The sequence below is a fragment of the Diplodia seriata genome (genome assembly GCF_021436955.1).
Source record: "Diplodia seriata strain FDS-637 chromosome Unknown scaffold_2, whole genome shotgun sequence".
NCBI classification, from domain to species: domain Eukaryota; kingdom Fungi; phylum Ascomycota; class Dothideomycetes; order Botryosphaeriales; family Botryosphaeriaceae; genus Diplodia; species Diplodia seriata.
This window is the reverse complement of record NW_027117309.1, coordinates 2228353-2464927: the sequence shown is the minus strand read 5'-3', so window position 1 is coordinate 2464927 and position 236575 is coordinate 2228353. Positions and strand designations below refer to the sequence as shown.

The 236575-nt window shown below is 54.1% G+C and overlaps 54 protein-coding genes across 54 annotated transcripts; 32 read left to right on the top strand and 22 right to left on the bottom strand.

The window, feature by feature from the left end:
- Positions 1-15171: 15171 nt before the first annotated feature.
- On the top strand, positions 15172-15569 carry SLS55_002101 (uncharacterized protein; the record flags this gene model as incomplete). Its single annotated transcript, XM_066773587.1, has 2 exons — positions 15172-15273; positions 15402-15569. 2 exons carry the CDS (start codon positions 15172-15174, stop codon positions 15567-15569), a joined length of 270 nt encoding a protein of 89 aa, XP_066636154.1.
- A 1477-nt stretch (positions 15570-17046) lies between these two features.
- Positions 17047-19670, bottom strand: SLS55_002100 (uncharacterized protein; the record flags this gene model as incomplete). Its single annotated transcript, XM_066773586.1, has 2 exons — positions 17047-19627; positions 19666-19670. The coding sequence occupies 2 exons, from the start codon at positions 19668-19670 to the stop codon at positions 17047-17049; spliced, it is 2586 nt and encodes an 861-aa protein (XP_066636153.1).
- Positions 19671-21548: 1878 nt separating this feature from the next.
- SLS55_002099 (uncharacterized protein) lies at positions 21549-25145 on the bottom strand (the record flags this gene model as incomplete). Its single annotated transcript, XM_066773585.1, has 4 exons — positions 21549-22802; positions 23055-24298; positions 24354-24699; positions 24747-25145. 4 exons carry the CDS (start codon positions 25143-25145, stop codon positions 21549-21551), a joined length of 3243 nt encoding a protein of 1080 aa, XP_066636152.1.
- A 1119-nt stretch (positions 25146-26264) lies between these two features.
- Positions 26265-27176, top strand: SLS55_002098 (uncharacterized protein; the record flags this gene model as incomplete). The annotated part of the gene is made up of 1 exon (XM_066773584.1): positions 26265-27176. The coding sequence occupies one exon, from the start codon at positions 26265-26267 to the stop codon at positions 27174-27176; it is 912 nt and encodes a 303-aa protein (XP_066636151.1).
- Positions 27177-28553: 1377 nt separating this feature from the next.
- SLS55_002097 (uncharacterized protein) lies at positions 28554-30400 on the top strand (the record flags this gene model as incomplete). The annotated part of the gene is made up of 2 exons (XM_066773583.1): positions 28554-28557; positions 28848-30400. The coding sequence occupies 2 exons, from the start codon at positions 28554-28556 to the stop codon at positions 30398-30400; spliced, it is 1557 nt and encodes a 518-aa protein (XP_066636150.1).
- Positions 30401-32745: 2345 nt separating this feature from the next.
- On the bottom strand, positions 32746-34165 carry SLS55_002096 (uncharacterized protein; the record flags this gene model as incomplete). The annotated part of the gene is made up of 3 exons (XM_066773582.1): positions 32746-33771; positions 34065-34072; positions 34162-34165. The coding sequence occupies 3 exons, from the start codon at positions 34163-34165 to the stop codon at positions 32746-32748; spliced, it is 1038 nt and encodes a 345-aa protein (XP_066636149.1).
- A 3976-nt stretch (positions 34166-38141) lies between these two features.
- STE14 (farnesyl cysteine-carboxyl methyltransferase) lies at positions 38142-39198 on the bottom strand (the record flags this gene model as incomplete). Its single annotated transcript, XM_066773581.1, has 2 exons — positions 38142-38230; positions 38289-39198. The coding sequence occupies 2 exons, from the start codon at positions 39196-39198 to the stop codon at positions 38142-38144; spliced, it is 999 nt and encodes a 332-aa protein (XP_066636148.1).
- Positions 39199-42143: 2945 nt separating this feature from the next.
- On the bottom strand, positions 42144-42539 carry SLS55_002094 (uncharacterized protein; the record flags this gene model as incomplete). Its single annotated transcript, XM_066773580.1, has 2 exons — positions 42144-42400; positions 42533-42539. The coding sequence occupies 2 exons, from the start codon at positions 42537-42539 to the stop codon at positions 42144-42146; spliced, it is 264 nt and encodes an 87-aa protein (XP_066636147.1).
- Positions 42540-43301: 762 nt separating this feature from the next.
- SLS55_002093 (uncharacterized protein) lies at positions 43302-44400 on the bottom strand (the record flags this gene model as incomplete). Its single annotated transcript, XM_066773579.1, has 2 exons — positions 43302-43967; positions 44395-44400. The coding sequence occupies 2 exons, from the start codon at positions 44398-44400 to the stop codon at positions 43302-43304; spliced, it is 672 nt and encodes a 223-aa protein (XP_066636146.1).
- Positions 44401-45792: 1392 nt separating this feature from the next.
- On the bottom strand, positions 45793-46751 carry SLS55_002092 (uncharacterized protein; the record flags this gene model as incomplete). The annotated part of the gene is made up of 2 exons (XM_066773578.1): positions 45793-46486; positions 46579-46751. The coding sequence occupies 2 exons, from the start codon at positions 46749-46751 to the stop codon at positions 45793-45795; spliced, it is 867 nt and encodes a 288-aa protein (XP_066636145.1).
- Positions 46752-48653: 1902 nt separating this feature from the next.
- Positions 48654-49562, bottom strand: SLS55_002091 (uncharacterized protein; the record flags this gene model as incomplete). Its single annotated transcript, XM_066773577.1, has 1 exon — positions 48654-49562. A coding segment is annotated over one exon (909 nt), but the record flags the coding sequence as incomplete, so codon positions are not given.
- Positions 49563-55183: 5621 nt separating this feature from the next.
- Positions 55184-57003, top strand: SLS55_002090 (uncharacterized protein; the record flags this gene model as incomplete). Its single annotated transcript, XM_066773576.1, has 2 exons — positions 55184-55439; positions 55490-57003. 2 exons carry the CDS (start codon positions 55184-55186, stop codon positions 57001-57003), a joined length of 1770 nt encoding a protein of 589 aa, XP_066636143.1.
- A 2899-nt stretch (positions 57004-59902) lies between these two features.
- SLS55_002089 (uncharacterized protein) lies at positions 59903-61585 on the bottom strand (the record flags this gene model as incomplete). The annotated part of the gene is made up of 3 exons (XM_066773575.1): positions 59903-61045; positions 61096-61416; positions 61496-61585. The coding sequence occupies 3 exons, from the start codon at positions 61583-61585 to the stop codon at positions 59903-59905; spliced, it is 1554 nt and encodes a 517-aa protein (XP_066636142.1).
- A 383-nt stretch (positions 61586-61968) lies between these two features.
- SLS55_002088 (uncharacterized protein) lies at positions 61969-63094 on the top strand (the record flags this gene model as incomplete). Its single annotated transcript, XM_066773574.1, has 3 exons — positions 61969-62334; positions 62911-63010; positions 63057-63094. The coding sequence occupies 3 exons, from the start codon at positions 61969-61971 to the stop codon at positions 63092-63094; spliced, it is 504 nt and encodes a 167-aa protein (XP_066636141.1).
- A 2234-nt stretch (positions 63095-65328) lies between these two features.
- Positions 65329-68126, top strand: SLS55_002087 (uncharacterized protein; the record flags this gene model as incomplete). The annotated part of the gene is made up of 4 exons (XM_066773573.1): positions 65329-65444; positions 65499-65713; positions 66222-67274; positions 67990-68126. 4 exons carry the CDS (start codon positions 65329-65331, stop codon positions 68124-68126), a joined length of 1521 nt encoding a protein of 506 aa, XP_066636140.1.
- A 5397-nt stretch (positions 68127-73523) lies between these two features.
- On the bottom strand, positions 73524-74300 carry SLS55_002086 (uncharacterized protein; the record flags this gene model as incomplete). The annotated part of the gene is made up of 1 exon (XM_066773572.1): positions 73524-74300. The coding sequence occupies one exon, from the start codon at positions 74298-74300 to the stop codon at positions 73524-73526; it is 777 nt and encodes a 258-aa protein (XP_066636139.1).
- A 1577-nt stretch (positions 74301-75877) lies between these two features.
- SLS55_002085 (uncharacterized protein) lies at positions 75878-76771 on the top strand (the record flags this gene model as incomplete). Its single annotated transcript, XM_066773571.1, has 2 exons — positions 75878-76067; positions 76125-76771. The coding sequence occupies 2 exons, from the start codon at positions 75878-75880 to the stop codon at positions 76769-76771; spliced, it is 837 nt and encodes a 278-aa protein (XP_066636138.1).
- Positions 76772-78780: 2009 nt separating this feature from the next.
- On the top strand, positions 78781-80165 carry TPK2_1 (cAMP-dependent protein kinase catalytic subunit; the record flags this gene model as incomplete). The annotated part of the gene is made up of 4 exons (XM_066773570.1): positions 78781-79338; positions 79399-79652; positions 79711-80085; positions 80138-80165. The coding sequence occupies 4 exons, from the start codon at positions 78781-78783 to the stop codon at positions 80163-80165; spliced, it is 1215 nt and encodes a 404-aa protein (XP_066636137.1).
- A 2563-nt stretch (positions 80166-82728) lies between these two features.
- Positions 82729-84699, top strand: SLS55_002083 (uncharacterized protein; the record flags this gene model as incomplete). Its single annotated transcript, XM_066773569.1, has 2 exons — positions 82729-83185; positions 83294-84699. The coding sequence occupies 2 exons, from the start codon at positions 82729-82731 to the stop codon at positions 84697-84699; spliced, it is 1863 nt and encodes a 620-aa protein (XP_066636136.1).
- A 1834-nt stretch (positions 84700-86533) lies between these two features.
- SLS55_002082 (uncharacterized protein) lies at positions 86534-87551 on the bottom strand (the record flags this gene model as incomplete). Its single annotated transcript, XM_066773568.1, has 3 exons — positions 86534-87039; positions 87110-87494; positions 87549-87551. 3 exons carry the CDS (start codon positions 87549-87551, stop codon positions 86534-86536), a joined length of 894 nt encoding a protein of 297 aa, XP_066636135.1.
- Positions 87552-88410: 859 nt separating this feature from the next.
- On the bottom strand, positions 88411-89171 carry CWC15 (complexed with cef1p; the record flags this gene model as incomplete). Its single annotated transcript, XM_066773567.1, has 2 exons — positions 88411-89085; positions 89139-89171. The coding sequence occupies 2 exons, from the start codon at positions 89169-89171 to the stop codon at positions 88411-88413; spliced, it is 708 nt and encodes a 235-aa protein (XP_066636134.1).
- Positions 89172-89386: 215 nt separating this feature from the next.
- RRP45 (3'-5'-exoribonuclease) lies at positions 89387-90382 on the top strand (the record flags this gene model as incomplete). The annotated part of the gene is made up of 3 exons (XM_066773566.1): positions 89387-89574; positions 89601-89720; positions 89788-90382. The coding sequence occupies 3 exons, from the start codon at positions 89387-89389 to the stop codon at positions 90380-90382; spliced, it is 903 nt and encodes a 300-aa protein (XP_066636133.1).
- An 827-nt stretch (positions 90383-91209) lies between these two features.
- SLS55_002079 (uncharacterized protein) lies at positions 91210-92137 on the top strand (the record flags this gene model as incomplete). Its single annotated transcript, XM_066773565.1, is given in 3 exon segments — positions 91210-91375; positions 91395-91672; positions 91733-92137. The coding sequence occupies 3 exon segments, from the start codon at positions 91210-91212 to the stop codon at positions 92135-92137; spliced, it is 849 nt and encodes a 282-aa protein (XP_066636132.1).
- A 276-nt stretch (positions 92138-92413) lies between these two features.
- Positions 92414-95819, top strand: SLS55_002078 (uncharacterized protein; the record flags this gene model as incomplete). The annotated part of the gene is made up of 4 exons (XM_066773564.1): positions 92414-92422; positions 92486-92590; positions 92649-93589; positions 93638-95819. The coding sequence occupies 4 exons, from the start codon at positions 92414-92416 to the stop codon at positions 95817-95819; spliced, it is 3237 nt and encodes a 1078-aa protein (XP_066636131.1).
- A 1639-nt stretch (positions 95820-97458) lies between these two features.
- On the bottom strand, positions 97459-97974 carry SLS55_002077 (uncharacterized protein; the record flags this gene model as incomplete). Its single annotated transcript, XM_066773563.1, has 3 exons — positions 97459-97522; positions 97575-97879; positions 97933-97974. The coding sequence occupies 3 exons, from the start codon at positions 97972-97974 to the stop codon at positions 97459-97461; spliced, it is 411 nt and encodes a 136-aa protein (XP_066636130.1).
- A 2083-nt stretch (positions 97975-100057) lies between these two features.
- VPS34 (Phosphatidylinositol (PI) 3-kinase) lies at positions 100058-102886 on the bottom strand (the record flags this gene model as incomplete). The annotated part of the gene is made up of 3 exons (XM_066773562.1): positions 100058-102624; positions 102668-102774; positions 102828-102886. The coding sequence occupies 3 exons, from the start codon at positions 102884-102886 to the stop codon at positions 100058-100060; spliced, it is 2733 nt and encodes a 910-aa protein (XP_066636129.1).
- A 370-nt stretch (positions 102887-103256) lies between these two features.
- Positions 103257-104848, top strand: SLS55_002075 (uncharacterized protein; the record flags this gene model as incomplete). The annotated part of the gene is made up of 3 exons (XM_066773561.1): positions 103257-103680; positions 103736-104611; positions 104664-104848. The coding sequence occupies 3 exons, from the start codon at positions 103257-103259 to the stop codon at positions 104846-104848; spliced, it is 1485 nt and encodes a 494-aa protein (XP_066636128.1).
- Positions 104849-106498: 1650 nt separating this feature from the next.
- SLS55_002074 (uncharacterized protein) lies at positions 106499-107657 on the top strand (the record flags this gene model as incomplete). The annotated part of the gene is made up of 2 exons (XM_066773560.1): positions 106499-106702; positions 106755-107657. The coding sequence occupies 2 exons, from the start codon at positions 106499-106501 to the stop codon at positions 107655-107657; spliced, it is 1107 nt and encodes a 368-aa protein (XP_066636127.1).
- A 262-nt stretch (positions 107658-107919) lies between these two features.
- SLS55_002073 (uncharacterized protein) lies at positions 107920-109323 on the top strand (the record flags this gene model as incomplete). The annotated part of the gene is made up of 2 exons (XM_066773559.1): positions 107920-107927; positions 108219-109323. The coding sequence occupies 2 exons, from the start codon at positions 107920-107922 to the stop codon at positions 109321-109323; spliced, it is 1113 nt and encodes a 370-aa protein (XP_066636126.1).
- Positions 109324-110118: 795 nt separating this feature from the next.
- On the top strand, positions 110119-112375 carry SLS55_002072 (uncharacterized protein; the record flags this gene model as incomplete). The annotated part of the gene is made up of 2 exons (XM_066773558.1): positions 110119-110122; positions 110388-112375. 2 exons carry the CDS (start codon positions 110119-110121, stop codon positions 112373-112375), a joined length of 1992 nt encoding a protein of 663 aa, XP_066636125.1.
- Positions 112376-112509: 134 nt separating this feature from the next.
- SLS55_002071 (uncharacterized protein) lies at positions 112510-113958 on the bottom strand (the record flags this gene model as incomplete). Its single annotated transcript, XM_066773557.1, has 1 exon — positions 112510-113958. The coding sequence occupies one exon, from the start codon at positions 113956-113958 to the stop codon at positions 112510-112512; it is 1449 nt and encodes a 482-aa protein (XP_066636124.1).
- A 1384-nt stretch (positions 113959-115342) lies between these two features.
- Positions 115343-117598, bottom strand: CRN1 (Coronin-like protein crn1; the record flags this gene model as incomplete). Its single annotated transcript, XM_066773556.1, has 6 exons — positions 115343-116167; positions 116219-116333; positions 116386-116847; positions 116896-117016; positions 117139-117252; positions 117565-117598. The coding sequence occupies 6 exons, from the start codon at positions 117596-117598 to the stop codon at positions 115343-115345; spliced, it is 1671 nt and encodes a 556-aa protein (XP_066636123.1).
- Positions 117599-158706: 41108 nt separating this feature from the next.
- SLS55_002069 (uncharacterized protein) lies at positions 158707-159534 on the top strand (the record flags this gene model as incomplete). The annotated part of the gene is made up of 4 exons (XM_066773555.1): positions 158707-158770; positions 158823-158912; positions 158975-159189; positions 159253-159534. The coding sequence occupies 4 exons, from the start codon at positions 158707-158709 to the stop codon at positions 159532-159534; spliced, it is 651 nt and encodes a 216-aa protein (XP_066636122.1).
- Positions 159535-161162: 1628 nt separating this feature from the next.
- Positions 161163-163053, top strand: SLS55_002068 (uncharacterized protein; the record flags this gene model as incomplete). Its single annotated transcript, XM_066773554.1, has 4 exons — positions 161163-161465; positions 161539-162182; positions 162257-162619; positions 162672-163053. 4 exons carry the CDS (start codon positions 161163-161165, stop codon positions 163051-163053), a joined length of 1692 nt encoding a protein of 563 aa, XP_066636121.1.
- Positions 163054-164880: 1827 nt separating this feature from the next.
- On the top strand, positions 164881-166328 carry PIC2_1 (Cu/Pi carrier; the record flags this gene model as incomplete). The annotated part of the gene is made up of 4 exons (XM_066773553.1): positions 164881-164980; positions 165316-165779; positions 165871-166027; positions 166117-166328. The coding sequence occupies 4 exons, from the start codon at positions 164881-164883 to the stop codon at positions 166326-166328; spliced, it is 933 nt and encodes a 310-aa protein (XP_066636120.1).
- A 2499-nt stretch (positions 166329-168827) lies between these two features.
- On the top strand, positions 168828-174599 carry SLS55_002066 (uncharacterized protein; the record flags this gene model as incomplete). The annotated part of the gene is made up of 2 exons (XM_066773552.1): positions 168828-168832; positions 168896-174599. 2 exons carry the CDS (start codon positions 168828-168830, stop codon positions 174597-174599), a joined length of 5709 nt encoding a protein of 1902 aa, XP_066636119.1.
- A 3163-nt stretch (positions 174600-177762) lies between these two features.
- SLS55_002065 (uncharacterized protein) lies at positions 177763-179054 on the bottom strand (the record flags this gene model as incomplete). Its single annotated transcript, XM_066773551.1, has 2 exons — positions 177763-178654; positions 178705-179054. 2 exons carry the CDS (start codon positions 179052-179054, stop codon positions 177763-177765), a joined length of 1242 nt encoding a protein of 413 aa, XP_066636118.1.
- Positions 179055-179980: 926 nt separating this feature from the next.
- On the top strand, positions 179981-180798 carry SLS55_002064 (uncharacterized protein; the record flags this gene model as incomplete). The annotated part of the gene is made up of 2 exons (XM_066773550.1): positions 179981-179986; positions 180100-180798. 2 exons carry the CDS (start codon positions 179981-179983, stop codon positions 180796-180798), a joined length of 705 nt encoding a protein of 234 aa, XP_066636117.1.
- Positions 180799-180949: 151 nt separating this feature from the next.
- On the top strand, positions 180950-182336 carry SLS55_002063 (uncharacterized protein; the record flags this gene model as incomplete). The annotated part of the gene is made up of 2 exons (XM_066773549.1): positions 180950-180957; positions 181661-182336. The coding sequence occupies 2 exons, from the start codon at positions 180950-180952 to the stop codon at positions 182334-182336; spliced, it is 684 nt and encodes a 227-aa protein (XP_066636116.1).
- A 1111-nt stretch (positions 182337-183447) lies between these two features.
- Positions 183448-184863, bottom strand: SLS55_002062 (uncharacterized protein; the record flags this gene model as incomplete). The annotated part of the gene is made up of 3 exons (XM_066773548.1): positions 183448-183705; positions 183769-184259; positions 184332-184863. 3 exons carry the CDS (start codon positions 184861-184863, stop codon positions 183448-183450), a joined length of 1281 nt encoding a protein of 426 aa, XP_066636115.1.
- An 821-nt stretch (positions 184864-185684) lies between these two features.
- SLS55_002061 (uncharacterized protein) lies at positions 185685-186494 on the top strand (the record flags this gene model as incomplete). Its single annotated transcript, XM_066773547.1, has 2 exons — positions 185685-185912; positions 185970-186494. 2 exons carry the CDS (start codon positions 185685-185687, stop codon positions 186492-186494), a joined length of 753 nt encoding a protein of 250 aa, XP_066636114.1.
- Positions 186495-192622: 6128 nt separating this feature from the next.
- On the top strand, positions 192623-194724 carry SLS55_002060 (uncharacterized protein; the record flags this gene model as incomplete). Its single annotated transcript, XM_066773546.1, has 3 exons — positions 192623-192690; positions 192745-193132; positions 193186-194724. 3 exons carry the CDS (start codon positions 192623-192625, stop codon positions 194722-194724), a joined length of 1995 nt encoding a protein of 664 aa, XP_066636113.1.
- Positions 194725-196370: 1646 nt separating this feature from the next.
- On the top strand, positions 196371-198155 carry SLS55_002059 (uncharacterized protein; the record flags this gene model as incomplete). The annotated part of the gene is made up of 2 exons (XM_066773545.1): positions 196371-196831; positions 196883-198155. 2 exons carry the CDS (start codon positions 196371-196373, stop codon positions 198153-198155), a joined length of 1734 nt encoding a protein of 577 aa, XP_066636112.1.
- Positions 198156-198906: 751 nt separating this feature from the next.
- Positions 198907-200555, top strand: SLS55_002058 (uncharacterized protein; the record flags this gene model as incomplete). Its single annotated transcript, XM_066773544.1, has 10 exons — positions 198907-198957; positions 199017-199054; positions 199147-199235; positions 199297-199319; positions 199380-199494; positions 199555-199581; positions 199675-199697; positions 199755-200183; positions 200300-200466; positions 200516-200555. 10 exons carry the CDS (start codon positions 198907-198909, stop codon positions 200553-200555), a joined length of 1002 nt encoding a protein of 333 aa, XP_066636111.1.
- Positions 200556-202436: 1881 nt separating this feature from the next.
- Positions 202437-204306, top strand: SLS55_002057 (uncharacterized protein; the record flags this gene model as incomplete). Its single annotated transcript, XM_066773543.1, has 3 exons — positions 202437-202442; positions 202546-202552; positions 202670-204306. The coding sequence occupies 3 exons, from the start codon at positions 202437-202439 to the stop codon at positions 204304-204306; spliced, it is 1650 nt and encodes a 549-aa protein (XP_066636110.1).
- Positions 204307-204402: 96 nt separating this feature from the next.
- SLS55_002056 (uncharacterized protein) lies at positions 204403-205397 on the bottom strand (the record flags this gene model as incomplete). Its single annotated transcript, XM_066773542.1, has 3 exons — positions 204403-204886; positions 204947-205236; positions 205293-205397. The coding sequence occupies 3 exons, from the start codon at positions 205395-205397 to the stop codon at positions 204403-204405; spliced, it is 879 nt and encodes a 292-aa protein (XP_066636109.1).
- Positions 205398-205964: 567 nt separating this feature from the next.
- On the bottom strand, positions 205965-207700 carry SLS55_002055 (uncharacterized protein; the record flags this gene model as incomplete). The annotated part of the gene is made up of 4 exons (XM_066773541.1): positions 205965-206314; positions 206592-206935; positions 207085-207273; positions 207339-207700. The coding sequence occupies 4 exons, from the start codon at positions 207698-207700 to the stop codon at positions 205965-205967; spliced, it is 1245 nt and encodes a 414-aa protein (XP_066636108.1).
- A 594-nt stretch (positions 207701-208294) lies between these two features.
- SLS55_002054 (uncharacterized protein) lies at positions 208295-210092 on the top strand (the record flags this gene model as incomplete). The annotated part of the gene is made up of 3 exons (XM_066773540.1): positions 208295-208499; positions 209085-209447; positions 209620-210092. 3 exons carry the CDS (start codon positions 208295-208297, stop codon positions 210090-210092), a joined length of 1041 nt encoding a protein of 346 aa, XP_066636107.1.
- Positions 210093-210667: 575 nt separating this feature from the next.
- On the top strand, positions 210668-213597 carry GEF2 (chloride channel; the record flags this gene model as incomplete). Its single annotated transcript, XM_066773539.1, has 5 exons — positions 210668-210834; positions 210885-211420; positions 211467-211570; positions 211617-211845; positions 212192-213597. 5 exons carry the CDS (start codon positions 210668-210670, stop codon positions 213595-213597), a joined length of 2442 nt encoding a protein of 813 aa, XP_066636106.1.
- Positions 213598-215051: 1454 nt separating this feature from the next.
- On the top strand, positions 215052-215491 carry SLS55_002052 (uncharacterized protein; the record flags this gene model as incomplete). The annotated part of the gene is made up of 2 exons (XM_066773538.1): positions 215052-215214; positions 215307-215491. 2 exons carry the CDS (start codon positions 215052-215054, stop codon positions 215489-215491), a joined length of 348 nt encoding a protein of 115 aa, XP_066636105.1.
- Positions 215492-216632: 1141 nt separating this feature from the next.
- SLS55_002051 (uncharacterized protein) lies at positions 216633-217046 on the top strand (the record flags this gene model as incomplete). The annotated part of the gene is made up of 1 exon (XM_066773537.1): positions 216633-217046. The coding sequence occupies one exon, from the start codon at positions 216633-216635 to the stop codon at positions 217044-217046; it is 414 nt and encodes a 137-aa protein (XP_066636104.1).
- A 5658-nt stretch (positions 217047-222704) lies between these two features.
- Positions 222705-224750, bottom strand: SLS55_002050 (uncharacterized protein; the record flags this gene model as incomplete). Its single annotated transcript, XM_066773536.1, has 1 exon — positions 222705-224750. The coding sequence occupies one exon, from the start codon at positions 224748-224750 to the stop codon at positions 222705-222707; it is 2046 nt and encodes a 681-aa protein (XP_066636103.1).
- A 190-nt stretch (positions 224751-224940) lies between these two features.
- On the top strand, positions 224941-225554 carry NIP7 (ribosome biosynthesis protein nip7; the record flags this gene model as incomplete). The annotated part of the gene is made up of 2 exons (XM_066773535.1): positions 224941-225375; positions 225426-225554. 2 exons carry the CDS (start codon positions 224941-224943, stop codon positions 225552-225554), a joined length of 564 nt encoding a protein of 187 aa, XP_066636102.1.
- A 5238-nt stretch (positions 225555-230792) lies between these two features.
- Positions 230793-233919, bottom strand: PIK1 (Phosphatidylinositol 4-kinase pik1alpha (PI4-kinase)(PtdIns-4-kinase); the record flags this gene model as incomplete). The annotated part of the gene is made up of 3 exons (XM_066773534.1): positions 230793-233468; positions 233535-233721; positions 233840-233919. 3 exons carry the CDS (start codon positions 233917-233919, stop codon positions 230793-230795), a joined length of 2943 nt encoding a protein of 980 aa, XP_066636101.1.
- Between the last annotated feature and the right edge of the window lie 2656 nt (positions 233920-236575).

Genomic DNA, 236575 nt, shown 5'->3' with positions numbered 1-236575 from the left:
CACGTTGCCAGCCGCCCCCGCAAGACCCTCCACCAGGCGCAAAAACGCGCTGCATGTCACGACAAATCTGAAGCAGATGATGTACTTGCGACGCGCCCGCTGACTCGGCTCGCCTGTGCGCCAATGGCGGGCGGGCAGTCGGGCTGGCGGCACCGAGTGCGAAACAGCGAGCATCAAAGCTTTCATCAATCGATCGATGAAGATGCTCTGTAAAACGCTGTTGGCCTGCACACCGTACATACCTCCGCTCCGCCTGCGATCTTTTACTGTGTGTTCTGTTCCGCGCAGGGCTGGCGGGACGCGGGACCCTTGGCTCGCTGCTGACATCTGCGATAGTTTTCTTCACCGACCCTTTCCCTCCTTGCATCCACGCAGCACCAGACCCCACCGGCCGTCACTCGACGTCAAACTGCTACCAACAACTCGCGCGCGATAACGCAGGAGCCGCGATCTCCCCCCCTTTCTACTGAACTGCGGCATGAAGAAGGGCCCACCGACTCCATCGCGCAGCGCGAGCGTAAGGAGAAGCTTCGCCGCTGGCCAGGCGTCCTGGAGGAGATTTGCAGGTCGAGGGCCCGTGAGCATGGCAGCAAAACCGTGTGATTGGGCGTGTGAGCAGTTCGCCGCATAAGAATCCCGGACCAGAGCGCTGTAGCACGAGCCTGCTAACGGTTCCCGGCCGCCTAAAATAACAAGCTACAGCGTGTTCAGTGGCGCTTGCGGCAATGTGGTAGCACCGCCCGCTGGCAGCCTCCGAGTCGAGCAGGCAGGGATTCACCGCGCCTACAGCCAGCTTGACGCATCGCGCGGCTGAGAGGTTGTTTACACTGTGGATGCCTCCGCACGCACACGCCGTGTCGTGACGCACATGTTGTTCAGGCCGCGGACGGGCGTGCGGCCACGCGTGGCCCGCGATGGAGTACCCCGGATCCGTCGATGGCGTATTGGCAGCGGTGCATGTGTGCAGGAGCGGAGCCAGCAGAAGTCAAAATAATCTGCTGGCAGAAAGGGCTCGCGGCTGACTCGAGGCTCACCGCCCGGCAGGGAAGACGCGTCGCAGTCTGCCGATCTCCCATGGCGGCGATCCGCCGTCCCGGGCCCGTGTCAGCACTGAACAAGGCAACTGTTGGCCGGCGGCAGCTCAACCGATATCAGCGCGCTGCGCCGTGGCGCCGCCATCGCTGGCCTGCACTTGTGCCGGCCGTCTGGCAAGGGGTGACTGCGCCTGCAGACGAACAATCTCCGTCGCACCGCGAGCTCGCCGAACGCGCGCTTATCAGGGGCGCGCGGTGGGCTGGTCGGCTCCTTATCGCTGGATACGGGCGCCTGCGGCAACGAGCCTACAGCGGCTGGAAGGGGCGTCCGGTCAGGCTTGGCTTTCCCGTTACGTGCGACTCCGCAGAGCCGCGGAGATGGTGCCAAGGTCAGCGCGCGAGGCCTGCACCGGGCTGCCAATGGCGGGCGTGGTGTCGCAAGTTGCGAAACGGGGCTGTCGAGGCGGTCTGCCACCGCTGACGACATGGCTGTGCAGAAGACGTCGGGAAAATCATCACAGAACTCCACTTAACATGGCGTTTCGGCCCTTCTTGCCCAGCTTCACTCCAGTTTCCAATACTCCCCACCTCCATCACTGCGCGGAATTGCCCCCTGTAGCCTGCTGTCCGGGGAGCCGCGGCCCGACTAGGGTGGATCTCGCACAACACCACTATTTCGACTTCCCATGTGCGGCATTGGAACAAGCGGCCGCCACATTCTCCCACTGCCGACATCGCTTGTCGCAGGCGTCGCTGAAACGCAGACACTTTGTTTGCGTCGGTCTCGTGAAACCGTGTCCACCACACTCCAGCTCGGCTGCGGGGCTCGCACAAGCGCGCGAAAACCCTGCACCAATGCAAGTCTGGCTATACCAGGCGGGGCCGCCTCAGCCGTGACGGCGGAAATTGCTCAGCAGCAGTAAGCTGTACGAGCTGGGCCTCACTGCCGGAATGCCCACGCAGGGCCACCCCGTCAGCGTGCTCTCACAGCCTCGCCTTTTCTGTCGTCATCCAAAAGTCTGTTTTCGCGAGTCGGCAGGCTGCATATACATGTGCTTCGCATTATTGCTTTTGCTCAGTCGCCGATTGTTGGAAGCCTAGCAGGCCAAGCTTTCGTTTTTTCGGCATCCGCAAAGGCGCCGGTCTCAGTTCTCGTATAGTCCAATCTCCCGCGCACATCCGCAAATCTGATCGTGAAATCCAGAACCGCATCGTCGATGACGGCGGTAGCACGCGCCGCAACCGAGCTCGCCGCCAACCAAGACGTAAGCGAGCCAACGACTTCTTACATGCGGCGACATGTGTTGCAGATCCTGAGTCCAGCCGAAACAAGAGAAATCACGACTCCAACAAGGCCTATCACCACTTTGACGCGGCCACGCGAACCCCGCTTGCTGCACGCCGAGTGTTCCTCGAGCAGCGCTTCGCAATCTCGCTCACAGCGTGCAGCAGCCAGAGCACTGCAGCAAACCTTATTATCCTCGCAGTGCAGGTTTCGAAGGCTCCCAGGCCGGCGAGCTGGGCCGTCCAAGGTCCTGCGCGGCTCACGTGCGACGCGTAGAATGTTCTCCATGGAGCCAAGCTCTGGCACGGCCAACGGTCGCGCATCGCGACGGGTCCTGAATCAATAAAGCTGCGCTGAAGCGGTGGAACGTGCCATATGCTGCCGCCGGGCAGGCTGCTCTGTTACCCGAGGACGGTTACTGCAGCGATCTAGATTGGCTCAATTTGCGCCAGGGCCGTCCCTCTGCCATTGCTGGAAGGCTTACTGGTCCTAGCCCGCCATCCAGCACGGTAGCAGGCGACTGGCCCTGCCGAGATGGTAGGTGTTGGTGTGTTGAAAATGCGGGGAAGCCTGCCGTTTCACAGCCTACGCGCGTCTGGAGGGCGAAGCCACGCACGGCCCTCCCACAGCACACAGCCGCCCTCACCACCATCACCACTATTACTGCTTCACACATCCCAGCTCACCGGTAAACCACAGAACGTCCCTATCTCACCGCCTTGGCTGGCACAGGGTCGCTCTCATCACGCTCGCGCTTGCGGCCAACCTACCTCCATACGGCGTGGCGGCCGCAAGTGTGTTTCGCACGTGTGCCTCACCGCCAGTCAATGCCCGGCACAGTCAGCGCGATCTGGAAGGGCAGGCGGAAAGCAAAGCGAGAGCCGGCATGGAAACCGATTCAAAGGAATGCACCTCGCAGTGGCAATGAATCCAATCTGATCTCCTTCACCGGCTGCAAGATCGTCTGGTGCCTTTTCAAAACCGCAGCAGCGCCGACCGATGGAAGTGTTATTCCCAGCGCCTGCAGCAACAGCTCCGCAATCTTGCATGCTGTTTCGAGTGCGCCTCAGCTGTTCACCACTCACGTCGTAGCGCCAAGCTTTGTGAAGGTTGCTGCAGCGTTGTTTGCACCTGCAACATCAGCACGAGCATCTCCTCGGCAGCTTATCCTGCGGCCTGCGTCGCAGCCAGTAACAGCTGCTTCGCCTGCGCAAGCCCGTTGATTTTGCGGAGAAGCCTGTCGCTCGATATGCAGTAGCTGAAGCTTACTGTGCTTTGCTCGCCCTTCACTCACAGATACAACGACGATCAGATAATCCGCTTCTAGAGTTACAAGCCACTGGATCGAGCAAGTCATGAGGACTGCGGCTTGCTGCTTGCGCCCACGTGGTGTAGCACGGATTCGGCAGTAGATGGAGAAGCCAAGCCACGCCTACGCCTCGGGCCCAAGCATGAGGGCTGCATGGGAGATTTGCACCTAGCAACCGCCGCCCCGACCGGTGACGATTGTGACGGCAAAGTCCACGTGAATGACTACTGTCGGCCGGCCTCTCTAGAAGAGAAGAACGACCGAATCACAGCATCCAAACGTATCACGATTCACGAGCACAATCACGAGGGCAGGGTCGTTGTTCGTCCCGAAAGCCTACGCAGCTGCGCGAATACAGGGTGGATTACTCGCGAGGCTGTGATCATCCTCCACTGAATCCGTACATCTTCGGTCTTTTCTCGTAGTAAACACGAGAGGTCGTTATTCAGGAGTGCGCCACGAGCGATGGGGGTGACGCTATACACAGGGAGTGTTAAAAAAAGACCGTATTCTCCGCGTCCAGCACCAAGACGGAAAGGACCGAGCCAGGTACCAGCCCAAGTTCTTCTGGCCATGAACGTAGAAGCTGATTCAAGGTATCGTCCTTCTGGACTCCGCCATCAAGCCACGGAAGAATGGTGATCAGCATAACCGTGCTTTCCGGCGAGCCAGGCGGCGCGCGGGGCGGTAGGCAGCCGGTCGACCCGGCCGTCAGACATGGTGCCACCACGCCACTGCCAGCAGCTGCCACGATGGAGAATTCCACGCGAAACAGTCTGGGTGCAGTCGAGAGCTTCATGTGAGAGCGCGTGAGTCAATCGCAAGAGGGGTCGTCTCCGCCATGGATGGGGAGCAGGAGCGGTGCCCCGCCCCGTCCCGTCCCCCCTCGCACCACCACCAAACGAGTAGGAACCCACTCTTTGCGCCTGCCGCGGCTTCCCTGCAACCCACCAAGCCCCCTCTCTTCCTTCGCCTTCGTACCTGTCCCCCTCCCATCTCCTCCTCCCCCCGCATCCGGCAATAGCACCTCTCCCCCGGCCCCAATCCCAACACACACACAAGCAACCAGCCCAGCCTAGGTAGCCCAGCCCTGGCCTGGCCTGGCTCTTTCCCGCGTGCGCCTTCCCACCGCCATATATCGCAATGTCCGGAACGGACAATCGGTCCCGTCCCCACACTGCCTGCCTACCCCCTACATGCCCCATGTCGACCGACCGACCGACCCCTGGGACTAAGCAATTGTAACTTTTTGATATAGGGTTTCTTTTTCAATCATGCCATCATGCGCAGCAACGTCGCCGCTTTTGCTACCTTTTCCCCGCAATTCATACACTTTTCCCCCTCTTCTCTCTTTGCGGCACAGCTATCGGTGTCGCCGCAGCCCTGCTTCTCTCTGCGTGCAACCACAATTAAACCCAGTCTGTCGCCCTTGCATCTTCTTCCCCTATCTCTTCTCCATTCAAGGGCCCGGGATTCCGAGCAACCGGACGGGCCGCGGCGGGTAGAGCGTTCCGACGCGCAGCCGCGCAGCCCCCGATGCAAGGGCTGCTGCGCGTGTTTGCTGCAAGAGAGGACGAGAGAAGAAAACAGTGTGGGGGGAGGTGTGGGGAGATGCAATGATTTTGGGACTGGCCTGCATCGGAATGTGAGAGAGAGAGTCATGTCGTGCCGTGCATATGTGTGTACAGAGTAAGAGAGAGAGAAAGAGAGAGCGCGCGGGCGAGCATCAACATAGCGGGCGACCCGGTTTCCCGGGAATAACAATAGAAATCAACCACTGCTCATCAGTCGGCTCGGCGCAAAGCATTTCCATGGAGTAACTACGTGCATGCTGGCAGGGAAGAAAATGGAGCGGGGGCGGGGGGATGATGATCGTTTGACAACGCAAAAGGCAAGATCGGGACGATGTTCCCCTCTGTTTTTCGAAATATCGTTACTTCTTTGCGATGCCAGGTCAGCGTTGTTGCTGGCCCTGTTTGATACCCCGCTGTTGTTCGAGCGCTCGATCTCGAGAAAAAAGAAAAGGTGGGACGGATGGACAGCCCTGGGACCCGGATTGGATACGGCTTGTTCGTTCTGAGATGGAGGGCCTTATTTCTCTTTCTCCCAGACGGAGACGACAGGTGTGTTGTATGTATGCGGGCTCCCATCATGCAGGGCGCCTTGCGTGGTTGGAGTCATGTTTCATGGAGCATCACCGATAGGTCTCATTCAAGATTAGCTTGCGTTGAGATTCCCTTTGCTTCCGTATGCTATTGGATATCGACAATCGATCATCGCATTTTTATGGCCGGCGATTGCGCCTGGGGACCATCGGCATCTCGGGCCTTCAAAGGCAAAAAAAGCACAGAGGCCGATGCGTATCACCACCGCAAACACACCGACGAGTGCAACTTTAAGGTTTCTTCCTCACACAGCAACGCCTACCATCAATCGTGCAAGGATGAGCGTTTTCTTGCCTTGGCCTTCCCGCGTTCCCCGTCCCTCATGGTCTATCGTGACCTCGATGGGTAGGGCCCTCGCGTCTTCCATGACAACGGAAATCACCGGGGAAACGATCGACGCCATGCTCCTCCTGCTCGGCCTCCCATCACGATTGTTCCTCCCTCCTCGAGTGCCTCTTGTCGCCGTAGAGACGAGATGCCCCCAACTTAGTCGCCCTCGTGCTACGTACGTGTCTTTTTTGGTACCTGACCATTTCCCTCTTACTACACCGCCCCCCGGCCCATCCCGTCGCCCTGACGTTCGAACGGTGAGACAGAAAAATCCTTCGCCAGGCTCCGCCTCATTTTCCTGAGTGATCACAAGACTTCGTCTCTCTCTCTCTCTCATTTCCGAGAGTATGCCGGAGCGAAGAGGAAGAAGAGATGGAAACGACGATGGCCACGGTAACGCTCCACAATCACCCGGCGATAGATGGGATGGGGTGGTGCTGACGGGTCCGAGTGATGATTGCCCACCAAACCGACGACGTTGTAACACCACGGACGAGGCCAACGAGGTTTCGGGCAACATTATGGCGGTGAATGGTGGACGAATGACGACCGGGACGATGTCTCTTTCTCAGGCCCCGCTCTCGTATCGCGATGCGAAAAGAGAGGGAGAGAGGAAGTTGCATTGCTGCAGTCACGATCCCTGTGTCGCTTCTTCCTTCCCCCGCGCTCGAAAAAAAAGCCGTGGCGTGAGAGCTTACGTTGGATTGCAGGGCAAAGCCGAGTGACAGTCCGAACCGAGTGCTGTCTTGGTAATGCTTTCACCTTGATGGTTTCGCCAAACTCGCATTCCTCTTGGCCTCGCGTGCTGTCTACGTAAGCGACCATCTACCTGGGCTCTCTCCGGAATGCTAGCTGCAGCCCTTTTGCGGCGCAGCAGCAGCTTATGATGCAATCACGCACGCCTAACTGATGCATGGGAGGTACCCAGCCACACGCACTTGGCAGTTCGAACGAGGTGTGACGAGCGGTTATCCCAACCTCTCTCCCCTTGTCCACACGTAACCATCACGAGAACCCGAAGCCTGCTCTGCTCCGACGAAAAGAGGGCCTAATCACAAAAATTCTGGGAAGCGAGCTCGTACGAGTGGGAGAGATGATGCTGCTCCGGTAGCCGTAGCCCCGACCTGGAGAAAACCCCCCTGTTTTCGATCATCTCAGCCCTATCTTTTTTCTCTCGTTCGCCTACCGTCTTCGTACCCACGTGCATCCCGCCGCTGCTTGACAATTCCGTGTCTCCTCCCTCAACCCTGGCGTCTTTGAAGCACCTAAGGGCACGGCATGAGTCGGAGCCGATCACCCATCAGCGTATCATCTCGCGTCGGGTGGGACAAGAACGAGAAAAAGAGAAAACCAAGCACGCAGCAGCAGCGGAGCCGCAACGCGGAGGAGGCACAAAGCAGTAAGAGACACAGGCCCCCGGCCGACCGGCCGGCGCGGACCCTGATTGCCCATTCTTTGCGGCACCTATGTAAGCGATCACTCCATCCTTCCCGAAACGGAAAGTTCCACAGCACCTTCTTAACCGTCCTCGTTCCGGTTTCCGAAGCGAAGGGGGAAGTGGAGGGGATGCTTGCTCCCCTTCTCCCCCGCGCGAGAAACCGTCGTCAGTTCAGGGTCTCTTTTTCTGGAGAATGATCGGCGCGGCGTCCTTTCTTGGGGAGGATCCACCCCCACAGCCGAAGAGCTCGCTTGTTGTTGGTGACGATGGTCATTCGCGTTCCCAGCTGGGACCGAGGTTGACCTTCTTCTTCTTCTTCTTCACGCGCATCGGGGAGCTCCGACTGGAACCGCGGATGTCGACGGGCTGCCATATCATGATCACCAAGCTTCTTCGTCATCGTTATCGTCGCAACTGCCAACAAAGCGGAACGGACGGGCTCCGATCTCGGCGCCAACGAGTGCTGTTACGCAAGAGTGAGCAAAAAGGTCGAATGATGTTGCTCACAGCCCTCCTCCTTTGCATATGACAACGAGAGAGAGTTCCAGAAAGACGCGATGTTGCGGTGTGATTCAAGACCACCATGGTAGGCAAGATGATTGGGGGGGCCTGTTGCAAGGTAGGCGCGGGAAGCCGGTTCCAGTTGACGGTTCGCCTAATTGAGCCTTGATGCTCGTTCAATTCGAATGCGCAAGAAGGTCGTCACTATCACCGCCCGGTGGTGCGGCTGAAAGCCCTTCTCCCCAATCCGCAGCGACCAAGCGGCGCGTTGACCTCATCGTGCGCTGTATGGAGCCCCAAACAGGGATCGGGAGAAAAAAAAGAAGGGCGATGCAAGAGAGGAACGAATGCGGTAGGATGCCATGCAGGGTCCCTTAGACCACAGCTGTCGTACCGTCGACCAGAGAAAAAAGAAAGTACGAAAGATAAGCATGATTGCATCAGTCATGACGACTGAGGTTGCTTGTCATCATGGGCAGCGATCATTGATCGCCGCTGCAGGTATCCGTCCTGCTGCTCTCTCACGCCCTTCCCCGCAAAAAGGCCCAACAGCTGGCAGAGCTGTGCAGGTTTTACTTTGGGCCATCGTCATGGTGGCGTTGGAGATTGGCGAATTATCACAGGGGAGTCGATGGGAAAGAGAGGAGAGGTGGGGTGACAGCGCGGCGGCTGGGGACGGAGCATGCAACAAGCAGGCAAGCAAGATTCACCTGCGTTTCCCCAGATCCACCTCACACAGCCCCCCTGCAGCGAGGGACAGCGAGCGCGCGAGAACGAGGTGCTGCGTGGTGGTGATGGACGCGCCAGCGCATACCGGATAACTGGTTCGAATGGCGATAAGCGACGCGAGCTGATGTCGTGCTCAGGAGATCTGCTCGCCGTCCCAAGTAAACAGCGGACCAAGTCGAAGCAGCGACGCCTGCATGCGGGCGCCAACTGACGCAAAGCGTGCGTGCGCAATCGCCCTATCACACCAGCAGGCCGCGGGCGATGCAGGGTCCGACGGGAGCAGTAAGTGATGGACGCGAGGCTCGCTCAAGGTCAGAGCCGGCAAGTGTGCGTGTGTGTTGCCAAGTCACGCCCTGCATCGCGCTACTGTGCAATCAAGTGGGTAGAATGCGCCACGAGAATAGTCGATGGGCAGTGGTATGTAGTTTTCGCCTGGTCCTGGTCCGAGCTGGAGGCGTTCACATGCCGAAGGACAGGGGGGCTGAGTTCAAACGCCGACAAAAGGGCCTAGACTGGGTGGGCAGAAGAGAGACAGAGAGATGGGAGAGAGAGAGAAAAGTCGAATTTCTATGCGAGACAGGCGAGCAGAGTAAGCGGGTAGACACATGCAAAGCGCAACGAGAGCAGTAGTAAACAAAGTGCTGGGAGTATCTCCGTCAACAGGCATCAACCAGGGGCCCCCGCTGTTCACGGCAGGACCCTGGGCCGGCCACGACTTCAAAAGTTCTTGCCGCTGCGCTTTCCGCTCGCCAGACCCTGGCCGCCAGCACTCCAGCGGACATCCACTTGTGTCGTATCGCGAGACGCGCCGCTGCAAGCCCCAGCCGGCTTAGCAAGGGATGGTGGGTCTTCGTAACAGAACAGCAACTGAACGGCGGATGGACGGATGCCCCCACTCCACCCATTCCTTCCACCAAAGCCCACGCCCAAACGCCCGCCGCGAAAACGCCCTTGACACGGTCCCCGACATCCGCCGGCGTGGCGGTGGCGAACGCAGACAAACAATCAACGGTGTGCACCGGTGAATTTGATGCTCCTCTACCTGTCGCTCGCAATTTCGGATTTACCTACCTGCCCCTCAACGAAAAAAGGAACTAGGATGAACGCCTTACAAGCAAGCCCCTTCTGTACGTGGCTGCCCTGCTCGGTCCATCTCCATCCGACCACAGCAGAGTCAAACATATTGTTTGCTACCGTGGAAGCCGAAGGGACCATGATGGACGAGAAGTGCTGCACTGCGCGACATCAGGCCATTTAGCCGGAAACGGCAATAGGCAAGCCATCCGCGAGACGCCTCACTGGCAGAATTTTCCTTCATTATCATCGCCCTTGCCGCCCTCGCCAGTCATGTCTTGTTTCATGCCATCTCTACTTCGAACGCCAGAAAGAATGGCTTCCGGCCTCTGCCGATTCGCAGTCTTCTCGTTCCTATCGCTTCCGTGTAACTCGCGGCACCCACCCGTGAGCATCCGGAGCGACAATCCTGGAGTCTGACAAAGAGGATGGTGAGGCCGGTGACATGGTGCTACTACCCAAAGAATCCAGGACGTCCGCTGGCTTGACTCATAGAAACAGTGGAGGTCATATCATGTCTAGTCCAGCAAAGTTGGCTGGATTACAAGAAGAACGAGGAAGAGCTGAGGAAAGCCTCAAAAGTACCTTGGCGGTATCCAGACGCGGATGCGAGATTTGAATCTGTACAAATATATGACATTCGAGAACACTACTCCCGTAAGTAGAGTGCAATATATCCATGATATATGGCAAGTACGCGTGTTCCATTCTTCTCTACATTCATCAAGAGACGTCAGACAGACTAGCCGCGCGTAAGACGAGATAAGGTGCTGACACCAAGACACCAACAACAGATGACAAGAATAGGCCTCCCTTGGGGCGTGCCTAGTCTCCCAGAAAGACAGAGTCAGACTAGCGAGAGAGGGTAGACGGATAGGTCGAAGGGTAGAACGGTAGGGTCCAGCCACAACAACCACGACGATGACTACGACAACGACGACGGAAAAAGACACGCGTACACGCAGAATCACACTCTACCTAACCGCATACCGCATCGCACTTGGCTCGATCTCACCTTCTCGTCTTACCTACCTTGACAGCTACCCGCTCGGTGCCACTTTACCGCCGTTACCCACTCCACCACCTCCGCACTCTAGACGCGCTTTTCTCTCCACCCTCCGCGGTACATGGCGTGCCGGCGGCGGTGTGCCTCGGGGTGCAGTAGTAGTCCGGTTAGTCACTCACTATACTTGCTCGCACCACCACCATCCACCATCCACCATCCACCATCCACCATCACAACTCCAATGGAAAGAGCCGTCGTCGTCTCTGCCTTTTCCTCCGACCATCTCTCCGATCCCAAGTTCCCCACCTTCCATCATACACTAGTGTCCCGCGCTCGCAAAACCTCCTCCACCACATGCCGAAAAATGACCTTCCGATCGAACATGACCCCGCCGTGAAGGATTTAAGGGAAAAAGAGATGAACCAAAACCCCTCCTCCAATCTTACCTCCCCGCCCCACATAAAAAACATACACCAAGAGATCTCCGTCCGCCGGCCGTTTCGATCGGGGGCTCCATCTAGGTATCTCGTCTTATCATCTACCCATCCCTCCTCACGTCATCGCCTCGCTCTAGCTGCTTCGTCCGGTCAACCACGCCACCACGCCCCACGCCACCGCCCGTCCCGTCCCCCCTCTTCCACATTCACCCCGAAGAGCGAGGGGGAGAATAGGAAGAAAAAAAGACGGTGAGGTTTTTTCCGTTCGTACGATCTGGCCAGGAGCCAAGGTGGATCGGTTCTCCGGAATAGGTAAAATGGGGGAGAGAAGGGAGGGAGGGGGGCGTTTTCTGTCCCGCTTCGTTCGTCCCGCTTCGTTAGTCCCGCTTGTCGTGCGCCCCGCACACACCAGGGTCCCGTCCTCCGAAGGGTTCGGAAAAAAGAAGGATGATGGAAGAAGAAGACAAAAAAAAATACGCAAGCAGCGTACGCCCTTCGGTCGGTCCCCTTATTACGCACACACCGCACGCGACAAGCTTCTTAGACCCTGATCTGGAACGACACAACTCTGCACATAACATACACACCGCATACCAAACCAAAAAAAAAAAAAAAAAAAAATTACACATCGGCGTTTCCGGTGATCTGATTACCTTTCGCCAACGTCAGATTGATGGCTTGCGCCTTAGCACGGAAGCGCAAACTCTAAAGGCTCTCCCTCTGGTAGCCGGGTTCGCCGACCTCGACGGGGCGCATTTGTGGCTTATGCACGCCGGGTCGGGAAAAGCATGACCCAAGAAATAAAAATAATAACATAAAACCACAACAGCAAAGTTATTGGGAACCGAGAGCCGAACGGAGGCAGAAAAGTGACAGCGGAACACACTACGCGGTCGAACTATTGAGCCCCATCTCTCCATGTCGCGACAACGATTGTTGTAAAATTCCCATCGGCTTCATAGTCGAAAAGCTGAACGAAGCATCATGGGTTTCTTTTTGTGGGTTGGCAAGGAGAAAAGCGAGAGAGAGAGGCGTATCTGTGTCGCCAAGGAGTCTTGACGATGCTGCTGATAGTTGCTAAAGCCCAAAATGAACAGGGCGGTGGCGGGCGTTCTCCACACACATACACATATACACATGCATGCGCCATATGGACACGTCCATCATCAAAGTTGCGCGCGATCTGGAAAAGAAAGCGCGCGTGTTGTCGCGTGGTCCAACTTATGCGGACATCGACCCATAACGACCACTCACTCCATTCATTGATCCGTCGAAGCGGCTATCCGATTCGACTCACCTCAACAAACGCTTCTCGATCGGGAGAGCAGGAGGACGACGCCGCGGTGTGGGGTGGGGTGGGGTTGGCAAGTGAGTGGTGGAATAGTGGGATGTTTTGCGCAGGAGAACGCTGACCTTGCTAGCCCTGTTGTGGAGTTAGCCAGACCACCACCACCCACTCCTCTCCTCTCCTCTCTCAGCATCAGCCTCCCTCGTCCAATGATTTGTAAGCCCTCTTGCTTGCTCTCTCTCTCTCTCTCTCTGTGCCTCTCTCCGGGACCCTGGCTGCATACGCAGCAGGGCGAAAAGCTTGCCCACTCGCGTTCGACGGATAATTGGCCGTTGCTGGGGAGAGGACTTTGCCCGGCGGGTCTAGATAGGCGCCCTGCATGTACACAGTATGAAGGGCGTCGGCAAAGATGCAGGTTTCACGGGTGGTGCATGTCAGATGTGTGCACGAGAATCTTGCCTCTCGATGGCTGGCCGCCGCTTTTCGCCTTGTTGTCTCTTGTCTCTCACACACGCACGCGAGGTCTTCGCGACACTTCACATGCAGGGTCCAAGACAGCCTTCTGGGCCTCTCGGTCCTGTACGCTCTCGGCCCTCCCGGCTGCTGCTTTCCTGTCCCTTCCCCACGGCGCGTGGCGTGAGAGTAGTAAGTAGCCAATGCAACGGTAATTTGCCAAGTGTCGGTTCCCTTCTCCCCAGAGTTGCGGTGCAGACTGCCACTCTGCTCCGCTCATTCGCGTTTGCCTCCCGAAAGCTGACTACGCCCGGTCCCGAGATCTCGGGAGCTCAACGCCGTTTGCCGCCTCGTATAATCCCGCGATGAGGCAGGATTACCCAACAAAGCCGGCGATGCATGGCGGGGATGCCGAGATGAGGGCAGCGCAAAGCCGACAGATTGCGCCGCCGCCACCAACGTATGTCCATGTGGAGTGCATGATGCGGCCTGGGGAGAGAGGGACGAAATGTGGAGACGTGTTTCGATAGTGCGGGACGAGTGTCTGGAGTGCAGATGGAGAGGCGGAGAAGGGTAAGAACAGACGGGACCAGAGCGAGAGTAAGGATGCTGTGGGGCTCGTCCGCTTCGAGCCGTCAGCCATTGCGGTGGTGATGCTTATGCCGCGCCTGCCTTGGTGTTGTGGGGCTCACCCTGCTGCTGCCGTGCATGCTGCATTGAGAGGCTTTTCCCACCCGCCGACGGTCCCCTGTCTGGATCGAGAGCGGCAGCGGCGGCGAGGCGGGCGTAGTGCTGCCACCGATGATGCTGCTGCCGGTGAGCCAGCCCGTTAGAGGGGGAATGGCGCCGCGTCGAAGCCGCAAAGCAGCACGCCCCTGCCCCCCAAGCATGCAACCCCGCGTAAAGGCCTGCTTATCTTGGCCGCTTCGAGCAGCACCAGCAAGCCTCCTTCCGCAAGCAAGATGGAGACCCTTGAGGCGGCGTGGCGTCAAGCGAACGGCTTGGGTTTGGGTTGGTAAGAGCTTGCGCGGGATTATTGCGTCGACGAGCTCAACGCTCGCCCAACCACCCACCCATCGTCCTGCGCCCGCAGGGATCAGCCGCGCCCGACCGTCAGCGGCTCGGGCGAGAGTCGGGGCAGCTTTGAGGTCTGCGTACACACCGTACTGCGTGCAGCTTGCAATCTCGGCAACTGTTGAGAATAGAGAGTGGCAGACGGCGGCGGCTGTGGATGACTCCCTTGCAGCATGGCCCCAACGAGATGCTGGGGATCTCCCTTCAAGATAAGCGTGACAGCTCGAGGCGGCAGGGGGGCAGCGATAGGCGCATGGGGGTGGTCGACGGTCTGGAGCCTAGGGTTGACAGGAGCGGCTCATCCAGACCCACGGCGGCTAAGGTCCTTGGCGGGTGGAGGAAGAAGTACCTTTCGCGGCGACGGGCGAGGGGTGGGCAGTGACGGGACGGTACTTGGAGGTACCTCCGCAAGCTGGACAGCAGCTCTGGGCAGCTCTGGGGGAGAGCGAGGTCGGCGAGGGCTGCAGCCAGTCAGCTCACGCAGCGCGCGCCCACCCCGCACCTCCCGGCCGGTGCTGATCCGAGACAAGGCTGCGGGTGCTCTGGCTGTGGCGCCTGGATGCCGCGAGCGGAGCTATGAGCACGCTGTTCGCGAGAGCAGATGGAAATAATTGTGAGGTGAAGGTTGAGATGGAGGTCGGTGGTGAGGCTCTGATGAATGGCTGCACGACGATTGGTCGGCTGGCGGGCCTCGGCCAGACTCCCCCCGGCCCGTCGGCGGTGATGTCGGTGCTCGCAGTGAGTCCATGACGAGCCATCTTTCTCCATCCACCACTTCTTCCCAGGTGCGCATGCCGACTTCCCCCGCTGCTCACACGCTCTCCTCTAACCGCCCGGCAGATTCCCAATGGCGCCCTCAAGAGCCGCCTCGCGCATCGCCGCCGCCCTCAGCACGCGCCGCTGCGCCGCTGCTGCAGCATCCGCCCACACTCCACTGACGCGTTCCTACGCGCAGCTGCTATTTTCGCACAAGACCCCGACGCCACGACCAGCTCGAGCCCTCGCCGCACCCTTTGCACAATGCCCTGTCGCTGCAGCTCGCCGCTGCATGTCGACCAGCGCCGCGCCCGAGCCGCCGGATTACCTGTCCGAGGGCGAGCTGCATGTCTTCAATAAGATCAAGGATAATCTAGACCCTGTGCGCCTGGAGGTATGTCAGACCATACCAATTTCACCCCCTCCCTTCCCTCACCCCTCACGCACTGTCTTCCTCCTCGGCTACGGCTATCGAAGTGTGGAGAAATGGAGAACTGACAATTTTTTCTTTCTGCCGAGCAGGTGCAGGACATCAGCGGCGGTTGCGGTTCCATGTATGCGCTCGATATCCATAGCCCCAAGTTCAAGGGCTTGACCGTCATCAAACAGCACAAGCTGGTCAACGAGATTCTGAAAGATGAGATCAAGAGCTGGCACGGTGTACAGCTCAGGACCAAGGCGGTGGCATAATTCCGGGCCTTGTAATTATATCGCAGATCTTCTTGGGTTTTGGGGGAGCTACGGATAACACTCCTCTCTGGTTTAGAAGGGCGGCATTATTGTATACTGGGCTGGTCATGGTATCTGGGTCTTGGGCGTGTAGGCGGCTCATGGTCGGCTGGGCTTGTAAAGATACTTGTAGAGACGGGAACATATTGTAACAATATCAGGATACCCACGAGATGGATCTTGTTTACCTCAAGTCTTGGTCGGTATTGGTGTCATCATGTTCCGTCGGAAATCACCAACTCGTCTCATTTCTAAAACCATACTTCCTTTCCGTGGCAAATCGCTTCGCTCTTCGGAGGAAGCATTAATCTCGTCATATTCAGGTTTTTCTCACTTGTCAAGTAATCCGATCGTCTTTCTTAAGCTGGGTTGGCCTAGCAAATAATATCTTGCTGTTCCGATGATCAGCCACAACGGTATATAATGCATCCATCATGCCTCTCTCTTCCCACTAGAGTCTTAAAGGCGGACCGAAAATGATCGGTCTTGAAGACTGACTGTCTTGCACGACATTTCCTGTACGAAACGTAGCTATTTGGGGAGTTTCTGAAGCTATTTCACGCCAGGATTTACGTTAGATATATTCATCCTTTCCTCTTTGCTTTTTCTTACAGTCTTGTTTTCATCAAAATTTTAGAAGGTTGTTGTTATCCGTCGTGTAGCTTTATATGAACCTTCAGTATTGAAGCATAATAATATAGAACCTAAAAGCTTGTTTTCGGGGTGCTGTTAAGGGGTGGGGTTTCCTTTTCTTTTACGCCATCCGCTGTACATTAAATAAGTAATAAAAAGCAGAGAATCTTTCGTTTGGCTTCAAAGGATGCATCACACAGACTTCCATCATTCAAGGTATGTATATCACTTAAGAGCTTCGGCAGTCTGAAGACTTCCGAAACTACTTTTCCAGTAAAGGATGGCAGCAAGATGACCGTCATTAGACCAGGAAGCATATGCCCATTTTCCTTTTGTCAACTTTTACTCTTACCTCACTGTTTCTAGTGGAGCTTCATGAGACTTTGATAGCTAAGAGAAAAAAGAAAGCGTAGAGCGGATGGGGAAGGCCGTCTGTAAAAACAAAGGAAGTGAATTTAGGAAAGACGAAAAATAAAAGGGACTGTGTAAGAGCGGGATTGATCATACAGAATGCGCTCGTCCAACGTCAGATACAGGTGTTCCAGCTTCTACATCATCCCCCTTCCTAGGTGTTGCAGAAGAAGTGATTCTTTTACTCCCAAGACGTGGTTTAAATTTTCACAGGCTCATTAGAAAGCTCAATTCAAAGCAAATATTTTCTTTGACCAACGCCGCCTCATGCTATGTAGACGCTATGTCAGACAAAAATGCGCTCAAATGCTCAGAAATACCAGAATATGAAACGCAACAGACTCCGTTCCGATGCACAACAAGGCTTTCCTTCATCCTCACCTTGCCTCTCGTACTACCTCCGCTCTTCGTTCCACGTATTCTTCGCTTGCATCACCAATGGCGTAGCTCCCGCATTCCAGTATTCCGCCTGACTCGCACTCCTCTGATGCTGCTGCCTCACTTGAGCCAGCCCTCTTCTCACCTCTCCCAGCGTCATCTCCTCGTCAAATCTGCTCCCTTTCCCCGCGTTTACCCCCGCAGTGCCATTTCCAAACGTCACCGGCGCCCAATCCAATCGACCCAGATACTCATCACTGCCACCACTACTCCGGCCCTCACTCCCCGTCTCGACCAATTCCAAGGCCTCCTCCTCATCATCATCCTCGTCATCGTCCCCAGCAACTGCCCTATACTTCCCCTTATCCACCGCGGGCGCCTTGCCCTTCCCCTTCCCCTTCCACCTCTTCCCACCAACACCACCACGCCTAACCCTCTCCCTCCACGCCGACCACACGCTCCACCCCCACCACACCCCCAACACCACGACAGCAGCCCCAACCCCAACAGCCGCCCCAACCCCGACAACAACCAACCACGCCCCGACCTCTCCCCCCTCCGCACCCCCCACCCCCTTCACACTCGCATACCCCCACGCCCCTCCCTGCCCGGCCTCCGCCGCCTGCGGCGGCACCTTAACCAACCCGATGAACCCCTCGCTCTCATCCGCAAACACGAAATCACCCGTCCCGACGCGTCCTTCTTCCTCGCCATCCGGACGCAGGACGTCGACGGGCTCGTACGGGCGCTGGGCGGCGGGCACGACGACGGCGACGGTGGCGCTGCGGCCGAGGACGGCGCCGGCGGCATCGAGGGCCTCGACCCAGAGGTGCGAGACGGGCAGGTTGGGGATGGTGAGGACGGTTTCGAAGCCGCTGCGGGCGAAGGTGCCGAGGTGGGTGGTGAGAGGGGTCGGGCGGGGGTTGGAGGGGTCGGGGGAGGGAATTTTGGCGCGGCGGTGGTGGAGGTGGAGGAGGCCTTCTTCGGTGTGGGGGGCGGAGGGGGCGGAGGAGGATGCGGATGAAGAAGGATAGAGAGGGTGGTAGGAAGACGAGGACGACGACGACTGAGCCAGAGACGACGGCGAGGGACTCGTGGCCGTCGCCGCCGCCGACTCGTCCCCCTCCTTCTCATCATCATAATCGCCCCCCACCAACCCATACGCCTCCCCATACGTCTCCTTCCCGCCATTCCCGCCCAACACCACGGCCCCGCCATCCCTCACCACGCGCCCAAACGCGCGCCACGCCCGCACCTCCGTCGCGCCGTTCCAGCTCACGTACGCCACCGTCATCGTCTGGCCGACGCCGCGGCCGCTGCCGTCGACGACGGCGGAGCGCTGGCCCGCGACGTCGCCGAACGCGAACGCCTTGAGCGCGGGCGGCTCGGCCGCCGGCCGCCCGACGAAGCCCGCGTATTTGAACGCGCGGTACGTGTCGAGGTGCGCCGTGGCGAAGCGGGCTTCGGCCGCGACGCCGCCGTCGGGCCGGAATTCGGTCGCGTAGCCGTCCTTGGACCAGCACGCGAGGACGTTGGCGGCGGTTTCGAAGCCCGGGTAGCGGTCGTGGATGTGCGTGAGCGAGGACGGGTACGTCGACGTCTCGTCTTCCTCGTCTCCCGGGGGAAGCAGCAGCTGCACCGAGCCGCGGAGGTACGAGTGGGCGCCGTCGGGGCGCGGGTAGCGGCGCAGGATCTCGGCGGCCCACGACTGCCGCGTAGCGTCGACGTCGTCGTGGTGGAGGCGGATGATGAGCGCGGAGCTTTCTGGTGCTGTGACGTCCTCGTCGCTGCCCAGGCTGCCCGCGGCGTTGTCGAGCAGCGTGACAACGGTGGTGGTCGAGTTGGTCGACACGATGCGGGCGTGGTGCTGGCGCGAGAAGGTGAAGTCGTCCTTCATGGCGAAGTCAGACGCGCGGCCGCCGAGGCGCCAGACGACGCGGCCGTCGGAGCCCACACGCATCAGCGAGTTGGAGTAGCGCATCGACACCAGGTAGTCGCCGCCGGGGAACTTGTCGATGGAGTTCATGTGCATGTAGTCCCAGCCGCGCCCCTCATCCGGCGCCTCGGGCCAGGGAAAGGTGCTCTCGTTCAGCGGGACCTGGTCGATGCAGTCCCACTCGAAGTCCAGCGTCTCCTCGCGGCCCCACAGCAGGCTCTCCTCGGCGACGCCGTTGCTGCGCGCCCACAGCGTCGCCTCGTCGCCCAGCCCGATGCCCGCGCCCGACACCTCGTGCGACGTCTCCGTGACGTACAGCGCCGCCGCGCCGTCGTCGATGACGTTGAACTCGTGCTGGTTGAAGTCGGTCGTGTGCGCGCTCATCTGCACCTCGCGCACGATCTCGTACGTGTCGGAGAGGATGAGCCCGGCCCCGTAGATCGAGGGCGTCCCGCGCCCGACGTTGAGCGAGAGGTACTTTTTGCCGCCGCCGTAGTCGATGGGCCGGAAGTCGAAGGCGTTCATGTTGTTGAAGAGGCAGGCGCCGCTCCATATCAGCTCCTGATCAGGAAGTGTTAGTTGAGTGACGAAGGTTCGCAGCAGCAGCAGCAGCAGCAGCAGCAGTGCTTTCTGGCCCGGCGACAGAAAGGGCATGCATGTGCTTGATGATGGTGGGAAGAAAGGAATCAGTAAACTCACCCCATCATTGTCATATATCGCGGGTCCGACCTGGCACGACTCGTACAGCGGGCCCTGGTGCGCTTCCCACGCGTTGTTGGTGTTGTACGGCGCCACGAACCAGTAGCCGGGCGCGACGGCATCCCTGTCGTATATTCGGACGTCGAGTTTAGGTGCCCTGATCTCGGGGCGCTAGACGAGGGGAGGGGAACGATGATCAGCACTCTTGCTTGCCCCGGATTGAATGACGCCATGCTCCGCTGGCATGTAAAAACTATGGACCTTGGAGTGGAGGAACCCCGGTTCTTGGAGGGGGATTTCATGGTTGAGGTGTGAAGAAGGCCATGCCTGTCGGGGGACGACGTACAGTGACGAAGTTGTAAAGGCCATCATTGTTCGTGAAAGGGTCCTGAGCGAGCGTGGGGGAAGCAAGCCAGCAAGCAGCAGCAGCGATCGATAACGAGAGTAGGTAGCGGGATAATACACCACGGCGAGTCATCATCTCCATAGCAGATCCAAGAACGGGGTGGGGGTGGGTGGGAGTGATGAGTCGTCGTTCACGTGGCGCCAGCCACAAGGCTCACGAGAAAAGCACGCGAGAAGATGGGGAAATGGGAAACAAGCAGACGGGAAAAAAGAAGAAAGCGGGACAGAAGATCACGCGGCAGACATGGCAAAGAAGTAACGCCTTTCTTTCCCTTCCCTCGCCCGAGTGGCAGGTTGGTGCGTGTTACCCTTTTTTTTTTTCTCCACGCCAAGGAACAGAGCAAGCACAGGGTCGGGCGGCGCGCCGAGATCCTTATTGTTTTTTCCCGGAAGAGGACGACAGGCGGGCGGGCGACGTCCTGGCTGCTAGAGGACGGAGGGGGGGGAAGAAGAAAACTCGGATCCATTGCTGGCCCTCAATCCTTTTTTGCCGACCGAGAGAAAAAGCGGACCATGGTCCCCGAGCGTCTTGTTGCTCGGCGACACCATCAGGATCGCGATCCGTCTTTTCGTTTTTCCCCATCAGACTAAAAAGTCGGCTTGCAGAAATGCATACGTAGTCGGCGAGGGACGGAGCCGATTCGCTACCGTCGGTGAATTCCCATCCTCCAACCCCCTTGGTCAATATTCCTGTCAGTCTTAGCGGGAAATGCGGGGATTAGCGTGAGGGACGGTCGTCGAACAGGTCGTCTCACAATGGACGAGGGGAGGGGAGGGGCCACGCAGGGACTTGTAAGAGCTGGCGTTGGCTTTTGCGGCTCCGGGCGTGCGAGCCAGCGGCACGTCCGAGCATTCGAGCAGGGCTGCGATCACCAGCCAGTCATCGCTCGCTTCGTCGGCCTCCGGCCCGAGCGGAAATCCTTGGCGATGCTGGGGCTTCGAGAAGCTCTCTAGAGGCGTTCGCTGGGATGTGGCCGAGGGTGGGGCTTTCCATGGCAAAGCTGTCGTGGCCCTCGGAAGATGCATGACGCGGAGCACGACGTACGTCAGCAAAGGGTCAGAGCAGCGTCGCAGCCCAAGTGTCCATGGCCAAGCGTCGCGCGGAAACACTTCGGCGGTGCTGGGGCGGGAATAGGAGACCGACTGATGACTGCCAAGCTTACCTTATTATCAATTTCATCTCCGCCTCCTTATTGCACTCCTAACCCTCGAGGCAAAACGAGAAAAAGAATGGGGATGGATGCTCTTTCTTCTTTTCTTTCTTCTACCATTGATAGCTTAGCCCTGCACACGGCAGAACTCCAAACCAACGGTTTTTGCCGCCCTGTTCGACGTCACGTCTGCTACGACGGGGGAGGGAGGATGCTAATGTACAGATAAATGATTAGAGCACCTCGTCCAGAGGGCCTTTTTTTCCTTCTTCAACGCTTCTATCCCGTGTCCACACGTTCCCAAATGCATGAACCAAGGTTTTATTCCTACCTCCATCGCTGTGCCTCCCTTTCGCTCTCCACCCGCCTGGCTCTTGCCTCATCGTTTTCCTCGTCTTCGTACTTGTAGCTCACCCGTCTCTTCCTGCTGCTGCTGCTACGTTCTTCCTTGCTGCCGCTGGCCTCGGCCTCGCTGCCTCTACGTCTCTTGCTGCCGCTGCTGCTGCCGTGGCGTTCACGCTCCGCGCTGGGGCCTGTGGGTGGGGCGAACGATTTCTCATCCTCGTATCCCTCGTACCCGCGCTTCCTCTTCTCGCTACTGCTGCCAGTGGACGACGGGTTCTGGAGAGAGGCCCTGCGCTGCGCTTCCTTGAGCATGCGCTCACGGTTGCGTGCCTCACGCTCAAGCGTGTGCGGGTCGGTGCTGGACGAAGGAGCCGTGTCTGTCGTGGGTGACGATTGCGATGCGCTGTTGCGGCGAGAAGAGCTTCTCCGGTCTTTGTCCCTCTCCCTCTCGCGGTCGCGGTGGTCGTGATCGCGGGTCCGGGACGATGAGGAAGAGGGGCCCTTCGGCGCCTGCGAGGGCGGAGGCGATGCTCGAGAGCTGGACATACCTTTCGGTGGAGGGGGCATGGACGACGAGTCGGCCGACTCGTTCGGCAGCTTTGATTTGGAGCGGCCCTGGATCTTAAACTCGCTCTCTTCGGCCTCTGCCTGCTCTTCTTCCCTACGTGCCGCTCTATCCGCACGATCTCTTTCTTTTTCCTTCTCGCGACGGCGGCGTGACGACCGGTGATGCCTGTCATCGTCGGAGTAGTCGTAGGACGGGGAGTCCCGGCGAGAGGAGCGCTTCTTCTCCCTATCCCTATCCCGGTCCCTGTCGCGCTCGCGGTCACGGTCGCGAGTCTTCTCTCTGTCTTTGCGATCGTGGTCGCGGTCGCGCTCTTTCTCGCGCTCGCGGTACTTGTCGCGTTTTCTGCGACTACCGGCTTCGCTACCAGCATCCGTGCCATTCGCGATGCTGACCGCATCATCACGGTCATCACCGGTCGGCGTCCTAGACCTGTGCCGGTGTCGGCGGTGTTCGCGACTGCGGTCACGGTGAGAGCGGGACGACCGATGCCGGTCCTTATCACGCTCCCGCCTGCTGCGGTGTCTCGATGAGTCGACAGATGATTCTCTGGGGCGCTCTTTGCTGTAACCGCGGGCCCTAGAGTCCTCGTACGAAGCCTCATCCTCATCTTCGTGCTTGCGCGACGAGCGGTGACGACGCCGTTCCTCGCGACGCTCACGCGACTCCGTCTCCGACGCAGGATCCGCAGAGTGATACCGATGACGGTGACGATGACGGCGAGACGGTGAACGAGATCGGGATTTCGACCTCGACTTTGACCTCTGCCGCGAAGGTGAATGGGCACGGCTGGGTCCATTCTCGGGTGTTTTGCTACTCAACGTCAGAAGCTCGAACTTGATCCCTTACAGTTTGGAGGGTACTCACCTTGGCTGGTGCTCGGATGGAGGGGCCGATCCTTGGTGCGGCAAACCTCTGCCTACACCGCCAGCGAATGCTGCTCTACCCAATCTGCCACTGGCGCCGGTGTTCGGTAGACCTTCGCGCATGGCCTTGGGTCCTGTGGGAGCACCCTCGACGCCTACGCCCTTTGGTTCTCCGCCCGCTAGGACTGTGACATTTCCTCCAAAGCCACCACCGCCTGGTCCAAATCCAGGTCCATTCATCCCACGCCCGAACCCTCCGCGGAAGTTCTGATAGCCACGTCCGTAACCACCCCTGAACCCACCTCTTCCACGGCCTGAGTAGTCAAAGTGCTGGTTCATGGGCCCAAAGCCCATGGAAGGATCGGGCATGCCAGGCATGGGCATTCCCATGAACGAAGGATCCATGCCCATGCCCATGCCCATGCCCATCCCCATACCCATTGCAGTTGGGTCCGCATTACCAAATCCACCCATGGGTTGGTGTGGGAAGTTCTGGTTTGGAAAACCATGATCTTGCTGCTGGAGACCCTGCTGTTGCGCATCTTCCAGTGGCCCCTCACCAGCTTCGTGATCTTGGCCTGCCTCGCCTTCTTGGGCATCAGGTCCTACAGCATGGTTAGTGTCACCTTCATCCTTGCTCTCCGCACTTGGGCCGTCCTCGGGAACGTCTCCGGATGTCGCTTCGTTGTTTGGCGTTTCGTCTGTGGCACCGACCTGGTCGGTAGGTCTATCTTCGTCGTCCGCTTCGTGCGCATCGCCAGAACCTGCTTGTGACGACCGGCGAGTTTGGAGGTCCGGGGGGACTTTGTTTCCGAAGGTGCTATCCTCGGCATCCGCCTCCGAAGCATGCTTCGCGGGATCCTTATGCTCGGTCTCGCCTTGATCGTCGCCTAACACCTGACCTTCAGCAGCACTACCTTCAGCTTGGCCAGGACCAGCGTCCGCATTTTCCTGGTCTTGACCAAGCGGCTTCTGCTGCTGATAGGCGCCGGGCCCCTGGATGCGATTCTGGTTCTGGAAATTATTCTTTGCGAACTGCTGGTTGTGATGATGATTCATCTGATGCTGCGGGAAATGCCCTTGCTGGTGCGATTGTTGATTATATCCACCACCGGGATAATAGCCAGCATTTGCGCCACCAAAGTCATTGCCACTCATCTGCTGCCCATTCCATCCGCCACCGTATCCTCCGCCGTAGCCCATGCCCATGTTCATTCCGTTCATGCCCATGCCCTGACCTCCAAAGCCTCCGAACATTCCTTGGGATATTGTCATTGGGTCCATGCCCATGCCGGACATGCCTGTTTTCCAAGTCAACACCACCGCCATAAAAAACCATGGATCGGAGTAGCTTACCCATCATGCCAAAGCTGTTCCAGTTGCCATTGGACATCCCGTTCATCATCAGAGGGTTAAAGCCGCCGGGGCCAGTCCAGTTCATGCTGTTGAATCCGGTTTGGCTGGAATCAAAACCAAAGCCGTTTCCAAACATGGGGCCTGGGGTTCCATTTGCTCCAGCGGTCCAGTTTCCGGCTTGCTTTTCGCCTTCGCCTTGCGCTTCTTGAACTTCCTGAGCTCCTTCTTGACCATCTTGACCATCCTCCTTCTTTACGGAATTCGCGTCTTCTCCGGTCCCGGGTTCTGCGGTGGCATCCTGATCATGCGGTTCTTGGTCCTGGGGGAGTTCGGATCCATTTGCGCCCTAAGATTTATCAGCGTCGCTCCGAAAAACAGATCCACCCATCTCACCTCATTTTGTGCCTGGTCCACAGTTGAAGCTACAGTATCGAGCTGAGGCGCCTCGCTTGCCTGGGCGCCGTCACCGGGTTCCTGGTCTTTCAATTCTTGAGCGCCCGGCGGGGCATTTGAGAAAGTATTGTCGGGCGCGTCGAGAGGCTGCTCTATGGATTGGACGACGGCCGGGGCTGTCCCGCCTGGAGTTACGGGAGTGTCGGGCTTGGCCGCAATGCTGACGGAGCGTTCCTTGTCGCGTTTCTTTTCCTCCGACTTCAGGTATGCTTTGACGGTGAGGCGCAGGTTCTTTTTCGGCTTGCAGTCGTCGGCGGAGAGTGGGCTGTGGGAGCACACCGGACAGGAATCAGGCAGCGCAGATTGGCCTAGGCGGGTCAGCACTTGACTCACGACCATGCTAACGGCAGAATTGTTTACAGTTTCCACATATCGATTGGTCGCAGCACGGCAGGCCGAAAGCGTTGACGACCAGCTTGTTGCAGATGGCGCATCGCAGCTTGATAGGAATTTCTTCCTGGGTGAGAGAGCTGTGCAGGTGGCGGGTCAGCTCTAGCTCCAGCATCGCGGGGTTGGAGGCGGGGCCGCACCTTGCTAGATCCATAGCTTCCAGCTTGCGAGTTCGGTTCCGCGGCAGAACTTTGCGTAGGGTAGACGCGCAATTTGCGGGAGCGGAGGTGTTGCTGGACAGCTGGAGGGTGGAGCGAGCTTCAGCGCATTGGAGTTGAAGCGCGGGGTCGGCGGTGGAACGGAAGGAGGGGTGAGAGAAGAAATAAGGAGCCGTAGAGACGGAGCAGCTGCGTGCGCGCGACCAGCCCGTGGCGCGTGAAAGCAGCAAGTTGCTTGAAGTGGTCGGGTGGTGACGGTGCTGGCAGGCGGCCGGCTAAGCAGCAAATGAGGCGGCGGAAATTTCAGGAGCACGTGACGCCGCCCGCCGCTTATCTAATCCAGCGGGCGCCGACCCCGGACGCCTCACGTCATCTGCGCTCGCGCTGCCTCGGACGAGCGCCACGCGTCAAGTCGCCCGCCCTCTTTCCCTCTGCTCTCTGCATCTCCCGCCGAGACGCGTCGTGTGCGCGGCGTGGCTACCTGCATCCAAGCGGATTCCTTCTTTCGGCCTAGGTGCCCAGTCTGTCGGCGTCATAGACGTCAGCCCACTCGCTCGCTCCCTTCTTCGCTTTCACGCCTGTTTGTATTCAGTGCTCAGACAACATGATTCTCACTCAAATCTCATACATAGACTGCGTCGTCTTTCTAATCTTCCTTGCTCCCCAATTGCTTCTCAACGTCGATTTTTTCGAGCTGGTGACGTGGGTTCTTCACGCGCTGCCCCATATAGGTATCTTCACTGCCTCTATCGCAACACGCAGACGCTGACAACTCGTAGTAATTTTAATACCCTACCAGTTCGTACAGGAAAGATTCTTCACCCCATGGGCAGATCGATCCCCGTTCGTTCAGCGAGCCACTCCATTCCAAGACTTCGTCATTAGATGCGTGCGCTACGCCTTTGCCTGTATGCCCGCATACATTGGCCGTGTCTTCTTTTCGAAACCTGTGGCATTGCCATTTTTGAGATGGCGAATGCTGCGCCATGGCTACCTTCACTCGCCCATCACCTGGAGAGACGTAAAGAAAGATGACTTCCACGGTGTTTGGCTTACCTTCGATGAAGAGGCCAAGCCGGACATCGTCGTGCTCTACTGCCATGGCGGTGGCTTCTCAATGGGCTCCAGCTATTTCTACATGGAGTTCCTGCTCGCATGGGTTTCGCTCCTAAAAGAAGCAGGCTACAAGAATCCAGCCCTCCTCGCGCTGGAGTACACCCTTGTGCCCGATGCCGTCTACCCAACCCAAGTCCAGCAGGCCTTTGCGGCGTACGAGCACGTCCTCTCGATTACCGAAGACCCCGCTCGCATCTGCGTTGGCGGTGATTCCGCGGGTGGGACGCTCATCCTCAGTCTCCTGCTGTATATTGCAAACAATCCACGCCACCACGGCAGGCTTCCAGCGCTGGCTACCATGATTTCACCCTGGGTCACACTCGTCTCTTCCAACAACCGGAATACGGCCAGCGACTACCTCAACTCTGACAGCCTCCACCTCTATGGAGAACAGTACGTCGGCAACAAAATTTCCATTGACGACCCGATGGTTTCTCCGGGTAACTGTACAGACCTTAAGCAATGGGCAAGAGCAACACCTTCCGCAGGCTGGTGCTTCCTCTACGGATCTGAAGAAGTTCTCGGCCCAGAGATACGAGAACTGGTCCGCGTACTAAAGAAAGGGGGAGTACCCGTTGATGTTGAGGAAGAAGAGGGCGGTATCCATGCTTGGCCGGTCGCGTCTCTGTACCTCGGCGAGACGGGCGAAGAGCGCTTGAAAGGGTTGCAGCATATCTCGAAAGTCATCAGAAAGAGAATGCTGTGAATAATTCATCGTAAGGTTCATCGATGTACTTTCGCCGAATTTACCCGCCAATAGTCCCTTGAAGCTTCTCTGGGCACGAGCCCTAGGCGTGGGAGAGAAGCGTGGAAGTGGAGCTAGAGGCATACCGTCGTTACTCATTACGCGCATTGGCTTGATAGCTAACTTAGATTAAAGGCCACTTGGTGTTCCCCTTCACTTTCGCCTTGTCTCGGCGCCGTAGCTCGCCATAACCGTCTCAGAATAGCACCCATCGCTGATCCAGCGTTCCGTCGGTCTCATGCCGGGAGATGCTTCAAAACGTAGGCTCTTGCTCGGGAGTTCAAATCCCAGCTCTTGAGCAGCCCGAGCCAGTCGCCGAATTCTTGTTGAGTCGCCAGCCTGTTGGGGTGCGGCTAAGTTCTCAGCTGTCAACTGGAAACAGCTTTCGTTTTGATGGACGATCTGGGTGATAGCGCGCTTCTTGTCGTCCTCACTCCCCGTAGATGTTGGGTCCGAGTCGGCGCAGCGCTCACAGCTACTATAGAGAAGTTAGATGGTATCTTACAGTATCAGCGGACGCTTGCTCACCTAAATATGGTGTGTGTGGTAGAAGCTTCCTGCGTCGTCGACATGGTCTTTGGGATGATGCGTGGGGAGGAAGGAAACAAGACAATGCAAGCTTTCGCGATTGCCACGGACACTGATTCTTTGAGTGCAGCGGACAAGCTGTTCGCAGACCACCGAGGTCGAGACGGGAGATGTTATATTCTCATGAGTTGCACTGTGCAGAATCCCGCATGCACCCAAGGCTGCAAGTACGACTCCCGCGCATACACTGCGGGAGCCGCTGGCGCCATGCGACCCACGACTCCGGACGTCTTGCGTCCTGAAACCAGCAACCTTCAGCGTTCATTGGTGCTTGACAACGACCAACAAGGGGAGCAGGAGCATTAGTGCATTTGCACAGTGTAATCAGGGAGTTTTCTGCTCCCGGGGCGCAGCTGACACGCCCTGGGCCGAGCGGGAGCTGGATTGCACTGTGCAAAAGGGCTGCGCCTCGTTAGATCAGTCGCACACCGCAGCGCCCCCACCGGATCCCGCAGCACATCCTACCCAATCCAGGCTAGCGTAATTGCACTGTGCATTTTGCACTGTGCAGAAACCAATGGGAACCCACCACCTAGCCACGGCTGCTTCTGCCTTCAGCCTACTTGAACCGCTGCGTCCCAGCCCGTTATTCCTGCATCGCAATCCACCTACCTCACATTGCACTATCCCAGACGCACCTCGCCAAAAGAATGACGAAAGACTGGTTGCAAGTGAAGGATAAGATAAGAGAGCTGTATGTTGTACAGGGAAAGTCTTTGACCGAGGTATTGCGAGTTTTGCGGGATACGCATGGGTTCACCGCCTCGTAAGTATCTACCATTCGAGCTATGAAGGACTTCTTTGCTAATACCACCATAGCGTACGCGCATATCGCATTAAACTACGCGAATGGGACTTCAAAAAGGAACGGCGCCACTCCGCTCCACCATCCAAAGCTCTTCATAGGAGCCCTACCGTACTAAGTCCTGATTCGTCTCCGGAAAGGTGAGTAAAAAGTCTTGTGGAGTTTTAGATTAATGCTTATGAGGTTCAGAGTACACACCAACAGCCCTGTGGATGGCATAGGGTCACATCACATCCCAGAAGGAGTCGTATTGAGCCTCGTAAATTGCATACTGGAATCCCAGATCGACCGTCTGGTTTCGTTCCTTCAAAGTCCATATCGCTTCGTCATCAGCAACTGGCACATCGACTTCACCCCTATCTACCACGGGAAGCCAGCATTCGAAGATGTCCTTGGAAAGTCTTTACTGTCCCTGGCAGCCTCGGATGCAACGCCAGAAATTGTCGCGCTTCTGTTGCGGGAAGGCGCGAATGTCGACTTCAAGGACCTTCGGACGTGCGACACGCCGCTCATCACCGCAATCAGACGAGGCGATTGCTCCATCGTCAGATTACTTTTGGAAAATGGAGCTTCGATGGCTCTTCTCAACTCAGACGGACTCCATGCGCTCCAAGTCGCTGCGCTGTTCGCAAAGGAGCCTGGGATCATGGATCAGCTGGCCATTCCACAGAGTGCGCTCCTCGATGCCCCTGCAGCCGAAGGACCACACGAGGGAGCAACCGCCCTGGAGCTTGTGTTGAAGCGCAGAGTCAAGTATGCCAGCGGCGACGATTATCTGCTCGCAAACCGATATGCCCGTACTCTCCTCGGTGCTGGAGCGCACTTCCAAGGCTTGGAATACTTGATTGTACAGCCATGGCTTGACTACCACGCATACAGGCGGGGAACTACAGATGACGAATTTGCCCTCCTCCGTGATTTCGTCAAAGCTGGTCTCAGCCTGCAGACACCGGTGAACGAACTCCCGGACGGTAGCCACAGAGTCTCGGTGGCTATCGGCCATGCCCTTGCCTTCCACAGCGTGGAGCCAGGCATGGCCTCCTTCCTTGCACGATCAACAGACTTCAGTTCGGTCCGAAACGCCTCAGAGGGTCTCCTGCGCACCCTCTGCTCCGGATGCCCCTGTAACCGCTCTCCCCGTATTGAGGACGACACGCGCGCTGCCGTAGAGATCCTCCTGGAGCTCGGCGCGGACCCCAATGCCGTCGACAAAAGGGACCGGACGACGCTAGACTACTTTCTCGACTCCGTCACATGGTACGACTTCCAAAGAGGCCATCCGACTCGCATCGAGATTCTGCGGCTACTTTTCAACCACAGCGCTGATCCATGCCGCGCCAAGGGCAACATGGATTCCATCAAACAGGCTTTAGGGAAGGAAGATTACGACAACCAGAAGAAGGCGTACGTTTTCGATGTGGTATGCCTGCTCCTGAAACAATGTCCGAACGACGTGCATTATGTTCTGGAGCGCATGCTCCTACCGAGACACTTCAAACTTAACACGACTCATCGTCTCTACCCCAAGACCTCTTTCTCTGAAAAGTTGTTCTTGATGTATTCGGAACTGCCGGAATCGTCGGCAGAAATCGTCAGCCTCGCGGCGGAGCACGTGGCGAGCTGGGAATTCATGGACGAACAGCTGTCGCTTGGGAGAGACGAGAGGAATTACCGCGCCATCCTAACGATTTTAGAGCGGCAACAGAGCGTGAAATTGCTAGGCGGCAGGGATGGAGAGGCGATGCTGCCGCGAAAATTCGTCGTCGATATGCTCGAGCTGCTTCTCAAGTAGCGTCGGCCAGCGTCAAGAGCGAATCTGCCGCCGGCTCCGGTGGATTTTTGCTGACAATCGCCTTGCTCCGCTTTTTTCTAGAACTATTCCTGATCTATGGTCATAGATCAAATTGTTGACGTGGCGTACAACATGCCTCACGATGAGCTTATTGCATTCATGTCTTTGCGCCTCCGAGCGCTTGATCGCGGGGTCAATCAGATAGTGAAAGACGGCGTTTAGAGACACTGCTTGACTGAAAGCGAAACTTTCAAGCATGAACTCTACGGATCAATCGCAGCGCTGCAGCACGGTGCCGACATTAGTCTACGATATCTATTCCACCATGTCCGCTTTCATCAACATTTGGGGATACTACGTTCCATCATAATCACTCCCGTCCCTTTCCTCGGCGCTTCTCTGATTAATCGAGCGCCATTCCGTTAGAATTAGCGTCTACGTAGCATGAGACGGCGTTGGCTTGAGAAAATCTCTGCTTTTGAGCTGGACCATTCATCAATCCGTGCAGTGTTGCAGAAAGAAGTCACCCATCCATTTCACTACAACATGGCCTTTTTCATCAACACTGCAATATGCTGCTTTCCCAACATCACATCTTCTATCCCCGGCAAATATGCGTTCAATGGCATAGGCTTCCAACAAGCAAGTGGCCCTGTCGCTGAATATTGTATTCTGTTTGCAAGAAACAGAAATGGCGATGGGCGATTCATAGAGCCCGAAAGAGAGTTTGAAGGCGCTTATGAACTAGCGCGGGACTTAGAGCTCGTGCTGTTCGTCCATCAAGTCGGATCGCGTGCACGAGGATCAGGTTCGGCTATGACGCAGCTGATGCGGTCTGTGGATAACATGATTCAAGCATGCGGGCTGGCCGTTGGCTGGTCCGCTGGGCGGACAGACGCAGCTGATCCGATGTCTGCCTGCAGCGCTGGTCTTCTTATTCAGGGCGAAGGCGGGCCGTATCCGGAAGACACCATGAGCCTCAGTCCCGGGCTGGCGTGTGAAAGACCGGCTTTCGGAAACTACCAACTGTATCCGTCCCTTGGTGCTTGGAATTTGATTGGTCATACGGTAATGTTCAGATGAGGGCAATTTGCATCTTGGGCTTTGATAGTGACGGCCTTTTGCAATCTTTCCCTGTGATGAAGCGGTTCATTACCCAACGGTAATGATACTCAGCCTTTCTTCACGATGAGACCAATCGTTGAAGATTTCACGGTACACAATTCAAATGTAGTTGCAGAAGACACGTTGAAAAACGACGCAATCCTCATTCATCCAGAGTCGAGAAAAGTGACACCTCTTCCTCCACCGCAAAACAGTGGACCATCCCGCAGCTCGTAGCGCGTGCTCAATGTTACGCGACCACGCCGGATACGCTGAAGCTGATGCAGCTTACGGGTAACACGCATGGAGCATGAACATCGACAGATAACTGGCTCATTCAGCGAGTAGAGTAGCTGACTAGATGGGCCACCGAAGATAGGACCCGGAGGGCTGAAACAGCCCCGTGTCTGATGTTAAGTAAGTAAGCGATCCCATCTCACAACCGTGTCAACGATCCTCCCCGCTTCGGCGCTTTCTGCTTTTTGCCCCCTGATCTCCCGCTGAAAAACGTTTCTTTCCTTTTTTCTTCTTTTCCCGGGCGCGCCTTGTCTGCAAGGTTTTGGAGTGTTTCTCTCTTTTTTCTTTTTCCTCTTTCCCTCTCTCTCAGCTGTTAAAGGCCCGTAGAAGTGGTGCTCGATCAACTTGTTGTGGGGGAAAAAAACAGAGAAAGGGCAGAAAGGAAGAGATGACGTGGAATTCAACAACGGCGTTCAAAACTCGGTTTGAAAAAAAAAGGAAAGAAAGAGGCACCCATCATCTTCGCGTATCAAACTTCTTCTTGCGGAGAACAGGGACTGACTGACTGCTACTCGAAAAGTGAAGTGTTCTCTTGGGGTGGGCAGTAGACATCACTCCTGCTTTCGAGAATGAACCAAAAAACTTCGAAGAGCAAATCCGGGATATCATAATATGCTATATAACGACCTTCAAAAAACAAAGCATGTTCTGCCCCCAAAAGGGGGGGAAAAAACTTGAGTGATGAGAGAGTCCCTAGCCCAATTGCCAACACTCCAGTAAACGCCAATGGTATAAACACTTCCCGCTTACCCCCCACGCCCACCCCGACCGTGTGTGGAACCAACCCCAACACTCTGCCGAATGCACACCACCACCACCGAAACGCCATCAAAGCACTCGACCCACACCAAGAAACAGCGGTAGGAGGAGGAAAAAGAAGAGAAGAACCGAAACGGAGAGAACACGCCCGCCCGCCTGCCCGCGGCCCCTCCAATCCCATCCCATCATCCAGGCCCACCGAACAACGGCTTAACCTCGCCGCCATCCTCCCTCCTCTCATCCCAATCGCCCAATCTCCCCCAATCCCCCATATCGCCCACACTCCCACCACTCGCGCTCCCCCACCTCTCATGCTGCTGTCCCCTCCTCTCCACCCCCTCCCCCTCCCCCTCGCCCTCCCCCGCCCTCCCCCTCCTCCTAAACGCCCCGCCCGCCTCGTCGCCGAGGCCGCGATACGCCTTGCGCCCGTTGGCCTTGAGGATCTCGTAGACCGTCTCCATGCCGAGGCTGTACCCGCTCTTGCGCCAGCGGGCGTTGAGCCAGCCCGTCAGCGCGTCGCTGCTCTGGCGGAAGTCGCGCGTGTCCCACTCCTTGAGGATGACCTTGATGACGGGGCCGTCGGGCGGCAGGAGCTCATCGGGTTTGGGGAAGGGGACCGAGTCGAGGGGGAGGGGGACAGGGCGGGAGGAGGATGATGGTGGTGATGACGATGGCGAGAGGGAGCATGTTGTTGCGGCGGAATGGTGCGAGTGGCCCGAGTGTGAGGACGAGGGGGATGACGAGGACGAGGAAGTGGAAGAGGTGGTGGGGTGGAAAACGCTCTCCCACGCCGTGAGGAAGTGCAGCAACCGCCCCTCCTCGTGCGCACGCGCCGTCACCGCGACGCCGAACGGGCGCCCGTTGGACCGCAGCGCTCCCAGCGGCGCCGTCGCGAGCGGGTAGCCCGCGGCCGCCGCGAGCTCGCATAGCGCGCTGTCGCCCGGCGCGACGAGGACGTCGATGCCGTAGTGGTCGAGGACGAGGTCGATACCCTCGGGCCCCCCGAGGCGCCGGAGCTGTGCGAGGTGGTCGGCGACGGTCGCGGCGGGCGTGGTTTCGCTGAGGACGGCGAGCAAGTCGGCTTGGTCGGGGCAGTGGGCCGCGGGCAGCTCGATGTCCGGGTGCGCCGCGTTGAACTCGATTAGCCCCGCGAGCGAGCGGACGCGCGAGTCATCGAGGTTGGCGAACCAGTTGGCAAGGATGGACTTGAACTCTTTGTCTGTTGTCGGGGTGGGTTGATTAGTTGGTTCTTGCCGTTGGTGAGATACCAGAAAGAGAGTGTATGTATGTGTGTTGTTTTCATAATCCCCCACTCTTTTTTTTCATTATACTGTTTCAAACCGGCAGGAAAGATGCGTAAAAGAGGCGGGAAGACAACTTACAGGCTACTATCTCGAAGCTGCTCATCGGCCCGCTATTCCTGAAGACCTGAGGCGAAGGAGCTTGTACAGGATACGACACCACCGCGCCATGATCGCGTATCCTCGATATCGCCATCTCATACATGCTCATCTATTCAAGCCCCAGACGTCAGTAATGAACCTGCCTCAATCCATCCCAATTTCTCTCTCTCTCTCTCTCTGCCTCCCCAACACACCCACACATCAACCAGGGGGAAACCCCAGGGAGAAAAGAATATGCATACCATATACTTCTCCGCATCCGCATTCAACCGCGAGAAATCCTTGCCCACCCTCCAAATCGCCGGATCCACGAAGCCCACCCTCAGCCCGTTCCAGCGGCTGCGGACCTGGAAGAGGCGATACCTCAACGGCGTGCCCTCGCCCAGCTCCCTGCCCAGCGGGCGCATGGCCGCATCCACCAAAAACGTCAGGTCCGCCGCGCTCTTGGCCGCGGCGCCGACGGCGTCAAAACTCGCGCTGCACGCCAGCACGCCGTCCGCCGGCACCTCGCCGACCGTCGGCTTCAGCGCGTACAGGCCCGCGCGGTTCGCCGGCGCCATCAGGCTGCCCACAGTGTCCGTCGCCACCGCCAGCGGCGCGAAGCCGGCCGCGACGCTCACGGCCGACCCCGCCCCCGACCCGCCCGGCGCCGTGTGGTCCCAGATGAGCACCCCCTTCTCCAGCCGGCGCGCCACGAACGGCGACTGCGTCTGCCCGCCCACCGCGCTCCACCCGGGCGACATGTCGGCGCTCTTCAGCCCCGCCAGCTCCGACAGGTTCGCCTTGGCCAGCACGATCAGCCCCGCCGCCGTCAGCCGCTCGACCACCGTCGCGGCCCGCTTCGGGCGCGCCCCGACGAAGGCGTACGACCCCGCCGTCGTGTCGAGTTGGTGCGCGACGAGCGCGTCCGTGGCGATGTTGTCCTGGACGACGCAGGGGATGCCGTGCAGCGGCCCTCGGACGTGCCCCGCCCGCCGCTCGTCGTCGAGTCGTCGCGCGATGGCGAAAAGGTGGTAGCGCGGGGCGACGGCGATGATGGCGCGCAGCTGGCGGCCTTTGCGGTTGTGCCGCTCGATTTGGGCAAGGTAGACGTCGACGAGCTCGACCGAGGTGAGGACGTTGGTGCGGAGGAGGTTGGAGAGGGCGGTGGCGGTTGCCGTGAGGGTGTCGAAGGGGTATTGCGTGCCGTCCATGGTGGCGGTGGGGTGGGTTGCAGGTCGATGCCGGGACTTTGTGGTCGGGGACATTGAAGTGGTGGTGGATGTGTGTCTTGTCCTCGATGTTTTTTCCACAGCTCTTGTTTCCGCTGATGTAGGGTTGTGTAGTAGTTCTCGTCGTCGAAGATAACTGGTATTCGGATCAATCTGTTGGACTCTGTTGTTGGTATAGGGTGGTTCCTGAAGTCATCGCGATGCCGTGTCTCGCGATGGGCGCGTCGTGGTGGTCGGCAGCAGCGGGATGGAGAAAATACCAGTAAGGGGACGGTATCGTGACGACAAGAGCCAACAGAAGATAAGAAGACGTCAAATCAAGCAGTCTCAAAGGGAGTGAGCGGCGAAAGAAAGTGGAAGCGATCTCCAGCGGGAATCAGGCGAGGCAACGATATGTGAGGGGCGATATATATCTGATCGGCCACCGTCCCCATCACCCCAGGCTGAAGTGACAGCGGCACGCAGGTGGCGAAGGGACCGGGACCGAGCTGGGGCGCATATAAGCACAGCACAATTCACACCAACCAGGAAGTGCCATCTCTCTGTTCTGGCCAGGCTCGAAACCCTAGCTGCCGGGAAGTAGGCAGTATGCGTGTTGACGAGGGAGCCTCGAGCCGAAACGAACCAGCGGTAAATGGCGCAGCGGGGACATTGGCCTGGCTACAGGCAGGCTGCATGTCTGGCAGCACCGGGCGGCGGCGATGCGCGTGAGGGCGGGAGTGTGGTGGAGCCTTAGGGCCAGAGCTCAGCAACCGCACACCATCAGACGGCCGCGAGACACACATACACGTCCATCAGCGGGAGCTCGGGCCCCCGCGCCGCAACAGGGCGGCGCCGTTGGCTGGGCCGGGAGCTGGCATCGGCCGTGGCGGCTGCGGGCGCTTGGCCGGGGCGGGGCGGCGTTGCGTGTTTGCGTTGCGTGCGAGAGGGTGTGCTCTGAAACCTGGGGGCCGGCAACTCCGTCCACGGCATCCCGCCAGTTCGTAGGAAATGAGCCCAGCGCCGGGGATCCGCGAGAGTGGAGAGACTGAGTTATGATTGCCCTTGGGGTTGTGATCCCGTTTGTGGAGACAGGCAGACCCTCATTGCCCCGTGCATTATATTTTACATCTCGTGCATGGAAGCGAAGGCGGGCGCAACGGCCGCAGTTGCCGCGAACGGCCTAGCCTGCGTGGCACAGAGGGACGACAAGCGCGCGCCGGCAGGAGCTGGAAAGCAACCCTCTCATTCCGCCATACGAGCTGCTGAGGAAAGCGCCGAGGAGCTGTGCTGGAGAAGACAATGCGCGTCATGCACGCCGGCGGCGAAGGAGGAGGGAGAGGGAGAGTCGAGAGCAGCGCAACGACAGGCGGCAGACGGCATTTGCCCTTCCCAGCCCGGCGATGATGCACGTGAGGGTTCCGCGATCCCGGTCGATATATACCTTGTCCTCATTTGCCAGGTGCGGGCGCGAATCCGTAGCGGAATAAGGCAGGACCGCCGCCGGCTGATGCTCCCGAGGAAAGCGGCACCCGGGCCCAGGATTACTGGAAGGGAAAACAACAGCCGGGGGGCGGCGCTGTCTGCCGTGAGTTATATTAACAAGACGTCCAACAACCCGTCAGCCCTGTGCATGGCAGATGCCAGCCCGCCGGACATGGGCCGCCAAGCTCACCCTGCAACGAAGCGTGCACTGATGAGGCGCGGGCAGGCGAGCCCGCAGTGAGGCTGCTGCATCAAGTCCCCGTGTGCGCCGCGTGCTGTCGTTGCTTTTTTGCGGATGCATGAGGATGATCGTCATTAGATATGCGATCGCGATTGATGAAAGCTCTGTTCACGTGGGCGTGGCTGCCCGCGAAGATCCGGCGCAAAAAGCAACCGCTCACAGGAGTGGCCACGCCGCCATGAGTGGTTCAAACCTCTGTTCCTGTTCGATCCCAAATTTCCTTTTTTTCTGTGCTGGATCCACGTCGTACAGGTAAGGTTGTGAGCGGGCGCCGTTAGTCGACCATAGCGTCCTCAAACCACCTTTCGAGCTGTGCGTATCGCAAGCCTGTCGTTCAGACTACTTTGGAATCATGCTGCCAGCGCTGCATCAGCACTGATTAATCACATAGGGGTCGTCGACAAGAGAGGTCTTGCTTCCACTTCAACATCAACAGCTGACATCAGGGTGCTGGACACTCAGCGCATTACCGTCACATCCCACACGCGGAGACCTTCGAGAACCTCGCCCAGGACCCGATTGTCTGACATGAGCTGTGTACCGCCTGGGCGCAACAAAACGCCACATGGCGCCCACGCTCCATGTCGCCCTCGCGGTCGAAGCTTGCGCAGGTGTCAGCCTTGTGCTACAAACACTCATCATCCACGGAGTAAGCTCCCCTTCGGTTTCCGATCTCATTGCCTCCTCCGAAAGTCCCCGCTTTGCATCTCAGCCTCGCCTCCAGCAGCACCCTGTCGCGCTTCTTTTTGCCGTCAAGAGCCTAGTTGCCGAGTATGATGCAGGCAAGCGGACGACCTCCGAGACGTGTGAGAAAAGGAAAGAAAAGACGTTCGGCAACCAGAGGTAAGTACGGGTTCCTGCATGCGAGTTGCGTGGCGGTCTGCAGTGCGCATAAGCGTTTCCGTGTCGTGGAATCCTTCTGGAATAATCCCCTTTTCCTTGCATTGCAGCGAGAATTCGAACCATGGAAGAGGTTGCAGAAGCCACTGCCTGCAGCCGACTGGTTGCGGGAAAGACATTACGCAATAGATGTAACAATGAGGAGAGAACGACTGTTGGGAAAAGTGAGCAGGCATGAACAAAGTAAGCAAGCCTTCCTGCCTCTATGGATCACGCCAGGACGGTTCTAAACGAAATAAGCCATCTTTCATCTAGTAAGGAAAATAATGACACACGCAGACGCTGCTGCACCAGAGTGAACGAACGCCTCAGCCGGTGCGTGATACGATGTCAAAAGCATTCGCTAGCCGTTAAAGAAAAGCCTACGGAATGAAAGGGATCTTGACGGGAGTGGCGGCGCGGTACTGGCGATACTCGTCTCCGAAAAAATTGATCAAGAAGATCTCCTCATCTGTTCCACTCATAGTCAGCAGCCGTCTCGCTTTCCGAATTCGAACGGTTGCACTCACGCTTGATCCTTCGACTGAAGAAGCCCCACAGCACCGCCGCATACGCCACCAAGCACACGACGTTCCCCAGCATAAGCTGCGTGCCCAAGCCCCACCAGAAGAAGCCAAAGTAGCTCGGATGGCGCAGCAGCGCATACACGCCGTCCTTGACCAGCACATGATCGCTCTTCTTGCTGCTCTGCACCAGATGGTTGAAATTCGTGCCCGCCTTGGCCATGGCCGCGCTACGCACCGCCTGCCCCAGCACGATCAACCCGACGCCCACCGCCGTCGTCAGACCGCCCAAGTTCACCCTCTCGTGCCAGCCCGGAAACAACAGGTGCGTGACGACGTGCTCCAGCATCGCCGTCGAGTGCGCGATCTGGTACTCCTTGCCGTTGGTGAACAGGAAGCTGCGCGTCTGCGCCGCCGGCGTGTTGTACCGCGCCGTCGTCCAGAACTCGAGGAAGTGGAAGACGGCGAGCGTCGCAGCGAACAAGGGCGCGCGCCACGCCGCGCTGCCGCGCGCGACGGCCAGGTACAGCGTCAGCGCCGCACTGAGACCCAGCACTTGGCCCAGCGCGAAGGCGCGGAAGCCGATGCCGGACTGCGAGCGCGGCTGGCCCGGGAGCAGCTCCTTCGCGAGGATAATGGGTTCTTTCTTCTGTTGTTGCTGCTGCTGTTGTGGTGTGGTGGTAGTGCCGCCCGGCGTGGCTGGCGTGGCGGTGCGCACGTCTTTTTGCTCGCGCAGCCGGATCTCGTGGTCGACCTCTGGCGTCCACTTGCCGCGACTCGTCGGGCGGTTGACGGGCCAGGATATGGTTGGGCTGGGGCCCGCTTCGTTGGGGCCGGTTGTGGTGGGGCTCTTCGTCGCTGCTGCTGCTGCGGCGGCGGCAGAGCCGTTTGCGGCGCCGTCTGGAGGGGCAGACATGGTTGCGGGAGGTTGGGTCGAAGCGGCGCGGGTCGAGGGTGCGGTTTAATTTTTTCTTAAATTGTCTGGGGCTGAGGTTGGGTCGCAAACACGAGTCGCAGGTGTTCTAGGGCGGAGGAAGATGCATAGCGAGCGAGCGGGTCGGGGGGAAAGAAAGGAGTCGCGGAGTGTGTGGGAGTGAAACGAAGCGAAGACAGAGAGTCAAGGACAATGGGCGCGTCTCGCGCTGGAGGTCAGAAGGGCGAGTGGACAAAGCCACACGAGCCGATGACGACGCCGCAAACGGGCCTGGGCGGCACCCCAGACCCGATCTCCCGCCCGGGCGGTGAGCCTAGTGGTCTTAGCGCCCACTCGCTCGGCCGTAAAACCCAACGTCTTTCTTGCTATTATAATCACTCTTATTACTACGTCGGCTCGCGCCCGTTGTGAACTCTAATGCGGACTTCCTTTGTCACATCGCTGCCAGCAATCCAGCTCGGATGATGCCAGACGACAATATCCGCATCCTCAGTCACATACCCCTTCCGCGCCGCCCACTCCTCCAGCCCGGTGCCTTTCCGGCGATGCGCAACCATTGCCTTGACGGTGCCGACACGCATTAGAAGATGAATGCAATGGTTTCGTCAAGCTGCATCGCCATCTCGACTCTCACGGCCCCATACTCACTAGCCGAAAAGGGAAAGGGTCGCGCACAGAAGTGACAAGGAAGTAGTTGTTCCGATTATTCTCAACTTCACCGTAGACACCCCGCCAAAAGCACAGAATCGACCAGAATCTCACCAGCGCTTTCCAGAAGGCTGGACTGAGTTTCTCCTAGTACCTGACCCACGAACAGTAAACGAAGCTTGACATAGACCAGATACCCGTCCATCATGGGCCTCGCCCGTAGGATGCTCCAGTTCTTGTTTGTCCTTGCGCTATATCTTGAGGAAACTTTCTCCGACAAATCCGCAAAGCACCATTGAGGTGAGCCATACCCGAGACTACTACGAAGTTGCGTAGCCACAGTACCGCCGGCGACCCACTCTCAGCCTACCTCCGTCATTTCTCCCCGATGATTGGCACAGTGCCCGTTAGTTATAAGGAAAAACCATCATTTGTATGCCATTATGGCGAGCCAGGTGGTGTGAGAACTTCCCCATCACCCTCGGTCTCGGATGAATCGTCCTGATTTGGAAGTGTAGAGGGGGGAGGAGCGGGGTGCTGCGACCGCGGCCGGATTCTGGGACAGTGCTGTTTCCTGAAGGCAAAGAAGCCCGCAAGTATGATGCACGAGAGCGTTAAAAGTAGCCCCGTTATTGTCTGGAAGCTGTAACTCCGATCGTGAGGCGGTTCACTCCCTTTGCAGCCTAGGAGGCACTCGGTAGCCGGGAAAGGGTAATTTGCGGCTAGCAACTGTCCGTGACATTGAAGGCAATCGGCTGCGTGGGAAGCGGGCGCAGCTGGGCGGGCGCAGCCAAACAGACATCGAGGTGCGGGAAATGACCGGTACTCCAAGGCACCGCCGCCTTTACACTGGTGACAGCGGGGGGCGTTGGAGGCTGGAAGTATGCAACCGAAAGCACATAGGCTTGCATGGAAGGGCTGGGCCGAGGGGGTGAGGTCGCCGAAGCACTGATGGCACGAAGCTGCTTCGCTGTCGCTTGGTGTGTCGTAACGGACGCACCAGAAGAAGCATGCGGAGGCGGGGAAGAAGTGATCTTGAGGTGCGAGGTCGCCCCAACACTGGTAACACATGTTGGCGGTATGTAGAGGCTTCTCTGGACAGTAGGAGAGTGGTGACTCTGACAGTGAACACGCGGTGGGGTAAACGATAGATATACCCCCGCACCCTGCAGTGCCTGTCCCAGGGTTCGCAGCAAGCGCAAGCGGATTGACAAGCGGTCAATCAACCCGCTGGCAAACGCTCATAGATACCCGGATTGACAGGGGTTTCAAGCGCAAGCGCTTGGTAAGCATAAATAAATTGATCAACGAAGATTAATGTCCGCAGCCTTCAGCTCATCAAATCGGCGGGCTAGTTCCATGTGACCACAGCGATCGAATACGCGCCCCACTACTGCGCCGCATGCTAACGGACAAAGTTTTCCAAGATTGTGGGAATCTGAACATTCATTGGCTCTTGCTGGGAATACCACCACGGATGACTGCAGAGAAAAAAGTGAAACAAGACGTCGCAGCTGCATTAGTCGAATTTGCGCCGCAACAGCTGGCATTACAAGCGGAGCTGCCGACCAGCTGGAATACCAACGTGGCCAATGCCAACCTATCTTTGGAAAAGATCGACAGAGTCGGAAATGCCTTTTTTGCGTTCATCATCTACATTAGACGTACTCTCGAGAACAGGAGCCTTTCTCTCGGCCGATATCGTTCTAAGTGTTTCAAGTTCTCCCGCTCGTTCGATAGACACGACGTCTCGCCCAAATTGTGTTTCTGCTTGCTGCAGACCACTTTGTCGTCAACATTAGCGACACGTTGAGCACGTAGACAGCAAACACCTCTCAGTCCACTGTCTACCGCACCTACAGTATGGAGAGAAAGACTTGGCTCTCTATACCCTTCTTCGGCGTGTATCAAGATGCTATCATAGAACCCGTACCCTCCTGGGGTTTGGAGAATCCTGTCAGCTGTAAGCACGGAAAGATCAACAAAGACCGTCTATACTAGGGAAGCAATAGAAATTCCCGAAATCAAATTTGGTTAAAGATGTCCAAGCCGTGTTTTCAAACGAGACATGCGTACCATTCGTCAAGTTGCTGGTGCTGTACTCGCAAGTCTTTGAGACCAATGTTCCATCGAGCAGGTCTCCCCAAAGAGAGTAGATATGCTTTGCATTAGTTTCCACAGATGAATTTTTCACTTCCACGACGTGTTTAACACCCTACAGATTTTTGGCCATATGCACAACTGAAAATACGTGTTAGTGAAACAGCACACTACTCCAGCTAAATGATCGTCCAAATAGTGTCAAGACGGTGCCTATGGCGGGAGATGTCCCTGTTGTTCTGGATCTCGCGTCGCTCCAGTCTTGCACCGAGATTGGAGATGGAGTTACAGGCTCGCAGAAGGTAGCCGGAAAAGCAGGAGTACGGGTCCATGAGCGGTTGCTCGTCGTCGCCACCACGGGGAGCCTGGCCGCCGGCGTCGACATGGTCGAGATAGCCCAGGCTGGCGTCGAGGTAGCTATCAGCTACGAAAGATCCTGCAAGATAGATTCCCGACGCAAGCCGATGGTATCGTAGAAGCACATGGAAGTAAAATGCAACATTTGATTACCCTGATTTGTAAATGGTCAAACCATCATCCCAATCGAGACGCAGTGACGCCCGCATACCTTCCATCCCGACCTCAAACCCTCTTCGAAATCCTGACATCCAAACCACTCTGAACCACGAAGAAATAAGTATGGAACTCCAAATCCCGCTCCGGATGCACCAACTCCATCTCATAATCCCTCAACAGCATCGGTAACACCTTGTTCATCTCCAACAGCGCCAAATTCTTCCCGATACACACGTGCGAGCCGCCGCCAAACTAAATCACGAAACACGTCAGCACCCGCCGGTTAAACAACCAAATCAGTTCCAACAACTCACCTGAAACATATGCCTATCCATCACCCTCGCCCTCTCCCCATCCTCCAGCCACCTCTCGGGCCTGAACACGCCCGCATCCTCCCCAAACATGGCCTCGTCGCGATGCACCGCCCACGCATGCACGTCCAGCTCGGTCCCGGCGGGCAGCCTCGCGCCGTCGATCTCGGCGCCGCCGGCGGGAACGAAACGCGCCATGGCGAGGCCGACGGCGGGGCGCAGCCGCATCGCTTCCTTGAGGCAGGCCTGGAAGTAGGGCAGGTGCTGCTGGGCCTCGTTGAAGGCGACGACGGGCGAGAGCGGGGCCGCGTCGATTTCGGCGACGAGGCGGGCGTGGATGCGGGCGTCGCGGAGGACGTGGTGCAGGAAGGATTGCATGGTTGAGGCGGTGGAGTCGGAGCCGGCGAAGCTGGAGGGAGGGGTTGCGTTAGTGCGTTGCATGTATTTCTGGGGTGGTAATGAGGTGGAGTGGTGAAGAAGCAGAATAAGAAGGAGGACAGAGTAAACCACTCACATTGCGCCATGCGTGACGGCGAAGACGTCCTGCTCGGTAAACCTCACGGGGTCCTTCTCATGCGCCCTCAGCAACTGCGCCAGCAAATCCCTCCCCTCCGCCGCCGTCTTCCCCTCCCCGGTACCCCCTATCCTCCTCTTCCCCAGCTCCTCCCTCGCGATCCGCGTCACCAGCGGCTGCGCCCCCGGCACGACGGCCTGCCACGCGCGCCAGACGGGGTTCCTTCTCAGCGCCCAATCCAGCGGCGGCAGCTGGCCGACGGCGCCGTTGTAGCGCTGGCTCTCGTCGATGGCCGCGATGCAGCCCTCGACGTCCCTCCCCTCGGCCAGGAAGCCCCACGGCCGCCCGAACGCGACTTCGCCCAGCACGTCGAAGGCGAAGAAGTGCAGCCACGCCCCCAGATCCACCACCTGCCCATTTACCCCCTTCTCCCCGACACCAGCACTACAGAAACCGTCCAGCCTCCGTCCCAGAATCCCGATCACGGCCTCCACCCGGTCCGCCAGCCCCTGCATCGCAGCCATGGCGTACGACGGGCCCGCGGCGCGCCGCTTGAGCGCGTGCGCGGCCTCGCGCGTCTCGGTGAAGATGTCCGGGTTGCCCGGCGGCGGAAAGACGGCGTAGAAGGGCGTCTTGTGGAAGCCTTTGCCGGCCGACAGGATCTGGCGGGCGGCGGCGGGGCGGGCGAAGGAGAGGGAGCGGGGGGAGGTGCGGACGATGGGGCCTTGTTTTGTTGCTTGTCAGTGTTTTTTCTTTGTTTTTTTTTGTGGTGATCGAAGGGTTTGAGGAGAGGGATAGGGAGGAAGGGGGTGTTGTTCATTTTGTATGTGTATATATACCGTATTTCTTGTGCAGGTCGATGTAGGCGGTTTCTTGGTGCATTTGTAGCGTCACGCATAGCTTCCACAGCCGGGTGCCGGACGCGAGGAAGGGCCCGGGGTAGTGGCGGAGAGGTAAAGCATAACGGTTGTAGAAAAAGCGAACAACTACAAATACGCAGAAGGCGTAGAAGACGTAGCTGGGATGGGAACGGAGGTAGGAAAGAGCGGCTTGTATGCCGGACCCGGAAGTCCGTTCGAGGTTAACAACCTTCATGGCAGCGACGGGGGGTCAAGGTAGCGCCTCGAGTAGTCAAGAATGGTGAGCTTATCCCAGAAGACGTTGGATCCTTCCTCTCATTTAAGCGCTCTCGGAGTTCGGAAAAGGGACGACGAGTATCCCTTGCCACGGAGCGTATGCAAGGACGACATACATATATCCACGATGACCCGAACGGTATCATGTGGGGAACAAGCGCAATCGCACGATGCAAGTCATCCCTGGGGCCCATTCCTTTGCCGGATTTGTCGGGCTTGACCGGGGGGCCCTGGCCATACAGCGAGCGTCAGCCACTCGACAACTCCTTTACCCCAGGCCGTGCTCTTTACCCCAGATTTATGGCGGACGGATTTGTCGGATTTAGCCTCGTTGCTCCGGCAGAGAAGGGTGGTGCACGGCGCCGGTGAACTAGTGCAACTCTAAATCCTGCCAGAGGTCATGAGAATGCCGGTCAGTGGCTGGAGTGCCGTCAGCGACGCGTGCCTAAGAAACGGTAGCTAGTTCTGGGACCGACCAGTTATCATGGCTTGGGCCAGAAATCGATACTTGTTATCGTGCTCACTTATTTCATGGAGATCCGGCACAGGAGTCGCAGGGATGTACGTACACAGCGCTGCATTGCTGACCCGGACTAGCCGGATACGGGAATTCATGCATCGTTTCAGCGCCTGCACCTCACCGACAATCTCGACTTGCTCGAATACTCCTGATGAGCAGTATAGACGCAACAGCATGAAAGCGCTATGGGGAGCTCCACGGCCCCCGGCAATTGTGCAAAAAGCCACCGGAACAACTGCCGTTGGCGAGGTTCGTCATCCTGCATGTGGGGTCGGTATCGACTTCTCCTCGTGCCACCGCATCCACTTCCTCCGATGCAGTCCATGATCGGACTTAGAAGTACGTACCACCCCGCGCGATCAGCCAGAGCCGCAGGCTGAACGGTCCATTGAGCCGCATGGCTGACATCCCGTCGGATTTAAATGGTCGATTGTCGATCAACTGACCCGATGTTCCGCACGGCTGCGGGGATGCCCTCTGATGTGGAGACGCAACCAACACTTCCTCTTGCAGTAAGCCCAGGGTGAAAGGTGACGTCAGCTGCCATGGATGTGGATGCCATGTCCCCTAATAAATGTACAGTTATTGTAAGCAAGCGTTGAGGCTGTTAAATTTGAATGCGTCTGTTGCAGACCTCCAAATAGAACTTGCGTAGAGGATCAGTGCTCTTGAGTATATGTCTATGCGCCCCCATCTCTTTGTCTGCTGTGCCTACCACAAGTTCTGTATATCTGCGTTGACTCTCTTTCGACAGATGGCTTTCCAGTCGATCCATTCCCACGATTGGCATCTTTGTTGAGCTGTAGGCCTCTTTGACCTCCTGATCTCCTTTCACTGCTTATATGCTCCCGCCTCAGCAGCGCCCTTTTCACTAGAAGCGAAAGCGCGCCAAAACTTCTCTTCGTCAACTGAGTGGCTCGCTTCCTCCTGTTCCGCCTGCTCCCTCATCTCCACCTCGGCACCATGCGCCTGCATCCCGTGAAGGACATCCTCTGCAGTCATCATCCCGCCGGGGCCAGTTTCCGCCGCAGCCTTCTTCGCGGCAGCCTGCTCAGGATCCATCTCAGTCTCAATCTTCTTGAGGATGCGCGCGGGATTGCCGGCCACGACATGGAAGGGCGGCACGTCCTTGGTCACGACGCTGCCGGCGCCGACGGTCGAGCCGCGGCCAATCGTCACGCCGGGCAGGACCGTCACGTTGCCGCCGAGCCAGCAGTCCTCGCCGATGTGGATCTCGCCGCCGAGCTCGGGGCCCTTTGTGCCGTTGCGCACGAGCGGGTCGAGCGGGTGCGTGCCAGAGTAGAGCGAGACGTTGGGGCCGAACAGCGTGCGCGAGCCGATCGTCACCAGGCACGTGTCGAGGATGGTGCAGTTGAAGTTGATGAAGACGTTCTGGCCCAGCTTGACGTTGTAGCCGTAGTCGATGTGGATCGGGCCCGCCACCCACGGCTCGTCCTCGAACAGCGCGTCGTCGGCCTCGGGCGTGGGCGCGGGCGGCGGCAGCGGCGTCGTGTCCCCGGCGATGCTGCGGGCGAGGCGTCAACGGCGGGGTTGTTGGCTATTGGGTGAGGTGTATGCGTTCGCGAGTGGCCGACATACGAAGCCGATGAAACTTACTCCCTCCACAACTCGACCAGGCGTCGGCGTGGCACCTCGCCGGCACTGGCGTAGCGCTTGCAGGCGTGCTGGCAGCGGGCCCTGTCGGCAGTGAGCTCGGGGCTGAAGGCGTGGTAGAGCTCGCCGCGCGCCATCTTGCGCTTGTTTTCCACTTCGTCGACCTGGATAGACATATTGGAGGCGTGTCAAAGTAAAAAAAAGGGCTAGGCGGACACGAGCTGTAGCTTGTGCCCCGCGGAGCTTACTTATACGTCAGTCCCACGCCGGAAGCGCTATCCGTAAGTGGCCTAGCTCAATCTCGCGCTGGCGCCTGCGCTAAAATTAGAGTTGCAATCCGAGTCTGTGTTGTTGTAAATCACACTGTTTTGAGACTCTCTACCTCGACACCCTCATCGACGGGAGGCCCGGAGAAGAATGTGCGCCCTCTGACCAGGTACCATGCGACTCTGATCCGCGCGAAGCAACGAAAACGACTCTCGTGTAGTATACGATCCGCGTTGGTAACCCTTGCGTATAAACTTTAATGATGACGCTTACCGTGAAGGAAAGACTGCAGCATCATTGTCTTTTTTTTTTTTTTCATCATCGCTCACTTCATCGATAGGTAAGATTGCAGAATACCATCATCAAGGTCAAAGTGCAGACTTCCCTCGTCAGACCAGTGCCATAAAGCCACCCCAGTGTGGCCAATTTCTTGAACAACAGCGGAAAGTAAAGTGGGGAACTCTAGTGTGTTTAACTACATTAGTATGTGTTGCCAGGACGATGTCTTCCGCCGACGGTCCGCTCTCGCTCTTAAGAAAGGCAGTGCTGTGGGCAGACGCGTCCGCATCAGCTGCGCCAGTCCGCCCAGTGAAGGAGCCCGTGATCAGCCCATGCGCATGCTTCACTCGTGTTATCCATAAGCTGCGTCTGCTTCGGTGTGGCTGACCTCATACACGTGCCGCCGCTGGGTATAGTTGAGCATATGCTGCAACTGCCGGGCTGATCTTTAATCTGCTTAAAGGTCACTCTCCATTCTATGGACTTCCCATTTTCATCTTTATCGTTCCCAACTGTGAGCTCTATTTCACAAGGACAACATCCCATACTTCGGCTGCCGCTGCCTTGCGTAGTTGTTGGAAGGGTAGGATTCCGAGCACGTTCCTGTGGAGCAGAACAGAGGCGATGATGGGCAGCAGCATTCTGCAATTTTGATGCCTAGAGCCCTTGTAGCTTGATGCGCAAAGTAACGAAGAACTGTACGCAACATTGTGTAATGTTGACGTGGAGAGCCCTTGTAGCTTTTCGTACGAAGTGAGGAAGAAGTGTACGAATACTGCCAGACAATTCCACACGAAAAAGTATTCACGAACAATTTGAGCTCGATCATGTTGCAACACGCTGTGTACAGCTTTCATGGATGCCAGTGATGCCAGACTGTCGGCTTTATATATAGCCATCACTTGGAAGTACCCGTGATTTTTGACGAAACTGTACACCATTCTACCATTCCGGTTCCAGCTCTCGGATGATGCTCATGTGGATAGTATCGTCCGCAAGTGAAATGGAAACCCAAAAAGTATTCACATTTCCGCAATCGGTATCGCAACATCAACGAACCACCCTCGTGGATTTGTGGACTAACAGAGCAAGCCAGCACACCATACACACGCCTTACCACGCGCCCAAAAAAGACACACCGTGACTCAAAAGTGATATATGTAAAGATGCTCAACTTAGCCTAAGTGATATCGTACCAAGAGTTTCATAATCATCAACGTGACCATCTCCTTTCCTTTCCATATATTTACCGCCACTCCATAGAGATCATCATCAGCAGGAGAAAGAGAGAAAAAAAAAAATGAACAACAAGAAGAAAAAAAAACAGAGAAAAAGAAGAAATAAAACACGCAATCTCATCGCATCTCGTCATTAGCGACCACCTCTTCCTCCTGCCCACTCCCACCTGTCCGTACTACATCATCATGCCACCCAGTCAAAGGTCCGTCCATCATCCCGAAATCCTTAAACGCAACAAAGCAAAGGGCGAAATTCCTCCACCTTCCCCTTCACCCCAACCAACCAACGAATACCTAATTACCCCTCACATAATTCCCCGGGAACAGCCCCTTCCGCCCGCAATAGCAGCCCCAGTACCAATCGCCGTTGATGTCTTCCGCCTCCCTGATCTCCGCGCCCTTGGGGAACATCAGCTCGTCGTTGACGCCTTCTTGCGGCCAGTAGCTCCACAGCGCGAGGACGCGCAGGCCGAGGCCGCCGTCGGGCGGGAACTGTTTTTTCAGGATGAGGCCGGCGGCGGCGGGACCGCTGTTGTTGTTGGTGGTGGTAGAGGGGTTGGAGGTGGGGTTGCTGGTTGGGTTGGCATTGCTGGCGTTGTTGTTGTTGTTGGTACTGCCGTTGGAGTTGTTCGTAGTGTTCGCGTTGGACGAGCCGCCTCCGCCGCCGCCGCCGTTGTTATTGTTGGTGGTGTCGGCGGCAGTGGTGGCGGACGAAGCGTTGTTGGACTTGGACTTATTCCCATCCCTCTGCATCGACGACGACGACGCTGACGACGCCGAGTTCGATCGGAAAAGGCCGGCCCGCATCCTCGCTTTCTTGATCGTACCGTCCGTATCCCGCCATCTCCACGCGTGCGGCGCGTCGACCGGGCTGATGGCGCCGGCCGCCGCGGGGTCGGGCGGGGGAGGAGCGACGGCAGGAGCTGGCGCCGTGGGCGTGCCGGGGTTGTCGGCGGCTGAAGGTGCGGCTGTGGGCGCGTTCTTGAGCAGTGCGTTGTCCTTCATGGCCAGACCGCCAACCAGGTCTTTCGTCACCACGCGCCGCTGGCCCGAGTCGCGGTCTTCGAAGCCAATGACCACCATGCGGTGCTTCTGTAGGCAGCGGCGCCATCCGTTCTGCCCGTCCTCGGGCGCAATCTGTCCGGATGCCACTAGGCCCTGGTAACATGACGTGCACACATCGGAGTTGCCTGCGTTACATTTCTGACAGTGATAACGCGTGTGTGAGGGCGGAATTGGGTATGTGCATATGTCGCAGAGAGTACTGAAGGTCAGAGGGCGGAAAAGGAGACCGGCGAGCGAGTATGTGCCAGGTCCTCGAATTAATGAAGCGGACTTGGGCGTAATTGGGGGTTTAGATGAAGAGGTGAAACCGGGCGATGAAGGCACTGAATTGTTGTTATTCCCCGACGCAGAAGGTCGATGCTGGAGAGGGAGAAGAGGGTGAGTACAATGCTGCCCTTGATTTACGCAGTCATTGCAGAAGCCCCAAGCCCCTTCGTTGCAAATGTCGCACTTCCAATAGCAACCATTCGAGAACGCAAGGCAGATGTCGCAGAAAACACCGGACTGAAGGCGCTGAGATGGATCCTCTTCGGTCAGAGGTGTATCACCTGACCCAGAGCCCACGGGGTCTTTCCGTGGCCTACTGTAGCGACGCCCTGCAAGGAAGTGAGGATGGTCATAGCCGGGAGGGTAGCCGCCTGGAGGAGCTCTACGCTCATATCTCTCCCATGCCCTAGAGGGAAAGCCGAACCAGTGCTTACAGCCCAGCCCCGAACGATAGCACCGCAAGCAAAGATTATAGTTGCCATCATTGCACTTTCGGCAGTTGTAGTGCAGTGAGTACTCGATATGCTGCTTACCACAACGATTGCACGATATTGATGGCTCAGTGTACGTGGGCCGTGGACCAGAAGTGCCGGACGAAGAAGGTCTTGCATTCAAATTTCCAGAGTCTGAGCTATTGTGGCGTCGCATAGGTGCAAGCACGGGGGTGTTTGTAACAATCCGCGAATTTATCCCAGGAAACTGACGCAGACTAGCGTGCGCTTCAGCAGCGGCCGCTGGCGTGTTCAAAGGCGGACTGTGGAACATTTCTGAAGTGAACACGGCTCGGCGAGGGGAGTTTTCAGCCGACTGATTTCCTTGCTGCCTCCCGAGCAGAACATCCGAAGCGCGGACCATACGCTCTGGATCGGTCACCCTTCGGTCATTCTGACTTGGCCGCTGCCTGTCTACTGCATTTCCTTCCTGCGTTGTTTGCGGTCGATTTGTGAGATCTGTCGCAGACCGGACTGTAGGCCTGGTAGAGTCAATTGACAGACCTCTTGGGTTGTGGTGGCGGCGAGCGGTCCGATTGCTATCCTGGCTCGAGGATCGAGTTCGCGATCCTTCGCGAGATCCTCCATTGACCGCTTCAAACAGATGCGGGCGAGAGACAGGTGGCCGGGATTGCGAATTTGCTTGCGATTGCGATTGAGATCGAGCTTGGTTTTGCGGGTGCGGTTGGGGTTGCGTTACTTGTGGGACTGCTTCCTGGCTGGCACTCTCCGCTCGTGGGCGCGGTCTCCTGGGGGGCCGATCTCCTTCCGCCTGGCGCGTTGCCGAGTGACTCCCGCTGCGTGATCTCTCATGCCTTGCTCTAAACCTGGCTCTTTCTCGCTCCCTCTGGCGACGGCGGAACGCAGCCGCGATTCTCTCCGTGATTTCCTCTTCTTGAGAAGTATCAATGTTCTCCAGGTCAATGCCGTCCAGCAGACCATCTTCCCTGATTTGACGCATGATCTCCTCCTCCATCTCTTGCGAATCAAAGTCGGATGTGCTCAAAAGTGACCGTAAGCTGGCCTGGTGCTCGATCACGCGACGCGGCCTCGGCGATGTGTCGCGGCTCCTGACGGTCTCTTGCTGGGCGCTTCTGGACGCCGAGGCGTCTCGAGCTCTGCGGCGTCTCTCTTCCCGGTCACGGCTACGATTCCGCCGGCGGCTCTCGGCAGACGGGCTGATGGTGTCGCTCCCACTGCTGCTCACGCCAACTTCCTGCAGACTGAGCAGGCGCACCTCCTCGAGCATGCGGCGGTCCTCCTCGTCCGAGTCATCACGCCGTCTCCTGCGAAGTTTTGGCAGCACGTTATCGCCAGATTTGTACACCTTGCGCATCTCGTCCTTCTCCTGATCGGTCTTGCCGCGGCTCGGGTTCGCATGTAAGAACATATCGAGGAGGGTGGTGACGGTGGCATTGGGCTGCGTAGCGCGCACGGATGAGCGGCATGAGGGGCAGGTGTACGGGTGGGCAGTGGTGGCACTCTGGGCCTGCCATGAGAACCATTCCTTCAAGCAGGCGCCGCAGAAGGTGTGCAGGCAGTCGAGGAGCGTCAGCGGTTGGTAGAGCACGTCGGTACAGATCTGTTTGCGGGATCGTCAGCAATGCGTGGGCAGAGCGAGGGGGGCGCCCGTGCTGGCGGGGTGTGCGGAATGAGGAAGCTGGGGGATCCGCCGGCCGTGCCCCTGCGTCCTGACTCTCTCTCACTCACCGAACATGACAGCTCCTTCTCCAGATCCATCAGCGGACCGCTCTGCGGACCTCCGGCCATGTGGGTTTCGGCGCGCGGCCTGCGCGACTGGGTCGGGATTGGGATTCGGAGAGAGGCGAAGCGAGCGACGGTGATGCTGCCGGCAGCTGGAGGTGGTGAAGGTGGAGGTCGGAGGCGCGAAAAGCACAAGCGCAGTCAGCGGTGTAGCGCGCCATTCGCTGTTGCGCTTGGCGGACTGGGGGAGTCTGTCGATTCCGGAAACTGAGCGACCGGCTGAGCTCCACAGCGCGGCTGGCGAACGCACACGATGATTTCTGAAGGCGAGCGCACGCGAGTTGTAGGTGCTGCTGCCAGCCAGCTCATCTGACGACACGCGCAGCGCTAACTGTGCTGCTGTTTCAGCAGCCCTCCGTAGCGCGCCAAAACTACCCAGCAGCCGCATCCACGAAACCCCCACGACCACTCATTCGCTGCCTCTCGCCACGAACATACAGTCCTCAAACACGCCTATACCCACTTGCACGATACACGTACCTATTCGAGGTCACTTGCCTCCTTCTTCTCCAGACCTACTTGGCGTGTCTTCCTCTCATTATCCCTCAGGATTGACCTTCGCGCTGTTCGCCACGTGGGCCAAGGCCCGAATTTCTGCGGCGGTGAAGCAACTTCTCTCTTTCTCTTCTCTGACTTTTCCGTGTTTTTTTTTTTTTTTTTTTCTGTAGTTCAACCCTTCTTTCTTACGGCCCCGGGATTCTCGGTCTCGGTCTACTCTATTGGTATCCTCGCTCATACGGTGGTACTTTTACTCTCTGGGTTTTGGAGGGCCTATAAGGGGTCTGGAAACCTTGAGCCATCTCCTTCTCTATAGGCAGTACCCTGCCTCCTTCTCATAGTGAGTGCCCTTTCATCCATATTGTGTGCACAAGTCCTCAAGGTCGGAGAAGGTCATATCAAGTATTTCCACGTAGTCTGAGTAAGCAAATGAGGGGTGTTCCGCGCCTGTCTATGACAATCCATGCATCTATGTCGCAAACTTAGCTTTGAAGCTCCATGAGTGATGACTGACTGCTGTGATACACCGTGAAGTGGCTGTGTAGGTGATCATGTGATAGAGCCGAGGCTGTTAGCGACCATACAAAATGCCTGGAAGGGGAACTGTAAGCTGCTGCATCAGCCATAAGCCCACAAGAGCTGGTTTCGTCCCAGTTATGGCGAGGATTCAACGGCCCGCACCACCACAGTGGGTAAGCACTCTCCCCCAATTAGCCGTGACGTTGGAGTTCTATGTTCGAATTCGACGATGTCCCAAAAAGCGCGTGCGATGCATGGAGCTCCCACTCACTATTTTTTCAGTCAAGTCCGGAATTTTGGCATGCCCCTCAAATTGGAAAGTGTCCAGGGCATTGGAGTGATGAAGTTCGGAAACATTTGAGGTTCCTTGATGAGCGTTGGGAGTATCAATTCAGATTCAACAGTGTGATATCGATCGCCGGATTTGACGGATAGCGGGCATATTGACGCGGAGCGAGTCTCTCATCAGGAGGTAGATGTGAACTTTCTAAGTCTGAAACAATGGCCGATGTCGTTTTGAGTGGTCGATCCGTCTGTATCTTCGTCAATTGGTAGAGGCTTGCATTCCAGTAGCCACGCAGCGAAGTGGTACAAGGAATGCCGGGGCCATGTGTCAGCCAAAATAAGCATTTCTTGGATCGCGCGCTTGATTGTGGGCAGGTTCTGGAATGAATGATGAGATTTGGTGGCGCCGAGAAACGAAATTTTCGATGGAGCATGCGGCGTAACGAGGACTTCAAATCTCTGAGCAATATGTCAGATGGAACTATGATGAAATCCGTTTGCACTATGCTGACTGCTGTTGGAATCGTTGTTCCAACTGTCGTGAGATGCTGCAACAAACCGGAGTCTTGTGGCACCGCATCGTTGACTCGCACAAAGACGCCAGGCAATTGCGCGAGCCATTAGGAGCCAGTTTGGCTCAAGCAGCTGAAAGAACACGGTAGCAAATGCGCTCGCACAGGACCGATTCAGCTAGCACAGAAGACGGTGAGCAAACGGAATGACTGGCGGGATCTCCATTGCAGTGGCGCGGACCCTGACAGCTGTTGGCAGTCATCTGGGTGGAGTGAAATGTGCTGGAGGTGAGGTGTCGGGCGACAGGTGGCAGGCAGTGGCACGCGCGGCGCAGCTCCGATGATTGGCAGCATGGATTGAGCGCTCAGATGACGCTGTGCTGTGCGAGACAGCCATCCCGGCAGGGCAGCGAACGTGGTTGGCCAGGCACAGGGACGCGCATCCCAGCCAAGACGCAAACGGGCAGGCTGACGGGATGGCAGACGCACGGCAACGGGCCGAGATGGGGCGCGAGATGAAGAAATGGTGACGGAGCGCGCAGCCAGTGTGGCGTGAGAGTGGCTCACCAGGGCAGCTTGCGGGGGCGCTCCGTACGGCGGCCGCGCAACGGTGCGTGCTGATCGCTGCTGGAAGGCGAAGGCTATTCTCGCGGTCTGGACGTCACGGTTGCGCAGGTAGTTTGGGACCCGCCGCTTCCAAGGCCTGCGACGGGAGGGCTGTGGCAGGCGCTCTGGCAGGCTCTGGCGCGTTCTGGGCACCGCAATTCGCGCGCGCCCCCAGCCGCGGAGCCGTGGGAGCTTTGGACAGCGGCAAGCCACCAGGATGCAGCCTGCCCGCCTCACTGGTCCTGCACGGTGCCCAACAAGCTTCCCAAAACCGCAGCGCTGCACCAGCCCAGGCTCCAGGCGCTGACCTGAACGGCCGGTGCATAGCCCACAAGAACCATGGTTTGCCGCCCTCCGCGCCTGCCAAGTCTACCACCTCCTCCTTCCCGCACCTCCCATCCAGCATAGTTCTCTAACGCTTCCCTCAAAGCTTCCTCCGCACTCCGCCTTACCACACACACAGCAGGCGCTGCTCAGCCATCACACTAACGCTTGTCCTCCCGCTGCTGGTACGTTGGCAATATCTACGCTCTCGATCCTCGCCCACCCTCCCGCAACATTCCATATATCCTCATTGATCCGCCCAATCGCTCCGTCCGGCGTGCATTGGACGTCTCTTTTGTTCCCAATGCCTCTTCACAAGCAACCCCCGAAGCGCCGGGGCCCCTACCTCAACCTCAAGCCCGCTGTCTCCGAAGCTGACCTCGGCGGCACCAACAGGCCTCCTCAATCCATCAAGCACGCCGCCTCAAAGAGCTCATTTAGGCTTCATCGTCCCTCTCGCTACCTCTCGAGCTGGTACGCCCCACCAGAAGCAATGGATCTCTCCAGGCCCAAAGTGCCCGTCACAATCACCTTCTCGGTGCCAGGCACTCTCCCGCCTGTCTTCGTCGCCTCGTCGCTCACAACCCCATCATGGGAGCCGATCGAGATGAGCGTGAAAGATGAGCGCACAGCGTCTGGGGACCTCGTTTTCGAAAAGAGCTTCGATGCCGTCGAATCAGGCGAATATCAGTACAAATTCAGACTCGGGCCCGGTGATTGGTGGGTTTGTGACGAGAGTGCGCCGATAGGTAGGTTCTGTCAGCCCCCCTTGGGCAACATCCACTGACGTGCGTTGTAGTATGCGATGACGCCGGCAACCGCAACAACCTTCTCCTCGTCACCCCGCCACAATCGCCTGCCTTGGATAAGGGTGGGCCGCGCAGCACTTCCTCTGCTCCTGAAATCGCTGCCGAAGACGCGACAACAAGTGACAAATTGAAGGATGGTGAAGGTGGTAGGTCACATTCTGATCCTGCACCAGCCCCTCTTCCTTTCACTGTTGTCGAAACTGTTCCCGACGCAGAACAGCCTGTGTACGGTGGCAAGAGACCTGCAAGTCTCGGGGAGGATGCGTCGAAACGCACAGCAGACGCGGAGCCTGATGGCGAGTTTGAATCGCCTGAAGCTAATTCGAGCCCTGTGAAACCAGACACGCAGAATAACATCTCGGTACCTTCGGTCGTCATTGAGAAAACAGATGATGAGCCTGCGCATGGAGACGACCTCGGAGCCAATGCAACCCAAGGACAGCAAGATGCTCACGAAAAGAGAGCCGCAGATGCAGAGCCTGACAAGGTAGTTGTTACTGGCGACGTTGAAGAGCCGAAGGAGCTTTCCAGACTCAAACTGGTTCCCGAGTCCGAGTTACCTGCGGAAACTCCGACGATGGAAGATCAACACTCTCCATTGCTGCCACACGAAGAACTGGAGCCACTCTCTGATGACGAGGCCCCGCTTCTTCCCCACGAGCGATCTACGTCTGTATCGAATGCAGGAAGTGAAGCCGGCGAAGATGCGATTGCAGCAGCAGACTTTGCGCCGGTGGAATTCGACGGCGACATGCCGCTGTTCCGTCACGAGTCCATATCTGTGTCTGCAGTTGACAGTCCGCCGAGGAGCCCCTCCCAGTCGCAGCACAAGTCCCACACCTCGCTCAAAGATATTATGGACGAGGAAGACATCAATGATCCTTCGATCGAGCCGTTCCCAACCCGCCGCGAGACAATTTACGAGCATCTTCAAACCTTGGCGAGCCGCAGGGAGGTAGATATCGCTCTTCCAGAAGATATTGACACTTCGCCGCGCCGGAAGACGTCACGGTCGTCGTCGGAACATATACCGCCTGCTTCACCGCTGGATTCCATCAAGGAGACTGAAGAAAGCGAAGGGGAGGATGTTGACGAGCTACCATCACGGACGATTCCGGAACCTGTAGTCGAACGACCAATCCCTGCTGTTCCAACACCTCCCTTGACGCCAAAGGATGATGAGGATGGCAAAAGACACGATCGCGCCGATTCTCTGGTCACAGTCACTGGTGAAGAAAATTCCAGAGATGCCGAGGGCCAATCCAATGACACGGACGGCACCAAGGGCCTGTCAAATCCTGAGCCGCATTCTGCCAGCCTGGAACCTTCCGCAGCCAGCGCCGAAGTCGATCGCCCTTCTACTTCTCATTCGGCCAAGGTGACTCCCAACAAACAAAACTCTTCATTCATGATCAAGTTTTGGAACAATTTGTTTGGTAGCTGGTTGGGACCAGTGGTCAGATGGTTCACGCGTGTGTGTGGAGGACAAGGACGTGCTACGTAAGCATTCTGTTCGTCTTACTGCATGGTTGGACACGAGAGGGTTGTTTGGAGTGATTTCCAATTTGCTCGCCGCCGTATCCACGCCCTACAGTTGCGCAGATTGCTGACGTTGGCATGCAGGGTCCTTGCTCTCGCCATTGGCACCGCAATCGTTGCTTATTCCTATCAGTCGACGCTCCTTGGAACTGCAGCGCCGAGTTATGTCGATCAGTAGGACCGTTGTGCTCCTGATGGACATCGGAAGAAAGAACCGCTGCGCTAAGAGCCTTCGTATCGCGGAAACCAGCGAGGCTTCGACACGATTATCCATTCTGTTACGATAGACTGTACATTACTTTACCCTAAGGGTCGGAAAGGCGCTTTGCTTTGATGGTGTTTCTGTGGTATATCCATTTCCCTGTCTTCTATGTAGTACCTTTCACTCGTCATTGCTCTCCAGGTCACGGCCTAGGATACTTCACGCTGGCATTCACAGACAAACGAGCAACGAATCCTACGAAATTGAAATGGAAAAAAAAAAGAGCGGATGACTTCTAACTCCGCGGAAACGTGCCGATGATGTCAAGTCGACGCCATCTAAGAGCGGCACGGCAAGGATTCAGGCGATAACCTGCACATCAGATCGGACCTAGGGGCTTCGATCTCTCCTCCTTTCCCCACCATTTGCCCTTTTGCTTTTTCCGCAAGTAGGAGATCTCTACCTACAGCCGACGAGTGATGGTAGTGTTTGTCGCTTCGCCGAAGGCGAAAAACGAGGGGACAGTGAGTGGACTTGAGGACCACGAAGCGCGCTTCTACAATCGCCGGGTAGGCGAGACGGCGGGAGCGCACTCATTTGCTGGAGCTTGGAATCAATCGGAAACGTTTCGAGTCTCGGATGCCACGCGTTTTTGCCGCTATTGTTTTTTGCTTCTTTTCTTCTCCTATGTATTTGCTTTTTGGTGGAGAGGGAGTTGGAGGCACGGTGGTTGTTTCGAGACGATTTCATCATCGCTGCTTGAGCGCTGTCGTCCAGTAGTCTCTCACCACACCCCCAGTCTCTCACCCCACATAGGAACGTGCGGGGGAACACATACTCATCCACGCACATCCGCACGTAAGATGCCGGGATAGAACTCGATGGGGAGTTGGCATACGAACGAACGTCACCCGTGCTTTTTCTCCTAGCCCTCTGCAACGCCATACATACCGCCCGCGCGTGAGTGAAAAGAAGCGCATGGGCACGTAGGTAGGCATGGATCATTCACGTCTGCTGCGCGATTGATGTGCTCGCGTGCGCGTCTGGGGTACGTACGTATGTACGTACATGGGTGGCAATGTAACGCATACATACATGCAGCGGTTACATACCGCCTTACATTGCCCGTCCACGGTCGGACTTGGCCGGGCGTAAGCGAGGCCGAAAGCAGGCGGGTGGGGTATGGCGCGATACGGGACGAACTATGGCTTTGTTGGGAGGGGGAGGCGGCCGAGGGATTATTGGGTGTGTGTGTGGCGTGCGCTTTAAGGGGTGCGGGAGGGCTGGTGGGATTTTTTTGGTTTGCTTGAGTGGGTAGCGTTGTTGATGAAAGCGATTGTTGTGTGTGTGTGTAGTCTGCAGATAGTAGTTTGGATGAGTGGGGGGAGCACGAGTCGCTTCGTCCCATCGTCTCTCTGGTGGCGCTGCAAAACCATCATCTTCTTAACTCTTCTTTCTGAGTTTCTTCTTGTTTCTCCCAAGACGCCGGCCAAGTCCATCCTCTGCAGCCTACCTGGCACACCCTCTACTCTCACTGCCCCCCTTCTCGCCCCGGTTTGCTCGGCTCGTCGCCTGTCTTGTCCGGTCCCCCTTCCCTCCGGACCCGGCAAAGTCACCCACTAGTCGTCCCGAACGCAAAAAACCCCATCGGCAAAAAAGAAGCGGGGGCGTCGAGAACCGGGTGTTCGCGTGGTGGTAAAGTGGGTCTGGGACGGGCGGGCAGCGGAAGTTGGCGAGGGGAGAACCAACCGGGGGAGTGAGTACCTAGTGGCAGAGAGCGGGGTTAGCGGAGGGTGAGGGGGAGGGGAAACAAGAACAGGCGGCAGGGAAGATGTAGGTATACGAATGGGGAAACGTCGCGTCATCTTCTCGGCTCAGCTGTGCCGTTAGCATGGAGTTTCTGTTTCTCTCGCCGCGCGGCTTGTGTGGTTCAAGTGAGTGTCGCGCGAGGAGGGCGACTGTGATGGTGTTTGGAGAGAGTCAGGTAGAAGCTAGTGGGTGGGAAAAGAATTAAGGGTCCACTTGCTATCCCCGCAGCAAAAAAATTGGCTGTCTGTCAGTTGGTCAATTGTTATCTATTCTCCACAAACCCGGCCCCGCTGACACGCACGTTTCCGCCGCCTGGGACTTAAGCTTAGTCGTGATTTTAGCCACCGCTAGCTACGTTCTCCGACTTCACCCCGAAGATTTAGGCCACCCGGGTGTATACTGTGTAGAAGTACGCATGTCGTCGAAGAATCGCTCGGAGTATCAGATACAGCAAAGCCGCAGCAACATCAACATGTCTTTCTTGCATCCAGACTCAATTTACGCCACTACGAGGACAGCCACTAGCTTCCATCTCTCCATCAGGAAATATTTTTTTTCAGATGGTCTCGAGCTCTTCATGCATCATGCCCTTCTCCAATTCCCCACACCCATATCCCCAGTATTCCCACAGAAAGGCCACGTCTACAGGGTCCACGGCCGCCTCCACTCGCAAAACCCAACGCTAAATTACATTGTGAGACTTCAGAGACTAGTACAGTGCACTATTGTACGGTGCCCTTTCAAAGAGAGATAACGCAGTGTGCGCCAACACAAAATCCCCCTCAAAACTCAAATTATGCGCTCTACCTTTTGATGCCCTCCCCGGAACCAATGCTCTCGAACTCCTCCGCCACTACTCGGTGTAGTTCGCCGGGAAGCTTCCCTTCACACCATTCAGCTCTCCTTCCCACCAACTACTCTTTTTATCGCCCTCTCTCTTCAACACCTTGATTCGATCGCCCTCTCTGAACGACAAATCTCCCGGCCCTTGTCCTTGGAAGTCGTACATTGCCGTGACAATATCTTCTTTCTGGAAGCTGGCCAGTCGCTTCTTCGGTGGCGGAGGCGGCGGCTTCTTCTTGGCACCGATGCCCGCGGCAATTCCCTGCAACGGCGTGGCGACTCCGTTGGTGTGGGGCGACGCGGTAAGCATGCGACCGGGCGAGGGGGCGCCATTAAAGTATTCGTTGCTTTGATGGTGTGGACTGCCCGGAGAGTAGGCACCCCCACCAACCGACGATGAGGTCGAGGGGCGGCGCGCCCCGCCATCGTAGGGCGCCAAAGTGTTTGAGGATGTGCTGCCAATCCGGGGTTTGCTGGCCATAGGCACCTTGGGGCGAGAGGCGAGGTTGATCGGGGGAGGTGCGGATGGGTCGGGAGAGGGGGGAGCGTTGGAGAAGCTGTTGCGCGGGCGGGGAGGCTTGGGTGGAGCCTTCTCTTCTTCCGGAGAGGCGGCGCCTGAGTGACGGGAGCTGGATGAAGGACGGCCAGTGATGCGCGGACGGTTGGTAAATTTGTCGGTGGCCGTGTGTGCCGTGTTGCGCAGGTTCATACCGGTAACGGTTCCGTGTCTAGATTCGGGTAGCTCCATAGGCTGGTGGACAAGCTTCGTGTGCATGAGGAGCTGATAATTAGTCTCGATGTCTTTGCGCAGAGGTGTAAAGACGGCATCCCACTCCAACGCAATTTCGGTCATGTCCGGCGGCGGTGATGGATAGCCGTAGTCCTGGCAGAACTCATGTTGCACGGTATACAAGTTCCCCAGTATGTTGTTCTGGATCTCAATCTGAGATGCTAGAAGGTAAGGCAGCAATGAGAGAACGGCGGCCACGATGTTCGGAAGATTGGCTTGCAGGTGTCTGTCTGCGGAATCAAACTCGCCCTCGCAGCGCTCCATATCGATGCGGTGCTTGGAGAGGGCAGACTCGTCGCGGGCGGAGCGATTTGCCTGGTTCTCCAGCTTCTCCACGCGGCCCTTGTATCGCTCGTAGTCCAACTATACACGCTGTCAGCTACCGGAGCCCCAAAAAAAGGCTTCAACTGTACCTTCTTGTCTTCCCGCTTCTGTATGACTTTGTGCATGGGCTTTATAATCGCCTTTGCTTCTTGCGCCGGCTTGATCAAGCGGCGGTCAATCATGTTGACCTCCTCCATCATGTCGTTCTTGACCTCATCGTAGAGCTGATTTATGCGGCGAGTGCGCTCCAGGACCTCGTGCGGGGTCTCTGCGGGGATTCGGGCCTGGGTGTCTCCATCGCCAGCAGCGACCATGGGCTTGTATATGGCCTCGAACTCGGTGACGACGTGGAGTTGGTAGGTGAGAATATGCGCCCATGCTTCTCTCCAGTGGCTAGTGGCATCGACGAGCTGCGCAACGGTCAGCGTTAGTTGGTGGTGGCTAGGGAGGGGCGAGGTAGCGGCTTGCCTTTCCGAGCATCTGATCGACCTCCTTGAACTCCGCCAGCATTGCGGCAACCTGTGCGTCATCTTCGCTGTGGGTCTTGAACGCGCCCACCCTGCGCTGTATACGCTGCATGGCTGCGACTGCCAGGCAATTGTGAAACGAGTGGGGGTATTGAGCGTAGCAGCGGCAGCGCAGGCGAGTGGAGAGGAGACAAGTGGGCTGTGAAGAGAAGTCGGCGTACGTGGAGGGAATGGAGCAGCAGGCAAAGCTGCCGCGGGGCCAACAGGGGTCCCCTGCCGCTTCCTTCTGGGAGTTCGGCACTTTAGCGTCGCCGGGTAGTTCCCGCCCAACCTACCGCCTTTCGCCCGCTGCCGTCACATGCTGGCGCGCTGCCTAGGTACCACACTCGACTTGACGCGTCGCGTCCGCCCGCTCTCCATCTCTCTTCAACGCGTCGCCCGCTTCCTGTCTAGCACCTCACGCACCATGTACGCCCATCACGGCGCACTACGATAATGTCTACCGTTCGGGGCACGATTCGGAGCACCGCTCAGTCCTCAACCGCCGCAAACACCGCCCCCGTCCACGAGTTCCGCTGTCTTTACACCCACGACCTCCGCCGGAAGCAGAAACGATGGCAAGATGGCTTCCTCAAGTTCCATACGTTCAACAAACGGGTCATGGTCTACGACCAGCCGCGCAACTACATCGGCGATACACATTGGAAGGGTGGCGACACTCTCAACGATGGCGATGAGCTCACTCTGGAGAACGGCGTCATAGTGCAGGTCGCTGAACCGGTGGCCACGACCCAGACCGACTTGACCGAGCTCCTACAAAAGAAGCCGAGGGATGTGCAGCAGTTTCCGGCCCCGGCGAACGTGAGACTGCCTGCTTCGGGCAGCGCGAGGCTGCCAACACCAGGCGTGCGGACCGCTGGCTTGACAGCACATGCGCCTCCACGGCACAAGCCACTGAGCCAACTACTCGGTACTCCGAAAGGACCACATGGGAGAGCTGTCGTATCCATGAGATCCCCATTCGACGAGAGGCAGGCGAATCTGCAGAAAGCGGATGAATGGGCCGCCAATGAGAGGGCAGCAAAGAGACGGAGGGTCGCTGAGGCAGAACAGACACGGAACGTTGTAAAAGAAGTAAGGACGCCCGTGCCAAAAGGTCGCGAGGGGCATGTTTTGGGGAGGACGCCTGAGAGGAGGCAGACACTTGGCCAAAACACGCCTCTTGCGCTGAAGGGAGGAAATAATCCCCCGGGAGAGCTAATTGACCTCGTATCGGATGCCGAGGAAATGGAGCCTGGTTCCGATGTAACGATGCCGAATACTCCACCCGGTATCGTAAGGCCTGTCGTACGCTCGAGGAAGAAGACTGAGGTCTCTACACTTCAACCACCATCCTCACCCGCTGTCTGTACGACGAACAGATTGGTTCATGTTCAGGAGGACTTTGAACTTATGGAAAAGACCATTGCGGACACTGAGGAGCAACCAGTGGAAGAAGAGGCTCCAAAACACTCGAAGAAACTGCGTCTTGCCACAGGTTCGCGGCCGAAGATGCTGCTTTGTCAAGATACGGATTCAAACAGGAGACCTGCTGCACCCGAACCGCAACCCCAAATCGTAGCGGCACGGGTACATCAAAGAAACAAGCCTGCCATCGGTGAACGGAACCAGCAAAATCATGGAAGAACTAAGCGTCCCTCAGAGATTCGCAAAATACCAAATGGCCTCACTCAGTCCTCGCCCCCGGAGTCTGAGGGATACGTTCCACCACCCGATGACGGTACTGAAGACCGAAGTCATGATACAAACATATCAGCAGATCGCGACAACACCTTAGCTCCGCAAAGAAAAGTCCTACAAGATAAAGGTCCGATTCAGCTACCTGAAAATCGCGTGCCGGCCGCAGAGCCAGCTCCAAAACAGAATAAACCAAACCTAAGAATCCAGACTATCCAGGCGCAAGAGCGTCAACCTTCTCTCGCACAATCCAGGCGAGTACGTTCGGAGAATGACAAACCAGCTAAGAAGCCTTCAGCGCCGTCGGACTCTTTCGACGAGTCCAGACTACCGGGCCCAGGGCAGTCGAAGGAGCGCCTCGTACCGCAGAGGCCGTTGCAGCGCTCCATCAGCCTGAACGTGGCGGGGAATCGTGCGCTGGAGCGCGAATTGACACCCCCTTCTCCTGTTGTGGATACGGATGTTGGGCCTTGGAGCACCGAGGCTATGGATTTGTTCGATTGGAGGCCGCCTGGGTACGTGTTTCGCGGGCAGGGGAAGGGGTTTGGGCCGGAGGGGGAAGAGGGTGTTGACCATGTTGCGGCAGCTTCTTGATGAGACATGGTTCACGTCAGTGGTTCACTTGGAGGTTTATCTTTGAGGGTTTTGGAGCGGGTAGTCCAGCAGTCTGCCCATGTACATTCAGGCGGCGGAGTTTTGGCGGTAATTTGGGAAGCTTAGGCATGACACGAGGTATGAGAAATCATTGATGGAGGCTGTCTAATGCGATTTACGAAACGCTAAAGGTGAGGGATACTAATGCTCTGCGAAAACCCTACCCGTTACCTCCGGTCGACCGTAAGAAGATGGAGTAGCTGGGAAGAAAGTCGAGGAGAAGGATGTCCCTCCCGGTATCTGAGCCTTCATGTGGATGCGTTAGCTACTGCAGGGGCCGGCTCAATCGGACAATATGTCGGCAGCTTCAAGCATACCCGAGTATTGATGCCATCCGCCACAACCAAGCACGCCTCCCGCATCATCTCCCTCCTAGTGATGTAGGTCATGCCGTGGTGATTTGACCTGGGTCCAGATCGAAACATTCCCGGTGCTGCCTCAGCATCATCTACGGAAACACATTGTCAGGGTCGAAGGCTACGATATGATGTTTCGGATCTTTACCCATCAAGAGGAGCTCATGAAGTTCGCGGGGTTCAACGGAGGTATGACGCCGTGGGCGTCTGACGCAGTGCCATATCAACAGCGCGGATGGCGGCATGGAAACACAGAGGCTGACGATGGCGATAAGGGAGTCTGGAGACAATGGCATTTTTCGACTTCGGGGGCTATTGGATCGAGAGGCTGGGGGGGATGCGTTCACTCTGGACCAAAAGACAAAAAGGCTGATCGACTGACAGAAGGAATGTTACCACTGAATCTCGAAAGCGACGTGAGAGCCGCGGTTTTATGTTTTCGAGTAGAAGCGTAATGCTTGGGCAGGCAGATGTCGCCAAAGCCTGTGTCACACGAAGACGTTCCAGCCAGCGAACATTGGGGTTCCACGAAGGAGGCTTGTCGCGGCAGAACTGCTCGCGATATTTCGGCATTGCACCAATCGTTGGCAGAGTGTGCTCAAGGCGGTGGCGCCTCATGTGCAGCATGCAGTAACAGCCGTCAGACCGGTGCGTTAAGCCTCGTGCATGCTTAGCTGTGGCGTGTAGACCTATTCGAGGTCGAGATTTTGGTCAACGACCAATCGTAAGGCTCAATGGTTTGCATCAGGTCGAGATTTAGGTTAACGACCAATCAAAAGGCTCAATCGTTTGCATGCGTCACAATCAGGGCATGCAGGCAATCGAAAACTCATCGGCCCTTCCGCAGAAGCCCTCCAATTATTTCGTAGCTGACGACAGACGATTCAGCCCCTACGAGAAGCGATATTCTGGCCGCTGGCCAATCGGCCTGTGACTGCGTAACCTCAGCCTTGCGCACCTGAACAAGTGTAAGCCTGATAATCTTCTCGCCACGTAGTTGTGAGCGTGGCCTCTACGTGACGCTTTTCATCCATCTTCTGCGGTCCTTTCAATCTGCAGGACCGTCCAACTTCATCGTGCCGATACAGCAGCGCCCTCTACACCCCAGATGGAGGAGCTATGGTTGTCCCACAAGGAGACCATTCGGGATCTCTACCTCGTCAAAGATATGACGAGGCAAGACGTCATGAGTAAGATGGAAGAATTCTATGGATTCAAAGCGAGGTAAGAGGAGCCCTTTGAGCTACAATTTCGACGCCAACTAAACTCTTTGAACAGTGCTGGCCAGTATGAGCGAAAGTTCAAGAAGTGGGGTTTCCGAAAGAACCTCACTCTCAGCGAATGGCAGCTCGTTTCGCAACGCATCGATAAAAGAAAAAGAGACGGAAAGGAGACGAATCTCAGGATCGACGGTATCCCGGTTCCGCCAAAGAAGCTGAATAGGGCAATGCAGCGACATGGACAGGGCCCTCCATTCAACATTTCGAGAGAAAGTAAGAGGCCCCCAACGTCGCATCCTTGGTGGTGTAGCAGTGTAGCTTACTTGAGTAGGATACCGTAGCCTTACGCCGCCCACAGGTGTCAGCTTTTCTCCTCCACCAACGTATTCTCTTTCCCCGGACCTCTATACCCTCCCTTGGCAGGCCTTCTCAAGTTTTGTCTCGTCAATGTCCCATGCAAATCCTGAGTTCGTTAAGCAACTTTCAGAAACACAAGCGCGAGTGAGGCTTCGCCTTAATGTCGAAGATAGTCCCACCAATGTCCCGAAGCTTGATGCCAACGTCACAATGTCATTCCTGGGGCTGTCCGTTGTTCCTGGCTTTGCCGATTTCATTTTCTCGGCATTCGTCGCAACGAATCATGTCCGAAATCCATCCAGGCCTTCGGTAGTGAGAGCACTTTGCACGCTTCGAACCCCAAATGTCTTGCAGACACTAAAAGCATTGGGGCTCAAGCACGAGCCGGCTCTGGACGCGCTTTCTCAATTGCTATTCAAGGAAGCACTTCTGTCTCAGGACCTTAATTTGACAGCGAGTCTCCTGAAGACTTTCGTCTTCAATATGGCTGATCTTCTACCTGGTCCATGGCCTTACACCAAACCAGGTTCTGCCCTTTGGAGACTCCGAAACGACCAGGATGCCCGACCTCCTCTTCAAGTCGCAATTGAGACTGGAAACATCAAGCTAGTGCGAAATCTCATTGACCATGGTGCCGATGTCAATGTTGTGGGAGCAGGTGGTCGTGACATGTTCAATGTTGCAGCCGCCGTACGCTCTGAGGACATCCTTGACCTACTTTTGGAGAGCGTTCAAGAAATTTCCCTTCCTTCTTTACTCGCATGCCTAGCTCATGGCTTCTTTGACCACGCAAGCCGTATTTGGCCACAAATAAAAGGCTTGATCTCTGTCCACGAAAAGCTTGAGACGGAGATGCTTACTGGGGCTGTCCGGGCTGGTCATATCCCTCTTGTCAAGGATCTACTTGAAAATGGAGCGGACCCCAATGCCTTCAACAAGGCCCATCAAAGCCCTCTTCAACTTGCGAGCGAATCCGATGGGGACTGCCTTGCAATTGCCGAAATACTGGTGAAGTGGGGCGCTGAACCGGATTTCCGCTTCGACGATGGAGATGATGACTTACGGATGCCTACGCCTCTTCAGAATGCGGCACGACGGAACAACTTTGCGGTAGCTGCATTCCTCATCGACAAAGGCGCAGACCCAAATGCAGAATCCGTCTGCGATGACACGGACGACACACTGTACAAAGAATGGGGGTTCTATGCATACGACTGCTGCACACTCAACGTCGCGCTCCGTGCAGAGTCCGACACTCGCATGATTGAATTGCTTCTAGAGGCAGGTGCCGACCCGGATGATGCCACGTTATCAGATGCCTTGGAGTACCACAATGATCCACAGATCTTTCGGCTCCTCATGCGCCACGACGCTCCATTATCCAGCGTGCTCTTCTTTTACGCGGCAAGGGCTGGGAATATCGGGGTTGTTCAACTCTGTTTGGACGCTGGTATGGACCCAAATGAGATCTATTCAGGTAAGACGGCATTGGAAGGTACACTCCAGATGATGATTGAAGACGGTGAAAATGTTGATGAACAATCATGGGAAATGTGCACATTTCTCCTTGAGCGGGGTGCGGATGTCAATCTCCATAACATTCGCCCAGCCCTGTCAGACGCACTCAGAATTACGGCCAATACAGGGAAGAGAGATTTTGTCGAACACTTTCTTTCGAGAGGAGCACACTGCGACAACCCAGATGTCTTAAGAGAAGCCGTTGGCACTGGGGATTCCATTGTGCTGGAAAGAATACTCGATGCCGCAGCGACCCGCCCAGGCTTCAAAAGGGCATTCATGACATCGTGTCTTGGGCATGAGGCACTATGCAAAGCTGCTGAAAGTAATCACGTTGAAGCTACCAAGAGCCTCGTTTCGAGAGGTGTCAATTTGAAAAGCGCTTGTGCCACCAAGGCACTCCAGTCCGCGTGCGAATCCACCAAACCCCACTCTGATGTCGTTGGGGTGCTCCTAACTGGTGGCGTTCCTCCCAATTATTCACAGTGTTGCGAGTCTACACTGTGTGCAGATTCGGCTCATTCTCATCTTCATCCGGTACAGTTACTCGCTCGTGCGGGACACGCAGAAGGTGTCCAAAGTCTATTGAGTTATGGCGCGAACCCGAATCTTTACGGAAGCGAATGGAAACGGTTTGGCTGCGCCATGTGTCGGACTTATACGTCAGTTCTTAGCAGCGCAGCTGAAGGTGGTAATCAAACGATCGTCAAGAAGTTGCTCAAAGCTGGAGCCGAGGCCAACCTTCCAGCACGCGGAAGATTCGGAAAAACTGCTCTCCAGTCCGCAGCGCAACATGGCCATAACAATGTAGTCGAGCTACTTATTGACGAGGGCGCAAACGTGAATGCAGAGCCGTCCGAATATGCTGGAGTCACAGCACTCCAAGCAGCAGCAATTGGAGGATTTGTGGGAATAGCCGCCAAGTTGATCGAGCATGGAGCAGATGTCAACGCCCCCGCGGCGAAAAAAGAGGGACGGACGGCTCTTGAAGGAGCTTCCGAACATGGAAGGATTGACATGGTGGAGCTTCTGGTACAAGCTGGGGCGGATCTGCGTGCTGCTCAATACAAAAATGCGTTGGTGTTTGCAAGGAAGAACGGCTTTGGTGCGGTTGCGCGGCTCCTCGAGAGAAGACTTGAAGATGGATGAGTTTGTCAACTTCCCCGCTTGAGAATTCTCATTCTGAATGATCCTATTTCCCTTTTCCGTTATGGGTGTTTGGCTTCCTGTAAGGTGTTGCTCAATCGATTCTAAAAATTGAATTTCTCCCAACTGTTATCGACGATCATGTCCAACTCAACTACAAGTGAAAGCAACACCGTCAGAGCAGCCATACAACAAGCACCCTGTTCACAAAATTATCTTCTCTGACTGTATTCTCTCCTGCGCATAAACTCCACCAAGATCGGCACACACCCCATCGAAACCGTCACAACAACCCGCCTGCACCATCTGCACAAGAGCCTCCCTCCAGACTCCTCGACGCATGCCGCACCTGCACCTTTGAGCTTACACATATATCGCCCTTGCCTCCACCATCTTCCACCTCTACCCACACCCCCGCAACAGATCCGTCCACCCCATCCCCCTCCCCCCAAACAAACAAACCCCCACCTCCACCTCCAACACCACCACCACACCCAAACCCTCCCCGCTCTCCCCCGCCCACCACCGCCGGCATCATGGCCGCGACCCCCCTCCGCATGCGTCAGTCAGCGACCCGCCGCCCGCCCAGCGCCTGGCTTGTCACCGCGAATGCCCGGTAGCGAGCAGCGAGCAGCCGTCGCCGCCGTCGCCGCCGTCGCCGCCGTCGCTGCCACCACCACTGTCGTCGTCACTGTTTCCCTTGTGGAGCGCGGGCCAATGCTGCAGATGAGGAATGGGTTGGGGGTATGGCGGGTTTGGGGCGGGGAAGGAGAACTGGGTTGATGGGCGCTGTGGGAGCCTCGCGCAGCAATCTCGCAATCGACATGCATACGGCGCCGCTTTGTAGCGAATTAGATTGATGTAAGCTGCGGTAAAAGCACATTTGTGAAGCCTGCATTCTCACACCGCAGTCTTCGACCTCCGTTCTTGAACCTTGATTGAAACGAATGCGTGGCTTAACGCAAAGGTGAAAGATCGGAGGTATCACTTGACTACAGATCGAGAAGAAATCCGATCTCCACTATTACAAAGCTTGATGCAATAATCATGTAGTGACTGCATAGTTTCCCAAATACTACTAATCCTGTAGACAGTTTTGTCGGTTCCTTGGTTGGTCTGGTTGGTGGTTTGGAAGACAAGACATGACGAGCCTAAAGGAATGACATGCAAATATGGAATCTCACAAGGGAATAGGGACTCCAGGGTCAAGGCACGGATCCAGGAATTTTCCAAAAGACTTTTTGAGACGGACAAGAGTGTATGGAAAATCTTCACCGCTCTTGTAAAAGTAAGTGGAAAAAATGTGGTCTGCAGATGCCAGAAGTCCAAGCCAGGGCGTCTTGATGCACAGCTGAATAAATGCTTAGTCGATGATTATCGGGTCCAATTGGGTTCCGCAGGTTTTCACCTTCTTGACAGCCTTGGTGCAATGACACATTTCTGGATCTGGTTTGACATCTCGAGAAAGTCCTGGGGAACAGTCTTCCTCATAGTCCTCAAAGACGCTCCTTTTCCGCGATAGAATCGTTTGACGGTTTGCTGGTATTTTTCTACTGCGGTGGTGATCGATTTCTTCGTTCAAGATCTGCTTCAAACGCTTTGACAGATCGTGAGGGAAGTATTGTTCGATGAGGCTGACCAGTGAAAAACTGCGCATCGAACTCGAGACGGAAACGAATGGGTCTGCGCCGTGCCTGAGGAACTCTTCCATGAGGTCTGCGTGGCAACTGCTGACGGACAAGAACCCCAGATCTGAGACGCGGTTCAAAAATGCCTCCCATGGGGATTTTCCATTCAAAGCAGCGTCGCGCCGATTTGGATCAACTCCATATCTCAAGAGCTGCTGAAGTACTCTCAGTGTCCTTTTTGGAGGCTGCACCGACAAGCTTTGAACGATTTGCGCTCCCCAGGTGAGATGGCGGGTATTTGGTGAGTCAACATCCGCCCCATTGGCCAGAAGGACTTCCAAGATCCTGGTGTGCGAGACCGTCCCCCAGCTGGTCAAGTCGTGGTCGCTCAGTTGGAAGAATGTCTCGGTAGACCACATGGGCGCCTTTGGAAACTCGACACCGTTGTCGAGGAGCCAGAGAATGATGTCGATCCTGCCTCTTCCGCCCACATTTGCCAAGGTTCTTTCTAGTAGTTGAGGGCCGACGGAGTTGAAATTGATGAAGCCTTTGACGGCCTTGTGCCTCAAGTAGCTCACCAAACCTCGATCAATAACATCTTCCAGGAGACCCAATGAAGGCAAGTCGCGGGGTAGTCGGCCACTGCGGTAGTTTTCGGGAATCAGGAAATAATTCCCCTGATCAACAACGTCGGCGTCTAGGTGCCCGCTGGCTTCTGCCAGGACACACTCGTGCCATAGAGCCTTTCCTATCCTCCCGGTATAAGACTCATCGCGATGAAGGTACTGATGAAGAATCTTGATCTCTCCTACTAACGCCAAAGTTGCATGCCTGTGAGGACAAAAGTTTGGGGGCAGGCCACGTTCCCAGGATCTGTTTTGGAGAAGAAAGTCGCAAAAGCTTCGATGCAAGAACCCAACCACCTCATGAGGCTGCGAGCCATAGGAACTGGTTGAGTAGTAGCTTGATGTAAGGGAAACTACTCCGGCATGCGGTTTCGACCGAGAGCTGACCGTTGAGGTGCTTTTGGTGCCGCCGGCCTGGACTTCGAGAAGACCTTTGCAACGTGCTTCTAGACGTCGTTCAGCCATAAACCATATTTCTTGGAAATCAGCAATGCTCAGTTGACTTGGACGGATTTTAAGAGCCAATTCGGCGTCATCTCCCATCAAGAACGAGAACGCAAGGAGTGTAAGCGGCTGTGAGCCTTCCAGCGCAACTTTGAACAAGCAAAAAGTTTCTGTCTTGTATATGTCTTCCACTTGATTGAGAATATGCGTGAAGAAGTCGGAGAGCTCGGGCGGGAATGAGTGAAGCCTTTGTCTGAGTGTGAGAGCGCTGTCTCCATTAGTAAGTCCACGTTGCAGCGATCTGACCGCCAGGGTAACCCAGAGGAAAACGCCCTGAGCTTTTTCAACGATCTCCAGAGTGATATCGTTCATGAGCTCACTATCGGGATGATAGCGCTGCGCTATGGTCGTTGACAAATTGTCCCGGACATAGGACGCAATGTCGTTCCTAGTCAAATCCTCAAGGTACAGCTTGTGGTCTGTCCAGTTCCCAAAGCTTTCTTCAAAACAATTCCACGGGCGGCTGGAAAGGCAGAGCTTGATGTTCGCCGAACGGTGTATGTCTTTGAGGCAGCCCACAATCTCGCACATATTTCCCTCGTATTCGTCAAGGCCGTCAATGAAGAAACAGAATTTGGAAAACATGGTTCTCTGACGTGCCAGACATGCTAAAAGAGACACGAGTTCTGTTTGACTCCACGAGTTGTAGCGGGATTTCTCTGGTGGGCACAATGTCATAATCCACTCTTGATTCTTGTCCAAGATCTCGAAGACAATTGATTGTAGGAGACCTTCAAGAGACTTCTGCATGGAGGTTCCGGCATTCCAGAAAAAGAATTTGGCAATGACCAGGTGATGGGATCCGGCCCATGCCTTGAGACATTCCATGGCCTTCGAGTGCTCGCAAAGATACTTCATGAGAGTTGACTTGCCGGAACCCGGCTTCCCAGACACCCAGAATATTCCGGTACCTGAACGCAACCAGTTATGGAAAGCAAATTGTGAGCGTGGATTGGTCGACTCCGAGGACTGGCTGTCGAAGACCCAATGGAAGGTTTTTTCATGCGCCTTTCTGACCGTCAAGTACCGTGACGCCATTGTTGAGTATTGCAAGCTTTCCAAGATATCCGTTTTTCGTTTATGTTCTTGAGCCACGAGACCGGAAACAATTTCGGAAAAGGTAGTCAAGTTTGTCTTCAGGGCTGAAAAATCGGCATTGGCTCTTTCAAGGTTCTCCACGAGAGCTGTCAGCCGAGCAATGCCTTGACGTTGATTGTTGTCTGAATCCTGCAGAGTGTTCCGGATGGTCGCGATTCCCTCCTTGATGGATATCAACTGTCGACTATTACGTGGGATCAGCATACTTCTCGATACCCGGGAGAACAAACTTTAAGAAGCTCTAGCTAGAAAGTTTGGATCTGCTAAACTTTGTTCGCGATAAACTTCCACAATCTGGGAATCGTTGTAGCATCATCTGTCAAGCCGTACTACCACGATCTCCTGCTTGCGATCTGTGAAGCTAAGAGAGCCAAGTAATAGGAAAAATTGGGTACAGCATGGAAGATATGGGGCCAGATTTTAGAACTTACCCACTATTGTTCTGAAAGTGTAAGATGATCTGTTGCCGAATCGCCGAGAGGCGCGCCTGGAGACCCTCCATCTTATCTTTCTGTAAGTACGACTTGAAGGCAAGACGAATGCTCTGAACTTTTGAGTGCGACGTGCTTTGAATACATTTCAGCATCTCGAGTAATTCAGCGGCTAGTTTCTCACTGCGTTCTGTGAGCTCCAGAAGGGATCTGTCGGGAATAGCGCCCTGAGAGGTGTGCTTTTTTTCTTTGAAAGACTGCCGTATATCTGCCAAGTCTCGCTTCATGCAAACGAGTTCGTCATGTTCACCGGAACATTCTTTGCAGCGATAGATTTCGTGAGCCTTGGAAAACAGCTTCGCACCGAATTCAACGAACTGGACGACGGTACCGGCAAGACCGACGACCGATAATGGATCCATCGCCGGTGCAGGCGAGGACGGTGGCGCGGCCGATGACAATCAAGTAGAATGAAGACTATAGGAGATTACGAGAAATGATTCAGCCGCTGTCAGTTAAAAAAATTTTCAATGCTGCGGGGCCAGCTCAGCCTTGAGTGTTGCACAGTAGGCCGCAGGCAGTCGGAATGTCTGCCTTGCACAGCCGCCCGGTAATGACCAATTACATCGCGCTCAGCATGCATGTATACGACACAGGGTTCTGGCGAATCAAGCTGGAGAGAAGTGCGGCAGAGAAAAAGAAAACATTCCTTGGCAGCATTGCTCTTGTAATGCAGTGATCGGGTATCAAAAGTCGAGGAAATGGAGAGCTCCATTTAATCCTCAATCGGGGACCTACTGCCTCCGCGGCTCCGCTCTTCAATCTCACCGCTCTCCTCTCTCTCATCCCTCTCTCTACCGTTCTCCATATCTTCATCCTCATCCTCATCCAGCTGCTCAACCTCATCACCCAACGGGCTCTCCCTCGGATCCAGCAAATCCAAATCCTCCAGCAGCGTCCTCGACGGCATTTTCCACAGACTCGTCGCGCAAACCCGATCCTTCGTCAGCAAGTCATCCACGAACTGATCCACATACGTCAACGTAAACCCATCCCGCATCCTCCTCTTCAACTTCCGATAATCCGCCAGCAACGGCTCCAACGTCTTGTAAATCTCCGGCGGCTCCCACGCCAAGCGGATATAAAACGCCGCCAGCGCCCTCAAATACTTGAACTCGCCCTTCACCCCCGGCGCCCTACTCTCATCCTCCTCCCCTTCCCTCTCCTCGTCCTCATCCCCCGGCCAATTCAGATACGCCAATATGATCTCCTTCTCGGGCACCAGCTGCAGCAGCTTGAACGCGAGGCACAGGAACGGCGTCGGCTTGCCCAGGCCGCCGTAGGTGCCGCCGACGAAGGTCAGCTCGGCGGCGCGGTCGCACAGCGTCGCCGCGTTGAGTCCGAAGCACTGCTCCTTCCAGTAGTACGACTCGGTGATGCGGTCGCGCACGGCCTTTTCGAAGAGCAGCGCCGGGTTCTGGCCGCGGATCAGCGCGCCGCTGTAGCCGCGGTCGTCGAGCAGCGCTTTGGCGTCCGCTTGGTGGGAGGCCATTGGTTCGGTTTCGTCTTCTCGCTTTTTTTGTGTGGCTTTTTTGATGTGTGCGGGCAGGGGAAAGTGGTGGTGTGGGCTTGCTGCCTCTGCTTCACGGCCCGTGGAGGGAATTCGGGTGAGGTACGCGGCGAGTGGGGTGGGTTGTGGTTGTGTTGCGCTGGGCTATGCAATGTGCGATGGGAGGCGAGGTCTGCGGGTGTTGGATGTGGCCCAGTAATGCGGGGAGGTCGCGGCGCTTGACACGTCTAGCGCTCGGGGAATTGGGGCGTGAGCGAGCGTGTAGTGGGTGGTGGCGCAAAAAAAGCTTCGTTGGAGAGCTTGCAGGTGGTGAAGAAGCGCGCAGCTTTGGCACGGGCCTCGGGCGGTGACGCGAGGCCAAGCTTCATAAGGCTGAAATGTTCTGCCTGAGGCATGAAAAAAAGTTGCGGCTCTTGTTTCCCGCTTGGCGGAAGACCATGTACAATCCGAATTGCGCCACGATCATCACTCTACCGGCTCGTCAATCTCAATCGCTGGCAATAAGAAGCGACTCTTATTGGCGACGAAGATGTTACCCGATATGGAGGCCATCTCCAGGACCAGCTGGGGGCGTCCGGATGATTCCGAGCACAAGCGAGATCTGGGTTGCACCAAGCCCCTTTTATCTCGCCTTCAGTACGCGCAAGAAGACCGATGCGATTCATCGCTGCGCTGGCAGGTGACCGGTCGGCTCAGGGTGAAGTGTGAAGAGCTGGCATTTTCTGGGGCCGCGCCCCTGAGTAACTGGTTGCGGACATGGCTGTGATGATCGTGGAGACGGGAGGTGATCCGCCTTAGGGGCCTGCCAACGTCCGCTGGAAATGCCGCAAGCACGACAACTGACGACGGGAACGTCTGTGTCCGTTCTGACGAGTCGCGCGCTCGGTTGACGGTGCCGTATAAGCGCGCCGCATAATGCACGCGTGATGGGCAGGCGAGGCGATCCCTGTATCGATAAGTCGCGTTGCCCGGCGCAACCACCTGCCTGTCCAAGGAATCCTGTCGGGCGGCGACCATGACGATGGCGCCGTGCACGTCGCGCCGCGCCGAGCTGCTGCCCGCACGCGCAACTGACACACAGACGCGTCAATCTGCTGCGCATCAGCTCCACCGCGACTTTTGGATGCACCTGGGTTCGTGAAAGATGGTGATGCTCACGGGCGGGCAGGTCTCTATGGCCATATCGTCTTCTATAGGTACGCATCCGCAACCCATCTGCACGGTGCTTCGCTGTGGTTGCACAAGCCAAGCGGTCAATCTCTGGAGTATGCTGATCCCGCCCTGCAGTATTCATATTCACTTTCCTACTTTTCCTCTCTGGGTACATCCTCCAACAGCAAACCGTACGCGGCATCCAGGAAGCCATCAAACCTCGCCTTCCCCAGCCCGCAAAAGCACCCGTGCCCGAGGAGCCTTTCAACCCAAACGCCCGGCTCGCGCGAGTGCTGGGATCCCGCGACCCGGCACATGAGAAGTTCATAGAAGACACCCAGGTTGACTGGAGAAAGCTCGGATATGTGCAGCTGGTGACGGACCATCGCGATGTGTGCACTGCCGTCATGCAGTTCGCGGAGCTACAGCGCGAAAAGAGCCCCGCAGCCAGGGTCCTGCTATTCCCGAGGGACTGGATCGAGGATGAAGAGGACGAGGATCCCTACCTTGAAACCAGCAGGAGACTGCTGAGGGCAGCTGCGAGGCGATACAGAGTGGTTCTTAGGCCTGTCGATCCTGTCATCAAGGGCGATGGAGGTATGTTATACCAACCCTTAAAGAAGTGCCCATGTGGCTGATGCTGTAATCGTCCAGATTCAATTCCTCCGAGATATTCCCTCGCCAGCTTCTTTTCTCTAATCGACTACGATCGGCTGCTGTACCTCGCTCCATCTGGTATCATAATCGATTCGCTCGCTATGGATGCCCTCCTCGCCTTTGCAGCTTCTCGGAGGATTGCGGCCCTGCCCGAGGATCCTACAGCATCCAAGATCTCAACCGACTTCATGCTCCTACAACCGTCCTTGTCGACCTTCAGGAAGCTGTCGGCCGCCCTCGGCGAAGCCGATGTTAGCGATACAAAGCTGTTCCAGGAAACATTCGACGCTTCCACATCTCTGTTACCACCAACGGCCGAGTCCGAAACGACCCTGTACTACGAGTCCTCAGAGCTGCGGACCCTCGACGATCCCGAGTCGTTTAACTCGACGCAATTCCTGTCTACCACGGCGTATGTACGTCTAGCCGATCCTGAGCTGCCCGGACCCGAGTATGATGTGCCGTACGGCCAGATGGTGCAGCTGCGGCCGAAAGAGGAAGAGCCCAGGTGGGTGTGGGAGAAGCTGTATTTCAAGTTCCGAGGGAACCGGATGGATGTCTGCGGACTCGATCTGCTGATGCCCGGCAAGCCAAAGGTTGCGGCCGCAACGGAGGCGGAGGCCGTGGCGCTGGAGGAGCTCTGATTGCGGGGCAGGTTACGATGTTTATGACTCTATGCAATGCAAGGTGCAAAATATGGGATCGGGAATCGGCGTCAGGATGGATCGGGACTGCGCACCGAAATAGCGAGCAAATCGAAGGGTCGATGTAAGTAATCAAGTACAGCTTCGCAATGTCGGCTTGCATGAAGGCTCAGCCAAACACGTCAGCTTTTTAATTGTTCACTCGCGCCGCCAAATGCGTTGGGCTCGCTTGATCCGGCTCAGGGCAGGGCGAGAGGGAGAGGTCTCAAAGCCGTTGTGTGCAGGGCCGGTTGCGTCGGTGGTCGGGCTGGGCCGCCGGGAGACAGGCACAGCGTCATGGCTCTTCACATGAAGCAGCAGCACGTCAACAGTTAATCCCACCGGCGCGCAGAGGCTAGTGTGCCCGACAAAGACGCAGCCTGGCGCACGGCCAGCGCCTCTCGAAGTCAATCTCGTTGCTCGGAGACGCATCGACCGCCCCGTGCGCAACGACTTGGAGCGAGTGCCTGTTTTGGAGCAGGCCTCAAAGGCCGTCTGTTTGCTGTCTCACCCTGTCTCATTTCAGTGCTCGCCCTGGGCGCAATGGCAGCGCGCCTCGCAGCCTACTTTCACCGCCAGCTGGCCGTCGGCGGCCCGGCCGCAGGGCATTGGGCGGGCGACGGCCAGCAGCAACAGGCGGCGTGTGTTGCGGGCGGCTGCTGCTGGACGCGGGCTTGGCGTGGGAGTCGTTGCGGGCAGCTTGGCGGGCCTTGGGCCCAGTCCTCGGGCGGGTGCTTCTTTGTCTGCAGCGCGCGGCGGATTGCAGGTCAAAGGACGGCGAGTGACGTTGTGACGCAGGCTAGAGGCCAGTGGGAGCGGAGCGCAGCGGGACGGGCAAGCCAGGGCGGGCGTGCGGGCGTGCGGCGTGCGGGTTTGGCTGCGGCTGCGGTTGGCTTGGGCTGCGGGCTTCGCTGCTGGCCGAGGGCTTGCGGGTGCGAAGAGCACGCCGTTGCAGGCGGCGCTCTTGCGTATTATTAGCCTGCGCGGGCGATTGGCGACTGCGATACTCTCGATGCGCAGGCCGTGCAAGAGCGAGCGTCGATCCCCAAAGCGACCTCCCGTGGCAGATCCCTCCGCTTCGAGCCTAGGGGCAGGCGAATTACGGGCGCGGCTCCAGGCGTGGCCGTGGTGGCCGGTTCCAGGTGCTTGACCTACGCACTATTCCCTTACGCTCGCCCTCCAGCAGTCGACCAGCGCAGCAGCCCGCTCGCCCCTCCCTCTCAGAGTAGCTGCCTTCTCCAATCCTCCCACCCCCCGCCGCGGCGCCCCCGACGACCACTCCTTATCCTCACCCGCGCCCTGAGGCCTGCCGCTCCAACACCGCCCCTGCCCTCACGACCTCGCCGTCCGACTTGCGTGTTGTTCTGCCGCCGCCGTCGGGCATTCCTGTCTCGACCGCCCCGGCCTGGGCCCCTCTGCTCCCTTGCCCAACCGGCCCGCGTCGTGCGTGCGTGCGAGCGAGCCCGCGCCCCAGCTCGCATCCCATCGCAGCGCTCGCTGCGCCTCCGCCTCCGCCTCACCAGCATTGCAGCGCCGCCCGCCTGCTTTATACTCGCCCAGCCCGCCGCCTGCGTCCGCACCCCGCACCGCAGCCGGCTGACCGCGACTAGGATCGGCGCCAGATCCACCTTGCAGCACCTTTGGGTTACGGCTCCTCCCCGGGCAGCTCCTCAGGCTGGGCAGGGAATTCCAATTGCCCTGGGTTCGATCGCGGCGCATACTTCATGCCGACTCTAGGCTTCCTGAAAAAAAAGAGGACGAAGGACTCGTCTGGTTCTCGGGACCTCGACGCCGCCCCGTCTTCCCCCGTCAAGGAAAAGGACACCCATTCGCCCATCACCCACACCGTCTCCAAGGGCTCCGACCACCAGCAGCAGCACGCTTCTCTCTCGCCGCAAGCCTCCGCCTCGCACACCTCTGGCCACGCTCCTCAGGACTCGCTGACGCAGAACACCCGTCCCGCTGAACCTATGAACTCCTCTCAGCCCTACGCGCAGCAGTACGCGACCCCGCAAACCAACTCCCAGAGCCCGCAGCCGTACAGCCCGCAGCCGCAGCAGACGCACAACCTCCCGAGCATACAGAATCTCATCAACCCCGCCAACGGCACCGAAGCATCGCGCTCCTTCAATAATGCCCAGGAGAAGACAATGGCCCAAAACGGTAGCGCTGTGACCCCTGCCGGTGGTCAACAAACGCCGTCATCCTCGGTCCGCACCACCAAGGGTAAATACACCCTCAATGATTTCGCCATACAAAGAACACTCGGCACCGGCTCCTTCGGCCGCGTGCATCTCGTCCAGTCCAAGCACAACCAGCGCTTCTACGCCATCAAGGTCCTGAAGAAGGCCCAGGTCGTCAAGATGAAGCAGGTCGAGCACACCAACGACGAGCGCCGCATGCTGCAGAAGGTCAAGCACCCCTTCCTGATCACGCTCTGGGGCACCTTCCAGGACTGCAAGAACCTGTACATGGTCATGGACTTTGTCGAGGGCGGTGAGCTGTTTAGTCTACTACGGAAGTCACAGGTATGGCGCCACCTGTCTCCATCGGCCCCCATCCCGACTCCGAGCTAACATGATGTTCAGCGCTTCCCCAACCCCGTCGCCAAGTTCTACGCCGCCGAAGTGACGCTAGCGCTCGACTACCTCCACTCGCAGAACATCATCTACCGCGACCTCAAGCCCGAGAACCTGCTGTTGGATCGCCATGGCCATCTTAAGATTACAGATTTCGGGTTCGCAAAAGAAGTGCCCGACATTACCTGGACGCTGTGCGGAACGCCCGATTACCTTGCGCCGGAAGTGGTCGCATCGAAGGGGTACAATAAGTCGGTTGACTGGTGAGTTTGCCCCTCTCTCGATCGCCGGGAGAATGGCGGATGAGCTAAGAAAACGCAGGTGGTCACTTGGCATCCTGATCTTCGAAATGCTGTGCGGTTTCACTCCATTCTGGGACGGCGGATCGCCGATGAAGATCTACGAGAACATCCTGAAAGGCCGCGTCAAGTACCCGCCATATGTACATCCCGACGCGCAAGACCTGCTGCAGAAGCTCATCACACCCGATCTCACCAAGCGTCTGGGCAACCTCCACGGAGGGTCGAAGGATGTCATGAACCACCCATGGTTCGCAGAGGTGACCTGGGAGAGGCTGGCCAAGAAGGACATTGATGCGCCATATGTTCCTCCGGTCAGGGCAGGTGCTGGTGATGCCAGTCAATTCGACAAGTACCCCGAGGAGACGGAAGCCTACGGAGCGACCGGCGACGATCCGTACGTTCTTTCCCCGCGGCGTTTCTACGTGATTCGTGCTAATGAGCGACAGACACGGTACTTTGTTTTCGGAGTTTTAGTGTATTATTTGATTCAAGCCTCTGGCAGTGCGCGGCACTGAGGCCACGGAGCGTGTTGAGCTCGCAGCTCAGTTGCTTTGCCGGGCCAATGGCAGCAGACGAGCTTCTGGTGCAGAAACGGCCCCGCGAAACACGGGCAGGTGTGTTAGCCCCTGCACACAGACACACACTGGGCGACTTCTTGACGAAGCGATGCCGCGTGAAAGCATCTTTAGTTTGATCTTGGCTTTTTTTTGTTTCTTGTCGGCGCGTTGGCGGGAGGAAAGGTAGGAGGCTTTCAACAGGTTGGTTATCACATGGCCCTGCTGTTCCCATGCTGGCACGCATGTTTAAGTGTTAAAGGGCACCACACATGTTTATTTGGGAGGTGGTGTGTATGTGTGGCGTGGAAACGAACGACTGGCGGCTGGGTTGTCATCAGCACACGGGGGGGCGGAAACCAGGGAGGGCATTGGGAGAGTAAAGGGCGCATGGCTGGCTGGCTGCATCTTGACTGCCGATTGTACGTTTGGTGGTGGAGAGAGACAGAAAGAGAGAGAGAGCGAAGGAGAGTAGTAGGAGAGATGGGCGATTGATTGATGGGGTATTGGGGGAGGTGTGGCAGTTCTAGCATTACTCGAGCAACCAACAAAAAGTTTCAAAAAAAGATGCACGCAGCCTTCTTCCTGTTGGGGCCGGCCGAAGCTCCTCCCTTCCCCTCCTTCTCCTTATCCAGAAGATGACGACGAAACTCTCTCGAGTAGCACGAGCAACAAAGCAGGATTATTCAAGCTTCTGTTCCTGGTATCACATCACCCATTTACCCATCCAATCTCATCACCTGCTGCCCGGGACAATTCTTAGTCAGGCTCCAGTCACGTGCATGGGTGATGTGACTTGCCCGATCGAGGGCGTGCGTAGTAGCGTGCGTAGCGTGCGTTGCGTGCGGGCAGAACAAAGTAGCACGTACGCGGCCCACCTACCTAGCGAAATCAAGGTGAAACCAACTCGAGCGACATTTTTGGTCAGTAGTTCAAAGGCCGTATTCATTCATTTGCTCTCTCTCTTAAGCGGGGGGAGGGCGGCGTTGTTTAGCTTTGACGATTATTGCTGCGGGAGGAATGAAGGGCGACCCTTTAAGTAAAACGTGCGTCGTGCGTTTCTTTGCGAGCGCGCGCGCGTAGCTTTGAGGAAGCGAGGCGGACGAGGGAAGGTGATAGGCCGGGTAAATGATGCATGTAGGTGGTGACGAATTGGCGACGGTGGACGGAGCGGCAGTGCTCGGGCGATTGGGGGGAACGGACGGGGATGATAGGTAGGTAATAAACGCGTGGAGCAGGGAGTACATAAGTAAGAAGAAGGCAGTGTGGCTGTGGTTACAATGCGCAGCCTTCTCGATGGCAAAAGTGCCTGATCTTTTGGCGAAGCTTGGATGAGCTGGGCTTGGGCCTCGCACGGTGCTTGCGTGTTCTTGACCACGGAAATGCCGCGGGCTGGTGTTGATGATGCATGCCATTGTAGGTAGTTAGCAGAGCTGAGGCAGCTGGGTCGTCGTCCTGGATCGGCAGCTATCGTCATGCTGGGGGCCGCATCGACAAAATCGCCCGGCGGCCGCCCGCCCGTGGCATCATCGGCGCCGCCCCTAGCAGGGCTGTGTGGATTTGAGGCTTGGCCCCGAGTCATCAGCCTCTCTTCGCCTGCCCTCTCCTGCCTCGCCCAAGAAAAGAAGCCAAGAGTCGCCTGCTTCCTTCGACTGCCACCGGGCCTGCGCGACCATGCCAACATGACGGTGCTGTGGTTCGGCAAGACCAGCAAGCGGCGAAAGGAGCCCGCTCACGCCCCGGGAGGAGCAGCAGCTGGAAGTCACCAACATCACCACCACCAGAGCTCGTCCCAAAATAGCAACCCCGCCGCGACTGGACCCGGACCTGGACGATATCACCACGCTTCTTCGCACTCGCAGCCCGCCTCCCTGCCACCCCGGCCTCCTTCCTCGTCGCAGCAAGAACTGCCATACCGGCCCGGACCTTATGCTCACCAACCACCGCCGGGATCCTCGCCCCGTCTCGGCGATGCGTATCCTCCGCCCACGGCCGGCGCCCAACATGGCGGCGGCGGCTACTACTACCATCCCTCTCAGACGACGCTCACGCTCGTCGAGACGCAGCAGCAGCAGCAACAGCAGCCGTCGCCGCCCGTGGTAACGGTCTCGCCGCCATCGGCGCGGCCGTCTCATGATTACTCGCCGCGACCCGTGTCATGGTCGCCAGCTCCAGGAGTTGCGCAACAAGCGCAAGTTCCGCCTTCGTCGCCGCCGCCCATGTATCATGCGAACTCGAGCCCCCTTCCAGGGCCATATCAACAATGTCCTCCTCCTCCTGCGTATTACCCTTCTCAAGACGGCCACAACCCCAGCGCTGCAGCCTCGCAGACGTCTTTGGCCTATCAGCCGTCGCCCCCGCAAATGCCCGTCGGCCAATGGGGCGCCGTGCAGCAGCAGCACCACCAGGCTCCTAGCCCCTCCCCGCATGCCGTAGCGCATCATTGGGGGCCACCACCGCCGCCGCCGCAGCCATCTCCGCCGATGCTGCAGCAGCAGCAGCAGCAGTACCAGTTTCAGGACCAGCAACAGGCCGGCCCCGTCGTCGTGCATGCACCACCACCTGCAGCACCCACGTCTGCACCACCCCCAGTACCACCACCTCCTCATCCTCCGCAAGGCTCCACGTCCGGCTCCAGCTTCAACGCGCGCGTCAACGGCGCGCTGCGGAGGCCGGGCCAGCTGGCGACGCAGTCGCTCGGCAGCATCAACGAGAGCTACAAGCTGAAGAAGCTGCAGGCGTCGCGGTCGGTGACGAACCTGAACGACGGCTTGCAGCGGCGGCAGCAGATGGCGTCGCGGTCCGTGAGCAACCTGCACGACCGCGGCAATCAGTATGTGGCGCACACGGTGGCGCTGTGCGATTTGATCTCGTCGAAGCTGGATCAGGTCATCACGAGTATTGATGATGAGGTGTTTAGTGGGGAGGAGAGGGAGCTTGGTGGGTTTTATTCCTTTTCTATTTGTTTATCATTTTCTTTATCGGGTGATCATGCATGCATGAGTGAAGTTGCAATTGACGAATGGCATCACTAACCCGTTCGGATAGTCATCTACGAACACCCTCCAGAGCCGCACCAGAGCTCCCTGGATGTGTCAAGAGGCAGCAACCAGAACATGGCGGCCGTCGCGTCGTCCAGCAACTACTTCAGCAAGGTCTGGCTGTACGCCAACTCGCGCCTGCCGCCGCATCTGCCGCCCCTCAAGGTTTACATGCCGACCTGGCCACTCCTCTGCCTGGCCGCACAGTACTCGGAAAAGGTGTACCACAAGCCGCCCGTCGACACCAACGACGTCGACGACGAAACGGAGACGCACGTCGAGCCCGACTGGCGCCACGGCACCAAGGCCATGGTTATCAAGAGCGTGCCCGTCGACGACATGAACACCATTGTCTTCGCTATCCGCGGCAGCGCCGGCTTCATGGACTGGGCCGTCAACTTCCGGCCCGCGCCGACCTCGCCCAAGGGCTTCCTTGACGACGACGGCAACCTGGTGCACTCGGGCTTCCTGTACGTGGCGCGCAAGATGGTGGCGCCCGTGGCGGCGCGGCTGCGGCAGCTGCTCGAGCGCAACCCCCGGCGCGCGACGTGCTCGCTGCTGATCACAGGCCACAGCGCGGGCGGCGCGGTCGCGAGCCTGCTGTACGCGCACATGATGGCCGAGGGCAAGGCGGTCGAGAGCGAGCTCAACGCGCTGACGCGCTGCTTCAAGCGCGTGCACTGCGTCACGTTCGGCGCGCCGCCTGTCAGCCTGCTGCCGCTGCGCAAGCCCGACCAACACGACCCGCGCCACCGCCCCGTCGACGGCCACCACCGCAAGTGGAAGAAGAGCCTGTTCTTCGGCTTCATCAACGAGGGCGATCCCGTCGTGCGCGCGGACAAGGAGGTCATCAAGAACATGCTGCGGCTGTACGCGACGCCCGCCCCGTCGCCGCGGAAGAATAGCAGCGGTGGAGGCAGCAGCAGCAATTGCGTCTTGACCGGGAGCATGTCGAGCCTCGCGCTGGCCAGCTCGACGAGCTTGCTGCTGCCCGGCAGCGGCGGCAATAGTAAGGATAAGGACGCCGCCGGCAACAAGAAACTCAACCCCAAGAAGAAAACAAAATCAAACAGCTGGTCCTCCTCCTCCGCCGCAAATGCCACCACCCCGCCTCCCCCACCTCCGCCAACGTGGAACGTGCCCCCCGGCGTCCTCAGCTGCGCCGGCAGACTCATCCTGCTGCGAGATCGACCACCACAACCGCCACCCGCTACTAATGGAGGCAAGACGGCGGCGGTCACCATGGGCCATCCGCTGGGCGAGGCCAACGTCGAGGCGTGCACGGTGGAGGATGAGCAGCTGCGCGCCGCCGTCTTCGGCGACCCCATGTGCCACATGATGAAGCTGTACGCGAGACGGATCGAGGTGTTGGCGACGAGGGCGGTGACGGCGGGGGGGATGGATTTGGGTTGAGAGGGGTTGGTATATATATATATATATATCGGCTTTTTTTGTGGGATTGGAAGGGGAGATGTGGGGATGCGGCGGCGGCTTCGGCGGCGGCTTCGGCTATACGCCCTCCCCGGGTTGAGGAGGTCTCCCGGGTTGAGGTGGAAGAGGAAGAGGAAGAGGAAGATCGGTAGCCCCGCCCAGGTGGACGCCGGTGGTGTCGGATGTTATTTTTCCCCATTCTGGCTGCGTGAAGCTGAACCCTTTTCTTCTCCACGTCGACACGCGGATCTATCAGACCGGCTATCAGTGTCGGATAGGATGGGAAGTGGGATGGAACGAAATGCGGCGTCTCAAGGGCCGCGCTGCGGGAGTTGGGAAGAGAGAGTTTGGCCGTGGCGAAGCTTGATGATGAAGACGACGATGATGAAAAGGCGAGTTGTTGGAAGAATGTGATGGTCTATTCGAGCTGTTCGACTATTGTTATCACCTTCACCAGACGGATGGACGGACGGACGGACGGACAAGGGGCGTGCGGATACCAGTTCTTGCCTAATATTTTTTCTTTTGGCGTTGGAAGCAATAGGAAAAGATAGGGGAGTCTCGCTGAAGCTATGTATTATTTTGATTGGGGATGGTGGATGTAGTGGAGGCGAGTTTTTGGTAGAGGGTGTATTGGAAAAACGGGAGTGTGTATACGTTACGTATGTACGTGAAAGTGATATGGTTGGAGAATGCTTTGGGGGTGGTGGTATGTGGTTAGATTACAAAGAAAACAACATTTGAATGGCAGACAGTGCCCATCCACGGCGTCACAGTGGACCGCTGTTCAAAATTTCCGTTATCGGTTCTTTCCCCGTTGCTCAAGTCCAGAACCTTAGTCGGGATGAGGAGCTCGTGTTGGGGAATTTGGGTTCCAATCCTTGGTGGGTAGTATGTGTCCTGCATAGCATACCTATGACCTGCGGATGACACTAAATGCTTGGCTTAGAGTAACTCGTAAGGACGGTGTAGTCAGGAACGGTTGGTGGTCGAAATTGGATGTTGGATAAATCCCAAGTTGGATCGAGTTTGAATGTGGGTCGAAGGAAGATGGACTCTATGCACGGAAGAAGAAGAAAACAAGGTCGGAAGTGTGGCTCCCTGATTATCCATGAGATCACAACTCGCAAAGTATGCAACGACCATTTAAGAAAAACTACAGTGTCGATTTCCACCCCACGGCGGGTGACAAAATATTGCACTTCCCTATGTGCCTGACACAGCTTCCGAAATAAAATATTTTTCCTTCTTTCTTTTCTCAACCCACATTCATTAAACTTGTCTATCACGCACTTCTATGGTTTAAAGCCGCCACCTCCTACCGTGGCGGAAATCATTACTTCGTATTGGCGGGTGACGTCGCCCTCGCGCGAGAGAATTTCTTGAGAGAACCAACACACTACGACGTCCCACCTACGAGCACATCCAGCCCTGCCAATACTCACTCCAGATGTATGCGGCCTCGTGGAACTCACTTTATTATTTTCCCTCCTCGTTTGCCCTCTTCCATTGTTTACTCTACTTTTACCAGAGGAGAGCTTAGCTGGTGATGTCTTTCTCACCAGAAGGCTGATCTAGCATCAGTTTGTCCACACACAAAAGCAAGGCGTTAAGACACGGCCGAGGAAACACCACAGATCTCACTTAAAAGGCAGGTGTAGCAAATAAAAACTATCGATTCATTACAACACGTTTGTCGTCGTCGTCGTCATCATCCGACGAACCACATGAAACTGAATCCGCCAGCTCATAATCCAAGCAGAGCAGCACACTTCCCAGCCTGCTCGACTGATCCCCCACCCCCGCTTACCGACACCTAATACTCATCCCTCCGCCCGGAGCTGCCATAACTGTCACCACCACCAGCGGCGCCGCCATACCCGCCCGCCTCGCGATCAGCAGCCGTGCGTCCGTACTCATTCTCGCGATCGTTGGTCGCGTCGTACCGGCCCTCGGCACCGCCAAGGCCGCCGCCGGCGCCGCTGCTGCCGCGCGTGGTACCGAACGCATCGTCGACGCCCTGACGACCGCCGCCGCTGGAACCGTACGAATCGCCGCCGCCGATGCCAGTGCCGGTGGAGCCGTAAGCGCCCCCGGTGCCGCCCGAGCCGTAGCTGCTGTCGTCGCCGTGACGAGTGGTGGAGGAGCCGTAGCTATCGTTGTCGCCGTGACGAGTGGAGGAGCCATAGCTGTCGTTGTCGCCGTGACGAGTGGTGCCGGTGCCGCCGCCGGCGGCGTCGCGCTTGGCCTGGCCCTTTTCTTCGAGCTTGTCCGACTTGAAGACGCTGCCGGCCTTTTCCATCAGTTTGCCGACGGTGGAGTCTGTTTATGTTAGCTTCTGCCTGCTTGCTTGTCACGAAGAGGAAGGAGGATGATTGAAAAGAGAGCTTACCACCACCACCACTCCCACTCTCCCCATGGCTCCCCGTCTTGTTCCCGAATCCCGCGCCGCCCGTCGTCCCGCTGCCGTACTCGTTGCCTCCCGAATACGCGCCCGTGTGCCCGTGCGAGCCCGTCCGCAGGCCCGAGTTGTCGTACGAGTCGTCGAGACCGCCGCCCGACGTCTTGTTGCCGAAGCCGGCGCCGCCAGTCGTGCCCGAGCCGTACTGGTCGTTGCCGCCCGAGTAGGCGCCCGTGTGGCCGTGCGAGCCCGTCCGCACGCCGCTGTTGTCGTAGTCATCGTCGAGGCCACCACCGCCAGAAGTCTTGTTGCCGAAGCCGGCGCCGCCGGTGGTGCCGGAGCCGTAGCGGGAGGTGTCGGTGTTGTCGTAGTCGGACTGGTGAAGGTTTAGTTATCGGGGAGGTTTGGTGGGGGGAGGAAGGCTGTTTACCATTGTGTGTTGTTGGTTGTTGATTTTTTTTTTTCTTGAACAAGGCTGGTATGAGTAATTGGTCGTTGAATATTTTTCTCTTCTCTCGGACAAGGCTGATTTGGGGAAATGTGGAAGACAGTTTTTTTGGCAGACGGGAGGAAACGGCACGGCATTTATACAAAGGTCGCTTCAAGATCAGGTTTAGATGTTACGGACATGTCGGGTAAAGTTGACGTATCTCAGCTGGGATTGTGCTCATGTCTCGAACCAATGCAGGTAATAGAAAGCCACATGGTGGGAAAGCACGGTCGATTGTTGGATGGCGTTCAGCTAGATTGAGCCCCGTGTATCCCCGCACTTGTTTTGTCCCTGCTGAAGGCCGGACGTTGCCAGGTTTAGTGTTGCGGGCACTATATGCGCTTGCGTGCTTCGGGCCTGGCTAGGCCGTGCTCACGCAAGGAAGGGTCCGAGAGGGGTAGGGAGCTGCGCCATGACGATGAAGGCGTGAACCGTGTAATACAACCCGTGGCTCCCGTGCCGCTCCCACTGGATAAGGCCATGGTCCGCTGAGAGCAATCCCCAAGGGCCGATGCTGGATCGCTGATCACTGATAACGCAATGCGTGGACGAGTGGCGTGGTGGTGAGGAGGAGGGGCAGCGCGGTTACATCATCCGATAACCCTTGTGCAGCTGAAAGGTGGCTTGTGCCCCGACTACCAGGCACAGCCACCGGCCGACCATCCGTAAACGCCTGAAATGCAAAGTGCCTGGAACGCCTGTCGCTTCTCCCAATTAGACAAGTTATGAAATACCTCGTGTCTATCGCACGTAGCGGCTCTAGGATCAATGGTTAGTGCCTTGTTCAGCTCTCATGGGCGCATCAGGAACCTACCATGAAGCGCTTGTGGAAGTCGGAGCGGAGAAGGTCGTTGACGAATTCCTTGGGCTTCTTATCGTCGACGCCACGTGCTTGGTTCTTGAACACAACGTCGTCGTCCCAACGACGCTTGACATTGAAGTCCTTGGGGTTCAGGAGAGGGTTGCCGCGAGCGATTTCGAACTCGCGTTCCTCCTGCTCCTGCGCGTTCTTTTCAGCCTCTTCCTTGGCTTTCTGCTCGGCACGTTCCCGCTTGATCTTCTCCAGCTCGCGCATCAGCTCTGCCGTTTCGTCCTCCTCCTCATCGTCGTCTTCTTCCTCATCGCTGCTTTCGCTGCTGGAGCCGTCTGAATCCGCATCTACGTCTCGTGCTTCCTCTAATATAAGCCGCCGTCTCTTCGCTTCTGGAGTCTCGTCTTCATCTGCCCCATCCTCTTCCGGCGCAGCTTCTAGTTGCCTCTTCGCCGTGGTGGTGTCCTCGTCATCGTCGTCGTTGGGAGCGGGGATGCCCTTCTTCTTAGCAAAGTGCGCAGCTTCGGCCTTGAGAAGCTCGGCGCGGAGATCGCGCTGCTCGTCGGCAACGCCGCCCTGACCCGGCTGGCGGGTCTTAAGGGTCATATGCGCCGGGAGAAGGCGCTGGTGGTAGGCTGGCCCACGGAGGGCTTCCTTGCCCTTGGCCTTTGGGGATGTTAGCAAAGTCCGATTGAGAAGCAGAGTAGATCTATGCGTACCGGGTCAAACGTGGGTCTGTGAGCGGTAGTCATGGTGCGGAGGGAGTGCGAGACGAGGGATGGTGGTGGTGTTGATGGAGCTCCCAGCGCGTCGCCGCGAAATGCTCGAGCGACAGGCGCCAAGCAAGGCGATCGGCGGATTTTTCGCCGACGCGCCAAGACATGCTCCGTCACTCGGCGGGCGCGGTCCCAGAAGTTTTGGACGAGTTGCGCAAACAACCTACCACCCCGCTGCGTTTCCCGATAACATGCCTCGTGAAGCGGAGCTTTCGCTCAATGAGCGCGAGTTCATTCTACAGGCCCTCGGCGAAAACGTTCGCGTCGATGGCCGCGCCTTCGACGCCTTCCGCGACCTTGAATTGACCTTTGGTGACGAGTACGGCGTCGCTGATGTCCGTTTGGGCAAGACTAGGCAAGCTCCAAGGGTCTTCTCCCCGTAGAAAGGTCTAATTGATTTCGCAGAATACTGGTTCGCGTCTCTGCAGACGTCACGGCGCCATTTGCGGACCGCAAATTCGATGGCGTCTTCAACATCAGCACCGAGTTCTCACCAATGGCATCGCCCGCCTTCGAAGTAGGCCGGTACGTCTACCGCCGCAAGCCACGCCCGATTGCTGGCCGCAAACACCCTAACTGAACATGCAGACAGGCAGACGGAGGCTGAGGTCATCCTCTCGCGAATTCTCGAAAAGGCAATCCGTCGTAGCGGCGCCATCGACACCGAATCCTTGTGCATCGTCGCCGGCTCGAAATGCTTCTCCGTACGCGCCGATGTGAACATCCTCGACCACGATGGCAACCTCATTGACGCCTCCTGCATCGCTATCATCGCTGCGTTGCAACACTTCCGCCGCCCGGACATCGCCGTGGAAGGAGAGAAGGTCACAGTCTTCAGCTCCAGGGAGCGCGAACCCGTGCCGCTCTCGATGCTACACCATCCGCTGTGCGTCACCTTCTCGTACTACAAGAGCGGAGAGATAATGCTGGTGGACGCGACGGCGGCGGAAGAGCAGGTGCGCGAAGGCGAGGTCATCATCACCATGAACAAGTTTGGCGAGATCTGCCAGATCGCAAAGTATGGAGGCACACCTGTCGACCCTCTCGCAATCCTGCAGTGCAACAATGTCGCACTCAGCAAAGTGCAGACAATCACGAAATACATTCAGGGCAAGTTAGAAGAAGATGGCAAGAAGAGGGACAAGGGAGGGTTGATGGCTGAGCTCAGTGCGGAGAATGCAAGATGATGCTGCTAAAAGATCCATGGCCCACATGAAAATGGTGGGGGGTCACAGGAACCATGGTTGCTGGAGATGTATCAGATGGTGCGGTCATCCGGAGAGGAAAGCGACGAAGAGGATGCAGCACGTATACCCTGGGACAACAAAGGCCGGCGGACGATGTAAGTTTCGGTGTTTCCAGACGCGTGTCCATCTCCGGGACGATGGTTGCTCCGCAGGGGTTCGGCAATCCGACGTATGCGGAGCAGCGGAAAGAATGCTCACACCACGTCCGAGTAGGCCATACAAGAGAGCTAGGATAAAATGCAAATCATAGCTTGGCGGAAAGCGCTGCATCCGTCCCCGCGCCAGACTCGCCACGGGTTGATTAGTGGTTTCGTGGTCCAGATGCGGTCGCGTGAGGGCCGCGACCTGACGATGCTTATACATGAGTAATCCGCGTCTGAGCCACACAGCCACGAATCAGATGCAATTTGATTTCGTTTGCGTATTCTGACTTGCATGCTCGCTTCGACCCGCCTCCCATGTCTTTTTGCCGTTATAGTCGACGCAACGGCTCGGCAGGGGCGATTGAGACGGCGAGGGACATACGTCATCGCGAACAGCTCAAAGTAGCTGCGGCTACGGGCGTAATCCTTGTCATCATGATGGTTTAACTCCGGACTCTTCTTGCAAACCACCCTTGTTCCAGGCCTTTCCATGACTCGGATGTCCTAAGATCCCATTCCCGTGCGACTCGACCTAGTAGCTATCTATATCTCATACAAAGACCATTAGCCTCCCGCTGTTGTTGGCCTGCAAATCCCCAACAATTCTCAGCAAACACATCTACCATGGCCTCCAAGCTCATCCCTTCGAACCCCGAGGCCGTCACGGTCATTCGTGACGTTGTGCCCGGCACCATCGTCACCAGCTCCGCACCTTTCCTTCGTTTTGGGCGGATCAAGATCGGTGGCAGAGGCACAGTTGGTGCGTTGGCTCCTGCTCTGATCTCTACGCGTTGCTAACCTCAACCCAGTGCGCATGCAGAATGGCGCGCTCGCTGTGTTCTCGCCCACAGCGCTCACGGATGAGCTCAAGCAAAAGGTAGACTCGATGGGCGAGGTCAAATACATCACCGCCCTCGACTACGAGCACCACATCTTCCTCGGACCATGGTACAAGGAGTACCCCAACGCCAAGGTGCTGGGCCCTGAGGGTCTGCCAGAAAAACGCCAAAAGCAAAACAACGAGAATGTGCCGTTCGCCGTGGTGTTCGAGCCGAGCACGAAGCACGAGGTCAAGGTCGACCCCGAGGTGCGCATGACTTGCCTTTTTAATCTGCTCGAGTCGCACAGCAGCTAACGCCCGCGGTAGTTCGACGCCGAGTTCGAGTACGAGTATGTCCACGCGCACGCCAACAAGGAGATCGTGTTCAACCACAAGCCCACCAAGACGCTCATCCAGGCCGACCTCATCTTCAACATGCCGGCAACCGAGCAGCACAGCAGGGTCGGCGGCGACGCGCAGTCGGGGCTGCTGACCAAGTTCTTCTCGCTGTTCACGAATCTGCAGGGTGAGGCGACTGGCCACCGGCGGTTCCTGTGGTACATGGCCAGCAAGCAGGACCGGGCGGCGTTCAATGAGAGTATGGAGAGGATCAACGCGTGGGACTTTGAGCGCATGATCCCGTGCCACGGCGATGTGATTGAGAAGGACGGCAAGACGGCGTTTCAGAAGGTCATGAAGTGGCACCTGGACGCTGCGCTGAAGAAGCAGTAGGGGGAGGCATGACCGGTGAGGGGCGCGGAGGCGGTTCGTTCAGGCGTTTGGCGGAGGCAGTGTATGAATAGGCAGCGTAGTCGCCGTGGATACCCAGGGCGCCCGGCGGTGAAATTGATGCATTTCGGGTGTTTTGCAAGTTGTTGAATTTATGGTGATCATCACCGCGGACGGAGCTGACCACCGGCGGGCCGCGTCCAGCTGTTTGCGCTTGAAACGCCGGCCCACGCGTGGACCGCTCCGCCAACCTCCCAACACCATGAATACACTGCTGCCATGGACTTTGTACGGCCTCCCGACGGCCCTCCCCCGCGTGCCCCAGGACTCTGCTGACCCTCTCTACCACAGTGGACGCGGTTGATCGGTGGCTCCGGCGCGCAGAAGCGACGCTCGACCGCCAACGACCCGCAGCAGCGCCTGGCCCGCTTCAAGCGCGTCTACAACCAGATCTTGGTGCGCTGCCCTGCCCCTCTGCATTGCCCTCGAGGCGTCGCCGCTGACCGCCGTGCAGCAAACATGGCAGAAGTCGGCCCAGCTGGCCGGCGACTGGCCCGCCCTGGACTCCCTCCGCTCCCATTTCCAACGCCTGACGGCCATCCTGAACGAGGAATCGCGCTCGCCCGCCCCGCACCTCTGCCTGTCGTTTGCCGCTAGCTCTCACATCTTCTCCGCCATCTCCAAGATCGCCGCCACGTCGCACAATGAGGCCCTGGTCAGGGAGGCGGTGGGCTTCTTCAGCGCCCTCATTGACAGCGAGGAGGAGGACTTTCTGGCCAACGGCCGCTTTGCCGAGTCCCTGATGTCCTTCATCTCGCGCATCGCGAGCTCGCAGAGCCTGGTCGCCGGCGAGGATACCGATGCCGAGATCGTCGAGCTGTTGTTCGGCATCGCCGCCAAGATCAGGCTGGAGCCGGAGCTGCTGCCCGTGTGGTTCAGCTCGACCGGCCGGGTGACGCTCGACTCGGATGGCGGCATGGTGCAGCAGGTCGGCTTTGCTGGCGTCATCCGGAAGGAGGACTTCCCCCTGTGCTACCAGCTCATCGACCACGTCCACCACGAGGGCCGCATCGGCGACTTCGCCCGCACAGGCCTGCTGTACATCTTCGAGACGTCGTCGAAGTCGCATGACTTGGAGCAGTGGATCGTCGAGAGCGATCTGGCAACCCTCATGGCGAGCGGTCTTGGCGCGCTGTACAGCCAGTTGAGCAGGAAGCTGTCCATAATCCACCCCAAGGACGATCTCCCCATAATCCTCCAGCTCTCCGACTACCCCGAGGTCGAGAAGTCGATCAACGATTCCGAGAACATCTTCTCGGAGGACTTCAAGCTTCACATGGATACCTTCCTGTCTTATTTGGCGTTTTGGCAAGACGTGCTTGAGCATTGCAAATCGCCCGACGTCAGGCAGACTTTGATTGATCATTTCCAGGTTCTCTTTTTGCAGCAACTACTGTAAGCTCATCATGCTCGACATGGATATCCGCTGCTAATGTTTACTAGATACCCATCGTTGTTTGAGTCGTCCGACGTCGACGGCGGTTCTGCTGTCGCCGTCCTCAACTACCTACGACGTATCCTCGATGCGCTGGACCACCCAGAACTCGTACACATGATTCTGCGCTACCTTCTGGCGCTTCCGGATGAGCAAGCCGGCCGCCCGCGGTCGAGGAGCGTCAAGAAGCGGAGATCGACACTCATGTTGCTCGCCAAGCCTAATGACAAGGAACCAGAGCTCAACCCGTCTCTTTTCAACCTGGTGGATCTTCTTTTGAACTGTTCCCAATCGCGGAATCATCAAACAGTCGCTTCTGCATTGAAGCTGGTCTCCACAATTCTCAGCAAAAACCACAAATACGCCACTGGAACGCTCGTCAACGTCACCGAAGTTCATATGAAGGATCCCCTCCGGACCGTCGGCGCGCTACACGCAGAGATTGAGGGCTACCTCGAACTAGCTGAGAATATGGTTCCCGGATCCGACGTCAACAAGGAGTATGAGTCTTTCTTGAAGGACGTTCTGAGCCTCTTGGAAGCGCATCCTTGCTCGATGAAGCACCTCTCCCTCCACGGATTGAACCTCCCGAACCAAGCTGCTGTGGATTATCTCCACGCAGAGATCCGCAAGGACTCCACCATCCATCACCTGACGGCTGGAGATGCCCTCTTCAAGTCTTTGATGGGCATCCTTTCCAACTTCTTCACGAACAACGTCGAAACGAACCTTAACCTTACCGAAGCTATCGTCAATCTCGCCACATGCCCGAACTTGCGATTGGAGGGTTGGCTTGCTGTCGAGCCGACGAATTATCAGTTCAACCCCAATGAGACCTTTGACAATGAAGACGAGGACCTCAGAGACATCTTCCGGGCCCGCCGCAAGCCTAACTGGACGTCCAGTGGTGCACCTGCCTTGATGGTCGCCCTCAACAACCTGCAGGAGCAAATCGAATGCCTCCGCGAACAGATTCCGGACTTCAACGTGCACGTTGCGAACCGCAAGCAGGCCTTCCGCGTGCACGAAGAGCTCAACGAAGCCATGCGCTCGACCGCCAACTTCCCGCCGCCGACCCCGCTAGGCCCGCCCAAGTCTTCGCACGGCGAGACGCCCAGCGGACCCGGATCGTGGACTCCGCAGTTCCAGAACATGCTCGAAGGCGCTGTCAGCCCGCTCCGCTCGCAATCGCCGCGTGGTCGCGCTCACACCATCCAACCGACGGTCCGGCTTAATCCCGCGCCGCCCAAGGGGGCGCCGACGTTGAGCCCAAGCCCGCAACCTTCGACGTCGCGGTCGCCGGTCAGGGGTAGCGCGAGAGGTCTCAGCCCAGCAAAACATCAACAACAGCCGCAGTCCCCACTGCTCATCCCGGATCCGCGCCGGCCGAGCCTCACGTCGACGGTGCTGAACGACGTCAACGACGCGGCGAACGCGGGCATCTTGAAGAAGACGATCCAGTTCCCGCTGAAGCCGTCGGAGGCGCGCAAGAAGCGGATGGAGGAGCTGCAGCTGCAGCAGCGGTTGGCGGAGAAGGCATTGCCAGCGTTGCCGAAGGAACAGCCGCTGACGGAGGTAGCGGACGAGGAAAATGAAGGGAAAGGCGCCACTGCCGCCGCTAATTCAGGGGGGACCAAGAAGGAGGATGCGAAGGATGGCGGTGCGCTGGAGGCTAAGAAGGGCACGGATGCCGAGAACACGACCGCCGGCGCCGAGAAGCAACAGCAACAACAACAGCAGCAGCAGCAATCGGCCAACAACTCGTCCAATGGCGACACGGAGGCTTTCCCCGCGCTGGAAGACGAGATGCTGCACAGCGAACCTTTCCCCGAAATGCCCACGGAAATGCCCGCCGAGGAAGAGACGAACAACAACCCCAACATGAACGACAGCGGCAGCAGCAGCGTCTACAGCACCCACAACAATAACAACAACAACCCCACCATCAACATCCCCGCCAACACCAGCAACAACACTCTGGACGATCTGCACTACCAGCAAGAACGCGGCCGCCGTTCGCGCGCGAGCAGCTGGAGGAGGGAAGAGAAAGACGACGGCGTCGAAGAGACGCGCGAGGCCTCCCTCAGCCACGTCCTGACCAACGTCGTCATCCTGCAGGAGTTCGTCCTGGAGCTCATCGCGATTTTGCAGGTCAGGGCGAGTTTGTTCCAGGAAGTGAGGTTTGTGTAGGTATCGAGATGTTGTAGTAAATAAGTAGTAGATGGTGGTGGGAGTGGGATGGAACGGAGAGGGGATGGAGGTTTTGAAGTGGGTGAGTGAGTGAATCGGTGAGTCGGCGGATGGTGGGATGGATTGTTAGAATTTGCATAAATGTACAAGAACAGTAACGGCTTAACCCCTCCTTTCTTTTTTGCGTTTTACTGCTGGCTTTTTCTATTCTACTCTGTACACACGAAACAGCCTGATCTTTTTACTATTGTTCTCTTTTCGATTCGGCGGAACGAGGGAGAGGGGGAGATGGAGATGAGGATGGGATGAGTTGAGTCAAGCGAAGTACTGGTGTTGTGGTTGTGGTTGTGGTGGTGTTGTTGTTGTGGCAGATGATTTAGTTCGTACTGTCGTTAGTAGTCGTAGCATTTTTGGATTTTTGTAGTTTGTAAGTTGTATCGTCGTCGTCGTCATTGTCTTTGGTCGTTTTACGATTTTGATTTTTTTGATTTCCAAGTCGATTTGACAATAGAACAACATGCGCAGAGAGAGCGAGCGAGCGCACAAACATAGCGAGCGAGTAAATGGAGTACAGCGCTTTATCCTTCTCATTCCTCTTCTCCCTTCCTCCTCTCTCATTCATCTGTCGTGAAGCCGTATGTACAGTAGTATATCATTGCATTTGAAATGACGAGGGAGAAGGAGAAAGCCTACGTACCGACACGAGCCCGCGACCCCAACACCACCCATCACAACACACCATATCGCCGCCGCCACAGCCGTTGTAAGCTCACTTCCCCACCCCCGTCCGCCTCATCGAAGAAGAATTACTACCGTCCGACGCCATCCTCATCCTCATCCCCATGCCGCTCGCCGTCCGCGTCATCCGCCCGTTCCCGACACTGCGAGCACTGACGGTGGGACTCACGCTGCTGCTGCCCCCTAGGTGCGTGCGGAAGTAGTCCTCGAGGCTGCTGTCGGAGATGGCTTCGTCTTCTTCCTCGTCGATGTCATCGTTGTTGTCGTTGTTGTTGTCATTGTTGTTGTCGGTGGAGTGGGCGGAAACGGCGTTGGTGGTGCTGTAGCTGGGGAGCGGTGTCGGCGGCGGGCGGAAGGGGTAGGATGTCTGTTCTTCTTCTTCTTTTGCTGCTGCTACTGCTGCGGCGGCGGCGGCGGCGGCGGTTGCGGCGGAGGCATTCTTTGGTTTTGCGTTCTTGTTGTTTTTGTTGCCGGCGGCGCGGGGGGAGTAGTCCAGCATGGCCACGCCGTCGTCGGCTTTGTTGTCGTTGATACGCCGCTGGTGGCGGAAGAAGGGGGGAAGGGAGGAGCTTTTGTTGCTTTTGCCGTTCCCGCCGTCGCCGCTGTTCCTGCCGCTCGTGTCGAGTTTTATGGATGGTTGCTGGAGAGACACGGGGGAAGTGAGTCTGCTGGTCGTTCTGTTGCCGGCGGCAGCGATGTTCGGGCTAGCGCTGGAACCTACGCTCTTGCTGGCGTTGGTGGATTTCGCCGTGCTCGTGCGGATGCCCAGCCGGCGGTAGATGGCTTTGAGCAGCGGCTTCAGCGCGGGGATGCAGGCGGCGACGATGCCGAGCGTGGTTTCGACGTGCGACCAGAAGGGGATGAGGGACCAGCGCCTGTTGTGAGATTAGAATGTTGGGGGTTAGGACGGGTTACCCGACCGTTTGGTAGTGGTGCTGATGTGGGACTTGGGATGTGGGCGGGAGCTTGTGTGCTTGAGGTGTATTGTGGAGGGAGAAGTAGGCTTGCGTTGCATACCAAGATGTGTCTCTGACGAGCCACTGTCTCCTATCCTCATACGACTGCGTGAGGTGTACGCTCCGCACGATGGAGGCGGCGACGGGAATCAGACCGGTGAAGAAGATGATAGTGATGGCTGCCTTTTGCTTGATGTGTATTTGCAGCTTGTAAATGAGCGGCATGGGCAGGAGGAAAAGGAGGATGTCGGTGAAGGCGTTTAGGTAGCTGTTGACCATGATCCAGAGGCCGATGTTGATGCAACCGTGCGGCCGGAGTTCCACTTGCCAGTAGCGATGCACGGGCTGGCACTGGGCGATTTGCACCTGGAGATAGATGTCAACATCAGGCGTTGTTGGAGCAGTAGTTCGAAGCTCACGACTACGCTGGTGAGCAGGCGGACGGTGACGAAGGTCAGCATGGTCCAAACGCAATGGCGGCATCTTTCTCCAAACGCCGCCACTCCGCGCATCATGCGAAGGATCAAACAGCAGACGGATACTTGGATGCAGCTGTGAATGATTAGCTTGGTAAGAAAGGAAGTCCGGTACAGCGGAGACGCACAATATTGTGAAGAAGGACACCAGCTGGAAGATCCATCGGTACTAGTTTACCGTCAGCCGAGTATATCGGAGAACAATGGAAGTAAAATGTCTCACAAACTGGGTCTTGTTAAGGTCATCCAAAGACAACTCGTAGGTATGCTTTCCCCAGCCATGCGCAACTTGAGCCAACATCAAAGCTGTTTCACCCGCACAGAATATCTGGAGATTTTAGGGATGATTCGAACAGCGAAATCAGGGATGGGTGTCGTACCATGGCAGCCAGTATGAAGTAATCATCCAAGCCCTTAACTCCCGCGACCTTGCAGCGTATGTACAGACTGAGCAGAGTAAGTCGGGAATGACCGAGCACGAAAACTAGTGCAAGAGGGACACGATACCGAAGGACGACGAACAACAATGCCCACACGAAGAAAGCGATGCTGGAGCGCTGGATGAATGAGCTTTGGTTGGGCGTAGACGATATGTATCTGACGCCGCATTAACGAAAGGAGTACACGGGCGACCGAAGGTGCTTGGGCCTCCTCACGGGTTATCGGCGGCGGTTTGGGTGGCGTGCTCGTTGTCGGTGTGAGTTGACATCAGGCTGCCAAAGGGGGAAGGCGTGGCACATGGCGGCTGACAGAGAGCGATCCATGGTTCCATAGGATAGCAGATAGGTGATTAGGGATGCATCTTGCGACACTTCGGAACCGTGGCAAAACGTGGAGAAGAAGGTGTCTGAGTCGCGCGGGAAGTGTTGTGTTGAAGGTGCGGTACGCCCGCCGCGCGCCGCGCGCCACGCGCCTCGCGCCTCACCTGGGTGGAAGGTGCAGAGAAACACGGGTGCCAAGAGCTCGAGCCAGGCGCGCCTTCCGCAATGACAGGAATCACCCGCTGTTGCGCACAGGTGGGTGTGGAATCACCCACCCGTTGCCCGGCCACAGCAGGTCCCCTCCCAGATCCGGTCTAGCGCCGCCACCCCGTCCCGGTGACCCAGAACCTTCCGCCGCCGCCCGTCGCATATATAAGGCCCTCCTCCCCTCCACCTTTCCTCTCTTTTTTCTTTTCCTTCAAGCTACTCCTTACTGTTGGGCTGTTTGGGGTCTGTGGTGGAAATGGACAAGAAGGCCGTGGCTGGCTCCGATTTTTCTTGTCTGGGGTTTTCTCTCAAAGAGTTTTTTTCCCTTGGGGTTGGCAGTGCGCCCCTTCGTTGCTTGATTGGCCTTGAGCCGGTCTTCGAGGAAGGGTTTGCCTTGGATTAAGAGAAGAGCTGCCTGCGCCTCGATCTCCGCTCTGTTTTATTAATTTAAGCCCGCTCGCTCTTGCCCGCCTGCTCGCCCGTCTGCCCGTCTGTTCGCCCGTCTGCTCGCCCGCCTGCCTGCGCCGCTGTTGTCTTGAGCCGAAGATCGTTGTGTCGAAGTGAGACGCTTTCTCGTGTCCAGGGAAAAGTTGAAGCAAGAGCCTTTTGGGAGCTGCGCCTCACTCCGCTGTCATCCCAAATCAAGCCTGCCCGCTCGCTCGCCCGCCCGCCTGCGCCGCCGTTGTCCTGAGCCAATGCTCGTTGTAACGCAGCGAGACGCTCGCTCCCTCGTACCCAACTCCGTGCCGCCCATTCTCTCTCTCTTCCATCCTCGGCTCTCTTTGCCGTTCAGCTTAGATCGAGTGGCAGTGCAGTGCTGGCTCCGTCGCCGTATCCGCCGCCTCCTCCACCTCCTCTCCAACGGGTGACCGACGGTGGCTTACCGCTCGCTCCCACTCACACGCAACGAGTCAAGAAACAGGTACAACCCTCGTACACATCATGAACATCTCCTCAATTCGGGTATCATACGGTTATTATGCAAACCACCGCCACCATCACCGCTCTACCAAATCTCTCGTCTTAGCATGAGGAAAGAAGAAAACGCAGCTAGATCACCCAAACACAAGACAACAACCGCCCGCCCGCCCGCTCTCCCCTCACGCCCTCCAGTTCTGCACGAGCCCGTGCAGTCTATCGATAACGAGCGGCATGACGGCGTTCAGCGAGTCGGAGATCAAGCCTTCGAAGTGCCTGATGGCCTCCTCCTCGGTCAGGTCCAGACACATGCGCTCCTGGACCTTCCAAACCGCCTTGTCGCGCTCGATCTTGATGTCGGGGATGTTGGCGTCGCGCATGAGGCTGAACAGGTTGAGGATGAGGCTGCTCTGCTTGCGCAGCGTCGTGTAGGCGGTGAAGCAGTAGTTCTTGAAGGCGGTGAAGTTGTCGTGCTGCGGCCCGCCCATGCCCGCGATCATGAGGTTGTCGAGCTTCATGAGGGGCGCAAACGGCTTGGGGTCGCGCCCGAGGATGTAGCCGAAGTCGGCGTGGAAGAAATGGCCGTCGGGCGCGAGGAGCAGGTTGTCCAAATGGCGGTCGCCCACGCCGAGCAGGTACGTGATGACGCAGTAGCCGGCGCACGATTTGACGTATGTGTCCATGGCTTCTTTGCGCACTCCAAGCGGCGAGCTGTCGTCTGGGTTGTTTGCCCGCAGGTACGAGAGGATGCTGTCTTGGCCTCGGTATTTGGTGACGGCCGCGGCCAGAGGTGTGCTGGGCACGAACTGGACGGCGCCCGCTGTGGTCGATGTGGCCAGGATGCGGTATGGGGAGAGCTTGAGGTCCAGGTTCTCCAGTCGCAGTAGCCTATCCATAAGTGTGATGATTTGTATGACCAGTTGATCCTGGCGGAGGTCGTCGCCCGTCTTGAAGATCACAGGATACTTCGCACCCGTCGTCGTCTTGAAGTTGATGAGAAGCGGGAAGAGCGAAGACTTGAAGACGTTGCAGTCGTCGGGGAACACGCTGACGACCTCAACAGTCGGGTCCAGAGGAAGTGGTAGAGGCGGGTCGATGTTCATAAGGTCGTTCTTGGGGTCAGCAAGGAATTGCTTCAGACTCTCAATCTTCTGTGGCCTGCCATCCCTCGAGAATCTGATTTCCTTCGAGATCTTGGACAGGACAGTGATGAGTTCACCCTGCCTAAGCAGCACCTTGCGCTTGGCCGGGCCATCCTCAGCTTCCATAAGTGTCGTCATGAAGTCATATTCTACCTTGGCGAACAGCTTTCGGTGCTCCGTGCCTTGCTCCGGGCTGCGATCATCGCATTCTACCATGAGATACCAGTGGAAGAAAGTGCCCAGCCTCAGGTTCCCGGAAGCACGATTGATCAAGAAGCGAGCCAATGAGGAATGCTGAGTAGGTTCGCCCTCCGAATCCGTTTCGACGGGCTCGAACTTCAATGCCTGCACAAGTTGAAGAAGATAGAGTTGCAGTTCGCCGTCGTCGGCTTTGCGCAATCGATCAACGGCGAACGACCGGACAGCGGGGTGATCAAACATGGGACCGAGAATCTCGAGAGCATCATCTACGTCAATATCGGTCCATTTTGATAAGAGTTGTACAGCTTGTCGAGCTTCGCCAGGTTCATGCCAAGACACAGACTTGACAAATTTGGTGAGGGCGCGCTTGTCTCTTGTCAAATGGTGTCTGAACTTCCATACCATATCCTTGTCGTCGGAACTTAGCTCATGTGTGGGGCCGTAAGACATGATGACGTTCAGTTCATCACGAGCCTTGGCGTTCGGCTTCATATCGCGGTCCATCACTCCGGTGCGATGGTTGCGTACCAGCCTCCTATGCTTGCTTTCCGCGGGATTGTCTCGAATGCCGACTTCTGGGTCATAGATCCTGATAAGCCTGCCAATCTCGGGATCGTCGTCGTTGACACCGCCATTGATACCTGGGCCGAACGAAACTTCTGGAGGAGGTTTCAGACGGACGTCGCCAATGGAAGATGACTGCTGCATGGTGGAGACAGGCGGGGCCGGATATTCGCGGTCGGTGAAAACGATGGGGTGGTCGAAGCGGGGGAACTCGACGTAAATGAAAAACTTGTCCTCGTCAAGACTCTCCTCATCTGAGCCCTCATCGTCCTCCTCTCCGTCGGGCTTGGGTGCATGCGTCTTTCTTCCGTACTTGGGTCCACTGCGATAGGTACTGCGCTCAAGTTGCTCCATTTTGCGGAAGACCATTTGATCCAGCCACCTATTCTCGGGTATCTCCCCCATCTCATGCTTCTTCATCAGCACTTCCAGACGTTCCATCTCCGTCATATCCGGGTCCGCCTCCTCGGCGAGCTTCCCATTTCTACGGTTGCGACGGCGTGGCGGGATGAGGTGGGGTGTAGTCGAAGACGAAAGGCCATCGGCGGCCTTCTGGAGGTGAATGCGGCACCTTTGCCTGCCTTTCTGTAAAGTGTTGTCCTTGTCGAAGAGAGGTATTGTCGTGCCCCCAAAAGGCGCAGCGTGGATCTGGCTATTCTCGGTGGGCGAGAGGTCCCACACAGTGATGGCGAGCAGCGACGACTGCGGTATGGTCTCGTATGATATGGGGAGGGTCAACCACTCATTCCAGGTGCGGCTGGACTTGAAGGACTTGTAGCTGGTCTGGACGGGAACGGTGAGTGGTTTGCTGTCGGCCCATAGCTGTGCGGTGACGAAGAGCTCTGAGTGGGGGCTGTGGTGAGTTAGACATGCACAGCTCAAGACCAGGATGGCGTGAGGCTTGCCTCAGGTTTGAGCCTCTGTGTCTCAGCTCAGGGTGCTTCAGCAGGGTCGAGAAAGCAATGGGGTTCTGGTGGCCGTCGAGGTTGTTTCTAGTGGCAGTTTAGCATCAGTGGCTTGGGCTTTTCGGGAGCGGACAACCGACATCCTCACATGGACTGGCAGCTCGAGCGCCGACGAGCTCGCAAAGGAAAAGGGCTCCATGGCGCGTGGACGGCGGGAATGTGGGGTGTGGGAGGTTGTCGAGCTACCCATCAGCCTAGCTGCGGGCCAGCACTGCGCACGGGCCAGGCGGTGAGGTAGCTCCGCGCGGGCTGCCCACTCTCCAGATCGCGTCGCGGTCGCGCCCCACGAGCCTCATCAACGTCAGCAGCGCGTTGTCTCTCCCGCCGCCTGCAACATCCCGCGACAGCACATCAGACATCCAAATAATAGGCAGTCGCACCGTGGTGGCTCCTTCCGTTTCATTTGAGCCTTCGGTCTTCGGCCACCTGCCTCACGGCTGTGCCTTGTCGGGCCTCCTTCCGTGCGCGCCGCTCCGCCGCTTCTTCTGTATAACAATCTCGTCGTTGCCATGGCACGGTTAAACAACAGCGTGCCGGCGTCCACTCCTGACGTCGATTCAATCTATCGCGACCGCACGCCAGACGCGGACGCGTCGTCGGCGCCTTACCGAGTCGCTCGCTCTCACACTGCGTACTCTACCATCGCCTCACCTCCCGACGCGTCCAGCGACAAGGAAAATTACTCCCACGGCCAATCCGTCCGCACGGCTAAGGGCAAGGCACCAATGCACCCACCCTCAATACCAACCCCCACGTCAGACAATGGCGAGACGCCAAATAAACGGAGAAGGCTGCACGATCGCGAAGCCTCACTTGCGACAACAATCAACGATGAGCCTATTTCCGATCTCCAGTACTACAATCCCGACCAGAACCCCGAAGAGCGCCGCGTGCTGCGTCACGACCTCCGCGCGAATCTACGCGACTTTAATGGTGAATTCTAATCCCGTCGTCTTCAACGACATTGGACAAAGCTAACGTACTACAGACGATCGTGATGCGCTTATGGCTGGCAACAACGACCTGCTGGTCGGGTACATTGAGAAATCCAATGCTTTGATGCATAGGGTGAAGCAGACTGCCGACGCTACCCTCGATGCGCGCTTCCTGGTGGCTGCCAGTGACCTGACGCTGAAGAAAACCACTGCCGCGGTCATGGGAGCCAATTCTACCGGCATTGACCTGGATGAGTTCGTGTCTAAATGTATTCTGTTCATGCAAAACAACGGCCACGTCGAGGAAGATGATCCAGCCCATACGCAAGCTGCTTCAACTCAAGCACATTCCCGGAAACGGGCCCGGCGAGCCGACGCCGACAGCGATGACGAACATGAAGAGACTGGCGACGCTCTTGCTTGGGATATCCTAGGTGAGCGCGCTTGTTTTCAAAACAATCGTCGCCCTCCCGTGCCCGGCTTCCTTCTCGGACCTCTCTCAGTGCAGAAGCGTGTGAGAGCCACGCAAACGCAACGACGCGCTCGCCTTCGACGGGACCCGCAGCTTGAGAGACGACCTGAGTCCCTTGAACCAGAGGATATCCAACGACCGGAGAATGCAAATCTAGTTACCTTGGTTAGGAAAATTCGTGGAGAGCTCATGTCTGTGCTTGAACGCCGGCAAGAAGCAGTCAATGACGAGCTAAGCGATTATCCTGGTGACCCGCCGGAAGATGTCATCGATGGTGCCATGGAGAAGCACGGGATCACGACAACGGAAGAGGAAGACCCAGCCATGTCGCTGTTCGAATTCGCTATCAATCCACAATCATTTGGACAGACGGTGGAGAATCTCTTCTACACCAGCTTTCTCATCCGTGAAGGCAGCGTGAGGGTGGTAAAGGATAAGCACGGCTTGCCCGTAATTTGTAAGTGTCGTCCTGTTTATTCTACGGAGAGCGATATATTAACTCGCTGCAGGTCCATCTGAATCGCGCGGACTAAACGAGCAAGGTGCTCAGAACGTTTCGAGACACCAAGCTGTGTTCAGCATTGACTATCAGACGTGGCAGAAGTTCATCCATGCCTTCGATATTAAGGAACCTGTCATTGCCCACCGTCAAGATGAGCAACCTACCCAGACCGTTCGCGGCTGGTATGGCTGATCCATGATGGAGGCTAGGTTGCTTTAAATGGTTGACAGTTATTGGTGCAGAGCTTGATGAGCTCACTGTACATATCCGCACCGGGACCATCATCTCCAATGTATGTCTGCCTTGGCTTTTATGTGTCGCTTTGGCTTTTGGAACGGAGATGAACTGCTTCAACCGAGTTGATATACGGGATCAAAAAGGCGTACGGGGGGTCTTCATGAGCGATTTTTCCATTTTCCGATAAACTCCAGCTTTCTTTTCCAATGAGAGGAAATATCATCCAATGCTACATGGCAACCGGTACATCATCACCCACCAGAACAGCCTGGCAATCTCTCTCCGCTCAAGCGTTCACAACACCACCCCCTCCAACACCTCCCCCAACGTCCTCCCCTCCCTCTCCGCCATCCCCTCCGCCCCCGGCTTCGCCTCCATCCCCACCCGATTATGCCACACCACCCGCTTGATCCCCGCACCCCTCGCGCCCGGCACATCCGCCGCGCTCCCCGCCACAAACAGCACCTCGTCGGCCCGCAGCCCCAACCGCTCCAGCACCGCCGCGTACGCGCCCCGCGCCGGCTTGTACCACCCGCTCTCCTCGGCCGTCACGACGACGTCGAACACGGGAGGGTTCCCGTCCTCGTCGAACAACCCCGCCGCACCCCTCCCCAGCCCGTCCGAACAGTTCGTCGCCACCGCCAACGCGTACCCCGCGCCCTTCAGCCGCCGCAGCAGTGCGCCCGCCTCCGGCCACGGCGCCAGCCAGGAGACGTAGTTGGCCAGCAGCGCGTCCGCGGCGGCGGAGGGGGCGGGCAGCGCGGGCGTTGTGAGCTGCGCCGCGGTGTGGACGAGCGTCGCGTACGGGGTGTAGGCGCCCGTGGTGTAGGTTAGCGAGAGGTAGGTCTGGCGCCAGGCGTGCGCGAGTTGGGTGGTGGTGTGGGACGGGGATGGGGATGAGGAAGTGGTGGGGGGCAGCGTGCTGGAGACGGCGCGCTCCCAGGCTGTCCAGCTGTCGAGGAGGGCGGTGAGGAGGTCGAAGATGATGGCTTTGGGGCGGGGGTTGGAGGGGGCGGTGGTGGTGGTGGTGGGGGCGGAGTGTGGGGTGGACATGGTTGTTTGGGTGAGGTGAATCGGAGTGGTCGAGGGAGGAATTGATGGCTAGAAGCACTTGTGATATCTTTCTTGAGTGTACGTGACGAGGTGAGGTCGTGCTGCGGATAAATAAATAGTTGGAGGAATGGTTAGTGCTGACTGCCTTTCTGGGGTAGCTTGGTGGAATTGCCGAGCGCTTCGAGGAAGTCGGGTGAAGTAGGAATCCAGGCTAAATTCGCACGGCGGTCTGTCACGACTCTGAAACTCTGACTAACAGGATGATGTGATGCATGAAGATCGACTTCTGGCGTTGTTGCTCTCACGGCAAGGCTCACGAGTCACAGTGCACCAGCCCGGCGTCGCTTTCGGCCACGACTTTCAGCACAACGTGTCACAGTCTTAGCGAGACACCCGACACTTCCCGTTTGTTCGGCTCCCGCCCCTCCCTTCACCTCGTTCCTCACTATTCCGAACACCTCATTGGTGAACAATCTTGACCGGAACAGGGCATTGTTCCTTTCTCGCTATTGTCCTGACTCACTCTGACTCAATCTACAGCCGTGTGAGCTCATGGCCTCCAGGGGGATCGTCGACGACCCCGCAGCGGATCTCAAGAAGGGCATGCTTGACCACTTCAACCGCGGTCTACGAAAAGATGCATCCACTGATGTAATTCTATTCTGCTGGGGTCATATCTTCCATGTTCATCGAAACGTCCTCACCTGGCAATGCAAGTTTTTCAAAAACGCATTCAACCCCACTCTCGGCTTCAAGGTAAATAGGCCTCGTGGTGTTGACAAGGCTCGCATTCTAAGACATTCATCAGGAAGCCCGATCTGGGGAGATTGAGATGAATGACGACTACTACGACAACATCTACGCGCTCCTCGAGTACCTCTACACGTACGACTACAAGGTGGTGCTGTCGGGCGAAGAACGCGGCCCGGTGCCAGAACTGCGCTTCCACGTCAAGATCTACGCCACCGCAGACCGCTACGACGTGCCGAAGCTCAAGAATCTCGCGCGCACCAAGTTCAGCCAGACGTTGGAAAACGCGCGCATACACGACGTGCAAGACGGCCTGTACAAAGTGCTGAAAGACGTCTACACGACGACCCCCGATACTGACCGCGGCCTCCGCGACCTCGTACTCCAGTACTGCGCAAGCCACAACGAGATGGTGCTCGGCAAGCGCAAGTTCGTGAAGACGGCGGATAGGCTGCCCGGCTTCTGGAAGGAGGTGTGCCGGAATATGCTGGAGGTCGTGAACGAAGACCCGAACCTCTACTGTTGCATCGAATGCGGATACACCGAGGAATGCTGCGCGGCTTGCGAGCCCTTTTGCAATAGTTGCGGGAGGGTGTTTTCGTCGACTGATATTGTGGCGGACTCGGATGTGGACTCGGACTCTTCTCTGGAAGGCACTATCAGAGCAGGTGTTAGCAGCAGCAACGGCAGTCAGGCTCGAAGCGCTGATCAGCAGACAACACAAACGCGTGATGGTATTGGCCGAGCACAGGAGACGGCACGCCCTTCGGCCTCGGCGATTACTCATGACGAGCTGACAAGAAGACGGCATTCCGTGGGAGTTTTTACATCGCGGAGCCAACCTTCGTTGGAAGGTGTTCACCGGAAGAGGAAGCTTCCCGATACAGCTCCGGACAACAGAGATGGCGGAAGCGCACCACGTTGGTCGATGAGCCCATCAAACAAGAGAAAGCAGACATGACCACTCTAAACACCATGATGATGTGGACCGGCGAGCCTCTGGTTCATAATTGCTATTTTCTTGCCCCTGATATTGCAAAACTTACCCTGCCACCGGGCTACAAAAGGACTGAGCCTCCTCATATCGGTCGGTATAGCGTGACACATGATCATTCACGTGCCAAATTGCTGCCTGGCGTCGGACGTCGGACGTCGGACCCCTGCTGTGCACGGTCCTACCTGGCTTAAACAACATTTGGTTTGTTTACATTTCCACGCCAGCCATGTCAATGTCGAAAGCATTGGCAGAAAAATATGCTGTCCAGTTCAGAACCTCACCTGACACGTCCAGCTCCAAAGAACGTCCATGTGCCATCGGCCTTGGAGCGAGGCTTGCAAAAGTAAGTCATGCCCGGGACGGTCAATGTCTACATGCCAACCGATGACATCCTGAATAGTCACGTCTTAGATCGCTTCCCCAAGAGCTCATGGACGGACCTCGTCATCCTTTCTGGTGGTGTCGAATTCAATGTTCACAAAAACATACTCTGCTGGCAGTGTGACTTCTTTCAAAATGCCCTAGACCCGAGGAAAGTGTTCAAGGTAAGGCAGACTTCAATTCCATCACCTCTACTACCCAGAGAGTTCCTCTGACTTTGAAATCGGCTCAGGAATCGACCACTGGCATAATCCACATGGACGACGAACCCGCCCAACTCATCGAAAGCTTCCTCCAATTCTTCTACACCGGCAATTACAAACCGCACTTCACACTCTCCTCCTGCTCCTCTCCGGACGATTCGGCCTCCAAACTCATCAACTTCCACATCGCCATGTACCAACTCGCCGAAAAATACACCGTTGGGGCCCTCCAACCCGTCGCCGCCCGTCACTTCGCCGCCGCTCTCGACGAGCTCGACCTCTACACCCCGTCCCGCTTCGACGCGCACGCCATCGATCTTCTCCACGCCGTCTACACGTCCACCCTACGCAACCACGGCCCCCACCTCCGCGAGCATGTCACTACCGCCGTCTTCCAGACCAACCCGCTTCGCCGCTGCTTCGTGCAGAGCAGAGCCTTCGTCGCCCTCGCCGACGCCTATCCCGAGATATGGAAGGACTTCCTCACAGGCGTGCTGGGCCTCGTCCACATCAGCGCCGATGCCGATTTTGTCGGCTACTACAATGTCGACGACTACGAGGGGGAGGGCACCGCCAGCCCGCCCTGGAGCCTGCGCGGTCCCCGCTTGGCGCCGTTCGCGCTCGTCGACGTGGACAGTCTGTGGCGCACGTGCGAGGACCTGCCCGAGGACCGCCGCGCGTGGACGCGGGCGGTGCTGATGCTGAGGAGCGAGAGGAAGGAAGATTGCCTCGGGCACCGATTGAACAAGGCGGTACTGACGTGGCGGATGAACGAGCTCCGACGGTCGGCGAGACCGGCCGCGTACTGGAAGAGGTGGGTCCGCGCGTTGATGGGGGTGCAGTGCGATCCGAAGGCGTATCGCTGCGAGGGCGGCGGTGGGTGTGGGGACGTGTTTGAGTGGGCGTTGCCGACGAAGGCGGCGAGGGACGATCTGTGGCCGTGTAGGGCGTGCTGGAAGATGAAGAAGACGATTGATGAGTGGGAGGATTGTGTGGTTTTTGGAGATGGGGAGGGGGAGGGGGAGGGTATGGTCGTCGATGATTAGGGTGACGACTGGGCCACGTGCCTCCAAGCATTCGACTTTACTACCGACCAAACGAAATGGATGCATCATTCGCTTCTCTCCTGAAATACCCTCCCGAAGACGTTCCTCTAACTGATAGGGGAGAGGGGCAGTAAGTGGTGAGAAACTTTGGCTCTTTCTAGTTGCTGTGACTAATTCTTCATTTTATAGCCGCTTTATCAATGACTGCTGATGTGAATCTCAGAGCGGACGTCTACAACTCCCTCCTCAATGTCGACAAAATTGCAACATGGTCAGCACCGTATCATAAGTGTCCATCTGGTAACTGTACATAAGGAATAGTCAGCAGTATTGGAGTCTGCACTGATCAGTGATCTCTGTGCAGACGTCAGCAAGCATTTGTCACCGTTAAAATGTTCAACTTTACCATCATACGCGAACCCACAGAATACTTACACCAACTGTATGACTAACCTACCCGGGAACTTTTCAGCCTCATATTTGGCAGATGGGACATTGAACAACTCATTAATATTCCCATGGCCCCTCGAGTCATTTCCCTACACGAAAATCGCTTTCATTATACAAACGATCTGAACCGAGGGGCCCCTCATGGACATATTCAGGCCGACCGAGTGCGGAATTGACTTTTGCATCCATAGTTGGAGTGATTCGGTGGCAGTGGGCAATTTCCAAGTAGAGTTTGGTCTCCAGTTCCGTACGTGCGCCGCACTTCCCTGACCATCTCTGAGATGTCTGCTCTGAGACGTCGCTCGGAAGGCTCTATAGCGGGATAGCATGGCGCTGGATTTTGCCATGAGTGACGTGAGAGGCCGCCCTCCCAGCAATAGCGGGGTAATGCACAGCGTGATGGCCCCCACTGCTGACACAGCCACAGCCATAGGGTGACACGTCAGGAAAACTCATAAGAGAATGTCAGCTTGATAATGGCGAAGTTGAATTTCGTTTTTCCTTTCGGTCACCGCCACATACCATGACGAACAACGAGATATGCGACTGCGCGAAGCCCGACGTACGTGGGAGTGGCTTCGGGTCCCTTTGTCTCGGCTGCGGCCGTGATATAGCTTCGGAAGAGGAGGAGCTTGCGGTCTCGCCTCCTTCAGAATTATTGGACGACAACTCTGAAGACGAAGATTACGACGGATACGACGAAATAGGACCATCTGATACATTGCCGGCAGCTTTGCCGGATGCCGAGTACTACGAATCAGACCCGGATTCCGAAGACACGGCTTTCCGTCACAGACCCATCGAGCTCAGCTCCGACATTCGCCTGATCCGATTACTACCCAACGGGACGTACGGGGATGAAATCTGCTGCAACATCGTCCATGCAAAACTGACGGATTGCGAGGGGCTCTACGAAGCGCTGTCGTACACCTGGGGCAACCCGCTCCAACAGGAGACAATGAGATGCAACAACACACGCTTCCTTGGAGTGACCCAGAACTGTGCCGACGCCCTGCGCGACCTGCGGCATCCCGTACACGAGCGCATCCTCTGGATCGATGCCATCTGCATCGACCAGTCCCAGATCCGGGAACGCAACCACCAGGTCTCACTGATGAGCGACATCTACTCCAAAGCCAAACGGGTCGTGATATACACCGGCAAAGAGTACAGTGCCCTCCAAGAGCACCTCGGCGTCCTCGGCAGCGGCAGCACACGGCAGCTCGGCTCGGACGGCGCGCAGTTCCAGCACCACGTCAGCGTCTTCCTGTCACGCGAATGGTTCCGGCGGGTGTGGGTGCTGCAGGAAGTCGCCATGGCGCGCGAAGCCGTCATCCTCTTCGGCGGCGGGCAGCAGTCGCTCAACTGGACATACCTCTCCATCGCCCGCCTGGCCGCCCTGGGCGTCGACGCCGTCGACACCCTCGGCGCGACACCGCCCGTGCTCCAGCTCGCGCAGGCCGAGTACAAGCCGCTCAAGGACATCATCTCGCTCCTTAACGTCGCGGGGTCCTGCCAGTCGTCGGACCCACGCGACAAGATCTACGCGCTCCTCGGCCTGCTCGACGGCGCCAATGATCTCGGCCTCAGCGCCGACTACGGCAAATCCGTCGAGGACCTGCACCAGGAAGTCACCGTCCTGGCCATCAAGACGTACAACCACCTCGACATCCTCACCTACGTGCTCGCGCGGTCCGTCCCCCGTGTCACCGACGACGGCGAGGAGGAGGACTACTTCATCCCGCACACCACCTGGGTGCCCAACCTGCACAACCTGCCGCGCGAGGCCTCGCTCGCGCGCTGGCGCAGGACAACCGCCACCCCCTACGCCACGGAGTCGGTGGCGGGATTCGCCCACCTCGCCTCTGCCGCCAATGCCTCCGCCCGCTCCCCGCGGCGGCTCGCGCTGCAAGTCGAAATCCTCCCGCTGGACCGCACCGACGTCGTGGAGTTGGAGGGCCACCAGCGCGGCGCCATGTACCTCTCCAACAACAACAGCAGCTCGATGGAGCACGTCACCTTCGTCGACGTCGGCGGCCCTTCGCAGCAGGCGGGTACGTTCGTGGCGACGGCGAAGGACGTCCGCGACGCGCTGCTGTCGCGGGGCGTCCTGCACGAGCAGTTCGTGCTCGGCGGCGGCGGCCGTTCGGAGGAGGAGCAGGAGCAGGAGCGGTCAAGCAAGTTCTGGGACGGGTGTGCCGTGTTGTGGGGCGGTGAAAGCGATGGGTACGGGCACGCCGTGAAGAGCTTGAAAAAGTTCAGCGGCGGCAGGCAGGTCCGCGTCACGATGCGGTCGGTGGCGATCTGCCCGAACGCCATGTCGCGGAAGGACGTGATATGCGCGGTGAGGGGGGCGAGCGTGCCGTTCGTGCTGCGGCGCACCGGGGAGGGGCCGGGCTGTTTCCAGGTCGTCGGCGAGTGCTACCTGCACGGCTTCGCGGCGGCGTCGGCGTCGTGTGCGGCGGACGATTACGAGCGGTTGCTAGGCGCGTATCGGAAGTACTTTGACGGGTGGCAGGCGTGGGAGATGCCCGAGTTCTTCGACATGGGGACGGTTGATGGGGAAGGGCGGTTGCCGTGGACGCGGGTTTCGTTGGTTTGATGGTATTGTTCTATCTCATGGCTTTGGACCCGGGTTTTGCTCAGACATGCGAGCCGTGTGCTCTCTTTTCCTCCTCCTCCTCCTCCTCCTCCTCCTCCTCCCTCCTTCACGTCCCGATATCGCCGTGTGTCTCCTCAACCCTTGTACAGTGCGTCCATCCTGACTTGCGGGAGAGGCTTGTCCGAGGTTCCGGCATGACATATCCCGTCTTCAGACTCGCCCTTGTGTCCCCAGAACATGGTTTCATACCATTCGTCGACCAAATCCGCCAGGGTTTGCAAGTGGCCGTACGTCGCCGGCAACGGCCCCTTTGGCTTCCGGAACGAGATGTAGGTGACGAACACGAGAAAGACGGCCCAAGCGGCGGCGAGGTACACGAGCTGCGGACAGAGCATGAGCAAGCCCTTATCGCCCATGAAGACGGCCATGCCGTATATCCAGTGGACGAACGGCTTCATCAGCGTCAACGCGAGCGTCTCCCAGCCGAAGAAGGCGAAGATTGCGCTCGTGCGGCTGGTGTTGGACCCTTTGGCCGTGGCGACGGCTCTCCATGCCTGCATCTCGTCGCGAGACACCGTGACGAGGAGCTCGGCGCAGTGCAGGCCGATGGTGATGATTGACTGGATGAAGATGGAAAAGGGCACTTGCATCCATATGTACGCGTCCTCGAATCGTGCGATGCTGTGAGATAGGAAACCGAGGACCACGTGGGGCGCGTAGCAAAAGCCGTCGACAAATATTCTGCAGTCCTTTGGGATGAAGGACCAGGATCCGGCACTCGTTTGGGTTTTGCTGAAGAAGAATACAAGGGATGTCCAGATGATGAGGGCGGCGAAGACGGCGTACTCTGCCCACAGGATGATTGCTACTTGTCGGTGTGCGTCGTATGCGGACTTTTGCTTCTCCTTCGGTGCGAGCGGTGCCATGTGTTGGTGGTCTTCGTGGACGGGATGCATGCAACGGCCTTCGTTCCTGAAGCCTGGATCTAGAGCAGTGACCGCGGCCGCGAAATTGAGAGGATTCGAACTCCATGTCGGAAAGTCATCGGAATAGGGAAGGGACCAGAAACTTATCGAAGTCATGGCCAAGAGCGCTAGTCCCAAGTAGATGAAGGCAGCTCCCGAAGTGACGAAGAACACGCGGTCGTCTACGGGTTCCTCCTGGATGATTGCAGGCGTTGCGGCGTAACAAACCGACAGAGCAAGCAGATAGGTCAAGTTGAAGATACGACCGTTCGGCCAAGATCGTTTCGCGAAAGTGAAAAGTCGGAGGTTTGCATTGTATTCGAGGGATCCGTCGGCAAGCAAGGCCCATTTGAGGGAAGTGTTGTGGATGAAGCCTAAGCACTCGGTGCTAAGCGTGATGATTCCGTTGACGGCGAGAGGGATGAGGTATTTCGTATTGACCGGCACGGAAATCGTCCACGGGTCTTCGTATGTTCTGGTGGTAATCCCGGAGACAAGAAATGTTATAGAAAGCACAAGGGAAAGGATCAGACCAGCTACACACATCTTGCGAGCGGCTGAGTCCTGGTTGACAACCCATCCCGGAACTTCTGAAGCAGGCCCTAGAGAAGATATCATGTTGAGAAAGGGTGGGGCGATGACATAAAGAAAGGCTCGAGAACCCGCGGCGGGCTCAATATAAAGATACATTTACCGTGGACGGAATCTGCGGAAGGCTGACCAGGGGTGTCTTTGTGGAACAACGCTGCTGAGAAGCTGTGACCTTGTAGTGTCGTACATAACCAGGCAACAGGGAGAATGACCCAAGATGTGGAGCACAACATCATGGTCAAAAGCCTTGAATGGGTCATGAGCAGAGTTCGTTCCTGCCCAGGCCAAATTCCAATGGGAAATCCAAGATTAAAACGTCATGTATGATGCATTTCAAGCTTGTGACACAGGCGAATCAGTGAATTCAAGTGCTGAATGCACTGCTCCATCTCCATATTTCGAACATTCTAAAAATACCACCATTTTCCAGGAACAAGGAGGCCTGCAGCAATGATCCCCAACTCAAGAACGAAGCAATCCCACGTCATCCGATCCAGCCGAATGGCCCTGCGAGGCAGCCCTGGTGCTCCCATCGTCGTCCACGGTCGTACACTCAGCCCCTCGGCTCTCCTCACACTGCTGCGCCTGACACCCTCCCTTCAATTTCCAGCCTGAACAAAATCCCTTTCCCGCCGGCGGAACTTAGGCAAATGCCCTGAAAGCGGGATACGTATAACCAAAAAGAAGCTTCGCATAAGCCGTTACATCGGCCAGTCTTTGCCATTTATACTACTTCTTTCTTTTACTTTTCGACCACAAAGCCCACTGATGGGAAGGAATAAACAAAAACACGCAATATTCACACCACGCACCACAATGACACCACGGACAACACACTTCAAGCGAACAGGTAAGAAGACGAAGAACATAGGCATAGTGATAGGAAAACCCTCCCCCTCCCCCTCCCCTTGTACTCTCAAACATCCAGACACAGCAAACAGCACACTCATTCAGACACACGCATGGACGGACGGACGGACGGACAGACACAAGACAGGACCCACAGGACAAATCGGACAGGACAGTGCGCGGGGGGGAATCTAAACAAGCAGCGCCACCAAGCCTCAAAGCCTCAAAGCATCCTCCCCCTCCCTTCCACTCCTCCTGCTCCCGCTCCAACAACGACAACGACAACGACAGCAACAACGACACCACCTTGCGCCACCCACTCCCTTCTATTCGCCCATCACTTCCAAACCTACCACAACCAACCTCCCTTTCTATCCAGCAACAGCGAGTAGTAAACAAATACACCCTCCGCCAACCGAACACCGGACGAGACGAGACGAGACAAGAGACCGTCTAGCGTGAAGCGTCATGAGGAGAAGGATGATAATGATGATGATAATGGAAAAGCAGCTTTCCCCTCCCTTTACTCCCTTTCAAGAAGCCTCCGCACATTTCAAGAAACTCATGAGCGAGCCTCCTCAAGCTCCAGCTCGAGCTGCCTGATACGTTCGTCCTTCTCGCCGCCGGCGCTGATGTCAGCAACCTTGCTCTTCAGCAAGTTGACCTCGGCGGTGAGGTGCGTGATCTGCTCGAGCTGGCTCGTCATCTGCGAGCCCTGGCTCTCGAGCATCGACTTGATCTCCGAGAGGTAGTCTTTGATGCCGGCCGCCGCGCTGCTGGCCGCACCCGACGACGTCGACGCCGAGCGGGGAGTTTCCTTGACGGGCTCCGGCTCGGGAGCTGCGGCAGCGGCAGCGGCAGGTTCGGGCTCCGGGGGTCCGCGGACCTTCTCCTCCTGGCGGGCCGCGGTGAAGGATTGGCGCTCGGCAGGCTTCTGGATTTCCTCGAAGCTGGAGTCGTCGTCGGCGGGTTCGGCCTCCTCCTTGTCGGCGAACTTGGCGGCTGCGTCGGCCATGGAAGCTTTGTTCTCGTTGACCGAAGGGGGCGGGCCGCGGGAGATGGGGGCGGGAGTCGGCTCGGGCGTGGGCTCGGGCTTGGGCTCTGCCTTTGGTGCCGGAGCAGGGGCAGGGGCAGGGGAGGGCTTGTATTCGGAGGGAACCTCCACGGGAGCCGTGCCTTCGTAAGCGGCCTCCAGCGAGAACTTGGGCGGAATGGCTTCCTTGCCGTCCCAGTATTCGGCCGCGGACATGCCAGGCTTGGTACCAGTGGCGGGAGGGTAGATGTCGCCCTGGAAGACTTCGGCACGCCTGGGGACGATGAAGGAAATGGGCTCGATGTAGTTGTCGTTGACGGTCTTGTAGGCGCGAGCGACTTCGTTGTCGTGAAGCTTCAAATTGTCAGCAGAATTGACGGGAACATTTCAAATCGATACACTCACGTTGACACCGCGCTTGGGCATGAAAGCAACGCCGCGCTGGGGATCGACAGACTTGTACTCGGAAATGAACTCGAACTTGTCGTTCTCGTACTCGAAATAGCGAATGTTGCCATCACTATACTCTCGTCAGTGCGGATCTCCTCACACGTGCGGATATTGCTCCTTACCCCTTGCCAGCAAGGTACAGCATGTTGGTACCATCGTCCCAGAAGGGCATGCAGACACCGGAAATGGAGTCGAGGATCTCGAAGCCGTTCAGCGGCTCTCTCGCGGCCCTGATATCCCACAGACCGAGCTGACGGTCACTCATCTTGGAGAAACCGGTGGTTGCGATCCTGTCGTGCTCGCCCATCCAGACGGCACGGCTGTTCTTCGCGCCGTTGTGGCCGGCGCCCTCGTGGACCGGCTTCTCCTGGCGCACATCCCAGATGCGGAGCTTCTTGTCGCGGCTGGTGGTGACGAGCTGAGAGCCATTGGCGCTGAAGGAGAGCGACTGGACCATGTCGTTGTGCCGCAGGGTCAGCTTGGGCTGGCCATGTTCGACGTCCCAGAGCTTGACGAGGTAGTCGCCCGAGGAGCTGGCGAGGACGTTCTCGGCGGAGGGGTTCCAAAGGACGTGTCCGACCTTCCTGTGTGGGCGCTTAGCAGAGCCCAGGGCGAGCAATAGAGCCAATTACCTGGTGTGGCCGGCCAACTTGACGGCGGGAGCGACATCCTGCGGCTCATCGGCATCGGTGTGGAGGGAGAAGTTCTCGGGCACCTTCCAGAGGAAGACCTGTCCACGTGTGAATATCTCGTCTCGAGCGTGCACAAGTATGGGAACCTCGTACCTTGCCGTCGTCGGAAGCGGATGCGATCACGTCGTCATTGAAGGGGTTCCTGCTCCTGCTCAGCCCGCATGCTTTGCATTATACACGCACGCGACAGCGCGTACCAGTCGGTATCGAGGACGGGGCCGGTGTGGCCGCGGAACAGGGGGAGGATGTCGGGCAGCTTGCCGCGCTCGTCGACGGGAATGACAACGAAAGCGCCTCCTCCGCCAGACTCGTAGTTGACAGCGAGGTACTTGGGGTTGGCCTGGGGCGAGCGGCGTCAGCGGGGCGGCGTCAGGAGGGCTTGGGCAGGTGGAGCGCGGACCTTGATGATGTTGCTGTCCCAGGCGTTTTTAGACAGGCGGAGGTTGTCGTAGCATTGTTCCTGGTGGCGGTCAGCGTCGCGGGCGGGGCATTCGGGCGGCAGGTTGGGCGTGCCTTCTTCGTCGAGCGTCCGAAGACGTGACCTGCATTCGCGCGCGTCAGCCATGGAGCCCCTCGCAGTGGGGAGGGCGGCGGGGAGAGGGCCCGTACGGTACTTGGAAGCTCTCACGAATCGGCCAGACATTGGGGCGGGTGGGTCGGGTGGTGGTGGTGGGAAATAGGGAAAACAAAGAATAGCTGGCTTCTTGACCCCCGACTTGTCTTGGTCTGGGGGGACCCGCCGTGAAGCTCGCCCCGGCAGCGTCGCAGCCGCGCGCGAGTAAGGGTTCCGCTGCAAACACCCGGCCTTGGCACGTTTGAACCCGCCCCACCGCCGATCACAGGCACACAACAACACATCCCCGCCGCGCCTTGCCCCTCTGGACTCTGCTCGCGTTCACAACACCACTCTCACGCCCCAACCGTCCCCGCGCCGCGCACACGTCGCACACACGTCGCACACACGTCGCGTCGTCCCATCCAATCGCTCCCTCCGCTGAGCTCAGCCACCCTGCCAGATGTCAAACCTCGAATGGTTCCAGCCCGGCGCCTCCGTCTGCAATCACATCTTTTCCTGGCGCCTTGTCCTCGTCGAACCGCCCGTCCTGTTTGCTCGGCCCAATTGTTGTGTGGCCCCCACGTCATCGCTCCGGCAACGGTGGGATGGTTGCATCCCTGCGTGCGACGTTCTGGTCCCGTGGAAGCCATCGCTCGACATGTTACCTCAAGCAGTCGAACATCTGGTGTCCTCGCATTCGCCATTGCCTGCTGCGACAGGAATTTGGAGGCGCCATTTGTTGAGGACCGCGTCTCGCCCTCCAACTCATGCGCTGCTTCCGTCATTTCATACTCGTGAGGGCTGACGCCAAAACATGTGTGATTCGTATCCCGCGGTTCAATTTCACTCTCCTCGCTAGCATGATTGCCAAATGCCGCTCCAACACTGCGTCCAGGGAAGCCTTTTACGATGCTTGAAGTGCCTATAGGGCTCATCCATGGGTGGTTATAGAACGGTATGCTGCGCATCCATCAGAAGCCTTCGATGGTCGTGTCGCCTACACCTCTACAAGCCTCTGCAATCATGGATGATGAGTTGACGAGTTTAAGAACGGAGAACTAACTTGCGCTTGATCCTTGATGAAGCCTGTCCTTGTTACAAAGACCTTCCGAGCAGCACCCTTGGTTTGCAGTTAAGCCCGAATAACTTCTCTTGCGCCATCGAAACGGTCGAGCCTTTGGCAGTATCTTTGCATTGTACAGTCGTCCGAAGCTGCGAAGCAAAACACGGCTCTGAGTATGACTTACTTTTTCCAGTGGCTGCACGAGCTACACTTAGTCGCTACTCGCTCACTCAGACAACGACGTTTCCTAGTTGAGCATGTATCATGCTTTCACAAAGCGAGAACGACGACGTTGAAATAAGCATCGCCTTCACCCTATCCACACGTGAGTCATCTCGCTTTAGACATGCCCAGGTCCCGGCGCTGGCACTGCTGTCATGACCAAAGAAAAAAAGCCCCCCTCCCGGTTCTTCCGGGTCTCTCGGCTACTGCCCCCTTTCCAACCATTCCGGATCAGACACTCCGATCTGTTCTTTCCCCGCGCTATCGTGATAAAGCGGGCTAGACCGGGTAGACTTTTGACTTTTTGCTCAGCGCAGCCATGCGCATACGTCCGTCAGCGTTCCGGTGCCAGCTCCGCTGCCGTTGCGTCATTGTGCTTGGTGTGGCTGCGTGTGGCGTGGCCGGGCGGTGCTAGTATCGGATCGCAGGAAAAGAGAAGTCTGTCAACCCACAGAGGCTTGAAGCTGCAGCGTGTACCTTAGAGCATCCCGATTGTCGACTTCCTTGCGGCATGTTGGTTGTATTTGGAGATGAAGCCCTAATGTAGGTAGTGAAATTCAAACCAACGAGATTCTAACAAGAGGCTCAACCGCTTATAGAGACGTCCTAAGGTCAGATAAGTAGACTAGATTGTAAAAGAACGCTATCGGTTCTTCTAATCTTTATTATCTTAACCATGGTGCGTATACCGGTTAAGTACTACGAAGTAGTAGTAGTACATGCAAAATACCGAGGGTTCGCTAAGAAGTTCTAGAATATCCACGTACTTAGCTAAGGCCTTTAGGGCCCCCGAAGGGGGCCCTAAAGGTCTTAGCGGCTATAATATTAATTTTACGCTAGTTACCTACCGCTACCGCGGTAGGTAACTAGCACGAAACTATACTTATCTAATACTAACTTATCGATAAAATCTTTTAAAGAAAGATTTTATTGGCGAGCTATAATCTTTCTTCTCGCCCGCTATCTCTACTCTACTACTACTATATAACGGCCCTTACTACTACTATTTAATAGTCTTTTATAATCTCGTTCTTCTTTTATCTTTATCTTATTATAACTATATAACTCGTTCTTCTTTTCTCTTCGCTATTATAAGTTTTAGACTTTAACTTATTCTTTTCTTCTCTTCGTTATCGTAAATTCTAAATTTATCTCGTTATACTTTTCTCTTCTTTTTTCTATTATTATTATAACGAATAATTACTATACCTTAATATCGTATATTATCGTTATAGATAAATACTAAATATTTATATTAACGCTATATATTAATATTTAGTATCTATTTACTCTTTTTATTAAACGCCGCGACGTTATCTCGTCGATATTAAAAATAGTAAACGTAGTTACTTCTTTATACTACTCTTTAACTAAGAAGTAGAGCACGTACGTTATTAAGAAAAGAACTTCGTACTTAAAGAGACACTCTAAAATAGATATAGTATAGTATACTAGTAATAAACGTCTACGCGACCGTTTATAATTATAACGTACTAGAGTTTATCGCCTTCTACGCGTCTATCGCTAAATATAAAGCTATATAAAGAAGTAGTACGTAGCCGCGCGAAAGATTCTTTTCGTAAGATAGCGCGAAGAGACGACGCGAAAAAGTAGTACGTAGCCGCGCGAAAGATTCTTTTTATAAGATAGCGCGAAAAGACGGTACGAAGAGATAGCGCGAATTTAAATCGTATAGCTATACTTAATATTATACTATTAGATTATCTAAAATAGTTTATAGAGCGAAGTATTAAACTAGATATCGTTATATATACTAGATAGATACGCGTATACTTTATAAGTATTTAATATTTTATTTATATATATAATTATAGAGGGCCCGTTATATTACTATCTATTTAACTATATCGAGCGTATTTCTATTATAAAAGACTACGATAGCGCACTCTAAAGCGCTATTCTAAAGCCTTTAGTAAAACTAGTCGGGCCTATAATACTAAAATCTTTATTTAACTTATACGACGAGTTAATATTTATTTATTTATTTATTTAGTTTAACGTCCCTCTAGAGTCTAAGACTATTAGAGACGGGACCCCTCTAGAGGGTCCGCTTCTATCTATATGTCTTATATACATGCGTGTCGGAGGGTTTTTCTAGAAGGGTACTAGAAATAGCGTGCTTAAAAGCGAGTGTAGTAGAAAAAGAGTAATAAAAGAAAGTAAAAGAAGCGTTCGGCGGTATATATTTAAACCTCGTTAGGTAATTCGTTTAATTGCCACCGTCTCGTAGTAATCTTTATTTATTCTAAGAATCTAGCCGTTAGGCTAGCTCCTAGAGTTAACGAGAAGAGATTCGAAAGTTCGAGTCGATACTTCTTTAGGCCGTTTTTAATAGAGACCCGAGGGCCTCTATATAAGCGGCAATCTAGAAGTAGATAGCGCGGTGTTTATCTAGCCGTACGGCTATACTTACACCAGTCGTTTTCGGCGTGGTCGAGGCGGTAAAGATAAGACTTAAAGTAGCCGTGTCCTATCTTTAACTAGTAAAAGGCGGAGGCTATTTCTCTTACTTTTATAGAAGATTTAAGCCGCCGCCCTACCTCTAAACCGAAGATACGTTTATAGGGCGAGTCCGCCGCCGATTTAAGCTTCGTTTTCTACTCTTCGTAGGTCTTCTACTTAACTTTGCTTCGATAGAAGCTAAGAGAAGTAGGAGCCCTACTTAAAGAGTACTTCGTAGCTCTTTTTACTAGTCGGTCGACGTACTCGTTGCCTAAAACGTTCTTATAGCCGAGGCACTATTCTAGAGAGACGGTGTTTTCTCTAACCCTTAGCGTTCTCGCTAGGCTAATAGCCCGAATTTGTTATGCTTGTTCGGGCGTATTAGAGGGTTTTTTTAGCCTAAGAATCGCGGCCTAATTATCCGCGTAGATTCTTATATCTCTATTGCGAACCCGGCTTCTAACGGCGTAGTTTAGGGCCATTACTAGCCCTTCTACTTCGCTATTATATACTAGATTCTTCGAACCGAGGTTCTTATAAATCTAGCGCGCCGGGTCCTCTTTAGATTGGCTAAAGTCGAAAACTACCACGCCGACGCCTACGTTTCCACCCGGGGATAGAACGGAGGCGTCGGAGTAGATAGCTATTCGATTAGAGAATGCCCCCTTAATATTAAGTACGTGGGCCTTAGCCTGTTTCTCTTTATTTAGGGGGCTAACCGTAATCGAGTAGGAAAGGTCGATAAACTACGGCGGAAAGTAGAAGGGTTTAACCTCCTCTAAGAGAGTCGGTTACTCTCTAAGAAGAAGTTTAATCTTCTCTAGCTACGTAGGTTTTTCTATTTCCCGTTAGTCTAGGTTAATTTTCTCTAGTTCGATTCGAAGGGGATAAGATTCTCTAAGTAAGTTCGTTCTAAGAGCGTATTTCCGTAACCGTTCGTTTAAACGAATGTCCGCTGGTGGGATTCTACTCTCTATTTCTAGAGAAATTATAGGGGCAGTCTTAAAAACCCCTAGAATCTTCCGTAGGGCAAGATTCTAAAGGACTTTTAATTAGCGGGTAAACTGCCTCTAATTTTTCCAGTAGATTTCGGAGCCGTAGTCTGCAACCGTAGTAACGCAGGCTAGATATAGCTAGCGAACTACGTGGGGGAAGAGCCCCCTCTCGACGTTAGCTAGCCTAGAGAGGCGATAGAAGGCCGAACGGGCCTAGCTAACTCTTTTAGACACGTGTGTCTTAAAGGTAAACCCGTAGTCGAAGTAAATTTCTAGCTATTTAACCTATTCTTTTAGTTCTACTACGTCTCCCGTAGAAAGCGTAATAGAAGTCGAACGGGGTTTCGAATCTTTCTTAAAAGAACGGGCGAAGTGTATAAGTTTCGTCTTCTTTAGATCGAATTCGATATGGTTTTTCTTTCCTCGCGTATAGAGTTTACCCGCCTCCTTCTCTAAAATCGTCTTATTGCGTTTTCAGCTGCCGGAGCTAGCTATAACCGCAATATCGTCGATATAAGAGAGAAAAGAAGCTTTAGAGGCGGGAAATAACTCTTAGAGATAGATTAAGAAGAGAATAGGCGAGACCGAGCTTTCTTACGAAATATCCGTCTCTATTAGGCTAAACTCTTCTTCTTCTCCGTTAAACGCGAGGCTTAATGTTCGTATAGATATAAACGATTTTACCTACGCGAGTAGGTTAACCGGCATGCTAATTCGAGCCATTATAGCTAGAAGTTATTCTTCGGCGACGTAGTTAAAGGCGCTTTTAATATCGAGAAAGAGTACGAAGGTCTTACGTTTAAGACGGCGGTTCTTCTCTACTTTACTCGATAATAGCATTACGGCATCGATTACGGATTTCTTTAGCCTTCCCCTAATTTAGATGTAGTGTAGAAGGTCGGAGGTCTCCGCTAGATAGCCTAGCCTTTTAGCCGTAATCCGTTTTAGTACTTTTCTAAGGCAGTTAAGTAAAGAGATAATTTAATAGAACTTCGGGTCCGCGGTATCTTTTTTTCTTTTACTTAGGATTGCTCCGGTAGCCGTACGCCAGCCTATAGGGTAATACCCGTAGGCGAATAGCGTAGAGAAGACCTTATTAAAGGCGCCGGGCTCCGCTCTAAACGCGAAGAAAATAATTTCCTACGTAATAGCGTCTAGTCCCGGCGTTTTTTCTTTAATTTGCGTAGAGCACGCATTCTTAACTTCCCTTAGACTTAGCTCTAGCTAGTCCTAGCGTTTAGGGACGTAGCTTTGCCAGTTAAAAGGGGCGGCAGAAGGGGGCGGCGGAAAGAGCCTCTTTCTAAGGGCTAAATACTTTCCCTTAAAACTACCTTCTAGACGTTTTCCCGCATGCGTCTCGTGGCTAATCTCGGGGATTCTAGCATACGTTCTAGGCTTAGTATAAGCCATAGCCTTAAAGATAGTCTCGGGGGTCTCTTTTTCTAGAAAAGAATTCTAGTACTCGCGTTTAGCTCTTTTTACCGCTTCGAAGTAGATATTTCGGCTATTTAAGTACCGCCGCTTATTCTCTTCCGTGCGTAGAGATTTAAAAGTGTCGGCCTCTCTTCGTAATCTTCTTCGTACTTCTAAAAGCTCGTCCGACTACTAGGGTTTAGATCGAGCTTCTAGTTTTAATCGGGAAATAGAAAGGTCCGCCGCGGTAGATATAGCCTGGTTAAGACTTACCTCTAGGGCATTATTACGAACCCTAGGGCATAAGGGCTTTATAACTCTAAGGGCTATAAGCCCGTACGAGAAGAACGCCTATAAGAAATCTAGACAGGATAGAAGACCACACGTAACGGAAAGACCGCACGGAAAGTAGGGCCGTAGAAACTCGATAATCTAGTCGGACCATAGTCCCGTAAGAAATGCGGGATCTAGAAAGTAGAAAGTAGGCGCGAGGGTACGGACGTAAGTAAGATAGTAATTACGACCGCTTAGCAGCGATAGAAGCCGGAAGTTAAAATTCTAAAAGCTGCCCGAAGCGCCGACGTTACGTGCGGCCTACTTATCTATAAGTTTAAGAGTTTAAAGGCTTAGCGCTCTAAACTTTTAAACTCGCAAGTTTAGCAGTTTAAACTCTTGGCAGATTAAACCACTAAACACTAGATTATAACTAGCTTTTCTATAGTATATAAATATACTTTCTTAGCTAGTATCTTAACCCTTCGTGGTTAACTTAAAGTTCTAATTTAAACCCTATTAATTTAGAGGTAACCGGCTTACTATGCATCGTATAATCGCGTAATACCTTCTTATCTAATTATTATTATCCCCCTCTTATCTCTTTAAGGTAAACCCTTCGGTTTAATCCACCTGCTAAGCGACTCCGAAGCTTAGTGGAAGAAGCCTACCGTTACACTTTAATCACCTTTCTTGCAAGAGGAGGAAGACAGTTAATATCTAAAATAGAAAAGTATCCCTAGTATAGAAATTACTAACAAAGTAGCAACATGGACGTCTCTATAAGTAACAATCCCTAATAGCCCACGATGGTAGATCTATTCTAGATAATCTACGACACCTAAAATAGGCTCGAACAGCTCTAGAACTAATTCTACGAATAAAGCGAAGAGAATACTCGACTTAAAAGAGAACTCGAAGCCCGATAATACTAACCCGCGCCTCTAGTCGTACCTACGAACGCGGCGACTGGGAGACCTATAACGGTACCCGCCACCATAGTTAAGGTCCCGAAACCCGACCTATACCGAGGGGACCGTAAGAAGACGTAAGAGTTTATTACCTAGCTTAACGACTATATCTACTTCTTCTATAGATAGTTCGCTAACGAGGCAGAGAAGATACTCTACGCTAGTACCTTCCTGCGCGATTCCGCCGAACAATAGTTCCGCCCGTATAAAAGAGACTACTAGGAAAAACCTCGAGCGGACCGAAGTAAAGTTACGATCGAGCTCTTCGACAGCTACTAAGCCTTTACGAAAGCCCTTAAAGAAGCGTTTACCGGCCTAGACGAAGCCCGCCTAGCCACGCGTACTCTAATAAACATTAAATAGAAAGGATTAGTCTAGGACTACACCACCCGGTTTTAAGATGCGGTCTATCTTTCCGCCGGACAACACTCCGACGTAACCCTATAAACGTTCTACTACTAGGGACTAAAAGAAGAAATTAAAGATACTATAGTCTACTAGGATAAATTCGGAGATCTATCTAGCCTTATCGAACTAGCCTAGAAAATAGACTAACGACGCAACGAACGTTAGTTCGACAAGAAACTCTATAGAGCTAATAGTGCCCAGCCGCGACGCCTACGCCATATATAAGAAGGCGGCGATACTATAAAGCTAGACGCCGCGTAACGAGAGCCTAAAGATAAGGAACGAAATAACGAAAAGGGCAAGCGCACGCAACGTAGAGAATAGACGCCCTAGTAGAAGTTACGATTCGATAAAGGGTTATATATCTACTACGGCGATAAATAGAATAGAACGTACCGCTATTTACACGACCCTAAGAAGAAGGCACGCAACACCGCGGCTACTACTAGAGATAATCGAGAAGCTCGACGAGAGCTCTCTTCGACGCTCTAGCTAGAAGAGGTCGACCTATTCGAGAAGATCGATAGGCGACGTAAAGTACTTAACATACCCGAATACGTAATGCTTAGTTAGACCGCGTGCTTCGACGACGATTATACCATCTACTAAAGCGATAAAAACGCTACGAGATGGCACCCGAAACCCCGACTCGTTTAAGCCATACTACGCAACCGGACCTAGTAAGAGATCGACAAATTTGTCGAGGCGCTGCCTCGAAATAACGACTTAGTAAACAGCGACACCGAAGAAATCTACGATAGCACCTCCGAATCTAGCGATGCCGGAAGCGAACGCGATGCGGCTATACTTACTCGAGTTATCGAGCACCTTAGATAGTACGGAAGTATGCGCCGAACCAACGATGTAACCCCTACTACGACTTAGACACCTACCGCCGGGCTAGGCCTAGATACCTAGCAGTTCCGGATCTAAGAAGAAAAGCTAGAAGGACGGTTATAGAATAGACAGTAGTAGTAACCCTAGAAAGAATTCCCTTATTAAACGGCAGACGAAATTAGTAAGTAGCTCCGCGACGAGGCACGCAGCGCTTAGTAGAAATAAGATAGACGGGACCTTACACGTTTAGCCGAGCTACTTTCCCGACGAGGCGTCGTATCCATTAGAGAAGATACTCTATACTAGCGCCCCGGCTATAAGGATAACACCTCGCCCCACTACTACTAAGTAATGGCAGGGACCTTACGCTGGCAAAGACAAATTAGCCGAGAACGATAGACCGACTAGAGGGACTCGACCCTTTAGATAGACTAACTAGGTAACACGACTATCGAAGACCTCGTCTAATCGAAAAACTAGACGGCCTCTCTAGTTAGAGACCCTAGAAGGGGCCGTTAGATAGGTCCCTTAACTAGGTTACACGCACATCGAACGGAATTATACCTACCGGAATAGAACTCTTTAAACTACTACATCTATAGGTAACCTTTTATAGTAAGAAGGCCTAGGCTATAATCGATAGCGGCGCATAGAGTACGTATATCGACTTATCCTTCGTCGTTAAGCATTAGCTGCGTTAGCAAGGGAAAGACAAGCCTTATCCTCTCTAAACTATCGACGGATCATCCGCGCAGTACGAAAAAGATTAGATAAGGATCGAAATAGAGCCAGTATTAATAACTATCGCTAACCACAAGAAAAGAATCAACCTAAACGTTATAAGAATACTAGGGCACGACATTATTCTAGAAATACTATAGCTAAAAACACACACACCATACATTAACTAGAGAACCGAAAAAATTACCTTTCTAGATAAGCAATGCATTAAACATCTCGCCACCGTAAAACGAATAAGCCCAACGCTAGAGGCTAGCGCGAGAGCTAGAAGCTAGAGCTAGAAGAGCCCAAGCTAGAGCTAGAAGTTAGAAGCCTAGAGCACGGAGCAACGACCCGACGTAGAAGTAAGCAGCTCCGTTAGAGTCTAGGAAATTTTTCTAATAGCGATTAGGCGCATAAAGCGCAGAGGTAATAAGATATACCATCTCCACCTACGATTAAATACGGAAACGGAACAACGCATTATCGCGAAAATATAGGCCTAGCGGAGCTAGTCCGCCACGAGGTTACCTACTAGGGGGAAAGCCGATACCTACGATTCTAGGATAGACTACCGCGAACCCCGTAGTTCTACCCTAAAGAGGCCTCTAGTAGGGGATAATAGCCCGAAGTTAGTCGGAGAAGACTGCCCCTAGAGAATCCACGCGCGTTATGCAAACGCAGCACCACACGGTTATCTAACTAGAGAAAACCCGATACCTATAGGCAGCCTAGTAAGCGAGAAAACACATAGAGAACTCGGCGGGGTGATAAGGCCTAAAGAAAGAATAATAAAGTAGAAGAAACAACTACCGCTACCCGAAATAGTATTAGTACTAAAAGAATTCTAGGAATTCGCGGACCTCTACGAGAAACGAGAAAAAGAATCCTTGCCGAAACACTAACCTTAGAATTACGAGATATCCCTTATTCTAGAAACGCAGCCTGCGTTTAAGCTAATATACTCGCTATCCCGTACCGAGTTAGAGGCTTTAAGAGAATATATCGAAAAGAATCTAGAACGCGGATATATACGGCCTTCGTCTTTACCGGCCGGCTATCCTATCCTATTCGTCCCGAAGAAGAACGGCGAGCTCCGCCTCTATATCGATTATCGACAACTAAACGATATTACGGTTAAGAACCGTTATCTATTACCGAGGATCGACGAACTCTAAGACAAGTTCTAGACTATAAAATACTTTACTAAGTTCGACCTCCGCGAAGGATACTACTTAGTCCGCATTAAAGAAGGCGAAGAATAGAAGACCGCCTTTCGAACGCGGCTAGAACACTTTAAGTACACGGTAATGCCCTTTAGGTTAACTAACGCCTTAGCATCGTTCTAGAGCCTAGTAAACGATACTCTACGCCCGTATTTAGACGTATTCTACACCGCGTACCTAGATAACATTATTATCTACTCGGACACCTTAGAAGAATATCGGGAACATATTCGGAAGGTACTACTCGCACTTAGAGAAAAAGACCTGCGAATCGCGCCCGAGAAGTGTAAATAGATTACATAGAAAATAAAATTTCTAGAATTCGTTATCACACCTAGACACATTAGCATAGACGAGAAAAAGCTAGATGCAATTAGAAAATGGCCCGAACTACGAACTATTAAGAAAGTACAATTCTTTCTTAGGTTCGCTAACTTCTACCGCAAGTTTATTCTAAACTATGCGAAGGTTACGGAGCCCCTTACTAGGCTTACTCGTAAAGAGCATGGGTTTTAATAGGAAGAGGCGTAGCAGAAGGCATTCGAGTCTCTTAAGCGAATATTCTACGAAGCGCCTATTCTAGGTATTTATAACCTAGAGCTACCCGTTATTATAGAAACGAACGTATCGGACTACGCCATCGGCGCTTGCATTAGCTAACTAGACGAGTAGGGCAAGCTTTACCCGATCGCGTACTATTCCCGGAAGATAACGCCCCCGGAGCTTAACTACGATGTCTACGATAAGAAACTATTAGCCATCGTTACGGCTTTTAAAGAATAAAGACACTACCTCGAAGAAGCTAAATACTAGGTAATAGTTTACTACGATTATAAGAATCTTACGCACTTTACTACTACGAAGGAACTAACTCGTCGACAAGTTAGATAGGCTAAAGAATTAGTATTATACGATATAAAGATTACCTATAGAAAGGGATTTAAGAACGCTCGCGCAGATGCGCTAAGTAGAAGAGCCGACCATATAGAAGAAAAGCTAGAACTGCAACCGGCAGTCTTAAGTAAGTAAAAGAACGGTAGTCTTATACCCGCTAGAACGTGCGTATCTATTTTTAGAGTTGCCTAATTATAGCTTAAGGAAGCACCCGATACCTCGCTTACCCCGGTTAGGCTACTAGCTCCGGCGTATCGCCCAGAAGGCAACGCCTAAATAAAGAAGATCCGAGAGGCCTACGAACATAACGTAATAGCCTAGAAACTCGGAAACGTAGAAGACGACCCTCGCTTAACTAAAGACGTAGACGGTACTATTCTATATTTAGGATTAGTCTACGTTTCGATAAAGCTTCGGGAAGAAATCGTTAAGAACACTTACGAAGCACCAGCACACGGTTACTAAGAAATAGATAAGACGATCGAGAGGATTACTAGAAATTACTATTTCCCGGGCCTACGAAGAACCGTTTAACGGGTAGTTTCGCAGTGTAACCTTTATATTAGAAGCAAGGCCTCGAGACACGCGCCCTACGGCTTACTTTAGCCGTTACCAGCCCCGAAAAGACCCTAGCAATCCATCTCGCTAGACTTTATTACGGATCTACCCTAATTAAAGAAACCCTTAACTGGCGTTCTATACGATTCGATTCTAGTCATCGTCGATAGGCTTACTAAATACGCGTACTACCTACTATACCTTAAAACGGTAAACGTAGAAGAACTCGCCTATACGTTTCTTAGAATAATCCTCGGCAACTACGGATTACTAAAAGAGCTCGTATTAGATAGAGATCGGCTGTTTACCTCTCGATTCTAGTAGACTCTTACCCGTTAGCTTGGTTCTAAACACAAGCTATTAACTACGGCACACCCGTAGACAGACGGATAAACGGAACGGACTAACTAGACGCTCGAATAATACCTCCGCTATTACCTTAACTACGTATAAGATAATTAGATTAAACTGCTATCCCTTATCTAATTCGCGTATAACAGTTCTAAAGCGTCTACGACTTAGAAATTACCGTTCTACGCCAGCTACGGGTATAAGCCAACAGCTTACTAAGAACTAATACTAAGCGAATCCCTTACCTAGAAAGAAATTCTTAAAGCAGACTAGCTAAAGATACTCTACAAATAGCTTAGCCTCGACATCGAATACAACGGATTTTTAATGTCCCGCTACTATAATAGACGGTACTAGAAGGCACCGAAGCTAAAAGAGGGGGACAAAGTCTACCTTCTTAGAAAAAACATTAGAATAAGGCGTCCAAACAACAAACTAGACTTTAAGAAGATAGGGCCATTTAAAATCGACAAATAGATTAGAAAGGTTAATTTCCGCCTTAAATTGCCAGAAATAATGCGGATATACCCGGTTTTCCACATCGCCCTCCTTAAACCAGCCCCAGAAAACGCCACAACAGTCTAACAAACGGAAGAAATAGTACTAGAAAACCTAGACGCCGACGAAAATCGAGATTAGATCGTAGAGAAGGTCCTCGATAGCGGCTATATTAACGGTTAGTTTAGATACCTTCTACAATAGGAAGAAAACTAGAACAACACCTAGAAACTACTAGAAAACTACGACGGCTATAGAGAACTTATTACAGAATTCCACCGTCGAAACCCTAAACGCCCTACACCGGCACCTCGCTCGAGAGAAAGGCCTCGAAATCGAACGGAGACATAGCCCGTACCCGATTAACCGGCTCGGACGACTCCGGCGGCGCAGCAGAACTTAGAGAACTAGTAGAACCTATACCGGTATTAGCTAAGGACTCGCCACGTAAACGCTTCGGCGATCGCCTCTTCTTAGCATTCTTAGGGTTAATAGGACCCCCGGCGGCTAAACGCTCTAGAGCCTCGCGATCCGCCTCCTCTAGAGCCTAAACGTTCTCGAAGAAGAGCTTACCCTCTAGTATAGAAAAACCCCGATTATCTAAAAGCTTCTACTGCTTGCGAAGACGGACTAACTTAGCAGAAGAGGTACGAAGTTTTAACTAAAGCTTCTTAAGAGCCTTAGAAGCCTTCTAAAAATTATAATACGCCGCCTCTTTCTCGAAACGAATTCTCTTCTATTAACGACGAAGACGAGTTACTGCCAAGCGGTTAGAAAAAGAAATAAGACCCCTAAGAAATACTTACTAGTAGTAACGGACACACGCTGCGCGTTACACATACTAAGGCCCCGAGCAGCGCACTTACTATAGCGCGAAGAACGAGGACTAATCCTATAAATACGACCGTTAGAGGTATAATTAAAATAGAACCGAGTAACGGAAGTAAAAGAATTTAAGAAAGTCGTAAGGCTAGCACGATAAGCCGACTCGTCGCGGGAACGCTTCGAAGGCATAATAAGAACTTATAAGTAAGAAGAAGAAAGAAAAAGAGAAAACTACTAGAACGATAGAAGATATACGCGAATGGTAAATCTTCGGGTCGAAGATCCTTAAGGTAGGGGGTAGTGTTACGAACCCTAGAGTATAAGGGCTTTATAACTCTAAGGGCTATAAGCTCGTACGGAAAGAACGCCTATAAGGAATCTAGGCAGAATAGAAGACTATACGTGACGGAAAGACCGCACGGGAAGCAGGGCCGTAGGAACTCGATAATCTAGTCGAACCATAGTCCCGTAAGAAATGCGGGATCTAGAAAGTAGAAAGTAGGCGCGAGGGTGCGGACGTAAGTAAGATAGTAATTACGACCGCTTAGCAGCGATAGAAGCCGAAAGTCGAAATTCTAAAAGCTGCCCGAAGCGCCGACGTTACGTACGGCCTACTTATCTATAAGTTTAAGAGTTTAAAGGCTTAGCGCTCTAAACTTTTAAACTCGCAAGTTTAGCAGTTTAAACTCTTAGCAGATTAAACCACTAAACACTAGATTGTAACTAGCTTTTCTATAGTATATAGACATACTTCTTTAGCTAGCATCTTAACCCTTCGTGGTTAACTTAAAGTTTTAATTTAAACCCTATTAATTTAGAGGTAACCGGCTTACTATACATCGCATAATCGCGTAATACCTTCTTATCTAATTATTATTATCCCCCTCTTATCTCTTTAAGGTAAACCCTTCGGTTTAATCTACCTGCTAAGCGACTCCGAAGCTTAGTGGAAGAAGCCTACCGTTACAGACATCTAGCTCGGGTATTTGGCGGATCGAACCTTCTATTAAGTCTCTAGAGATATCTTCGAGTAGGGGGTTTAATTCTAAGCTTTTTAGGGCCTCGAATACCACCGTCCCTGCCTACTATCTAAAGATTTCTTAAAACTTAGGCTAGTCGGCCTTTCCCGTATTAAATCTAGCGGTAGTGGCTACCGTAGAAGGTCCCGAATAGCCTACCGGTTCTAGGCTAAATAGAATTGCCTTATAATCGGAACCGAAGTCCGTAATCGTTTACCAGTCGGTAATTCTATTAGCTAAGGCCGGTATAGCTAGCGTAAGGTCGATAATCGTTTCTCTCTCTAGATAGAGGCGGTAAAAGATGTTCTTCTCTTCTTCGTTTAAGAGAGATAGGTCGTTTTCTTCGAACCATTCGACTAGCCGGTTAGCGCTATACAAGGGGAGAGATTTCGGATCCTATTAGAGATAATAAATATTAAAGTCCCCGGCAACTATAGCCTACGTCCTAAGGGGTTACTATTATAGAACGCGTTCTAGAGTATATCGAGGATCGTTACCCGTTTAATTCTTCTAGTTATATAAGTTAAGTAGCGTAAACTTAGACTTTCGCTGCTCTATACTTAAAACCATTAGGTCGAGACTTTACCGGGATCCGGCCTCTAAATTTACCTCCGTTCCTCTAAGAAAGCGGGAAACGTAGGTTAATATTCGAGGCCTTAGATCGAAAGAATAGACCGGTAGAATTTAGACGAACGAGGGGTAATTAATCGACCGAAAGCCCGAGTTCTCGTAGGGTAAGATATACGGTTTCTAGTATAGAACTAGGTCTATCTTTAACTCTACTGCGATGTCTAGAATGGATTTCGTTGTCGGAATACTTCTATTTAAGTTGGCTTGCAGAACTCGTAAAGAACTCATTTAAAACGGATTTAAATAGAGTTCTTTAGGCTATTTCTCGGCCCCTTAAGCTTTTCTATCTTATAGAAGACGTTAGCGAGAAAGAAGCGCCTCGAAATAGCCCGACGGGCCTCGTCTTTAGTTTCGAAGGCTAGAACGAGCGAAGATCTCTGTCGTTCTTCTCTTACCGCCTCGGGCGTAAGCTAGTAAGGGGTACCGATAACCTTAAACCCGGGGTTAAAGGTCGTAACTTCGGACCGAATAGTCTCTTTAAACTTCTCGCGGAAGAAGGTAGAGAAGGGCCGCGTAGGTACGCCGTATACTACTACTTTAAACTACGTACGGTTCTCCGTAATCGACCGAGCAGGAATAATCCGGTTAATTATAGCCGTATTCTTTAGAAGAAATTCGGCCGAGAAGGGCTCGCACGCGGTAAGTACGAGGTTCTTTTTCGGGAAAATAGAAACCGTAGTAACTACGGGCTCGTTCTTATTCCGCTAGTCCGAAAACGCCTTATTAAAGGCATTTCGTAGGCCGTAGAGCGAGAGGTCTCCGATTTTCGTAGTCGGGGAAAGAACTATCTAGCGGGTAGTTCTTTTAGGCGCGGGGTTCTTCTACATAGGGTTCTTCTACTTTTTCTCTAAAACGGGGGTAAATCCTTCCGCGTTTATTAGGGCCCTAGCCGCCGTAGAGGCGTACGTAGGCGTAGATTAGTTCGGTACTACGATAGGCCTCTGCGTAGGGCGGGTCGGCTACGTATTCTCGTGCGTAGGCCCCTGCGAGGGCTGCTTCGAGGGGGAGATAGCGGTAGGCTTTAAGAGAATTCTCGTTGTTTTCGCGAGGTCTATCGCGGTCTTTTCGAGGGCCCGTACCTACGTGGCGAGAATCGAGCCGGCCTTATCTGCGACTTTTTCGGTTTCGGTATACTATTATATAATTTCGATTAGGTCTAGAATAGTCCTCTATTCTTTGCCGGGCTTAGAGAGGTTCGTAGCCGTAACGAGAAGGCTAAGAGATCGGTCGATAGCCTCTTACGCGGTCTTAGGGGTTCCGAGGAAGGGGGTTTTCTCGATAGAAGCCTCGTAGGTAAAGCGAGAGTACGGCAGGTACGGGGCCCTATTCTTCTTAGCCGAAGAAGTCGGAACGACTACCGGGGCACGTCGTTTAAGTATATCCTCGCGGATAAACGGGTTCTCTATAAGTTCGGGGGCCGAGAGTTCTAACGTAGCTACCGCCGAAAGAGAAGTAGGCGTAGCCGGAGGTTTCTTAAAGTTTTCTATAGCCGTATCTATGGCCTCGGAGTCCTCTACTTGCGTTGCCGGTGGCATAGTAGGGTCCGAAGAGGGTAAATTCTGCTCCGGAGAAGCTATTCTAAGTCCGAATAGAAGTTTCTAAGCTCTTTCTAAAAGAAAAACGTGTAGGGGAAGGTGTAGATAAAAGAGAAAAGACTAGAAAATAAATTACCGGCTTTAGTTTCGTCTAAACTAAGCCGTAAATAAAAGAAACCCGAGCCGTAGCGAGGGCTTTTCTTAATTACTTACTCCCTAGAAGTAAACGAAGGGGCCGATGGGGCCGATACGGGCGTCGGAGGTTTCGGAAGGCCGAGAGAAGCCTTAGCGTTAGACTCGGGCCGGTCGGAATGTCTGTGCACGCAAAACTCTTTAGTAAGGCCTAGAAAAGAGGCTTTTAGCAGGCTTTAGAGTAGAATTCCCGGGCGCAGAGAAGAGCTATCGTAATATAACTTCGAGAACGGATTTCTTAGTGCCCTGCGGTCCTCTATGCGAAGTTTAGTACGGATTCGAGTAGTTTTCGAGGATAGAGAGGGCTACGGAGCCCTAGCTAGCCTAGCACTATCTAGGGCATCTCTTCTTCCACGTACCACGTAATAGCGCGTACGTCTACGAAGCTTAGAATCGAGATTCTAGCTAAGAGAATCGAGGGCTTTTAAACGGTACCGGTCTTAGCGCGATTCTCGAGGGTCGAATTCGAAGGTAAACTAATAAGTTACGACGAGTTAATATATATCGTAGCGTATCTATAAATACTAAGCTATTATATAAATAACGACTAACGAACCGTATTATTTATAGTTTATACTAGTTTATCTGTTACGCTAGGCCTTAGGCAGTTAAGTGCTAGGTCGCGAGAACTGTCGGATAACTGCTTAGCGTTCTAGAGTTTCGCTATCGCTATCTAAAATGTTACTGTACACTGCGTACAGAGAATAGCCGCCGTAGCCAGATAGAAAAGATAAATAAGAAGAGTAAGATTTAAAGATTAAAATTAACTACGAAGGTCCTATCTACTATAAACGAGTGTGGTCTATATACTATAGTTAGCCGTTAGTTAGCCAGACTATGGTGTTGGTATAGATAGTAGGGTGGCTAGTAGCTAAAAGTAATCTACTTCTAGAGGTCGGGCTTAGTGGCCGCCCGAGTAGAACAAGCGTGTTCGGAATTCGGCGTGTAATAATCCGATCCCGCTTAAGATTTTCTGCTACGCCGCTTAAACCGCTTCTTAGGTTCGTAACACTATCCCTCCTCTAGGCAGCTTTCGGCCCGAAAGCTTCCTTATAAGTAGGTACATTCCTCCCGGCTTATTATTATTAGAAAGGCTAATTTCTTTATTATAGTTTCGGCTCGTACCTAGTGTCGTATTGCCTTAGCTTAACGCATCGTGGTTCGTTGTCGTAGGGTCCCCGCGGCTTCTTTCTATGCCCGCTATATTCGCTTAAATTTAGTTTGTTACGCCGCTTCGTTCCATCTAGCTTGCTCCGGTTATGCTAGAGGAGGTCTCTTGTCGTGCGAAGCGATGGCCTCGTCCGTTAATATAGAGTGTAAGTAAGGTTCTCTTCTTTTTTCTTTTCGTAATAGTTAACTATTTGCTAGTTCGGCGCTTAGACCGGGCTCGTAAGACCTTAGAGCGCCAGCTTTAAGAAGTGGCGGTAGAGATTAATTATAACGAGAAAGCCGCGGATGCCGCTACTACTACGGCTAATGCGGCGGCTTAAGTAGCGTTAGTGGCGGCTTAGTATGCTAGTCGCGTGGCGAAGCGGTTAAGAACTCGGCAATAGAAGAAACGGCGGTTACGTTTATTACTTCGATCCGTAGAGCAGCGTAATATAGACTTATTTTCCCGCGAAATGCGGCAGCTTAAGTAGAAGAAGTAGGTAGAACGGAAGGCTACCGCTTACGAGGGTCGCCCTTCTCGAGATATTTTCTTAGATTCTACTAAGAAGGCTATGCCGCATTTACTTAGCGGGTCCGAGGGTAACGTAGCGGGCGAGAATGGCGTAATTCCCCTATAGGCGTCTATTAATTAATTTCGGGTATCTCTAACTTCTCCTCCGAGTTTTGCGTTATAGAAGAATGCTCTAGGGTTAGACGGTCCGGGTTTTGTCGGTAAAAGTCCTCGCGAAGTTCTAGGCAGTTAAGGTTCGGTAAGGGTTTCTAGATGTTTTCTAAGTCGCCGTAATTCTTCTATTTAACGAGGTACTTAAGCTAATCGTCGGAATTTTATTTACTATCTAGAATTTTTTCGACGTCCTATTCTTATGCGTCTTCGGGCTAGATTTCTTTCTTAAGATGCTCTAGTGCTTAGGCGTTTTATAATGCTGGTTCGAGGAGTGCTATATGGAAGACGGGGCTTTAGCGTATGTTTCTAGGCAATTTAAGTTTATAGGTAATAGAAGAAAGTTTTTATTTAATTTCGAAGGGACCGACTTTTTTATAATCTAATTTAGGGCTCGGTCGTTTAGTTTTAAGGTTTCTAGTAAGAAGCCAGACTTTATCTTCTTTCTTTAGGGGTGGCGGCTTCTAGCGCCTGCGGTTATAGTACATGGCCATGCGGTGGTTAATAAATTCTATATCTCGGGCTAGGCTTTAGTGTAGTCCTTTTAGCTATTCTATCTAGAGTATCCCTTTTTGTGCGATGTTTTCTTATAGAATTAGTTCCCCGTAGGCTCGGGGTTCGAATCTAAAGTTGACGTAGAACGGCGTTTCTTAGGTAGTTTCCGCTAGTATGCTGTTACAAGCGAATTGTGCTAGGGGTAGAAGTTCTACCTAGTCGTTTTATTAGTAGTTTACGTAGCTTCGTAGATATTCCTCTAAGGTCTAGTTAAGCCGTTCCGTCTAACCATCTATCTAGGGGTAAAAAGTAGTGGATAGCTTATGCTTCGTTCCTAGTTTATTTATTAAGGTTTACTAGAATCGAGCGCGGAAGCGGGTATCGCGGTCGGAGATAATTACTTCTAGCATTCCGTAGTTTGCGAAGATGTACCTTAAAAAGATATAGACTAGCTCGGGGACTTCTAAGACTTTCTTATAGGGGATAAAATACCCCTATTTAGATAGTCTATCGGTAATGACTAGAATTGCATCGTAGCGTACTCCTATAAGTAGCTCTTTAAATTTTAGTAGCTTAGTAATAAAGTCTAAAGAGATGGATTTCTAGGGTTAGTCGAGAGGTATAATTAGCTATAGCTTCCCGTAGAGGGCGTGTCGTACTACTTTATTTCGGGCGCAATCTTCGTAGTCTACGAGGTGCTATCGTACTCGCTTTCTTAGGTACGGCATATAGAATGTTCTTTCGATTCTTTCTATTATAGGGTTAGTGCCTCTGTGGCCGTATGCTAGGGCAGCGTGGATTTCCTTAATAAGTCGTTATTGGAGTCGTTAAGGGACGTAGATTAGTCCTTTAAAGAGAATAGTCCCTTCTAGGCTTAGTATAAGATTAGGGTCTTTCTTCGAATAGTCGTAAATTTATTTCGTTAGTTATTATACCATAGTGTCGTTTTCGTAGGCTGCCCGAATATGCTCTTCTTATGTTAAAAGTAAGAGGTTATTTTCTTAAGGGTCCTTATTTTCTTATACGCCTGGGTTTTCGGAGGGGGCTCCCTAGAAGCTATTGTTTCTCGGGACTCGATTTCTAGGATTTTCTTCTTAGGCTGGCTATATTTCTGGGGTGTCTTCCTCCGGAGGTTCTTTCTAGGAAAATCGCCTTTCTAGGTTTATACTTCTAGAAGAGGTCGATTTCTGGGCGTTCGGCGCTTCTAAGAAGCTAGGTCCTGGGAGTGTTATATTCCCAGGAACTAGTTTCTGGGGGTCCGCAGTTTCTAGGGGTCTCCGAGGCCTAGAAGGTTTCTCCTAGGATTAGAGGCCCCTTACTTAGCTTCGGGTAACCGGGGCTAGAAGACGAATTATCGCAAGCTCTAGTTAGAATCGATTAAGTTTAATATTTTCTTTCTTATTTTATTTTAGAAGTGCCGGGGATAGTTCCGGTCGGTTAAGTGTGTAGTTATATCGTCGGCTAAGGGTATCGGCTTTTCTATTCTCGGTTCTCTTTCGGTAGACAATCTTAAAGTTAAAGAAGGCGAGTTATTCCGCCTATCTAACCTATCTTCGATTAAGGATTTTCGTAGTTATAAAGGCGCCTAGGTTTTAGTAGTCCGAGTATACCGTTATTTCGAAGTTTACCCCTTCGAGGTAATGTCTCTATTTCTTAAAGGCGATAACGATAGCGAGGAGCTCTTTATCGTAGATGTCGTAATTAAGTTCTACCGGGGACATTTTCCTAAAGTAGAAGGCTACGGGGTAAAGCCGTTCTTAGTCGTCGGGCTAGCTAAGGCAGGCCCCGATGGCGTAGTCTAATGCATCTATTTTTAGATAGGTGGGCTTGTCCGGGTCGAAGAGGGCGAGGACTAGTGCTTCCGTAAATACTCTTTTAAGCAGTTCGAAGGCTTTCTACTATACTTTTTACCAATTAAAGCGAGTGTCTTTTCGAGTAAGTCGGGTTAGGGGTTTAGCTAACTTAGCGTAGTCTTTAATAAATCGGCGATAGAAGTTAGCGAAGCCTAAGAAGAATTAAACTTCTCGGAGGTTCTTAGATATAGGCTAACTAAGAATAGATTCTACTTTCTTAAGGTCTATTATAACCTCGCCGGGTCGGATGATAAATTCTAGAAACTCTACTTCTTAGACGTGGAACGCGCATTTTTCGGGCTTAACTTATAGCTTTCTTTCCTGCAGCTTCTTAAGTACTTTCTCTACGTGTTTCTAGTATTCTTCTAGGGTTTCGGAGTAGATAAGGATGTCGTCGAGGTAGGCCGTATAGAAGATATCTAGATATTCTCGGAGAGTATCGTTAATTATAGCTTAGAAGGTAGCAGAAGCGTTAGTAAGTTCGAAGAGCATAACTAGATACTCGAATAGTTCAAATCGGCTCCGCCACGCCGTTTTTCACTCTTCTCTCTTTTTAATTCGGATTAGGTGGTAGCCGTCTCTAAGGTCTAGCTTAGTAAAGTATTTTGCTTTTCGTAGTCGGTCACGAAGTTCGTCGATGCGGGGTAGAGGGTACCGATTCTTAATAGTAATGTCGTTTAGAGCTCGATAGTCTATATATAGCCGTAGTTTTCCGCCTAGTTTCGGCACAAATAAGATAGGGGAGGCTGTCGAGGACTAGAATAGTCGTATGTAGCCTTTTCTTAGATAGGTTTCGATGTATTTCTTAAGTACCTAGAGTTCTTTTTTAGATATAAAGTATAAGGGCCCGAACTTAGGCGTAGTTCCTAGTATTAGGGGTATCTTATAATTCTATAGTTAGTACTCGGGTAGGGCGTTCTCGCTTATCTTTTTCTTAAAGAGGTCGAATTCGCGGTATCGTAGAGGTACTTAGTCTAGAGGGTTCTTAAGATTGGTGGCGTTAATTTGCCGTAGATTATATTTTATACGCCCTCGGGGGTCTCGAGGTTTCTAGGGGCTAATAGTTCGTTTTCTCGAAAGGCAAGCAACTCTATAGGCTTGCCGGACCTCTAGGGGTTATTAGGTCTCGATCTTAATTCCCTAGGGGGTGGCACGTATCTAGAAGATTTCGGTAGGGGTGCCGTTTTTAACTTCCTTTCTAAGGGCTTTCTTAGAGATCTTGCTAACCTATATTAGCTCGCTCCGAGTTACTTAGGGGTGTGTTAACGCCGCTGTAATGCTAAACAGCTGCCGCGCCTCGTTCTTTTCTCTAGACCTAAATTTTACTTCTTCGGTCCCCTAATCGATGTAGGGTTTCTATTTTCGGAGCTATAGAAGCCCGAGAATAATGTCGTATCCGAGAGTTTTTATAATGTCTAAATAGATTCGTTCGCGGTGCTTTCCTCTAGCCAGCACGAGTCCTTAAATTTCTATAAGAATAAGCCCTCCTCTATATATGCTAGGCGAGCCATCTACCGTAATAAGCTCGTAAGGATGTTCTTTTTCTCGGTAGCTTATATAGTGCTTTTCTATAAAGCGAGGGTTAATATAGTTTCCGCTATCGGCCGAGTCTATAAGCACTCGGGCTCGTCGTCTATTTACTAGTATAGTAATAACGAGATATTCGGCGTATTCCGCCGAAGGTTCCTTCTCTTCTAGAAGTTGTTTAAGAGATTTTATTCTAATAGATTTACCAGTCGTAGTTGCTGTTATCTATAGGGGCGCCGGGGGCTGCGCCTCTACCCGCCTCTAGATTAGAGGCTTCCTTAGTTTTTTGCCTCCGGCTAGTATCTACTAGATTTCTTAGGTCCCCGATAGTCTTTATAGTCGTTATTAGTGCAGTTAGTCTAGTGCTACTATAGATAGGTGTCTTCGAGGTCGGCTACTTAGGTCGCGAAAGTGCGCTGTAGATTTCTTAGTTTACTACTTTTCTTATACTATTAAGTATAGTGTTCTTTCTTGCCGCAGCGTAGGCAAAGATCTTCTTTACGGCGACGGTCTCTTTCTTTCTATGTTAGGGTTCTAAAAGGCTTGCTGCTATCTAAGTCTATAGGTTCTCCCGAAGATAGTGTGTTTCTTAGTTAACTTATATTAGCTATAGGTCTCGTAGTACGTCTAGTCTTCCGTCGGCGATTATACAGGCGAGTGTCTAACTAGATGGCTATGCGGACGACTTCTTAGTAGGTGGCAGGCAGCTTAGTGCGAGTAAATTTATCTTTAATGTGGTTCTTTAACCCTTCGTAGTAGAGCATTTTAAGGACCTTATCCGGCCATTAAAGGCGGAAGGCATGTAGTCGGAACTGCGTAGTATAGGTAGCCGCCGATTCGGTTTATTTTATAGTTTAAATTCGGTAGGCAGCGTTCTAGTACTGGTTCTTATCTTCGAAGGTCTTCCGAAGGTTTTTAATAAAGTTCTGAAAGTCGCTAAATAGCTATGTGGTTTCTTCGTATTAGTTATTCTTTCCGAAGTCTTTCTAATAGGGTTTAAACTACCTGGCTGCGTTGCCACGTAGGTAGAACCCGGCGAAGAAGACTTTCTATATTTCTTCTCGAAAGGCCGTTTTAAAGAGATAGAAGTAGGCGTGAAGTTGTCTAAGAAACTTATCGAGCTTCTCCCTAGTTCCGTCGAATATATCGGGTTCTTTAACTTTAAACTTTAGAGTAGGGGTCTATAGAGTCTGTTTCTAGAGGCGCGTAGTGCGACTAACCGAGAAGGCTTGTCCTCGAATAAAGTATTTTAATAGAACTTAGCCGTAGTCTTCTATAGCGTTATTGGATATTCTTAGTCTATTGGAAGCGCGGGTGAGTAAAGCTACCCCGGAAGCATAGGCTTCGGAGATAAGAAGTCGGGTATTAAGTACGGGCTCTTCGGGAATAATTAGTCGAATAAATTATAGCTAGTCCTCCTCGTTCGAGAGATTACCGTAGATTTCGGTCTAGGTTGTTATAGTTAGTACGGGGTGTTTCTTACCTTTAGTATCTATAGGGTAGTAGTTAAAGTATTACGCTAGGCCTTAGGCAGTTAAGTGCTAGGTCGCGAGGACCGTCGGGTAACTACTTAGCGTTCTAGGGTTTCGCTACCGCTATCTAAAATGTTACTATATACTGCGTGCAGAGAATAGCCGCCGTAGCCAGGTAGGGAAGGTAAATAAGAAGGGTGAGATTTAAAGATTAAAATTAACCACAAAGATTCTATCTACTATAAACGAGTGTAGTCTATATACTATAGTTAGCCGTTGGTTAGCTAGACTGTGGTGTTAGTATAGACAGTAGGGTGGCTAGTGGCTAAGGGTAATCTACTTCTAGAGGTCGGGCTTAGTGGCCGCCCGAGTAGAATAAGCGTGTTCGGGATTCGGCGTATAATAATTCGGTCCCGCTTAAGGTTTTCTACTACGCCGCTTAAACCGCTTCTTAGGTTCGTAACATTATCGTATATTTAGTCTTTTCGGCATCTATACTATACGCGAACGTGCTATTAAACGAACGATAAGTATTTAAGTAGCCGAAAAGCGTATTAATAATACTTAATTAATAGTTAAAATATATATAATACTAATAAGTTTTCGAAGTACGATAAGCTTATATTAATTTTATACGTAATAGCAAATAACGTACTACTACTTATATATATTATATTAGCCTTATTTAGCTTACGCGCCGTAACGTATTAATATTAAAAATTCTTTATATATTCGTATACGCTAGTCGGTCTAGAAACTAAGTAACTATAAACTTAAAGATATTAATCTTTTATATTAGTTTACTACTTTAAAGTATACTAGACTAATATTATACTCGTTACGTAGCCGTTTAATACTACGAATATTAATCGTTATTTCGAATACGATAGTATTAATTATAGTCGAGAGTTATTAAGTATAACCGGTCGTTATCTATATTATTATATTAAAATAATATACGCTATCTTTAGTCTCTATAGTACTTGTAACGGACGCGAGCGTATTATTAAATAGATAATAAGTAAGATAAATAACGAGTATATTTATTAAATTACTCTTAGTAGAGATAGTACGAAGAGATAGTACGTAGTAGCGCGAAGAAGATAGTATAAAGAGGCTAGCGCGAAAAGAGTAATACGAAAAGAATAGTACGTAGCCGCGCGAAGAAGAAAGTAAGAAGAAACTAGCGTAAAAAGACTAGCGTAAAAAAAGTAGTACGTAGCCGCGTAAAGAAGAAAGTACGAAAAAGCTAGCGCGAAAAGAGTAGTACGTAGCCGCGCGAAAAAAGTAGCGCGAAGAAAATAGTATAAAAAGAGTAGTATATAGCCGCGCGAAGAAGATAATATAAAAAAGATAGCGCGAAGAAAGTAGTATATAGCCGCGCGAAGAGAATAGCGCGAAAGATTTTTTCTCGTATCTTTTCTATAATACTTATTTATAAATCTTTTTATAGTTAGTCTACTACTTATACTCTTTTAACTTTCGAGTTAGCTACTCGTTTTAAGAATATAGTAGTACGATTATTTTATCTCGTACGTCTATTTTTTTCTCTTACGTTTATCTTTTTCTTTCGCTCTCGTCTTTCGTATACTCTTATATTATCTTAAACTTTAACTCTTTATATTAGTAGTTTCTTTACGCTTCTTATTTACTTCTCAATTCTTACTACGACGCTAGCTATAAAACGAGCTAGTAGTAATATAACTATTCTTTCGTTACTTACTATTTTCTTATTATATCGACTAATCTAAAGTTTAACGCGTATAATAGTAATTTTATCGAGCCGCTAGATAAAAATTTAACTCTAAAAATAGTTAGTTCTTAATTTATAAAGTAAATGCTAGAGATCTAGCGCTAGAATTAAAATATATTAAAATCCGCTACCACTCTTTAAAAACTAACTAAGAGTATCTCTACTACTTAGTATTAAGTAGAAATTATAAAGGGTTTTTAATAAATCTTTTACTAGATATATTCGTTAAAGTTTATTCTCTAAAGCATCTACTTAGTTCTACTATAACTAATACTATAGTAGGTTTATTAACTATAATTCTTTTATAATTACCGCGATTTTATAGTTTATCTTAGTCTTAGTTAATCGAGTTACCCCGCGTTAAAAGTTAAAGCCCGCGTCGAGTTTCTCTACTATCTAAACTTATATTATCTACTTAGTTAGATATCTAAAGTATAAGTATTATATATTTAAGTAGAATCGACATTACGTTTTTAAGCTAAAATCGCTTCTAAATTTATATTTTTATAAAGATAAGCTTACGTTTAGACGATAGCGAAAGCGAAAGTAAATAGACTTAATACTAGTCGCCCGCGTAATTTATATTTATCTTATCGACGGCGTTAAATAAGACTATTTTAGTTAGAATATAGCTATCTATAGAAGCCTATATCTTAGTCTTTTAACCGCTACCGCATCGCGCGCTAGTAATATTACTAGATTAAGTCTCTATATTAGTAATTAATATCTTTAATAAAGCTATTTAGACCTTATACTAAAAGACGATAACTTTTAATTCTTTAAGCTTACGGTAACGCTTAAGTATATAAAAGAATATAAGTAATCTAGTATAAAAAGTCTAATTTAATTACTCTTACCGCTAAGCGATTCGACGTAAATATAAATATATTTAGTAGGTCTTCTTCTCTACTACGCGTTACGTACTAACGTAATTATAGATAGCTCGTAGTTAATATTAAAGTTATTTAAGTAGATAATTATACGATCTAGCCGTTACGTTATTTAGACTCGCTCGATAGTATCTATTCTTCTCTTATTTCTCTATAAAGATATCGACGTTAACCTCGACGTATTAGCGTTAGTTAGTTAAACTTAAGTAACGATTAGTCGATTATTTTAAGACTTAAATATTATTTCGTATATTATTTTCTATAATCTATAACAAGGTACTTTACGTAAACTTACGTATTTTTAGACTAAATTCTTAATCTTTAGCCTCGCTAACTTTATTATTATAGCTTTTACCGATTATACTAGTCTTTCTAGTTTTAAGAGTATTACGAACGACTACGCGAGCTTCTTCTAGTAGTCTAGTATAACGATAAACTTCTTTTACTAAGCTTCGAAGTTACTTAGTAGATAGATTAAACCGAAGAGTTTACCTTAAAGAGATAAGAGAAAGATAATAATAATTAAATAAGAAAGTATTACGTAATTATACGATATATAGTAAGTCGATTACCTCTAAATTAATAGGGTTTAAATTAAAACTTTAAGTTAACTACGAAGGATTAAGATACTAGCTAAAAGAGTATATTTATATACTATAGAAAAGCTAGTTATAATCTAGTATATTCTTTCTTAAGGGTATTATTATTTTAATACTATTTATTAAGGGCATTATAAGGTATACTCTTAGTAGAGAGTACTAGTAGGTCGTACGTAATCTTAGCGCTTCGAGTAGTTTTCGAGATTTTAACTTTCGACTTCTATCGCTACTAAGCGGTCGTAATAACCGTCTTACTTACGTTTATACCTTCGCGCCTATTTTCTACTTTTTAGATCTTATATTTCTTACGAGACTATAATTCGACTAGATTATCGAGTTTCTACGGCTTTACTTTTTACGCGGTCTTTTTATTACGTATAGTCTTCTATTCTTCTTAGGTTTTCTATAGGCGTTCTTTCCGCGCGGGCTTTAGCTACTATCTAAGCTTAGTCTCGTAGACGCTAAGTTCTTTTACGCCCGTTCTTTTCGTATAAAATTTCTATCTATACGACTTTATCGTTCGTAGAGCTTATTAGCTCTTATAGTACTTTCTTTCGTACGGGCTTTTAGCCCTTAAAGTTATAAAGCCCTTATACTCTAAGGTTTATAATACTACTTTCTATCTTAAGAATCTTTAACTTAAAGATTTACTAGTTATATATATCTTTCGTTGTTTTAGTAGTTTCTTTTCTTTTCGTAAGTCTTCGTTATGCCTTCTAAGAAACGTTCTACTTCTAATTCCGCTACTAACTTATAACCTTATAAGGTAAATCGTATTACTCTTCGCCGTTAAAAGTTATTAGACGAGATTTTTCTTTATAAGGTCGAGATAATTTCTTATATAAATTACTTATTATACGAGTCTAAGTACGTAATATTATAGAAGAATTCTTCTATTTATACTATATATCTAGATACTCGTTATACTAGTTATAATATAGCTACGCGGGGTATTTTTTATTATAAGTATCTTTTTAGATCTTTTTACGTTACTAACTAGTTATAGTAGATTTTCTAGATTGCGAGTAGGCTCGCCTTACTATAGAGAAGAATACTACTCTAGAGAAGCTTCTTCGTTTACGAAAATAGTAGCGCTTTCTTTAGTCTCGTCGTTTTCGAATAATTCGCGAGGGTTTCGAGTCTTTAAAGAAACTAAAGCGTATCGAGACTATCGTATCTTTAAGAAATCTAATTAACTCTAAGAATACTAAGAAGAAGCGATCGCTAAAGCGTTTATATAACGATTTCTTAGCTAATACTAATATAAGTTTTACTAGCTCTTTAAATTCTACTACGCCGCTAAAGTCGTTCGAGCCGATTAACCGAACGCGGGCTATATCTTCGTTTAATTTCGAGGCCTTTCTCTTAAGCGAGATATCGATATAGAACGTTTAGAGTTTCGACGATAGAATTTTATAATAAGTTTTTTATAGCCGTCGTAGTTTTTTAATAGTTTCTAGATATTATTATAGTTTTCTTTCTATTATAGAAGGTATCTAAACTAATCGTTAATATAGCCGCTATCGAGAATCTTTTTTATAATTTAGTCTTTATTTTCGTTGGCGTTTAGATTTTCTAGTACTATTTCTTCTATTTATTAGACTATTATAGCGTTCTTCGAAGCTAGTTTAAGAAGGGCAATATAGAAAACTAAGTATATTCGTATTATTTCTAGTAGTTTAAGGCGAAAATTAATCTTTTTAATTTATTTATCGATTTCGAACGATTCTATCTTCTTAAAGTTTAGTTTATTATTCGGGCGCCTTATTCTAATATTTTTTCTAAGAAGATAAACCTTATTCTTCTCTTTTAGCTTCGGTATCTTCTAGTGCCGTCTATTATAATAGCGAGATATTAAAAATCCGTTATATTTAATATCGAGGCTAAGCTATTTATAAAGTATTTTTAGCTAGTCTAGTTTAAAAATTTCTTTCTAGATAAGAGATTTACTTAGTATTAGTTTCTAGTAAGCTGTTAGTTCGTATCTATAGTTAGCGTAGAACGGTAATTTCTAAGTCGTAGACGCTTTAGAGCTATTATACGCGAATTAGATAAGAGATAGTAGTTTAATCTAGTTATTCTATGCGTGGTTAAGATAATAGCGAAGATATTATTTAAGCGTCTAGTTAGTTCGTTTTATTTATCCGTCTATTTGCGGGTATACCGTAGTTAATAGCTTATATTTTAAACTAAGCTAACGGGTAAGAGTCTATTAGAATCGAGAGATAAATAGCCGATCTCTATCTAATATAAGCTCTTCTAGTAACCCGTAATTATTAAGAATTATTCTAAGAAACGTATAGGCGAGTTCTTTCGCGTTTATTATTTTAAGATATAGTAGATAGTACGCGTATTTAGTAAGCCTATTAACGATAACTAGAATTAAATTATATAAAACGCTAGTTAAAGATTTCTTTAATTAGAGTAGATTCGTAATAAAGTCTAGTAAGATAAATTACTAGAGTCTTTTCGAGGCTAGTAATAGCTAAAGTAAGCCGTATAGAGCGTGTCTTAAGACCTTACTTCGAATATAGAAATCGTACTACGAAACTACTCGTTAAACGATTCTTCGTAGGCCCGAGAAGTAGTAATTTCTAGTAATTCTCTTAATTATTTTATTTATTTCTTAGTAACCGTATACTAGTACTTTATAGATATCTTTAACGATTTCTTTTCGAAGCCTTATCGAGATATAGACTAATTCTAAATATAGAATAATACCGTCTACGTCTTTAGTTAGACGAGGGTCGTCTTCTACGTTTTCGAGTTTCTAGGCTATTACGTTATATTTATAGGCCTCTCGAATCTTCTTTATCTAGTCGTTACTTTCTAAGTAATACGTTAGAGCTAGTAGCCTAACTAAGATAAGCGAGGTATTAGATATCTTCTTAAGCTATAATTAAATAACTCTAAAAATAGGTGCGTACGTTCTAGCGGGTATAAGACTACCGTCTTTCTACTTACTTAAGACTATTAGTTATAGTTTTAGCTTTTCTTCTATATAGTCGGCTCTTCTACTTAGCGCGTCTGCGCGAGCGTTCTCGAATCTCTTTCTATAGATAATTTTTATATTATAGAACGCTAGTTCTTTAGTCTATTTAACTTATCGTCGAGTTAGTTTCTTTATAATAGTAAAGTATGTAAGGTTCTTATAATCGTAGTAAACTATTACTTAGTATTTAGCTTCTTTAAGGTAGTATCTCTATTCTTTAAAAGCCGTAATAATAGCTAATAGTTTCTTATCGTAGATATTATAGTTAAGCTCCGAGGGCGTTATTTTTCTAGAATAGTACGCGATTAGATAAAGCTTATCTTACTTATCTAGTTAGCTAATATAAGTACTAATAACGTAGTCTAATACGTTTATTTCTATAATAACGAATAGCTCTAGATTATAAATATCTAGAATAGGCGCTTTATAGAATATTCGTTTAAGAGACTTAAATATCTTCTACTACGCTTCTCTTTATTAAAACCCGTACTCTTTACGAGTAAGTCTAATAAGAGGCTTCGTAACCTTCGTATAGTTTAGAATAAACTTACGATAGAAGTTAGCGAATTTAAGAAAGAATTATACTTCTTTAATAGTTTATAGTTCGAGCTATTCTTTAATTACGTCTAGCTTTTTCTCGTTTATACTAATATATCTAGATATAATAATAAATTCTAGAAATTCTATTTTCTACGTAATCTATTTATACTTCTTAGATACGATCTATAGATCTTTTTCTTTAAGTACGAGTAGTACCTTCTAAATATATTTTCGATATTCTTTTAAAGTATTCGAATAGATAATAATGTCGTCTAAATACGCGGTATAGAATACGTTTAAATATAGGCGTAGAATATCGTTTACTAGACTCTAGAATAACGCTAGGGCGTTAGTTAGCCCGAAGAGTATTACTATATACTCGAAGTATTCTAGTCGCGTTCGAAAAATAGTCTTTTATTCTTCGTCTTCTTTAATACGAACTAAGTAGTATTCTTCGCGAAGGTTAAACTTAATAAAGTACTTTATAATCTAGAACTTATCTTAGAGTTCGTTAATTCTCGATAATAGATAGCGATTCTTAACTATAATATTATTTAGTTATTAGTAGTTAATATAGAGGCGAAGCTCGCCGTTCTTCTTTAGAACGAATAAAATAGAATAGCCGGCTAATAAAGACGAAGGCCGTATATAATCGCGTTTTAGATTCTTTTTAATATATTCTTTTAAAGCCTCTAACTCGGCACGAGATAGCGAGTATATAGACTTAAATATAGACTATATTTCTAGAATAAGAGGTATCTCGTAATTCTAAGATTAGTATTTTAGTAAGAATTCTTTCCCTCGTTTCTCGTAGAGGTTCGTAAATTTCTAGAATTTTCTTAGCACGAACGCTATTTCTAGTAGTAGTAGCTATTCTTTTAGCGTAGTTATTACTTCTTTAGACCTTATTATCTTATTAAGTTTTCTATATATTTTCTCGCTTACTAGATTATCTATAGATATCGGCTTTTCTTTAGTTAAATAATCGTTTATCGCTACGTTTACGTACCGCGCGTAAATCCTCTAAGAATAGTCTTCTTCGACTAACTTTAGACTATTATTCTTTACTAGAGGCCTCGTAGATTATTATATATATACGATAATTTATTATTCTATTTCTATACTAGGTTATAAGTAGAGATAGTATATCTTATCGTCTTTACGTCTTATACGTCTAATTATCGCTAGAGAGATTTCTTAGACTCTAATAATACTACTTACTTTTACGTCGAGTTATCGCTTTACGCTTTAGACTTTTAGCTTTTAGCTCTCGCTCTAGCTTTTCTAGCTTTAGCTTTTAGCTCTAGCTCTAGTCTTTATCGTCTAGTTTATTCGCTTTGCGGTAGTAAGGTACTTCGTATATTATTTATTCGAAAAGATAATTTTTTCGATTCTCTAGTTAATATATAGTATAGACGTTTTTAGCTATAATATTTCTAGAATAATATCGTATTCTAGTATCTTTATAACGTCTAGATTAATTTTTTTCTTATAGTTAACGATAGATATTAGTACTAGCTCTATTTCGATTCTTATCTAATTTTTTTCGTACTATACGGGTAATTCGTCTATAGTTTAAAGAGAATAAGACTTATCTTTCTTTTACTAATATAGCTAGTACTTAACGACGAAGAATAGGTCGATATATATACTTTATACGCTACTATTAATTATAGTCTATATCTTTTTACTATAAAAGATTACCTATAAATATAGTAGTTTAAAGAGTTCTATTTTAGTAGATATAATTTCGTTCGATATACGTATAATCTAGTTAAGAAACCTATTTAACGGCCTCTTTTAGAGTTTCTAACTAAAGAGGCCGTCTAGTTTCTCGATTAAATAAGATTTCTAATAGTTATATTATCTAGTTATTCTATTCGAAGGGTCGAGTCTTTTTAATAGGTCTATTTTCTACGGCTAATTTATCTTTACTAGTATAGAGTCTCTATTCTTATCTAGTAACGATAGGTCGAGGTACTATTTCTATAATAGAGTCGCTAATATAGAGTATTTCTTCTAATAGATATAGTTTCCCGCTAGAAAAGTAGTTAGGCGAGACGTATAAGATCTATATAGTTTTATTTTCGCTAGACGTTACGTGCCTTATTACGAAGCTATATATTAATTTCGTTAGCTATTTAATAAGAAGATTTTCTCTACGGTTTCTACTATTAGCCGTTCTATAGTCGGCCTTCTAGTTACTCTTTTTAGACCCGGAATTACTAGGTCTTAGGGCCTAGACTAATAGTAGGCGTTTAAGTTATTATAGAAGTCGTATCGTTAGTTCGACGTACGTTTCCGTACTAGCTAAGGTATTTAATAATTTAGATAAGCGTAGCGGTATTATATTTATTTTCGACCTCGCTAGACTTAAAGATACTATCGTAGAGCTCGCCCGTATTACTATTTACTAAGTTCTCGTTTCGAAATAGCGTCTTAGTAAATTCGTCGATATTTTACTAGGCCTAGATACGTTAGATAGCTTAAACGCGCTAAGGCTTCGGGTACTATCTTATAGCGTTCTTATTACTTTAATAAATAGTATAGTCGTTATCGTAGTACGTAGTTTAGCTTAAACTAGCGTATTTAAATATCTCGAGTATTCTACGTCGCCTATTAATCTTCTTAAATAGATCGATCTTCTTTAGCTTAAGCGTCGAAAAGAGCTCTCGTTAAGTCTTTTAGTTATTTTTAGTAGTAGTCGTAGTATTACGTATCTTCTTTTTAGAGTTATAAGAGTAGCGGTACGTCTTATTCTATTTATCGTTATAGTAGATATATAGCCTCTTCTTAAATTAAGACTTTTATTAAAATATCTATTCTCTACGTTACGTGCGTTTATCTTTTCTATAGTTCTAACTTCTATTCTTATTATTATTTATCGGGGTGCCTCTTTAGATATTATCTAACTCTATAGTATCGCTCTTTTTCTAAGTATAGCGAGGTCGTCGTAGCTAGATACTATTAGCTTCGTAGGGCTTCTTATTAAACTATCGTTTATTACGTCGTTAATCTATAAGCTACGCTAGCTCGATAAGCTTAAATAGATTCTCGGGCCTATTATAGTAGACTATAGCGTCTTTAATTTTCTCTTTTAGTTCTTAGTAGTAGAAAGTCTATAAGATAGCGTCGAAGTACTATTTAATAGTAAGATAAACTATATTCTAGAATCGAGTAGTATAGTCTTAGATAGATTTCTTCTATTTAAGGTTTATTAGAATACGAGTAGCTAAGCGAGCTTCGTTAAGACCGATAAACGCTTTTTTAAGAGCCCGCGTAAAGACTAAGTAGCTACTAAAGAGCTTAATTATCGCTTCGTTTCGTTACTTAAATAGCTTCTTCTATTACTTTCGTTTATAGAGACGAAACTATTACTTCGCGGAGTTATATAGAAAGATACTAGCGTAGAGTATCTTCTTTACTTCGTTAGTAAATTATTCGTAAAAGAAGTAGATATAGTTATTAAGCTAGATAATAAAGTTTTATATTTTCTTACGGTCTCTCTAATATAGATTAGGTTTCGAGACCTTAATCTTAGTAGTAGATACTACTATAGATTCTACGGTCGTCGTATACGCTAATATAGTTAGTAGCGTAGATTGGCGTTATAGCGCCTCGAGCTTCTTTTTAAGTTAAACGTTTTTCTTACTTTAGTCGCGAAATTAGCTCTAAAGCTATCTAAGCCTACTTTAGATATTATTAATTATTTAAAATAGGTCTACTATCGTAGGCTATTGCGGATTATTACTTATAGAAACGTCTATATTACTACTTTATTAGTAATTTCTATACTAGAATATACTTTTCTATATAGAAGTTAACTATCTTTCTTCTCTTATAAGAATAGTAGTTAAAGTATAACGGTAGGCTTCTTCTACTAAGCTTCGAAGTCGCTTAGTAGATAGATTAAACCGAAGGGTTTACCTTAAAGAGATAATAGAGAAATAATAATAATTAAATAAGAAAGTATTACGTAGATATACGATATATAGTAAGTCGATTACCTTTAAATTAATAGGGTTTAAATTAGAACTTTAAGTTAACTACGAAGGGTTAAAATACTAGCTAAGAGAGTATATCTATATACTATAGAAAAGCTAGTTATAATCTAATATACTCTTTTTTAAGGGCATTATTATTTAATACTATTTATTAAGGGTATTATAAGATATACTCTTAGTAGAGAGTACTAGTAGATTATACGTAACCTTAGCGCTTTAAGTAGTTTTTAAGATTTCGACTTTCGACTTTCGTCGCTACTAAGCGGTTATAATAACCGTCTTACTTACGTTTATATCTTCGCGTCTATTTTCTACTTTCTAGATCTCGTATTTCTTACGAAACTATAATCCGACTAGATTATCGAGTCTTTATAGTCTTACTTTCTACGTAATCTTCTCGTTACGTATAGTCTTCTATTCTTTTTAGATTTTCTATAGGCGTTCTTTTCGTACGGGCTTTAGCTACTATTTAGACTTAGTCTTATAGACGCTAAGTTTCTCTACGCTCGTTCTTTTCGTACGGGATTTCTATCTATACGACTTTACCGTCTATAGAGCTTATTAGTTTTTATAGTACTTTCTCTCGTATAGGCTTTTAGCCCTTAGAATTATAAAGCCCTTATACTCTAGAGTTCGTAATAGTAGTACTTAATACGACGAAATAAAAAAAATATATTTTATCTTAATAAGATAGTTTATCGATATTAATATATTTATACTAGCGCGAGAATAGGCGTATAATTAAAGTAAGATAAGCGCGGCTCTTAGTCGCCGGCCTTTTACTTTCTTTATCTTTTTTATCTTTCTTTCTTATTCTTTATTACTCTTTATATCTTTAAAGACTTTTTAATCTTTTACTAGCGATAGGCCTACTTTTCTCTACTATCTTATATAGCTTTATAGTCTAAATCTTTTCTTCTCTTATTATATTCGATATTTATCTTTTATAATAGCCGTAATAATAGCTTTACTATACGACGACGGCGATTTAACTATAAACGTTAAAAATCTAGTACTTTAAATTAAAATCTTTAACTCTCTATAGATTATTAGTATTTTTACGCGCGAAGTATTACTTTCGTATTAAAAGAATAAGCTTACTTTATTCGTTAACGTATTAAGCTACGATAAGCTTATATCTACGCTAAAGCGGCGCGTATACTATAAGCTAGAACTTACTATTAAGAAAGTCGAATTTAGAGCGTTTATTAATTATATTAAAATAATATATTTTATTCGCCGTACGAATAATCTTATTAGAGTCGTCTACGAAGCTATTTTTAAATTTCGCCTACGATTAGTTCTATAGATAAAGCTAATTCTCTAGCTATTAGTAGACTTAATCTAGTATACTTCTATCGAAGGCCCGTACGATAAAAAGACTAATAAGACTAGCGGCTTCGTAAATAAGAAGTAAAAATCTATTTAGTAGTTTTATATCGTTTTTCTTCGCTAACTAATAATATAGGCTTTTAAAGATAGATCTTAAGAGTACGTATATTCTTAGCTAGTTAACGTATAATAATATTAGTAAATTTAAATAGTTTATCTATAGAATACTTTATTCTAATTAAATATTAGTACGACGTAGTTTCGAATACGAGACCTAACTTAAGGGTTTAAAGATTAATTTACGCTAATTTTAAATATTCGAAGTTTAGTAGATAATAAACTAATATTTTATAAACCGCCGGTACGGGCTTATTAACGAAGACGAGATAGGCCTAAAAAAAACTTTCGTTTTTTATACTATCTAAATTATATAGAGTCTATTATTATAAAACTACGCTAAGATAGCTAAAAGTTAATAGAAGTAAAACGGTCGATATAATCTAATTAAATACGATAGCTAGAACTATTTCTCTTACTAGAAGAAAAGTAGCGGTTTCTAGTATAGCTATATAGCCGAAAGCTTAGCCGCGACGTAGAGACATAAATTTTTAAGAAAATTTAATATCGAGAAGAATTATTTAGATATAAGTTTAAAAGTACTTATAAGAAATCTCGTTCTTATCTTAGTATCGAAGAATAATTTATAGAATTAGCTTCGTAAATTTAATAAGTAGGTCGATATCTTAGCGATACTACTAAATCTTCTAATTAAATACGAAGAGTTAACTAAAAAGTAAAAGAATCGATAATTAAAAAATAAAATAGGCTTAATTATAGGCGGCTTAGTAAAGTCTAAGTATTAATTCGAAATTATTACTATCTAGTAATTCTTTAGTAAGTAAGTATAAGAGGTTTTAGAAACGTTTTAAAATTACTATAGTCTAGTAATCGTAAACGAATTCTACGAATATTCTCGTAAAGATAAAAGCCTCGCGGTAAAAATAAAGAACTTAAATTTTTATACGCTTCTACTTCTTTTAGATATACTCTATAGCTCTAGTAAGAATAATATATACGGCTAGTTTTTTTATCTTTTTCGTATTAATAGCTTTCTAATAGATAATATCGATATTATCTAGTAACTAGAAAAGCTAAATAAGATTAATAGCGTAGTAGAGGCTTACTCTAAATTATTAAAAGATTTCTTAGATGTCTATAATAACTCTATAAAGTAAAAAGATATAAAGAAAGTAGAAAAGTAGTATTAGATAAATAACGCGATTTTAATATAAGTACTTTAGCTATTTACTATTCGTAGAATAAAAAATACCGCGTTTACTAATAGAAAGATTTTCTTTCTCTAAGCTATTATAATATACTTTACTAGAATAAATATATTAAAGACGTTCTATAACCTTAAATTTACTTTAAAATAAGATAAGAATAGCCGTATAACGCGTAATATATTCGAGAGCGTCTTTCGTAGCGTATTATAATAAGTTATATTTTCGAAGGTTATAAATTTTATCTTAAAAGAAAAAAGCCTTCTAACGTTTTTTAATATCTAAGATAAGAAATAGGTCTCTACTAGTAATAATAGTAAGAACTCTAAGCCCGTGCTTAAAATCTAACGTATTTATAAAAAAAGTTTAAAGTACTTTTTTATCGCTCGACTAGTAAAGTTTTATAAAACTCTTTTTAATTACAACGTTTAAGAATAACTTTTAGTAGACTTATTAAACTCTACTTACGTATAGCTTATATTCTATTTCTTAAAGAGCCGCTTTAGTAGTACGAGAAGAATTAGCTAAATTTATTTACTTACGCCCTCTAAGGCTCGCGATTAAATTATCCGTTAGTTTAATACTAATATAGACGACCTAGACGAATATCTTAATATTCTAATCGTATTACTAGGCGTAGTAAGTACTAGTCTCGACCTTAATCGTTACTATAAGAAGGCGGTTATTCTTAAACTATTTACCCGAGGTATATAAATCGAATAATTTAAGAATAGAATCTTAAGAGAAGAAGGCGTTAATAAATACTTTATAGTATATATCTTAGTTATCTCTAACGAATCTAAGACGATAACGTATAGAAAGTAGTAGCTAAACTAGTAGTTCGTAAACGAAATAACTATAAAAGAACTCTAAAAGTAGATAAGTAAGGCCGCTACTTACGCTTAGATAAAGCTTAAAAATATTAAGAAGGTCTAAGAAAGCGGTATAGCGAAGTAAAATTAAAATTAGCGATATTATAGATAGTTTTTATAGATAGATATTTTTATTTATAGTATAGTAGTTTTATAGATATTATAAGTTAAAGATATTTATTACGTATTCTTAGATAATTTTATAATCTTTTCTTAAATCGTCGCTATATAAGAAAAACCCCCTCTCTATAATTAAATATAAATAAAGCTACTAGCGCGAAGACTTATTATAAGAAAATTATCTTACGTTTATATTATCTCTAGCTAGTCGACGACTTTAATCGATAACGTACGCTTATTAGCTTAATAAAATAAGTAGATAGCGATTTTAAGCGACTTATTATCTTTAATATTAATTATTTAACTATTTATTAGGTCTTTATATATTAATTCTTCGAGAAAAACGTTCTTACTATAATATAGTCTAATCTTCTTCTTTAATATCTTTAACTTTATCGTATAAGGACGTACCGCGACTTAGTTTTTTTAATTTAGTATCTTTATTAGTCTATATATACGTATAATATTCGTCGTCTAAGATAAGTAGATTATACTAAGAAATACTATTTAAGATCTATATTTACTATAGTAAAGCTTAAGACGTAGTATTTATAGATAAACTCTTTTAAAAACGTCGTTTTACGTTAACGCGCGCTAGATCGTATTAGTTAAGGCTTTACTTTATAAATAGTCTTACTAGAGCTAGTTATTTCGAGCTTTATTTATCTCTATAGCTATAGTCTACTTAACTATAGTTTTTAAGATAATTTTATAGCGTTAAGTAAGCTATTTTATAGTTTAATCGATCTCGTTAGACTTCTAAAGAACGTACGTTAAGAACTTTTAGATAAACGTATTAACTATAAACGAATTAAGAGCCGTATTACTACTTATCGGCGTTTTTTAGTTTTAGTTAATAGCTCTCTACTACTTATTCTTACGGCGTTTTAAGTTTAATATTATATTTTAAGACGGTTTAGATTCGTTTCGCGGGGCTAACTCGTTACTAGACTTATATATAGTAGCGGTCTACCTCTTCTTTAAAGCTTTAGCTAACGAAGCATTCTCGTTTACTATTTTTTTTTTCTTTTTCTTCTTCTTCTACTTATTCTCTACGTAGTTTTTTCTTACTCTTAGAATCTAAATAATACGAAGCTTTAAGTTATTCGTTAAAAGACCGTATATTATTTTAAAGCGCTTATTCTATACTTTAATAACGTCGTTAGAGAGTTAGTTTAATATAATCTTATTCGAAAGCGTACGAAGGTTTATAATTTTTTAGTTATTTATATTCTAATTAGCTATACGATAATAATTAAGTAAATCTTTCTTAAACTCTTAAAAAACTTTTAGCAACTATCTAAATATAGTTAGAATCTCTTAGTCTATAAATTCTATATTCTTACTATTCTTCTAGAAAATATCTTCTTTTAATATAGTAGCCGATAAGCTGCGACGCTGCGTAGCAAGCGCGTCGATAAGAATAGATACGATAGTAAGATAGTAGTAGTAATAGTAGTATAATAGTAGTAGTAAGATAGTAATAAATAAAGTTGCGAGGCTGTAACGCGGGCGTACGCGCCCGTATACGGACCATGCGGTTTAGGCCGAGGATTAGGCGCGAATCTCGTTCTTAGCCAAGGATGTCAGCGCAGGCGAATCCAACCTGCCTAACCCTCACCCGGTCAACCGCCCCCGCCGCTGCACCACCTGTGCGCTCTCACCATGGATCTTTGAAGGGGATTCCGTTAACCGCAAGCGGTTCTCCGTAGGTACGAAAGAATCGAAAATGTCAGCAGGTCGGACGCCCCAGTCGCCTATGTATTGTTTATTGCCGGATTTGGGATTTCCGCTTTTCAACTTGGAGCTTTGGCCTGCAAGATGGTGCACCATGTGGGGATCGCGCTTCGACCTCAGGTCAGGCACCATATAATATAGTGATCTTATGCGTCTAGAAGGAGGAATAGACCATGGTCCACATAGAAGCCGCGGGCCCGTCGGGACGAAAGAGACGACGGATAGTTGGGCCGTTTTCTCCGACCCTATTGCAGGGGTTGTAATATACCTGAAGGCACAACTCCACCATCTAAGATGCCACGCAATTCTGCCAGCGAATGCGTACAGAGAGCTCACACACAAATAGCTTTGTTTCTGATGTGTCCTCTGACCAGTCACCCCCCTTTGCTATTCGCATGATTAAGCTTGTTTTAGCCTTGTATGCGAGGTCTCCTGTTGGTGGACACCGTTTAATTGCACACGGCTCTTCCTTCCGTTTCACATATGCAGTTGTTCATGCCGCTACTTCTCCAATTCAAACAGTCTCCTCAATTTTCCCAACCAATCAACCACGGCAAAATGCCAATACCGCTCGGCTGCAGTTCGCCATTGTCCCGAAACGGTCGGCTCTTGTCTCCCCATCACCTCCACCGTGCCCAGAGATGTGGGTACCCCATTAGCCGTGAAACACGAGACCTTTTGTGGCGAGCGGCTCTAGCTCCTCCGTTCGAGGGCCAGATAAAATGGTGGAGTAGCGCCCCGAAATGTTTCGATCGACAGTCTTGGCCGGTCCTTCCTGACTTCACTACTGCACAACGCAACCATGAAGACCTTCACTACTTTCGCTTTTGCTGCCTCTGTGCTGGCACAGACTGTCAGCGGACACTGTGAGATCCATATGCAACTCTGAGGGGTACCATTCCTAACTCTTTGTGCTAGACATCTTCGAATACCTCACTGCCAACGGCGTGAAGGGCGGTGCCTACCAGAACATCAGGCAAAACACCAACAACAACTCGCCTGTGACTGGTACGTGTCAATAGAGGCGGGAGCAATCTTCTCACTCTACAATATACTGACAACCGATGCAGATCTCGAGTCCAATGACCTCCGCTGCAATGTTGGCGGCGAGGACGGCAGCTCGACCAGCACGGTCTCTGTCACTGCCGGCAGCAGCGTCGCTTTCACTGCCGACACCGCCGTGTACCACCAGGGCCCCGTCTCCTTCTACATGACCAAGGTCGACGACGCGGCGGCGGCGGACGGCAGCACGCCGTGGTTCAAGATCAAGGACATCGGACCCACCGTAAGTCACGGCCCTCTGTCATCTCCCCACAAAGATCTGCTAGTGGCTGACAAACCTCAACAGTTCTCCGACGGCCAGGCGACCTGGGACCTGGAGACGACGTACAACGTGACCGTCCCCAACTGCCTGCCGGCGGGCGAGTACCTGCTGCGCATCCAGCAGCTCGCAATCCACAACCCATGGCCTTCTGGAGTCCCGCAATTCTACATCTCGTGCGCGCAGGTGAAGGTGACGGGCTCCGGCTCCGGCTCGCCCAGCCCAACCGTCTCCATCCCCGGCGCGTTCAAGGAGACGGACCCCGGCTACACGGTCAACATCTATAACAACTTCAGCAACTACACGTGAGTACATGACTGCCTGTGTGTATCAAGGACGCGGCGCTAACGTACGCAAAGTGTTCCCGGCCCGGAGGTGTGGACCTGCTAAAGTGGAGATGGTTGCGGAGCTGTAGGAGACGATATGAGATCCAGAACCGTGACACGACGGGATTGGCCCAGACGGTTAGCACGTTATAGTTCTCAGTATATATTGCCCGCTTTTCTCGATGAACAGGCCTTTTGCAGTGCGAACCTACCCCGCATCGAATTTGTGCTTGACTCGTGCGTCCTCATCGCCTTCGCCACATCAGATTCACATGTTCGTTGCGTCGCCAGGCTTTCGAATTATTGACCCGACCAGCTTCAAATTGGACCCATTCCGTCTGGGCCCAAGCTTAGAACTGGCGCAATAGTCATATACGGGCGAGGCCATGGCGGGCGCCGGGTCCCCGCATGACGGGTCGATGACGACTCTGGCGTTGATTTTAGGTTGGCGAACTGCTCATGTTGGCAGAACTGCCCACTTCGGGTGGGATGAATTTGCAAGCTGCCCTGGTCGACGTTTAGGCGTGCCGTTCGTCGGTGCGCAAGGGCTGCAGGACGCGGCGGATGCGGATGCCAACGTCGATGCGAAAGGCTGGAGGAATGCAGCTCGCGCATGGCGCAGGCTTCGATGCGCCTCGTGGACGACATTGGTGCCCTCTCTCACCGCCGCGGCCATGTGCGCGGTCAGGTTGTCGAGGACTAGTGTGGCGCCGGGAGCCAGACTCTGCAGGAGCGAAAGCCGGGGTCGACGGGGCGCGGGCAGGGCAGCAGTGTGGCAGCTGGAGGTCACGCAGGAGACGGCCACCAGGCCGGTGACAGTGACAGGCAGCGGCGTCTTGGGCTCGGCTGGCAGGCGCATGGTGAAGCTCGCGCTGGACAGCAGCAGGTCTTTGGAGATGGCGGTGACGCCGAGAGTAATAAAGTGCTAGCACAGGTCGCGCGATGATCGTCCCCAATTACGGGCGAGACTCAGGCCCTGGACACGACCGCCCTCCGCTGCCGCCGTGCTACTCCTCTCCCGCCGCACAAGAGCTGCGTCTCGACAACACCACCACACCAGCCGAACCGCCCCCCAGGAACTGCCGCTAATCGCACCTCCCACGCGCGCTGAAGCCGCACAGCCCTCAGCCGTGGCGCCGAGTGCCCGAGCGCCCCCTCCTGGCCATCTCAGAATCGCACCTCAAACGCGCTAAAGCCGTCAAGGGCTCGAGGCCTCGTCCACCACAACCACCCTCTTCAGCCCGCCCTCGTCCCAGCTACCCGCCCGGTCGATCCCGCTCCCGCTCCACCTCTCTCGCCCGTCCGCGCGCGCCCCTCAGCCGTCCCGCGAAGAGAGACCTCAGCACCGCTCCGCACACCCCATCCGTCGCCTCGAAGCGCCTCCCTTCGCGCCCGCTCCGCCCCGTGGTCATGGAGGACGACTTCCGGCCCGTGGTCGACGACGGCGCCTCCGACGCAGAAATGCAGCTCGGCGCCGACGCTGAATCGCATCTTTCGCAGCGGAGGAGCTCCCAGACCGGCACCCTATACACATCCCCTACCTCGCGCCCCCGGAAACGAGGCCTGATGTCGCGCTCGCAACCCCGGCCCATACACACGCCCACCAGCCCCATGTCGGCCACTATCCCGCACAACCTGCTGCCCTCGGCGCCCGCGTCGCCGCCGACGCCTGCCCCGAGCCCGACGCCGCACCAGCGTGCCCCGGACTGGAGCACCGCCGCCGAGCACGAGGACACCCAGGTCAGGGACATCCGGGCGCTGTTCAGCGAGATGAACGACGCGGAGAAGCAGCGGTTGCTGGGCGAACTGTTGAACATGTGCAACAGTCACCAGCTGAGCTTCGTCCACGACTTCGTAAGCCCCAGGTTGAAAAAGGATCCGTTCCAAGTGCTGCCCAATGAGCTGTGTCTACGGGTAGGTCTGATCCCGTGCCAAGCGCGCGTCATGTCGAGGATGCCTAATGCTGACCCACCCCACCACTGTATAGATTCTGACCTTCGTCGACGACCCCACCACTCTCGCACGCTCGTCCCAGGTGTCGCGACGATGGTACGAACTTGTCAATGATGATATGGCCTGGAAGTCCCTCTGTGAAAAACACGCCTACCGAAGACTCTCGGAAGTTCACGACCCAACCTTCAGGCCCTCAGCCTCGTCCGCTGCGTTGACCCCAGGCGGCTCTCCGCAGCAGTCGCAGGCGTGGAGACACACTCTCCGACCATCCAAAGGCGTAATCACCGGACTGGTTGGCGCAGACCTCAGGACGCAGTCACTGGATCGCGCTGGAGTATCCTCCGGCCCGAGATCGACAAAGCGCAAGAACAAGGCTATGACATATCGGTCGCACTTCAAGCAACGATACATGGTCGAGACGGCGTGGAGGTCGGGTGGCCGGTGCGACTCGCGGCAGATCACGCCCGACCAGGGTGTGGTCACGAGTTTACACCTCACCGACAAGAACATTGTCGTCGCGCTCGACAATGCGAAGATTCACGTTTTCGATACCCAGGGCCAGCACCAGAAGACTCTGCAGGGACACGTGATGGGGGTCTGGGCGATGGTACCGTGGGGCGACTTGCTTGTTAGCGGAGGCTGTGATCGCGACGTAAGGGTCTGGAATATGGCCACAGGGTAAGTTCCGACCCTTGTTGGATTCTCGAGGTATGGGGGAACCTTGGTTGGGTATGTTGACTAATTTCGACTAGTGCCGCGGTCCACACCCTACGCGGACACACCTCGACTGTGAGGTGTTTGAAGATGTCGGATGATAAGACTGCCATCTCCGGGTCTAGGGACACTACGCTTCGCATTTGGGACATTGAGAGAGGCATCTGCAAGCACGTCCTCATCGGCCACCAGGCTAGCGTGCGCTGCTTGGAGATCCACGGCGATCTGGTAGTATCGGGAAGCTACGACACGACCGCCCGCATTTGGAGTATTTCGGAGGGCAGATGTTTGAGAACACTTACCGGCCACTTCAGCCAGATCTACGCCATCGCCTTTGATGGCAAGAGAATAGCAACTGGCAGTCTTGACACCAGCGTCAGGATATGGGATCCCACCGACGGGTATGTCTAGCCCTACAGCCCCACCATGACTTTGAACTGACAGAGGATGCAGCCGTTGTCTTGGTCTTTTGCAAGGCCACACATCCCTTGTTGGCCAGCTGCAGATGCGGGGCGACGTTTTGGTCACCGGTGGCTCCGACGGATCCGTGCGCGTCTGGTCCCTGAACGAATATCAACCCATCCACCGCCTCGCAGCGCACGACAACAGTGTAACGAGTCTTCAGTTCGATGATACTCGGATTGTCTCGGGCGGTAGTGATGGCCGTGTCAAGGTGTGGGATTTGAGAAAGGGCACGCTCGTGCGCGAGCTCAGCCAGCCAGCAGAGGCTGTGTGGAGGGTCGTCTTCGAGGAGGAGAAGGCAGTGATTATGGCCAGTAGAGGCGGCAAGACGGTGATGGAGGTGAGTGTTCTGACTGTGCACTGGTGCAATTGAAGCGGAGAACTGACTGAAACACGCAGGTTTGGGACTTTTCACCACCAGATGACGAAGCGGTCGGTGATGTTAGATCCAGCAGCCCGGTCAGCGCACCGGAATACCGCCAATCGACACCGGCAATCCTGGCGGCAGAGACGGCAGACGTGCCGATGGCGGACGCAGGAACGTCATGAATAATACCAGCAACAGCATCGTGATTCAGCGCCATCAACCACCCAAAAAGCAGCTGCGATTGTTTACCACATACCGGGGGTATTTCATTGAGTTCTCGACAGGAGTACGGGCGGTCTTCATCCCTGGCATTCCTTGGCGCTGTTCAAACTTGGAGGGAAACTTGTGGGTCTCATCTTACACTACTTTCGACATGGGGGAAATTTTTTCGTCTTTTCACGACTACGGGCATTGGGCCACGGAACGAAACCTTTTATATCTTTTTTATTCCTTCTTTGTTTTCTCTGCGAGCGAAATCAGTCGAATCACTCATCCTTTGGCACGAGATGAGAAAGATGGATGGGCGGCGGTGGATTGGGCAGGCATGTTTGGGAGTTGATTGTTGTGTCTCTCTCATCAATCATTTAACTTGTTTTTTTTTTTATACCGGTCTTCTTCTCTCTCATCATCTCTCATATCCCATTTTGGGACAAGACAATTCGAGCCGTTGATTACCTGTCTCTCTCCATATCATGACCGTGAGAGTTTGCTTGGTAGTCAATGCGTTGGTCTTTTTCCCTCCATAAGTTGCTGATTTGGGGGAGGGGGTTTTTCAACAACCGAATGCTCTACTGCTGCCATTGGAATTTTTCTTTTCCGGCTGCTTGCTCTTTCCCCGTTCTTCTTCTTCACGGCGTCGATCGTCTTAGAAATACCGCCAGAAAACCAATGTCTATTTCACCAATGGCTTCCTTCGTACGACCTTTTCTTTTTCCTCTTATCTCTTCTAACACCGCTGATTGAGACCATTTCCGTAGTAGAATAATAACATTGGCTGCTAATGCGCTACCATCAACGCGATGGCGCTGCTTTTGAACGGAGTTCGATCGGAACGCGTGTGGTGATGATCCTTGTGTGTGATGTGAGAAGGGAAAGAGGAAAGAAAAAAACCTCACGGGAGAGCCGCGATAGCCGTGCGGCCCGCTGAGTTGGCGTGGCGGCGGAAGGCGGCGGGAGGGAATGGGGGGGATGGGATGCAGCCGCGGTGACGGCTCCGGGGGAGAAGGGTGGAGCGGATAGCGAATACTTTAGGCCCGATAGGTGAGGGAAAAGGCCGGAGGGCCGAGCAAAAGGCGCGAGCCGGCCGAAAAGGCGAGACGAGTGACGAGCCGCGGGGGCGCGTTGCGTGGGTGGTCTGGAATATTGTGGATGCAGGCGCACATCATCAAGGTACCGCGTTCGCATCCCGACCGCCGGCTGTCTGCGACTCGACCTACGTCATCGTGTTATCGCTCCGCCGCCTGCGGAATCGACGGAACCTGAACATGAACAACGCAACGCAACGCAAGCTGCGGGATATAATTGACAAAGGCGCCCCTTCTCGCTCTCTGTTGCTCCTGGATTATATCGACAACGCCGTGCTGCTCGCTGTCTGACGCCAATTGCCTTTTCCGAGGGTCTTCGATTTTTCCCGCCCGGTTGCTACTACTACGCATCGCAGCTTCCAGCTTCCAGCGTCCAGCTTGCTTCCTTGCCCTTGCTTCGGCGGCCACTCCGCTACTGCTACTCTCCGTCCGCCGCAATTGAGCTCCACCGCACTCGCCCAACAACTACTCCAAACAACCTACCGCCGCTGAAAACATAACGACAACGCGATAAACAACAGCAACAACAATGTCACTTCCGAAGCTCGACACGGGCGCCGCGGCGCAGAAGAAAATCGAGCTCTTCTCCGGCACCTACTTCGCCGCTTGCACCTTGGGCGGCATCATCGGTAAGCAAGCTTTCAGCTCTCCCCGTCTATCCCACTTTTTGTGCTAGCTGGCGCGTCTGACAAAGACGCCCCACGCGTGCTTGGTAAGGCACACGCGCGTATGTGCGCAAGCACTATGTATGGGGCAGCACCAAAGAAAAAAGAAGCTCTGATTCATGCGCGCGCATCCAATTGGGCTGGTTGTTTGTTCACTCGCATCGAGTCATTATTTCGATGGCTCTGTCAACCGCCCTAGCCCAAACCTACCAGCAGCAGCAGCGCCGCCTACCACTCCCCTTCCTCTCTCCAAACCCAACACGAAAGCAAAAGGCAAAAAGGCTAACCCCGCCCCACAGCATGCGGCCCCACGCACACGGCCGTCACGCCGCTCGACCTCGTCAAGTGCCGGCGCCAAGTCGACCCCAAGATCTATAGCTCCAACATCAGCGCATGGCGGCAAATCTTCGCCAAGGAGGGGCTGCGCGGCGTCTTCTTCGGGTGGTCGCCGACGTTCGTCGGGTACAGCTTCCAGGGCGCGGGCAAGTACGGCTTCTACGAGGTCTTCAAGTACATGTACGGCAAGAAGTGGTTCCCCAACGCCAACAAGACGGTCGTGTACCTGGGGGCCAGCGCGAGCGCCGAGTTCCTGGCGGACATCGCGCTGTGCCCGTGGGAGGCGGTCAAGGTGCGCATGCAGACGACCCTGCCGCCGTTCGCGGCGAACATGCGCGAGGGCGTCGCAAAGGTGGTGAAGCAGGAGGGCGTGGCCGGGCTGTATAAGGGCTTGGTGCCGCTTTGGGGGAGGCAGATTCCGTATACGGTGAGTTTTTGGTTCTCTTGTCTTTTTTTCCTTCTCCTTCTTGGAGGGATTTGTGTGGATCAATGGGTGCTGACGTGTTGTTGTGGTACAGATGGTCAAGTTCGCGTCGTTCGAAAAGGCCGTCGAGCAGATCTACAAGCAGCTCGGGAAGCCCAAGGAGGCGTACAATGCCCTGCAGCAGACGGGCGTCAGCTTCTTGGGCGGCTACATCGCGGGTATCGGTTGCGCCGTCGTTTCGCATCCCGCAGGTACGTTGTTCTTCTTCCTCTTCTTCTTCTTTTTCTTCTCCCCTTCATGAACTGTAAGAACACGGAAGACTGATGCAATATGGAAATAGATGTCATGGTTTCCAAGCTCAACTCCGACCGCAAGGCCGGCGAGGGCGCCGGCGCCGCCATGGCCCGCATCTACGGCAACATCGGCTTCGGTGGCTTGTGGAACGGCCTGCCCGTTCGTATCGTCATGATTGGTACGCTCACCGCGTTCCAGTGGCTCATCTACGACAGCTTCAAGGTCTACTTGGGGCTGCCGACGACGGGTGGGCACTAGAATAGTATGGAGAGGGGGTATTGGAAGAGTGTAGAGTGGTGGAGTTGCGGATGTTGAGAGCTCTTGTTATGGCTTTTGAGCCTTTTCTTTTTCTTCTTCTTTTGTTGATGAGAGCGGGTGGGTGTTCTTTGGCTTCGATTGCGGGTGTCCTGGTTACGCATGGATTGGAATGATTGCTGGATAGTTTACGATGAAAGCTTTCTTGTAAGTGCCGACCGGTCTCTTGTTCTTCTACATAAGTACTTCACAACAGCCGCACCAGTTTCCAAACAACCTTCACACGTCGACGACTACTGCATACTGGCAGAAGAATTGGAAAGACTTGTCTTGCGAGGTTGCGTCTTCGCATGGCCGACTAAGCTTCGCACTCGTGCCTGGCTTGTCAAACTAGACCCTGCAAGAACTGAACTTTTCTTCCTTCACCATCGTGGCTCTTTGATGCACACACGCATCATCATCATCATCGACCTGCAATGCGCAGCATGCATACACACTACGTACGCATCGTCGTCGTCGTCGAGCGATTTTCACGGTCCTGGAACAAGTGCTCCGTCGTCCGCAGGACATGCAAGCGGTGCCAGCGTGTCGGCTCCGACGACTGACTGGCCGGCCGGTCTCGAATACTTGTACATCGTAGCGTGTCGGTCGTATCGCGTCGTCCAAGAAACGGTCGGCTTCAGCAATGTTGGGCGTTGCTGCCGTTCAGCGTTTGCGGATCGTGATGAGGGTGGGGGAACGGTCAGCGGTGGCATGGAAGGGGTAAAGCGGCTGGTGGTGCATTTTCGGAAGGACGACGGAGCGGAGAGCAGCAGTGACTTGTATAGGATCGGGAGCGACAGCAAGTAAAGAATTTGGGTTTCTTGCTTTTGGAAGCCTGCTGATGGCTGTTGGTGGTAGGGAAGGATGCTTGCGTGGTGGGGGTGTTTGTTTTATGGTAAGGATCTGGGTGCGGAGGGAGTGAGTGGCAGGTGAGCATGCCAGGTGAGCGTGTTGCTACAAGAGTGTTTGATGGTCAGAGAGCGTCGATTTCGTCACGCCTGAGCATAATTACTGGTTGAGCACTATCCCTCCCGCGTAATTTTATCATTTTCATTGCTCATCTCAAGGGTTTGTACAGGGTGGAAAATGATGGCTTAGAAATGTGAGAAACCAGCTCCTGCGAATCTTTGTTGGCGCTCACTTTTGCAGGTGTATCACTGTCTCAGACTGGCTACCAACAAGGGTGCCCATGGGCCATGAAAGGCCGACGGTTCAAGTGCAGAGGCGCAAACTTGCTCCGGCGAAGGTACCGATATGCATGTCCGCGAATCCGCAACCGCTTCCTGGCCATTGCAAGAGCATTCATTCCCAACATATTCCGGGGCAGGCATAACCAGCCCAATGGCAAGGTCTGGATGACGCGCTCAGCACTGGCCACTGCTCCCGTTGAGCCTTCATGGATGCTCGTGACGGCAGCGCACATGACGCGCTATTGAGCTGCATCGTCCCTGCGTGCCGTCATCCGCACCTTGGCATCGTCCTTACACATCTCACAGCTCGACACCACCAACTGTCGATCAAACATCTCAAATCTCAGGCTCATTGTATCTCCCTTTCCGAATTCGCCCGGCGCGCTACATCTTGAAGTCTGGTGCGGATCTGACCTAGCAAGGCGAGCTCTGCGCAGTATAATCCTATTGAGACTCCCCAATAGAACCGGTGAGTCCCCAACCTACGCATCAGGTGGTCTGCCGCGATCCATCTCCCCACTCCACGGTTTCCACGCTTGATAACCATACTGATCAGTTATCTTGACAGGTGTTCAAAACGAGCCTGGATACTATCCTTTTGACGGAAAGACTGAGCAGCTTTCCTGTGAGCAGTACTTTGGTTGACGTCCTCCACGTTGTCGCAGAGCGGCGCAGCTGGTAGCTGCCAGGGTCTGCTCAGTGAACAGTCTGCAGAGGAGAGAAGAAGGAAGTTTATGAGACAGGGAGGGTGCTCGTGGGCAACTCGTCCCGGACCCACTGTACTGATCAGTCCGGCAAAAACTCAGCAGTTTGGACTTGGTCATTTGGGGCATTGGACGTCCAGTCATCGCGGACTTCGAAAGGTCACGCTCACTCCGACTTGAGTTGCACATCCGCATGTTCTCTCGGACCTCACGTGGACCCGTGGACCCTTGATTTTGCACTCCACATACATAACTTCTACCTTCCGACCATGGACTTTGACTACTCGGCTGCGCCTCGCCATTCAAGGCACAAGATCTACTCCGAATCGCAGCGTCGGCAAAGGGCTGTTGAGGAAGGACCTGGTCAGGAAGTACGTGTCAGCAAAGGAAGCCACCGCCAAACCCACTCCAGACATCGAACTCACCATGAAGCGCAGCCAAGAATAATCCATGACCGCCGCCAGCCCCCTCGAGTAGCGTCTCGATCCAGTCACGCTGGACATCTTTATCCACGCTCACGCGACGTACACCCTCCCCGAACCAGGCGGCCAAGAGAGCATCCGACTATGGAGTCAACCCGACGCAACGTGCACTTCGCGGGCGTCTCACCCGAAGAAGACTCACCGACGGACAGCTCCGAGCATCCGGTCCCAGGCCAACGGTACACACATAGTGACAAATGGATGGTCGAAGACGACATGGAGGATGAGGCAGAAGAGAGCATCAGGGACCATACGGATGACGTTTACTCCGACGAGCCTGACTATACTTTGCCACGCTCTTCTCAGCACAACGGCCACGAGAGACAACACATGTCAAACGGCGGTTCGTACTACATGCGGGGCCACGGCCATCACCCCTCAGCTCGAGGAAACTACTTACCAGAGCCAGAATACCCATCGCGAAACGGCTACCGCTCATCCCCGGAGCGTAGACGCAATGCCTCACCCAACGAACGCCACAGGGACCCACTTGCCAGATCGAGCCAGAAAATCGATGCTCGCAAGTTCAAAACCTTCGACGACTTCTCCAGCCAGGCCGCATCCCAAAGAACGCAGCCGCTCAACGGCCAGCTAAACCCACAACTCGAAGTAATCGACCTGTGCAGTGACGAGGACGATGACGACGACTATCAGCGCCCATCCGCCGCCAGTCGCCACGCCCGCCACGGAGGCAACCCCTCAGCGTCGAAGCGCCGCCCGTCTGACCTCGAGCGATCCCGCCAGCGCGAGCGCGACAACGTGATCATCGCCGACAACATCGGGCCCGACTACGCCATCGCTGACGCCGAGTACTACCGTCCCCGGGACCGGTCGAGGACTCGAAAGCGTCTCAAGATCAACGACCACAACCTCGCAGCAGCACGGGAAACATACCACATCGGCGTCGAAGACTTCAATGGCCGCCATCGCGACGCGTTCGTGGGGTCGCTTGCGGGGGTGTCGAAACGCCCGCGGAGCCCTGAGGAAGTCTACTATCCCTCGCGCCCGCCGACGATACAACAGGCACCGAAGCGGCAGCATCGCAGCGACCACTGGTCGGAGAAGCACCGGAGTGGGATGCCTCCTGAGGGCGCTATCGGGCAATACGTCTACCACCGCCGCCCCCCTTTAGTGCAAGCCTTCATGGATGAAGATTCGGACGAAGAGGAGGCGTGGCCGTTGCCCGACAACAAAGCGCCGAAGAAGTTGTCGAAAGCGCGAGATGATGGCTCGCGCGACGGCCAGGTCCAGAAAGGGTCGATTTTGAAGAAGACAACGACGAGCGATCTCGCAGCGCCCGAGCGACAGACTGGCAGGCCGCCGACAGTTCAGCACCACCACGACAAACTCTCCGGCATCTCCGCCAGCCAGGCGCTGCGCGAGCGTGCGCGCCGCGAGCGACACGAGAACGGCGTCAACAACCTCTTTGGCGACGACGACGATGACGACGACCCACCAGCGGCAGCGGCAGCAGCAGCAGCAAACGGCTACCACCACCACCAGCACCACCAGCTCCACCAACCCCCTTCGACCACCACAGCCTTCGGCGCCACGAAATCAACAACAACCGGTCATCCCGCTCCTCCTCTTCACCCTCCTCCTTCCCCATCACCATCAACCAAATTTCCCCCGAAACAACCGGCGATCAACAAATCTCTCACCAGTACCCGCCAACTGATGCAGGAGACGGCCCGCCGCATCCGCGAGTCCAACACCCAGGAGGAGTACTCGAAGGCTTCGTCTGGTGCTTCTTCGTCGCCGTTCGGCACGCCGACGCCGAGGTTGGGCGGCGGGCGTTTGGGCGGACCGCCGCCGCGATTGTTGTTGAAGAAGGTGCCGGCGTCGTTTTCGTCGTCGTCGTCGTTGTCATCGGTGGTGAAGAGGAAGAAGGAGAGAGGGGGTGGTGGTGGTGGTGGTGGTGGTGTTGTGGATGTATCCAGCGCGGAGGAGACGTCGAGTAGTGAGAGCGATGGAGGCGGCGGGAGGGCTGGCCGCCGACGTGGACATGGCGAGCAGAATGGGGAAAAGACCGCGGCTGCGTCTTCTCCTTCTCTTCTTCCTCTTCCTCCTCCGCCTCCGCCTCCTCCAACGGCTGCGTCCGTCGCGGCTGCGTCAGCAAAGTCGAGCCAAGCAACAACCCACCCCCTGCCCGCCGCGCGTCGCGAACGGACGAGCAACGCGGCCATGATCAAGAAACTGCTCAAGCAGCAGGGCAGGGCGAAGAAGGTCGAAGAGCCCGCCGCGGTCACCACCAGCCAGAAGAAGCCTACCGCTGCAGCCGAGGCGTCGAAGGAGAGCGAAGCCAAGGAAGAGAAGGCGGCGTGGCAGCAGGCCCTGGCCGCGCTGGATGCTGGTGTCGGGGGAAAGAAGAATACGAGGGATGACGGCAACGGCAACGGCCACACTTCTCCTTTTTCTTCTGCGCTTCGTCGTTCTTCTCCTCTTCCTCCTCCCCATCCTCCTCCTCCTCCACGTGCTCGGGAAAATCACGCCATTGATTCCGTCGAGAAGTCCCGCGATGATGATGTCGACGCGAAGTCGTCGTCGTCGTCGTCCGATGCAAGCGAAGTTGAGCGCGAAGACGTGATGGCGTCGGTGCTGGAGGATGCTAGGCGCGAGAAGGAGAAGCAAAAGAAGCTCAAGGAAGAGGGGCTGCGGCTGAAGCGGCTCGCGTATCACGAGAGGCGGGCGCAGCAGGAGAGGGAGAAGGGGGAGATGATGGCGGATGGTGGTGGGAAAGAGCGGGTGGAGAAGAAGAAAAGTGCGGCGAAGGAGGGGAAACAGGCGAAGAATAAGAAGAAGAAGACTACGGTTGGAGAGCGGAAGGTGAAGAGTGATGAATTTGTGGAGGAAGATGACGAGGACGGGGGTGAGGATGAGGCGATGATCTATGCTAATGGTCTTGAGGGAGATGATCAAGAACTTGGCTTCGCCGACGAACTCGCTGAGGATGGCGACCAGGTAGATGCCAGTATTCCAGAAGGCGATGGTGAACTCGACGACATGGATGATCTGTTCAACGAGCCGTCTGATGTAGCAACTGGGCAGGCCGTCACTTGCCAGGAGAATGGCGATGAGGCGGGCCATCTTGAGACAGTTGGAAGTATGAAAGGTAAGGAGTTTGATCTTCCTGATGAGGACTTATCTGATATGATATCGTCACTTTCGTCTCCTGCACGCACTTCCGCACCTCTGGATTTTCTACTCCCAGATACACACATCGCGACTAACAAAAATGCAGGAGCGAACAACACTCAGCAAACTCCGTCCGCCAATACAGCAGTGTCTAATCAAGCAGCTGAGCCAACTCAAGAAACCACCGGTGATTCCTCGCCTTCAGCGGCCTCAACCGCTGCCACCTCGCAAGATGTCGCCACCAACGACACCCTGCAAAAGAAGCCCGCTCACGAGGCCGACAAATCCAACCCGGAAGAGCCGACAAGCCTACAATCCATGCTCGCAGGTGCCACGAAGGAACCAGCAAAAGATCGCAACGACGACCGGTCCGGCGCGAGGAAGCCTGCGCCGAGCGGCAACGCCCGCGAGGCCGCCCAGCGCAACGCCGCCCGGCGCGAGCAAGCCCTCGCCAACGGCCCGCTCAAGAAGCACATGCAGCAACCTTCTTCCGGCAACAAGCTTGGAGGCGCAGGCGCCGGCTCCACTAGACCCGTTGGCAGGCCGCCGAAAAGCAGCAGCAGCAGCGCCTTCATGCCCGCCGCGAAGCCCAAGAACCTGCACGCCGGCGCTACTAAAAACAACAACAACCTCCTACCCCGCGAGAGCGACCTCCTCCCCGCGAAAGCGACCAAGAAAACAACAACAACCAACAACACCACCACCACCACCACCACCCGTCGCCCTGCACCTCGCCCAACAACAACAACAACCACCACCGCTCCTCGCCACGACCCCGACGATTTCGGCCCCCTCGTCGACCCGAACAAGACGCCAACCACGCCGCTATCGGTGCTCGAGGAGCACGACGACAAGCAGCTGCACCACTGGCGCGAGAAGGGGCTGGCGTGGGCCGAGATCCGCATCCTGTACGCGGCGCGGACGGGCAAGCGGTTCTCGGCGCAGGGGCTGAGGGATCGGCTGAAGAGGGTGAGGCGGCGGTGGCCGGAGTTGGTGGCCACTAAGGACGGGGATGGTGGGAAGAAGGGCGGCGACGATGCGGGGCTGATTGGGTTGCCGGCGGTGGTTGCGGCGAGGGAGAGGGAGGAGAGGGAGAGGGAGGAGAAAGAAGAAGAACAGCAGCAGCCGAGGCTGGGCGGGAAGAAGTGGGATCCGAACGCGTACGAGCGGTACATGGCGAACCAGCAGGCGATGGCGGATTTCTTGACGGACGGCGAGGGCGAGTCCGGCGACGACGGCGACGAGTCCACCACCACCTCCGATGATAGTGATGACGGCAAAAACAACACCACCAAGCAAGCCCTCTCGAAGACAAAAACCCGCACCGTCACGGTAATCGAGCCCGAGCCCCTCGACGAAAACGAGGTCTGGTTCCAGTACCACGTCACGCGCAAATGCTGGTCAACCACAACCACGTCCTCATCCTCCTCCTCCTCAGAAGAAGAAGCAGCAGAAGCAGAAGCCGCAGCCGCAGCCGAAGCCGAAGCACCCACATACGCCATCGGGCCCGCCGCACACACCACCCTCCGCGCCGCCAACGCTGCCGCCGGCGACGAGATCCAGCGCAGCCGCTTCGGCGTCGCGGGCATCGCTCCAGGCTGCAAGAGCTTCTCGTGCGAGGCGGACGACGAGGGGATGCTGCATTATCGCGTGGAGCACTTGGAACAAAAACCTGTTTCTGGTGGGGCACGGAAGGGGAAGAGGGTGACGACGACGACGACGGTGGTCAGGGTGGATGTGGGGAGGAGTTTGAGGGCGCCGGGGGAGGGCGCAGGGATGGGAGGGGGAGGGGACGACGTTGTGGGCGGAGGGGTGGGGTGGTTGGCGAAGAGGCAGTGGGTTGTTTGTGTCGAGGAGGTGGGGACGAGGACGGTTGTGGTGGTTGGGGGGGAGGGAGGGGTTGGAGGTGGTGAGAGTGAGGGGGAGGGTGATATTGGGAGCGAGCATGATGGCGGCGATGACGGTGGTAGCAACCACGATGATGACGGCAACAGCGATGATGGTAACCATGATAATGTCGACAACAACATCGTCGATGATGTCGCCGACGACACCACCGCCACCGCCACTGCCACCGATACAACCACGGCCGCCGCCGCCGCCGCCCCTCCCACCGACCCCGACTTCGACGATCTCTTCAAAAACATCGACGACCTTTTCCTCGAGCCTTCCTCGCCCCAACCAAACCCGGAACACCCACAGCAGACCACCGAAACCAACACCAACAACCATCAACCCTCCCCATCCTCATCCCCATCCCCATCGCCAGCGCCAGCAGCAGCAGCAGCACCACCACCACCACCACCAGAACCAGCAGAAGAAGCAGTAACAGCAGCACCCCCCTCCCGCTCTCCCCACCGCCGCCGCCCCCAAAAACAACCAATCATCACGCACCACACCACCCGCATCCTCGGTGCCTACACGGTCCGCGACGCCGCCAACCGCGACGCCGCGGCCGCGCTGCTCGACGCGTGCATGCCTCGCAGGCCCCACATCGACGCCATCGAGGCGCGCGAGGCGATGCGGAAGGAGCTCGAGGCGAGAGTGGACGAGTTGGAGGCTGAAGAGGGGTTGTTCGAGTGTAGTGTTGAGGTGCCTCCGGCTACCGCTACCACCAGTGGGGGGTCGGAGGTGCAGGCGGGGGCGGAGGGGGCGGAGGTGGTGGAGGTGAGGGTTTGGGTTGAGGAGGTGGGGTTGGGGGGGCCGAGGAATGTTGTTTGATGGTTGGTGATGGTGGTGGGGTAGGGGGTTTTCTTTTTGCATGGGGTGGGCGGGGCGGGGGGTTTGGGATCTCTTCTTTCCTTTAGGTACTCGGGGCGGTGCGTTGGTGATTGGCGCGTCGGCTTGATGGTTTTTTTTCTTTTTTCTCTTTTTGATACACTAGAGCAGTTACGGCCTTATGGTATTTACGCCTGCGGTTGCTGTTCTTTTGGAAAGTGATGTCATGGGTCAAGTCAAAGGAAGACAGGTTCTTTTCCCTTGTGGTGTCGACTGCATCGTGTCACTATGAGTCCAAACTTCATGCAAACGGCCAAGCTACCAGAAAGCATCAACTGAACACGCAGCCGGGTCTATAAATGACCACTAGATGGCTAGATTCATTGAAATCTGTAGTTCATTCAACTGTCTTTGCCTCCGGGCCTCCTGTTTCTCTTTCTTTCTTCGACGGATCTCGGGCAACTGAAGGAATCGGCCGGATAGGCACGGTGGCAGGGCCCCCGAGCCAAAGGACTCGAGGCGGATATCGCGAAGGGGTTGAACAGTAAAGCGCGCATATCAACAACCACAGCTGGGGAAAACCGAAACCCCCAGAGAAACGGAAACGGGGACTTCCAAATCCTCAGATGCGCACGCAAGAAAGCTAGAGCGGCCGATCGGCGAGGGCTACTTCGTTAAGAAGGAGGAAGAAAATAGAAAGGAACAAAAAAAGAATGAAGAAGGAAAGGGACTAATGGTGGGATGACTCAAAGGGCATGGATGATCAAACTCCCATGGCTTTGCTGGAAATTTTTACACTCTTCCTTCGTCGAAGGAAATTATGAGTATGCATAACCTGAAAGTAACACAACATCATCCAGGCGATCTATTTAGCTACCTACGCAAGTATGCTTTTATCTCCGTGGCCGTCTAGAGATGTAGAGCCAAAGAGAGTCCCTTTACACTCAATCGTGATATGTAACTCGTGGGGAGCCGAACATCCACTGACAGACAGCTACAAGCACAATCCGAACCCAAAAGCTCCTCAAACGATTCAAGACTCAAGTGGTGCCTGACATCGATGCGGCCCGCCAAAACTGCATCACCCCTCACTTTGCGCCTACTTTTATCTGCAAAGACGACCCATGCACGTTTTACATGGCAAAATCACAATGCCATATCATGATTTGCGAGAGCAAGTATGTCGGCCACGACATGTCAGAACCACGGGTCGGCTTTCGATGAGATTCAGGGTTCAAAGTTTGCTTACCAGGGAACCATGGGAGCACGAAACTCATGCCCCCGATGAGCGATCGAAATGCGCTGAGGAAAGGCAGAGCTGCCCCACTTTGCAACGGGGGTTCAAGCGGCAAGTACTTTGCGATGTGCTGTTCCGCAAACAAAGCCTGGCATGGCCAACCAGCGTCACTTCAACATTTGCGCCCGAACACAGCTGCTACGTAACAGAGAGGAATAGGGTCTCACTCCTTACACACGGAAGGTCTAAGGGAAGCATACTGGTGCGCGCACTGTCCCTGGAGGCCCAAAGGAGCGCCGCTCTACCGAGGAAGGAGCTACCTCAGGGATCTGAACTTCTACCCAACGCTCAACCCGCGGCAAATTTTTCCAACCCCAACGATAGCCATCACTTATTCTACTACTGTGATACTGCTCGAGTCGAAGTGCACAGATCCTCTGCTCGTTATCCAATATTCACAAGCTTTGAAGACATTCTTCCACCACTAGCATCACTCTCGCAACTTTCGCAATCTTTTCAAGTCGTCAGCCCATCATGAACGGTAGCGTCAACGGCAGACGCTCCAGATCCGTGTCCGAGGACGAATGCAACAGTAGACGATATGACTCTGCCGCAGAGGACAACGCCAACGGCACGCCATCCTCTTCCAACCCAGAAACCAACGGCAGCACCAGACAATCCGCACCCGCCCCAGCCACCAACGGAAACAGCAGACGATCCGAGCTCGGCCCCGTCATCCACCGCGAAGTAGTAGAAGAAGACGGCAGCGCCCTCTCCAACTGGCGGTCCACACAGGACGCTCTCCCTCCCGACCCCCGCCGCCGCCGCCGCCGTCGCAACCCCTCGTCCCTCGCCCCCTCCTCTCCGTCCTCGCCCCCCTCCTCGTCCTCCTACGACAAACCCCCCTCCCCCCTCCCCCCAGCCCTCTCCCTCCCATTAGCAACCTACTTCACCCACCCGCCGCCGGGCCCCGGCCCCTTCCCCTTCATCCACTACGCCGACGACCCGTCCCTCCCGGCCGACGCGACGTGGTTCGGGCTGACGCGGCAGCAAGCGCGCCTGCACCTCGACGCGTTCCCGCCGTCGCATTTCCCCTCCGACGCGCGCGTCGCGGCGGCGTGGCGTGCATGGGCGGCGGGCGCGCCGGTGGGGTCGTTGTCGCCGTCGCCGATGACGACGGTGCGGGAGAGGATGGAGGCGCAGCGCAGCCACATGCTGAGGCATGCGGAGTTTTATCGGCAGCAGGCGGAAAGGAGGGCGGAGAGGAGGGAGGCGGAGGATGTGGTGGAGGCGTGGGAGTGGGAGGCGAGGGTGTGGTGGGAGAGGAGGCTGGAAAGGGAGAGGGAGAGGGAGAGGGAGGAGAGGGCGCAGCGACGGAGGAGGAGGAGGCTGAGGCGGGTGGAGAAGGAGGAGGAGGGGGTTGGAAGGGACGCCGCCTCAAACTGACTTGCGTTACCCCCGAGGGATCCAGCGGATGAGGTAGAGTCGTCGGGAGGTAGTTAGCAGCAGCGCACGCGCACTTCTAACAGGCGGGAACAAAGCTCCGACCATGCCGAAGTTTTGGGTCGTTTGTGTGAGGGTGGGGTGGTGGTGAGACTGATGTGAACAGGCGATTGAGATTCAACCTGCGCTGCCGATGATTGGGGAGGGCAAGGTCATGTCACTGTAAAGTGAAGAGGGGGCCTTTGAAGCGTCGACCATGAAGCCACACAATAGCCACACTCAACATAGCTAGCAAATGCAATTCACAGCAAATTCAACGACACCAAATAATAATAATCGATTCTTGCCTGACTCGAACGGCAATCTCCACGATCACCTAGGCAGGTGCTCACAAGGGGCGTGGCTCAAGACGGACGCAAACCCGCTCGGGAAAGCCAAGAAGCGGGGGGTTTCCATCAACCATCACAAAGGTAGTAGTCATCGAAACTAAACGTAAGAAACGCCTTGCTGCCTGGCAAAGCCGAGCCTCGGGGCGTTGGCCGACGTCTGGTCAAAGACGATGTACTGGGACTTCAAGAAGATCAAGCCGTAGATGGAGAAACCGATGCCCGTGTTCTCCTGGATGCCACCATAGCAGTTGTTGGACTGGTCGACGGCGCCGTAGATGAGATACGAGCCGGGCATGGTGACAAGCGATCCGCTGATGACGGTGCTGAAGGCGGGCGGCGTGCTGGTGCAGGGCACGATCCAGCCTCCGAAGTAGGTGCTCTTGGACGCGCCGGGAACTCGGGCGTAGTAGGCTGCCACGACGTCCGACGGCAGGTAGAACAGACTGGTTCCCGTGTCGATGATGCTCGATATACTCTTCTGGACAACGGCCCCAGACCCAATCGAGTAACCAGTGGCGTTGAATCCCCAGAAACCCGGTTTGGGAGTGGTCAGTACGTTGGTGTACACGATTGAGCCCGTGTACGAGGTGGTGTCTAGAAATCCAAAGTCGTATTTGCCCGCTGCACCTTTCTTCAGCAACGCGGTGAAGAGTGGTTTGGCGAGCGTGTTCTTCACCGTGTCGAAGAAGGTTCTCGGAGGCGTGGGCCTGACGGAGTTGAGGTTGCTGAAGGCAAGTCCCATGACGCCATCGCTGTTGGTATCTTGGACGAAAAGGGATGAAGCACTGGTGGCAGCCTCGACGCTCTGCTTGGTGGCAGTCACTTCGCCTACCACCACTTCGTCGGCGTAGACAAGGCCTGAGCCTCCGCTACCGTCACCATACGTGATGGTCCACGATTGCTGTGGCAGGAGAACACCGGACCTGGAGGGATTGTAGAGTGACTGCCCGTTGGTAGAGCCGGATGCCATGAGCGTGGAGAAGACCCATCTGGCGCGTCATGTGTTAGCGCATTCAACAAGAGGGTGCCAGATACGCACAAATCAGAAGATCCGCTGTCAAGATATAGATTGAGCGTATCGGACCCTAGCGTGACGGGCGACAGGTACAGAGTGTCGAAACCATCCGCGGGGGTCGCCGCAACGGAACGTTCGGAGAGACCGGCGGCGTCAGCAGCAGCAGCCGAGTTCGCCACAGCTTCGGAGACGAAGTCGGGCACCGGAACGCCATATTTGAGATAGGTCCTTTGCACGGCCAAGGGTCCATTTTTGAGGACCTGTGCGTGCGGGACCTGTGGAATAGTGAAAGTCTGATTGAGAGGGCCCACAACCTGCGGAGCAGCAAATGCTACCATAGCGAAGAGAGCCGGGAAGAAGATGACCGAAGACATGGCTGCAGTGCTTGCGAGGCGCGAAAGCGAAAGGGTGCAGAGGGACGTTTGCTTCTCTGATCAAGGAAGCCTCGATTTATAGTCAGATATTCGGCAGCGAAAAAATGGGGACTATCACGATGCAATCTGCAGGTTAGTGGAAATGCGATGCGGAGACAGAATTCCGGCTACGACCATGAAGGAACCACTTGGCGCAGGAATAGGTTCCATTCCGACGTGTTGTAACCCTTTGACCTACACTTCGATTTGATGCCGATGAGCGGGCACGTATGGAATGTCGCGGTCGAAGATGCTGCAACTCCATGTACCTTGGGGTACCTATCCGAGCTTCAACCGGTAATGTTGGAGAAGTAGCCCCCTTGGTAGTGACGTTTGACGGCTCAGGGAGCCACGTGCCTGGTAGTGGGGATTACCGAACATGGGGATAACGGTCTCGTGCTTAATGGTCGGAACATTGCAAGGGACGAGGGCTTGATTCCTGAAGGTCGGATTGCCGTCTTGGGAGTGAAGTCTGCGGGGGATTGGCCTTGGACGAGGCAGACAGAATGCAGTGCGAGATGATGGAATGGAGGTGACGACCAGACGAGGCGGAGACGCGAAGGAAGCAAGGGCGGATCCAAAAGGGAAGGCGTGCTGGGCGGGGGGCAGCGGGCGGCAGGCGCAAGCGAGAGGTCACGTGCAAGGGGCCTTGTCTCAGCCCTCTCCGACAAATCCGACAATTCCGTAACTCCGCCCAAGAACCACCATTGACGAGAGGTGCAAATGGATGAGTCTCTGCCGGCAGGTACTGTGCGCCTGCGCCGTATACACCGCCCGTCCACGTGCTGACCCCAGCCCACCAGCGTCGCTGCGGGGCCCCAAGATCTCCAAGGCGTGCGAGGAATGCCGCCGGCGCAAGCAGAAATGCAACGGCCTCAGCCCATGCAATGTGTGTAGCAGGCGCAACACCGTCTGCTCATACAGGTCGTTCATCCGCCGCCGCACCGGCCGCACCTCCACACACCCCGCCCCGACCGCCCCGACCCCCGGCCCGCACCTTCCCCAGGAGCCCCTCAAGGCCGAGGACGACCCCGACGTCACTGCCGACCGCGAGAGCAGCCAGGCCGACTCCTCGGCTTTCTCGGAGGCCCCTCCGCGCTATCACATTTACAAGAACATCCGCGCTACCCACGTCCCCGCCGACTCGCCCGCCTGTGTGCTGCAGCTGTACTACGGCTCCTCGTCCAACTTCTCCCTGCTGCAACACCTCCACACCCATCTAACCGCCCACGAGGACGTGCCCCATCCCGACTCCCATGTCGAAGAAGTCCAGAATGGGAACGAAAGCATCGATGTCTACAAGTACCAGGGCCTTGCCTTTGGCAACACCCCCGGCCAGCGCGAGACCAATCCCATGTTCCTGAGGCATGAGCTCGCCCGTACTTTCCTGCACAACTACCTCTCCACCGTCCATCTCCAGCTTCCGTTTCTCTCCACCGACCAGCTGTGCGCCAACTTCGAGCGGCTGTATGGATACGGCGACGATGCAAAGATCGACCCTTCCGAGAGAGCCCTCGTCATCGTCGCCATGGCAATAGGCGCCTGCCCTAGCCAGCACGAATTGTGGAGGAAAACCCTGTTGTCTCAAGCTCGGACCGAGGCCGATTCCCTTCTGCATGTCGTCAACTTGCGTGCTGTTCAGATTGCCCTACTTATGATAAGTTCCCCACCCAATCTTCCAAGCCGCACATGGGCTGACCTCTGAGATACGCGTATTGCGAATTTATTGTGGGCAACCCGAACTCGAGTTACCTCTATCTTGGCGGCGCCATCCGTAAAGCATTTGCGGCGGGAATGCATCGCGGGAGCCCTACCAGTCGGCAGTCTCTCAAGGAGTGCTCTGAAGTCAGTCAGACATGCTGGAGTTTATTTTACTTTGAAAGGTTCGTATTCCCTTATTTGTTGACCCGCCACCCGAGCTCGCTCTAACGCCTTTTACTATAGCCTCATCTGCTCCGGCCTTGGAAGACCGTCGTCTCTTTCACTGCAAGACATTGGACTTTCTCAACCAGAACGCCCATCGTTTATGTGGGCCCAGGTCACTTTGTCAGGACTCATACGCAGCGTCCAGCATTTTTACAACCATCACGATTCATCCGTGAGCGCTGATTTGAAACATGCTCATCGCATTCGCAACAAGCTGCGTAGTTTTGCCCAGACCGTAAAGGATGACCTCGGATTCACCCTCGGCTCCCACTTAGGAACAGAACGAGATGAGAACTTTGTCACCCGCGCGGTGATTTCTTACTGTGAGTGTTTCGTTGTATTCCTACAACGCATGTACCATGACTTCCCGTACACCTTCCATCCTGCCAGCTGTCCATCTTTTTTATCACGCGTAACCTTCTGCTTCGCGATCCAACGCTTCCTCTGCTAACAGCAAGCAGTGTATTTCTATACCCTCCTTCTCACATTTCGACCTTTTCTACTTCTCTTCGTCGAGCTGAAGAGACGTGGCGAAGCCGAAGGGAAAGATTCCGATTCAAAGTCCAACCCCTTCAACATACCCCCACTGTTGGAGGCTTGCGAACACACAGTAGACGCCGCCCGCTCAATAGTGATGCTAGGCGAAATCGTCTTCTCAACCGGGCCGGGAGCCGAAGTAAGTCCACCGTCCTCCCAGCATCTCCAGAACTAACAGAATCCCCAAAGGGCGTATACAACAACTGCTTCTTCCTCGAGAGCGCCTGCTTCGTCCTCATCCTCGCCGCACTCCACGACCGCACTGCCACCCGCCGCCACATCCGCTACATCAACCGCGGCATCCGCGCCCTGCGCCAAATCCACCCGCGCGAGCCCATCATCAGCATCATCGCCGCCATCGACGAGATGCGCGGCAAAGTCGAAATGCTGACCGGCATCACCACAACCGCCGAACCCCAACAACAACAACCACTATCCGCAACCATCCCTGACCAACAACAAAACCCCAACTTCCCCCACCACGGCCTCCCCGACCACCAGCAACAGCAACAGCAATACATCAACCCCGACGGCACCATACCATCATCATCCGCCACCCCCGGCGTCATGCCCCCCGGCACCGACCCCAGCCAACCCGACCTCGAGACGCCCCCCGGTTTTGGGTCTTTCGAGCAGCGCGCGCCCAGCGTGTCGAGCGACGTCCTCGACGCCGCGTGGCCGTCGATGGACTGGAACTTTGACCTGTCGAACCTCGATCTCGAGTCGTTTGTGTCCGTCATGGGGAATCAGCAGGATGCGGCGACGTTTGGGCTGTTTTGATTATTTTTGGTTTATTGGTTTTGGGTTTGGTTTTGATTGTGGTGGTGGTGGTGAGGAAGTGTAGGGCGGGGGGAGCGAAGGGAGGGGAGATAAAGAAATACGTGTTGTTGTCGTTGTTGGTGGTAGGCGAAAAATCAGGCAAAAAGTATGTGTGTATGTATGTATGTATGTACGGGATCGGATCAGGGGTAATTCGGCGGTGGCGTATATAATCATAATTGTGTTGCGGCGGGCGGAAGGAAAGAAGGAAAAAAAAAAGGAAATAATCGATGCCGCGATTTCTTGTTTCTCTACAGATGCTCTCTCTCTCATCTCATACCAACGGTTTAGTCTGGGTTTGCCTCATCGGAGAACAACTGTGCATACCATTCTAGTGCCGATGCAATACAATAAGTAGTAAGACGGGGGGGTATGGGACAGCAGCAGCAGTAAACCGGATCCCACCCAACCAAGAAGACCGCTTGCCATTCGACCACCACCTCCCAAAAATGGTAATATGCCGCTTTCTTGAAACGAGCAGTATGAGATCTCTCAAAGCAGCAACAGCAGCAGCAACGACAACAATGACGGCTCTTCACTTACGTACGTACGCCCGAAATGCACTGCTCTCTCATCATCGACAGGAGGCAAATAAACACTCTCTGTTCTTTCACTCGATATCCACGCTCGCTTGCTTGCTTCTTTCTTAGTGCAACCGACCGACCGACCGACCAGCCATACATACATACATAGATCCCGATATCCCCTCCCGCCTCGAATCGATCCCAAAATACTAACAATGATGATGATGACGAGCGCCCGACCCACCTCGCCGTTCATAACGCCGTGAGTAAAGTAAGTAGTCTGTCTCGATGATAACCAAGAAAAAACCATAAAACATAACCAAAAGACACAAAACAGGAAGAAACCAGTAGTATATAGGGGGTGTCCGCATGCACGTCGACAGCGAATGGGAAAAAAAACAAAAACAAGAACACGACATCCTTCTTCATGCAGGGGCTATACTGCGCTGTGCAGATGCGATAGACAAAAAAGTCATATGAACGAGTAGCAGAAGTAGCTTCAACACCGGATAAAAAAAAGTTAGTCAGAAGAGAAAAAGAAAAGAAAATCATCTCTTCTTCTTTTCGTCGTCAACCTCGCCCGTGGTGGTGTAGTCGCTGCATCGGACGTGGACGAGGCTCTGCTTGGCGGGGCCGCCCTTGCGGTCGGCTTCGATGACGAGCGCGGTGAGTTTGCCGCCCCTGACGCAGCCCGAGTCGAGGCCTTTGCTGAACTCTTTGATCTTGAGGCCCGTCTTGGCGTCGTGGCCGTAGATGACGGTGCTGCGCTGGTCCTGGGGGATGAAGCGCATGTAGTAGTTCCAGTACTGAGGTAGTAGGCTTGTCAGCGTTCCGTGAGTGAGGGGAAGTGAGATCGCTGTTTAGCTTACCTTCCACCAGGGCGTGCCGTCGCGTTCGGCGCTGGGGACCTTGGTGTCGAGGTCCATGCTGCGCATGTTCATGACCTGGAACGGGTCTTGGCGGTCGAGGTCGACGCCGGGGACGAGGCCGGCGTGCGCGACGAGCACCTCGCCCATGCCCTTGATCTGGCCGACCTTGAGGATGACGGGGCACTGCTCGAGCCACTCGATCTGCTTGGCATCGAACTGCTTGGCGAGGGCCTTGTCCTTGCGGTTCCCGCCGTTGCGCGCCTCGTCCTCGCCGAGGTGCGAGTTGGCGCTCATGTCCTGCTCCGCCACCTTCATCGCCTTGCGCGAAAGCAGCATGCGGTCCTCGTGGTTGCCGCGCACGCACGACGCGTGTACGTCGCGGGCGAAGTCGACGACGCCCTTGGAGTCGGGACCCTTGGCGATGATGTCGCCGGTCAAGACGAGGTGATCGGCGGCGGGGCGGAAGTTAATTTTATTCAGCAGTTCGACCACTAAGGGATGATGTCAGTCAGGGTTTTGCGGGTGGTTCTATTTTTAGAAACCGTTTGGGGAAAAACACTCACGCTCAGACTTGCAGCCGTGCACATCGCCCACCACAACGAGACGTTGGCTGTCGGCGGCGGACGTGGGAAGTAGGCTGGGGTCGAGGGTCTTGACCTGCACCATGTCGGTGAAGGCCGGGCGGGCATTGGCGCCAAAGTATCCCCATTTCTGGGGGCCAACCAGCGCGTTGCTGAGGCTGTTTTGCTCGGCCCAGTAGGGCCCCAACAACCACTTCCACGAGATGGCCATGAAGGCTATCGACGCGAGAACGGTGAAGATGGCGCGTTGGATGCGCCGCGGAATGCGCTGGGCCGCGATCAGGGTCACGAGCGCCGGAGTGTACCAATTTCGTTTGTCGCGGTAGTAAAAGTCGTCGTCGTCGTCGTCGTCGTCGTCGCTGGCGTCCTTCCGCCACTGGTTTGTGACGTTGTCTATGAGCGGGCGATGCTGCTGCCAGTTGCGACTGTCACCGCGGGTGCGGTGGAGGGGAAGCTCGTCCTCGCTGGTCACTTCGTACTCCTTGAAGAGACCATTGGTGCCGGGGGTCGCCATGTATCTGTAGTCGACGGTGCGGCAGGGAGGCGGCGAGTAGGCGGAAACGAGGGTGGCGGACGAGTCGCTGCTGCTGGCAATCGAGGGGGCGCGAGAGGGTGCGCTCGACGGATGCGGATGGAACGGGGTTTTGGAGGAACGGTAGCGCGAGGGCTGGTGTCTTGAGGTGGGTCGGTTGGAGCTGGCGGATGCTTGTCCTAGGGCCGCGTCGGAAGAGCGTGCCGGCGGAGCAGGAGAGAGCGAATGACTTGGCAGCAGGGACGGGCGCGTGCTGTTGGCGGCGGCGGGAACAGGCTGAACTCTTGGCTGGTGATCCGGGGAGGGCAGGTCGGGGCTGCGCTCGCGGCGACGCTCGGTGAAGCTGTCGTCACCCTCAGGCGTGCGACTCCTTCTGGAAGCCATGTGCACGGAGGCGGCAGCGCAGCGACACCGCCGGGCCTTTCCGGAACGGGCAAGCGCCGGGTGCGAGGGAGATGTCGATCGGCCCAGGGCGGAGTACCCACCTCATTCCCTGCGCGTGGTGATGGCGGTTGGGCAGCGAGGCAGAGGTGCGGTTTGGCTCGCACGCGGGGGAGTAGCGTGGCCAGCAGAGCCGCGTCCATGGCTAGGCTGGCGGCTTGGGGCAGCAAGGGCGCGCCATCACGAAGCGGCGCCAAGCCCAGCGCGCGCACCGGCGGACCACTGACGGCGGCCTGCCAGCCCCGTGCCTGTGTGCCTGACGGTCAGCCCAACTTCTCCCACCGCCTCACTCCGCTCTTCTCTCCGTCTGGGTGTTGGTTCTAGACATGGAATCGCCCCGCACCCCGCACAGCCTCTCCAAGATGAAGACCAAACACAGCGCCGGCTCCACCGTCTCCAGCCTGCGCAGCCTGTCGTCGCGCGAGGGCCAGCTGAGCATCGAGAGCGCGTCGTCGCCCGCGTCGCATCCGCAGTCGTCGGCCGCGCACGCCGACAATGGCGTCCCCGCCAACCCCAACCGCATGCGCGACAACCTTAAGATCACCGTCATGGGCTCCAAGGCCGTGGGCAAGTCGGAGCTCGTCAAACAGGTACTGCCTGCTCCACCCCAGATGCCCCTCAGTAGTCGGCTGACCCCTGTCCAATAGTATGCCTACGGACATACGCACTTCCGCTTCAGTCCGGGCGACCGCATCAGCGGCTCCAAGCTCGTCAAGCTGAGGAACGGCGACGACTACATGCTGTCTGTCAACGACACCTTCTCCGTCCACATGGACACTCCCGTTGCCGCCCACCAGATCGGCCAGGCTGATGGCGTCATGCTGGTCTTTGCCCCCACCTCGAGCGAGAGCATCGACACCGTCATCAATGTCTTCAACTTCATCGCCTACCAGTTCCGCGACACCAAGGGCCGCAAGACGCTGCCTGTTGTCATCGTCGCCAACAAGGTCGACCTGGAGCTGCCCGAGGAGCAGTTCGCTAATTTGCAGCGTGGCGCCACCTTCGCCAAGGAGCGCGGCATTCCCTACTTTGAGACTTCCGCCCTCACCGAGAAGGGTATCGACGATGCTTTCACTGGCATGGCTGAGCGCATCGTTGCCTGGAAAAAGGAGATGCAGAAGGAGCCGGACGACCTGTTCAAGAAGCTGAAGCGCAAGCTGCAGGGCAAGTAAAGTGACGGCCGACCCCACCATGCCGGCACCGTCCATGGAATTTTTCTTCTCGCTCAGCCCTATGCGACTTGGCGCGGCGAGACATTCTGTATTTCCTTGTCCATTTGTCTTTCTTATGTCTCGTTGTTCACTTCGTCTGCAAGCGTTGAGCGTTGATACCCCAACTTGGCAAACGCAATTGTTTTCCAGCAGCAGCTCGCAGGCACCGGGCTACCGCCCCGTCATCCACCGAGAGGGCCCCTCGTATACGGCCAAGAAAGGGACTTTGGCCGATCACGCATTGCACTGGCATATGATCGACGCCTGCCCCTTTCCGGAAAAGCACGTGCGGATCCAATGACGACGTCCCTTTCCACCGGTTGGTCCGAGGCCATTCTCTAAACCTCACACGAAAAGAACATGTATGTCTCGTTTACGAAAGGATGATCCTTGGGAAGTCGCCCGGATTTTGCGACGCCATTGTCAATACTTGTTTATCTACCGTCAAGTAGCTACTTTTTCTACAGGGGATTCAAGCTGGGTATAGGGGGAGTACATAGGTATAACGCTCAACAGAAAGGTTAATGTTCTATGTATGTATAGGAAGTAAATGGAATGGCGGCGAAAGACGGCGGTTTCCTTTGGAGGTTGTTTGTCCCTTTCTGTATCTTTTTCCCTGCCTTTTTAGAGGCTAGCTGCTAGAAAATAAAACGAAAACACATATGATACCCTCCTCAAATACGCCAGTAACTTATGAAGTAAAGAGAATCTGGGCACACTGAAAAGCTTGGCGAATGAAACGGTTTGACCAACCCTCGCGCCATCAAACCCATCAACAGCCGTACCGGTCAAAAAACAAAACTACACACACCAAACAAAACACGAAGAAGCAACAAGCCAACACCGATCATCCTGCGAAGTGACAACGTTTTAACCTCTGGCGCCCTGCAGCGGAGAAGGATCATGCGGCGGCGACGGCGTGGGGCGTGGCTTGTAGAGGCGCCGCAAGTGTGGTAGGGCTGTTGGTCTGGGTGTTCGCCCGAGCCACCGCCGCCTCCGCTGCCCCTGCCCCAGCGGATGACGACAAAAAATAGTCTAGCCCGACCACCCGCAGCTGCATCATCGCAAGAACACTGCACCGTGCTTACGCGGCGGGCGGTCGAATCCAGCATCTGGACGCGGTTGTCCGCTTTCGAGACCTACCTCTGCGTCTGGATGATGGGATTCGATTCAACTCCATACGTGGGGAAGAGTTGTCGCGGAGCTCGGGGCGCGCTCGAGTCTTCTGTCGTCATCGGCCGCGGCTGCTGCTGCTGCTGTCGCTGCTGCTGCTGCTGCCGTCTCAGTAGGGGGGCTGTTGGTTCGTGCGTTCCGCTGAGCAGTAGTAGCACCTGCGGCTGCAGCGGTTCCTCATTTGGCAACGAAAAGATCCGGATTCAAGTTACGTCATTGTCCGTCGCGGGCAGGTGTTTGCGGATGACGGTATTCGGTGGTCGCGGCTTGCGGGAGCGGTCCTGCGATGGTGAGCACATCGGTCATAACGTATATATGCTGCACACGCCAATGCACTTGGTAACTAAATCCCATGCCACGCCATCACTGAGGGCTGCATGGCGGCGCGGTGCAGTGGTCGACATTTGGCCGTTATTAAAAGCCTGTATTTGTCTTGTTCGACTGCCTGAACCGTCTCCTTGCTCTTTGCGCAGGGTCTTACCGGCTGTGAAGTGGTGGTTTAGGGCGGTCGCGCCGGAATGGGGAAGCAACGCCTCTCCCGTCTCTCGCGCCTGACAGCTCGAGATGGGAAGCAACGCCTCTCCCCCATCTCTCGCGCCTGACAGCTCGATATGGGGAAGCAGCATCCCGCCGTCGCTGGCGCTGGCTTATCTCTCGCGCTCGTCCGCCGGCTCTTCCTCTCCCTCTCTCTCTTCTCTTCATCCACACGCTCTTCGACGGTCTTTGCAATCGAAACGTGTTTTGTACAACTCTTTGTCCCCTTCTTGTCGTGCTCAATATGGGCATTAGTTCTGAGCTTCACACGAGTCTGGGGGCGTGGGCCGCGTTCTTGTCGCTGGTCTGGATCGCGGTCGTCGGGGAGCCAGTTGGGCATGTGCTTTTGCGCATACCGGCGGTGAGGAGGTGGTGGGAGGCGGGCTGGTGGAATGAGGAGGCGAGGAGGAGGGAGGCCGCGGAGAGGGCGGAGAGAGCGGAGAGGGATAGGGTGCACCAGGAAGAGGCGACGGAGAGGGATAGGGTGAGAGCGGAAGACGACAGAAAGAGGAGGCAGTTGGAGGAGATGATGGCGCACATTCGCGACATCGGGGAGCTGCTGCGGCAGGACGTTCAGCTGCATTTGCAGGATCGTCGCCTGAGGATGGAGAGGGCGCGCTTGCGCGACGGGTTTGCTGCCCTGCCTTTTCACTCTCCAGAGTCATCATCGTCCTAGATGATGGCTAGGCTAGTGGGCCTCCTGGGATTGGGAACCCCAGTCGAGAGGCCCAGGCCTCATCAACGACATGTTCGCACCTCTACGCGGTGTTGATGACGAGTACTTCGGCTTTTGCTGAAGGAAACCAAGACGAACATACCAGAGTACCATCTTCCCAAGATTACGATACGATCACGATCACGACTTCAACGGCGACCGGTAGCGCTTTTCGGACCATACGCAATGCCTCGAGTATCATCCCACACTTCCAGTCAATACCCTCGACGCACCTTGAACGAGCGAAGCTACACTGAATCTTTGGGGAACAATACCTTACGCTTCCTCCACACAATTCTCGCAAAACTTCATCACAACTGAGCAACTTTGGGCCACTGGAGAATGGAATGCCAGCTTCTTCCCTGTGCGGACCACGCACCAAGCATGACGAATGTCTGAGAAGACCCATCCAAGAGGAGTCCTTGAGAAGACCAGCCGGTCCAGCCCATCAGGAATTCTTGAAAACTCAGCCATCAGAACTCTGAGAAAGAACCCCCATCAGCAATCTTCAAAAAGAAACCGTATCAAGAATCCTCGAAAAGATCCGCCCATCACGAATCATTGAGAATCTCCCGTTAAAAGCAACTTCGCATACGCCTCCTCAGATCTCTATTTCCTGGAGCCTGGCTCGAAATCAATTAAGCTGTCCCACTCAGAAAGGCTCAATACGGTCACCGTCTCATTTCGATACCACTGAATCACAAGATGCCGCAAAGTGGACTCGTACATGGCATGCAACGGCAACTGTCTCGACCACGGTTCTGCGGAAACGAAAGACCACATACTTCACTACCCGAATGACGATTTCTCTGATCAAATGACTGCCCTCTCTCTTCACGAGACAACGTCGACGACAATTTGATTTTCTTGGTGTTTGCACTGTTCTCAAGCCCTGTACATAATCCAGCGTGGTTGCAAAGTCCTCAGATCCTGTACATAAATTTGGGTAGCTAGTTTGGTAGCCTTGACAGCATGACCTTGCCTCAAACTAAACCTCTCATTCAATACGTGTTCCCTCCTTGGTCACGAGTGAGCACTATCCGTCCCCAACTCTGATGATCAAACGGTTCCCACTGAATTACAACCGCTGTGCAAGTCTTAGCGAGGACATAGCATGGATTTCATCCTCAGAGTAGGTGGTCTTGACAGAATTCTCCGATGGTCAGAGACGGGTGATCTCGCGTCCCCGTGTCGACGCATCCCCGTGCCTTCCAAAACTCTCCCTTTCCCTTAACTCTGCGACACTTCGACCTATGCATCTGCCTTCGCCGCCGTAGTGTCGTACTTTGTAGTACATGCAGTCACTCGCCTTACCGCTACTACCAGCGTACGATCAACAACCGGCGCGGTCATTCTTCCGCCAATCTCTCAATCTGAGCAAGCCACTGCTTTTGATTCGGCGACTCCACATCGAAGAACCGCTTAATTTTCAACTCCACGAAAGGCTGCCGGCGCGAGTGACGGTCCCATCTCAGATAGACTAGCACATTGCACCCCTGCCTAGCCCGACACTTGTGCTCCGAAATGGTGAAATAGTAATCGACGAGTGTCGTGTCAAACGTCGCCGGGTCGTCCAGACGCACATGTGCACACACGAAGACGTCATCCCTGCGCTGCTCCGCCACGGTTTTGAGCACACGAAATACGAGTTCGCGCGTGAAGCGCGTCGACTGCTTCACCACCACGCTGCCGCCCTCGCCCCCGTCGACCCCCACCACCATCCCGCTCTCGCCGATCACCAACGACCGCTCGGCCACATAAAACTCGCGCTGCCACCCATCGCCCCGGAAACACCCGATCGTCATGCCCACCAGCTGCGCCCCGGGCTCCTCGGGCTCCCACCCACCGCGCTGCCGCGGCACCCGCGGCACGCACTCCCAGCACTTGCGTTGGAGCGTGTACCCGACGCGCACCCTCCACGGGTCGGCGCCTGCGCGCCCCTGCGCGCGCAGGCGCCGCAGCTGGTTGAAGGTGTAGGCGATGTGCGGGCACAGGCGGACGGTGCCGTCGGTGCCCCGGCAGCGACGTTTCTCGGGCGCGCGGGCGAGCTGGGCCGGCGTGAAGTCCGCGCGGGGGTGGAGGGCGATGCAGACGGAGCAGACGGCGCGTTGCGGTGGAGCTGGATACCGTTGTTGTCGTTGCTGCTGCTGCTGCGCGCGTTCGTGGTGCTCGGCGGCGCAGGCGCGGGTGAATTCATCGCGGCGGAGGCGGAAGAGGAAGGAGCGCGATGCCCGGAGGAGGAATGGCGGCGGGGCGTGGATGATGGGGGAGAAGCGCAGGGCGCGCGTGGTGGCGCGGAGGGCGAGGAGGTCGGCGGGGTCGGGGATGTGGTTGGTCGCAAGGTAGTAGAGGATGTCCAAGGGCAGGCGGTGGAGGAAGCTGTGGTGGATGTTATGGGTGACGGCGTCGGTGACGTGTTGTGGTAGCTCCTTTTCCTTATGTGTGAGGTGTAAGAGGCCGAGGAGCCGGCTCAAAAGCCAGCTCAAGAGTCGTGCCATCGTGGCGGTGCTTTTCCTGGGGGGATGAAGAGAGTGCCTAGCCACAGCTTTATACAGACCAAATTTTCTTCACCTCAGGGTTGGGGCCCTTAACCATGGATGACATAGTGGAGATGCGCCGCTGTTGCAACGCGCGAGCTCGAAGTCCAACATCTTTGATCGTGGACACCGACATACCAAGTCCAGAAGACAAAATGATTACCGAGGAACTGAACGTAGCCGAAGGTAAGGAGATGAGAGGCTAGCACGGTGGGCGACAAAAGAAATTGCACCCCCGCGTCTACCGTACACAAACACTGATTGTCAAGTTGGTGTAGGCAGTTGAATACAAAATCCGGACGTAAATGTATATATTTAAAACGTACATTTACGTCCGGATTTTGTATTCAACCACCCCCCCGGTGAGAGGTTTTTTTTTTTTTTTTTTTTTGTGAGGCAGATGCGGGTAGGCGATTTCTTTTGTCACCGACGTGCTAGTGTGACGCTAATCCCCGAGCTGAAAAAGCTTGATCTCACGGCAGCAAGAATGGTTAATGACTCAGCTGGGCGAGGCTGAGGAGGCGTTTGGGACTGTGGGTTCGCAGCTGACGGGAGTGAAGGAGTTCGCTGACAAGATGGAAGCCTGGCGCCCTTGCATGCGTGATTGCTGGAGCCTTGTGGGGTAGAGAGATACATAGTGGAGGAAAGAGCTGGGGGTGGAGCCTTCCTTGGCCTCACCTACTTAGCGCGCTACCCGGGCTGCAGCCTTCAGCCCCACCCACCACGCGACGTCGAGACATCTACATTACTATCCGAAGACAGCGATCCTGATCCTGCAGCCAACTTGCAAACACTCTCCGACCATGGATCGCTTGCTCACCAAAGCATGCCCGGCTTATCGCCCGCCCCGGTCCGGATGCGGGAACCGTCTGGTACGTGGCTGCATTGGAATGCGGTGATGGCTTCAAAAATAGCTTTGGGCGCACGGCAGCGCTGCCAAGACAGATTCCGCTCCAATGAGTCGGGGAGCCGCTCCTCTACTTGTCGCAAGATTACTATCAGTGCCCCCTTACAGATTGGGGGCCAACTGAAGCCAAGCACCCAACCTTAATGGCCTTGCCGCCTTCCATTCTACCTACTTCTCCTTCGACCACCTTTTTCGCAGGCCGGAACCCCCTAATGCAGGCACCATGTTTTCGCATCTCAAGTCCAACTTGACCAGGCGCAGAGACCCAAGGTCTCACTTGGAGTTTAGCCGGTGGGACTTGTTCTTTCCCCAGAGCCAACTGTTCTGCTGACCTTGCTACCCCAGCTTGGCCAACCCCTCCGTTGAGCTCACCGATACCTCCTATGCGTCCTTCCAGCGCGCCGAAGAAGGCAGGCGCAGCAGTACCGCCAAGACGCCCATCGGCGTCGATGGCAAAGATGCCGACGAGTCCTGGTCGCTTGTTGGACGCGAAAATGCAATGCCCGAAGAGAGGGAGGCTACGCGATTGGGGTCCAGCTGGTGGAGACGCGAGATGCTCGTTGATCGAAGTCTCACCGGCATGGCCGCCCTCACCTCGCTTTTCGCTGTCATCATGCTCATCGTCTGCGTCTCTGCCTCGCCCGAGTTCTCCCACCAACTCGAAAAGAATCCAAACTCAACGTCGATAGCCTTCCACAAGGGTCACTGCAAATCAGTCGAGCCGGGTTATCAAGTCTGACCACCCGCTCCCCGCATTTGTCCTTCAATCTTCTGATGCATTCACAGGCCTTGAAGTTCCTAATCAATGTCGCCTCTACCATGATCCTCGGCATGTCGAACACATACCAGCAGCTCGCAACCGCCTTGCGAGTCGACGACCTCGCTTACATGCTGTCCAAACACGGCGATTGCCGCGTGGGCACAAACTCGCCCTTTGCAATCAACTACAAACGCACCAATCGCTTGAAATCTTGGCTTAGCTGGTTGCTCCTCATCATGACCTCTATGCCCATCCACCTACTTGCCAACTCTCTAGTCGGTACATCAACCTATCGAACAACACCGTCAGTCTCGTACCATCCAGTATCAGACTTTGAGCAGTGGTATGAGGACTACTACTTTAGCACCACCGACTATTACCATTCCTACGGCACCTACTCTGAAGTGTGTATGATTGCTTTTAATCAAGGCTCTCTTGAAAGTCTTCAGCCCAACAAATCTGCCTCTTTTGACGACTGGAAGGACTACTTTGGAGGCGCATATCTAAACGCAAACGCAGTCAAGGTCTACTACGATGAACAACTGTGCAGCGAAAGGAATCAAACAAAGTCAGCAAACTGCACCTATCTCCAGATGAGATGCTTATCAGCATCCGACTCCGCAGACGAAGGGGATTGCACGCTCGTGTTGCGCATGCAGTCTGCCCTGATCCTTACGGGTTGCCTACTGGCAAAGGCCATCTACATGGCCCTTACCATGTACTCCGCACGTGGCAAGGTCAAGTCTCATCTTTTGAACTTCGGCGATGTACTCGTCGTCTCTTCGATGTATCCTCGCCTCCAAGTTCAGGGCGAGTGCATGACGAGCAAAGGCGACTTCCATCGGCGACAGATCAAACACACGTGTCACAAGCACTGCCGAGACCCAGATCCGTCCGACACAGGTGAAGAGCTGGGCCACTGCCAGAAATGCAAAAAGTTCAACGTTGTTTACAACCATACCAAGCTTCCGTGGCCGACGCTAGCCATGAAGCGCAAGAGGGCCTTTCTCGGGACACTTGGCCAGACTGCATTGACCCAGATACTTATCCTGTGTCTGTTGTCCATCGGCTCTCTGACCTGGTCGATCATGCTTGGTCTCGTTGTCGGTAGCGAGTGGCACAGCATCTACACGGGGAAACATGCGGCTACACCGCACGTCAGCCTAGTAGCATACCTCAGCAAGGGCAGCCAGCTGGCCGAGCTACCGGCCAACCGCATCAGCAGCGAAATCGCGTCGTACTTCATCTCCAACGGCTTGCAGTTCGTCTACTCGACCATCTACCTGCTCCTCATCTACAACCTCACCCTCATCTCCATGGAGTTTGACTGGGGCAAGCTCGAGAAGTACGGTGGCCGGCTGCGCTCCACCATCGTTAAAGACCCACATTTCAACCAGTCGTACCTACTCCAACTTCCCAAGCGCGTCCTTATCCCAACCATGACCTACAGCATCATCATGCACTGGCTCCTGGGCCTCTCCATGCAAACCGCAGAGGTCATCTTTGAGACTCCGTACCGCTCCTTTTCCCAATACACGGTAATGCGAAGAACAGCTCAAGTCTGATTTGCAAGTCTGGCTGATTGGTCCCTCACAGGTTACTTGCGTGCCTAATGGACTCTTCGGTTCGACAGCGATGTTGATCGCCATGACCATCACTTGCTGGCGCACCTTTTCCTATCGCCGCGAAGGCTTCATTCCACAAATGTACGGATCGATTAGGGTGTTATGCGCGTCCACGACGCGTTTGAATGACATGAATGATGAGGGCTACGTCAAGTGGGGAGATTGTAAGTACTGCGTGTCTTTCCCACCGTCGTCAGCGGGTTTTCCTTCTCTTGCCACTTCATACTGCACCATATCTATACAGCATTGCATCGAAGCTGCATACCCCTGTTGGACATTGACTGTAAAGTCCAACTTCCTACCACGACGCCCTCTGCCCTCTGATGCTTGATGCCCCTGGCTTCCGGGTCTCATCGAAAATGTGCTGACAATCCTTCGTAGTGGGGCAAGGCGAGGTATTCCGGCGCGCTGGCTTATCGTCTGGACCTGTGGGGAAAATCGTTCCAAACGAGCTGTACTCATAAGTAACCGCGGAGCGATTCGTATCGTTGTACTATATGCTTTCTTCTTCTACAACTTAATGCTCAGAATAGGGGTGGCTGGTAATATCAAATTCCATGAGAAATTCAACGACGCCGAGTGGTACCGCTTCGAAGTATGTACCGGTGTGTGTTGCGTGAATATTGTCAAAAGAAAGACATGACTAGTACTTGGAGTAGTGCAGCCTCGTGCCAATGCGGATCATCCCCTTAGAAATGGAGCGTATGTAGTGCTTCCAAGGATCAGGTCAAGCCTAGCTCGAAATGTACAGAGTGGTTCCGTAGTATATGTCACAGGAGGTCTATCAACCACCCAAAACAGACGAAACTGATAGGTTCAGCCTGCCATATCACCCGCTCTGGAGTCCAAGAGTTTTTCGCGCCGGTGGTCTGCTGCGCACCTTCACGGCAGGTGACAAAGGAAATCGGCTCTTGCACAGATAGTGTATTATATTTACGGGTACTCCAATCCAAGATCTGGACGTATTTGTGAATTTATAAACGTTGTATCTTCGCCCGGGTATTCGGCTTGGACCGTAGGAAAGGTAGCAACGTCATGCATGGGGGTCATCCGCTGTGCCCCTTTGTGTGAGCGAACGCGAAGTGCACCATCCGTCAGAATCAACTGTTCGCCTCAAATCGCCTGTTCCAACTCAAAGGGAACATCTCAGCTTAAGAGAAGCGAATGACACAAACTCTTGGTTGACTAGACCCCACTTTTATCAGGCAACGATTGTTGATTGTCATTGCAGAAGGATGCAGGAGCAAGGGGGTTTTGAGGACGCTCGCCGGGTAGGTTTATAGCCCTGCCAACTGTTTCGAGTGTCCGAAACGGATGCGCATCGCTGCTTCGCCACCGTGCCATTTCCTGAGACTCATTCTTGTCGAATCATTACGCATTGGGCGGGCAAGGCTGAAACGTGTCCGAAGAGGCGATGCTGACAGGCTACGTAGGGGAAGGCATGCACGAGCGTGGGGCTGCTGCGCATTTTCAGCCTCGCGCAGCTGATGATCTCCCAATTAAAAGGCCGACGGGTCGACCGTCTTTTTGCCTGGCCGCTCGTCTGAGACTTTCCCGTTCAACTCGTCCTTCTTTCACATTTTCGAATGACGGATCTGCTCAGCGTCGTCGGAAGCATCGTCGGCATTGCCGCGACCGGAGTCAGTGTCTCTCTAACGCTCTACCAGTTCGCCGATGAGGTCGGCTCGGCCGCAAAGGATGCGAAGCAGATAGGCAGCGAGATTTCCAACTTTTGCTTCATTCTTCGCATCCTGGCGTCGACGCTTGAAGAGGCGGACGCGGCGTCGGTCCTGCACTGCAAGGATGTAGCCGAGAAGATGAATGAAAGGTGCCTTGCTATGTTCGTCGAGATCATCGAGCTGGTCAATGAACTGCAGAAGCACGTTGGCATCCCGGGTGAGAACAGCTCCAAATGGACAAAGAGGATCAGGTGGGCGCTCCAGAAGCCCAGGATCATGTACCTCCGAGCGAGCCTCGACACGTACAAGGCTACTCTCAGTTTGATGCTGGAAACTCTGCATCTTGCCGATAAGATAGCCAAGCGAAGGTAAGTGGCATCACCCCACCATGACTATGGACATGTGCTGACATGTATCAGGACGATATTCTCCGACGTCGCTGATCCGGAAGATGACGGACAACAGCGGAGCCTGATTGAAAGCCTTGAGCGCGCGCACCGCGCCTCCATAACCGAGCTCCAGGAGCTTGAAGAGCAAAAGTTCGACGAGCCAGAAGTGGAGTGCCCCATGTCTCCAGCAGACGACGTTGACAGTGACATCTTCGCCCGAGCTTCTTGCGTATCGACTGCCTCCGTCGAAAGTTATTTCCTGGTCCAATCTCTGCGAGAAGACCTCGAGTCTTTGCGCGCAAGCAGGGCGAGCACGTCCAGCTATGTGCTGGTCGACGGGCATCCGACTTTACCCACAAGAAATTCTCTCTGGCTGTCAGAAGAGCAAGCCAACCTGAACAGATGGTCTTGTAGTCTTCTCAATGCTCCAAACGAGCCATTGAACAGTCGTACCTCTCAACTTTCACCGGATCTGAGACGGGCTAGAAGGATGACGCAAATCTCTGGCGGCATGGTCCAAATGCCGTCGCTGGCCACCGTTTTGGAGGCCGGAGACGATTCAGCGGGCGGAAACCCCAGTCATGCCACGCCCAAATCATCGTCTAATCAGCTGTTAGACAGCGACTTCCCCACCGCAATCAACGCCATCCAGACGTGGACGGCCGCTCTCTCGCCCGAAGACCGGTACAAAGTCTGGAGCATCATTCTGCCCTTCGTCCTGCAGTCCCCGTCGCCTCCGTACCAGGAATCCGAGCAATCGCGCTTCGAATGGGATGCCTCCGGTCCCCGACCAGCACGTCCGGTCAGTTTGCCCCCAAATATCAATACTTCCGCGTCGCCACCGCCACAGATCCCACCCCTGTCTTCGGCGGCAAACACCTATCCGACACGCGCTTCGTACCCACGAAGGCACCGCGAGACGAGCCCAGACCCAAACGCCGGCAGGAAACCGACACGTCCGCAGCACGGAGAGTTCTTCAAGAGCTTCCGCGTCGGTATCGATGACACGACCCGGACGGTTCTGCCGATCGCGCTCAAGAAACACAACATCATCGGAGACTCGAGGCAGTACGCTATGTACATCGTTCACGGGGACCAGAAGCGTTGTTTGGGACTGAACGAAAAGCCTTTGATGCTGTTCAAGCGGCTTGAGAGTGAAGGTCGGAGGCCGATGTTCATGCTTCGGGAGCATGCTACTCCGGTGAAAGGGGTTTCGAGCCGTAAAACGGCGGCCCCTGGTGGCAGAAGTCAAGAGTCCCATACACTCGGGGGGCGTATGCGGAGTGGATCTCAGTCATCGTGATGTATGATAAACTTGTAACAAGGTCTGGGATTTAGCCTTGTGTTGAGAAGGCTACTTCAAGGGTAAAGGGCTCAAGTAATGCTGTAATTAAACTACAAGTAATTCTTCTTTCGCTGTTTGGTACGAGAAATGAGTGGTAGCTTGCCGTGATAGAAGGCAATGCTTCAATGTGTACTACTCGCTGTTGTTTCTACAGCTTTGAGTTGTTTCAGTGACAAAAGATTCATGCCCTTTGAGCTCACCGAAGACGATACCAGTATTCTTACATGGGTAGTCGAATCTATTGGCTGGATAGATATCATGCATTCAAGACTCGCATTTACGTCCGGAGATTGGATTCAATTACCCACAAGGTTGGTTCGATATCTTTGCGAGGAAGATGGGAGTAGTAGGCCCAACTATTTGTCACCTGCTGTGGCAATTTACTGAAAACGTGTATAACTCTCGACGACAGCGAGTAGATTCCGTGTCTTGCGACAATGGATCGATCAGTTTTAAGGCCTTCCATGTCCTTTGTACCCCGTATTGCGGTGTGTTCCCGAGATCAACACAGGGATCGCGTCGGATATGTTACCTGGGCCCACTGGGAGAATCGGAGCTGCCGAAGCCGGGCTCATGCGGCACAGCAGCCTACATAAGGGGAGCGTGTTGAAGCAACCGCCCGCTCGGGTCGAGTCTCATTCCTGCCGAATTCCTCCTCGTCGCATCTTTCTCCGAAGAGTCAACGTTAATCACTGCTCGACGTACAACCATGTCTCAGCCGACGGAGAACCCTGCGCCTCAGCACATCGAGGCTGATGATGTATGCAAGTGCCTGTCGCTTCGTAGGGGCTAATGCTGACAGCTTGATCCTTCGACCAGGTAGCCGACGAGACGGATTCTTCATACGATTCTGACCTGTGCGTCTCGTCTCCACATTTCACCCCGCCCCCCGCACCCCCCTGTCACTGCCACGCGAAATGCTAACGAGGCTTGCCGACGCCGCTACAAGGCCGAGCACGTCGTCATTGAGCTCTTCGATCACCGACTACGAGTACGAGAATGGTCGCCGGTACCACAGTTTCAAGAAGGACAGCTCGGGTACGACAGATTCCCGTCGAACCCAATCAATGGCCGTCCGCTGCTGACTCCACCTTTGCAGTGTACTTCGCGCCCAATGACGAAGTCTGTCATGATATACATCGTAACGCGAAGACATCAAGCAGGCTGACTATTGCATTGCAGGACGAAAACGACCGCCTGGACCTCGTCCACCACATGATCACGCTCCGCCTCGGCGGCAGGCTGCACCTGGCACCGATCAAGAAAGATGTGCAGGAAATCTTGGATCTCGGAACTGGTATGGCACCGACACGGCTTCAAAAAGAAAATCGAACCCGTCTCACATATTAACAACCAGGAACCGGCATCTGGGCGATTCAGATGGGTATGTAACCCCCCACAACCACAACACCAACCCGTCCTCCTGGCCCCGAAAAAAAAAAAAAAAAATCCAACTGACAAACCACCACCATCGCAGGCGACGAATACGAATCCGCACGAGTACCACTCCTCATCCCCCTCTTCCCCCCTCCACCACACTAACCCCACCCCCCACAGATCCTCGGCAACGACCTCTCCCCCATCCAACCCGCCTTCGTGCCCCCCAACGTGCACATCGAAATCGACGACATCGAAGACGCCTGGACCCACACACGCAAGTTCGACTTCATCCACGCGCGCTACCTGCTCGGCGCAATCCGCGACTGGCCGGGGCTGATCGCCAAATCCCGCGCCGCGCTCAAGCCCGGCGGCTGGCTCGAGCTGCAGGACTTCACCATGCAGGTGTACGCGACGGACGGGTCGCTGCCGAAAGACTCGTATTTGACAAGGTATCTGGAGGAGACGCTGGAGGGAATGAAGGGCATGGGGGTCGAGCCGGAGCCTGGGGCGAAGCTGAAGGGGTGGGTGGAGGCGGCGGGGTTTGAGAATGTCCGCGTGGAGAGGTTTGCGTTTCCGGTTGGGAGGTGGCCGAAGGATGGGATGTTGGTGAGTTGGTTTTGTTTTTTCTGTTGTCGCGGGAGGGGGGGTTGTGTTGTGTTGCTGTGGAAGGGGCGATAGTGTTGGTTGAAAGGGGCGTACGTGTGCTGACTTGGGTGTTGCAGAAACAAGTTGGGTTGTTTAACTTGGCGAACTTTGCGGATGGGTTGGAGGGCTTCTCGATGCGGATTCTGACGGGCCTCAGGGGGTGGAAGAAGGAGGAGGTTGAGGTGCATGTGGCGGAGTTGAGGAAGGAGTTGAAGAACCGGGCTATACACCCTCAGCATGATATGTAAGTGCGTCCAAGTGGAAGTGAGAGGTGGTTTTGCTAACTAGATCAGGTATGTTGTCTACGGACAGAAGCCGTTGGATGCCGAGTAAAGGCGTTAATCTACCGACGCATCAACAGGCCCCATTGATAAAAGATATGGGTCCTGACTCGTATGTATACTGCTCCATTAATATACTGCATCTTTCGCAGATTTGACGTGTTGTGGCGGATGCAAAAATGGTCGAGGTCACAGTCACCACGGTAGATGACGTGGGTGAAGTAGCTGACGTGTGCCTGTGTTCTGAGCAAGATCTCCGCTCAGAAAGACCACTTTCACAACGGTGTAATTCAGTGGGAACCGTTTGATCATCAGAATTGGGGGCGGACAGCGCTCACTCGTGATCAAAAGGGGATGACGAGTTGAATGGGAGGGAAGAAGCTTGCATTCCGAGGAGTAAAAGGGTATATCAGGATCCCCGTCGTGTCTACCCTCGCGCCTTGCTCTCGCCTTATCCATCGCCGGGCGACGATCCTGCCCATGCAGCTCGACGTCCTGCCGAAGCAGCTCCCTGACATTGAATGAATCCAAGGGGGTGGACGGGTGGCGTATTGAGCTCACTAAACACCAGGTCTCTTGGCGATCGCTTCTACCAAGGACGTCTCGAAGGACCGAGGTGTGTTCTCCCGAGTCGCCTCCAACTTCCTCAACTCACCCCTCTTCCCGGCCTTCTCAGCCCCCCTCCAGAACCGCTCAGTAGCCTTCCTCTGCCGAGTCTCTATCCTCTCTTTTGCCTCGATCGCCGCCCCGCGTACGGCCTGGGCAGGGTCTGGCCTGGCCTGGCCTCTCCCGCCCTCGCCACCCCGCCGCCTCCTCCCTCGACGCCCAATCCGTTGTCGGCCTGTGCTTCAGTGCCTTGGCAGGTCGCCGGCCACATACGTGATGAGATAGATGCAGATGGGCTCATCTCTCTTATCGTTGTTCAAAAGGTCATCTGAGCAGCAGGACGTACTTGTACAATTAATGACCAAAAGGGCAATATGACCAAAAAGGCATAAGCATAGTATGAGCGTTTCCAACCGAAGAACTGAGCTGTCTGTGTGGCGTATGCGGGGGCCTTGCACCTTGCAACCTTCCTCTTCCGGTTAACAATACCTTGTTGTGGTCTGCTGCAGTGATACCTGGAAAGGAATATCGATCTCGTTCCCCTTTGGAATATGGCGTGCAGGATGCTACCAAGAAATACACTTCAGGGCGGTGATGGACCCAAATATGGCCTGTACCGATTATAAATCGCGAGTCATCACACCAGAAGTGGAATGCAATATCCTGATAAGGCAGACGATATGTGTACGCCCAATCCTTTTGCAACCCACAGACACGTTCATTACTGTCAAGGTGCAGCCATCTTCACATGTATGTAACCCTACCTTCCGACGGAGCCTAAATGCGGAGAAGTGAACTATCACCACGCATTATGGCATCCCCGCGAGACTGTGCCTCAGCAGCACTCAAGTCCAAAGGGTATAACATCCATCCCTCAACAGAGCACAATCTGTCGCCATCGACATCATCAAAACCAGCCTTCAAGTTGCAGAATCCTTCCAAGGAATTTCAAAAACCTAGTAGAAGAGCCTAGTAAGTAGGTACTTCTAACCAATGAACCGTTGCCGGTAAAAATGACTGACAACAGTAATGCAGCCGTCAATTCTAATACGACCAGCACACCTCGAGACAAGTACTCTCACTGCTGCGCTTCCTCGCTTCCCATCATCTTCCGACTGCAATGCCTTTGTGCAGGGTGTGCTCCGCGATCACGATCGAAGGTTTGGACCGCGCATACCCCGGCTACGCTCACTGCTCGACCTTTGAACAACTGGTGCAGTCGTCCAAGTCATGCGCTCTGTGCAACCTAATCCGAAAGGCGATGGAGCCTCAGGCAGACAAACTTGCAGCGGGAAATTTCAGAGACGTCTGGCTCCGGCCCGATCGGATGGGCGTAGGACCCTACTGTGTGGACGACAAGGCCGGGCAGAAGATCTTTGGAGACACCCTGTCCATCTACACGAAGCGAGGTAGGCAAGCAAAACTCGATTTCCCAGTTAAGCCGTACGTATGATGGAGAGATTGACTGCTTTTATCTAGGCGACACTGACGCTCGCGATCGCGCTCTCGGACTGTTGGCTTCCAAGCCTCAGATCCTACAGCTCCCCTTCCCCTCCGCAGACTCGGAAGGATGCTTCGAGTTTCTCAAACAACACCTGGACGACTGTCTGCGCAACCACGAGCGTTGCCGGAAAACTCTTGGGGGGGAACAAGTCGACGTCGCGTCTGACCCCATCCTCCCAACCCGCATCATCGACGTGAGTCCCGCCGACGGCGGCCAGGTCAGGCTCGTCGAACAGCAGCAGCCCAGCAGCCCGGAAAGCCCGCTCCTCCACGGCCGGTACGTTGCGCTGAGCCACTGCTGGGGGCCGCCCAACGCCGGCCAGCCCCCTCTCACCACGACGTCCGGGACGCTGCGACAGCACCGCCGGCGCATCCCGCTCGACGGGCTGTCCAAGACGTTCCGGGACGCGATCCGCATCACCCGCGCCCTCGGGCTCCGCTATCTCTGGATCGACTCCCTCTGCATCTTGCAGGACGCCGACGACAAGGCCGACTGGGCGCGCGAGGCGCCCAAGATGGGCACCGTGTACGAGCAAGCCCACCTGACCATCTCGGCGAGCGGCGCGGCGGACGGAGCGGGCGGCTGCTTCATCCCCCGCGAATCCCTAGGCGCCGTCGCCATACCCATGACTTCGGCCGAGCAAGCAGAAGAAGAAGCAGGACGACAGCAAGTGTTCCTAGGGCGAAACGCCGCCACCACCACCACCACCACCACCACGCCACACTCCCAGCTCCGCCGCACCTGGCTCGGCCCGCTGCAGAACCGCGCGTGGATCACGCAAGAGTGGATCCTCTCGCCGCGCGTGATCCACTACAGCGCCGACGCCCTCGTCTGGATGTGCTCGACCACCATCGCGGCCGAAGACGCGCGGCCCTGCGACCTCGACGCCATCCGCGGCCGCTCCTTCGACGACTTGAGGCACCGCTACGACGCGCGCCGCTGCCCCGCGAGGCGCGACATCCGCGCCGAGCAGATCCGCGGGAACTGGTCCGGTATCGTTGCCGAGTACAGCGCGAGGCAGCTGACGCATGTTGGGGATAAGCTGGTTGCGCTGCAGGGGCTGATTGGGAAGGTTGAGGGTGGGGTGCAGGGGGATCGCTGCGTTTTCGGCCTGTGGGAGTCGCAGTTCCCGTGCTGTTTGTTGTGGGGGCGCGATGGGTGCTGCACCGAGCTCCGTCGGCCTGGAGAACTGAGGAGTTTGGGGATACCGTCGTGGTCGTGGGCGTCGACGACGGGGTGTAGAGTCGGGCTGCATGAGAGGGGATTGGGTGAGTTTGGGGAGGGGGAGGAGAACTTTGCCTCCGTTGCCATCCCGGCGCGTCCGTCGCGTGAGTTGGTGGTAAGGTCCCTTTGCAAGCGGCTTGCGGAAGTCTTGTACTGTGGTTCGACGGGGAAGTACGGCGTCACGGCTGCGATTAGGCATCAGTGGGATGCTGCTACTATCACCTTTGATTCTGAAGATTCTGTCTGCCTTCATGACACGAAGGAAAAGCTCAGCGAGGGATCCCATGTGTTTTTGGTTGATGGGCATGTGTGGGCGGTGCCCATTACGCAAAGGGGGAGGAATCTGGCTTGTCTCGTTGTCCGGCCGTCAGCAGATAATGTGACATGCTATGAAAGAATAGGTGTGGCATGGAATTTGGACGAACGGTTCTTCAGGGGTGAGGTGCAGCGAGAGATTTGTCTTGTTTAGAGCATAGTTCATATTACTGGTGGAGCAAAGCTATTAACTGTGTGAAGTCGAGCCTTCATACAACTCGACCGATCACGCAGGTCCCACGGCACCCGCCTACTGTCCAACTTGGGTGACATAACCACCATCGACGGCAAAGTTCTGGCCGTTGAGGTACTGGTTGGTAGCGGCAAACAAGATAGCGCTCGCCATATCCCTATCGTTACCGGGCCTCTGCGCGGGCAGGCCGCCCTTGGCATCCTTTGGCATATAGCTCTTCTGGTCGTCGCCGCTCTCCTGCGTCGTCATCTCGCTGGGGAAGACGCCGGGGGCGATGCTGTTGATGCGGATCTTCAGGCCGGCCTTGGCGATTTCCGAGGCCAGCATCTTGTTGAGGTGGATGAAGGCGCCCTTGCTGGCGTTGTACGAGAAGTGGCCTTGCGAGATCTTGATCATGCCACTGATGGACGTGATGTTGATGATGGTGCCCGAGAAGCCGTGCTGGTGCTCCGTCGCGCGCTGCAGCAGCGGCAGGAAGGCCGTCGCCATGAGATAGGGGCCGACAACGTTGGTGGCATAGATGTCGGTCCATTCCTTGACGCTGGAAGGAGCAGGCGCACGTCAGCACGACGAATGAGGTGGAGATGGGCGAGCAGCTTACGTAGTGGGTTCGAACAGGTTCTTCTTCAGCTCTTCGGCGTTCGCGCCGTCCGGGGTCGTCTTGCCGGCGGCGATGCCGGCATTGTTGATCAGGATACAGAGGCACTTCTCGCGTGACTCGATCTCCTTGACGAGCTTCTCCACGCCGTCCTTGTCCGTCACGTCGCCGACTAGCGGGATAATCTCGCCGGGGATGTCCTTGCCGTAGACCTCAACGACCTTGTCGAGCTTCTCCTTGGTGCGGCCGACGATGTAGACCTTGGCGCCATTCACGGCAAGAGCTTGGGTGGCCTGTGCAGGTGGTCAGCAAAGCGGTGCGTGGCTTGACGGAGGTGAGTGATGCATACCATCAGGCCAATTCCCGAGCCGCCTCCGGTGACGAGGGCGACCTTGTTCTTGACATTGAACACTTCGCTGATCTGGAAGTCTTGGTTGTTGTTGGAGGGAGCCATCTTGAAGTGGTATCGTCAGTGAGGTGTGTGATTGATAGATGAGCCCAATTGAAAGTGCGCTGTGGTTATGGTTAAAGTTGAGCGCGTGGCTTACAAAAGGGAGGGCAGGGTTTTAACAAGAAGGGCATGGAGGAGGGGCACAACCACAGCTTCCGCCTGTCATGATGACATATGACAAAATGATGTCACTTACAGAAGGCGCACCAGTAGAGAAGGCGCGTCCAGCACAGTACTGCATGCGCTGGAAGGGCTTCGAAGCTGGCAATGGCAATTCATTCGAGCAGTTGAGCTGTGTGGTGACGCTACTCAATTTGCGGGGCAGGCTGCAGCTTGGTCTCGACCGCGTCGACAGCAGCCGAGCTGCGGATGACGGCAACCCACATCTGCGTACAGAAATCGTCAACGAAGAGGCGGTCAACTGTGTCAACTTCGAGGTCTGCATTTTGGCTCAGGGGGAAAGCAAAAGGCGAAGAGGGGGGAAATTGGGAGGATAATGGCTTTGGACATGCGGAGTTATCAACGGAGGTTCAACGGCTGCGGTCACAACCGCCGGCCGTAGCGCGTCCCTTACGTCACATCGACACCATGTCCCACTCGCGCCCCCAGATCCACGTCAATGACCACAATCTTGCGTTTCCCATCGGAATCTCGATCCGTTCTCGTGAAAATCGATATGATGCCTCGATCGTCCATTTTCGCCTGATCCACTAGCGGCTCGCCGTCAAACCCGTCCTGCCTCCACACCGTTTCAAACCGCATCTCCCCCTCCACCAGCGACGCCCTCACAATGGAGAGGGAGGAGTCAGTGTTGCCCGGCAAGATGGCATAAACATTGCTGTCTTTGTCCGCGCAAATGCTCCCTCTCGAACCCGTTTCAGTGGGGAAATACCCGTCAATGGGGCTGCGCTTCCAGGTGCCTAAATTCTTGCGTCAGCAACACCATCTCCGGTCCCTCAAGTAAAACAGAACGGGGAGGGTGGGGGGAAAAAGCGAGAGAGTCAGAACACATACCCTCCACCGCCCTCCAATACAACATCCACCTCTCCACCTTCTGCCCCTCCCCCTCCCCCCACTTCTGCCGATTCAACACATAAAACGCCCCATCGAGCGCCACACACTGCCCCTCCTGATTCAACACCCCGTTCCCCTTCTCAATCCCGAACGCCCTGATCCCCTCCATCCCAGGCCTTACACTCTCCCCCCTCCCCAAATCCGCCAACACCACCGTCTCCCCCGCGCCCGCCTCCTCGCCCCCCCTCCACACGCCGCCGCCGTCCGCGCTCCACGCGTAGCACAGATCGTAGTTGTTCTCGGGCCCGTTGGGGCCGGCCTGCGCCTTGTGCGCGGCGCGCGTGGGGTCGTCGAAGGCGACGAAGGCTCGGTAGGTCCACGAGACGTGCAGCAGGTTGCGGCGCGCGTCATGGTCGATGCCGTTGATGTAGGGCGAGTTGTCCGTGCCGGCGAGGAAGGTGCCGAGGTAGGTGTAGCTGTGCGTCGTGGAGGAGTAGGCGTGGAGGATGTCGGAGCCCGAGCCGGCTCTGCGTGTCGAGGAGAGAGGGGGTTAGTGGGTGACTGGCTGGGAGGGGAGGGGAGGGGAGGGGAGGGGCGGGAGGGAGGAAACGGACGGAGATTCGGGAAGGAGGGGTGGAAATGCAGGATGGGGAAGGGGAGAGAGAGAGAGACGGACTGGCCGATGCGGTAGGTGAGCAGCATGTCGGCGTTGACGGCGACGAAGCGCGGGTACGACACTTCGTCCATGACGCCCGAGTGCGGCAGCCCGGGCAGCGTGTCGGCCGTCGCGGTGAAGAGGCTCTTGTGCCATGCGTGGCCTAGCGGGCGCGACGCGAGGCCTTGGATCGAGAAGCGGTATCTCAGTCTGCCGTTCCCCGTCAGTGGAAATCTCGCCGTTGTCGATGGCACTCTGGTTGACGAGAGACGCACGGGTCGCAGTGGTGGTCGTATGAGACGTGGATGGTGCCATCACCGGTGCAGATGCCGATGGAGATGGTGTTGTGACCGTCATCGGTCGTCTGCTCGTAGTCGTCGAAGACCAGATACTCCCACGGGCCATCATCTTCTCCAAGCGAGGAACGGAGGCACCGCCGCGCAAGTGTCGGGTAGCAGGTATTGCTGTTCCCCTCGGCATCTTTACTCTGGTAGAAACCGGCATACTGCCATCCGTTCACCGTTAGCAGCGCACTCTGCTGGAATGAGTTGGCATTGATACGGTGCGTGCGCGGTGGATCGTCTCCGAGCACGCTGATGGTAGACTTCAACTTGACGAAATGACCATTCGAAGCCATAGCTACGGTCCACAGGAAGCTTGGAAAAAGGAAAATGTGTAGCGAAGTACAACGCCACACAGCCAGAGCTTGGTGGAGGTCTGGAGGAGTTCACACGGCACCCCGCACTTTGACTTCCATGATCCGCTTGACACGTGCTGCTGCATGCTGCAAGCGACCAGGCGGAGCGGAAAAATCAATAGAAGGGGTCGGCTAGAATTGTAGCGAGGCTAATGGCGGGATATAGGATGCAGCAAGGTATGCGCTGACGCACTATGCTGATCCTCCGCCTGCCCCGCCTCCACGCGAAGCGACCCCCGGAGAAACCACGACGAGCTGCAACGTTCCCCATAGCACAACCTGTTATCGCACGCGGATTGCGGGGTAACCCCCTGTATATGGCGTTGCGCGTGCGGCGCGGTAGCATTATGCTCGCGCGTTTCTTAGCTGCGATATTGGAGGAAAGGGGGCGTCGTGGGACCAGAAGGCGCTGTGCCACGCCAGCCGCCGCAATGCTTGGTGTAGATATAAGCTTCCTAGCGCTGGAACATTTGTGCCAGCCATTTGGATTCCACTCAGCCTCTCCGGTACATTTTGGTGTACCCTCAACTGAAAATGCACGCCCACAGGTCTGCACAAGTGGACAGGCAGGCGCTGGCCGCTACGACGCCGCTGGACAACAAGACCGGTCACTGGTGGAAGGATAGTGGATTGCTGAAACTCAACCTGCTTCTTTTCATCCCGTTGATGTCGGAGTACGTCCAGGGCTATGACGCAAGTTTGATCAACAACGTACAGCAGCTGAAGGTCTGGCAGGATGGTAAGTCCCCGCGAATCGACAATTAAAGCCCGTATGAGGTTCTTACGCATCTCTCAGAGTTTCATCATCCCTCGGGCAGCCTTCTGGGGATCCTGAGCGCGTCATACTGGATCGGAAACATCCTTGGCGTCTTCTTCATCACTGGCTTCTCCGACGGATTTGGTCGACGAACCGCAATGTTTCTGGGATCATTGATTTGCATCGTCGGAACTGCCCTTACAACCGGATCGATCAACTGTGAGTGCTCTCAACTGGAAATTGAGCCGACGCTCATATGATATAGCGGGCATGTTCATAGCCGGTCGTCTCCTGCTTGGAATTGGAGGAGTGATAGTCGGGGCTATCGGGCCTGTACTTATGGCCGAGCTGGCGTACCCGAGCCATCGTGCTACAGCGACGGCCATGTCCAACACGCAATATAGCACCGGAGCCATCGTCGCGTCGTGGATCACCTTTGGCAGCTTCCGGATGAGCAGCACATGGTGAGGCAGTCCAAGCTCTTTCAATGATCGCCACTAACGGTTCACAGGTCATGGCGGATTCCATCAATCTTCCAGGCACTCCCATCCCTCTTTCAAGCCGTAGGTATACTCTTCCTCCCCGAGTCACCGAGATGGCTAGTCAGCAAAGGCCGCCACGAAAAGGCCCTGGAGATTCTTGCGCATTACCATGCAAACGGCGACCGCGAGGATCCCGTAGTGCAGTACGAATTCAACGAAATCTGCACGACGATCGAGATGGAGATTGCAGCCAAGCAAACCAAGTGGAGCGAGCTCTGGCGCACGCCGGGCAACCGGTGGCGCAGCTTCATCATGATCTGGTGCGGTATCTGCAAGCAGTGGTCTGGCAACGGGCTCGTCAGCTACTACCTTCACTCAATGCTTAACTCATCCGGGATCAAGACGGAGCTGCAGCAGACGTTGATCACAGCGACGAGCCAAATGTTCAGTTTGGCGTGCAGCGTTGCATTCGCATTTCTGCCAGAGCGGGTGGGACGCAGGCCGCTCTTGCTATCGAGTATGGCACTCATGTGGCTAGTCTTCACGCTGATTACCATCTGCACTGGAGGTAAGTAGACGCCTTGCGGGAAAGAACAATAGGATGCGCTGACAACAGACAGTGTTCGTCGAGAAAGGCCCGGACTGGTCGGGGTCCAAATCGGCATCATATGCGTCTGTCGCATTCATCTATCTTTACAGCGGCGTGCACAATTTAGGGTGGACGGGAGCGATGATGGTGTACGTGGTCGAGGTGCTGCCATACACGCTCCGAGCCAAGGGCATCGCGCTGTTTTGGTTGCTCACGGGGGCAGCCGGGGCGTTCAATACGTACGTGAACCCGCTGGGGCTGGAGGCATTCGACTGGAAGTTCTACTGGTTCTACGTGGTGTGGATTGCGGTCGAGTTTGCCGTCGTGTACATGGTCTTCATCGAGACCAAGGGCCCGAGTTTGGAGGCGGTGGCCATGCTGTTTGACGGCAAGGACGCAACGGTGGGCAAAGTCAACAAGGTGGTGGGGTCGGCCCAAGAGGATGAAGGCGGCGCGGAGCATGTGGAGATGGTAGATTCAGGCAAAAAGGACAGCCAGCAGTAGAGTAGAGGCGCACGGATTGGCAGAGACGCAAAGGGCGATCTTCCAGCGTGCCGGCGGACCGGATGGTCGTCGCCAAGGCGTCTGTTCCGGCGCACTGGCCAGGTGCGGATGACGTGCTGGGGATCAGTCTGGGGTAGCCGGAAATCGTGTATATCAAAGCTCCCGGGCCGTGATGCATTTGCGCCTATACGCTACTCCATGGTGGTTGTTTCCCACGGCGCGGTGGTGTTGCGACGCGTCAACGGTGACAATGCGTCAAGGGCGGCTGTGATTGGGGTCCCTGCGCCAGATGAAAGGGGCCCGCGATCAGCAGCATCGAGCGACGCGTTGGGCGAAGAGAAAGGACGAAAGGGCAGCCGCACAAGCCCTTGTGTGCGCAGCCGACGCGTGGTTGGCTGGGCCTGGAGCGGCCAGATGTGAAGAACAAGACGCAGCCGGCGCCGGGCTTGGCGGCTGCAGGGCTGAGCTCACCAGCAACAGGGCAATCCGCCCCGGCCAATGCATCTCAGACTCCTCGACACCGCTCTCGAGCATGCCCGCTGCTGCCTCCGCGCCAGCAGCTGTCCAAACCGCTCATGTCCGCCTCCGCCAGCTCTCGCGACAATAGCCATCCCTACGCCGAAGCTTCGCAGAGCCGCAGCCGCACGCCCTCCGGCCACTCGACACCCCACGACACGCCTGCCAGCGATGACGAAGCGAACCTGCTCGACGACGACCCGCTGGGCCCTGGTTTGCGCGAGCAGTACGCACGCCCTTCCTTGCCCTCCGCGCACCGCCTGCTGACCGCCGCAGCGTGTCGTTCAAGCGCCGCAACAAGAGCCTGAGCAACAATGGCCTCACGCTCTCCGCCCTCCCCAAGCTATTCACCTCGCGCCAGTCCACGCCCATCCAGCGCCCCTCCTCGTCGCGCGCCGAGCACCGTCGCATCCGCAGCAATTCCGTCCTCGACCACCCCAACCTCCCCGCCCACGACGACGATGCGAAGGATTCATCGGGGGTGGACTGGTACGTCGAAGGCCCCGGCCGGCGCGTGGGTTATGACGACCTCACTGCTATCGACTGGATTTTTGAATACGCAAAGGAGCGCCAGCGCCTGCGGTTGCTATACGCCGGCGCGTCTGGCGTCTTGGGCCAGCTCAAACAAATTGGGGATGCGAGTCAGATCTGGATTGTGCTCATCCTGACCGGCCTGGCAAGCGGAATAGTCTCCGCCTGCATTGACGTCGTGAGCGACTGGCTGGGCGATCTGAAGACGGGCTTCTGCCAGAACGAGGGTGGAGATGGCAAGTTTTACTTGCACAGGAACTTCTGCTGCTGGGGATACGATGGTACGCTAATTCAGTCTGTGCCGGGTGCGTCGCTGACATCTCTCAGAACTGGCGCAGTGCGCCGACTGGCATCCCTGGAGCAGTGCTCTTGGCGCTACCTCCAAGGCCGGCAGCTACATAGTCGAATACTTGTTCTTCGTTGTGTTCTCTGTACGTTTGACGCCAGTGACGCGCATCATGTTCTAACAATTGCCAGGTCCTATTTGCGGCATGTGCAACCATTTTGGTCAAAAACCACGCCATTTACGCCAAGCATAGTGGCATCCCCGAGATCAAGACCGTTTTGGGTGGTTTCGTCATACGTTACTTTATGGGCGGCTGGACTTTGACCATCAAATCACTTGGCCTGGTACGTCCCTACAACGTCATGAGACTGCAGTCGATTGATGAAGAAACAGTGTCTTTCCGTGGCCTCCGGGTTGTGGGTTGGCAAGGAAGGACCGTTGGTCCATGTCGCCTGCTGCTTCGCGAATCTTTTCATGAAGTTCTTCACGAATCTCAATGGCAACGAAGGTTAGCATCCTTTTCCTACGGTCACTTTCATCTATTGACGACTTTGTAGCACGTAAACGGGAGGTCCTCTCCGCCGCTGCCGCCGCTGGTATTTCGGTGGCTTTCGGGGCTCCCGTTGGAGGGGTACTTTTTAGTCTCGAGGTAGGTCAAACACTCGACATTTGCGAGATTTGCATACTCATGGTTGCCAGACCCTATCCTATTACTTTCCCGACAAAACAATGTGGCAGAGTTTTGTTTGCGCCATGACCGGCGCAGTGGCTCTCCACTGGTTCGATCCTTTCCGGACGAACAAACTTGTCATGTACCAAGTCACCTACCATTCGGGATGGCACGGATTTGAGATGGTTCCCTACGCCATCATCGGTGTCCTTGGCGGCCTCTACGGCGGCTTTTTGATCAAGCTGAACCTCAAGATAGCCGAGAGACGACGCGACAGCCCCTTATTCAATGGGCCACTTCGTGAAGTAGTCGCTGTTAGCCTCCTCACGGCGCTGATCAACTTTCCCATCAAGTTCATGCGCGCGCAGGCTACAGAACTGCTGTACGTGCTCTTTGCCGAGTGCCAAGACATCATGGACGACCAGCTCGGTCTCTGCAAGGCCGGAAAAGCCAATACCGAAGTCATCTCGCTCCTGCTCGTCTCAGCTTTTCTCGGAGTTATTCTTGCAGCGGTCAGTTTCGGACTTATGCTACCAGCCGGCATTCTTCTTCCATCAATGGCCATTGGAGCCCTCTATGGCCGCGCCATTGGACTCATCGTCCGAGTCATGCACATGTCGCACAAGAACAAATTCCCGTTCACTGCGTGTGAGCCTGACGTACCGTGTATAACTCCAGGCACGTACGCCATCATCGGCGCCGCTTCAGCCATTGGCGGAGCGACGCGCATGACCGTCTCGATCGTGGTCATCATGTTCGAGCTAACGGGAGCACTCACATACGTGCTGCCCATCATGATCGCCGTCATGATCAGCAAATGGGTCGGCGACGCCATCTCGCCGCGCGGAATCTACGAGGCCTGGATCCACTTCAACGGGTACCCGTTCCTGGACAACCGCGACGACGACGGATCGTCGGTGCCCGACGTGCCGGCGGCGCAGGTGATGACGCGCATCGAGGACCTCGTCGTCATCACGGCGACGGGCCACACGATCCAGAGCTTGCGCAGCCTGCTGTCGCAGCACTCGTTCCGCGGCTTCCCTATCATCGACAACGCGCGCGACGCGCTGCTGCTCGGGTACATATCGCGCACGGAGCTCGCGTACGCGCTGTCGATAGCAACATCAACACCGCGCAACCTCTCAGTCGACGCCGAGGCCTTCTTCGCGCATCAGTCTTTGTCAGACCCCACGGCCAGCCTCGACCTGCGCCCGTGGATGGACCAGACGCCCATCACGCTCAACGCCCAGGCCGGCCTGCAGCTGACGGTCAACATGTTCTCCAAGCTGGGCCTGCGCTACGTCGTCTTCGTCGAGAAGGGCTGCCTGCGCGGCCTGCTGACCAAGAAGGACGTGTGGTTCGTGCTGAACGGCGAGGGCGGCGAGATCAGGGAGTCGGGCAACATCGTCGGGCGGAGTTCTGCGAGGGAGGAGAGGGGGTTGCTGGCCGCGGATGTTGACGACGACGACGATGATGATGAGCATGCGCATGGCCTTGGGTAGGGAGGGAGAGCCGGCATTGTTTGGAGGGGGGGTTTTTTTTTCTCTTGTAGGAATATTGTTTGATAGAGGGTTTCTTTCCTTTTCCCCCGTTGCATAGAGTGAGAGGTACGTGGGTACAACTGGGCGGTTCGGTCGGTCGGTCAGACTACAGGCAAAGAACACGTGCATCATTTTTTGGGAACTAGTAGTTCAGGCTGTTCCCCAAAGCGTGCAAGTGGTGGAATAACGTTAACCGCACGCAGGAGGAGGCGCAAAAGGTTCGTCGGGACGGCCCGGACACAGTCTATGCGCTTTGCCGCCAGGGTTGCGTCGGCCCAGAAGCCCACAAGCCTTTTTGATGAAGAAAGACGGGAAGGAACAACAAGAATTTGGCTTGAAGCAAAAAAAGACAGGGCGGTGCGGGATCTCGATGATATTCTCGAGCCGACGTTGGCTGGTCGTAGATCCACCGGTGCTTAGAATTGCGGGTCTCCCTTGTCTATGGATCCCCTTTCGCGCAAGACCGCCGTGGAGTCTTTCGTTCTGTTTGCAGCGAGAAATGTCCGAATGATGCCATGGGGGCCCTCCCTTTTCTTGAAACATCTGCTGAGGGTCTCTGCGTTGCAGGCCTGCATGTGCAACAGTGCGACCGACTCCCCACCGGCCCGATGGAGCGAACAGGAAGGCAGCAATGTAAGACCTTCTCGAACCGTGGACTTTTTTTCCATGGGCCAGTAGTAGTAGTCAGAAAGATGGCACATGTCAGATTGGGCGTGCCATCACTTGTCTCGCGACAGGGGTTTTTGGGGGGACGGAGGCATTATCTGCCGGTGGCGGGAGCCGCCCGCGGTCACCCCACGATCGAGTGCTGATCTGGTGATACGGGTCGAGCGCGGGGTGGGGCAGCCGTCGCTCCACTGCGAGCGGCCCAGCCCAGGTGTTGCAATAATGGCGGTGCCGTCATTCGTCCAGAAGGACTAGTTTCCGGCGCATCTTCGTGCGGGTGGAGCAGCGACGCGTCCGGTCAGGTTGAAGACGACGGGTTGTGTGTGTGCATCTGAAGTCTGAGGGGGTGCGTTGTCGCGTGCGGAGGTGGCGCCAGCTGCAGGGCCGGCAGCGCATCAGACGACCGTAACCCGACCATGATTTCACTCCACAGAAAATCGCCCACTCAGGCCGCTGTATATCAGCGCGACCTTCTCCGCACTTTTTGCGCCCTGCAGCAGATTTGAAGAAGTCGCCGAATACACACACAACAAGCAATACCTACAAAAGATCTCCATCCGTCCAACGGATTCCTGAACTACCATACACACCAGCCGAAGGATACCGAGGTCGCCCAAGCGGAAGCACAGCTACCCTTTACCCAAGGCAACCCCGCGAAAGCGCAGCACCGCCACAGCCACATTCCAACGCGGCTATCTACCTACCTACGCAATCTCTCAAAAGAGACTCGGTCCCCGGTTTCCCACCAAATGGCTCCCAACGCTCCGCGTCCCTTCACCACCTCCGCCCGCGTCCACCCGGCCATCCCCATCTCCTTCCACCAGCCGCACCACCACATGCCCAAGATGACTTCGCCGGCACCCGCTCGTCTGGGCCGCTGGTTCCTGCCCGTAACGGGCCTCCTGTTCGTCGGTAAGTCATTCCTCGCTGCTCGAAGTTGTTTGCCCACCATGTTTCCTTTCCAGGATTAACAAATGGCTGATGTCAAGGCCCGGTGATTGCAGGCGCGGCAGCAACCTCGTATCTCGACAGGCGCTTCGCGTCGACGTCGTACACGCCCGGCCTCTCGGCCACCGAGGCGCGCGCCCTGCGCCAGCGCGAGCAGAACGCCGCCCTGATGTCGGCCTACGGCAACCGCGACTCGCTCGAGGACGTGCAGCGCGCCATGGAACTCTATGAGGTGCAGTGATCCCCTACCTCTACCTCGAACCAAATTCCCACTCCACCACCACCACCACCACCGAAACAAAACCTGGACAAGCTGCGCGAACTCCACGGAACTTTGCAAAACCGGATGGAACCCCTTCCCTTCTTCTCTCTTTTGTCGATGCTTGATTTTTCTTCTCTACGCCTCTTTTCTAATTTTACGACCTCTTGACTTACGATTAGTGTTCTTTCTTTTTCTTCCTACAGGCTGCGAGGAAATGAGGTCACACACGCTCTCAAACACAACAAAAATCAACGCATCGACAAAAATCCGTTCTCTTTCTACCTTGCGACAACACAAACGCACATTTTTACCCAATCCGGTTGAAGTTTTGGGATGATATCGCGATGATACGTCATCATCCCCGGAGGAGTTTTTCATGGCTGATGGTTGGGTGGGAAAATGGAAGGCCATGGTTGGGGGATAAGGCATTTGCAATCCGGCGTTTTATCATTGGGGGCGCGGCCCTTGCGGCATTGGGGAAACGGCGTTTTCATCCTCGGGCACGGAGTTCTGGTTTTTCTCAGTCTTTGGATATCCCCCCCAGCTCGTGTGGAGCAATTGCTGCTTTTTTCGAACTGGATACTGAATGAAATGAAATAATTATTCAATGACTTTTTTGGTAGTTTTTCGTGATGCTGCCTGGTGTTATTAAGTTGGGTTTTGCTGCAGTTGCGTAATATGGCGAGCGATCTGAGGCTAGCAGGGTGGCTCCGTGCCTCCTGGGACGGGTGGAACCGGGTGCTCCTGTAGACATTATCCGGCCGGACATCGTGAGGTTGAGCGGAAGCGGATACGGCACTTCGACTGCGTCTTGCCTTTATCCGAGATGAGAGACGACACATTGAAAAATGCAGCGCCGAATAATCGATTAGCCGACCGTGGGACAAGGAAGAGCGATGGCTTACGCCAGGTAAAGGGACTTAAACTAGAGCTTTTCCGGCGGCATTGAGCTGACATAGGTACGGAGGGTCCGCGCAAGATGAAGCTGAATAAAGAGGTTATGCTGCGGATAAGAAGATGGCGGTTTGGGGAGGAGCGGATCAGGAGCGACTTCCGGAGTAGATTCCGACCGGCTTAGCGCCGAAAAGACTCAACTCCAACGACACCCCGTCGCTTTCTCATGCCACTGCTGCTTTCTGCCGTCACCATGCCCTCCTCGCTGCTCGTCGACGTCCGCACTCCCGCCGAGTTTGCCACTGGCTTTCTCGACGGCGCCATCAACATCGAGTACCAGGACATTGACCAGCTGGCCGACCGCCCCGGCGTCTCCAAGCAGGACGACATCACCTTGTACTGTCGCTCCGGCCGCCGCTCAGCCATCGCTCTGGACGCTCTGAAATCCCTCGGCTTTGAGAATGTCCGTGACATTGGCAGCCTCGAAGAGGCCCAGGAAACCCTCCGCCGCGAGAAAGAGGAGAAAGAGGAGAAAGGGGAGCAAGCTGCCCAGCTCCAGCCGCCACCCCCCGAGCCATCCAAGCAGTCGCTCGAAGGGTCCCACAAAGCCCTTCTGGACGGCCTGCGTGCTTTGGACTGATTGTCTTCACGTTGCATCGCATGCAAGACCCCCGGTTTGGATACAATCATGCTGCCGCATGGCGCACGGGACGCACCCAGCCGCTTTCCACTCTCTTCCATGACGACTCCCTCGCAATCTGCAGCAGTCAGCTCACTCGCACTGCCATTGTACCACTGAGGAACGTATTACACCAACTCTTGTCTCGTCATCGTGCCGCCGTCCGAGCTCCATGATGCCGGAAAGCAATCTGCGACGACTCGTCCGCTGATCTTCTGCAGCTGCAATCCCATGCCTTCTCCCGACCTCAGCTCTTTCACCTAGATTGCGTGTATCATGCTTGCTGCAGCTCGCCGATGTTGGCCGTCAACCCTGCCCTGCTCCCGAGTCCTGATTCGCTCGTCAGCCCGTTGCCAAGGTTCTGCGGCACGCCTACTCGCCATTCGCCTGTCGCGCATTGTCAGTTCAGGTCAGCAGACGGCATGCTTCCTGCAATCCGCCTTTTGCAGCCCTCTTCTATCCTCCACCAAGGCCTTGTTCCGAGTCACACCCGCTATTCCCTGATGCTCTTGCTCCACTCCATATCGCCTCGCTTGGCCGCCCATGTCGAAGTCTTGATTCCTCAAGCGCCAGGATCCCACCCCTCAATACCGTCGCCGACACCTTGACCCACCTGATTGTGTAACGGTCGAGCTCTCCATATGCGGAAATACGAATCCGATGCTCATGGTTGCATCATTCCTGAAATGCCATCATGACTTCTTCTGGACGTTCCACAAGACTTTGTCAGCGATGCTTTGTTGCATGATCCCGGTACACTACAGCTGCTTGGTCATTGGTCGGAGCCGTCGTCTGTTTCAGCTTCGAACCGTCCTTCTCGGAGCGCCGTATCCTTGTCGACCAACATCTACACGAGCTGAAGGATGCAGGTACGTGCTTGCTGTGCGTTTCTTCACAAAGGAAAAGACCGGGCTCCTGCCCTTTTCTATTGGCACAGGCAGGTATCCGGGCCGCGCCCTGTGTCACGTCAACATCTTCTGATTACTGAACTCGCGTGGCCTTGCAGCTCCTCCAGCCCTAGTACTACTTCAATACCCTTGCACTGTGCTAGGGTAATCCCACCACCCTTTTCCGTCACCCTCGATTTCCACCGTGTTCCTGCAGCTTTTCTGGCATTTTAAGCCCGGCCCCTGAGGTTTACGATGCCCGTCCCGGACCTGGCATTTGGAACGGTCTCAGCCGGGGTACTGGAAGTCCTGAACCATGGTTGACATCGAGCACTGCCGAGAGATTCGTCATGCATGCCAAGGTCAGCTTGTGCGACTTCATCGTTGCACAGCATGGCATCCGATGTCCGCATGCAGCACCGCGCTTTGTCAGAGGACTTGTCACAACCGATTCAACTTTCTTTCGACTCCATGCCAGCACGCACACTTACCCTTGTCCGCATGAGGATGTTGTCAAGGGTCCTCAGCCCATCCACGTGTCAAGAGCAAGCAATGCATATGGACAACCCTCGCCACCATCTCCACAGTGCAGGACTCAGCGCCAGGCAGTCGTTGTCCGCGGACGAAGATTCTTCAAGGTCCCAAAGTCTATCGGTCGTGCACGGCAGCGCCGGCCACGCGGCACTGTACGAAATCTGCACGCCCCCGGAGGGGCGGCACCATTTTTTCAGCCAGCCGCCGTCCTACCCTGGCACCCAGGAAATCCAGAACGACGCCTTTAGACATGCGTCATGCAGTTCCCTCGCCAAGCTCCCGTGCTGCCGGTTCCCAGCTGGGGTACTACGACATGCAGTTCAGGGTGTGCCCTGATTGATGCCTTGACGCGGGTACCCGCATTGTGAATATTGCGGCTGCCCGGGCCTAGTGCCACAGCGTCATGTGGATTTCTCCTGTCAGGGGCGCGCGGCGTGTGACGGGAATTAACTTGTTTGGCAAGGCGGACCAGTCGGAACAAAGGCAGAGTAGATCCGCAAGCCACCGCACATGGACTCGGCAGGGTTCAACCGTGGACGACTGTTATCGTGGCGTTCTTCTTTGGCAACGACAGTAGTGGACCAGGGCCCCCGTTCTGGATTCCAATCAATAAAAAAAGCACCTACCCGTCCACCACACGGAAACCGCGACCCTCGTCATATCTGCATCTGGCCAGCGCCAGATCCTCAGCTGATGGCTCACATGCCGTCTGTGTCATCCCAAAACATGAACATCATTACCGGAGAGTGCGGTGTCTGCATGCTTCTCTCCCTTCTGACCACTGTTCCACACCCATGGCGGCTGGGGAAGCGAGAATGACTCACAGATGCATCGATGTTGCGAAAAAGGGGGACTTACATCCAGGGGTCACTTCGTCGCGTCACGAGAGCAGCCCATCAGAACAACGTCAGCAAAACTGCAGCATTCCATGCCGTGTGAACGTTCGGGGCTCGACCGTTTCTTCCCTTCGTGACGATGCAGCGAGCCGCCGTCTCATCCCCACCTCTCTACTTATCAGACGCTGTGATATGGCGGGATGGTGATTCTGAAACTTTCCCTCGGCCAACCATCTCGGGCGGAGCGGTGACGAGAGAGTTGCTGACTGGCTGACCGCCGCCGTGTCTGCACAGTCGCGCGGAAGCTTACTGATGGTCCGTCTAGCTGCACGCCCAGCCGGTTCGCGAACCGCCGCCCGAGGGGGCCGAAAAAGCAACTTTTCAGCTTGCCTCGTTTCGGAGTAATTGGAAAAAGCAAAACCGCAAGGCAGGCACGTTGGCCGCCTCATCCCCCCTCAACGGCTCAGCTACATGCTACATGCGGACTTGTTGCAAACGCCCGTGCTACGAGACAAGGCAGTGCTTCACGCGGTACTACGATGTAGTCGTCATCGTCATCATCATCTTTACAGACTACCATGCGTACCTCTAGGCCTCCAACGATTCTTCTTTTTGCTTTTTTCCCTCTTCCGACGCAAGGATCTGCTCGAAATGGACCATACTTCTCCCCCTTTCTTCCCGCTTCTTCCTTTATTAGCATGGGTAGTAAGCGTGAGATATTTCTACTCTCTGCATGCAGCCGTACTACAGGGACACATACATGCCTAACTAATGAGGCTTTGACACGGGCGGAATCAGCGGGAAGGAAGGCCGATCTCCCCGAGACCCGTTACGAGAAAAAAGAAAAACGCCACCCGCACGCCTGCGGAGCGCCTCCAATTTTTCCTTTTTCTTTTGGTTTCTTTTTTCTTACTCGATCTTCGAAACGGTATGCTGCATGCACGTAGCCTTCCTTCCATCCTTTCTTCCTTCCTGCCTTCACCCGTTATGCAGATGTGTGCAGAAAATTTGGCCGGCTTGCTGCTTGCTGCTTGCATGCTTGCTGCTGTGTACTTACGTACATGCGCATGTGCAGAATGGTGTGTGTGTTTTCCGATGGTGGGCGAGGGGACCTGGCTGGCTGGCTGGGCGAGCTGATACAGGAGTGATCCATGGGATGGGTATTGCGGGCGTGCTGCTCCCTCCCTTCCTCTCCCTTTCTCGCGGGCATGGACATTACACACACACATACCCCGCCCCTGGGAGCATAATCACTCCTTTCGACAGGTGGCAATGACCAAGGCAGCGGTGGGTTGCAAGTACGTGGCCAACCTTGCGTACAGGGGCCGGGTATCGGGGTCGGGATCGGGCATCGGGAATCGAGCATCGGGCATCGGTGTGATGTGTTTGGTATTGACGAAGGGACTATTGTCGGTGGGTCGGTTGCCTGGCAAGAGAGGGGGGGAGGGGTAGGCGCGCGTTTGTCGTCAATAACCATGCTTGAGGCTTGATTTGCACACCGTTTTTCTCCCACCCGCTTTCCATGCTGTCTAACGAGACACAGCAGCAATGCGTAGTGATGCTGTCGATTAATCAGTTGGACCAACTTGATACTCGCCTCAAGGCAACACGTGTACACTGTTCATGCGTGTGCCCACTAATGTATGTACCGCGCTTTTTTTCTCGCAGGAAGCTACAGCATGGGAGGGGCGAGCACATGATACACGAAAACCAAGAGGATGCCAGTCGCCGTTTTCTCCTTCTTCAACATTTTTCCCCACTTTTCTTCCTCGCCTCGGCCGAGGACGTGAAGAAGAAGAGGCATGTGCAGATGCCGGTACATACATACACTTACCACGGCACCCCCATCGCACTCCCTCTCCCTGCTCTGCTGGCATGCTGCGGTTCGACCCGAAACGGGTATGGGGGCTAGCTAGTTATGTGGCTGTCCAGCTGGGCGTGAAGAAAGACTTTCCGTTTTCTGCTTTCAGTACGTACGTACGTACGACAACGACAACAAAAACACACACAGCCCTCCTCAGCTAAGACCCTTGTCTGTGCGACGGGTGTTCTACCACACTCTTTTTGGCGTTGACACACTTTCCCTACCGTTTTTGTTGCTAAACCTCAATTGCGAGCACTGGACTTGGAGACGCGTGCTTTGTTGATTGATGGGTGGGAGGATGGGATGGGAGTTTGGCTGGTTGGTTGTTGGTCGGGTCTTGCCTTTTCTTTTTTCTTTTCTTTTCTTTTTCTTGGCAGGCTGCTATTGGCTGCTACCACTACTACTATTGAAGCGGAGAGGCGATTTCACCGCCCATTTCTTTCCCATGCTGTAGATAAGATAAGTACGCCAATATACTTTCACAGCGACCTGTCGAGGCTGGGGTTTTTCTGTTCTTCTTCCAAGAGATAAAACGGGGGGGAGAGAGAAACGAGAGCTCAAGGCCGTGTTAAAGATGACGGGGAGCTCAAAGAAGTTTTATACGAAAGACATCAATCCTCTTATTCGTTTGATCCAAGATGGCGAGATGCACTAAAGACACTCCGATATGCTGGGCCGAAAAGTATTTTACCTTTCTGCGCCTCGCCAGAAGATAGCACTCTCTCCCGTCATAGGCAAATTGAGTGAACAGATAAAGAGCTGTTTGTTCCAAGTCCAAGGCCCCCCATCCAATTGTTTACGCTGCAACCAACATAAAGCAGAATGAACAACAACACTTACACCGAGAACAAAACCTGCAAAACCTCCACCTCCATCACCTTTGCTATCCGCGGGCTACAGCGGATCTGATCCGCAAACAGTTGGCAAGATGGCGATATAAATGAAAAGTGATACAACGAACGGGATGATACTCGTTACCAGATAACCCTCCTCCCCTGTGTCCGTGGCCAGGGGCAAATCCGCTTCTGCAAGTGATCCGTCCAAGCCCGCACTCCCACAGCCTTTACATTCTGAAAACAGAACTCGTTCGGTCCAATACGGATTTTTCAGAAACCGCTTCGCACCGGAGAGAATCATCATCGCACAAAGACTCTCCCGCGCTGAACCTCGGCGGAGAAGTCGTCTCCAGCAGTGACGGCCGCCACAGGTAAAATAGAGCGTACAATTCTGGCAAGGGCAAAAAAAAAAAAAAAAAAAGAAAAGGGGGGAATCGCACAAGAGTCAGAAAAATGACTTCGAGAGAAAGACGGGGAAATCTCAAAACGTGATAAGCTTTTGTTTTGGTATATGGCAACAGAAGTAGCAGCGTCTACAACATATCCACATCCACATCCACACACGCAACAACCAAGACAACAAACGACATCACCCTATCCCCGCCCCCTTCCCCTTCCCCCCTCCAACTCCGACTCCCACCACAGCAAACAAACAAATAAATCTACTTCATCCCTTCCACAACCCCCTTCGTAACCGCCCCCAACCCCTCCCTCACCCCGGGGCAAAAATGCCAGCGCAACACCTCGCCCTCCCACACGGTGGCGGCGAAGGGGTTGCTGCTCTCGAGCTCGGCGCCGAGCGGGTTGAAGACGCCGTCGCCGCGGCGCTCTTCCGTGTTCCACAGCGGGGCGACCTTGCGGCCGTGGATCTTTGCGACCTTGGCGAGGAGCGCGACGGTCGCGAGGCACGACTTCTCGGGGAGGTGCAGGGCGGCCGTCATGAGCTGCTTGGCGAAGGCGGCGACGCGGAGGGGCGGGACGGCGCGGATGGCGGTCGGGGGGAGGAGGACGGACGAGAGGGAGCGGAGGAGGAGGACGGTGGTGGTTTGGACGTTGATTTTGTTGGCGGCGGCCGAGGGGGTGGGGTTTTGTTGATGCGGGGAGTTCGGGTCGGGGAGGTGGAGCGAGTTGGCGCCCAGCTCGATGTCCGGGTTGAGGCTGACGGGATAGAGGGTGCGGTAGAGATGGGTGATGAAGAAGTTGAGGTCGAGGTGCAGGCTGGAGGCGGCCTTGCTGGCGTCTTGGCCCTGCAGTAACGCGAAGGCGGTGATGACGCAGAGGAGCGACTCGCGCGTAGCGTTGCGGGCGCCGATGGGCGCGTCCTCGTCGTCCTCGTCGGCGTCCGAGTCTTGGTCTTCGAGGCTCTCGGCGTCGCTGATTAGGTCCTTCAGGGCTTCGAGGATGTCGCCGAAGAAGTCTTGGTTGATGAGGTGGGCGTAGCGAGCGAGGCCCTCGAGCACGGCGCCCATGAGGGAGGCGCTGCGGGACTTGAGGATGCGGAAGTAGGCGACGAAGACGAGTTTGAGCGTCTCGGCCTGCAGACGGTCGCGTTCCTCGTGGCTCACGGCGGCGTCGGCCTCCTTCATCTCCTCGGCGATGGCCTTTTGTTCCTTCATGACCTTGCGTTGCTTCTTGGTGCGGAACTCGCGCTTTTCCTTGGGCTTCTTACCTCTTGGCATGTCATCCTCCGGCTTGTCGATCCTGTCGTACGAACCCTTGGAGGAGAACTCGGAAAGCAGGCGCAGATGCAGGAAGGTATTGAGGACGCTCTCGTGAACATGGTAGTTCCGGCCCTTGATCATCTTGGTGATCATGGTAACGGAGTCCAGCGACGCGTTGCCATCCTCGTCATCCTCGAAAACCTTCTCGATAGTCTCCCTACACCTGACAAAGTCTCCGTCAATGGACCTGGTGCTCATCTTGTCGACTAGGATCTTGATAATGTCTCCGCGGAAGTTGAAATGGGGCACCGAGGTAAGCAGGTTGCAGGCACAGCTGATGGCGACAGTGGCTAGACCGGCGATGCTGTCCGAGGAAGATGGCTTGCTGCCTTTGGCGCATCTCGCCAGGTCACGTACGTAGTCCTGGTAGCCGTGGACGAGAGCCTGCTCGAAGTTGCGTAGACGACGAACCTCTTTGGACAGCTTCTCCTTGGAGCCATCCTCGGGCAGTGGACGTATCCTGTATCCGGGGATAATGTCCTTGTAGACGGCGGCCTGGGTGGCGAGGGCCAGCTTCTTGACGGTGACGTTTTTGGAGTTGGCGAACTCGGCCAGCTGCTTCAGGGCGCCAATGTGCTCTTCGGGGTCCTCGTTGATCAGCTCGGCGACGCGCGCAAGTTCTTCCTTGGCCTCGACGACCTGCTGGCGAGCCGACTTCTTGGGAGCCTCTGGGACGGGCTCGTCCTCTCCCTCGTCTTCGTCGTCGTCGCTGCTTGTTCCGAGAAAGCTGTCGTCGTCTGGCTCGGGCTTTTCGGGCTCGGCGACATGAACCTGTTCTATGCGACCATCCTGGGTTTTGATGGGCAGGCGAGTGGTCTCCTTCTTCTTCTTCAGCGAGCGAGGGCGGTTCTCGTAGTCCTGCTCAAGGTCCCACTTGGAATTGGCGAAGCTCGAGTTGGCGAGAGAACGGCTGGGCGAGTCGCTGGCGGAGTCGTCCTCGTCGGGCGGCGACAAGCGCCTTCTCTTGGGGGCAGGCAGGCGGGCCATTGTGGTCGGAGAGCGCGGGGAGTCTCGTGGTGTTGCGAAATGCTTGCTTGGTTTGCGGGCCTGGAATTTTTTGGGCGCGGGTCGGCGAAAGACGGCGCCAAGCGCCGACAAAAAGTTGCGACGCCGTCGTCGGCCGCAGTCCCACGACATCACCACCACCATCGTCAATCGCTCAGCCAATTCGCCCGCCATGAGGCCTCTCACCGACACCGAGACGCAGACGCTCTTCACCAAGCTGGCCAACTACACCGGCCGTTCGCTGAACCACCTGATCGCCCCCGCCAACGGCCCCGAAAACGACCGTCATGTCTTCCGCATCCAGCACAGCCGTGTATACTATGTGCGCGAGACCATCGCCAACCTCGCCACCAGCGTCGCCCGCCCCAACCTGCTCTCGCTCGGCACCTGCATTGGCAAGTTCACCAAGACCGGCAAGTTCCGCCTGCACATCACCGCCCTGGACGCCATCGCCCCCCACGCCCGCTACAAGGTGTGGATCAAGCCCAACGGCGAGATGCCCTTCCTGTACGGCGGCAACGTCCTGAAGGCCCACGTCGGCCGCTGGAGCGAGGACTGCCCCGAGCACCAGGGCGTCGTTGTCTACTCCATGGACGACACCCCTCTGGTAAGTCTACCTGTTCCTCCCCCAACCCACCCCGCTAATTGGCCATACAGGGCTTCGGTGTTACTTCTCGCTCCACTGCTGAGGCTCGCCGTCTCGACCCTACCGGCATCGCTACCTTTAGACAAGCGGATATTGGAGAGTACCTGAGAGAGGAAGACACCCTCTTCACCACCACCTGAGCACCTTCAGCCCCGTACTCGACCATAAATCTATGATACCCGGACTCCGGCACCGCACTTTGGAGGGGATAGATACGCCATGACGTGAAGCAGCGGGTACCGGAGGAGAGGGAGAACTGGAGACTTATCTCCCGTCCCGACTCAAAAGTATTGGAGTTCCGAAGAGGATAAAAAAGCATTTGGCGGCGTTTTTGGCGAGGGAGCTGTGTTTCAGTGCTATTACCAAAGAGAAAACAATGTGAGAGGTCCTCCTGAGCTAGTCCAGCCTGCACCGGCTCTTGCACCACAACAGTCGCATCTTCCACGTTTATGATGAAAGGCATCCGCACTTGCTCTCTTTCGCCCCAATTCCCGTGCGGCTTCTCCATCTTCTTTCCTTTTTCCCTCGTCTGCCCTGTCTCTCCTGCCAATTACCGAGGCCTGAAGAAATGAGAAGCACCCCATGCCGTGCTCTGCCCCGCCTTCGCCAGCCAACCACACTCGATACGCATCTGATCTCGGCCGACGCCACCCGCCCTCTTCGCGGAGACCCGCGCCAAGAGGAAGAGATCCGCTTTTCTGCTCTGCTGCGGCGTATTCGCAAGCGAGTGCTACCACAGGCGCTTTTCTCAGCTCCTGCGGGATTCTCCTCTCACGATGATCTAGAACACTGCGCGCCGACCATGCAGGGCAACGAAAAAAAGGCGAACCCCCTCCCTCCCTCCCTGCGCCAAATGCATATCGGCTAATGTCGGGCTAACGCAACAAGCAAGGCAGGCGGGGCGGGCGGGCGTGCGTGCATCCTCATCACGATGGTGAGAGCACGACAGTAATCCCAGGAAGATGCCGGCCAGCCGGCAGGTGCCGCAGACAGACAGACAGCAAAAACGGAACAAAAAAGTCCAAATCACATGTCTACACGAGAAATTCCATCGTCACCACCACCACCACCACCCCTCGCAGCGGAATGGAACCATAACCATCCCGACCCCGATTTTTTTTTTCCTTCCCTCCCCCCTTCCAATCTCCTCCCCGGAGCCCCCTCCGACAAGAACACTTCCCCATTGGCCTCGAGTAACCTCTCAATACACGCTAACGGAGTTCCGCACATCCTCGTTTTCGTAGGGAGGGGGCTGGTAGGCAGGCAGGCAGGCAAAGCTGCGCGACGGAGAGACAGCCGACACACATACAGCGTTGACGTGTACAAGAAAAAAATCTCCCACAACCATGCGTTGTACACGCGTTGTACACATCATGCATATCCTTTCCTTCCTTTCCAACCCCCGCTACTAGGGGGAGAGGAACAAATGGCTTATTAATGGGATATGATTAGATCCCTTTCTTTCTTTCTCTTTTGCCCCGATTAGGCGAACACCGACATCAGCACACCGTCAGGGACTTACGCAATAGACGCAGGAAGAGAGAGAATGACGAGGTTGGCCGCGTGTCGAGGGAGGGGCCCAGGCAGCCAGAGCAAACATGGGACGTCCGGACGGGACGGACAGGTTCGTGTATGCACGTCAAACGTCGCGTTCCTGGGAAGTTTCCTCTCCCCGTGCATGTTTCGTCTGTATAGTCATGTTAAATGGGGAAGAGCAAAAAAAGAAGCAAAAAGCAATATCGTCACACCTCCTCCCTCTTACATGCACACAGCATGTACTTCTTCTTCTAGGTGCTGCTGTTTGGCGGCGCCGGCCCCCCGACCCACACCCACTCGGGGCGCGTGATGAAAGTGGACGTGGTGGTGAGACGCTTCCGCTTTCGTCAACCTCGGCCGCCGGCTAGGACGGCTTTCACCACTACTATTGCTACTACTGCTTGCGGCTAGGGCCCCGGGAGGAGGGCCGGCCGACGGGCGGGAAAGCGAATTTTGTGGAGATGCGGAAAAGAGTGGAGATTGGGTATGTTTGCTTTTTTTCTTCTTCATTACGGGGGGAAAACGCGGCAGTGGTTCTGATTGGAGACAAAAATGATACAATGGTGTGAAGTGTTAACGGCTGGGGATGTATAGCGGATATGAAAGAAAGTGGCAGTGTTCCCCGAGGTGTGTGTGTGTATGTGGCGTATGAAGAGCGGTTCTCTCGTTCGTGACGATTGGCGGTTGGGGGGCCAAAAGTAGTCCGTATCTCTTCTTCTGCACAGAACAACGCTTTCTCTCGCCTTTCGGCAAACACGACAGCAGCCCAGCAGCAGTAGCGTCAGCAACGCGTGATGAATCGGCTCTGTACGTGTATGCCGGACGAAACGCCTCTGCACACCGAAGAACAGAAAAAGAAAAGAAAAAGATGCGGCTTGCGGCAGGTATCGCCGTTGGGGGCATGCGGGCACTAACGGGTTCCCGCGCTCTGCATAATGCAGTAGCTGGTGACGGAGGATGACACCGACGCCGCGCTCCCTCCCTCGGCGTGAAGATCGGCCGGGTTCGGGGCCGCTGTGTGTATGTGGAAAGAGATCGACGCAGACGAGTTGGGGGTGGTCGGAATTTAGTCCGACTGCCTCGGAAAGAGCAATGGCTTTCGGGCGGCGGGTGGTGGTGGCTGATCCAAAGTCTCGTAAGATGATGGACGGCCGATTGGAAAGGAAAGACTGATGTTCGGTAGGGGGTGTCGGTAGTAGTTGGCTCGAATGCACGTGGCTTCCTTGCCATGGCTGGCTCGTGCTGAGGAAGCCCTCACGTTCGACGGGCAGCAGGGCAAGTAAGTGATCTGATACAAACTATGTACGCCTTCGAGGTAGCTTACAGTATTTCACTATTCACTTTGGCAGTAGATTAACGCAAAGCAACCGTTTTTGCCTGAGAGACTGAGAACTGATTGGCACACTCGATCTAATGTGTAGTAGATATCAGTCAACAGCAGAACTGACATCTCCTCCCGAGCTACTATGCACGAACCCACGTGAGATACAGCCGTCGATGTGGCAGCCGCAAAGTGGGAAAGTGGAGCTAAGCCCAAAAGGAACATTGGCGGCCGGAATAAAGAGCCGCTCCATAGAGAGAGTGAAATGAAAGGAAACTTGCTTGTCTCTCTATCGTTGACTAAACAGCTATGTGGGGCGCCAGATGAAAATAATGGAGGAAATAACGAGTATTCTCTGGGTAAGCACGTGGTGGAGCAGCAGCTCACTGATGACTGTTGCATCGATGAGAAATCAACATTTACTTAGAGAACTCCAATTTCGGCAATGTACCTCTCGTTATAGTTGCAACAGTTCCACAGTCGCTGCACGGGGAGAGAGAGGGAGGGTTGTACATGTGTGAGAGGGCAGCAGCCAGCAGCACACGCGAGAGAAGAGATCTACATTCTCGACACTGCCTGCTGCTTGACCATCGGCCAGATGAAACGGTAGTAAACAGCAGTAGCAACAGTAGCGGCCGTTGAATGCAGCAGCAGACACAAAACATAGATCCAATGACGAACAGGTGGGGTTGACAGCGGGGCGAGGGGCACACAGCATCAGCCCTGTGTCGCAGCGGGGAGGGGGAAAGAACAAATCGAACAGAACCGTTGCGCTACTGCACCCTCCTCCTTCCACTGCTTTCCCTCTTTTCCCTTGGATCATTTTCCCTTACATTGCCACCGCATTGCATGTGCTGCGGCGTACATTCGGCGAAATCTGCGTCGTCGCGGTGCCTCTTGCTGCCTGCCTTCCTTTCTGCCGACTGGGCACTGGCGGAGAAAGCTCCGGCTGGACGTCTCCCCTCTCCTCCCCTCGCCTCCTCCCCCACGTCGACTGCGGGGTCGGTCTTGCTTGCGGTGGCTAGCTCGATATCTTCCGGTAGGCGGGGTGCTGTAGTTTGTCATGCGAAGATGCTACAAGGCGCCGATTGCTTGGTATGTGCGTACTGTCGATCCAACGGCGCCATGTCATGGCGCGGGAACCCAGACTTAGTTAGTGAGATGGGAAGGTGGCCTGATGCTTATTGACATTTGTAGCTAGCCACACAGTCTATGGACCCCTCGTCCCTTCCCTCTTCTTCGGAAGGGTCGGAAGGGCAGTGAAGATGAATGGTCCAGGCGGCGCCACGGACTGGTAGTAGAAGAATTGTGACCTGGAGTAACCTTCTCTCCTATACATGGCTACAATCAAGATGATAGCCTGTTTCTGCTGCTGGCCGTATTCAGACGAGCTATGAACGAGACACTTACGCTATGGTGAGCTCCACTGGAACGAGCTACACTCTCACGAGCCCCTCGTCATGCCGTGCGAGTAAGCATTCGTAACGGCTTTGTAATCGCGGAATTCATGTACGAGACGGTAACATTAGTCGGCTGCATTTGCCGGTATTACAGTGTCAGAGTAACCGAGACGTCTACTGGTAAGACAAGGCATAGTTTGTGCTTTCGATGTATGCCAGTGCTGACGGGCTCACTTGAGTAGCGGCAGGGAACAACGCGAGAAAAGCGGAAGAACGTGTAGACATGGCACGCAGACGCTTACGCCCCATCGGAGATGCCTGAGCGATGAAGTGAACCACGGGGCAATTCATCAGAGCAACCGTCTTACAACAACCAGCGAAACGACATAGGAGAGAGCAAGGCTCTGTCCGTGTGGGATGCCTTCTTTGCTTACAGAGCGGGCCTGAGACAGTGCTCCCTGTTTCACTGCGAATCCAGTGTTGGCGCGGACCCTTAGCGGTGGCAAAGGCGGTATATTTCGTGCAGGCACCGCAGATCCGAGAATGCACATAGAGTGTCAGACATAATCATGAGTTTGCTGGGGATCGGTGGGGTGAGACGGCGTGCTTTTTCTGATGCCAGGGCGCAGGTCGGAGGGGGAGCGGAGGTAGGCCCGATTGGTCGGCCTGCAACCCGGACGAACACGCCATGTCGAGTTGCTTTTGCGGATAAGGCGCGGAATAATGCTGGGAGACAATCCCAGTTGAGCACGTCGGTCATGCGGCTTAGCTGAGTAGATCCGATCCATGCTACTAAGATGCTTTTCTTCCTCAAACGGTCTCCTGCTGCAGCGTCAGCCCGGCGAGACGCGGCCATGCCCGCCGTCACCATGTCCCCAGATATATTCACAGCAAGCAACTGAAACCAAATTCCATCAAAATCAAGTCCTAAATTTCACGTAAATGCGGTGACACAAACGCAGAACGCCGGCGCCATGCTCTTCCTGCCCGCAATCAAGGTGCGACATGCTCGAATCGGCAATTGGGTATTCTCCAGATCAGTAAATGCCTTGCGTCCGGTACTGGAAAGTGTCATATCTGCTTCGTGTTAGCTTACCCGCCTTGGCCCTGGGCGCGGGTACTCACAGCCTCGTGTAGTAGCTTCCAATACTCTTCGCAATGAGATCATCCACAAAGAACTCTGCCTCCTCTTTGCTCAGCTGTAGCATGAACCTTGACCGCAGCGCTGTCACGGCTTGCTGCATTCCTGCCGCGAAGCACGGCATTTGGCTCGCCTTGCCCATCATCTCCACCAGCATCACGATCCTCTCGGCATCCTTCCGAAGCGCCTGGAACGCTTGCTTGCACAGGCTCTTGAAGAGATTAAACCCCGGGCTCCCCACGCCACCAAGCACGTCCACGTACTCCTGGGTCAGCTTGAACGGCGCAGCCTCGAACCCCATGCTGCCGGGACTGTTGGACAGCATGAAGCCGAAGTCGATGTGGATGATGTGGCCTTGGTTGTCGATCAGAAGGTTGCCGTTATGCCTGTCCTTGAGCTGCAGCACGTAGCAGATGATGCTGTATGCTGCAAGCGAGCGAGCAAACGCATCGACCGCTGCAACGTGAACCTCGCTGTCTGGTTCGCCAAAGGTCCGCAAGAAATGGTCCCGTAGCGTGGCAATGCGCTTGCGGGGATTGGTGCCTGCAGCAATGCTAGCAAGGGTCAGGCTGCGCTTGAGAGAATGCAGGGAGACGCCATTGGTAATTGTCTCGATAAGACCCGACGACTCGCCCGTCACCAAGATGCGCATGCCCTTCACCCACACGGGCACTTCGGCATCTTGCCAAATCTTGCTGCACACCTGAATAAGCTGGCAGGCGAACGCCTCTTGGCGAAGATCAGCGCCCGTCTTGACGATTACGCTGATGAGATCCCAATTCTTCATCCATCCGTAAGGCGAAGACCGCCTAATGCGCTCTTTCTTGGCCTTCCACTCCTCGCCGAACGTGGCCGCGCTCGGGTCATCGCGATCGCCCTTGCGCTGGATGCCTCCCGTCTTGGAGTCGTTTTCCATTCGCGCCGCACCAGCACTGTTGCTCGCATTCGGGTCCGCGGCTGCGTCCTCCAGGTCCTCTGGCTCGGCCGTCAATGGCTGCGCCTTGGGTTCGGCCATGATGCTGTCGAAAGTGGGCGTCTCATCCATGTAGAAGCTCTGTTCCTCCAGACTTTGCATGCTCGCGATGATTTTCGACTTGATCGAGGCGACTTCCGTTTTCGGCCGCTTCGACCCACTAGCCTCTAGCTGCGCAAGCATCTGTGCCGCAGTACGCATGTGCGTGGCTAGGGCAGAGAAGTCCGGCTGATCCGGGCCCTGCGCCCGATTGGGCATCGGCAAGGTCATCTTACGCGGGACCGGGCTGCTAGTCCGGCTTGTCTCCATGTCGGAAGATCGGGGGGTTGACGCTGTGCCGACCGAAGACAAGGTGTGGGCACCGCTTGACGATCGTGCAGGGTTGATTCTGACGCTGCTGTATCCGTTGCCCGCCAATGCCGTCTTCGCCATCCCGTTGGCAAGCTCCTCTTCGGCGGGGTCCTTAATCAGGAGATCCTTGCTTCCAAGATCGCCATCGGTCGGCTCGAACACGCTATCAACACCCGGGTCGGGCGGTTTGTCCGGGATGATCGCCTGCCGCGACGAGTCCGAAAGATCGAACAAGCGGCGCTTATTGATTCCCTTTTCGGCGAGCAACCGCGTGAGCAACGTTTGGTTGGCTTCCGTGTCAGGGTCAAAATCAAAGTCTTCTCGAAGCACCTCCACCATCAAAAGATACGGAACACGCTCTGCGCTGTTCAGGCTGGTAGCCTCCGCCGGATTGAGACGGACGATCCTGTGATGTTGGCTGTGGGCCGCCTCTCCCCCCTTCAGAGTGGGAGGGCAGATTATGGGGATGTCAACCTCAGCAGGGAGGTCCTGAGCTATCAGCGCTAGCTCGGCGCGCAGCGCACTGAGGCGTGCAGGTTTAGGAACAATGACCAGCCTGTTCGAAATGTCCTCCAGCGCACTCAAGAACTGCGTTTGGCTCCGGAAGTAGTTAGAGCGCAAGATTCGGATCTTCTGCGATCGGGAAAGGGCGCTCGGACTGAGGGGTCGGGGGGCACGGGGTTCGCGGCGCGGCGCAAGCTCACTTGGACGCGGCGGGAGCCCGGCGGTTGGTGGGGGCGTCGGGATCGGAGAGACACTGGAACTGCGGAAATCAGGCAGAGACGAGGAGCTCATGCGTGCTTCCTTGGCCACGTTGAGAAGGGACGGCCGGTGTGCGGCCGAAGCAGCTCGTGGCGTCTTGGGGCTTTGCCTCGACGGGCTCGACTGGATCTCCAGCGCAGGCACGGTCGAGTGGCGCTTTGGCGATACAGGGGACTCAGGCTCGGTAGATTCCAGGGCGACTGACTGAGGTCTTGGCTTGCGTGGGCGCGGCGAAGCGCCTGCCACGGTGTTGCTACGAGCCACCTTCTGGGTCTGAGTTTGTGAGGCGTCTGATATGGTTTCGGTCGTCACGCGAGGTTTGCGGGCCTGGGCGACGGCCAATGGACCAGCATGGCGCGGGAGGAACGGGGCGGCGACGGTGGCAAGGATGAGGCTCGAGAGAACAGTGACGGGAAGCACATTGCCCCTTATGCGCTCGCGGTTGGCGGGCTCCGAGGCGCCGAAGACGATGCGCTGGACCTTGTTGTACAGACGACGACATGTCTTGAAGGCGTTGGATTGCGGGTTGCCGGCGAGATCGTGCAGGTAGGTCTGGAACAGCCAGAATGTCTAAGGGGCGCGCGGTGAGCAGCGGGTTTTTGCGAGGGAAAAGGGCCATTGGCGGGGCAGGCTCACAAGGAGGGCGGCATTGACTGATTCCTCGCACAGATCTATGATGAATTCCTCAAGGGCCATCGACTCGTTGTCGACGGAGATGAGGAGATGGCATAGCTGCGGCAGGAAGAACTCGATCTCGTCGTAGGAGAAGCGGCGCAGCTTCGAGCAGAGCACGTAGTGGATGCCGACGTGGTCGGCATATCGACTGGCAGGGGCGGGCAGGATTAGCAGGCGGGGGACCAGCGGCGAAAGGACAGGCAACGGAAGGCGGGGAGGGCGGCGAGAGCGCAGGGTGGTGGGGAGTCGGGGACGGGATCACACACGACAGGTAGGCGACGCTGAGCGAGGGATCCTCGTTGAAATGATCCGACTCGATAAAGCGCTCCAACAAGTTCCAACTCATCTGGAACGGCTCATCGGGCGAGGTGTCGTGGGGTGAGGGCGGTGGAGGGACGCATGGTGCTTTGCTCCGCGGTGCTAGCGAGCTGCAAGGTGTAGGTACTGCTGTATTGCAGCCGGCCTTGGCGCGCGAGCCGCCCCGAATTGCCCCGGCAGCCAGGAACCGCAGGCGCGACCATCACCACCAACACCGCGCCAGATCACGCACACGCCTCGCCGTCGCATCGACACCTGTCTTTGGAGCGAGCTGACGCGCGCAGCCGCCTCGCAAAGAAAGCCGCCTTCCGTCTGAGACAGCAGCGCGCCGCTGCTGTGCCTGGCATTGTCTGCTACCTGTCCGCCTACCTATCCATTGCTCGAGCTCATCGACACCGTCGCCGCCCAGAGCGCGCCCGCTGAGTCCGCGACGCCCAATGTCTTTGCCGCCTGCAGCTCGAAGCAAACCCGGCCGAATCCCGGGTTGATCGCGCGCCGAAGGCTTCAAACGCCTGGCCTGTCTCCATCATTCCTCACAAAGCTGTATCCCAGATGGCTCCGGTCTCCGCCATCTCCTGCAACGCCACCGCTCTCCTTCAAAGAACCGCCGTTGTCTTTTTGCGGACCCGGACGATGGCTGCCAACCCCGGTTGAATGCGGCGCTGAGCAGCTGAAGACGGCCGTAATCCGAAGGGCACGCGCTGTCGCACCGTGGACTCCGCCCGCCGAGGACACACCCGTCTTCCAGCAGAATGTGGCGGCCAACGTGGCGTACGTCGCCGTTGTGCCGTACCTACTTGTCAACGTCTTTGCTTTTTCGGCCAAAACCGCATCGGCTTACTGTGATGACCATCGGCTCGCTTAACTCTTTGACCTCCTGCTCCGCCAGAGCCCACTTGGCCCAGCAAGCCCGGACACCCAGCGCACCGCCGAGATGGCGTATGGCTACAGGATTGGCACCCTCGTTGCGGCTCGAGGCATCAAAGAGGAAAAAGTTATGCTGGATGAGCGTGATGAGCGCAGTCTTGGCGAGAGGAAATGGTGATAGGCGACGTTGACGTCGAGACGGTCAGCCGAGACTGCACCTGCGGCAGCGGGGCCATAAGCGAGAGACGGACGTGTGAGGTCAAGCTGCTCGCGCGTGGGAAGCCATGTTCACAAGCCTTCCTGTGCGCGGCCCCGTGAGAGAGTTACGGACTACTGGACCGGGGAACACGAAACCACTCTATTTGCGAGATATCACACCCGCAAAAGAAAAGCTGAGCCGTTTCGCACCAAGATTGACGGCGCTGGGACCATGGAGAAAGTGCGAGGCAGGAACACCAGGGACGTACCGGCGGCCATCTGAAAGGGGAAACAAAAACAAAGGGACGGTAGAGATGCGACGACTCACCGGCCACAGCCCGCCAGCAAGCCGCGCAAGCGTCTTCCATGGCTCCCGAGCACGTCGACGAGAGGGACCGGCGAGGAGTACAGACAGACGCAGGCCGGGAATGGGCACCTCACGCACATGAGTCACGTGGGGTCAGCTTTTGCTATCGCCCCGGCGGCGGCACAGAGCCGCGCAGGCGGCCCTGCAGAGGCTGTGTTGGCGGGCGCGGGCAGCGAAGTGTGCTGCGGTGCATGCGCGGTGGAGGATGCAGGCTGCAAAAGCAAGGCAACGCGCATGCTGTGCAATCGCGCACAACACAGGCCGCTCCCTGCTCGACTGCGCGCTCCCTCGCAACGATCATCGGGATGCCAGCATCAGCTTCCCCGGCTCGCCGCAATCTACTCTTCACGCACGCCCTGCGACAGCTCGCACCATGCATCCGCGAAATTTGACGGATGACCGGCTTACGAGACGACGGCGCCGCCCGGCTGGCTCTGTTTGCAGGCCCTGCGCGGCTCCAGCACATCGCCCTGACCGCAGCCCCATATGCACCTCGACTGCGCCGTTAGTTGCTGATGATGTGCGACACCAGCATCTGCGTCGCGCCAGGAACGCTGATCCGTCGCCGCTGCCCGCCGTTGGCCGCGCCTCCCGGGCTCGCGGGCTCACAGCTCACAGCGGTGAAGAAGGCCCTCTCCCAGGAATCCGTCTCCGCGCAGGCATCGCACGTGGTTCTGGCCCGCCCGTGACATCATGACCCGCTCGAAACGGCCGTCGCGAGTCAGCAGCCCGTTGGCCGTCGTCGCCGCCGCTGTACCTCACCTCTGTCTGTGTCACCGGAATGCAGCGCCTGCATCTTGGGCATGATTTCGGGGACCATGTCTCGACGCCCCGCGCCCAATCACCGCCCGCGCGGCGCTACTTCCTCTCAGCTGCCCCGGCCCCTGCCGCCTTCCAGAGCGTTACACGCCTGGACGTTGATGACCGCTACTCTACTCTCCGAAACGGGCGTGGCCTTGCAGCGGAAGTTTGCAGCTGGCCCTGGGCCGCTGAAGTTCGGTACGCCGGGGGTCGGATGCAGCCCGCCGCTCATGAGGCCAAGATCGCATGCTCTGCTCGCAAAACTCGTCTGGGGACGCATCCTCCGTCCACCAATGTGGCTGCCTCGCGCCGTTTCTGGCCTCTTGCCGATCTCGCCACCGGCATATGCCAGCTCACAGACCTCCAGCCGCCCACCCCTCTTGGCGTGCCGTTCTGCGGAGACCTGCCTGCTCCAGCGGCGAGGCTGAACATGAAGATACGAACAGCTCGA